At 49.6% G+C, this 275,714-nt stretch overlaps 14 protein-coding genes and 1 non-coding gene across 49 annotated transcripts in view; 7 read left to right on the plus strand and 8 right to left on the minus strand.

Annotated features, from left to right (window-relative positions):
- Window positions 1-30,504: 30,504 nt before the first annotated feature.
- On the minus strand, window positions 30,505-41,535 carry TFE3 (transcription factor binding to IGHM enhancer 3). Its single transcript, XM_032330684.1, has 10 exons — window positions 41,144-41,535; window positions 38,711-38,824; window positions 37,396-37,690; window positions 36,505-36,750; window positions 36,318-36,422; window positions 34,727-34,844; window positions 34,314-34,370; window positions 34,066-34,141; window positions 32,797-32,944; window positions 30,505-32,349 (listed from the first exon to the last, which is right to left on the minus strand). The coding sequence occupies exons 1-10, from the start codon at window positions 41,257-41,259 to the stop codon at window positions 31,906-31,908; spliced, it is 1,719 nt and encodes a 572-aa protein (XP_032186575.1). The 5' UTR covers window positions 41,260-41,535; the 3' UTR covers window positions 30,505-31,905.
- An 8,218-nt stretch (window positions 41,536-49,753) lies between these two features.
- Window positions 49,754-64,182, plus strand: CCDC120 (coiled-coil domain containing 120). 18 transcript variants are annotated; one of them, XM_032329969.1, is made up of 15 exons: window positions 49,755-50,108; window positions 52,208-52,265; window positions 53,851-53,933; window positions 54,068-54,231; window positions 54,655-54,961; window positions 57,426-57,525; window positions 57,702-57,792; window positions 57,939-58,072; window positions 58,768-58,908; window positions 59,258-59,558; window positions 59,896-59,958; window positions 60,229-60,403; window positions 60,533-60,631; window positions 61,633-62,550; window positions 63,047-64,182. In XM_032329969.1, the coding sequence occupies exons 7-15, from the start codon at window positions 57,744-57,746 to the stop codon at window positions 63,159-63,161; spliced, it is 1,995 nt and encodes a 664-aa protein (XP_032185860.1). In that variant the 5' UTR covers window positions 49,755-50,108; window positions 52,208-52,265; window positions 53,851-53,933; window positions 54,068-54,231; window positions 54,655-54,961; window positions 57,426-57,525; window positions 57,702-57,743; the 3' UTR covers window positions 63,162-64,182. The 18 variants fall into 18 exon arrangements, with proteins under 18 accessions (XP_032185869.1, XP_032185870.1, XP_032185871.1 ...); XM_032329978.1 differs by lacking the exon at window positions 52,208-52,265 and having other exon boundaries at window positions 49,754-50,108; window positions 57,702-57,756; XM_032329965.1 differs by lacking the exon at window positions 52,208-52,265.
- A 410-nt stretch (window positions 64,183-64,592) lies between these two features.
- Window positions 64,593-67,852, minus strand: PRAF2 (PRA1 domain family member 2). The gene is made up of 3 exons (XM_032329987.1): window positions 67,223-67,852; window positions 65,863-66,080; window positions 64,593-65,441 (listed from the first exon to the last, which is right to left on the minus strand). The coding sequence occupies exons 1-3, from the start codon at window positions 67,399-67,401 to the stop codon at window positions 65,302-65,304; spliced, it is 537 nt and encodes a 178-aa protein (XP_032185878.1). The 5' UTR covers window positions 67,402-67,852; the 3' UTR covers window positions 64,593-65,301.
- A 101-nt stretch (window positions 67,853-67,953) lies between these two features.
- Window positions 67,954-73,393, minus strand: WDR45 (WD repeat domain 45). Of its 4 annotated transcripts, none has more exons than XM_032329983.1 (11): window positions 73,202-73,388; window positions 71,521-71,592; window positions 71,314-71,388; window positions 71,120-71,224; window positions 70,118-70,226; window positions 69,902-69,996; window positions 69,377-69,456; window positions 69,052-69,260; window positions 68,862-68,963; window positions 68,632-68,777; window positions 67,954-68,363 (listed from the first exon to the last, which is right to left on the minus strand). In XM_032329983.1, the coding sequence occupies exons 1-11, from the start codon at window positions 73,338-73,340 to the stop codon at window positions 68,254-68,256; spliced, it is 1,242 nt and encodes a 413-aa protein (XP_032185874.1). In that variant the 5' UTR covers window positions 73,341-73,388; the 3' UTR covers window positions 67,954-68,253. The 4 variants fall into 4 exon arrangements, with proteins under 4 accessions (XP_032185874.1, XP_032185875.1, XP_032185876.1 ...); XM_032329984.1 differs by having other exon boundaries at window positions 70,118-70,223; window positions 73,202-73,387; XM_032329985.1 differs by lacking the exon at window positions 73,202-73,388 and adding an exon at window positions 73,018-73,148.
- A 27,057-nt stretch (window positions 73,394-100,450) lies between these two features.
- On the minus strand, window positions 100,451-118,111 carry GPKOW (G-patch domain and KOW motifs). Of its 3 annotated transcripts, none has more exons than XM_032330279.1 (12): window positions 117,606-118,111; window positions 108,550-108,750; window positions 107,431-107,585; window positions 107,207-107,331; window positions 105,256-105,365; window positions 104,246-104,459; window positions 103,451-103,583; window positions 102,748-102,877; window positions 102,423-102,546; window positions 102,264-102,333; window positions 101,640-101,725; window positions 100,451-101,543 (listed from the first exon to the last, which is right to left on the minus strand). In XM_032330279.1, the coding sequence occupies exons 2-12, from the start codon at window positions 108,714-108,716 to the stop codon at window positions 101,409-101,411; spliced, it is 1,449 nt and encodes a 482-aa protein (XP_032186170.1). In that variant the 5' UTR covers window positions 108,717-108,750; window positions 117,606-118,111; the 3' UTR covers window positions 100,451-101,408. The 3 variants fall into 3 exon arrangements, with proteins under 3 accessions (XP_032186170.1, XP_032186169.1, XP_032186171.1); XM_032330278.1 differs by lacking the exon at window positions 117,606-118,111 and adding an exon at window positions 116,515-117,187 and having other exon boundaries at window positions 108,550-109,033; XM_032330280.1 differs by lacking the exons at window positions 100,451-101,543; window positions 101,640-101,725; window positions 102,264-102,333 and having other exon boundaries at window positions 102,438-102,877; window positions 118,038-118,106.
- An 8,783-nt stretch (window positions 118,112-126,894) lies between these two features.
- Window positions 126,895-130,924, plus strand: MAGIX (MAGI family member, X-linked). The gene is made up of 6 exons (XM_032331211.1): window positions 126,895-127,103; window positions 127,887-128,033; window positions 128,780-128,862; window positions 128,943-129,179; window positions 129,290-129,461; window positions 130,262-130,924. Exons 1-6 carry the CDS (start codon window positions 127,055-127,057, stop codon window positions 130,558-130,560), a joined length of 987 nt encoding a protein of 328 aa, XP_032187102.1. The 5' UTR covers window positions 126,895-127,054; the 3' UTR covers window positions 130,561-130,924.
- Window positions 130,925-133,788: 2,864 nt separating this feature from the next.
- On the plus strand, window positions 133,789-136,718 carry PLP2 (proteolipid protein 2). The gene is made up of 5 exons (XM_032330417.1): window positions 133,789-134,038; window positions 135,147-135,299; window positions 135,397-135,492; window positions 136,032-136,122; window positions 136,313-136,718. The coding sequence occupies exons 1-5, from the start codon at window positions 133,943-133,945 to the stop codon at window positions 136,333-136,335; spliced, it is 459 nt and encodes a 152-aa protein (XP_032186308.1). The 5' UTR covers window positions 133,789-133,942; the 3' UTR covers window positions 136,336-136,718.
- PRICKLE3 (prickle planar cell polarity protein 3) lies at window positions 136,567-145,504 on the minus strand. 2 transcript variants are annotated; one of them, XM_032330414.1, is made up of 9 exons: window positions 145,348-145,504; window positions 144,081-144,166; window positions 143,074-143,257; window positions 141,047-141,160; window positions 140,583-140,720; window positions 139,491-139,694; window positions 139,192-139,378; window positions 138,117-138,413; window positions 136,567-137,552 (listed from the first exon to the last, which is right to left on the minus strand). In XM_032330414.1, the coding sequence occupies exons 1-9, from the start codon at window positions 145,387-145,389 to the stop codon at window positions 136,960-136,962; spliced, it is 1,845 nt and encodes a 614-aa protein (XP_032186305.1). In that variant the 5' UTR covers window positions 145,390-145,504; the 3' UTR covers window positions 136,567-136,959. The 2 variants fall into 2 exon arrangements, with proteins under 2 accessions (XP_032186305.1, XP_032186306.1); XM_032330415.1 differs by lacking the exon at window positions 136,567-137,552 and adding an exon at window positions 138,604-138,752 and having other exon boundaries at window positions 138,197-138,413; window positions 145,348-145,483.
- Window positions 145,505-147,412: 1,908 nt separating this feature from the next.
- On the minus strand, window positions 147,413-158,883 carry SYP (synaptophysin). Its single transcript, XM_032330416.1, has 7 exons — window positions 158,767-158,883; window positions 157,527-157,592; window positions 156,274-156,398; window positions 153,349-153,544; window positions 152,428-152,619; window positions 150,764-151,094; window positions 147,413-148,424 (listed from the first exon to the last, which is right to left on the minus strand). The coding sequence occupies exons 1-6, from the start codon at window positions 158,800-158,802 to the stop codon at window positions 150,768-150,770; spliced, it is 942 nt and encodes a 313-aa protein (XP_032186307.1). The 5' UTR covers window positions 158,803-158,883; the 3' UTR covers window positions 147,413-148,424; window positions 150,764-150,767.
- Window positions 158,884-161,943: 3,060 nt separating this feature from the next.
- On the minus strand, window positions 161,944-186,631 carry CACNA1F (calcium voltage-gated channel subunit alpha1 F). 3 transcript variants are annotated; one of them, XM_032330094.1, is made up of 48 exons: window positions 186,543-186,631; window positions 184,891-185,143; window positions 184,400-184,505; window positions 184,031-184,170; window positions 183,645-183,787; window positions 183,404-183,556; window positions 182,579-182,775; window positions 182,366-182,469; window positions 181,492-181,649; window positions 181,118-181,210; window positions 180,915-181,008; window positions 180,718-180,744; window positions 180,400-180,560; window positions 179,264-179,489; window positions 177,719-177,926; window positions 177,498-177,618; window positions 177,300-177,381; window positions 176,318-176,363; window positions 176,081-176,132; window positions 175,085-175,247; window positions 174,776-174,905; window positions 174,504-174,563; window positions 174,246-174,352; window positions 174,067-174,154; window positions 173,546-173,653; window positions 173,421-173,473; window positions 172,294-172,440; window positions 171,311-171,512; window positions 171,054-171,212; window positions 170,169-170,279; window positions 169,840-169,923; window positions 168,988-169,008; window positions 168,649-168,777; window positions 168,235-168,300; window positions 167,888-167,979; window positions 167,270-167,429; window positions 166,916-167,043; window positions 166,522-166,618; window positions 166,234-166,336; window positions 165,867-165,968; window positions 165,570-165,700; window positions 165,196-165,324; window positions 164,745-164,914; window positions 163,659-163,784; window positions 163,430-163,557; window positions 163,190-163,299; window positions 162,471-162,668; window positions 161,944-162,174 (listed from the first exon to the last, which is right to left on the minus strand). In XM_032330094.1, exons 1-48 carry the CDS (start codon window positions 186,565-186,567, stop codon window positions 161,944-161,946), a joined length of 5,922 nt encoding a protein of 1,973 aa, XP_032185985.1. In that variant the 5' UTR covers window positions 186,568-186,631. The 3 variants fall into 3 exon arrangements, with proteins under 3 accessions (XP_032185985.1, XP_032185984.1, XP_032185986.1); XM_032330093.1 differs by having other exon boundaries at window positions 181,459-181,649; XM_032330095.1 differs by having other exon boundaries at window positions 181,459-181,649; window positions 184,891-184,908; window positions 186,506-186,567.
- On the plus strand, window positions 181,983-182,055 carry TRNAK-CUU. Its single transcript has one exon. It is a non-coding gene; the product is annotated as a tRNA-Lys (tRNA).
- Window positions 186,632-187,860: 1,229 nt separating the features above from the next.
- CCDC22 (coiled-coil domain containing 22) lies at window positions 187,861-201,437 on the plus strand. The gene is made up of 17 exons (XM_032330985.1): window positions 187,861-188,084; window positions 189,163-189,340; window positions 194,763-194,895; window positions 195,716-195,822; window positions 195,962-196,028; window positions 196,134-196,312; window positions 197,676-197,870; window positions 198,360-198,422; window positions 198,508-198,627; window positions 199,181-199,300; window positions 199,387-199,503; window positions 199,610-199,711; window positions 199,795-199,902; window positions 200,069-200,164; window positions 200,408-200,467; window positions 200,547-200,621; window positions 201,060-201,437. Exons 1-17 carry the CDS (start codon window positions 188,035-188,037, stop codon window positions 201,171-201,173), a joined length of 1,884 nt encoding a protein of 627 aa, XP_032186876.1. The 5' UTR covers window positions 187,861-188,034; the 3' UTR covers window positions 201,174-201,437.
- FOXP3 (forkhead box P3) lies at window positions 201,353-215,467 on the minus strand. Of its 3 annotated transcripts, XM_032330988.1 has the most exons (12): window positions 215,295-215,466; window positions 208,385-208,615; window positions 207,753-207,857; window positions 207,518-207,656; window positions 207,021-207,108; window positions 206,847-206,951; window positions 205,924-206,011; window positions 205,645-205,725; window positions 204,806-204,956; window positions 204,004-204,080; window positions 202,669-202,770; window positions 201,353-202,455 (listed from the first exon to the last, which is right to left on the minus strand). In XM_032330988.1, the coding sequence occupies exons 2-12, from the start codon at window positions 208,595-208,597 to the stop codon at window positions 202,306-202,308; spliced, it is 1,299 nt and encodes a 432-aa protein (XP_032186879.1). In that variant the 5' UTR covers window positions 208,598-208,615; window positions 215,295-215,466; the 3' UTR covers window positions 201,353-202,305. The 3 variants fall into 3 exon arrangements, with proteins under 3 accessions (XP_032186879.1, XP_032186878.1, XP_032186877.1); XM_032330987.1 differs by having other exon boundaries at window positions 206,847-207,108; window positions 207,518-207,614; window positions 215,295-215,467; XM_032330986.1 differs by having other exon boundaries at window positions 206,847-207,108; window positions 215,295-215,467.
- A 4,720-nt stretch (window positions 215,468-220,187) lies between these two features.
- Window positions 220,188-235,462, plus strand: PPP1R3F (protein phosphatase 1 regulatory subunit 3F). 8 transcript variants are annotated; one of them, XM_032330872.1, is made up of 5 exons: window positions 227,700-227,859; window positions 228,052-228,107; window positions 230,756-230,811; window positions 231,107-231,189; window positions 233,690-235,462. In XM_032330872.1, exons 3-5 carry the CDS (start codon window positions 230,778-230,780, stop codon window positions 234,983-234,985), a joined length of 1,413 nt encoding a protein of 470 aa, XP_032186763.1. In that variant the 5' UTR covers window positions 227,700-227,859; window positions 228,052-228,107; window positions 230,756-230,777; the 3' UTR covers window positions 234,986-235,462. The 8 variants fall into 8 exon arrangements, with proteins under 8 accessions (XP_032186757.1, XP_032186756.1, XP_032186759.1 ...); XM_032330866.1 differs by lacking the exons at window positions 227,700-227,859; window positions 228,052-228,107 and adding an exon at window positions 220,188-221,279 and having other exon boundaries at window positions 231,110-231,189; XM_032330865.1 differs by lacking the exons at window positions 227,700-227,859; window positions 228,052-228,107 and adding an exon at window positions 220,189-221,279.
- Window positions 235,463-269,305: 33,843 nt separating this feature from the next.
- GAGE10 (G antigen 10) overlaps window positions 269,306-275,714 on the plus strand; it is an 8,991-nt gene continuing 2,582 nt past the window's right edge. The window contains exons 1-3 of the mRNA XM_032330873.1: window positions 269,306-269,425; window positions 271,947-272,038; window positions 272,694-272,802. Of these exons, the coding sequence (XP_032186764.1) occupies window positions 269,374-269,425; window positions 271,947-272,038; window positions 272,694-272,802 (253 nt within the window). The 5' untranslated portion in view covers window positions 269,306-269,373. The remainder of the gene's footprint in view (window positions 269,426-271,946; window positions 272,039-272,693; window positions 272,803-275,714) is intronic.

Genomic DNA, 275,714 nt, shown 5'->3' on the forward strand with positions numbered 1-275,714 from the left:
GGCTCAGGTCGTGATCCCAGTATACTGGGATCAAGTTGCATTGGGCTCCCCGCTCAGCAGGGAGCCTGCTTCTCCCTCTCCTCCCCGCTCTCGCTCTCTCTCTCTTGCTCTCCCACTCTCAAATAAATAAATAAAATCTGTAAAAAGAAAAAAGGTGTCAGGGGGACAATTGGCAAACTTTGAATAGTGTTTCCAAAATAATCACAGGAATCTATCAGAATTAATTTCCTGATTTTGATAATGATACTGTGGTTATATAGGGGACAGTTTTTTTCTTATATATCTTTGTACAGGAAAGAGTTGACACTGAGACTGGCTATCCTTACAAAGGCTTGTTTGCAAGGTTAGCCCTTGACTGGCATCTGGTAACTTGGGTGACAAAGAGTTTCCTACCCTGATACAGAAGTTTTTCCAAATGGTAAGAATGGTTCACTGTGCCCAACCATTTGTACAATGTGATTTAGGCTGAGCACCTGCATTCCTTTAGGGAGCCTGGAATTTTGGTAAATGGTAGGTGGAGGAGGTCTCATAACCATCCCCCAGTGAAAACCTTAGGCACTGAGTCTCTAACGAGCTTCCCTGGTACACAAAGTATTACACGTGTTGTCACAGCTCAGTGTTAGAGAAATTAAATGCATCCTGTGTGACCGCTCTGGGAGAGGACTCTTACAAGCTTGTTCCTGGTTTCCTCTGGACCTCAGCCCATGTCAATTTTCCCTTTGCTCAAGGCAGGTGGGGAATCTAAGGAAGTCCATGCAAGGATTTCTCCAGATTCCACCTGTGCCCGTTTATCTTGTTGATCTCGTCATGTATCTGTCCTTTCACAGCAATACACCTTAGCTAGGAGTACAACTATATGCTGAATCTTCTAAGTCATCCTGCTGAATCACCATACTGGGGGATGGTCTTGGGGACCCCTGACACAAAAATACACACATACGCAGAAAGAAGGAATGATAAAGGACAGTGGTAGAAAGTTAACAGAGGAGGATCCCAATAAAGGATATATAGGAATTGTTTTGTAGCTTTGCTGTAAATCTGAAATTATTTCTTTTTTTTTTAAAGATTTTATTTATTTATTTGACAGACAGAGATCACCGGTAGGCAGAGAGGCAAGCAGAGAGAGAGGAGGAAGCAGGCTCCCCGCCGAGCAGAGAGCCCGATGCGGGGCTCGATCCCACGACCCTGGGATCATGACCTGAGCCGAAGGCAGAGGCTTTAACCCACTGAGCCACCCAGGCGCCCCTCTTTTTTTTTATTTTTAAGATTTTATTTATTTGGGTCACTTGGGTGGCTCAGTGGGTTAAGCCTCTGCCTTCAGCTCAGGTCATGATCTCAGGGTCCTGGGATAGAGTCCCGCATCGGGCTCTCTGCTCAGAAGGGAGCCTGCTTCCTTCCCCTCTCTGTGCCTACTTGTGATCTCTGTCTGTCAAATAAATAAATAAAATCTTTTAAAAAATTTTTTTTGAAGATTTTATTTATTTGGGGCACCTGGATGGCTCAGTGGGTTAAAGCCTCTGCCTTCAGCTCAGGTCATGATCTCAGGGTCCTGGGATAGAGTCCGCATCGGGCTCTCTGCTCAGCAGGGAGCCTGCTTCCTTTCTCTCTGCCTATTTGTTGTGGTCTCTGTCTGTCAAATAAATAAATAAAATCTTTTTTTTTTAAGATTTATTTATTTATTTGTTTATTTGACAGACAGAGATCACAAGTAGGCAGAGAGGCAGGGAGAGAGAGAGGAGGAAGCAGGCTCCCTGCTGAGCAGAGAGCCCAATGCGGGGCTTGATCCCAGGACCCTGGGACCATGACCTGAGCCGAAGGCAGAGGCTTTAATCCACTGAGCCACCCAGACGCCCCCAATAAATAAAATCTTTAAAAAATTTTTTTTAATTTTTTTAAATTTAAAATACAAAATTTGGGAAATACACACACACATAGACACACACAGTTCTCTTTCTCCATCTTATCTAAAATCTGGAGATCATCTTGTTACCTTCAATTCTAATTCAATACTTCAGGGTACATTCTTCTCTTCCTCCATCCAGATTTATAAATTCCTTATATTTGTAACTCCGTTAGTAAGTACCTAGTTCCCATTATTTCTAATATATTTACATGTTTCCTGAAACCTAGATTATACAAAAGGGAATTTTGGAATTGTTAACTCATACTTCCACAAAAGCATACCTATTTATTAGAGATCAATATTTATTTATAGGCATTTTAATTTTTATTTATGTATTTTTAAGTGAAAAATATTCTTTGGATTTCTTTCTTTTTTTTTAATTTTATTTATTTATTTGACAGAGATCACAAGTAGGCAGAGAGGCAGACAGAGAGGCAGGCAGAGAGGCAGGCAGAGAAAGAGAGAGAGGAGGAAGCAGGCTCCCCGCTGAGCAGAGAGCCCGATGCGGGGCTTGATCCCAGGACCCTGAGATCATGGCCTGAGCCGAAGGCAGAGGTTTAAGCCACTGAGCCACCCAGGTGCCCCTCTTTCTTTCTTTCATTCTTTCTTTCTTAAGACTTCATTATTTGATAGAGAAGGAGACAGCAAGAGAAGCAACACAAGCAGGGAGAGTGTGAGAGGGAGAAGCAGGCTTCCTGCTGAGCAGGGTGCCCAATGTGGACCTCGATCCCAGGACTCTGGGATTGCGACCTGATTGACCGGAGCCGAGGACAGATGCTTAACAGCTGAGCCACCCAGGCAGCCCTGATTTTTATTTATTTATTTTTATTTATTTATTTTTAAAATATTTTATTCCTTTATTTGAGAGAATAAGAGAGCATGCGCACAAGGAAGGGGAGTGACAGGCAGAGGGAGAGGGAGAACTAGATTCCTCCCAAAGTGGGGAGCCTGATGTGGGGCTGGATCCCAGGATCCAGAGATCACGACCTGAGTTGAAGGCAGATGCTTAACCAAGTGAGCCACTCAGGTACCCTTATTATTTTTTTTAAAGAAAGAGAGAGGGACACCTGGGTGTCTCAGTTGGTTAAGTATCTGCCTTTGTCTTAGGTCATGATCCCAGGGTCCTGAAATCGAGCCCCACTTTGGGCTCTCTGCTCAGGGGGGAGTCTGTTTCTTCCTTTCCCTCTGCCCCTTCATCTCCCTTGTATTCCCCCACCCCAGCTCGTACTCTCTTTCCAATAAATCAATAAAATCTTTATATATATATATATATATATATATATATATATATATATAGAGAGAGAGAGAGAGAGAGAGAGAGAGAGAGAGAGAAAACCAATGGGCATGAAGGGGGAGAGGGAGAGAGAGAATCTTAAGCAGGCTCCATGCCCGGTGTGAAGCCCAATGCTGGGCTTGATCTCACGACCCCGAGATCATGACCTGAACCAAAGTCAAGAGTTTTGGGGTGGGGGGTGCCTGGGTGGCTCAGTGGGTTAAGCCTCTGGTCAGGTATTGATCTCAGGGTCCTGGGATTGAGCCCCACATTGGGCTCTCTGCTCAGCAGGGACCTTGCTTTTCCCTTCTCTCTGCCTGCCTCTCTGCCTACTTGTGATCTCTCTCTGTCAAATAAATAAATAAAATCTTTAATTAAAAAAAAGAGTCTTGGGGTGTACTTGGGGTGTCTGGGTGACTCAGTCAGTTAGGCATCTGCCTTCACCTCAGGTCATGATCCCAGAGTCCTGGGATCGAGCCCCATGTCTGGCTCTCTGCTCTGCAGAGAACCTGCTTCTCCCTCTGCCTCTGCCTGCCACTCTGCTTGCTTGTGCATGCTCTCTCCCTCTCTCTCTCTCTTTGTGTGAAATTAATTAATTAATATATTTTTTAAGTCCCACACTTAACTGACAGAGCCACCCAGGTGCCCCTACAGGCATTTTAAAGGTAAAATTTCCATACAGTAAGATTCACAAATCAAACTTTATAGCATCCTGACAAATGATGACTATATTCAAATAGACCATTCCCTTATCCAGATGTAGATTATTTCATCTCCCCCAGAATTTTCCCTCCTACCCTTTGCCAACCAATCTCTTCCCCAATGGAGCAATTATGCTTTGGAGTTGTTTTTGGAGGGAACTTGGATATTCAATTGTTCCCTCATTTGTTGAAAATATTACCCATTCAAGGGGCACCTGGGTGGCTCAGTTGGTTGAGCATTCAACTCTTGATTTCAGCTCTGGTCGTGATCTTGAGGTGATGGGGTCATGGGGTCACGGGATTGAGCAGCTCTGTGCTGGGTCTGGAGCTGCCTTGAGATTCCCTCTCTCCGTGTCCCTGCCCCCCTCTCCGGCTTGTGCTTTCTTTCTCTGTCTCTCTCTCTCAAAAAAAAAAAAAAAAGAAAGAAAGAAAGAAAAAAAGAAAGGAAGGAAGAGAAAGAGAAAGAAACAAAGAAAAAAAGAAAGAAAACGTTATCCATTCTGCACTGCCTTTGCACCTTTTTCAAGTCAATTGACTAGGGTGCCTGGATGGCTCAAATGATTGAGTGACAGGCTCTTGATTTCAACTCAGGTCATGATCTCGGGGGCCTGGGGTAGAGCCCAGTGCCCACGTTGGCGCCAGCATGGAGTCTGCTGGAGATTCTCTCTCTCCCTCTGCCTCTGTCCCTCCTCTCGCTTTCTCTTTCAAATAAATAAATAAATATTTTTTTAAAAAGTCAATTGTCCGTACATGTGTGGGTCTATTTCAGGAGTTTCTATTTTCTTTCATTGATATATGTTGTTGTCTGGACATGCATACCACAATGTCTTGATTGATAGAGCTTTACAATGAATCTTGAAGTCAGGAAGTCCACCAAATTTGTTCTTGCTTTTCTAAGTTGTTTCTTTTTTTAAGTTTTTTTTTTTTTAATTTTTTTTTTGTTTGTTTATTTGACAGACAGAGATTACAAGTAGACAGAGAGGCAGGCAGAGAGAGAGAGAGAGAGAGGGAAGCAGGCTCCCTGCTGAGCAGAGAACCCGATGCGGGACTCGATCCCAGGACTCTGGGATCATGACCTGAGCCGAAGGCAGCGGCTTAACCCACTGAGCCACCCAGGCGCCCCCAAGTTTGTTTTTTTTTTTTAAACTAACTTCTACACCCTTCATGGGGCTTGAATTTATGACCCCAAGATCAAGAGTTGCATGTTCTTAAAAAAAATAAAGAGGGGTGCCTGGGTGGTTCAATGGGTTAAGCCTCTGCCTTCGGCTCAGGTCATGATCTCAGGGTCCTGGGATCAAGCCCCACATCGGGCTCTCTGCTCAGCAGGGAGCCTGCTTCCCCCTCCCTCTGCCTGCCTCTCTGCCTCTTTGTGATCTCACTCTCTCTGTCGAATAAATAAATAAAATATTTTTTAAAAGAGTTGGATGCTCTTGCAACTGAGCCAGCCAGGCTCCCCTCTAAGTTGTTTCGGCTTTTTTCATTTCCCTATGAATTTTAGAGTCTGCTTGTCAATTCTTCAAAACAAAACATGCAAGGATTTTGACAGATTGCACTGAAACTATAGATGAATCTTGAGAGAATTTACATCTTACTATACTAAGTCTTCTGATCCATGAACTTGGTTTTCTCTCCACTTATTAAATCTTTAATTTCTCTCAGCCAATACTCAATGTACTGGTCTTGTACTTCCATATTTTTAAAAAATATTTTATTTATTTATTTGACAGACAGAGATCATAGATAGGCAGAGAGACAGGCATAGAGAGAAGGGGGAAGCAGGCTCCCTGCTGAGCAGAGAGCCTGACGTGGGGCTTGATCCCAGGACCCTGAGATCATGACCTGAGTGAAGGCAGAGGCTTTAACCCACTGAGCCACCCAGAGACCCTCTGTACTTCCATATTTTTGATGCTACAATGAATGTTATTTTAAAATTTCAGTTCCTGGGGCCCCTGGGTGGCTCAGTCGGTTAAAGTGTTTGCCCTCTCCTCAGGTCATGATCCTGACGTCCTGGGATCCGGTCCCACACTGGGCTCCCTGCTCAGCAGGGAGTCTGCTTCTCCCTCTCCCCCTGCTCCCCCTTCCCTGCTCCTGTTGTCTCCACTCACTCTTTCTATCTCAAAGAAATAAATAAAATCTTTAAAAATTTTTTCAATTCCCTATGGATCATTGCTGGTATATAGAAATATAGTTAAATGTAATGTATTGATCTTGTATCCTGCAATCTTGCTAAAGTCACTTATTTGTTCTAGTGGAGTTTTTTTTTTTTTTGTAGATTCCACATGATTTTCTTTCTTTATTTTTTTTTTAAGATTTTATTTATTTATTTGACAGAGAGAGATCACAAGTAGGCAGAGAGACGGGCAGAGAGAGAGAGAGGAGGAAGCAGGCTCCCCGCTGAGCAGAGAGCCCGATGCGGCACTCGATCCCAGGACCCTGAGATCATGACCCGAGCCGAAGGCAGCGGCTTAACCCACTGAGCTACCCAGGCGCCCCTCCACATGATTTTCTACATAGATAAATACATACATACATGTCACTTTCTAATAAAGACAGCTTTGTTTCTTCCTTTCCAATCCGTATATATCTTTTGTTTCTTTCTTGCCTTATTGCACTGACGAACCCTCCAAAACGATGTTGAATTGAAGTGATGAGAGTGGACGTCCTTGCTTTGTTCCTGATCTAGGGAAAAAGACATTCAGCTTTACGACATTAAGTTTGATGTTACTACCATTTGCAATGACATGGATGGAGCAAGAGAGTGTGATGCTGGGCAAAAGAAGTCAGTCAGAGAAAGATACATACCATATGATTTCACTCTTACGTGGAGTTTCTTTTTTAAGGATTTTATTTATTTATTTGACAGACAGAGATCACAAGTAGGCAGAGAGGCATGTAGAGAGGGGGGGTGGGGGGGTAGCCGGCTCCCTGCTGTATACACAAGTATCCTTCACAGAGAGGCAAAAGTTTTAATTTTATTTATTTATTTGTCAGAGAGTGAGATAAAGAGTCCAATGGTGGAGGAGAAGCAGGCTCCTCACTGAGTAAGGAGTCTGATGTGGGACTCAGTCCCAGGACCCTGAGATCATGACCTGAGCTGAAGGCAGAGGCTTTAACCCACTGAGCCACCCAGGCGCCCCTTAGGTGGAGTTTAAGAAACAAAACAAAAGGAGTGCCTGGGTGGCTCAGTGGGTTAAGTTCTGCCTTCAGCTCAAGTCATGATCCTGGGATTGAGCCCCGTGTGGGGCTCCCTGCTCCCCTGGGAGTCTGCTTCTCCCTCTCCCTCTGCCCCACCAGCAGAGGTGCCCTACCTCTGCTCCACCTGCTTGTGCTCTCTCTCTCACTCACTCCCTCTCTCTCTTAAATTAAAAAAAGTCTTAAAAAAAGAAACAAAACAAATGAGCAAAGGGGAGAAAGAGAGAGAGAGAGAGAAGCAAGCCAAGAAACAGACTCTCTCTCTCTCTTTTTTTTTTTTCAAACAGACTCTTAACTATAGAGAACAAACTGATGGCTACCAGAGGGAAGGCAGGTGGAGGGCATGGGTGAAATAGACAATGAAGATTAAGGAGTGCACTTGTAATGAGCACCAGGTGTTGTATGGAAATGTTGACTCACTCTGTTGTACACCTGAAACTGCTATTACACTGTATGCTGACTAACTGGAATCAAAATTAAAACATAAAAAGGTTTGATCTTACTATACGCTTTTGTAAATGCTCTTTGTCATGATGAGGAGATACTACCTCTTACTAGTTTTCTAAGAGCTTTTTTTTTTTTTTTAAATCAGGAATGGATGGTGGATTTTGTCAAATGCTTTTTCTGCATTTGTTGAGATGATCATATGGTTTTGCTTGCATTCCCGGAGTAGATTCAATTTTCTCTTGATGTATTCTCTTTTGTATATTTTGTTGGATTTGATTTACTAAAATGTTGCTAAAAAACTTTGTACCTCTGGGATGCTTGAGTGGCTCAGTGGGTTGAACATCTACCTTCAGCTCAGGTCATGATCTTAGGGTCCTGGGACTGAGTCCCACATCAGACTCCTTACTCAGTGAGGAGCCTGCTTCTCCTCCACCATTGGACTCTTTATCTCACTCTCTGACAAATAAATAAATAAAATTAAAACTTTCGCATCTCTGTGAAGGATACTTGTGTATACAGTTGACTCTTTTTAAAAAACTTCTCATTTATTTTTTAAAAAATATTTTATTTGACACAGAGAGAGAGAGATCAAATATTTATTTGACACAGAGAGAGAGAGATCACAAGTAGGCAGAGCAGCAGACAGAAAGGGGGAAGCAGGCTCTCTGCCGAGCAGAGAGCCCGATTCGTGGCTTGATCCCAGGACCCTGAGATCATGACCCAAGTGGAAGACAGAGGCTTAACCCACTGAGCAACCCAGGCGCCCCATTTATTTTTTTTAAGCAAGCTCTATGCCTAACATGGGACTTGAGCTCACAAACCCGGAGATCAAGTGTCACATTCTCCACTGACGGAGCCAGCAGGCTCCCCAACCATGGGTTCTTCTTGAACAATGCAGAGGTTAGGGCACTGATCCCCTGCACAGTTGAAAATCCACATAGAAATTTTGATTCCCCAAAATCTTAACTACTAACAGCCTACTGTTGCCTTACTGATAATGTGAACAGCTAATTAACACATATTATGTGTTGTATATCATATTCTTACAACAAAGTAAGCTACAGAAAACAAAATGTTATTAGTAAATTCAAAAGGGAGGTGCATGTGTGGCTCAGTTGGTTAAGCCTCTGCCTTCAGCTCAGGTCATGGTCCTGCGGTCCTGTGATGAGCCCCTGCTAAGGCTCCTTGCCCAGTGGGGAATCTGCTTCTCCCTCTCCATCTGCCTGCGCTCTCCCTGCTTGTACTCTCTCTCTCTCTGTCAAATAAATAAAAATAAAATCTTTTTTAAAAAACGAAATACAGGGGCGCCTGGGTGGATCAGTGGGTTAAAGCCTCTGCCTTCAGCTCAGGTCGTGCTCAGGGTCGTGGCATAGAGTCCCACATCGGGCTCTCTGCTCAGCAGGGAGCCAGCTTCCCTCTCTCTGCCTGCCTCTCTGCCTACTTGTGATTTCTCTCTCTGTCAAATAAATAAATAAAATCTTTAACAACAACAACAAGAAAGGAAATTCAGGGGCGTCTGGGTGGCTCAGTGGGTTAAAGCCTCTGCCTTCGGGTCAGGTCTTAATCCAGGTTCCTGGGATGGAGCCCCACATGGGGCTATCTGCTCAGCAGGGAGCCCGCTTCCCACCCCCACCCACCCCCCGCCTGCCTCTCTGCTTACTTGTGATCTCTGTCTGTCAAATAAATAAACAAAATCTTTTTTAAAAAAGAAAATTCATAAGGATGAAAAAATACATATACAGTACTGTACTGCATTTATTTAAAAAATCCTCATATAAGTGAAGCTGTGCAGTTCAAACACATGTTGTTCAAGGGTCAACTGTACTTTTCTTATTTTTTTGAAGGATGTATTTATTTATTGGAGAGAGACAGACAGCACAGTGGGGAGGGGCAGAGAGAAGGAGAGGGAGAGAGGATCTTCAGCAGACTCTGGGTTGAGCGCTGAGCACATTGTGGACCTCCATGTCACAACCCTGAATCATGACCCTGAGAGCACAACTCAGCCTGATACCAAGAGTCAGATGTTCAGAGGACTGTGCTACCCAGACGCCCCAACAGTACTTTTCTTATAATGATATTCTCTGGTTTAGATGAGAAATGCTAGTCTCATAGAACGAAGTAGGGAGTATTCCCTCCTCTTAAATCTTCTGGACGAGTTTGTGTAGAATTGATATTATTTCTTCCTTAACTTATTTGGTAGAATTTCCCAAAAAAGCCATCTGGGCCTGGAATTTCCTTTGTGGGCAGATGTCTTCTTACAAATTCAATTTCTTTAATAGATACAGTGTTATCCAAGTTATTTATTTCTTCCTGAGCGAGCCTTGGTATTTTGTGTCTTTCAAGGAATTTGTTGCCAGAATTATTGTCCTAAAGATGTTCATACTATTCTCCTATTTATTATTCTTTTTAAAATTGTGATAAAATATGCATAACACAAAACTTACCATTTTAACTATATTTAAGCATATAATTCAGTAGCACTAAATAAATTCAATGTTGTATAACCATCACTACTGTGTATTTGAAGAACATCATCCCAGACAGAAATTATGTACTCATTAAGCAATAACTCTCCATTCTCCCCCAACTGCCAACCCCTAACCCTCTACTCTACTTTCTGTCCCTGGGAATTTGCCTACCCTAGACATCTCATAAAAGTGGAATTACATAACCTACAATCCTTTTGTGTCTGGCTTATTTTACTTAGCATAGTGTCCTCAAGGCTCATCCATTTTATAGCATGTGTCATAATTTTATTTCTTTTTTTAAAAAGATTTTATTTATTTATTTGACAGACAGAGATCATAAGTAGGCAGAGAGGCAGGCAGGGGGTCGGAAGCAGGCTCTCTGCCAAGCAGAGACCCCGATGTGGGGCTCCATCCCAGGACCCTGAGATCATGACCCGAGCCGAAGGCAGAGGCTTTAACCCACTGAGCCACCCAGGTACCCCAATTTTATTCCTTCTTATGGCCAAATCCACTATATACATCTTCCACATTTTGTTTATCTATGCATCTGTTGATGGACACTTGGATTGTTTCCACCTTTTGGCTGTTATGAATAATGCTAGGAACATTGATGAAAGAGAACCTGGGTGGCTCAGCTGGTTAAGCATCTGCCTTTGGCTCAGGTCATGATCCCAGGGTCCTGGGGTCGAGCCCTGTATTGGGCTCCCTGCTCAGTGGGAGCCTGCTTCACTCTCTGCCTCTGCCTCTCTCCCCCGTTGATGCTCTCTCACTCGCTCTTGCTCTATCTTAAATAACTAAAGATTTAAAAAAAAAAAGAATGTTGGTTTACAAGTATCTCTTATTATCCATTTAATATCTGTAGAAACTGTGGTGATGTTCCTTTCTCATTCTTTTTTTTTTTTTAAAGATTATTTATTTATTTATTTGACAGAGAGAGATCACAAGTAGGCAGAGAGGCAGGCAGAGAGAGAGAGAGAGAGGAGAAAGCAGGCTCCCTGCCAAGCAGAGAGCCCGATGCGGGACTCGATCCCAGGACCCTGAGATCATGACCGGAGCCGAAGGCAGCGGCTTAACCCACTGAGCCACCCAGGCGCCCCTCCTTTCTCATTCTTGATATTGGTCATTTATATGTCTTCTCTTTTTCCTGACTTATCTGGCTATAAGTTTATCAGCTTTTCTGATTTTCTCAGTAATATTGGTTTCATTGATTTCTTTTATTGTTTTTCTATCTGCCATGTCACTGATTTCTACTCTGACCTTTATTATTTGTTTCTTTTGCTTACTTTTCTAGTTTTTTTTAAAGATTTTATTTGTTTATTTGAGAGAGAGAGAGCATACAAGCGTGGGTAGGGGTGGGGAAAAGGCAGAAGGAGAAGCAGGCTCCCTGCCAAGCAGGGAGCCCAATGTGGGGCTCAATCCCAGGACCCCGGGATCATGACCTGAGCCGAAGGCAGACGCTTAACCAACTGAGTCACCCAGGAGCCTTAAATCTTCCTTTAATATAGGCATTTTTGTACTATAAATTTCTAAGTATTGCTTAGAAATACTTGTACCCCATATATTCTGTGATATATTGTTTTCATTTATTCAGTTCATTTAAAAATTTCCCTTTATAGTTCACATTATGATTTGCCCTTTGATTTCCTCTTTGACCTATAGGTTATTTAAAGATGTATTATTTAGTTTCCAAGTATATGGGGACTTTTCAGATCTACTTCTGTTACTGGCTTCCAATTTAAATCAGTTTTGGTTAAAGAACGTGGTAAGACCTGAATCCTTTTAAATGTCTTCAAATGTGTTTTGTGGTTCAGAACATGGTCTATCTTCATAAATCTTTTATGTGCACCTGAGGAAATGTGTATTCTGCATTTGCTGGGTGAAATGTTCCATAACCGTCAGTCAGGTCGAGCTGGTTGGTAGTTCTAGTCTGTTCTCCTACATCCTTACTGATATTCTGTTTACTTGATTTTCCATCTGATTGTTCTATCAACTGTTGAGAGAGGAGCGCTGAAATCTCTCATTTTATTCATAGATCTGTCTTTCTCATTGCAATCCAATCAACGTTTGCTTCATTTATTTTGAAGCTCTGTTACTTTTATTTTTATTTTTTAATTTTTTAAAAGATTTTATTTATTTATTTGACAGACGGAGATCACAGAGAAGCAGGCAGAGAGAGAGGAGGAAGCAGGCTCCCTGCTGAGCAGAGAGCCTGATTCGGGGCTCGATCTCAGGACCCTGGGATCATGACCTGAGCCAAAGTCAGAGGCTTTAACCCACTGAGCCATCAAGGCGCCCCAAAGCTCTGTCACTTTTGACATAGTTGTGTTTAAATCTACTCTTTGTGGGGCACCTGGGTGGCTCAGTGGGTTGAGCCGCTGCCTTTGGCTCGGGTCATGATCTCGAGGTCCCGGGATCGAGTCCCACATCGGGCTCTCTGCTCAGCAGGGAGCCTGCTTCCTCCTCTCTCTCTCTGCCTCTCTGCCTACTTGTGATCTCTGTCTGTCAAATAAATAAATAAAACCTTTAAAAAAATCTACTCTTTGTTTTCTATTTGTCCTATTTGTTCTTTGTTCCCTCTCTCTCTCGCCTTTTGAATTTACTGGGTATTTTTTATGATAGTTTCTTATTTCCTTTGTTGATTTATTAGCTGTAACTCTGTCATATTAGTAGCTGTCTTAGCATTTATCTTTAACTTATTATTAATCTTTACCTTATTATAGTTTACCATCAAATGTTAGTGTACAATTTCATGTATAGTATGATAAACTTAACATATACTCTTTAAAAAAAAAAAAAAAGATTTTATTTATTTATTTGACTGAGAGAGAAAGCCAGAGAACCCAAGCAGGAGAAACAGCAGAGGGAGCCAGAGAAGCAGGCTTCCCAATGAGAAGGGAGCTCTCTGCAGGGCTCTATTCCAGGACCCTGGGATCATAACCTGAGCCAAAGGCAGATGTTTAAACGACTGAGCCACCCAGGCACTCCTATAGTATAAGAAGCTTAAAACAGTACATTTCCATTTCTCCCCTCCCAACGTTTGTGCTGTTGATGGCCATATATTTTTTGATGGCCATATATTTTATTTCTACATGTTTATTTCTACAAGTGTTTCTCACAATATGATGTTCTTCCTCTGCCTCTCTCTCTTGCTTTAAAGCTACGTTGCCTTTTAAAGATATATAAATAGTAAGAAAGAGTCTTTATGGGGTGCCTGGGTGGCTCAGTTGGTTAAGCATCTGCCTTCGACTCAGGTCAGGAATCTGGGGTCCTAGGTTCCATTCCCGCATCAGGCTCTGTGCTCAGCGGGAAGCCTGCTTCTCCCTCTCCCACTCCCTCTGCTTGTGCTCCCTCTCTCACTGTCTCTCTCTGTCAAATAAATAAATAAAATCTAAAAAAAAGTCTTTCTGTTTACCGATGTAATTATCAATTCTGGTGCACATCATTCCTTTGTGTAGATCTAGGCTTCCATATGGTATCATTTTCTTTCTGTCTGAAGGACTTCCTTTAACATTTCTTTTTTTGTTGTTGCAATTTTTAAGTAATGTCTTTATTGAAATGTAATTGAAATTTAACATTATATTAGTGACAGGTGTACAACATAATGATTCAATTGTTGTACACACCGTCAAATGATCACCACAATAACTTTAGTTAGTATCTGTCACCATACAGAGTTCTACCAAAAAAAGTTTTCTTGTGATGAAAGCTTTTTGAATAACAACTGTTTTATTTTTATTTTTTATTTTATTAACATATGATGAATTATTTGTTTCAGGGGTCCTTCGACATTTCTTATACTGCAGGTCTTCTGGTGATGAACTCCTTCAGGTTTTTTTTCTTCCATATTTGGGTAACTTTTTTTTTTAAAGATTTTATTTATTCATTTGACAGAGAGAGATCACAAGTAGATGGAGAGGCAGGCAGAGAGAGAGAGAGAGGGAAGCAGGCTCCCTGCTGAGCAGAGAGCCCGATGCGGGACTCGATGCCAGGACCTTGAGATCATGACCTGAGCCAAGGAAGTGGCTTAACCCACTGAGCCACCCAGGCGCCCCTATTTGGGTAACTTTTATTTTGAACTCTTTACCATCAGAATTATATGTTAACATATTTTCCTGTTTTGTTCTAATATATTTTTTTAAGATTTTATTTATTCATTTGAGGAAGAGAGAGAGAGAGAGACAGAGAGAGCACAAGCAGGGAGAGGGGCAGAGGGAGAGAGAGACTTGGACTTTACCGCTGAGCAGAGACTGACACGGGTCTCGATCCGAGAACCTGGAGATCATGACCAGATCGGAAGGCAGGCGTAGGTAGGGCCCTTCTGAGCCACCCAGGTGCCCTTCTTTTAATATTTTTCTGTTTGTTTGTTTATTTATTTATTTATTTATTTATTTATTTATTTTTAAGTAATCTCTGCACCCAACTGAGGCTCAAACTCGCAACTGAGAGATGAAGATTTGTATGCTCTTCCAACTGAAACTCCCAGGCACCCCTTTTTGTTTCTAATTTTTAAATGTTATTCCTTTTCTTTTCTGTCGACTTTCAAAAGTCAAGAAAAGTCTGATACCAGACTTTTCTTGCCAAAAAAAGTCTGATATCATGATTTTATATTATCATTCCTTGGGTACCTCTACAGATATATTTACCATTATCATAATATTCACTGATCCTATTTGCATATCAGGTTTCCATCTGGAATCATTTTTCACGTGCCCAAAGGAGACAATTTAAGATTTTTCCTTTACGGGGAGCCTGGGTCGCTCAGTGGGTTAAGCCTCTGCCTTCGGCTCATGATCTCAGGGTCCTGGGATGGAGCCCGCATCGAGCTCTCTGCTCAGAAGGAAGCTTGCATCCCCCTCTCTCTCTGCCTACTTAAAATCTTTGTCTGTCAAATAAATAAATAAAATCTAAAAAAAAAAAAAAGATTTTCCCTTTATTCCATTAACTCTGGTTTTGTTTTCTGAAACTATTTATTGTTGCTTGTATAGAGGAAACATAGTTTTGGGCTCCTAGGTGGCTCAGTCGGTGAAGCGGCTGCCTTTGACTCAGGTCATAACCCCAGGGTCCTGGGATTGAGTCCCAGATCAGGGTCCTTTCTCAGCAGGGAGCCTGCTTCTTCCTCACCCCCTCCCTCTGCCCCTCCTCCCTGCTCTGGCTCACTCTGTCTCTCTCTCTCAAATAAATAAAACCTTAAAAAAAGAAACATAGTTTTTGCTGTTTATGGAAATCTAGGTTGAAAAGTTTTTTTCCCTCAGCATGACAAGGTTATTATTCCTCTGTATTCTGGCCTCCATTATTGCCATTGAGACATTATCCATGAAGTTGTCATTCTTTTGTAAATAATCTAATAATCTACCTTTTCTTCCTTTTTGTGTGTGTGTTTCTTTTTTTATTTTAAATATTTTAAAATTTAAATTCAATTAATTAACATATAATGTATCATTGATTTCAGAGGTACAGGTCTGTGATTCATCAGTCTTACATAACACCCAGTGCTCATTACATCCCATGCCCTCCTTAATGTCCATCACCCAGTAACCCCCTCCCTAAATGGTATTCTTTTTTAATAGCTTTAGTGAGATGTAATTCACATCCCATACAATTCACTTATTTAAAGCGTATGATTTGGGATGCCTGGGTGGTTCAGTGGTTAAGCGTCTGCCTTTGGCTCAGGTCATGATCCCAGGATCCTGGGATTGAGCCTCATCTGGGGTTGGGGGGGGGGTCCCTGCTCAGCGGGAAGCCTGCTTCCAACTCCAACTCCCTCATGGCTTGTGTTCCCTCTCTCACTATCTCTCTCTGTCATAAATAAATTAAAAAATCTTAAAAAAATAAGTAAAGTGTATGAGTCAATGATTTTTTAGTATATTCACAGAGTTGTGCAATAATCAGCACAATTTTAGAACATTTTCATCATCTCAAAAAAATTCTTTACCCATTATCAGCCATTCCCCATTCCCCTCCAACTCTAGGCAATCACACATCTACCTTCTGTTTCTATAGATTTGCTCTTCTGGATACATCATATAAATAGAATCACACAATATGTGGTCTTTTGTGACTGGCTCCAATCACTAGGCAGAATGTTTCAAGGTTTATCTATGTTGTAGGTATTATCAGTATTTCGTACCTTCTTTTTTTAAAAGATTTTATTTATTTATTTGACGGAGAGAGAGATCACAAGTAGGCAGAGAGGCAGGCAGAGAGAGAGAGGGAAGCAGACTCCCCACTGAGCAGAGAGCCTGATGAGGGCTCGATCCCAGGACCCCAAGATCATGACCTGAGCCAAAGGCAGAGGCTTAAGCTACTGAGCCACCCAGGTGCCCCTACTTTGTACCTTCTTATTGCTGAATAATGTCCATTATATGGGTATACCATAATTTATTGATCCATTCATCAGTTGATGGACATTTGGGTTTTTACTTTTGGCTATTTTTTTTAAAAAGATTTTATTTATTTATTTGTCAGAGAGAGAGAGAGAGAGAGAGAGGATGTGCAAAAGCACAAACAGGGAGAGTGGCCGGGAGAGGGAGAAGCAAACTCCCCGCTGAGCAAGGAGCCCGATATGGGTGGGGCTCGATCCCAGGACCCTGGGATTGTGACCTGATTTCAAGGCAGATGCTCAACAGACTGAGTCACCCAGGCATCCCTTGGCTATTATCAACAATCATTTTTTAAGTCTCTTTTTCCCTTTGTGTATTTCATTTCAGATAATTTCTGTCATTCATGTTCACTAACCTCTTCTTTCAGAATGTCTAATCTGCCATTAATTCCATCTAGTGTACTTTTATATTTTAAGAGTTTATTTATTTATTCATGAGAGACAGAGAGAGAGAGAGAGAGAGAGGCAGACGCAGAGGGAGAAGCAGACTCCCCGTGGAGCAGGGAGGCTGATGTGTGACATGATCCCAGGACCCTGGCATCATGACCTGAGCCAAAGGCAGAGGCTTTAACCCACTGAGCCAACCAGATGCCCCATCTAGTGTACTTTTATTTTTTATTTTTTTAAGATTTTATTTATTTATTTGACAGACAGAGATCACAATTAAGCAGAGAGGCAGGCAGAGAGAGACGGTTGGGGGGGGGGGGAAGCAGGCTCCCTGCTGAGTAGAGAGCCTGATGCTGAGCTCAATCCCAGGACCCTGAGATTATGACCTGAGCTGAAGGCAGAGGCTTAACCCACAGAGCCACCCAGGCACCCCTCTAGTGTACTTTTCTTTTTAAGATTTTATTTATTTATTTGACAGAGAGATCACTAGTAGGCAGAGCAGCAGGCAGAGAGAGAGGGAGGAAGCATGTTCCCCGCTGAGCAGAGAGCCCAATGAGGGGCTCGATCCCAGGACCCTGAGATCATGACCAGAGCCGAAGGCAGAGATTTAACCCACTGGGCCACCCAGGCGCCCCTCTAGTGTACTTTTAAAACCAGATATTGTGGGGCACCTGGGTGGCTCACTCAATTAAGCATCTGCCTTTGGGTGAGGTCACGATCCCAGGGTCCTGGGGTCGAGCCCCACATCAAGCTCCCTGCTCTCAGGGAGCCTGCTTCTTCCTCTCCTCCCTGCTTGCATGCTCACTCTCTCTCAAATAAGTAAATAAAATCTTTAAAAAGTTCTAGAAGTTCAGGGCGCCTGGGTGGCTCAGTGGGTTAAGCCTCTGCCTTCGGCTCGGGTCATGATCTCAGGGTTCAGGGATCGAGTCCCACATCGGGCTCTCTGCTCAGCGGGGAGCCTGCTTCCTCCTCTCTCTCTCTCTGCCTGCCTCTCTGCCTACTTGTGATCTCTGTCTGTCAAATAAATAAAAAAAATTAAAAAAAATGTTCTAGAAGTTCAATTTGGGTCTTTTATATATTTTCCACATTTCTGCTTAACATGTTCCATCTTTCCTCTAACTTCTTGAACATATGCAATACAGTCACAATAACTCTTTTAATGTCCTTGCCTACTAATTCCCTCATCTGTGTCATTTCTGGATCTGTTTCTGTTGAATTTTTTCTTCATTATGGGTTGTATTTTCCTGTTTCTTTGCATACCTAATAATTTTGTATTGAATGCCAGACACTGTGACTCTTACCTTGTTGGGTACTGGCTATTTTTGTATTCCTCTAACCATTCTTGAGTTTTGTTTGGGGATGTGATAAAGTTACTTGGGAACATTTTGTTACTTTCAGGTTACAGCTTTTAAGCTTTGTTAGGTAGGATCACAGCAGTGTTGAGACTTGGGTTAAGTATCCCCACTACTAAGGCAAGACTCTTCTCAGTACTCTACCCAATAACCCATGAATTATGAAGTTTTCCTCTTAGGCTTTTGGGAAAAGGTATTATTTCCTGCTCAGCATGAATTCCAGTTATTGTTCTTTTTAATCTTTTCGTGTATTTTTCCCTGGCCTTCGGTAGTTTCCTCACAAGCCTGTGCTGATTAACACTCAACTGAATACCAGTGGAAATCCCCTGGAGATCTCTGGAATTGCCTCTCTGTGAATCCCTCTGTACTCTGATATCCTGCCCTGCTAACTTTAATTGCCCTGGCTTCCACCAGACTCATACGATTTGTCTCCTCAACACGGGCAGACTTCTAGATATTTTAAAGAAATGTTCTCTTATTAAGTAAACTCTACCCACATTGTGGGGTTCAAACTCACCACCCTGAGATCAAGAGTTGCGTAACTGAACCAGCCAGTGCCCCTAGGCTTACAGGTTTTTCCTGAGTTGGCCCTTTCTCAGGCTGTAAGCTGGGCGATCATAAGGCTCACCTTGTTTGTTCCCTATCTCTCAGGGATCACTTTGCTTCATTGCCTGATGTCCGATATCTTGAGATTTGCTGGGGCATATATTTTGTCTAGATTTTTATTTGTTTCAGGCAGGAAGGTAAATTTGGTCCCCGTTACTGTATCTTGGTTGGAAGTGGAAATCTCCTTATTGTTTTGCTATTCTTATCATTCTATCTACTTCTAAACCAGGAGTATTAACATCTCCAATCACAATTGTAGATTTATGTATTTCTCTCTTTATGTTTGTGTTGTGTCATATATTTTGAAATTCTATTATTAGGTGTCTTACGTACTTATGGTGTTATGTCTTTCTGATGCAGTCACCCTTTTATCATTATGAAAGGTCTCTATCTCTGGTAATACTCACAGTCTTAAAGTGTATTTTGTCTGTTATTAATACAGCCATTCCAGCTTTCTTAAGTTTAATGTTTGTGTAATATATGTTTTTCTATGCATTAAATTTCTTTTTTCTTTTTTTTAAATAAATCATTGGGTTTTTAAAGATTTTATTTATTTGAAAGACAGAGAGACTTGGGGCATCTGGGTGGCTCAGTGGGTTAAAGTCTCTGCCTTCAGCTCAGGTCATGAGCTCAGGGTCCTGGGATCGAGTCCCTCCTCAGACTCTCTGCTCAGCGGGGAGCCTGCTTCCCTCTCTCTCTCTGCCTGCCTCTCTGCCTGCTTGTGATCTCTGTCAAATAAATTAATAAAATCTTAAAAAAAAATAAATCCACGGTGCACCTCGGTGGCTCAGTGGGTTAAGCCTCTGCCTTTGGCTCAGGTCATGGTCTCAGGGTCCTGGGATGGAGGCCCACATTGGGCTCCTTGCTCAGCAGGGAGCTTGCTTCTCCCTCTCCCTCTGTCTGCTTACTTGTAGTCTCTATCTCTCTGTCAAATAAATAAATAAAATCTTTTTTAAAAAATAAATAAATCTAAATAAATGGTGGAGGCACCAGGGTGGGTCAGTTGGTTAGGCATCTGCCTTCAGCTCAGGTCATGATCCTGGGGTCCTGGGATTGAGTCTTGTGATGGGCTCCAGGCTAAGTGGGGCATCTGGTTCTCCCTCTCCCTCTGCCCCTGGCTCTGCTCCTTCTCTCTACCTCTCACTCACTGTCTCTCTCTCAAATAGATAAATAAAATCTTTTAAAAAATGGTGCTGGGAACACTGGACAGCTACATGGAAAAGAATGAAACTGGACCACTTTCTTATATCATACAGAAAAATAAACTCAAAATGGACAGGAGACCTAAACATGAGACCTAAAACCATGAAAATTCTAGAAGAAAACATAAGCAGTGATTTCTCTGACAATAGCCATAGATACATTTTTCTAGGTATGTGTCCTTTGGCAAAGAAAACAAAAGCAAAATTAAACTATTGGGACCATACCAAAATAAAAAGCTTTTGAACAGTGAAGGAAACCATCAACAAAACAAAAAGGCAACCTACTGAATAGGAGAAGATGTCTGCAAATTATATATACAATAAAGGGTTAATATTCAAAATATATAAAGAACTTATACAACTTAAATGCAAAAAACAAATAATCCAATCAAAAACGGGCAGAAGACCTGAACAGACATTTTTCCAAAGAAGATACACAGATGGCCAACAGACACATGAAAAGATGCTCAGCATCATTCATCAACACGGAAATGCAAATCAAAACCACAATGAGATATCACCTCACACCAAGACAGAATGGCTATTATTGAAAAGACAAGAAAGAACAAGTGTTGACAAGAATGTGGAGAAAAAGGAACTCTTGTACACTGTTGGTGGGAATGCAAAGTGGTGCAGCCACTGTGGAAATAGTATGGGAGTTTCTCAAAACGTTAAAAATAGAATTACCATATGATTCAGTAATTCCACTGGGGCGCCTGGGTGTCTCAGTCGGTTAAGTGTCTGCCTTAGGCTCAGGTCATGATCTGCTTTTCTCTCTCCCTCTGTTGCTCCCCCTGCTTGTACTCTCTTTCTCCGTCAGATAAATAAATAAAAATCTTTTTAAAAAATTCCACTACTGTGTATTTACTCAAAGAAAATGAAAACACTAATTCAAAAAGATATATGCACCCATATGCTTATTGTAGCATTACTTACAATAGCCAAGATACGGAAGCAACCCAAGTGTTCACTGATCAATGAATGGTTAAAGAAGTTGTATATGGGGCATCTGGCTGGCTTAGTTGGTGTAGCATATGACTCTTGATCTCAGGGTTGTGAGTTCAAGCCCCACTTTGGGCATAGAGATTACTTAATATTTTTAAAATAAAAATAGAAATTAAAAAAGAAGAGGTGCTATAATTGAATATGGAATATTACTCAGCCGTAAAAAAGAATGAGATCTTGCCATTTGCAACAACATGGTTAGAACCAGAAGGTATAGTGGTAAGTGAAATAAGCCAGTCACAGAAAGACCATTACCGGGGCGCCTGGGTGGCTCAGTGGGTTAAGCCTCTGCCTTCGGCTCAGGTCAAGATCCCAGGGTCCAGGGATCGAGCCCAGCTCTGCTCAGCAGAGAGCCTGCTTCCCCCCTCTCTCTCTGCTTGCCTCTCTGCCTACTTGTGATTTCTGTCTGTCAAATAAATAAATAAAATCTTTAAAAAAGACCATTACCATATGATTTCACTCCTATGTGGAATTTAAGAAACAAAACAAAGAGACAAACAACATGAACAATAACAACCCAAACCCAGATTCTTAAATATAAAGAATAAACTGGTGGTTGCCAGAGCGGAGGTGGGTGGGAGCACGGGTGAAATAGATAAAGGGGATTAAGAGTACAATTATCATCAGGAGTGCTGAATAATGTATAGAATTGCTATATCATTATACTGTACACCTGAAACTAATATGAGATACCTGGGTGGCTCAGTTGGTTAAGCATCTGCCTCTGGCTAAAGTTAGAATCCTAGGGTTCTGGGATCAAGCCCCACATTGGGCTCCCTGCTCAGCAGGGAGCCTGCTTCTCCCTCTGCCTGCTGCTTCCCTTGTGTTATCTCTCTGACAAATAAATAAATAAATAAGATCTTTTTAAAAAATAAAACTAATATAACACTATATGTTAATTATACTTCAACAACAACAACAAATAAAAGACCATTAGATGTATAAAAAAAAATTCTCAACCCATTTCTAAATTTGGATAAGATTGCACTAAGCAGGGGCACCTGAGTGGCTCAGTCAGTTAAGCATCTGCCTTCAGCTCAGGTCAAGATCCCTAGGTAATGGAATTGAACCTCAAGTCAGGCTCCTGCTGAGAGCATGGAGTTTGCTTGTCCCTCTCCCTCTACCCTTCCCTCCGCTCGCGCTCACTCTGTCTCTCAAATAAATAAAATTTTTTTTTAGATTTTATTTATTTATTTGACAGAGAGAGAAAGATCACAAGTAGAGGTAGAGAGGCAAGCGGGGGGCGGGGGGAAGCAGGCTCTCTGCTGAGCAGAGAGCCCGATGTGGGGCTCAATACCTGACCCGAGCTGAAGGCAGAGGTTTTAACCCACTGAGCCACCCAGGCACCCCTCAAATAAATAGAATCTTAAAAAAAATAAAAGATTGCACTAAACAAAATTCGTGAATCAGTTTTAGAAGATCTAAACATAAGGTTGAATTTATATTACAAATTATTGATTTTACATGCTGCTTCAAACTATTTTGGATAAATTTCTGCAGGACTTAGATCAAAATATTAAGAGCTAAGTCAATGGCTGCCTTTTGTAAATCAGATGTATTTGTAGAAAATAACTTACCTCTGGATAGAATCCAAAATCTGAAGCCACTAATTTTTCTTATTACCATTTGAAATGTGAAATTAGAGTATCTATGATTTCATTAATTTCTGTTTGATATGCACTTTCTCCATAATATGTGATATTCTCAGTGATTCATACATTTGCAACTTCTTTTTTTCTTTTTACATTTTCAAATTCTGTACTATCCTTTTTAGTTTATTTTAAAATTTGATAGTTATAGGATACCTGGTTGGCTTGGTTGATGGAATGTATGACTCTGGATCTTGGGGTTATAAGTTTGAGCCCCACATTGGGTATAGAGTTTACTTTCAAAAAATTAAAAGAAATTTGAGAAGTACATTCATATCTTGTGCTCCCATTGTACATTCAGTAAAATTTCTTTCGAAGTCACATTCTCTTATTTGTTCTAAGCAGAAGAATGGGCCATCTACTAAGCATGCAGCTTTTTATATAGTCATTTTTAAAAAGACTTTGTTTATTTATTTGAGTGAGGCAGAGAGGGAGAGCCTGAGCAGAGTGAGGGAGAAGCTGACTCCTTGCTGAGCATGGAGCCCAACATGGGGCTTGATCCCAGACCCTGGAATCATGACCGGAGCCAAAGGCAGATGCTTAATGGACTGAAATACCCAGGCATCAAGTCATGTTTTTTAATTTTGTTTTTTGTTTTTTTTTTATTACAGAACTTTACTAACTTTTCCCACTTGGCTCAAAATATCACTCCACACAGATTAGTCCCATACAAAATTGTAACTGATTTTCACCAAGATGCTTTTGTTTTCAGAATAATATATTTCATCATTTCATAGTATATATCTTAATATATGATAAACGTTTTTTATTTGTGAGCAAAATGCCTTGATTATATTTGATCTTGGTGCCCATTAAATACCTGTACCTGTTTTTGATGTTGTTTTTAGGCCAGACATAAGGATATCCCATCTACTATTTGGATTCACAAATCATTTCACAGTATATACATATAGGACATAATCATGTTGTATACCTTAAACACACACCCAACCATCCAGGCATCTCAATTTTGATTCATTTCTTAACACATTTTTCTCCTGAACATTGTACCACTTGATTTTTTTTTTTTAAAGAGATGAGGTTTTTTTTTTTTAAGATTTTTTAAATTTATCTGACAGAGATCACAAGTAGGCAGAGAGGCAGGCAAAGAGAGAGGGGGAAGCAGGCTCCCTGCTGAGCAGAGAGCCCGATGTGGGGCTTGATCCCAGGACCCTGGGATCATGACCTGAGCTGAAGGCAGAGGCTTTAACCCACTGAGCCACCCAGGCGCCCCTGTACCACTTGATTATTTTAGATGCCATATTTGTCTAGAATATTTTTAGTATAAATTTAAGATATTTTTATTTTTACTAACAATGTTTTGAGTAAATATATGTAATATATGCTTAATATATATTAAGATCCTACAAATTATAATATTTAATAAAACAGGTATGCATAAACACTTATAAATACTTATAAATACATAAACATAAATGCATAAACACATAAATACAACAATCAGCCATTACAAATAGCAGAAAACGATGTACCCTATTTCCAGACAATGCTGGTGAGAAACAAATATTGAAAAATAATTTTGTGGGGTGCCTGGGTGGCTCAGTTGGTTAAGCATCTGCCCTCGGCTCAGGTCATGATCCCAGGGCCCTGGGATAGAGCCATGCGTCAGGCTCCCTGCTCAGTGGAGAGTCTGCTTCTCCCTCTGTCCCTCCCCCGCTCGTGGTCTCTCTCTCAAATAAATAAAATCTTTTTAAAAGAAGAATAATAAATTTTTTATGAAAGAATTTAATAATAGCAAACTTTCACTATTTTAAGTGTATAAATGTTTCCTGGTCAATTATTTTTCCTGGTAAAAAATACTGTTTGTTCAGCAAATGTTTGATATTTGATCAGATTTAATTGGTGAAAAGTCAAATATATCAATAGATCAAATTTGTATTACTTTCCTAAGTGCTCTTAATATTTAAAAAATCACACAAGCATGTGTTTTTAATAAAACAGAACTTTCCCTTTTACCTTGAAATACTGTAGATGGCAGGTATAAACAATGAAAAAAACTTGTCAACTTTCCTCAGGATGAACACTGATCTTCAAAAGAAATTGCAAGCGACAGACTTTTTTTAAATCAAAGTATAGTTAACATACAGTGTTATATTTATTTTGTGTATAACAGTGAATTCAACAAGCCTATACATTATGCAAGGCTCACCATAAGGATAGTTAACCACCTGTCATTATATGTTACTGTAGTATTATTGTTTATATTTCCTATGTTATACTTTTCATCTCTGTGATTTCTTTCTTTTTTTTTTTAAAGATTTTATTTATCTATTTGACAGACAGAGATCACAAGCAGGCAGAGAGGCAGGCAGAGAGAGAGGTGGAAACAGGCTCCCTTCTGAGCAGAGAGCCCAATGCTGGGCTCGATCCCAGGACTCTGAGATCATGACCAGAGCCGAAGGCAGAGGCCCAACCCACTGAGCCACCCAGGCGCCCCTGTGATTTATTTCATAACTAGAAGTTTCTACTTCTTAAGAATCCCCTTCACCAGGGTGCCTGGCTGGCTCAGTGGGTTAAGCCTCTGCCTTTGGCTCAGGTTATGATCTCAGAATCCTGGGATTGAGCCCTGCATTGGACTCATTGCTCAGCAGGAACCTGCTCCCCAGCCTCTCTCTGCCTACTTGTAATCTCTCTCTGTCAAATAAATAAAATCTTTAAACAAAAAAAGAGAAAGAAAAGAATCCCCTTCACCTATTTTGTCCATTCTCCACAACCTGTCCACTCTGGCAACTGCCAGTTTGTGAGATTTTTTCCTTCTATGTCATTAAGCCTGCCCACCTCCCACAGGTTGCATGATTCCTTGGGGTAGTACAAGTTCATGGTGGAATTCTGTTTGATGCCAAGTTTTGATATTGTGTGCACCATGGATTGCTTTGCATTAATTTTCTTTTCAAAATTGCAGTGCAGGGACGCCTGGGTGGCTCAGTCTTTTAAGCGTCTGCCTTCGGCTCAGGTCATGATCCCAGGGTCCTGGGATGGAATCCCACATCAGGCTCTCTACTTGGCAGGGAGCTTGCTTCTCCTTCTGCCTGCTGCTCCCCCTGTTGGTTCTCTCTCTCCCTCTCTAACAAATTAAATGAATAAAATCTTTTTTAAAAAATTGCAGTGCAATGTTAGTTATCCCTATGTTAACTATACTGGAATTTAAAAAAAATGTTATTCATCTTGGTTACTGACATTTTTTAGTAGTTTCTTTTTTTTTTTTTTAAAGTAGGCTCCTTACCCAGCATCGAGCCCCACACAAGGCTTAAACTTATGACCCTGAGATCAAGGCTTGAGCTGAGATTGAGTCAGACACTTAATAGATTGAGCCACCAGGTGCCCCTACTGACTTTTTTGACATCCATTTAAATTTTGCACCCAGATCCAGTTGGGTCTTATTTATCATTTTTCTGGTCTTAAAATCCTTGCCTTTAAAGAGGGTTTCTAGTACACTTACACTTTTTGGAGTTACTGACATGGTCATATTAAGTTCTATTATATTGGTATATGTTTTCTACTTGTTCCTTCTGTGTTTTCATTCTCTGTTCCTCCTTTCCCACCTTCTGTTGAGTTAACCAAATGTATTTTATTTTATTTTTTTTTAAAAAGATTTTATTTATTTATTTGACAGAGAGAGATTACAAGTAGGCAGAGAGGCAGGCAGAGAGAGAGGAGGAAGCAGGCTCCCTGCTGAGCAGAGAGCCCGATGCAGGACTCGATCCCAAGACCCTGAGATCATGACCTGAGCCGAAGGCAGCGGCTTAACCCACTGAGCCACCCAGGCGCACCCAAATTTATTTTAAAATTCAATTGTTATTCTTCTATTGGCTTTTCACCTGTCCCTGTTTTCATTATTTTCTTTAGAGGTAGCCTTGATAATTACAAAGTACATCCTTAACTTATCACAGTGAACTGAAAGTTCATATTGTACCATTTCACATGAGATGCAAAATCCTTGCAATGGTATAGTTTCCCAAATTCTGTCCTTTGTGTCATTGTTATGTATATTACATCTACATACATTGTGAATACCACAATTCTGCTTGAGCGTTTTTTTTTAAGTAATCCAATACCCCTAATGAGAAACAAACACCCCAGAAAGACCATGCCTCAAGAGTAGGCCAGTTCAGCCCTAGCTAGAGTAAGGGTTACTGTAGATCCTCTCTAACATATCCTTAAAACATGTCTTGAGACAATAAAGCTGGGAAATGCCTAACTGGCTCAGTTAGTAGAGCATGAGACATACCTACAGCATTTGTCTACTCAGGCTGTCCAAGACTTCCGTCTCCCTGAACTGTGCGAGTATCCATTTAGTTCACAGAATCCCAGGACTGATCTCTGCTAAGCCTCCCAGTGTTTTGGTTTTTTTTGTTTTACTTTATTTTAAAAGATTTTTTTTTTATTTATTTGACAGAGAGACAGAGAGCACAAGTAGGCAGAGTGGCAGGCAGAGTGAGAAGGAGAAGCAGGTGCTGCATCAAGCAGGGAGCCTGATGCAGGACTTGATCCCAGGAGCCTGGGATGATGACCTGAGCCAAAGGGAGTCGCTTAACCTACTGGGCCACCCAGGCGCCCCATCTCCCAGTGTTTTATTGTGAGCCTGCATAGCCTAGCATTTGGCCAAATACCTACAGCAATGCCTATGGTGATTTCTACAAAGCTTCTTTTTCTCCAGTAGATTGAAATCCCAGCTGCCCTGCAATCTGATCAGTCCCTCCCAGATCAGCTCCATTGCTTTCCTCTGCTTAAGCTCTACTTCCCTACAGGGAGGTCCAGAAAATGACCCAGGTGGAAAGAAGGTACAGTCCAGGCTCACTGCGTGTTTCTCTTCTCTCAGCCATCATGTTCCAACCAGTGGAGCATAGGACAGCAGATAGCCTTGATAAACTTATTCGAAGAATGACGCCAGCTTCTGGGTCTCAGCACCTCGCCTCAAAAAAAAAAAAAAAAAAAAGCCAGAATTGACATATGGAGACAAACATGATTGAGTTTGCTTAAATATACAGCCAATCTTTCTTTGTCTTGTGTGATCTTGACACTTGAAGAATGCGGGTAAAATATTTTGTAGGATGTCCTTGTCCCAATTCATTTTTTTTCTGCTATTTTCTCATCATTACACAGGGGTTGTGGGGTTTTGAGGAAGAATACTATGCACGTGAAATGCTTTCTCATTGTATCACTTCCAGGGATACCTGACAGCAATGTGTCTTAGAACTGGTGATGTTAACTCATCTCTTGGTTAAGGTGGGGTCTGTCAGATTTTTCTACTGCAAAGTTACTGTTTTTCACTTTTTTTACTCTTGTCTTTTGATGCAAGTGACTGAGCCCAGCTTAGATTCAAGAGGAGGAGAATTAAGCTCCAACTCTTTTGGGTGTGTGTGTGGGGGGGGATCAAGTATTTAATAAAAATTAGGGGGACACCTTGATGGCTCAGTCAGTTAAGTGGCTGCCCTCAACTCAGGTCATGATCCCAGGGTCCTGGAATCAAGCCCCATATCAGGCTCCTGGCTTGGTGGGGAGCCTGCTTCTCCCTCTCCCTCTGCCTGCCTGCCTGCCACTACCCCTGCTTGTGCTCACTCACTCATTATCCCTCTCTCTGTCAAATAAATAAATAAAAATATTTTTAAAAAATTTTGGAGTGATACTTTATGGCCTTGCAACTATCCTGTTCACCTTAAAGTTTTGCCCACTAATATTTGTATTTAGTGGATCAGGTCCGCAGCAGTTATTACTGTGGTATTTTAACAGTAATTTTCTATTTCCCTCATTCCTTCTATAATTATTATTATTTGGAATTCTTATGCATGGAGTTGTCCAGTAGCCAGCATTTATTTATTCAATCATATCACTGATTTATATAAGTGTGGCATCACAGATATTTCATTTTGGGGACTATAGACCAATACTATCATTATTTTTTTGTTGCTCAAGCTGGGCCAGCTTTGGCCATTGGGAGCTTTCAGGATGGCTCTTCTATCCTTAAGACATGTTCCTTTTTTTTTCTTTCTGGTACTTCCTTACTCTGTGGGACTATAGGAGGCTCCAGTCCCATCCTGTACTTCCCTACCCTGGCCTTATGACCAGCCATTTCTCCAGGGATCCCTGGTTCCTTTTACTGGATAATGTCATGTAGAAACCAAGATCTGGGTACTAAAGATGCTCATTGTTTTTAGAAGAGCAGCTTCTAGCCCTTCTCTGTGGACAAAGCATGAAACTGTCAGAGGAAACCAAGATGTGGCGGCTAAGTGCAATGCGGTAGGGAGCTGCTAAGATGGTCCCTCAGTGGTCCCGACCTACTGATATTCATGGTCTTTTGTAATCCCCTCCCCTGGAGTAACTTGATTCTAACCAAGAAAATGCCTCGCGCTTGAGGAGGTGTCACTTCCTGTGATTACATTACAAGAGACTGCAACTTCCATTTTGCTAGTCGACTCTCTTGCAGGTTTGACAAAGCAAACCACCATGCGTGAGCGCCTCATGGAAGGAAAGGAACACATGTGAAGGACTGGGAGCTCCCCAGCTGACAGCCAGTGAGGAACGGGGCCCTCAGTTCAGCAGGCTACAGAGCTGAGACCTGCCCAAACTCATGGGAGCTCAGACCAGATCCTTCCTTAGTCCCGCTTTCCAGAGGAGTCCTGAATCCTGCCTAATACCTTCCTTGGTAGTATCCTCGGGAAAGCCACTGGAATAGAAGACCCAGCTAAGCCAGCCTAGATTCGTGACCCACAAAATCTGGGAGAATGTGAACGTGTGTTGTTTTTAGTCACTGAGATTGTGGTAATTTGCTACACAGGAAGAGATAACAGAGTTTCCTTACTTGGATCCTAGAACAGAAAAAAAAAATTCTTGGAAAAATAAGTCAAATCCAAATAAAGCCTGAAAGTTGAGTTCCTGGTACTGTGCCAATGTTATTTTCTTAGCATTGATAAATATGCCATGGTTCTGTAGGATATTCACATAAGAGGATGCTGGTTGATGGGTCCAGGAACGTCAATGCTTTCGCAGCTCTTCCGTAAGCTCAACTTCCTTCAGAATACAAACTTGGAGAAAAACATTTCTGGGCGTTATGTGTTATGTTCACAAAATGAAAAAGAGAACACAGCAGATTCGAGGAGGAGGAAGTCCAGAAAAGGTTATCAGGGACACATCAGTCTGGTGCCAGAGGCTCGGCAACCAGGCCTTAGTGGTCAGTGTGACAAGCCAGAAAGGAGTAGGAAGGGTGGCGGTCACAATCTGCTAGGGGAGATGCAAGGCCAGGCCTGATGCCCATCCTGGGAGTCAGAGTCTGGTGGAGGAGTTCCAAAAATAATATTTTTTCCCCAACTTTCAAGAAGAGTATTTGTGTTTGTTTACCTCCATTTAAATCCCCCCCAAATGTCAACATTTGTCCCTAAACGGAACTGCTTGCCTGTCCCTCCACCCTTATGGTTTTTGTTTGTGCCCTTTGGACCATCTGGCAGACCTCTACCGCCTGCCAGGAGTTATCCTCATACGCTTCCTTATCGGTTTCCAAAAGTGAGCCTGCAAGAAAATCTTTGCTGCCTCTGCCCTCAGTGATGACATGCTTCACAGCAGATCTCTCGCTCTCCTAACTTCACCATTTAGCTCTTCGTCCATCTACTAGCTGTGTATCTTCAGGGAGTTAGTTAAACTCTAGTTCTCAGCTTCTTCCAACATGGAATGGGACTAAGAAGTGGCACTTTCTTCATAATTCATAATTAGTCCTTGGATTAAACAATTAGGGGAAACATAACAGGAGGGTGCCTGGCAGGTAGTTAAGGACTGACTGCTTTTGCTCGCAGGTTATTTTCCTCCAGCCCCTCTAAGTTCTTTAGTCCATCCCACATAAATCTGTTTCTTCCAAGAAACTTCTTCCTCCTGGCCAGCCCCAACCGTGCTCACTGTACAGTCAAAAGCAAGGATAGGAGACCCTCTGCCAAAGTTAAAAGCGCATCAAACACGCCTAGCATTTATTATTTTAATCACAAACCTACAGACCCCTTAGTACACCCTCCTTGGGGCTTGACCCCAAGGATCTGAAGCTGACAACCTTGGGTGTATGTGGTAGGAAGGGTGGGCATGGGCAGGGAGTGTCTCACAGCTCTGAAATGGGGAGGAGTCCTCCCAAATGGAGAACGGGGTGGATGGAGGCCGGAGATTGGAGGTGACCTAGCTTCTGAGAAATGGGGGTGGGGGTCAGTAAAAAAAATCAGATAAACAAAAGAGGTGTACATATGCTTTTGCAACCCTCCCTCCAAGCCTCTGCTTTGGTGGGATAGGCTTCCACTTTTCCCCGGGCTTGGGAACTCCCCAGAAAGGCCCCTTCCTTCATCCTGCTCCTCTATAGACTGCAAGAGTGCTGCGGTGCTGGTTCTGGGAACCTGGACTCCGTACCCTCTAATTCCTATCACCTCCCTAAACTGCCCTTCTAAGTAGGAGGCGGGACTCCACCCAAGGGTGAGGGTCTAGTTCTCCTGATCGAGGTCTGGAATGTCGCCCCACAAGATTTCAAGATCGGCCCTCTTCTCCAAGGGCAAGGTTGGCTCAGAGCCCTCCTGGGTTAGGTCCCATTGGTCCCAGGTTAAGGCTGGGGAGCTAAAGTACCACTCTCCCCCTCCCTGCAGCGTGGAATGCTCTGATGGGATGTTGCTAAGGGACAAGGTCTGATCTCCACATGGCCTGATCTCACGGACTCCCCCATGTTTGAAATACCTGCGCTCCGCTGTGCCTATAGGGAAGGGGCGGGGCCTGGCTCCCGCATGGCAGGAAGGCCAGGACTGTGCTCCCAGGTGAAGGGCTCTCCTCACGTCTGTTCCTTGGCTGGACAGGGCAGGGCTGAGAGGAAAGGGCAGGGCTTAAACCCCCAGGGTGAGACCTCTATTATTTTGACTCCTCTTCCCTGCCCGGATTGACTAGACTAGTGGTTCCAAGAGAGGGGGTGGGCCAGTATCTTGCTATCTCCTTACCCCAGGAGACCTGGCTAGGAGAGTCCCTAAGCAAAGGTGGGCCTAGCTCATCCTGCCTCCTTCCCTCACCTGGGCAAGGGCGCATCCCACGGGGCGGGGCGAGGCTGCAATCTCCAAGGGAATGGCCCGAGGTTACCGCCTTCTCCAGGGCTGAAACGCCTCACCGGCTGGTCTGGTGGGGAAGGGGGCGGGGCCTCACCTGACTCCTCCTCCTTGCCTGGTTGCAGGGGTGGGACCTCATCCTGTCTGCTCTTCCCCCCAACACCTGGGCAGGGCAGTCTCACGGGAGGGTGGGGGGGAAAAGGTGGGGCCTCATCCTGAGGCGTCCTCCTTTCCTGGGTGGGGATGTCCCAGGGGAGGGGTGAGGCCTGATCAGGACTCCTCCTCCATGCTGAAGCTGCTGCGGCGACTGCTGGCCTTGGAGACCGCGGGGGAGACCGACGAGAGCAGGGGGTCAGAGGCTGCCCGCAGTGGGGACAGGGCGCCCGACAGTCCCCCCGCCACCCCTTCCTCCTCCTCCTCCATCAGAATGTCCTCCAGCCCCAGGTGGAAGGGGTCCCCCAGATCCCCCAGGTGGTCGCTGGGAAAGTGCAGGTCCAGAAGGGCATCCGAGGGTGGCGCTGGGGGCTGCTGATGGGGGGCACTCTGAGCAGATCCCCCCGCTGCGTGAAATGCTGCTGTGCCTGGCCTGCCCTCCTCCTCAATGTCCAGCTGCTCTGGCTTGAGGCTGTCAGAGGCTGAAGTTGTAGCCAGGGAGAGCAGCCCCGGGGTGGGAGGTACCGGCAGACCGTGGATCTGTGCCTGCAATTCTAGCTCCTGCGAAAAGTAGGGGGTGGGGGGGGCGGGATCAGATGGGGTTCATGGTTCCTCAGAGGCAGATAAGTCTGATGGTGCCAAGGGCAGGCTGCTGCTCACGGGTTGTGTGACTTGAGGCAAGTTTTGCTTAACGTCGCTGGGCTCAGAGTCCCACTCTGTAAAACGAGTGGAATAACGGTCCCTGCCTCACGGAAGCATACAGAGGGCTACCTTAGCAAATGGAGATAAGGCTCCTGTTGCCGTGCGCTGCACGAGACAAACACCATATACATTAGCCAGTATTCGTCGCTGTTCTAGATAGGGTTATGATTGCTACTTGTCACTGTCGCGTGAGTTGGGGAAGCCTGGGGATCCCCCAGGTAGGCCAGGAAATCCCAGCCTGCTCTTCCTCTGCCTCTGCCTGTAGGGAGCCCCCGTCCCCTCTGCCACGGCCTCCTTGTCCCAAACCTGAATTCGGAGCTGCAGACTGCGGTTGGTCTGTTCCAGTGAACGTTGCCGGCTCTCCAGGTCTTTCGAGCGTTGCTGCTCCTTCTGCAACTTGCGGATGTAATCCACAGAGGCTTTCAGGATGGTGCCTTTGTTCCAGCGCATCTCCCTGTAGGGCCCGACGGGGAGGAAAGGAGGCAGTGTTGCGTAGGGGGGCTCTCGGGAGCTGATGGGGCAACTGCACCAGCACAGGCCTAGACCAGGAGTTCAGGGGTGGGGCATACCTCAAGGGTATGGAATGCCCTTCCCAGTTGTTCTGGGGGAAGAACAGATTCATGCTCCTAGAACATGGAAAACCACTCCCACCTCAGGGCCTCCAGGCCATCAGTGCCCTCCGATGTGAACACTCTTCCTCAGACACCAAGATGGCTCCTGCCTCACCGCCCATGTTTGCTTGTCAGTCCAGGCCTGCCCTGTGCCCACCCCTCCTCACCCTAAGTTGTAACCCTTGCCAACATTCCCCGATCTTCTATTCTTTTTCTAAGTCACCTCTATGACCAACATGGGGCTTGAACTCACAAACCTGAGGTCAAGAGTCACACACTGGGGAGCCTGGGTGGCTCAGACGGCTAAGCGTTTGCCTTTGGCTCAGGTCACAATCTTTAGGTCCCTTGCATCGAGTCCCGCATCTGGCTCCCTGCTCAGCCGGGAGTCTGCTTCTCCCTCTCCCCCTGCTTGTGCTCTATCTCTCACTCTCTCTCAAATGAATAAATAAAATCTTTAAAAAAAAAAAAAAAAGAGTCACACACTCTACTGAGCCAGCCAGGCACGCCCCCATCTTCTCTTTATTTTTCTCCACAACACTCCTTGTAACCTCCCAGATTTTATTTATCTTGTTTATGGTCTGTCTGCCTCCACTAAAGTATCAGTTCCAGGAGCTCAGGGATTTTTGTCTATTTTGTCCCTCTGATATCCTCAAGGCCTAGCACAGTCCCTGACACAAAGCAGCTCGATGCGTCCCTTGAATGAATAATTAGGAAGTACTAAATGAACCCAAAATGAGTGCCTATGTCAGATGGGGACCAGATGAGGCACACTGACTGCAATGTCATGCACTTAAAATTGTAGGTTAGGGGCTACAAGGGGCTACGCCCCTATGCAGGGTCCTGAAAGCTAGATGGACCCGGAGCAGAAATGCCAGGCGCTTCCCACCCAGGAACAGCTTTAGGGGAACAGGGCCCTCATCCCACCTTCTGCCAGCCCAAGGCCCTCCCCCCATCCTAGACTCACGGGTCACTGGACTTTGGGATGAGGGTACCCAGCTCCTTGATCCTGTCGTTAATGTTGAATCGCCGGCGACGCTCGACTTTGGGGGTGGGGTGGGGAGAAGAGTGGGAAAGCTGTCAACAGGCTGAGGAGGGAGGAGGAGCTGGGGATGGGGAGGCTGTTGCAGGGACAGGCCCCCCTCAAGGAAGGCCAGGCCAGGGAGTGAGGCAGGGCTGGAGAGCATGCTGGCAAGGGCACGGGAGCCCACTCACTTAGGTTGTGATTGTCTTTCTTCTGTCGTTCCTTCAAAAGGGCCTTGGCCTCGGTCTCTGGAAGAGAGGTGGGGGTGGCGGGTAGTCAGGACCTCTGGGCGTGGGAAAGACAGAGGGCAGCATGTACGGCTGCGGGGGTAGGAGATGGTGGGTGGAGACAGGGAAGTGACCTTTTTTTTGAAGTGCCACTTTCATGACTTTTTTAAAAAGAGCCCTGGTGACTGGTCATTTGTTAAACCCAAGACATGAGGAAATGGGGTGAAAGCTAGCCCATAGGCCATGTGGAAGGAGAGGGCAAACAGCCCCTTTCTGTCTGCTTAAGTCCCTTCCCCCAGCATCAGGCCCACCTGGTTGACAAAGGGCTCACCCCGGGGTCCAGAATGGGCGCCTGGGGCCAAGTCCCTGGCCCTTACCAGAGATCTCCCGTTTGATGTTGGGCAGCTCAGCCGGGCAGGAGTTGCTGACAGTGATGGCTGGTGTGGCCACGCCCTGACTACTGTACACATCAAGCAGATTCCCTGACACAGGCAGCTGGGGGCAGGGAGGGCAGAGAGACGACGGCTCGGAGCAGCCCCAGGCTTGGCCCCCTTCTCAGAACCTGGCCCCCACCCTTCCACACGCTCCACAGATGCCCTAACACAAAGACTGGCTGGCTCAACACAGGGACCCTTCCCTCTCGTTCAAGGGAACTTTGCAGGACGACTCAGTGGGGAGGACAGGATCACGTGGACCCACCCAGCTTGGTCAGGGGACCGGAGTCTGCTGGACCCTTTCCTTGTGCCCCTGAGTGCCCCCAAATACCTCAACAACCTAGGAGGCCCCTCTCCCCAACTCTGGGGTTGGCCCTGAGAAGTGCTGGAAAACCACTCCTCCTCAGGTCTTTCTAGGCTACGATGCAACCTTCCAGCCTGTCAGCCCCTCCTAGCACAATGTTCCAAGTCGGCATTCTTGGAACACTCCAGCTCAATCTTCTCAGACCTTGGGAAATTGTCATGGTAACATTCTATCCAAAATATGGCCTTTCAGAGAGTTCCAGCCTGATCTCTAGCCTTCTGCCGTGGCTGTTGTGTTCCACCACCTTATCATGTACATGGTCATGCACCGAGCTCCTGACTTCTGGTATCTTCCTACGCATTCCAATCTCTCAGGATTTCTTGTCCAACTATTCAACAAGCACTGCTCTTTTATGCCAGCCTTGATTTTTTTTTGTTCTCTTTCCTTCACCCTCTCCTGGATATACTCCAAGGTAACACACTAAAGCCTGAATAATTAATCCCACCTCTTGATGAGTTATCATCTCTTGAAACCCCTGCTAGTCTGCTGGATCCACGTTAATATAAGGTCCCAGTCCCTAGCTGTGTCCAAATCAATAAAAAGTTCTGATAAGCTGGTGCCGTATTTATACACGCTTCTGTCCTTTTGGTGTGTTGGAAGGAAACAAAGCCACAGCCCCCTTGGTATGTCCCAAAGCAAGTTATAGGACTCCTGGAATGTTCCAGAACCAGAACTGTATAATTTATTGGCACATCCCTTGCTCCAGAGAGTTTTACCCACTCTCCACAAGGATCCAGCCTCTTGGCATGGTTCACTGAAAGAAATGTACTTTCCGATCACCTTGAGGTTCAACCATACCGGGTTTTTAAGACTTTTGATATGTTCCAATTGCTACATGGTCTGGCTATATCCCAATGACCTGAATCTCTTGCTACAAGAGTCCCATTCCTCGGTCCCTCCCACACTGCAGTTTTGCTGCCTGGGTATGCCTGATTACCTCCCCAGAGTCCCTGCCCTTGTATCTCTCAGAATCCACCAGGACAACCTCTCCACACAGCCTAACACAAGGTACCAGGGCCCTAGCGTGCTCTCTTCTCATCCCCATGGCCTGCTTCACTATCTTCGTACAATCCAAAGTAAGGGTCTTATATACACAGCCAGCCTGGGTGTCGTGTCAGGGACAGAGGGATGCGACTAAGCCTCAGCCAGCCTCCCATCTCAGGGCCTCACCGTGCTGGGGAGCTGCAGCCCTGCGGTGCCTCCGGGCAGATAGCTGAGCATCTCATCATTGTAACTGGATTCCAGGCTGATGATCTCATCAATGACATCGTCAATCTGAGGGAAGAAGGGAATATGGACAAGGGTTAGAGGAAGCTGGACGACGGGGACTGTGGTAAGGTTGTCTGCAGCTACTGACCTCCTTCTCTGAGCTGGACCCAATGGTGAGGAGCGCCATGGGGCTATTGGGGGCGCTGCCTGTGGGACCGGCAGCATGGGCAGCCTCGGGCGCTGGGAGCGGCTGGGCGCTAGCAGCTCCCGGTGGTGGCGTGAGGGCCTGGGAAGCCAGCTTGGGGCCGAGTGTGGTGGACAGGTACTGTTTCACCTGCTGCCGGCGTGCCTGCTGGAGGTGGTAGCGCGTCGGGTTCTCTAGGTGGGTCTGCACCTGTGGGAAGGGGGCAAGGAGGGGTGGAAGTGGACAAGGTAGGATGGGCTGACTATGTGCCCCAGGCTGACCCTCAGAGGTCACCTGTTTCTAGGCTCAGGCCGGCAAACCCGGCCCAGAATCAGAAACCCCTCCTACCTCCCCCAATACTGGGAAGTCTCCCCCAGGGGCCCAAAGTCTTTCTCAGAAATCCCTCAGTTTCTGGGGCACCCTGGCACAGGTACCAAGACTCCCTCTCCAGTCTCTGACATCACCTAGAAGACCTGAGATCTGACATCACCTAGGAGACGTAGAAGCCACATGTGGCTTCCCAAGTCACTCCAGTGGCCAAACTCCTAATGTATGACATACACAGGAAACTCTTCCTATGAATTTCTTCCTGGGGTTACTTCATAGGAGGCCCTAGGGCCCACTTGAGGCACTTAAAACCTTCCAGGGCCCACCCAGACATCCTGTGCCTCCTAAGAACCCCTCATGACTGCGCGAGAATGCCCTGGAACCCCTAAATATAACGGGACACTAACACAGCCTATTTGAACAGTAACTGGGACCTTCCTGAGAGCCCCTAGGACCTTGGCCGAAAAGCCACCACGACCACTCCTCAGTCACCAAGACCCCTCCCAGGTCCTCTGGATGTCTCCTTACCTTGAGCACCTCCCTGGGCACCTGAGCAGGGGGAGGACGGCCCAGTGTGTGGCCCCCTGCAGAGACGCCCACAACTGAGATGGCAGGAGAGGCAGGGGCAGGGCTGGGGAAGGAAGAGGCTGCGGCCTGTTCCCGTCGCTCACGCCTCTCCTGCTCCTGGGCCTGGGCCCGCATGAGCTGCTGCCGCAGCAAGACCCGCGATGAAGAAGAGGACGACATGGCAGGGGTCCTGGAGCCCCCTGCAGAAGACGATGCAGAGAGTGGAGCTGGGGTGGCTTGCAGTGATATTGGGAGGCTGTGGAATGGGAAATATGGGGCCATAGGTAAGCTAAAAGTCTTGTCCTGAGCCTAAGGAGTCACCGTGGGAGGAAGCGGATACTGGAATTAGGCCTGTTTTCTGCCTTCAGGGGCCACAACGTGGAGGGAGACACCCAGGAAGCACACCTGCTCAGGGCTCTCTGGGTTCACAGTCTGACGGGGGAGATACTGGGACCAGGCCGAGTCCCAGCCCTTAGAGGTCACAGTCTGGTGGGGGAAAGGTTTAGCCTTCGATCCTTATGTTGAAGGCTGGATCTGGGCCTGTTCAAACACTGAGGAGAGATGCCATTGCTAGGCTGTAGGAGAGGGGGTCCATCCCATTTAAAGGAGAGCAGAAGGATGCCAAATGGGGGCCATGGCAGTAGGTTAGGGTATAGAGGGCTCTTAAAGCTCCGTTTGGGGCTGAGGATGCTCAGCTCCTGGTCATGGGCATCTGGCTACAGGGGTAAGTGCAGGGCCTTCCTCAGCCCCAGCCTGGGCCTCTAGACCCAGGAGCTAGGCAGTCTTGAAAATCTCAGAGATTTCACAATCCTCTCTTCCTGCCCCTCTTCCAGGTCCCCTCCCCTCTCTCAGAGCCCAGGCCGATGACTCAGCACATTTAGACTTCCAAGCTGGGGGAAAGAAGAGACCAGCAGGGGTTCCTCAAGGGCTGGGGGGGTGAGTTTGTTGAGTGGGGAAAGGGGTGAGCAGGGATTGTGGGTACAGCTCCGCCCACCTGGCGGCTGGGCACCCGCAGGCCAACCGAGGCTTCCAGCAATATTTGTGTATGAATGGGTGTTCGGGTTGGGAGGAGGGAGGCAGGGGAGGTCTGGTTCAAGCTAATGGAATCCCAGCGTGGCCACCTGCTTTCCTGTGTGACGTACACTTTCAGGCCCTTAATTTTACCATCTGGAAAATGCACTCTGCCGAAAGGGTTGCCCTGGCACTGAGGGCCTCTGCCTGTCAAGAGGGGATGGAGGGGCCTGAGGAATTGGGAGGGGAGTCAGGGGAGACAGACCTTGAGCGTAGGGGTAGGGGCTGGCTTTTGAGCTCGTAGAAGCTGTCCGGATCGAGGACGCTTTCTAATTCGATGTCAGCAACAATCCCAGATTCCGGAAGCAAAGAGTTGAGGCTGAGGGTGGAAGGGAGGGAAGGGTGATTATCAGTGAGTATGTGGAGACCTCACTCCCCTCCAAGAGAGAAAGAAAGAGTGGGCAGTGGGAAGGACAGAGACACACATCAGGGGAGAGGAGAACAGAGCGCAGGCCGCAGAAGAGGCTACTCTTTGGTTACCACCATCGGGAATTTCCAGGTTTTCCTCTCTCCCCACACCCCTCTTCCCTCCCCACTTGCTTTTGCTGTTACCCATAGTCCCTTAGGATTCAAAATAGTAACAGTGCCTGGATCCCAACTCCTCACTCTAACACAATCACGTGTAATAACCTGGGTTGGAGGGAAAAGAGAAGCAAAGAATTTAGGAAGGACAATTCACTTTGCAGGAGTCCTGACCTCGCAGTCAGAGTTGTTCCAGCCCCCATACCCCCTCCTGGGGTCCTGGCAGCTGAATGTGAGCCCACATAGGTCTACACACTTCCAGCACTGTGGGGGCACCCTTCGGCACAACAGTCCATTGTAACACAAACTGAATGCATCACAAAGAACTGGGGTCGATGATTCACTGGACGGAAGGATCCACCATTTTTGCAAATAAGTAACCCCCGCCCCAGCCCGAGTTCAGGGGAAGCCAATACACACCCCAAATACAAAACGGAAATATCAAGGGCTCCCCTCATTCCGGTAATTTGGATTTAAAAGAGGGAGCGCTGGGGTGGGTGATCCGCTTCCGCAAGCATTCTTTTCTTGGCGGGAGGAGCCTGTCCAGCGCTCTCCTGGTTTTTTGTGACAGAACACACACACACACACACACACACACACACACACCCCTACCTCTAAAACCAATATCCACTGACACAAAATAAAAAGCTGTACACCCCTCCCTTTCAACTATTCCCACTACTGTGATGAGCCAGGTTGTTTCGAAGTCGTCAGAAAATGGGCAAGCACTGGGTGCAAAGGCTCTCTCTCACTCAGTCCTCCAGGCCAGGGGCAAGACCCTAGTGTGTAGGGAGCATTCACATGCACGTGAATGGATATGCATCCTGAATCGAATCAAAGACTTAGAATCCTGAAACACTGTGGGTGACTTCGCTTAACAAGAACTCTCTCCCGCGGCTCCGAGGATCTGTCTTCTTCCTTCCTTTCCTCACCCTCAGATGGGGACCTAAAACCACCCAGGAAGTCGAGAAGAGGAAGCTTGGGGAGCTGCTGAGCTCAGCACAATCCCAGGAAGAAAGCAGGCAAAGCCCCATCCCTGCTCACACACCCATTGCACTGAAGTTTGAAGAGATGGGCACTGGGGTGGGCAGGGTGAGGACAGAGTGGGCTGGCGCTTACAAGTCTGCTGATCGAAGTGAGGATGTGAAGAGGCCACAGAGGACCCACCCAGGCAGGGATGGTGAACCTGGCCCTCATTCCAGCTCTAGGGACAGATTCGAGATGATTGATTTCCAGGGTCTGACTGACTGGCAGGGGGAGAAAAAGAATCCAGGCACGCGCAGAGGGTGAGCCAGGCTGGCTGAGAGGCTGGGATGGTTGGCAGCAGGAACGAGACCCTCCTCTGGGTTCCCAAGTAAGGTCTGAGGCCTTCTCCGAGCTAAGAAGTAGGACCATCTCTGTTGCCTCTGTCTGTCTCACTGTCTCCCATTCAAGCCCCTGTGGGGGTGTGGGAAGAGGGCTTTTCCACTATCCCTGACCATGATCTGACCCAGCTGGGTGGGTGGGCAGGGGTAATAAAGTGATTATTCTGGTCAAGCCTTGATGAATGTTGCTTCTCTTGCTCACGCACACACACACACAAAGCTGATCCCATGTAGCATATCTGAGATACCCCCCAATCCCTCCAGATTCCTGTTATCCCCAAACATAGTCAAGCAACCGGCCACTGGGAATCATCCAGCTTCCAAGACAGCACTTCTGTCTTCCAGGACCCCTTCTCTGACACTGAGGGGAAAAGTCCCTTCACATCAGTGCCTTGCCTACAGAGTACCCCCTCAAATTCATTCCCCTCACGCCTAACTCAAGGACCCCAAATTCAGCCCCAGTCCCCCAAGTTCAGTTGCCCCAGACCAGGCTCGGGACACAACAGAATCTTACCCCTCTAAACCCAGTCAAGAGCCCCCCAAATTAGAACCAGGCCTCCCATAAGGCACTTCCATGACTTCTTTAAGCCTTAGTCCAAGCAGGCCACCAGCGGATTCCTTAGGTACCCTCCCAAGACCGGCGCCCCGACGTCCTCCAAGCCTAGGCCGAGGGCCTGCAATCCCAGGCCCGGGCTCCCGTTGTCCCCCCCAGAAACCCCAGTCGGCACTACCGGTCCCAGGCGGCCCCGCACCTGAGCAGCTGGGCCGAGTCGGCTGGCCTGCGCTCCTCCAACAGCACGAACACGGCTCGAGGGCCTTCCGCGCTGGCCTCTACGCCGTCCCGAGCTGGCTCGGCCGCATGAGACATGACGCCCGGCCCCGGGCGAGCCCTGCCAGGCCGGTCGGGCCCCGGCCCGGTCCCCCTAACAAAATAAGAGTCCCCCTCCCCCCGTTCGCCACCGCCTCCTCCGCTAAGCCATGGAGCGAGCTCTGCGCGGGCGGGCGGCGTCGGGACGATGGGATGGGCCGTGAGTCATCCCCCGCCCTGAACGGACCAACACCCCCCCCAGCCTAACCCTGGACGACCGCCCTCCTCCCCCTCGTCCTCTTCCCCCTCCTCCCTGGGCTGGGGAAACTCCACAGGAAGTGACCGCACGGAGGATGGACGGCTCGCTGGCCCACCCCCTCTGAATGAGGCGGCCAATCATCGAGGGGTGGCTCGAGGGCCCGCCCTAAACTACGCCTCCGACACAGAGGGAAAACTCGATTCGGCCGGCCCTCATTCCGAGAAGGACGCTCTAGGCCACGCCCCCAGGAACAGTGGCCAATCAGCGAGACATACTTTGATTAAGCCACGCCCCCGAAAGCGATCCCTCCGCAGGATTTTTTTAAGCCGCTTCTCGCGTCCTCTGCGCCTGCGCACCGATGGCCTGTCAGCGCGCAGAGGGTCTCCAGGCCACGCTTCTAGCTGCAGGACCGCGCCCCCTCTTGGCCGATATTTGTAACGACCGCTCCCTAGATCGCGAGGCAACCTCCATCCAGCCGTGCCTCCTCAGCAGAAGCCTTAACTGGGAGGCCTAGGCAGCTAAGTTCCCCCGAGGTGCGAACCAGAAACCCCGCCCTTTCGGTACCCACAAACTAACCGCCCAGCTGGTCTTCCCGGGAGCATTCCGCCTACTCTGTGTCACCTAGAGCTATTGCTGTACTAGGTCGTTGTACTACATAGTGAGTGCTTAATAAATCCCTGACAGACGAATGAATGAGTGAAAGGATGGAAATCTGGTCTCTTCAGTGAATGACTTCGAGAATAATAAAGATCCGGGTTTGGATTTGAGCAAGGGACTGCCCCTCTCCGATCCTCAGCTTTCCTGGCCTGTCAGATGGGGGTCATAATTACCTGTCTGGCAGGATTGTTATGAGGATTAGAGATAAGTTATGAAAAGTGCTAGCAGATTGTTTGGCATGCAATCGGCTCTCCAAAACTTGATTCACTCATTTGTGCACTGGCTGAACAAATATTTATTGAGCTAGTCTGTGTTCCAGATACAGACAAGCTGGCTCACACACAGCAGAGGATGCCCCAGCCATACACGGTCAGCTCAAAGAACACCTGGACCCTTCCCTTCCCTTCCCCCTTCCCAACATCCCAAGACCCTACCCAGTTGCTGGACCTCAAATAACTTCACTGAGTTCTCATCCGTCTTGCGCGTTACTGTATTGGCCCAGGACGTTGGCTTAGTAAATACGCACCTCCCCACATGCTTGCACAACCCCAATCCCATTATCCACATAATAAAGATGACAATTAGGTCCCAAATTAGTCTTTTTTTAAAAAAAGATTATTTCAGAGAGAGAAAAAGAGAGAGAGGGCACATGTGTGGGGCAGAGGGAGGCGGAGAGAGAGTCTCAGCTGGTCCTGGGGCTTGATCTCAGGAACCTGAGATAACGACCTGAGCCCAAACCAAGAGTCTGGTACTTAATTGACTGCGCCACCCAGGCCCACCCCCTCCATTAAACTTAAAAAAAAAAAATCAACACATTACCAATAAAAATTCCAAAATGGAACTGGTAGACCTGTTGTTAAAGTTCTTATGGTGCCTTAAATATGTAAGAATATCTAATTTGAGGGGCTCCTGGGTGGCTCAGATGCTTAAACTTCTGCCTTCCACTCCAGTCATGATCCCAGCATACTGGTATGGAGTCTCAGCGGGGAGTCTGCTTCTCCCTCTCCCCCTGCTCATGCTCTCTCTCTCCTTCTCTGTATCTCTCTGTCTCAGATAAATAAATAAAATCCTTTAAATAAAGAATATCTAATTTTATGAAAGAGGAAGAAAGGGGGAGGCATAATCTTAACAAATTCAGAGTATATCGCAAAGCACTAGTAATTAAAACACTGTGATACAGGAGTTGGAATAGAAAATTAGATCGATGGCACAGGAAAAATCCAAAAATCGACCTAGGTACTTGTGAGAATTAGTAAATGATATTTTAAGAATGATATTTCAAGTAACTGGGAGGGAGATGGACTAATTTATCTAAATGGTTTGGGGAGAAATGATTATCTTTTGGGAGAGGGATCAGACTCCTAATTTACACAATTCAGAAAAAAATAATTCCATGGGGCACCTGGCTGTCTCAGTTGGTGGAGCATGAGATTTTTGATCTCAGGGTTGTGAGTTCAAGCCTCAAGTTGGGTGTAGAAGTTACTTAAAACTAAAATCTTTTGGGGGCACCTGGGTGGCTAAATGGGTTAAAGCCTCTGCTTTCAGCTTGGGTCATGATCCCAGGGTCCTGGGATCGAGCCCTGCATCAGGCTCTCTGCTTAACAGTGAGCCTGTTCCCCGCCCCCCCCCCCCCCCCCGCCTGCCTCTCTGCCTACTTGTGATCTCTGTCTGTCAAATAAATAAATAAATAATCTTTAAAATAAAGCCTAAAATCTTCTTTAAAAAGCGGAAAGAAAAAGGAATTTCAGATTAGTTAAAGACCTAAACATTTAAAAAAAAAAAAAAAACCACTATAAAAAACATCAGAACGGGGCTCCTGTGTGGCTCAGTCAGTTAAGCATCTGCTTTCACCTCAGGTCATGGTCCCAGGATCCTGGGATCCAGCCCCACTTTGGGCTGCCTACTCAGGGGGAGTCTCCTTCTCTCTTTGCCTCTGCTCATCCCCTCGCTCGTGTTCTCTTTCTCTCTCTCAAGTAAATAACATCTTTTAAAAAAAAAACACATCAGAACAGAATATTTTTGGAGAATGTGTTTAAAACCTTGGCAAAAAAAAAAGCCTTCTTGGGGCGCCTGGGTGGCTCAGTGGGTTAAAGCCTCTGCCTTAGGCTCAAGTCATGATCCCAGAGTCCTGGGATCGAGCCCCGCTTCTGCTCTCTCCTCAGCAGGGAGCCTGCTTCCCCCTTTCTCTCCGCCTGCCTCTCTGCCTACTTGTGATCTCTGTCTGTTAAATAAATAAATAAAATCTTTGAAAAAACAAAAACAAAAACAGAACCTCACAACAGTAAGGTTCCATTTATTATCCCAACGTCTAGATCAGGAAACCAGGGTACAGCTAGGTTAAGTCATTTGCACTAGGTCACCCCAATTTATAAAACCTGGAATTAGAACCCAGGTGTTCTTTACCACCCCGCTGCACGGTCTCTCCAGTTTGATCCCGTGGAAATATAAAACTGTAGTCCATTGCGGGACGCCTGGGTGGCTCAGTTGGTTAAGCAGCTGCCTTCGGCTCAGGTCATGATCCCAGCGTCCTGGGATCGAGTCCCACATCGGGCTCCTTGCTCCGCAGGGAGCCTGCTTCTCCCTCTGCCTCTGCCTTCCACTCTGTCTGCCTGTGCTTGCTCTCACTCGCTCTCTCTCTCTCTGACAAATAAATAAATAAAATCTTAAAAAAAAAACTGTAGTCCATTGCAAGATGCTACAAAGTTAAAAAAAAAAAAAACTTACAGCTGACTGGGAGAAAAAAAATCTACAGCATTAGACCCCCACGTTAATTATCCTGTCACACACCCCAGTTCTACAAACACCAGCTTCATACGCATATCCCAGATATGTCCATGACAAATGCTTCCCCATCACCTGCACAATAAACCCATTCTCCATCTCCCTCAGTCTCTCTCTTAATCTCTTGCTCACATCTTTCCAACTTTTTCAACACCACGCTTTCTCTCTCTCTCTCTCTCTCTCTCTCTCTGGTGCGTCTGGGTTCTCATTGCAAGGCGACTGTGGAGTGGGATTAACAGAAAATATGGAGGGAAAAGAGAGGGCAATTGGAGGGTGACATTGGGGATGTTTAGAGACAGATGTGAGTGGAGATCAAAGGTGGCTTGGGGCGAGGTTGGGATCTATTACAGGACAGTTTGTAGGCAACTAAAGGATTACGTGAAGGGCTCCAGGAGGAATGGGGCTACTAGAAGCAAGTTTAAGACTGCAGGCGGGAGCCACTGAAGGGTGAACTGGGAATACCATTGGAGGATTGGAAGGGACTATGGGAAGTTGGTGAGTGATTAGAGACAAAGTCTGGTCTTCTGTAAAGTTATTATGTTCACTCTCATAGGATGGTGTGATCAGCTGACTAATGGCTCCCCAAAATACGTCCATGTCCTAATCCCTGGTACCTGTGAATGTTACCTTGTGTGGCAAACAATGCGTTGCAGATGTGATTTAATTATGAATTTTGAGATGGGGAGATTATCCTGGATTATTTTAATAGAATCTGTTGTAATCTCAAGTGTCCTTATAAGAGAAAGGCAGAGGCAGCTTTGATAGAAAAGGAGAAGGCAGGGCTGCCTGGGTGGTTCATTGGGTTAAACATCTGCCTTCGGGTCAGGTCATGATCCTGGGGTCCTGGGATCGAGCCCCACATTGGGCTCTCTTTCTCCCTCTCCCTCTGCTGCTCCCCCCGCCTGTCCCCCCGCAAATAAATAAATGAAATCCTAAATAGAAGAGAAAGAAAAGGAGAAGGCAGTGTGACCACTGAGGCAGAGATCTTAGCGATGTAGCCATGAGACACAGAATGAAAGCAGCCACCAGAAGCGGGAAGAGGCAACAAGAAGATTCTCCTCCAATGTCTGCAGAGAGAGTACAGCTCTCTGACACCTTGATTTTGACCCAGTGAAACTGATTTTGGGTTTTGGGCCCCCAGAACCGTGAAAGAATACAGTTCTTATATTTCAAGCTGTCAAGTGTGTTGTAATTAGTTATAGCAGCCACAGGAAATGAACACAGATTTTGGTGCATTCATGCACACGGATTGTGGCTTTGTCCTAGTCCGCTTGGGGTGTCCTAATAGAATACCACAGACTGGGCACATTAAACAACAGAACTGTATTTTCTCACCGTTCAGGAGGCCAGAAGTCTGAGACCAAGGTGTCATCTGGATTCATTTCTGATAAGGTCTGTCGGTCTCACAGGCAGATAGTTGCTTTTTGTTGTGTCCTCAAATGGTCTTTTCTTTGTGCACACACACTCCTGGTTTTTATTTATTTATTTTTCTTTAAAAAAAAGATGCTATTTATTCATTTGACACACACACACACACACACACAGAGAGCAAAAGAAGTGGGGAGAGGCAGAGAGAGAAGCAGACTCCCCACTGAGCAGAGAGCCTGATGCGGGGCTCGATCCCAGGACCCTGGGATCACGACCCAAGCCAATGGCAGATGCCCAACTGACTGAGTCACCCAGGGGCCCCCTTCCTCTTTTTTTTTAAATTTATTTGAGAGCGAGTGTGCATGCATCAGGAGGAGGGGCAGAGGGAGAAGGAGAGAGAAAATCTCACGCAGACTCCACGCTGAATGCAGAGCCTGACCCGGGGCTTGATCTAACGACCCTGAGATCATGACCTGAGCCAAAATCAAGAATCATATGTCCAACAGACTGAGCCACCCAGGCACCCCAATCCTTTTTATATATACACAAGCAGAAAACTTAGTTGAACTGTGTCCTTTAGTTGTGTGAAAAGCAGAGCTTCTCAGTGATGATCTTGGATATTCAGCTGAGGAGATTTCCAAGGAATGTGTCAGAGGTACTGCTTGATTCTTCATACTGCTTTTAGTAACATGTGAAAGGAAAGAGGTAAATTGAGGGAAGAACTGCTATGCAAAATGGATCCAGGATTTGGTGGTCTGGAAGCTTCTCTGGCTGTCCAGATTGCAGAAGATACAGAATTTAGGAGATTTACTTTCAGCTAAGTATGCTCTGGAGAGAGAACCAAAGGTGTGGCTGGACAGCCTTTTGCTAGTACTAAAGAGATTAGATGTGTGACTCATGGATCCTCTCAACCATTTCAGCAGAAGTCTGGAACGAGGATGGAACCTTCCATGAAGGTTTTGTGGAAGACTCTTTGGTCTACTGGTGTGAATCCTTGGGACTTCCATGAAAACCCACAAAATTTTTGAGGATGAATGTTATACTGACAGAAACACTGGCCCAGTTGGCTTGCGAGGAATGGGGATAGGATGAAATGAAGGAAGGATGTTGGACTCCCAAAATTCGACTGGAAGGACACAGGGCTAAAGCTACTTAGCAGCAAACATGTGCTACCCTTCAAAAGAAAGGATTAATGATTCTGAGGGCAGAGTGATGGGCCCAGAGGTGGAGCCCCACGTCACTGTGAATTAGTCCCAGGTCTTGAAACCTAATGGAACGTGCTCTGTTGGATTTCAAAATTACTTGGGACAGTGACACCTTGTTTCTGTCCATTTTTTCCCCCTTTTGGATTAAGAATGCCTATAACTCCTATCTTATGTCTGTCCCACAACTGTGTTTTGGGGACAGATAATTACTTTCTAGTAGCACAAGCTGGGTGATGGAGAGGAATTTTGCCTCAGGTTGGATCATACCCAGAGTCTCACTTATACCTGACTCAGATGATAAAATTTGGAACCTTTGGGCTGATAAAACTTAATTGAGATTTTGAGGGGCTCCTGGGTGGATAAGTTGTTAAGCATCTGCCTTCAGTTCAGGTCATGATCCCAGAGTCCTGGGATTGAGCCCTGCGTCGGGGCTCCCTGCTCTGCAGGAAGCCTGCTTCTCCCTCTCCCACAACCCTTGCTTGTTTCCCCTCTCTCGTAGTGTCTTTCTCCGTCATATAAATAAATAAAATCTTTTGTTAAAAAAGTGAGATTTTGAAGTTGAGTTGATGCTGTAATGGATGAAAGTTGGGGGCATTGGGATGGGGTACATGTATTTTGCATGTGGGGTAGATGTGTATCTTTGGGGACCAAAGGGTATAGTGTTGAATGATGCCCCCCGCCAAAGATATGCACATCCTAATTCCTAGAACGTGTGAGTGTACTTTAGATGGCAAAAAAAAAAAAAGGAAAGGAAAAGAAAAGAGAAAGGACTTTGTAGTTTGCAGATGTGATTACGATGAGGATTTTGAGATGGGGAGATTATCCTGGATTATCACTATCACGAGGGCCCTAACTGTAATAACAAGTGTCCTTATAAGGGGAAGCAGAGGCAGATTTCAGAGATGGAATGGATGGCAATCGCCACCATAGCAGAGATTGTACTGATGTGGCTACAAGCCAAGGAATGCTGACAGTCCCCATTGTAAGAAGTGGTGACAAACAGATTCTCCAGTAGAGCCTCTGGAGGGATTATGGCCCTGCTGGCACCTTGACTGTGGTCTTCTGGCCCCCAGAACTGTGAGAGAATACATTTCTTAGGTAGTAAGACACCAAGTTTGTGGAAATTCATTACAGCAGCCACAGGAAGCTAATGAAAATGGCTTGGGGTAGATTTGGTGATTGTTGGAGGGATGATGCTCAGAGATTATTAGAGACACTTTGAGGGACGCCTGGGTGGCTCAATAGGTTAAGCATCTGCCTTCAACTCAGGTCCTAATCTCGGGGTCCTGGGATCCAGCCCAGGTGTGGGGGGGAGTCCCTGCTCAGCGGGGAGCCTGCTTCTCCCTCTCCCTCTGCTCCTCCCCCTACTTGTGTTCTCTCTCTCAAATAAATAAATAAAATCTTGAAAAGAAAAAGACAGTTTAGGAGCTGTCATAATTAGGAGCCATTGGAAAGTGTCTGGGGATTGTTGGAGCCATCAAAGGGAAGACTGAAGGGGTTTGGTGGGTCACTGGAAGGTGGTTTGGAGGTGTAGTTGGAAGACTGGGAATGTAAATGAGGAATGTTTACAGATAATATTGGGGACTATTATAGGGAAGTTTAGGGTGTAGTTGGGAGTTTTGGGAGGGTGGTTTGGGTGGTATGGAAAAAACTGGGAGACTTTTTGTGGGTATGGTTGCATGTAATTTAAAACAAGTTTGGGTATAGTGATCATTGAAGAGTGGTTTGGAGGCATAGTTTGTGCTGCAGAGTATGGTTGGGAGGATACATGGGGAGCGATTTGGGGTCCATGGGGCTGTTTTCAGTGCATACTGGGGGTGGACGGGAGAGTGACTTGGAAGTGCTCTTTGGAGGTTAATGGTTTCATGGCTGATTGCAGATGGTTTAGGGGAACAGGTTGGGGGGTAGTGAAGGGTAGTTTATTCCTACAGTTCGGGAGTCCACGGAGGTTGGATTGGGGGTACTGCTTGGGATCAGTGGATCATAGTTTGGGGATGCAGTTGGGGGGATGATGGAGGGTGGTTTGGAGACACACAAGTTTAGAGGACAGTTTAGAGGTGTGGTGGTCGCTGATAAAAGGCAGTTTGGGGTACTGATTGGGGGTCCTTTGGGGGGTGACTTGGAGTGAGGGGCGCCAGTCCGATCGCGGAGGGGGCGTGGCCTCCATAGGAGAGCGCTCCACCACCCCTCGAGAAAGAGTGTGCGCACGCGCTCCCAGCTGGTTCGCTCCTAGCGCTCCGAGGGCAGGAAAATCGAAGACCCAAACTGGCGCCTGCGCACTAGGTCTCCGCCGCTGCTGTGGTCTCGTGCCCCGCCCCCCGTCCCCCCACCTCCCCCAGGCTCGAGCTCAGCGGCGGCTGTGTTGGTGCCGCCGGGAAGGGACGGACCCGAGGTGAGGGTCGGGGGGGCCGGGGTCCACCGGCCGCGGCCGAGCCGGCGCGCCTCTCCCCCCCTCCCCGCGCCCCCCGTCTGGCCCCCACGGCTAACAGTCGCGCGGCCGAAGGCGGCCCACGGGCAGGGCGCGGAAGGGGGAGTAAGCGCGAGGCCGGGACGAGCGGGGGGGCGGCGAGGGAGGGGCGCGCCCACCACCCCTCCTGGCCTGCAGCGACCCCGCCTACGTCGCGGGACGCGGACCTTCGGTGAGTAACGCCAGCTTGGAGAAGAAGGGAGGAGACAGGGCGGGGTGAGGGCTCGGAAACGCCAACAGGGGATGTACTTGCGCGCGCACCCGCGACCTCTGACCCTGTGGTCTCGCTCCAGACCCCTACCTGACCTGACTACATCTTTTTTTAACCTCGAGCTCTGGCCAGTCTTGGCCCCAGGACCTCCGATCTCACCCCCAACCTAACCATATTCTGGCCTGGCGTGATCCTCAATCCCTGTTTTGTTCCCTTAAACCCAGCCCTGACCCCAAACCCCACCCAGTTCTGTTCTCGGGATCCTTGGTCTGCCCCTGCTCCATCTCTGAAGCTCATCTTGCCTTGTCCTGATCATCCCAGTTTCTGGCCTGATGCTTGACCTGTCTGTTCCCTAAACTCTTGTCCAGCCCCTGATCCCCTTCCAGTCATGTCCTGTCCCCCTAAGCGCAGTCTGATCCAGGTCTGTCTGGATTCCTGATCTCTGATTTCTAAACTTTCTCCCCACCCTGTGCTATCCTCCTGGTCCCCTCCTGACTCCCCATCTCCCTCCTGGCCCACCCCCTTTAGACTGTCCCTCTGTTTCCTGCCCTGTCCCTGCCCCCACCCCTGTGCTGTTTTCCCCTGTCTTGTCCTATCACTGTCCTCATTCCTCTCCTTATTCTGTCCCAGTCTTTTCCTGTTCCTTACCTCCATCCTGAACCGGCCCTTTTCCCTCTCCCCTTCCTTGACCACCATCTTGGCCTGTCCCCCATCATGTCTTCTGACTACCATTCTATACTGACCCTCCCCTGCTCTTTTGTTCCTTGCTGCTCTCTACGTTTTCCTCTGACCCTTGTCCACAACCTCACTCCATCCCATCCCCTGGCCAGTGTCTTGGCTCCTTCTCTGTCCTGCCTCCTGTCCTCCATCCTATGATGACTCTGATTCTGTCTTGACCCCTACACTCCTTCCTGTTCTCTTCCTTCCTCCCCTCCCAACTCCAGGCCCTTGTTCTACCCCTCAACACACCCCTCCACCCTGTTTAGATCTCCCTCTTCCTAACACCCACTTTCCATCTCCTCTCAGCCCAGAAGAACTAGGGTCCTGTTATACCCTGCCCCTCAACTTAGAGGTTCTACTATTTCCATGATTGCAAGTTCATCCCATAATGCTTCTCTTAGTATGAACAAGAGCAAACAGCCTTGGCCCTGTGTGGCTAAGGGAGTTTTCATATGTGATGCCCTTCACCCTCACCCAGTGATCTCACACACGGCTTGCATTTGTCTCCCTGCCCCAGGAGGGCATGTAACTGTTCCTATGTCCCCCCACCCTACCCAAGTGTGAAAGAACATCCTAAATTATTCAGTGACTCTCTGGGAGTCTGTGAGGTCTGGATCATGTTTCCAGCCTGGCTAGGTTGGGGGCTGCCCCATGTCAAGGTGGGGGGTGTGGTGAGCAAACATGCAGGGGTGGGAGACTCAGGAGTGTGTGTGACTCTTCCGTGTCATGTTAACCCCCATGTGCTAGTCCTGATCCTGGGTGTGCATGATCTCTGCTTTCCTGGACTGAAAAAATCCGTTCCAGGCCAGAGGCTTCAGGGCTTGATGGGGGTGGGATGGGGGTCAGAGGGGTTCTATCCCCCCCTTTCTCTGCTGTAAGCAATACAAATTTCGATGCTAAGTCCATCCCGTGTGTGTGTGTGTGTGTGTGTGTGTGTGTGTTGGGGGCATGTGTGTCGCTGGGTGTTAGAATTAGTCCTATCCTGTAGTGACAATAACAGCTAGAGCAATACAAGTTTCTTTCACTGAATCTCCTTGATTCTGAGGACAGGCAGGGAGAATTTGGATAGCAAGAAGGTAACATGTTATTCAATTGTGTTTTGTTCTGCGTTTGTCACAGAGAGTAGTAACAGCTTGAATAATGAGATACTGGACCCCTCTCATTTATCTGAAACACTTATCCAAACCTATTTTTTTTGAGCCCAATGCGAGGCTTGAACTCATGACCCTGAGATCAAAACCTGAGCTGAGATCAAGAGTCAGATGCTTAACCAACTAAGCCACCCAGGCGCCCCTGTCCAAACCTACTAATAACAACACAAGCGTTCTTCATTGTTCCAGCATCTGTCTAGCACCTGACTTCTGAGAGGGAGCGCTCGGATAATTCAGACAGTGAAAGGTACCAAGTTATCTGAAGAGGTTTTTTGTTTGTTTGTTTTTGCATTTTACATAGTGGGGAGGGTTCAGATGATGAGGGATAATGGCTCCAACTAAAAGATATATTCAAATCGATTCATTTCCTTGAACTCTAGTGGCAGGAGTTGGAACAGTAAGAGGACTGTGTTGTGTGAATATATTTGGTTCCTGCATTTTGCCTGGTGAGTAAGGGAAGCTCAGAGAGTACGGGACGCCAATTCTATCTCAAAGGTGTATCCAGATCCATTCAGTTCCTGTATGTGGATAGTGAGCTTTTGGAGAATGTGTCTGAATAGGTTTGGTTCCTGCATTTTTTTTTTTTTTTTTTGGTTCCTGCATTTTTGATGTTGAGTAGCTAGAGGTCTGATAATGATGGAAAACAGCTCTTTTCAAATATGTCTGGTTTGATATTTAGGGAGGGTTCAATGTCTGGGTGATAAGTAGGGAGGCTGTGGAGGCTGAGGGATACCAGCTCTGTCTCAGCAGTGCATCTGCATACATTTAGTTTCTGATTTTGGATAGTGAAGAGTTTGGACACGCTTATTTGAGGGAAAACAGCTCTGTTTGAAATTTATCGGGTGGAGCTGGGAGTACCAGCTCTGTCTCAAACATACACACACACACACACACACACACACACACACACGATTCCCAAGTTTGGATTGGGAGGAATATTGTAATTATGACAGCTAATTCATGTCACGCTCACAACAGCCCTGTGAAGTGCATATTGTTGTCAGCACCCCTGTTTTCTAGATGAAGACATTGAGGCACAGAGAGGATAAGTTACTTGTCTGGGCAGCCACATAGCCATAAGTGGCAGAGCAGGGTTGAATCCCAGAGCCATGGTTTCCTACCCCTACAGGCCACATGGGGCTCAAGTCCCGGCTGTGGTGGGATCTGGAGGTTGGCCATCTTGCAGGACGACGATGTGTGTGGGTGATTCTACCCCACCTGTTGGCCTGGCCCAAGAGGCCCAATTAATTACCTGGTCTCCCCTCCTTACTCCTGCCCTAGCCCATCTCCACACGGGTTTATGATTGTTGTCATTAACAGACATTAATGACGTGGTGTGAGTTTCCTTGTACTTTGAAACGCCTTCCAAAGTGACTCTGGTCTCTGTTGGCCTTGGAAATGCTGTTTACCCATTTTACAGATGAGGATAGCTAAACCTTGGTCTGCATTGCCAGCCAGATACCCTTGGCCCTCACAGCTCTGGTTTTATAAGTGTCCCTCTACCCAGTGTTCTTGCTGTCCCCCAAGAGGCAGGAGAGAGGCTGTGGCTGAGGGGACACTCCCCATTGACACTCAGCCACCCACCTTATGGCTGCTGCCTCCACCAGCCCTAGGCAGTGGAGGCGGGGGAAGGGGGCGGATGAAAGGAGCCTTTGTGTCCCATGCCAGAAATCTCACTCCCAGGAAGAAAGGTGGGCAGGGTGGCAGGAGGCCTTGCATTGCGTGTCTACATATACGGGGCAGGGCATTGCTGGTACAGTGCTCCCCTCCAGGCTTGGCCCCCCTACCAAGTGGGGAGGGAGCTTTCCTCACTCTGCTCTTTCACATCACAGCATGGGCTGCTGCAGGGGCCCGGGTTGGGCTTGGGCCCTGAGGTCACAGAGCAGATGGTCCCAAATGGAGCACAGGATGTGTGGTATGTGCCGGGGCAGGCCAGAGCCCTCAATTTCCTTGACTCCCGGCCAGAAATGCTCAAGGGGGAGGGGTGGGGCAGAACCTGCCTGGATGTGAAGAAGCATGAGCCCCCTCCCCACTTTTCCTCCCTTGCAGGAGTAGCCCCTGTCCACCTCCAGCCCAGGACCCGGCCCCCCAAGTTCTGAGTCCACCCGCTCTTATGCATCTGTGATCAGAATCAGGCCTCCTCACCTCTCCGAGCCCCAGCTTCCACATCTACGAGCTGGCTATGAAGAGCTGGGTCTGCGTCATCCTCCCAGGTTTGTAGGGAGCGGTAGGGGTGAAAATGTGCATGATGTGGTCAGTTGGCTGGGATGATTTCTTCTGGAGATGCAGAAGGTGGTAGGGTCTTGACATCCCAGTCTTTCCTTGGAGAAAGACTGGCCTCCTCTGTCCTGAGTTTGGCAAACTGTTACCCCAGTGAGGGTGGCGGTTGCCCCAAGACCTTCTCCCACCTGTGCCTTGCCCTGGGAGGGAAAGGTAGGGGCCTCAGGCACGTGATGCTTGCTGCCTAGAGATACACACCCGATTTATACACGTGTGCTTAACAAGTCCCCAGAACTCCGTCCTCAGCTCCCAGGCAATGCCCTTGGGTGGGCAGGGTCTGATGTGGGCTCCTGGGTAGCACTAGAGGCAGCTCCACTCCCACGACCCTTGGCCCCTCTTCCTTTGTCCTCTACTAGGTGACTGGGGTGAGCAGGGACATCTGGGCTCTTTTCTTGGTCATGCTGAACGCCCTGAAGGGACCTGGCCCTGAGATTGTCCCTGAGGGTGTCCTGAGCCCTGGTGACAGGCAGGCAAGGGTTAAGAGGTATGGGCTGGCCCAGGCCCTGGCCAGGTAGGCTGGGCTATTGCCTAGTGGGAGGCGGCCTAGGCATCCGCCACCGTGCTCACCACTCACTGCCACTACCATCTGGAACAGGGCCTGATTGAGACAACTATTTTTTCTTGAGGTACCTGAGGCCACCCCACAGCACCTCTCCGGCGTTGGTGAGCACCTGGGAACAGGGGGCCCAGGGCGGGGTGGCGGGGAGAAGGGTGTAGGGTGTACTGAGCCTTCCCCTGGGAGAAAGCCAGGTCTGTGTGAGGAGTGCAGTGAAGAAGGAGGGCCTGAGTAGAGGAGTGAAGCCCCAAATGTTCGATTTCCTCTCGTGGCATGAAGCCGATTCCTTGCCGGAAATGAATGAGGAGAAAGGATGGGGGAGAAGAGAAGCCAGAGTCCTCCTTCTCCACTGTCCCCCCTACTTCCTCTCCCCCTTTCTCCCCTGGGGCGTAGCCTCTGCCTTCCTGCAACCCCGGGGCCCTGGGGGAAGCCCAGACAGGGCTATTGAGAAACTGCTTCCCGACACCTGCCTGCCCCCTCTGTTCACCCAGAGTGGAGGCTGGGAGGGGCTCTAGGGCAGTGTGGGGAGCAGTCCCAGACACTGGGAGTTTGTATTTGCCCCTCTAGTGGCAAGGTAGGGAAATGGGGGGTCCCCACTGAGGTGTTAGGGTGCCACCCAGGTGAGGTGTCTTGGTTGTAAACAGTCATTACGGCCAGGCCAGGAATTTCTTTCTCGGCTGTGGTGTCAGAAGGGCAGACCTGAAAAACCTGCTGGGCCCGCCTCTGGGTGTGTGTGGGGGGTACCCTCTCAGTTCCCCTGCTGCGGCCCAGCCTGGGACAGGAGTCAGGGGCTGGGGGGAGGGAAGTTAGGGAAGGGGACTGCTGGGATCCTCCTTCGATCCCTGTCTAGGTGGGGACAGGGCAATTCTGGACCCCAAGGCAAATGTGCAGAGGGCAGGCAGGCAGAGGCTGAGGTTTGGGAGCTGGCTGTGGGGGTGTGGGGCATTGACCCTGTGTCTAGCCTACCCAGTGACCCCGTGACTCAGGCCCTAGCTATGTCCCCGAGGTCAGGCTGGCAGGGTGGAGTCGGGGTTCCTGTCTAGACCCCATGTTGATTTCCAGGATGCCATAAGCTCCCAGGGAGGGAAAGCTCAAGGCAGCCAGCATGGGATGTGGGACCTATCCTGGTGAATGGGCCCACCGGGGAGGAGTTGAAGTTCCTGTTGGGGTGGAGCCCTGGGAGAGTGCCTCAGACTCAGCTGGGAGCCTGGGAGGAAGGAGCTCCGGGAGCTTAGGGGCCCAAGAGGTTGAGCCGGGACCTCAAGGAAGCTCTGCCATGCCGGGCAACGTCAGGCCGCTTCAGAGTACATGCTGCTGCCTGGTTGTGCAGAAAGGCTCTCAGGCCTGACCCCTGCCCCTGAAAGCGAGGACAAGGGGCCACCGTTTGCCAGGAGCCGGTAGCAGGCCTAGTGGCCCTATGGTAACAGTTTGGCCGCATTCCACAGCAGATAGACAGGGAGGGGGCTCGAACCCTCACCTCCTTGGCTGCCTTGGTCTCCACCACACCTGGCCCCTGCAGCACGACAAGCTGGGATGAGGAAGGGAGGACACCTCTGTGGCCTCATGAGGCCCTCCCTGTTTACTGCCGCCCGCCGGAGGTCAGGCCAGGTGGTGGAAGGTGATGTCACCTGGCTCCCCAGCTGGGGAATGAGCAGGATGTGGGAGGGAAGGAGCAAACTCCAGAGGAGGGGATGAGGGCAGGGCTGGCGGCCAGCCAAGGCAGGCTCTGTGGTCAGCCAGGGTGTTTGGGGGCAGAGAAGGAAGCAGGAGGCAGGAGGCTTGTTATCTACAGCTGTGGACTTTCCAGCAGGGTGACTCCCTTCTGCCGGTACAGGACTAGAACTGACTGGGGTGGGCACAGGGACTGGAGGGGTCGCGGGGCTAAGTGAACACTCTCCCTGTAGCACCGGGGCCACAGGATGGAGTTGGGATGAGTAGAGACCCACAGATCTGGGCTAGATCCATATCTCAGCTCCCTTGGCATTCTCTCACTTACACGACAGCCATTCATTGAGTGCTCACTGCTGGCTCAGGAGTGTTCTGAGTGCCAGAGATATGGTGAAAACAGGACAGGTATGTTTCTTGTCCTTGTGAACGTGCAGGGGAAGCACAATCTCTTATTGGACAGCAGTTGTGAGGGGACCTGGGCAGGGGCCCACCTCTGGAAGTGACATGCAAGTCCCCGTGTGTAAGCTTGCCCCCTGGGGCCGGAGGGGTGAGACATGGCAAGAGTGTTCCAGATAGCAGCCGCAGCCTGGGCAAAGGCCCTGAGGCCTGCCAGGCTGGGAGCTTATGAGGAATTGATGGGCTTGGGGCAACTCCAGCTAAGGAGGGTCAGGCCCAAGGGGTGGGCCTGGGCCGCATCCTTAGCCAGTGGGCAGGTTATTTACCCCTCTGTGCCTTAGAGTCCTCATCTCAGAAATGGGGGCAGTGATCACAGAACTTCTGTCAAAGGGTGGTTGGAAGATTGGGTGTGGCAGGGAAGGTGACTGTTCCAGGACCCAGGTACTTCATTAGTGCCCACCGTTGTTAGAGTTGGTTGAATCTGTACAGTTCATTCTCCCTCCCTAGGCAGGACTCCTGACTGCGGCCCATGGGCCTCTGAGGAGGCGTCGTAAGTCCGCCTAGCTCCCCACGTGCTGTGCATCCACTCAATGGGAAGGGGACCAAGGTACCAGGGCCCAGTGGGGCCAGACGCGGATACGGATTCTGAGAGGGCAGGTTGATCAGGCGGGCAGGGTCAGGGTTCCCCTTACTCCCAGCTGGGGTGCAGGGCGTTGGGCAGGGGCAGGGGTTGGGGGAAACGCGGGATGCACTTCCTTAACAGCTCCTGTGCATCACTGCCAGGCCTTGTCCAGCCATCAGCCACAGCCTCTCCACAGCACCAGGATGGAAGTCAAAGGTCAGCTGATCAGCTCGCCCACCTTCAATGCCTCAGGTGGGTGGTTGGTTCCCCTTCTCTGCCTCTGCCCCCACGTCTGAGTCACCACCTGCCTACTTTGAAAGGGTTGGTCCTTGGCCCCACAGCTGTGCCAGGATGCCCTGGCTGATCTTTGCCTGGAACTTTGCTCCCTCTGTGTCCAGCTGCCCTGTTCGGAGAGGCTGCCCCCCAGGTGAAGTCAGAGCGTTTGCGGGGGCTGCTTGACCGGCAGCGGGCCCTGCAGGAGGCCCTGAGCCTGAAACTTCAGGAGCTCCGCAAAGTGTGTCTGCAGGAGGCGGTGAGGGCCGGGCCCTGTGTCTGGTGGTGGGGCGTGGTAAGGACCCAGAGACCCTAGGCAGGCAGGTTGGAGTGGCGAGTGCCGAGCCACATGTCTGGGCGGTAGATTCCCTATCACCCTCTAGCTCCTCAAAGCTCAACTTCGATGTCTTAGAGTCAGTAAAATATGGCAGAGCAGGCCCTCAATTCCCTATCAGCAATTTGAAATCCCCAAACCCTTCTAAACAATAGTCATTTCCAAAATCTGGCAGTAAAACCTGGCCTGAACTAACAAGGGGTGAGTTACCGTTTTGATTTACCCCTCTTGGTGTGAACAGCTACACAGTTGGCCAGAACCCATAACTGGCCAGAACCCATAACGCAGTTCACAGCATGCAGCCCCCGCCCTGAGGGGAGCGTGATGTCATATGCAGCATATAGACCTGTGGCCTTTATGAAAGAGAAGAAGTTCCAGATTCCAGAGCAGGTCTCCTGACCTCCCATGCCCACTGCCCCAGGGATTTGGGCCACCGAGGGGCTGAGAGTCCATAGCACCCCTATTGGGTGGCAAACTGGGAGGGAGGAGGAGAAGTAACAGGCATGGGGTGCTGAGCATTACTGAGCTCCTAGTATGACTAATGTAGCTTCTGTAGTCATTCCTGCTTTGCCCCATTCCCTAGCTAACCCTCGGTAGTCTCTGACCCCTGCCCCTTCCAGGAGCTGACTGGCCAGCTGCCCCCCGAGTGCCCGTTGGAACCTGGGGAACGGCCCCAGCTGGTCCGCCGGCGGCCCCCTGCAGCCCGTGCATACCCTCCATCGCACCCCAACCCAGCACACCACTCCTTGTGCCCTGCTGAGGTGAACAGATGGGCCTGGGGGGCAGGATGGGGGTGGGATGGGTACAGATTGCTGCCTCAGGGTTGCAACCAGGGGAAGGAGAGGCTAAGGTGAGAAGGGAATGGCTTGAAGAAGGTGCGTTCTGGCTCTGAGGGAGGAGGCTGGGCCTCGTGGTCGTAAGCCTCTCATTCCCTGGAAGCAGAATCTGTCTAGTCCCTCCCCGAGACGGCTCTGCCTGCTGGAGAAATGAGCTCCACCCCAGAACAGGCCCTGCCCCTGCGCTGGCTGGCTCTGCCCACACTTGGGCCCGGGCCTTGGGCCCCTCCAGCACTGACACTGGGTCCTGTCCCACCCTCTCGCCCACCTGCAGGAGCTGGCTCTTGAGGCCCTGGAGCGGGAGGTGTCCGTGCAGCAGCAGATTGCAGCCGCAGCCCGCCGCCTGGCCTTGGCCCCCGAGCTGAGCATTGAGCAGCGCCGCCGCCGGCGCCAGGTGCAAGCAGATGCGCTGCGGAGGCTGCACGAGCTGGAAGAACAACTGGGGGACCTCCGGGCCCGCCTCGGTCTCCCGGGGCTCCCCCCTCCACAGCCCCTGGCCCTGGCCCCGGCCCCGGGGGCTCTCATCACCACCCAGGGAGTATGCCTGGGCACACGCCTCGCCCAGCTCAGCCAAGGTGAGCCGGCCCTGTCAATGCCCAAGTGTGGGCATGGGCCGAGCAACGTGGCAGGGAGGGGTAGATGGCCAGTGAAAAGTGGGAGCTGGGCGGAGCTGAAGGGACTCAGCCCGCAAGAGGAGTTGAGATAAATGGGCTCTACAGCGAGGGTGGGGATGCTGGGAACTTGACCAGATGGCACCAAGAAAACCAGGAGCCAAGCCTCAGGTAGTCTTGGATTCAGGTAAAGGTGGGTTCTCGGGAAGGAACGGGCCGGGGAGGAGACCATCCGGGGTTGTAAGGGGACTGCACCCAGGCCTTGCCTTGATGGGCCTGGGTCTGCCCTTCTCGCCTGTAGAGGACGGAATCCTGCACTCGGAGAGCAGCTCCCTCTCGGAGTCTGGGGCCAGCCATGATAATGGTGAGGACCTCTGGCTCCCAAACCCACCCTTGCTTTGATGCTTAGCCCCTCCACTCTCTCTTTAACCCCTCCTGAGCCATGCCCCATCCTCGCATGGGGCCCCCGTCTTTCTTGCTTCACGCTGCCCAGCTCCTCATCCCCAGTTCCAGCCTTGTGCTTTAGCTGCCGCCTGTCCTGCTGCTGCTACCTGCTTCACTCCCCCTGCCCCTGCCCACAGCCCATCAGGCCCCCTCTCTTTGACTTCTCCCCCACTTTCCACCTTCCTCCCAGAGGAGCCCCGTGGCTGCTTCCCCCTGGCCGAGCGCCCCTCACCACCCAAGGCCTGGGACCAGCTGCGGGCCGTATCTGGGGGCAGCCCTGAGCGGCGAACCCCATGGAAGCCACCCCCATCAGATCTTTATGGGGATCTGAAGAGCCGGCGGAACTCTGTGGCCAGCCCCACCAGGTGAGGGTGATCCCCTTTGCTTCCCCGGGAGCCGGGAGGGGGATCCTGAGCCTGGGCGGGCAGGAAGGCTTGCTGGTGGTTATGGTGTCTAACCTGGACCCCCACCTGGGCCTGTCTGTTTCTGCTCAGCCCCACACGCTCGCTGCCCAGGAGTGCCTCCAGTTTTGAGGGGCGAAGCGTGCCTGCTACCCCTGTCCTCACCCGGGGCGCTGGCCCCCAGCTCTGCAAGTAAGGGGACTCTGAGGGTGGGCTTGAGGACCGGAATAAGTAACTGTTCATTCTGACGAGGGGGGCATTAGTAAAGGGTGTGGGATGTGAGAGGTTGGGCTTTGAAAGGTATATTTGGAACAAGTCACTTCCTTTCTCTGAATCTTGGCTCCTCATCTGTGAGACGGGTATGATATCTGCATCTGGAGGACACTGTGGGCATAGTAAGTTCTGGTTCACATGCACTGAGAGCCTAACACCTGCTGGTCATCCGTGCTCTGCGAGGTGTGACTGCGGTCATTGCCATAAGGTCTTGGCTAGGTAGATGCTGTCATTATTCTCAATCTGTGGATGAGGACCCTGAGGCACAGAGAGGTTAAGTGACTTGGTAGTAAACAGAAGACCTGGTGTTCAAACCCAGGCTGGTTTGACTCTAGAGTCCATGCATTTAATCACTGCACCCTCCTACTTCTCAAACAAATTCTTGCTAAGCACCTGCTTTTCCAGGCTGTGAGTAGAAAGTCCCTATCCTTATGGCACTCGCCTCCTGTGAATCGTGGCTTTGGGGCTGATAGTTCAGGGTGGCTCAGACACGTGGCGGGGTGCGGGAGGGCAGAGAATTCAGGAAGTTGGATTCCAGGCCCAGGGCTTAGGACCCTACTTCGAGAAAGCTAGGAGACACACCCTCACAGGGCAGGGGGCCCCACGTGTTGGGAAGAGCCCTCTGCTGGCCTTCCTCGGTCAGTTTTCCCCCTCCAGCCCTGCGCACGCTTACATCTCCCTTGGCGCTAACACCCCCCCAATATGTCTTCTGTCCCTCTGCCCCCCAGCGTGGGACAGAACCTCCACTGCCTTTTACATGCCCCCACCTGACCCGTTTATACAAGAGGTCTCTGATCCTGGGCCTCCTTCAGAGATGCGCAAGTGGAAGCTCAGGAAGAGGTGGGGCACAGTGGGCCAGGCACTCGGCCTGAGATTTCCGATCAGTCATACTCCCATCACCCCCACCTCTGTGTCCCCAGACCGGAAGGCCTCCATTCTCGCCAGTGGTCTGGCAGCCAGGACTCCCAGATGGGCTTCCCCCGGGCAGACCCTGCCTCCGACCGTGCCTCCCTCTTCGCAGCCCGCACCCGTCGCAGCAACAGCTCTGAGGCCCTGCTTGTGGACCGGGCGGCCGGTGGGGGAGCTGGCTCCCCGCCTGCGCCCCTGGCTCCCCCTGCCGCTGGCCCCCCGGTCTGCAAGAGCAGCGAGGTGCTGTATGAGCGCCCACAACCAACCCCTGCCTTCTCCTCCCGCACAGCTGGCCCCCCAGACCCTCCCCGGGCTGCCCGGCCCAGCTCAGCTGCCCCTGCCTCCCGTGGGGCTCCCCGGCTCCCACCTGTGTGCGGGGACTTCCTCTTGGACTACTCCCTGGACCGGGGCCTGCCCCGCAGCGCTGGTGGTGGGGCGGGCTGGGGGGAACTGCTGCCTGCAGCTGAGGTCCAAGGACCCCTCTCCCGCCGGGATGGGCTCCTTGCCGTGCTCCCGGGCCCACCACCCGTGTACACAGCTGACGGCAGCAGCCCCCTCCTCCGCAGCAAGGACCCCCACTCCCGTGCCACCCGCACCAAGCCCTGTGGCCTATCCCTGGAGGCCGCCGAGGGGCCCGAGGTGCATCCAAGCCCTCTGCTGTGGATGCCCCCCCCGACCCGTGTCCCCCCGGCTGGTGAGCGCAGTGGCCATAAGAACCTCGCCCTGGAGGGGCTGCGGGACTGGTACATCCGCAACTCGGGACTGGCTGCTGGGCCCCCGCGCCGGCCTGTGCTGCCCCACGTGGGCCCGCAGCACCCGCCCTTCCTCCATGCCCGCTGCTATGAGGTGGGCCAGCCGCTGTATGGGGCCCCCAGCCAGGCGCCGCTCCCGCACTCGAGGAGTTTCACGGCACCCCCTGTCTCCGGCAGGTATGGGGGGAGCTTTTACTGACGGGTAGGGGTCTCTGGAGGCAGATGGCAAAGGCATCCAGGCTGGGGAGCAGCCAGTCACGGGAGTTAGTGACTCCGACTGCGAGAGAACTAGCCGCAGCCTCGCCTCAGGGTCCTGGGCCCTGCCTGACCTGCATGAATCCACGGGGTCTTGGAGGGGTGTCTTGGGCCCTGGCAGCAGCAGCAGCAGCTGTCTACCAAGCTGTAGAAGAATTCTGATATTTGAACAAAACAGTGCATGTCTGCTGAAAATGAGCCTTGAAAGCAGGGTGCTGGGAGGAAGGGCCTCCCAGGCCCCTCGCCTCTCTCTTCTTCCTTTTGCTGTGCCCCCATGCTTGTGAGCCTAAAGGTGCTGTCCTGTGCCTGCCTCCACCTCTTTAACGAGCCTCTTTTCCTCTCTCTCTGTGTCTTGTCCGTCTTTTCCTCTCTTCTCTGTCTTGGCACCCTGTCCGGATTCCTGCTACCCCTTCTAAAGATACTACGCGGACTTCCTGTACCCCTCGGAGCTGAGCTCTCGTTTAAGTGACCTGACGCTAGAGGGGGAGCAGTCTTCCAGCTCTGACCCCCAGACCCCGGGGACACTGGTCTGACCCCTTCTTGTTGTCCCAGGCACGACTTTGGTCTGGGGAACACACGGCTGACCTCGCTGAACCCCGGGGTGTGATTGCTCAGTCCTGGGGGGGTGCCGACCTGATCTTCCAAGGCCCCTGGCTCCTTGTGGACCCACGAAGGTGTCTGACTCCCTGCTTCCCCTCTTACGCTGTGCTGGGAACTGGGGCCCTCAGCCAGCTGAAAAAAGAGGGGATGGTGTAATGGGGGCTCCAGGCCCCTTCCTCCGTTTCTGTTTACACTTGTGATTTAGGTATTCACTGTCTTCCCCCAACACTAGACCTTTTATGAAAGGGAAACTGTGATCTCGTCCTGGTTGGGTTCATTCCTATCCCCATGCCCAGCCTGTTCCATTTAGGAACCCCCCCCCCAAAAAAAAACAAACCTGGACAATATAGGGTCTCAGGGCCCTGTTCGGGGCAGCCAGGAGACTGGTGTGAACAGAACTCCCTGCCATCCCCCCACCAGGGTAGTTCTTGGGGAGGTGGGCTCTCTGCCCACATTCGGAAGGACTGAAGTCTGGCTAGGGGGCTTGGGTTCATTTTCCTACTCCCAGGTGTGCCCAAGGGAGCCCCAGTCCTTGTCTGCCTGTCTGTGCCCGCTGCCTCTGCCCACAGGTTGAGAAGGCCCAGCCTCTGCCCTATCTATCCCGGTCAGGAAGCCAGCCCTGCAGGAGGGCTAAAGGGCAGAGCCGCCGGGTGTGTTGTGTCCTGGGATGCTGCGGTGGTGGAACCTGGCATCGGCTCGATGCCAGGAAAATCCTCAGGTGACGTCTGGCCACAGGCTGCGTCACGTCTTCCTTGGCTTTCTTTCCATCCACCACTTTTTAAACAAATCTACACAAGCTGTGTTTTCTATGATACCTATCTGTGACTTTCTGGAGCTAGGGGTCCCCTGACCTCCTTTACCTGGTGTTAAACTTTTCTTTTTCTACCAATGGATCTGGGCCCAAGACACTACCAACACTGGAAGGGGATTTCTATAATAAATGTGTAAACCGAACCCATGTGTCACTCCGCTGTCTGCCTTGCCTTGGGGGGCCACACCTGTAGTTAAGACCAGGTTAAGATATTTTTATGAACCAGATTATCAAACGAACACTGGGAACAGCCTAATGTCATCAACTTGGGCTTCACTTGCTGTGATGTGGGGCAACAGCTTCGCCGGTCTGTGCTCCGATTCCTTGCCAGCCCTGGGCAGGAGCCGTCAGTAATACAAATGATAGGAAACACTCTGCCTTTAACTGCTCTGTGCTCTGCCCCAGAGGGAGCCACTTGGATGAAGGAACGCAGAGCTTCCCTGCTCAGTCTGCATACTCGACAGAAAGAGACCTAGTCTAAGTCCAGCAGAACTAAAAGCAGAAGGCCACTTCTGGCCCCTGAAGCACATGGACTTGACCCCAGAAGCCCACGTTGGCTTGAGCGACGCACCAGCCTTTATTGTTGCAGTAACACTGATTATAGATGCCCCATTCCGGGTCTACCCCCACCCCTCCCCACCCTACCCCTTGGTCCTCATCACTGTGGAACTTTGGAGAAGGGGGCAGAACCCCTAAGCAGAGCTGGAAAGAGGCAAGTGGGACTGGTGAGTGTTTGGGTCACACGGAACCAAGGAACCAAGGGTTCAACAGCATCAGGATGCCTGAATTCTCTGTCCTGATGGGGGCTGGGAACACTGGGTCCCAGGTTCAAGATTTGGCAATGCCCTAACCTGGTTTCAAAGCCGGGGTAGGGTCTGAAAAAGCCTAATATTAGTCCCGGGTTCAAGAGAATGCCTTGGTCCCAGATCCCAGCTTTGGGGCTGAGCATGGGAGATGGGTGGGTCCCAGATTGGGGGTGGGGGGGGAGTATCTCTGGGTCCAGAGTTTGAGGTTGGCCACGGATGCTCTGGGCTCCACGCCCCAGGTTCAGGGCTGGGGAAGTGTGGTCCCCTAGGTAACAGGCGCTGGGTAGCAGGGATATCCCAATTTTGGACCTGGGGTGGGCAGGGTCGCTGATGTCCTTCTGCTTTTTGAACTGGACGGGGCCCTCTATTTCAAGGGCTGGGAAAGGGCTTTGGGTCCCTCTACAGGGCCAGGGTGGGGGTGGCGTTCTCCAGGTCTTGGGTACAGATCCCAGACCCCTAGGATCCAGCCTCCTGCTCTTGTCCCAGCGCCTCCAGTAGCAGGCCCATGGGCGTCCGCTTGAGACCAATACTCTCAATCTTGTTCTCGATCTTGTTCTTGAGGTTTCGCAAGCGCAGCGAGGCGTGCACCAGAATCACTGTGGGCAGTGCCGAGAGGAGCAGGGTCAGTGGGATGAGACCTCAGCTTTTAGCCAATGGGGGCCCACAGAGGAGAACCGGAGCACGGGCAGGCCAATAAAGTGGTCAGCGGCCAGGAAGCCTGCGATCTGAAAGCGTGGCCGAGTAACGAGCCTTGCAACAGGGGCGTGGCCAGGGAGGGCTCAGGGTAACCCGGACGTGGCCCGGGGAGGACGCTCAATACTCTGAGCGAGGCCCGAAAGAGCGGTAGTAAGAGGGGCGTTCCCAGAAGAGGGAAGGCAAAGCCAGGGAAGGCGCTTTGCGAAGGCGGTGTGGCCACGCCCGCCTGGTGTCCCCGCCCCCTCTTAGGGCGGGGCTGGCCTGCCACAGTGCGCAAGCGCCGGTCCTTTATTGGCCTATCTACGGGTAGCGGATACTTACGAAGCACGGGCCCGGCGATGCTCAGCAGGAAGGTGCAAGCGCCGCCTACGGCCCAGAGAACAAGGAGGCCGAAGGCAAGCACTGCGGCCAGGCAGGCGGCGGGGTGGCTGCGGCGGCAGCGGCGCACGGCTGCTTGAGTCTCAGCCGCCCACACCAGCGCGCCAAGGGCCACCGTCACTACCAGCGCGCTTAGGAGGGTGTGCAGCGGGCGCACGTACCTGCGAGGACAATGGAACTGAGCTAGCCCGGGCGACGGCAAGAGGGCTGCACAACCTCCAAGCCTCCCCATCCACCCCGTCCCGTACCCCAAGATCTTTGGTTCCCCCCTCTCAGGGACCTCCAGCCCGGCAGATAACTCCTGCCAGCCTGTCTCCCAAAGGTTCCACCCACCAGGGCTTCCGACTCCCAGGAGCCCTGGAGGTCCTAATTTCCTTTCCGTCAATCCTACAGTCCCATCTTCCTCAGCTCTCCCGTTTCAGGTCCTCTCAGTTCGCTAGGCCTTCAGGCTCTCAGACCTTAACAGCTCTTTTTCTTCCAGCCCTACCCTGGCAGGGCCCCTCTCCAACCCCTCAGATTCCACCCCAACCCGCCCCCAAATCCACCCTTTGGGCCCATCCCTGTAGATTCCTCTTCCAGGCCTTCTGTCTCCAGACATTTCCCTCTCCGCGGGCCCAGAGTCTTTACAAGACCCGTTCCAGACTTCCTCCCCTTCAAATTCCCCATTCAGGTTCCCACTCCTTGTACATCTCTCCCCCCATCATTGCTAGCACCCCTTCCATGTTTTCAGTACCACTCTTAACTTCCTACCCTGCCCAGGACCCTCCAGGTTCTCCATCCTTCTCTGGTCTCAAGCCTTCCACCACTGGGTCCTCCCTCTCCGTTCAATTTCCCCAAGAGGTACATGCTCCTGGAATGTTCCAGTCACAACCAGGCTCCCCTCCACGCCTAGTGCTTCCACAAGCCCACCCTCCCAACCCTACAACTTGACCACATCCCTGTCCCTGTCTCTGCCCGAAGTCCTCCAAGGCCGCTTTAATCTGGCCCCATCACTCACGTCCTCCCCCTCCACCCCCACTTTAACTTTCAGGCCCTCCTTATCTTCTGGTCCACCTCCTTACCCAGTTTCCTCTCCAGTCCCACATTCTCCACCCTCCCGACCCGCTAGTATCCCACCCCAGGCACTCCTTATAACCACGTTCGACTTCCTTCAAGCCTCCCCTCCCAGGCCCCGGAGATTTCCCATCTCTAATGAACTCGCCCTTTCCGCCTTCATCCCCCTCCCATTCCTCAAAACCCCACTGGTCCACCCTTCCTGCCCGCAGTAGTCCCCGGCCAACCGGACTCCCCCTCCCTCCCTCACCCAGCCAGAGCGAGACCGAAGACGAAGCACAGAAGGTAGTTGGTTTGGTAGTAGAGAAGGTTGTTGATGACGCGGTGGCACCATCGCTGCGGGTCGCACGGATCCGGAGCCGCTAGACGCGCGGACCCCAGAACGAAGTCGTCCAGGGCGCGTAGCGGTGGCAGCCGCACCTCCGACATCCTGCCGGTCGATGTAGCTGGACCAGCCAGAAGAGAGGCCGGACTACAACCCCCGTTATACCCTGCGCCGCCGCGAGGGACACCGGGAAATGGAGTCTGGGTCCAGCAGTTGCTCTTTCAGCCACCTAGGCGGACTACGTAGCAGCAATGCACGTGACCAGAAATGCCAGCAACACGCCGGAAGTGTAAGGCAGCAGGGGCTGCCGGGAAATCAAGTCTTCGCCGCCGGGCGAGGCGCCCCCACCAACCCCCAGGTGGGGGCGCCCAAGGGGCGGTTCCTAGCCGTGCTGACGGCTCAAGAACACAGTAATCCCGACCTTCCAGGACATGCAGTAACACATTCTGGGACAAACAGATAGGGACTGTCAGACTTGGGCAGGATTGCAGGATCCCACTGTTAGGGTCCAAGAGGGCCACACCTACTTAGAACTCCCGCAGGTCTTTTTCAGCTGCATCTCCTCCGGCCCCACCCCTGCACCCCAGGTCCAGCCATAAATACTATTGAGGGCCTTTTTAAAAATTCATATTCACCACATCAGAGATGTCTCTTTATGGGAAGGTTTTTTAATCCCCACAGGTGAATTAGGGCACTCCCTCTAGGTTGCTAGCAGTCTTCAGGCTGGGAGTCCCAGGGGGGTCTCCTCCCTCCATGGGTCCCTGGCCTGGTCCTGCAGGCAGGCACACAATCCCCAAGCTTTCTTGGGGGAGAGCTGTGTAGGCATTGCACTGCTGTTTGGAAGGTGGGCACCTGCCCCATTACTGCTTGCTGGCTGGCAGCTTCCACGGCACTCCTGACCCCCTGAAGGCTTTGCAATCTAGCACGGCAGGTCCCTCACACAACCCACAGTGTCCTCAAAAGTCATCGTCATCACAGATGTCAAGGTACACATCAAAAGCCTCTCTGTTGCAGTTTCCATCAGGAGTGAAGACATACTTGTGGAAGGTCCCATCTACACAGATGGCTGAAAGCAGGGAGGGTGGGGTGGGGGGGGGGGAGAACGGGTAAAAGGTTAAAGGCTGCCGAAGCCACCCACTCCAATCCTCGACGGTGTCCCATGGCCTACAGTCTACCTCCAAGCCTTTGTTCAGGCCATCCCTCTGGTGATGGAGTTGAGCCGCCCGCTCTAGCACTCTCAGGCTTCCCATGCCCTGAAATTCCTGCAGGTCCAAACTGCAGGACTTTGCCCATGCAGCACCCCTGGTTGAGAGGCAAGAGCTATTCCCACTCACCAATGACAGAGTTGACGTTCTTGGAAGTATTGCGACCGAAGGCGCAGATGCAGGCTGACTCGGCAGGCACGGTGAAGCTCGCCAGGCTCCACTGAGAGTCCACGTACTGCCCAATCATAGGCCCCACCTTGCCCACACGAGCCAGCCTGCAGGCAGCACTGGCTGAGCCCAGGTGTGGGACACAGGCAGGGGGATGGGGGACAGGGTAGGGCCGGGCAGGGAGTACTCACGCGGAGCGGCGGTTGAGGCGGGTGTCCTTTAGAGCAAAGATATGGACTGTGCCCTTATCACTGGAAGCGCAGAGGAACGAGGAGTCATGGCTGAAGTTGATACTAGAAGACACATCGGCAGTGATGCACACGGGTCAGGTGGCAGAGGGTCACAGGGTCACGCAGCCCGCCGCACATACCCTGTGCTCACCAGTAAAGGGTGGCAGGGTCAGTGCCTCGGCGCAGTTCTACCAGTTTCTCCTTGGACTGTGTGTCAAAAAGGCGAATCAGGGTGCCCTTCTGGGAGGCAGAGGCCACTACCGTGCCTGGCTGGTTCAGGGACACACAGGCCACATCGCTCTGATGGGCGTTGATGGTGAAGGGAGCAGAGGAAGTGCCAGGCTTCGTGCTCGCCAGGTCCTGTGGGAGGAGGAGCAGTCTGGGCTTGGGGTAGTATGGAAGGTGGAGGCCAAGCGTCCACAGAACGGGCCAGCCCAGCCGCCCACACACCTACACTTGTCCCCTGGATGGCTCACCACAAGTTGCAGGCTCCCACACTTGTGTCCAGGGAACACCAGCAGCTGCTTCTCCAGGCTGGGGCAGAGGTCACAAAGCCCTAGGGTGTGAGGACAAAGTGTTGGGGGAGGGGGTAGGCTGGTAAAGGGGAGGCAGGGCCCAGGCCATGGGCCCGGCAGGGTCTCGGAATAGAGAGAAGCTGGGTAAGGCCCAGACTTTGACCTTCCGCGATATATGGCCCCCAAAGAACTCTCAGGGGGGCTTGCCATCTGCCTGGCTTGCCACCAGTGAGGGCCCAAGGATCCCTGGCACAGCCACGCAATGTCCTTACTGGGTGCTCCTTCCCTGCTCTCTGGGGCTCCCAGGGGTGGGAAGACAGAACTGCCTAATGGATGGAAAGACAGACAGACTGGGAATATGAGCCTCTCTGCACAGGGACTCCCGCCCTGCCCCTTTCCTAGCTTCTCTGGGCGCCCCGGCGTTCTCTCACTTCCACCCTGTCCACTGCCTCCTGCCCTCACACCTGCACATCCGGGTCCTCTCACCCTTGGGGTTGTCTCGAGTGTCAAACTCGAACAGCTTTCGGGGATTGTCGGGGAAGGAGTACACGTAGATGCGGTTCCTCAGCACGATCACAATTCTGTGGGGATCACACAGTAGAGGAGGTCCATGAGGGGAGGGCAGGATGCCCATGGAGGACTAGCCCTATTGCTGCTGTGGGGACCTCCTACCTCCCCCACCCCAGTCCCCCTCAGGCTCACTTGTCATGGCGCATGCGCACAGCCAGCACTGGCTTGGTGAAGGTGAACTCCAGCACCAGCTTGTCCTTGGAGTCCTTGCCCTCCCGGGCATCGTCCCAGATCAGCACTGCCGGGTAGGTGGGTACGTTGTCGGGGCCAAGGTTTAGGGTGCGGGGCAGCCCTGGTGACACAAGACCCACCCCTACTCCCCATGGGACCTCAGCCCACTTGCTTAACCTTCTGCTGACACCAGTGTGAGCCTCAAGCAGCATGAGCACCTGTGGGTGTGATTCCCGAGGGCACAGGTTTCTCAGACTGTTATACTCATTTACAGATGAAGAAACCGATGCTCGAGGGGGCTGAGTTATCGGGCCAAGGACCTCACTGCCCATTACCAACCAAGCAGGGATTCACACCCAGGCCTGGAACTTCCCATCAGTAACTAGCTCTGCCGCCGGGCTCCCAGTCCATACCCCTAAGAGACTTCCGTGATGAATCCTAGGGCTCTGGGACTCGCCTAGAGCCTCTCCTGCCATGTCCCAAGGGGATTAGCAAAAAGCCTTAAAGCAAGATGGCTCCTGAGGCCCAAAGCAAGAGGGCACGGCTGAGATGTCTCCAAGATTTTAAGACCTATTGGTTGTGTGACTTTGGAAAAGTCCCTTGACCTCTCTGGATGTCGGTTTCTTCATTGTAAAAATGGGGATAACAATACTTCCTGCTCCATAGAGGTACCGTGAGGATTAAATGAGTTAGTATCTGTAAAGTGCTTAGAACAGTACCAGGCTCACAGCAAGTGCTCTGGAGGGAAGGACAAGGCATACATGAGGCATTCAGTTAGTGTTAAGCAAAAGCAAAACACCAAGCTTCTCAAGCAATGAGCTCCGTGACTTCCAAGCTGTAGGCCTCACTGTGTGACTCTGAGGTGCTCTAACATCTTCATCTGCCCACGCCTTGGGGGTGCCTGGAGGAAGCCAGGATTCCAGGGAGTCGGGGCCAAGGGCAGGAGGGGATGAAGGCACTTACCTGAGATCTCCGAGAACTTGGGGCTGCTACCACCACCCACTAGGGCCAGCAGGTTGGAGCGGTGCAGCATTTCCACCAGGCCCATGCTGCCCACCTGCTCGTGGTCTGGACAAGGACCAGGGTGTCAGTAGGGGTGGGAGCCAATGCCCGACCCACCCCTTCTGCCCACTGCCCCTCCCCCGCCAACAGCTCACCCAGATGCCCCTTCTCCATCAATGGCTCCACGTTGTAGATGCGCACACCGGTCTCCATAGCGCAGCAAAAGCAGCCTGGTGGAAGGGGGAAATTCTGGCTGCCTCGGCTGATGCCCAGGTGGAAGCTAGGGGCTTAACACCCACCTCTGACCATTCTTTCCCTTCCTCCCTCCCAACTACAAGGGTGAAAGCACGAGCCTCTCTCACTTTGGTCTTGGTTGAAACGTAGACTGGTCACTCCTCGAAGCGGCTGCTGAGTCATGGTCCAGGATTGCTTCCCTGAACACAAATGGGGATAGAGTTGGGAAGAGTCTGGTGTTTGCCCTCCAAGTCCTAGAACTCCTTTCCCCAAATTATTTCTTCTTCTTCCTCCTCTGCTACTTACTGCCTCCAGTGCAACTACAAAGACAACAAAACTGGGGGATAGTTCTGGGGTCTCCACTCTATGCTCCCAAGACCCCAAAGGGCATGGCAGGAACTCCTCCATCTTCTCACACTTGGTTGACCCCAGCTCCAGTCCACCTTGGCTGGACTCCCCACCTCCTTCTTACTCCATGGCCCTCACTGAGTGCCAGGAAGTAATGGGGTAGAGGGTGCCCTAGTGATATCTTCTCCCCACCGCCAGTCAATCCTGGCCCTAATGGCCTGCAACCACCCCCCATTCGTTTCTCATCTTCACACCTGGACCTACCATCCAACTCCACCTGTCAATAAACAGAGAAAGGGGCTAGGACCCCGCACCTCCCTGACCTGGCCCTGAGACTTGCCATGTTTGGTCTACCACCCACAGGCCTTCCCCTTCTCATGCCCTGCTGAAGCTCCCAACCTATTCCACCATCTCAGAGTCCTCTCACACCTTACTCCTCCCAGGCTTCTCCAAACCCCTTGGGGACCCCATGCCTCTCTCCAGATGACCCCTTCTCGTGCCATGCTAATTTCTGCCTGACCAGGGCCAGCCTGGATGTCCTCCCAGACCTCCTTATGCCCTAATGACCCTACATCAGATTCCCCTATCACGCCAAATCACACACCCCGGGACATCCCCTCCTGTGTGCTTTTCTGTCCCTGACTCCAACATCGACTGGCTTGAACTTACTCCCAGGAATCCCATTCCCCTTACATTCCTCCTCCAGATTCTCCACCCTCTTCCCCAAACACCCTGCCCCAGGGCAACCCTTCCCCATCAAGACTTGCCCAGGACACACCTCCCCAAACCCATACCTGGCACAGCTCAACCCCACCAAGACACCTGCTCCAGACCCCTCTAAGATTCCTGTCCTAGAGCACCCATACAGCCTTCAAACTCCCATCTCCCCAAGGTCTTTGCCTAAGCACACCCCCTCCCCATCCTACAAGAGCTCAAACCTACCTTCCCCCACTTTGTACCACCTCCACTGGACTGCCTCTGTCCCCAGAGACTCATTCTTTGGAGAGCCCCACCTTCCAAGACCCTTTTTTGGACGCCCATTCCAAAGATCTTTGACACTTAAGAACCCTGCCCCGGGATGCCTCACTTCCCTCCACTTCCTCAAGTCCAAGACCGACCTCATACTACTTCCAACCCAGGCACCCACTTAAGCTTCCTGTCTGAGCCGCGCCCCCATCTACCAAGATCTCTGTTCAAGGGCCCCTCCCGCCCCAACCCTCCCCCAGACTCCAACCAAATCTGGGATCATGCCCCAGTTCCCCACTGCCTGCACTGACCTGACCTCCGTGCGTTCCCGATCCCAACCCCTGCTGTCGGTGCCGCCCGCGGCCCGGTTTTCTGACCTCCCGGGCCCTGACGCCCGGCTCCGGTGTTTACATCAGGTCTCACTTCCGGGGGGAGGGAGTCTGTAACCGGAAGTGACTCATCCCGGCCGGAAAACGCGGCCGCAACCTTGCTCACCCGGTTTCCAGGCCTTTGGAGCGACGCGAGCCATAGCTGCATCCCCCGGCGAGGCTCTCCGAGGGCCTGGCTGTCTGAGGGAGCCGAGGCGGGTGGGCGACAGAGACTTGGCGTCGCTGAGCGGAGTAGGGCCGACCATTCCCCAGCTCGCTCCTGCTCTGAGAGCGAGAGGCGTTAACTTTCTGGGCTAACAAGACTTGGGCCTCCGAGGTGGGCTAGAGTGGCCTTTCTTGTTGGAAATATTAGTCCTCCCGGATTTCTAGAGAGGCGAGTGGGGGAGGCTGGAGGCGGGCGCGGACCTGGAGACCTTGAAAGCTGAAACTCCTTTTGCCCAAGGGAAGACAGCCCCTCCCCTCGCTTGATTTTGTTTACAGAATGAAAAATGAGGTTTTAATGGGGAGAGGTACACGTGCTTACTGCGGAAAAAAAGCCCAATGGTGTGCATACTGGAAATACTTTTTAATTCAGCTTTTAACTTTGGAGGTAACTGGATTCACACGTAGTTTTGAGAAATAATACAGAGAATTCAGATGTACTTTTAAGGGTTTCCCGCATTACATTACGTTTCCCGCATTTACATTAACATGTAAATGATGGTAAAACGTTACAATGAGGTTGTTGACATTGATACAGTCTACCCATGCTTTACTTTCTCTCAAGTATTGCTTTGATGCTTTTTAAAGTTTCTATTAATATATAATGGATATCTGTTTCAATTCCGACCTTTTTTTTTAATAGATTTATTTATTCATTTGTCAGATATAGAGAGAGCACAAACAGGCAGGGCGGTAGGTAAGGCAGAGAGAGAAACAGGCTCCCCGCTGAGCAAGGAGCCCAGTGCGGGACTCGATTCCAGGATTCTGGTTTCATAACCTGAGCCAAAGGCAGCAGATCCCCAAGATCTTTGCCTAACCAACTGAGACACCCAGGCATCCCATCTTTCTAACTGATTCATGGCATTCCATGGAATAAATGTAGCATGGTTCAACTCTTCTCTTACTGATGGCCATCTAGGCAGTTTCAAGTATGATGTCAACATACTGTGAATTTGGGCTCCATATCCTGTCCTAGGCGTGACTCCACTACTATGATCCTTGGCAAAGCCAATTTTCTGGCTTTCTTCAGTCTCTACTTCCTCGTGTCCCAGATCATATTTAACTTAATTCGGTTTGGGTCCTGCCACTCTCATGTCTCTGAGATTGCTCTTAACCAGATCACCCGTGAATAATAATCCTGTTAAACCAGCAGTCACTTCCCTAACGGCAGGCACCCTCTTCTGTGACTGGTGCATTCCAGTTTCTTACTCTCACTCTCTTGCTTTTTCTCCTACATTTCTTTTGTTGTTATTATTATTATGAACGTACGATCTATTATTTGTTTCAGGGGTACAGGTCTGTGAATTGTCAGGCTTACACAATTCACAGCACTCACCATAGCACATACCCTCTCCAATGTCCATCACTCTTCTATATTTCTTGCTACTCTTACACCTTTATCCGATTCCCAAATATTAGAGTATCCCTGGGTATGACTCTGGCCCCCTTGCTTTTTTAGGCAATATTTTTTCCCTAGGTGACTTCATTTTGTCTCATAGCCTTAATTATTGGGAGATCCACTAATTTAGGCCTCTAGCCTAGACCTTTTTGCTGAATGCCAGACTTACGTGTGTTGTGGCCTGTTTGACATATTCCTGTGGATGTCTCATAAAGTATGTCAGACTTAACACATCCCAACAGATCTCTCTGAGTGCCTGGGTGGCTCAGTTAGTTAAGCATCTGCCTTAGGTCAGGTCTTGATTGCAGGGTCCTGGAGTGGAGCCCCATGTTGGGCTCCCTGCTCACAACAGGGAGTCTGCCTCTCCCTCTGCCCCAACCTGCTCCCTGCTTGTGTTCTCTTTATCTCAGATAAATAAGTGAAATATTTAAAAAAAATACAGGCCCTAAAAAAGTAAAATTTATGATGTCTGTTTTCCAAACAGACATGACCAGGCATAAAAGGAAGCAGGAGGTACATATCGCAACATGAAAAAACCTTGAAAATAGTTTGCTAAGTGTTAGGCGAACGTGATAACCACTACACTACGGAAACCCTTAGTTTGCTAAGTGAAAGAAGTCAGTCAGCAAAGAACCTCATACTGTGTGATTCCATTTATGAAATGTCCCAAACAAGTAAATCCATAGAGACTAAAAATAGATTAGTGGTTGCCTAGGGCCTATGGAAGCAGCGAAGGGGGCATGGGGGCAGGGGTGGGGCATTGATTGGGATGAAAAGGGCACTGATTGCTAAGGGGTATGGGGTTTCTTTTGTGGGGAATGAAAATGTTCTAAAACTGATTTTGGTAGTGGTTGCACAACAGTATACTTAGAGAATTGTACACTTTTAAAGGTTTTTTTTTTATTTTTTTTTAAGATTTTATTTATTTATTTGACAGAGAGAGATCACAAGCAGGCAGAGAGGCAGGCAGAGAGAGAGGAAGGGAAGCAGGCTGAATTATGTGGTATGTGAATTACAGAAAAATACACTGAATAGGATTAATGACTAGACATAACAGAAGGAAAACATGGGTGACTTGAAGTCATAACAATAGAAACTAACAAAATGGAACAGGAAAATAAAGAATCTAGGGGCACCTGGATGGCTCAGTTGGTTACATGTCTGCCTTTGGCTCAGGTCATGATCCTGGGGTCCTGGGATCAAGCCCCACATTGGGCTCCCTGCTCAGCAGGGAGCCTGCTTCTCCCTCTCCCTCTGCCTGCCGCTCCTCTTGCTTGTGCTCTCTCTTTCTCTCTCTCAAATAAATAAAGTCTTAAAAAAAATAAAAAATAAATAATTCTAAATAAATAAGTAAAGAGGGCATAAATAAGCTATGGGACAATTTCAAATGGCCTTATATGCAGGGAAATAGAATCCCCAAAGGAGAGGAGGGGGGAGGTGGCTCCGTGGCGCAATGGATAGCGCATTGGACTTCTAGAGGCTGAGGACATTCAAAGGAGAGGAGGGGGGACAGAAAAAATATGTGAAGAAGTAATTTCCGAAGGGTGTGGTACATAAACAATGAATGTTGGAACACTGGAAAAAAACCTTCCCAAAAATAGTGAAAAATATAAACCTGCAGATCCAAGAAGTTCAAAGAACTCCACTATAGAAACATGGAAAATATTACACAAAGGCACATTGTGATGAAATTACTCCAAACCAATAATAACAGAGAAAATCCTAAAAGCAGCCAGAGAAATAAGATGTATTACATAAGGGAGAAAAAAGAGAAGAATGACATCAGATTTCTTATTAGCAACAATGAAAACAAGAAGACAGTAGGGAAATATGTTTAAAAGAGAATAGCACAGGGTACGTGGGTGGTTCAGTCGGGTAAGCGACTGCCTTTGGCTCAGGTCATGATCCTGGAGTCCCAGGATCGAGTCCCACATCTGTCTCCCAGCTCCACAGGGGGTCTGCTTCTCCCTCTGACCTTCTCCCCTCTCATGCTCTCTCTCTCTCAAAATAAATAAATAAAATCTTTAAAAATAAATAAATAAAAGAGGATAGCACTTTCTGAATGGTAGAGTAAGGAACCCCCAAATCCATTCCTCCTTACAAGTAGTGAAAACACTGGCCAACAACAATAGCAAAAGAAAATCCAAATTAACTTTCTGGGAGTTGTAGACAGTTAGCCAATGTAGGCATCAGCTTGAAACAATCTGAGGAGCATTTATTCAAGAAAAGTGTCTGAATCTTGGTGAGAATGAGCTTTGTGACATTTTAATGGCTTTATTCCTGTCCTCCTCACCCCACTCCATCATACCAACGAAAACCAGCAGCCTAACAGGATGAAGGGAGGAAAATGGGCTCGGAGCTCCCCTAAAAGCTACATTCTTAAAGAATTGCCATCTTTTTTAGTTTTTGGGTTTTGTTTCTTTTTTAAAGATTTTATTTATTTGACAGAGAGAGAGAGAGAGAAAGGAAGCCCAAGCAGGTGGAGCAGCAGGCAGAGGAAGAAGCAGGCTCCCCACTGAGCAGGGAGCCTCATGATGCTGGGCTCCATCTCAGGATCCCAGAATCACGACCTGAGCCAAAGGCAGAATCTTAACTGAATGAGTCACCCAGGTGCCCTGAACTGTCATCCTTTTTTAAAATCACATGTTGGGGTGCCTGGATGGCTCAGTCGTTAAGCGTCTGCCTTTGGCTTGGATCATGATCCTGGGGTCCTGGCATTGAGCCCTGCATTGGGCTCCCTGCTTGGGGGAAGCCTGCTTTCTCCCTCTCCCACTCCCCCTGCATGTGTTCCCTCTCTTGCTATGTGTCTCTTTGTCAAATAAATAAATAAAATCTTTAAAAAAATAAAAATCAAAATCACGTGTTAACATAAACAGCATTTTCCAAAACAGAACAAAAAATATTTAGTTAGAAGAATGGCATCATTTTACATGTCTACAAATTTCTTTAATGTCTGGTTTAATAGAAAAAAGCTAGATTCTCATATACGTTCCTGAGTTCAATCTCTTGTGATATCACATATTTGATGTCCTCCCGAAAACTCTACTATGCATTTGTGAGAGAATGAGTGTGAAAAAGGCAAATAATGTCTTAGTATCATGAAAACACTGCTGACCTCCAGACCCCTTGAAAGATTCTCAAGGACCTCCATAAGAGATCCCAGACCACACTTAGAACAGTTAATCAAAGCTGTTAAACTTTCTGGTTATAAAGGTATCAACCCATCCTCACCTCCACAATGAATGTTTAATCTCACCTTTACACTGAAACAAATAGGGCTTTACATCTTATTTGAATGAAGATGGGTTCCTAAGTGTTTAAATCCTCTTCAGTTTGCTTCTCAAACCAGTGGTCTGTTTATTTACTTAATGCTGTGTTTTAATCAGACAGTCACCAGAGAGTGAAGAATGATGCACATTCCTGTCATACAAAGTTGTTATGAGGAAGGGTTTCAGGATCAAAAGGACCAAGTTTCAATGACCAAGTAACCTGATGAAGAAATCCAAACTTGGATGAATGTTTAGGCATTCCAGATGTGTGGGACCAAGTTTTAAGTACTTACATCTCTGTCAACATCTTGTTCAAAGTGTGGATCTTGAAGCTAACATGACTGCTCAGATCCATTTGGGCCAACTTCAATATTAAGAGTCTCTCCTCAAACATTTCATCTTCTTTTGTGAGTGTGGCTCACTGAATTCATCTTTCTCTTTAATGCAGCCTGGAAAATGGATTATTTGTGGCTTGAAGAATTGTTTAAGTTTTACTCTGGTGTTTTGAAAAGTAGCATCTTGATTTCCACAGGCCTCCATTTCACAACAAATTGTTGAACATTCAGTCATTCATTTATTAAATCCCTACAACACATCAGGCACACTGTATGAAATGCTGGGAATAGAACTGGAAGCAGAACAATATCCTTGTCCTCTAAGGAGTAAGCTTAACTGCTAATGGAGGGGAAAAGGATTAGGAGATAGGAAGAGCTGGGGTAGAGCTAGGGGTTGCTACTTTATTTGGGGTGTCAGAGAAGCTTTTGTGATAGGGTGACATTTGAGCAGAGACCTGAAGAGAGGGAATGAGTCATATGGAAATTTGGGGGAAGAGCAGTGTGGGCAAAAGGAACAGCAAGGGTACAGCTTGAGAGAGGAGGTCACAGAGTTATGGGGTCAGGAGCAGATCATGCTAGGCTTCATAGGTCAAAATTAAAAAAAAAATAAATGAAGGCTTTGGCTCCTGTTCTGAGTGAGATTGGGAGCCACTGGAGAGTCTGGAGGTGAGGACAGAGACATGACCAGGCTTGCCTTTTCAAAGAGCGTTGCCTGCTTTGTGAAGACCGAAGGAGAGCAGGGAAAAGGTAAGCAAGGAGGGCAGTTAGGAGGCTATTACAGTAAATCAGACAATGGTTTCTGGTGGCTTGGATACTGGGCAGTGGAAGTGATAAGAGGCATTCTGGAATTATTTTGAAGGTAGAGTTGAAAGGACATGTTGGACTGGAGATAGGGTGTGAGAAAGATAGGAGTCAAAAATGATTCAAAAGGCTTTAATTCACCTAGGAATCAGCTGGAGAAGCAGATTTGAGAAGGGAAATTGGGAGTTTGGTTTTGTTTTTCCAGAGTCTGAAATATTTATGAGATAATCATGCAGAGATGTTGTGTAGGTGGTTGGAGATGACAGACGATCAGGAAGAGAGCTACAGGCTGGAGGGAGATACACATGTAGGAGCGGCCAGAATATCAATGTTATTTAAAGCATGAAACTAGAGAAGATACTCTAGGGAGTGAGTGCAGATGAGGTCAGAGTCCTAAGCCCTCAGGCATTCCCAAGGAGTCAGGGCAATGAGCAGGAGTCCACAAAAGACCCAGTAGGAACAGTCAGTGAGGCAGGACCAGAACCCAGAAGGGATTCCTGGAAGTCAAGTGAAAAAGCACTTCAAGAAGGTGATGACGTGTCAGCTGCCAAGTGTGCCTGAGAGGGAAAGACGAGGGGTACCCACTATATGCAGACACTGGGTATCCAAAGAATGCCAGGCACATGGGGTGCCTGGGTGGCCCAGTCGTTAAGCTTCTGCCTCGGGATCAGGTCATGATCCCAGAGTCCTGGATTACCTCGCATTAGGCTCCCTGCTCAGTGGGAAGCATGCTTCTCCCTCTCCCTCTCCCACTCCCCCTACTTGTGTTCCCTCTCTTGCTGTCTCTGTCTTTGTCAAATAAATAAATAAAATCTTAAAAAAGAGAATGCCAGGCACAGAGTAAATGTTCATGTACTTTTAATTGTAAAATACACACAATGTAAATTTACCATCTTAAGCCTTTTTAAGTGTACCGTTCAGTGGTGTTTAGTATTTTCTCAATGTTAGGAAACAGTTCTCCAAAATAACAAGTCCCCATTCCCCCCCTCCTCCCCACGGATCCTGGAAACCACCATTTGACTTTGTGTTTCTATGAGTTTGACTACTCTCATAAGAGTGGGAACATACAATATTTGTCTTTTCATGATTGACTTCTTTCACTCAGCATCATGTCTTCAAGGTTCATCCGTGCTGTAGCATATGCCAGTACTTCCCTTTTTTAAGGCTAAATAGTATTCCATTGTGTGTGTATATATCTATATGAACACACATATAGATATGTACCGTGGGGAGTCTGCATCTCCTCCTGACCCTCCCCCACCTTGTGCTCGCTCTCTCTCTCTCTCTCTCAATCTCTCAAATATATACATAAAATCTTTTTAAAAAACACATTACTTATTTATTTGACAGAGAGGGAACACAAGCAGGGGGAGAGGGGGAGGGAGAGGGAGAGGGAGAGGGAGAGGGAGAGGGAGAACAGGCTTCCTATGGAGCAGGGACCCCAGTGTGGGGCTTGATCCTAGGACTCTGGGATCATGACCTGAGCTGAAGGCAGACCCTTAATGACTAAGCCATCCAGGCGCCCCTAAATAAATAAAATCTTAAAAAAAAAAAGAATACAGACTTCACAGAATTGCTTCATAAAAGTCACTAAACGAACAGCAGAAACAAAACCAACAAATAGCAGCCAAAACAAAGCCCAGTGAGGAAATAATCTGAATTTCACATTTTAAAAATTGCAAAGAAACTAGAAAGTATGGATCATACATAGGCAAAAAATAAGCAATAAATAGAACGTGTCCCTGAGGAAGCCCAGATATTAGGCTGCACTAGACAAAGATTTTTTAAAAGGATTTTATTTATTTATTTGATGGACAGAGATCACAAGTAGGTAGAGAGGCAGGCAGAGAGAGAGGGGGAAACAGGCTCCCCGCTGAGCAGAGACCCCGATGTGGGGCTCGATCCCAGGACCCTGGGATCTTGACCTGAGCAGAAGGCAGAGGCTTTAACCCACTGAGCCACTCAGGCACCCCTAGACAAAGATTTTTAATCACTAGTATAAATATGCTCAAGGAACTAAAGGAAACCACGTATAAAGAACTAAAGGGAAGTTTAATAACAGTGTCTTACCAAATAGAGAATATTTAAAAGGAATGAGGGGCAGCTTGGTGGCTCAGTCAGTTAAGTGTCTGCCTTTGGCTCAGGTCACGATCCCAGGCTCCTGGGATTGAGTCCCACATCAGGCTCCCTGCTCACTGGGGAGTCTATTTCTCCCTCTCCCTCTGTTGCTCTCTCTCTGTGTCAAATAAAGAAAATATAGGGGCGATTATTACCTGGAGAGACAAGATGGCAGAGAAGTAGGAGGCGCTGTTTCACCCAGTCCCCTAATGTGAGCTGATTTCCTACCAAAGAACTCTGATCACCCATGAAATCAGCCTGAGATTAGAATTATATACTTCTGGATCTCTATGGGGGAAGAAGACACAAGTGGGCAGGTAAAGCAGAGTGGAAACATCAGACTGATGATGGAAGATAAACAAAAGGGGGAGGGTGCCACCAGAAGCGACCCATTGGAAAGTAATACCCCAATACAAGAGTGCCCTGTGATTGGGGATTGTTGAGGCCAAAAAAAACAAAGCTGTACCCACCCCAAGCCTTGACATAAGTACAGCCATCTTGGCCCCAGCAGCCATCTTAGGTCTCTGGGACCGGTAAATGACCCCCGGCTCCGGAAGACTGACCAGAGCAATTACAATGAATAGGACAGCTCCAGGAAGACTGACTGGAGCAAACACAAAGATCAATCAGAAATAGGATGGCTTATCATTGTAATAACTCATGTCAGGAATAATATGGCTTGATGTTATAATAGATCATGTCAGAAAGAAAAAGGAAAAAACAGGAACAACATGGTTTGACGTTGTAATAGATCATGTCAGAAAGAAAAAGAAAAAAACAGGAACATAGGGCTAGTAATCGTGGCCGAATCACCTACTGACACCCCTGCTCTGCCTTTAAAAACTCTGACTGTAATCTGGTTCGGGGTCCAAGTCCCTACTCCACTTCATCGGGTATACTTGGGCCCAAGCTTAAGCTTGTCAAATAAGCCCTTGTGTGATTGCATCGGTGCTTGGCTCCTTGGCGGTCTCTCAGACACAAAAACTCGGGCATAATAGGGACCAGCATTAACTTGGAGTCTGGTTGAAAGCACTCAAAAAGAGCAAAAGATCTTAAGGGGAAATTGGTGGAATTGGGTGGTTAGGGACAGGGACTTAAGCCTATGGACCCAGGATGGCCCTTGAGCCACAGGCGCGCCTGAGAATGTCTGGGTGGTGGCACCCATGAGGGAGTGGACACCAGCCAGCAGAACCACAGCCTTTTGCAGTCTGCACGCGCGCTGCAGGACCAGAGTCTGAGTCGTGCCCCACACCGTCCCCTGAGAGAGGTGCGTGCAGGTGCCAGCCCACGCTCTCTCAGACCCGGAAAGTCTGAGCACTCCCAGCCAGGGGCCAGCTGGAGGGAAAGTCTCAGTGCGCTATATGGCTGCTTGGGACCTCTCTGGCGGTCTGGACCTGCCCAGACAGCCGTGGCTAGGAATTCTCGTGGTTTTGGGCATAAGTGGGATTCCTGTGACCCCAGAGATCGTGACTGGGGACATGCTCTGCCAGCGGCGGAGGGGGAGTTTATGTGCTCCGGTGCACCCAGAGGGGAACAGACTAAGGCTTCTCTGAGAGGGAGCTCTGGGTGCAGTTTGCTTTCCTCTGAACCGCCAAAGAACCACCAAAAGCCACCAAGGGGGGAAAAAACAAACTAACAAACAAACAAACCAAAAAACCTCCAGAGAACAAAAGCCTGAAAAACCAGTTTCTTCAGAGCCCAGCCCCTTGATGGGGGCGGGAGGACTTAACTCTAGCAAGACTCCCTGAAAAACCACATGGCAGGCCCCTCCCCCAGAAAGTCAGCCAGAAAACAAACAAACAAACAAAGAGGACAACCACCACTACTTCATAGATACAACTTTTATTTTTAATTTGTTCCCACTATTCTTGTTCTTTTCATTTTATATCATTTTTTAACCTATTTACCATCACAAAGAGATGATCAGTACATCAAATTCCATAGTAACCTTTTAACCTGAACGTTTTTGAGACGTATACCTGTGTTTTTCTTTTGCTTTTCTATTTTTCTATTTATTTTATTTCATTTTTAATATTCATATAGAGATAAGCTTTGAGGTCCCCTTTCCCCAACCAATGTTTCCCCTATATATAAACCAGTTTTAATCCCCATTTATCTCAGGAAAGTTGAGTCCTTTAACAAAGCTATCAAGATACATCCAGGAAGAATCAAAATAACCGTCCTCGCCCACACTGAGAATTTATAACCACTCTCCCAGCTTTTTCTTCTGTCATGTTTCTGTGTATGTTTTTGTTCTGGTAGTATATAAATCTTATACTTGGGATTCATTTTCGCTGAGTTCTTTTATTTATTTATTTATTTTCTTGTCATCTACTTTTGTCGGTCTTTTTCTTTGTCTGTTTTTGTTTGTATACTTCATAAATCTTACCTTTGGGGCCATTCAGGCTGGGCCTTCTCCTTTATTTTTTCTTTCTTTCTTTTTCTCCTGTCTCTCTCTTTTTTTCTTTTTTCTTTCTTTTTGGTGGGGACTCTCGATTGCTCAGAAATGTTCCAGAGGGCACCTTGCCTGCACCATGGTTGATACATTCAGCTACACAGCCATTCAGCCATGTCTCACCAAAATGACTAGGAGGAGGAATGCCCAACAGAGGAAAAATTCAGCGACTGGGCCCTCTCCATCAGAGCTATTGGATATGGACATAAACAGTATGTCAGAAAGGGAATTCAGGCTAACAATTACCCAGGCAATAGCTAGGTTGGAGAAAGCCTTTGATGACAAAATGGAATTGATTGGGGCAGAAGTGAAAGCCACAAGGGATGATGCTCTCATTGAGTTCCAATCTAATCTAAATTCTCTATAAGCTAGAGTAATGGAGGCAGAAGATAGAATTAGTGATCTGGAGGACAAACTGACAGAGAAGAAGCATCAGGAGGAAGCCTGGAACAAACAGCTTAGAAGCCATGAAAACAGAATTAGGGAAATAAGTGATGCCATGAAATGTTCCAATGTTAGAATTATTGGGATACCTGAGGGGGAGGAGAAAGAAAGAAGACTAGAGGATATAGTTGAACAAATTCCCCATGAAAATTTTCCCAATCTGGCGAATGGAATCAGCTTTGTGTGCTCGAGGCAGAAAGGTCTCCCCCCAAGATCATAGAATCTAGAAAGACCTTAAGACACCTGATGAATCATAATTTTAGACAGGAGCTTTTGAAAGCAGCTAGGGGGAAGAGATTCCTTATGTACAGAGGAAAGCCCATCAGAATAACGTCAGACCTGTCCACAGAAACTTGGCAAGCCAGGAAGGGCTGGCAAGATGTATTTAGGGCACTAAATGAGAAGAACATGCAGCCAAGAATACTTTACCCAGCAAGACTGACATTCAAAATGGATGGAGAGATAAAGGGCTTCCAAGACTGGCAAGGTTTTTTTTTTTTTTTTTAAGATTTTATTTATTTACTTGAAAGACAGAGATCACAAGCAGGCAGAGAGACAGGCGGGGGGGGGGGGGAGGCAGGCTTCTTGCAGAGCAGGGAGCTCGATGTGGGGCTCGATCCCAGGACCCTGGGACCACGACCTGAGCTGAAGGCAGAGGCCCTAACCCACTGAGCCACCTAGGTGCCCCAAGACTGGCAAGGTTTAAAAGAGTATGTGAACACTCAAGCCAGCACTGCAAGAAATATTAAGGGGGGTTCTATAAAAGAGGAAAAAACCCAAGAATATCATTGAACAGACATATATGGAGACAATCTATAGAAACAAAGACTTAACAGGTAACAAGATGTCAATAAAAATGTATCTCTCAATAATCACTCTCAACATGAATGGCCTAAATGCACCCATAAAATGGCACAGGGTTGCAGATTGGATAAAATGACAGAACCCATCCAAATGATGTCTACAAGAGACTCATTTTGAACCTAAGGATACATCCAGACTGGAAGTAAAGGGATGGAGAAGCATCTTTCATGCCAATGGGCCTAAAAAGAAGCCTGGGGTAGCAATTCTCATGCTCTCAGGGTCCTGGGTTCAAGCCCTCAGGGTCCTGAGATTAAGCCCCACATCCAGCTTTCTGCTCAGCTGGAAGCCTGTTCCCCCCCCCTCTGCCTGCCTCTCTGCCTGCTTGTGATCTCTCTCTGTCTGTCAAACAAACAAATAAAATCTTTTAAAAGAGAGCTTGTGCTCTCTGTCTCTGTTTCTCCTTTAAATAAATGAATAGATAAATCTTAAAAAAAGAAATATATACTATAAGTTAAATCAGTATACTATAAGTTAAAGATGTATACTATAAGTTAAAGAGGTATACTATAAGTGCTAACTCAACCAATAAAATAACAAATCCAAGACATATAAATATCAAACTAACAGAGAGAAAAAGAAATCGACAAAAAAATTTGATTACTCCAAAAGAAGGCAGAAGAAGTAAGAAAAGGGAATAAAGAAGAGATGGAACAAAGAGAAAACAGCAGGATGACACACTCCCAAGTTTGTATCACATTATCCTGTTTTATCATATTAAGGTAAATGACCTAAATATCCCAGTTAAAAGACAAAGATTGTCAAACTGCATAAAAATCTACTAAATGCTAACACTAAAAAAAGATATGCTGAAATAAAGATTTTATTTATTTTGACAAGAGAGAGACATAGTGAGAGAGGGAGCACAAGCAGTGGGAGAGGAAGAAGCAGGCTTCCCTCCAAGCAGGGAGCCTGATGCAGGGCTCGAACGCAGGACCCTGGGATCATGACCTGAACTGAAAGCAGACACTTAACCACTGAGCCACCCAGGTACCCTAACACTAGCTTTTTTTAAAAAAAGGTGGGACTGCTATACTGATATCAGACAAAGGAGGTTTCAGACTAAAAGCTATTACTAGGGATAAACTTTTATCTGAAGCATTCATACACATAATAACAGAGCTTCAAAATACACGAAGCAATAATTGATAGAACTGCTAAGAGAAATTGACAAATCACAATTACAGTTGCAGACTTCCTTATTCCTATCTGCATTATTCGTAGAAAAAGTAGGCAGGAAATCAGGAGGAATATGGTAGATTTAAAACAACAGTAGCAACCAACTTGACCTGACCAATATTTATAATATATCTCATACAACACTAGCAGGAAACAGTCATCTCAAATGCACACAGAACATTTGCAAGGCTGAAATATTTGGTGAGTCAAGAAACAACAAACCTTTGCTAGATTCAGACAGTTTATTACTTACACGGATTTCATAAAAAGAGTAGCAAAGATGTCAGCTCCCCATATCTTTTGGCCCATAGGACAACATCAAAACAAAAGGGGCCAGATGATTTGCAAGAAAGTTTATTCTGGGCCCCAAAATTAGTCTCAGTAGATGCAAAAGGGTTCAGGTTATACAAAGTATTTACTCTGACTACAGCGGAACTGAATTAGAAATCCATAACAGGGGGAGCCTGGGTGCATCAGTGGGTTAAAGCCTCTACCTTCAGCTCAGGTCATGATCCCAGGGTCCTGAGATCGAGCCCAGCATTGGGCTCTGCTTAGCAGGGAGCCTGCCTCTCTCTCTCTCTCTCTCTCTCTCTCTTTTTCTCTCTTTGCCTGACTCTCTGCCTACTTGTGATCTCTGTTTGTCAATAAATTTTTAAAAGCCTTTTTTTTAAAAAAGGAAATCCATAGCAGGAAGATGTCTGGAAAATTGCTAAATATTTGGAAATTAAGTAACATGCTTCAAAATAACTCATGGATCAAAGAAGAAATCAAAATTGGTCTCAGAAAACATCTTGAACTGAAGGAGACTGAAAAGTGAACATATTAGTATTTGTGGGATACAGCTAAAGCAGTACTTGCAGGTGCATTTATAGCATTAAATGCCAATATTAGAAAAGAAGAAAGGACTAAATAAGAAAGGTCTAAAATCAATTACCTCAGCTTCCACCATAAGAAACTAGGAAAAGAAAAATAAAACTGGGAAAAGAAGAGCGAAATAAATGTAAAGTAAGCAGAAGAAAGGAAATAATAAAGATCAAAGTGGAAATTAATGAAAATAGAAAACAGGAAAACAATGGAGAAAATTAATGAAAGCAAAAGCTGGTTAGCTGAGATAAATAAAATTGATAAACATGAAGACTTACAAGAAAGAAAAGAATGAAGACACTACTTACCAATATCAAGAATGAGAAGTGACATCACTACAAGTTCTAGTGAAACTGAAAAGGATAAAAGAATATTTTTAGAGGCACCTGGATGACTCAGCTGGTTAAGCAGTCAGATTCTTGATCTCAGCTCAGGTCTTAATCTCAGGGTTGTCAGTTCAAGACCCATGCTCAGCTACCTACTGAAAAGAAATAGATTATTTAGAAAAAATCTTATGTCAGTAAATCCCACAACTTAATCAAAATGTACAAATTCCTTGAAAGATACAAATTATTGAAGCTCACTTGAGAAGACATAGATAGTTGTGGTGGGGAAGGAAAGAATGAGAACTAATTAATGGGCACAGAATTTCAATTTTGCAAGATGAAAAGAGTTCTGGAGATGAATGGCAAATGATGGCTGCTCAACAGCGTAAGTATACTTAATGCCACTGAATGGTACCCTTAAAAATGGTCAAATGGGAAACTTTATGCTATGCATATTTTGCCACAATTAAACAAAAGAAATAGGTAACCCGAATAACCCTATATCTATTAAAGAAATGGACTTTACAGTTAAAATCCTTCCTACAAAGAAAACTCCAGGCCTAGAAGTTGTCACTGGTGAATTCCATCAAGCATTTTAGGGAAGAAATAGTAACAACTCTACACGAACTCTTGCAAAAGTTTGAATACTTCCTAGCCATTTGATGGGACCAGCATTACTACAATACCAAAACCAGATAAAGACATCACAGAAAAAGAAAATAAAGACCAATATCCCTTATGAACACAGATGCAAAATTCTAAAAATTATTTTAGCAAATTTATTCCAACAATATATTAAAAAGATAATATATCACAACCAAGTGCAGTTTATTCCAGCAATGCAGGTTGCTTTAACTTTCAAGAATCAGTCAATGTAACTTCCCATACTAACAAACAACAACAACAACAAAAATATGATCATTTCAATAGGGGTAGAAAAAGAAGCTGATAAAAGTAAACATGATTTCCTGATAAAACACTAAGGAAAGTAGGAATAGAAAATAACTTCCTATATGTGCTATGGTGAGTGCTGTGAAGTGTGTAAACCTGGTGATTCACATACCTGTACCCCAGGGGATAAAAATATATTATATGTTTATAAAAAATAAAAAAATAAATGAAACTATATGCTTAAAGAAAAAAAATCTTCACAATAACCCAGCCTATTGGGTACTATCTCATCCCTACTATACAGAAATGGCAACTGAAGGTCCTGGAGTCTAAGTCACTTGCTGTGGGTAGGGAAGAACTGGGTGGCAGAAGTCAACGGACTCCCGGGTCTGTGCTTATAACCACTGTGCATCAACACCCTTGATTCATAGTACTAGTCAGCCTCAGTAGCAAGGAACAGGAGTCCACTGACACTAGCTTAAGAACACAGGGGTTTTGTTACAAGGAAGGATATCAGGGTGTCACAGAATCCACAGGCAAGTAATTAGCTGGACTGCAGGAATCACCAGCAACTAGACATTGGTTTGCCACAGGAACCAAAAGGATCATCTGTCGATTATGGATTCATTGTTTGTGTCCTCCCCAAAAATTATATGATGAAGCCCTAATCCCCAACATGACTGTATTTGGAGCTAGGACCAGTAAGAAGATGATGAAGGTTAAGGGAGATCGTAAAGGTCAGACCCTAATTTGATAGGGTTGATGTCCTTATAAGAAGAGAAGGCATCTGTCTGCTAGGCAAGAAGAAAGCTCTCATCAGGGGGAAAAAAAAAAAAAAAACACCCCTGCCAGGACCTTGATCTTGGACTTCCAGCCTCCAAAACAATGAGAAAATAAACTTCCATTGTTTAACAAAAAAAAAAAAAAAAAAAAAAAAAAGAAAGAAAGAAAGAAAGAAAATAACTTCCTTAACCTGAAGGAGAGGATTTATGCAACAGGTACATGAAAAAGTACTCATTGCCACTCATCATTAAGGAAGTGTGAATCAAAACCATAATGAGGTATCACCTCACACCTGTCAGAATGGCTAAAATAAAAAAAAAAAAAACACAAGAAACAACAAGTGCTGGTGAGGATGTTGAGAGAAAGGGGAACCCTCATGTACTCTTGGGGGGGAGTGTAAACTGGTGTGGTCATTGTGGAAGACAGTGTGAAGGGATCTTGAAAAATTAACAGTAGAACTACCGTATGGTCCAGCAACCCCATTTCTGGGTATTTATCCAAAGGAATTGAAATCAGGATCTTGAAGAGATATACGCAATCTTGTGTTCCTTGCAGCATTACTTACGGTAGCTAATATGTGGAAACAACTTGCATATGGGTTGACAGATGAATGGATAAAGAAAATGCAGCACATACATACAATAGAATACTATTTAGCCTTAAAAAAGAAGGAAATACTGCCATATAAGACCATGTGTATGGGCTTGAAGACATTTGTTAAGTGAAATAAGCCAGACACAGAAAGATACATGATTCCACTTATGTGAGGTGTGTAAAATAGTGAAATTCATAAAATCAGAGACTGGAATGTTGGTTATCAGAGGTTAGAGGGTGGGGGAGTTACTAATCCACAGGTATAGAGTTTCAGTTAGGTTAAGATGAGTAAGTTTGGGGCCCCTGGGTGGCTCAGTGGGTTAAAGCCTCTGACCCCGAACTGGGCTCTGTGCTCAGCAGGGAGCCTGCTTCCTCTCTCTTTCTCCCTTCCTCTCTGCCTACTTGTGATCTCTGTCAAATAAATAAATAAAATCTTAAAAAAAAGAAAAGAAAAGATGAGTAAGTTCTAGGGAAGCCTAAAAAACAGTCTAAAAAAAGATGAGTAAGTTCAAGATCTGTTTTGTAACATTGTGCCTATAGTCAACAATTATATAAAGAGGGTAGATCTCATGTTGTGTTCTTACCACAATAAAATTAAAAAAAATAAAAGCTCCTTGAAGGAAAAAAAAAAGATGTGGATTGGCTAAAGTTTTTTTTTTTTTTTAAGATTGTATTTATTTATTTTGTCAGGGGTAGTGGAAGAGGGTGAGAATCTCAAGTTGATACTCTGCTGAGTGGGTCGATCTCACAGCCCTGAGATCATGACCCCAACTGAAACCCTAAAGTTCTTTTTTTTTAGATTTTATTTATTTGTCAGAGAGAAAGAAAGAGCACAAGCAGGGGAGCAGCAGGCAGAGGGAGAAGCAGGCTCCCTGCTCAGCAGAGAGCTTGATGCAGGACTCGATCTCAGGACCCTGAGATCATGACTCAAGCCAAAGGCAGATGCTTAAGAGACTGAGCCACTCAGGCACCCCCCTACAGTTCTTTTTAAAAAGATTTTATTTATTTTAGAGAGCATGTGCGTGGGGAGGGGGTGTGGTTGTCACTATGGACTTTGTCCTTAGTCTTGTTGCCCATGACTTGACTCTGAAACAGACCTACCTCTGCTGTTTTTTGTTTGTTTGTTTTCGGAAGAGCATTTCTTAACTGGAGCTCATATTATAATTCTTCGAAGGCCTCATTATAATAGAATGCTGGTCTCTACCCCAGAATGTCAAATTCACATCCAGAAGGTTGCCCGAGAATTTGCATTTCTACACTGTTTCAAGATGATGCTGGTGCTGCTGGTTTGGGGTCCACATCAAGCATCTCTGGTTGTCTGATAGTACAAAGTAATAGAACTCTGCTCCTGGAGTATTGTTGTATCTGCCACAAAGGAATTCTGATTCAAGGTATGACCAGAGTCCCTAGAAGGACAGGAAGCTGGGACTTTGGTGAGTTTATAGCTTATGATTAAAATATGTTGAGCTTACTTGGTAACAAATGGTTGTTTAATAAATGACAGGTATGTTGGAGAGGGGGAAAAAAAACCCACCGTTAACATTATACTTAATGGCAAAAGACTGAATGCTTTTTCCCTAAAACCAGGAGCAGATATCTATTCTCACCATTCTTATTTTACTAAAGATTCTAGTCAGTGCACCAAGGCAAGGAAAAAAAAAAAACAAGGCAACCAGATTGATAAGGAAGAAATAAAAGTGTCTTTATTTGAAGACAGTATGATTATCTAGTAGAAAACCCAATGGAATCTAAAAAAATAGCTACTAAAATGAATGTTTTGCAAGGTTGCAAGATATGACCAATGTACAAAAAGCAACTGTATTTTTATATATTAACAATGAACAACTGTAAATTGAAATTTAAAATAATATATACAATAATATCAAGAAATATGAAATACTGGGACACCCGGCTGGGTCAGTCAGTACTGCATGTGACTCTTAATCTCAGGGTCATGAGTTCAAGACCCACATTGGGCAAGGAGACTACTTATTAAAAAAAAAGAAACATGAAATACTTAGGGATAAATGTGACAAAATATGTGCAAAACCTATATATTGAAGACTACAAAAACTGCTGAAATTGTAGGGTCATAGGGAAGCTCTATTTTTAATTTCTTGAGGAATCTCCACACTGTTCTCTAAACAGGTGCACCAACTTGCATTCCCACCAACAGTGGGAGAGGGTTCCCCTTTCTCCACATCCTCTCCAACACACGTTGTTTCCTGTCTTGCTAATTTTGGCCATTCTAACTGGTGTAAGGTGGTATCTCAATGTGGTTTTAATTTGAATCTCCCTGATGGCTAGTGATGATGAACATTTTTTCATGTGTAGGATAGCCATTTGTATGTCTTCATTGGAGAAGTGTCTGTTCATATCTTCTGCCCATTTTCTGATATGATTATCTGTTTTGTGTGTGTTGAGTTTGAGAAGTTCTTTATAGATCCTGGATATCAACCTTTTGTCTGTACTGTCATTGGCAAATATCTTCTCCCATTCCATGGGTTGCCTCTTTGTTTTGTTGACTGTTTCCTTTGCTGTGCAGAAGCTTTTGATCTTGATGAAGTCCCAAAAGTTCATTTTCGCTTTCGTTTCCTTTGCATTTGGAGACATATCTTGAAAGAAGTTGCTGTGGCTGATATGGAAGAGATTACTGCCTATGTTCTCCTCTAGGATTCTGATGGATTCCTGCCTCACGTTGAGGTCTTTTGTCCATTTCGAGTTTATCTTTGTGTATGGTGTAAGAGAATGGTCGAGTTTCATTCTTCTACATATAACTGTCCAATTTTCCCAGCACCATTTATTGAAGAGACTGTCTTTTATCCACTGTATATTTTTTCCTGCTTTGTTGAAGATTATTTGACCATAGAGCCCAGATATGGACCCTCTACTCTGTTCCACTGGTCTATGTGTCTGTTTTTATGTCAGTACTATGCTGTCTTGGTGATCCCAGGGTCCTGTGATCATGACCTGAGCCAAAGGCAGAGGCTTTAACCCACTGAGCCACCCAGGGGCCCAATAAATAAAATCTTTTAAAAAAAAGTATAGATTGCTCTAGGCAGTATAGACATTTTAAAAATGTTTATTCTTCTGATCCAAGAGCATGGAATGGTCTTCCATCTTTTTTTGTCTTCTTCAATTTCTTTCATGAGTGTTCTGTAGTTCCTCGAGTACAGATCCTTTACCTCTATGGTTAGGTTTATTCCCAGGTATCTTATGGTTCTTGGTGCTAGTGTAAATGGAATTGATTCTCTAATTTCCCTTTCTGTATTTTCATTGTTAGTGTATAAGAAAGCCACTACTGGGTATTTACCCCAAAGATACAGATGTAGTGAAATGAAGGGCCATCTGTACCCCAATGTTTATAGCAGCAATGGCCACGGCAATGGCCACACTTTTCACCAAACTGTGGAAAGAACCAAGATGCCCTTCAACGGATGAATGGATAAGGAAGATGTGGTCGATATACACTATGGAGTATTATGCCTCCATCAGAAAGGATGAATACCCAACTTTTGTAGCAACATGGACGGGACTGGAAGAGATTATGCTGAGTGAAATAAGTCAAGCAGAGTCAATCATCATATGGTTTCACTTATTTGTGGAGCATAACAAATAGCATGGAGGACATGGGGAGATGGAGAGGAGAAGGGAGTTGAGGAAAACTGGAAGGGGAGGTGAACCATGAGAGACTATGGACTCTGAACAACAACCTGAGGGTTTTGAAGTGGGGGGTGGGAGGTTGGGGGAGCCAGGTGGTGGGTATTAAGGAGGGCACGTATTTCATGGAGCACTGGGTGTGGTGCAAAAACAATGAATACTGTTACACTGAAAAGAAATTTTTAAAAACCTGCTGAAATTAAAGAACACATAAGTAAATGAACCTTATTCATGGGTCAGAAGGCTAAATATTATTAACATATCAATTCTTTCCAAATTGACCTGTAGATGTGATCCAAACCCAGTAGGGTCTTTTGTTGTAGAAATTGACAAACAGTTCTTAAAATTCATATGGAAATACAAAAGCTCTAGAATATACAAATCAACTTTGCAAAAGAATAATAAAATTGAAGGGCTAACACTACCTGATCTCAAGAATCATTATAAAGCTACAGTAATCAACACAGTATGATATTGACATACAGGTGGACAAATATATCAACAGAACATTATAGAGTCCAGAAACAAATCAATACATATATGGACAACTAATTTTTTCTTTTCATTCTGGTGGATAACTGATTTTTTTATAGTTTTTTTTTTTTGACAGAGAGAGAGAGATCACAAGTAGGCGGAGAGGCAGGCGGTAGGGGGGAGCAGGCTCCCTGCCGAGCAGAGAGCCCGATGTGGGGCTCCATCCCAGGGTCCTGGGATCATGACCTGAGCCAAAGGCAGAGGCTTTAACCCACTGAGCCACCCAGGCACCCTAGATAACTGATTTTTGACAAAGGTTTAAAGCAATGTAGTGGAGGAAGGATAGTTTTTTCAACAAATAGTACTAGAACAGCTTGATATTCATATGCAAAAGAATGAGCTTGGATCTGTACCTCCCACCATGCCCCCAAATTAATTCAAAATTAACTAAATGTACAATCTAAAAACATAAGACTTATAGAAATCCTTTGTGACTTTGGATTAGGCAAAGATCTTTTTGTTTTTGTTTTTGTTTTTTTTAAAGATTTTATTTATTTATTTGACAGAGAGAAATCACAAGTAGGCAGAGAGGCAGGCAGAGAGAGAGAGGTGGAAGCATGCTCCCTGCTGAGCAGAGAGCCCGATGCGGGACTCGATCCCAGGACCCTGAGATCATGACCTGAGCTGAAGGCAGCGGCTTAACCACTGAGCCACCCAGGCGCCCCGGCAAAGATCTTTTTGATATGACATCAAAAGGACAATCCAAAAAGAATAAATCAATATATTTGACTTCATCAAAATTTAACATTTCTGCTTTTTAAAAAAGATTTTATTTATTTATTTATTTATTTATTTGACACACAGAGAGAGATCACAAGTAGGCAGAGAGGCAGGCAGAGAGAGAGAGAGGAGGAAGCAGGTTCCCTGCTGAGCAGAGAGCCCCATGCAGGGCTTGATGTGGGGCTCCATCCCAGGACCCTGAGATCATGACCTAAGGTGAAGGCAGAGACATTAACCCACTGAGCCACCCAGGAGCCCCTGCTTTTCTTTTTTTTAAAAGACATTTTTAAAAAGACATTTATTTATTTGAGAGAGAGAGAGAGAGAGAAAGCATGGGGGGAGGGGTAGATGTAGAGAGGCAGGCTCCCCACTGAGCATGGAGCCTGATGAGGGGATCCACCCCAGGATCCTGGGATCATGACCTGAGCCAAAAGCAGGCACTTAACCGACTGAGCCACCCAGGCACCCCAGCATTTCTGCTGATTCTGTGAACATTCTTACACATATCTTTTTGTAGTTATATTATGTTTTTTAAAAGATTTTTAAAATTTACTTGTCAGAGGGAGAGCACAAGGAGGGAGAGTAGCAGGCAGAGGGAGAAGCAGGCTCCCTGCTGAGCAAGGAGCCTAATGGAGGACTTGATCCCAGGACTCTGGGATCATGACCTGAGCCAGAGGCAGGCACTTAACTGACCGAGCCACGCAGGCACCCCAACATTTCTGCTTTTCAAAAGACATTACTGAGTGACTGAAAAGACAAACCATGCACTGGGAGAAAATATTTGCATCTATATGATAAAGTATCTCTATCCAAAATATATAAAGACCTCTAAAAACTCAATAAGAAGACCAAGAGTCCATTTTTAAAAGAGAGGCAAAGGGGCGCCTGGGTGGCTCAGTGGGTTAAGCTGCTGCCTTCGGCTCAGGTCATGGTCTCGGGGTCCTGGGATCGAGTCCCTCGTCGGGCTCTCTGCTCAGCGGGGAGCCTGCTTCCTCCTCTCTCTCTCTCTCTCTGCCTGCCTCTCTGCCTACTTGTGATCTCTGTCTGCCAAATAAATAAATAAAATCTAAAAAAAATAAAACCTCAAAACCTTAAAAAAAAAAAGAGAGGCAAAGAGTTTTACCAGATACTTCATCAAAGAAGGTACACAGGTGGCAATTAAACACATGAAAAGATGCTCAGTATCATTGGTTGCTAGGCATATGAAAATTAAAACCACAAAGAATATCAGAAACAAATATTGGAATGGATAAAATCTGTTTGACTGACCATACCAAAAACTGGTGAGGAAATAGAAGTCATGTACACTACTGGTAGGAATGTAAAATTGTACAACCACTTTGGGAGACAGTTTGACAGGGTTAATGTTTTTGGATTTTATTTATCTATTCGACAGAGAGAGAGAGAGAGATCACAAGTAGGCAGAGAGGCAGGCAGAGAGAGAGGGGGAAGCAGGCTCCCCGCTGGGCAGAGAGCCCGACGTGGGGCTCGATCCCAGGACCCTGAGATCATGACCTGAGCTGAAGGCAGAGGCTTAACCCACTGAGCAACCCAGGCACCCCAACAGTGTTTTAAAATATTAAACATATACTTATTATATGATCCAGTTATTCTGTCCCTAGAAGTCTACCAGGATAAAGGAAACATATGTCCATTCATAGACTTGTATGCTAATGTCCAACAACAGATAAGTAAATAAACAAAAGGTGGTATATCAATACAATGAAATATTACACCGTAAAAAGGAACGAAGTTCGGATACCTGCTGTAGTGTGTCAACCTTGAAAACATTATGTTGAACGAAGGAAGCCACACACAAAAGGTCACATATTGTGTGGTTCATTTACATAAGATATCCAGACTAGGCAAATCTATAGAGACAGAAAATAGATTAGTAGTTTCCAGGGGCTGGGGGAAGGGGAAAATGGAGAGTGTGTACTAATTACTACGGCGTTTCTTTTTCTTTTTCTTTTTTTAACATATAACATAGCATTTGTTTCAGGGGCACAGTTCTGTGATTCATCAGTCTTATATAATACCCAGTGCTCATTACAACACATAACCCTCCCCAGTGTCCATCACCCAGTCACCCTCTCCCCAACCCCCTCTGGTACGGGGTGATGAAATGTTCTGGAATGAGATAGTGGTGATGGTTGCACAACCTTGTGAATACACTAAAACCACTGAACTGTATACTTGAAAGTGGTGGATTCTATGGTATGTGGATTTATCTTACAAAAAACCCCCTTTGGAATGGAATAGGGAATGACCTGTTGATGTATGGAACTACATGGATGAATCTCCAACAATTTTCTAAGTCTGGCAGACAGAGAAGAGTACATACTCAATGATTCATTTATAGAAAACTCTAGAAAATGCAAACTAGGGGCGCCCGGGTGGCTCAGTGGGTTAAAGCCTCTGCCTTCGGCTCAGGTCATGATCCCAGGGTCCTGGGATTGAGCCCCGCATCGGGCTCTCTGCTCAGCGGGAAGACTGCTTCTACCTCTCTCTCTGCCTGCCTCTCTGCCTACTTGTGATCTCTATCTGTCAAATGAATAAATGGAATCTTTAAAAAGAAGAAAAGAAAATGCAAACTAAACTATAGTGACAGAAAAGTGAATCAGTGGGTGCATGGGGTTGGGGCTGGGACGGGAAGTAGGGATTATAAAGGGGCAGAGGAAGCTTGGTGGTGACGATATGTTCACCATCATGATTGTGGTGATGTTTTCATTGGGTGTATACCTGTTATTTTAGAAATAATACAACCCCTCTTCTGCCTTCCTGGGCCACCAGCATCTCCTGTGCACGTCTCTTTGTGACGTTTCTGACAGAGGGCATAAAAAGTCATCTCTTAGGTCCCAAATATGACAAGTTATTTTATTCTTTTCTGTTGATATTCTGAATCTTTGTATTAGTGCTTTCTGAAAACAATCTATACATAGGATATGGTAAAGACACTATGAAGACATATTCTTCAAGCACTTTTCATTTTTTTTTATTTTTTAAAGATTTTATTTATTTATATGACAGAGATCACAAGTAGGCAGAGAGGCAGGCAGAGAGAGAGAGAGAGAGAGAGAGAGAGAGAGAGAGAAAGACAGGCTCCCTGCTAAGCAGAGAGCCCAAAGCAGAACTTGATCCCAGGACCTTGAGATCATGACCTGAGCCAAAGGCAGAGGCTTAACCCACTGAGCCACCCAGGCGCCCTTCAAGCACTTTTTTTTTTTTTAAGATTTTATTTACTTATTTGACAGTCAGAGATCACAAGTAGGCAGAAAGGCAGGCAGAGAGAGAGAGGAGAAAGCAGGCTCCCTGCTGAGCAGAGAGCCCGATGTGGGGCTTGATCCCAGGCCCCTGGGATCATGACCTGACCCGAAGGCAGAGGGTTTAACCCACTGAGCCACCCAGACGCCCCCTTGCAGCACTTTTTAAAAGGGACTAAGCTCGGGGGACCTGGGTGACTCAGTCAGTTAAGACTTGGCCTTCAGGGTGCCTGGGTGGCTCAGTGGATTAAGCCTCTGCCTTCAGCTCTGGTCATGATCTCAGGATCCTGGGATCGAGCCCCACATCGGGCTCTCTGCTCGGCGGGGAGCCTGCTTCTCCCTCTCTCTCTGCCTGCCTCTCTGTCTAGTTGTGATCTCTCTCTCTCTGTCAAATAAATAAAATGTTTAAAAAAAAATTCTCTGCCTTCAGCTCGGGTCGTGAACTCAGGGTCCTGGGATTGAGCCTGCTCAGTGGGGATCCTGCGTCTTCTCTCACTTTTACCCCTCCTGTTTGCATGCTCCCACTCAAATAAATAAAATCTTTTTTAAAAAAAATAGTGCCATCCACCCACTCCAAATCTGGTTGACCCTGCTGCTCTTCCTTTCTCCGCCATGGCTCTTCTCGACTTCTAGCTGACTAAATAAGTTACTTCTTATACTTACTGCTTGTCTCTCTGCCCCACTGGAATATCAGGCCCACAGGGGCAATTATCTTTGTGTTTCGTTAATGGCTTTATCCCCAGTACTTAGAATCATGTCTGGCATATGGTAGGGGCTCGTCTGTTGAATGATTTACACTCTACTGTATCCCCAGCATGCAGAATGGTACCTGGAACACAGCGAAAGCTTAAGAGACACCTGTTGAATGGATTGGGGAAATAGGGGCACTAGGTGAGGACTGATTGCCCCTCATGCAGCTTTCCAAGTTGTTGGATCCTTCACCCTCCCGCATGGTACTAAAACATGGAGCTTAAGAGGGCCCAACGTGGGGAGTGGCGGGGAGGAGCCCCTGGCTGAGGAAAGAATGTCAGAAGAGGATCTAACTGCCTGTTCTCTGCCACCAAGCTCAGCCCTGGGCAACAGTCCTAATTGCCCCAATAATTCGCTCCTCTCTGAAAGGCAAAGAGGCTGCTTCTTGCGTCTGCTGTCACTGGTCCCGTCTGCGCTGGTCCATCTCTGCCCTGCAGTGTGGCATAACCTGGCAGTTTCAGACAGTCCCTTCCTCTCCTCCATGTGCCATGACACTTAAAACAGATCTTTCATCAGATTTTAGTTTCGTGGAGTTGACTTTTCCCTCGAGCCTGCCTTCAAACGCGGGGCCTGAAGTTCTTAAATACACCCCCGTGTCCAGAACACACAGCCCTAGCAGAGCATCTGGCCCCCCAACAGACCATCGTGGTTTTGTGTGCTTCTTTTGAGTGGATCCCTCCTGATCCCTCAGTTCCAAGACAGGCTCCTCATATCTCAAGAACTGTGAACAGGATCAGGATGCTTTCCCGATCTGTCCCTTGTCCATTGGGCACAAGAAGAGACAATAAGGCTGCGCAGTTCTCTCTTTGCTCTCTGCCTGGTTCTATTCGGCTGCCAAGGTTGCCCCTTTGGCCACAACAACAGCTGCAACAACAGCTGTGAGTCTGTGAATTCTCCCCAGGCCATGCACAAGCCAGGGACCATGACCATAAAATTTGTTCAGACTGGCTTCCTCAACGTCATGGGGAATGAACAAGATGTAGGAGAGAAAGCATCTGCCTTTCCTGCAAAGTCTTTTGAAGACAGGCTCGGGAGAAAACAGAGTCTTGCTGTCTTCTCCTGAGCCTGTTCAGCTGAAAGAGTCTTTCAGCTCTTCTCAAGGATATTACCAAGATGAATTTATTTTGATTTGGAGGAGAGAGGCGGCCTTCATGACAGAGAATAGAACGTACAACAGGACTACTGGACATGTCAGACTGGGAAACTTGAGAAGGCATGACCCTTCCCCACAACATGAAAAATATAACCCAGCCAGGAATTCCGGGGGCAGTGTAGACAATCACCATTATGACTCAGGAACTGGAGCAGTTGGGGGTTAGGGGTTTCCTCTGCTCCCAATCTTGAAAACAGATGAGTTCTGGAATTAATTAGGGATGACAAATCAGTCAGTCCGTAAAGTTCGTCTTTGCAAGTGTACTTCACGCTGCAGGGGTATGAGACTAGAAGGTTTTCTGGTCCTCCATTTCCTTACTCGGCATATGGCCGCTGATTTGGCCAACTCACTGCTTTTTTGTACTTGCTCGATTCTGGCTCGAAGCTGCAGTCTGCCTCTGCTTGGCAGGGACAGCAGCTTAGCTTTTATTGTCATGCTCTGGGGGATGCTCCAAGAGGATGGCAGATGGGCAAAATATGTGAAGGGGGTTAAGAGGTACAAACTCCCAGTTACCAAAAATAAATAAATAAGTAAACGGATAAACAAATAAATAAATAAGTCAGGGAGATGAAAGGTATACCATAGAAAGAGTCGGTAATGTTATAATGTCTGGTGAGGATGCTCTGAGTGCTGGGCATGGCGTCATGTATAGAATTGTCAAACCACTACACTGTACACCTGAAATGGAGATCACACTGGACATCAATTATACTTCAACAATTAAAAAAAATTTTTTTTAAAGATTTAATCAGAAAAAAAGAGTTGTAAGAACTTTAATGTGATAATTCAATTATTTAAAAAAAAAATTCTCCAGTGCTGTGCCATGTTCTGACCTGTCGTGAGTTTATACCAGTAACGTAGATCTAACTCCAACGCCATTTATTACATCAACTTAGTGATCGGGGGTGATTTAGAAGCAACTGAACCTAAAGTTCTGGCTTCCCTTGCTGCTTTTCTATCTCAGCCTTTTAAACAGGAAAAAGTTGAAGGACTGTCTAATAATAACTTTTCTCAGAGTCCAGTTACCTGGAGGAATCAGAGAAGTTTTACCCAGAACACACAACATTTTTTACCATCAAGCCAAAGTTTGGGGACTAAAATGGGGGCCCCAAAGTTAACTGGCTGCTCTCAGAGGTAGAGCAAACACATCCTATTTGTGGGTAGAAGCCTCCCTTTCCTCTGGACTCTCTTGTCACTGGCTTAAGATAGCCTCTGGACATCTGATCTGGACCAAGAGTAAAAGCAGAGCCACCGCTGGGATTCTCACTTGGAAAGCTGTGCAAAGACGCGGCATTCCAGACTCCTTAGTATCTGCTCAAGGGACACACTTCATAGCTTCGGTGTTCTGAGAACGAGCTCGTAGGCAGGCAGATCCTTTGGCTTGTCTGTCAGCCCCACGGGGTGGTGGGGCTGAAGCCCTGCATGGCTCCCACCGCAGTCAGCCCAGCTCCCGCTTCTACTCAACTTAGCACACATTTACGATCTCATCATTCTGCTAAGTTTGGGAAATGATTTTTATTACATGCTAACTTCTGGAAAAGTCTCGGCCAGTTTCGAGCCTCCCTTCTGGTCCATCTGTCTCATGCCCTGTCCCTGTCCTTGTCCTGGAGCTGCAGTGCAAGCAGATGGCAGAATGACGACCTCCCCACCTCTGCGAAGACAGGCTTTGCACACTGTACAGTACTGGCAGCAGCCCGGCGGTGGGGCTGCAGGTCAGTCTTCGTCTGAGTCATTGGGGCCTGTGTACTGGCAGACAGCATCATAGTGAAGCTCCACCAGCTGATTCTCTCTCCGCAGCTGCACCAGGGCCTGGTTCCGTTCTCTGTCCCAGCCCAGCAGACGGCCCACCTGGAGCAGTGGTGGGTAGAGTCAGCAAGGCCAACCCAGACACCGAGATGGCCCCGGCATGCCCCCACCTCCCCCATACCCAGGTCTGGGACTCACCCTTCCAGCCTGTGGCCCCAGCACCACCATCACCCGGTTGCCCTCGACCTTGGGGACGAGGGTCTCCAGCATGCCTTCCTTCACGCCTGCAGATAAGGAAAGGGCCTCACTCACTCAGAGTGAGGCCCTCAGCCAGGGCCAGCCCAGCCAGGGTCCTGTCAGAAGGACCTGTATTCCCCAGAGACACCCTGCAACCTGTTGACAAGTGGAGTCCCACCACCTCATTTCACAGGTGAGGACACCTAAGGAGCAGGTCCTAGAAATAACTCAATAAAGGGAGCACTTATGCATGAAGATGATGGGTGATGACAACAGATCCCATTTACTGTGGGCATGTCAGCTGCCTGCCCTGCTCAGGGTGTTCCATACAATCCGCACAAGGCCCAGTCCCCAGAGGGAGAAAACAGCTCATTTCCATGCCAGTGTTTGCCCGTGGGGGGAGAGAGGCTCAGATAATCACCATCTCAGAAGCGCCTTGTGCTCTGTCAGAAGATTCTGGGCCTTGCAAATTACCTGAGTTCTGCCCAACCCCCAGCCTTTGCCCACGCCAGCCTCTGGGTTGAAGACAGGCTTCCCGTTTGGCCTCCAGGAGGATAACAACCCAGTGGTCACCCTCGCATTCACCTTCCAGGATCCGGCCTTCCTCTGTTCGACACACACAGGTATCTGGGCTGAGGACATCTTCAATCGTCATCTGGGGAGAGGGTCGTGGGTGTGAGAATGTCAGACTCATGAGGCTTAGTCCCTGGGGGTGGAGGGGGCACCAGGTTGCAGGGTTCCCACCTTGGTGTTGTAATACTGGCCACCCTTGTGCTGCTTGTCCACAAAGCGCACACGCAGGTCCCTGTGCAACCAGTGCTGGCTCCGGGAACCGACCTTCTCAGTCTTGGCTACAGGCTCCCCCTCTCTGTGCAAAAAGGGGCCAAAGCGAGGCTTAACTGATCATAGGCATGTTCTGGTCACCCCACCTTTGCGGCTGTGACACCCAGCCGTAGTGCCGTCCCTAGTTTCTTCTATGTGCCTGCCTGGCCCTGGAAGCCTTCTCTGGCTGCTAGGACCTTTCCATAGCCTTGCCTTCTCCCCCCATCCCAGATGCCCAGGGTCCCACCGGTTGGGAAAGTGTTTCCGCTTCCTCTCTGAGTCTTCCCGCCGGCCGGGGAGCTCCGGATCCTGGAGGGCCTTCCATGATGACGAGGCTGTTCCGTTCTGTTGTCCTGGGGAAATTTTGTTCATCTGGCCTGTACAAGGGTATGTGGAGGAGAACCAGAAAGGAACCTCAGTGCGTCATTCTCTTACCAGGGAGGCTACACCTTGGCCTCCGGCCACCTCCCAGCTGCCTCAGTGTCCCCTCCCACCATCACAACTTTGTCGGTGCCATTAGAAGGCTCTTCCCTTCCCCTCAACTGCTGGGCTTCCTTCAGGACACCTTCCTCAGCCACTCCAGCATGTGCTGCCATGCCTAGAATGCCTTCCTCCTTGGTCATGGCCTAGTCCCAGCTGTTCTCATGACCTAGAAGAGGGGCTCATCATCTTGAACAGAAAGACCTCCTGAGGACAGGCATAGGTTTCCAAACATGTTTTTTCTTTCTCAGAAAGAGGCTAAAGCGCCAGCATCAATTTTTCTTCAAATCACTTATCTTCATTCTCACCTCCTGACTTCTGACCAGAAATCACACCTGCCAGGCAGACCACTGCCCTTCCCCTCTGCGGATCTTAGACCTGCCCCCCCCCAAGCCTTGCCCCCCGAGACAGGCCCTACCACCCCTGGAATGCTTCTCCAACTCTCCCAGCAAGGTAAGAGGCTCACTCACTGAGATCCAAGGAGTTCTTCTCAAACTCCTGCTGGGAGACAGGCCGCAGGCAGTACTCACTAACTGTCACCATGCGGTTCCCCACGGCCAGGCGAACCATGGCCCGGACATTGTCAGGATCAAGGCCTTCTACCTGAAGTGTTGGGGGGAAGAAGTTAGGCAGGAGTTGAAAGGACTAAACCCACATTCCTTTTATCTTTTTAAAGATTATTTATTTATTTATTTGCTAGAGAGAGAGAGAAAGAGAGAGAGAGAGAGAGAGAGACCACAAGTAGGCAGAGAGGCAGGCAGAGAGGGGGAAGCAGGCTCCCCGCCAAGCAGAGAGCCCGATGCAGCACTAGATCCCAGGACCCTGAGACTATGACCTGAGCCGAAAGCAGAGGCTTAACCCTCTGAGCCACCCAGGTGCCCCTAAAACCACATTCTTAGGACCAAGCTGTCTAGTCTTACCTCCAATAGGCCTAACCCTGTGTCTCCCCCACCAGACTGGCCCAAGGTTTGGAACTGGGCCTGGTCTATGTGTCTCCCCCACCAGACTGTGTGCTTAGGATAAACTTTAAAGAATTTAAGCCTCAGGAACACGTGGCATATGTCTTTCCCTCTTTCAGTTGGAAACCGAGGCCGAGAAAGGCCCAGCAGGTGGTTCTGAGTTAACCAAACGAGGCAGCAAGCCAGGCAGGCCTCAGAGACAAGGACCCCACCCAGCCTTTCCATCCTAAACCCAATTCTCCCTCCCTCTGACCCTTCCCATCAATCTTCTCTGCTGCCTGTTTGGGGCTCTACCTGGTTCCTTACCTTCCCATAGAGGCCTCGGTGAGGGCCAGAGAGAACCACCACAGCCCCTCCAGGCACCAGTCCTTGAGGCTGGTCTTCCTTATCTTTCTCTTGCTTCTCATCTGGCTTTGGTAGGTGGTGGGTGCCAGTGAAGACCAGGGCCTGGACCTCATTCAGGCTGGCGCCCAACCCTAACCCCTTCGGCCTCAGTGAGTTGACACGGGGCTTCACCACTCTGCAGGGAACACAGTGTGTGAGCTTGTTGGCCTGGGGGCATGGGAGGTGAGGGAGAGACACAAGTCTTCCGTGTCCCCCTGCCCAACGCCACCCAAATCCCAACTGTCAACATGTTCAAGAATATCCTTCCTGATCTCACATTAGGGCTGTTTTTGATCTATAGAGATAGCAATTTCATTTGGTTCAACCTAATAACACTGGGTATACCATCTACTACATATTATCTATAGTGGGATCTGGGGCAGAGCCCTGAATTCAAATATCCTAATAATATTTCTACAGGGGAAGTCATACAAATATTCATACCAAGCAGGAGAAATCAACTATAATATGCTCTGTATCAATTCAGGTCATCTTTGGCTAAGTGGTTTATGAAAAAAATGTGTGATTTTCAGAATTCTTCAGAGTTGAGAACTGAGAAGAAGGGCTCCTAAATCTGTGTGATAACAGCAAACATCTCGTCTATGTTTATCTGGGGCCAGGCCCTGCTGTAAGTACTTTATGTGGATAATTTCACATAATTCTGCAACAGACCTGGGAAGTCAGTATTGTCACTATCCCCATGTTGCAGATGAGGAAGCTGATACTCAGGAAGGTAACCAATACATAAATGGGATCCTGTTATAGTTTCAAAGGGCAAACAGGAGACTGAAACAGTAGTGGAAAGGCTTACCGAATTACTTAGGGTGGTAATATGCCCTCTTCGTACCTGGATGGTTCTGGATGGGCAGTAACCCAAGGGGGTCTTGTTCACTGCCCTGTCTGCTGCCCCATGCCCCTACCCTAGAACTCACTGATTGAAGGTGCGGCCAATGCCCTCGCCAGGTTTCCAGCCCATGCCTCGTAACATGGCCAGCCCATAGGCCTCTACGGGGACTGCCTCGTAATCAGCTTCCTCCGGCACCTACAGGTTCAGCAGAGAAAGGATGGTCAGGCTGGGCCCATGGTGGGCCCTTGGAAGCATGCTTACTAACACCCAATGGGTGATCCTCAGTGCTTCTTTACCAGGAGTTTACCAGCTTCTTTACCAGGTACTTCTTTACCAGGGAGTCCAAGCAGAGAAAACAGTAAGACCAAAGGCCCTGAGGCAGGGCAAGCCTGGTATGTGGGAAGAGCATCATGAAAGTCAACCTGACTGAAAAAGAGATGTGGAGGCAGAGAGGGGCGGTGAGGGATTGATCAGGACGTCTGGGCTGGAGCTGCAGGAGGGGGGGCCGCCAAAAGGAGGTCCGTGAGGAAGTTACTACAACAGTCCAGATGAGAGATGCTGGCTCAGACCAGAGTGGCAGGTAGGTGCTGGTGAGAAGTGGTTAGATTCTGGATGTATTCTGCAAAGGGAGATGACAGGATTTTGCTCAAAGACTGCATATGGTGTATGAAACAAAGAAGAGAGTCAAGACTGACTCGAAGGTTTTTAGGCTGAGTGAGAGGAAGGGTGGATGGAACTGTGATCCACTGAGATGCTGCAGGCTGGGGAAGGAGAGGAAATGAGAGAAATGAGGCCAAAGTGGGAACAGGATGGAAAGTGAAGTGAAGGTCTTTTTTTAAGATGAAAAAAACCAGGGCGCCAGGGTGGCTCAGTGGGTTAAAGCCTCTGCCTTTGGCTCGGGTCATGATCCCGGGGTCCAAGGATCTAGCCCCACCACACTGGGCTCTCTGCTCGGCGGGGAGCCTGCTTCCTCCTCTCTCTCTCTCTGCCTGCCTCTCCGCCTACTTGTGATCTCTGTCAAATAAATAAATAAAATCTTTAAAACAAAAATTTAAAAAAAAAGAAGAAAGAAACCAGAAGACAGCTGAAGGCCAATGAGAACAGTTCAGTTGAAAGAGGTGATCTAGGGCTGTGGGAGAACTAGGCCCCAAAGAAGCATTGCTAAAAACTGTGAGTAAAGTGGTGAAAAGGAGGGTCCATGGGTATGACAGACAGACTTGGTTGCTTCTTTAGACACACCCCAGGGAAGTACCCTATTACCTACACATCCCATCCTCACTCCCTCGACTCCTTTTTATCCCCCAATTCTTTATACTCATTCTAGACACACTGCAGGTTGCTTCACTGATGGACCCACACCACACTGACCCACTGCCATGTGCCACTGCTCAGGTTGCTGTTGCCCTAAGTACTCACCCTGCACCTCCCTCACTCACTAAAGCTGACCTGTCCTTCCAGGCCTCACTCCTACCACTCTGGTCTGAGAGGCCATCCTTTCCAGCCTGTGCTGCTGGTCTCCTTGCTTCCGCCTTTGCTTACTACTCTATTCTGCTCATAGTAGCCAGAGAGATCCTGTCAAATCTTAAGTTCTGATCCCGCTCTGCTCAGAAGCCTCTCATGGCTCTCATTTCATTCAGGGTAAAAGCCAAAGTCCTCACCACGGTCCATAAGGCCCTGCTTAGTTTAGCCCCTGCCACGTCTGACTTCGTCTCCTCCTCCTCTTCATTCATTCCACTCTAGTTACACTGGTCTCCTTGGTGTTGTTAAACATGCCACGCTGAGTCTACCCTCAGGATCTTTGCATTTCCTGTTCCCTTAGCTCCCCATCTTGCTTAGATAATCCCAGAATGCAAGTGTCTTCCACATCTCAGCATCTGGATTCATTTGTTAATGCTTCCCAAAAAGGGCAGAAAAAGAAAGGGATAGGCAGCAGGCCTCTAGTACACACACAGACTTTCCCTGCTATGTGCAGAGAGGCAAGCCTGGCAGACGGGGCAAAGAGAGGCTGGGGTAGGAGGAGTTAGGGGCCAGCTCACTGTCTCAGCCCGGGGCTCGCTGTCTGCCCTTTCCCCGTTAGGGATGCATCCTTTCTGGATCATGGGGATAGCAAGCGTGGGGTCGACACCCGAATTCTCTCTCTCCTCCAGGGACTTCTTGGAGTCTAAGGAAGAATGGGAGGGTGCAATGAGGTCCCACCCTATCCTTCCATTTTCCTCCCCCTCTTCCTTCACTCGGGCAACGCGAAGAGCGGCTCACTCACCCTCAATGAGCTCCTTCACAGCCTGGGACAGCACCCCATCCACCAAGGTCTCAGTATTTGTGGATGGCCCAGGAGCATGGGCCGGTGGCTGCCTGCGACGGCCATTCTTGATCAAAGGGATGACGAGTTCCTTGGGGGTTTCTGAGGGCTTCACACTGATGTGGACACAGAGTCGTCAAGTTGGGAGAGTAGCATGGTCAGTGGGTTCTGAGCCACACTCCTCCCTCCAGAGAAAACAAAAGAGCCAAACTCACCCCCCACCCCAGATGGACCACACCCTCTGCTCTCCTGTAAGGCCTCTAATGGTGCTTTCCTGGGATTCTCTCCCTCACCCAGAACTCTTAAATGTCAGTGCCTTTGAGGAATCAGCCTTCAGTCCTGGACCCGCCTCTGCTCATCCCAAGACTCACTTCCATAACCTTCAAGATGCCTCACAAATCACCGTCTTCAGCCCAGCCTCTCCCCAGATCCAGGGTCCACATCAATCTCCTAGATGGCTGATTTTCTTCTGGAAGCCTCTCCCTCTGACTCTTTTCTTTTTTTTTTTTTAATTTTTAAAAAAGATTTTATTTATTTATTTGACAGACAGAGATCACAAGTAGGAAGAGAGGCAGGCTCCCCAGTGAGCAGAGAGCCAGACGCGGGGCTCAATCCCAGGATCCCGAGATCATGACCTGAGCTGAAGGCAGAGGCTTAACCCACTGAGCCACGCAGGCGCCCCTGACTCTCTTTTCTGAATTAAGCAGATGATGGCCTCTCCTAACCTGAATCTGCCCATTCCACCCCGTCCCCATACTAGAGAAGCTTCACCACTTCGGATGGGACACTAGGGGCCCTTTCGTTCTTCACTCTTTTCCTTCTCTCAGAACGCACACACTTCAGGGTCCTCAAACACCCCCTCTCAGGAATACATCCTCTTTTCTCAAACGCCACGGCTCTCAGGCCCAATTCCCCCACCTCTCCTGTTCCACACTGCCTGCTTCTCGCCTCCAGGAACTTTCCCCAAGCTGTGTTTCAGGAGTTCCAGACCACTGCCACCAACACAATCAACTTACATTCCACCCTCCCGCTTACACCCACCGAACCGAACTCCAAGGGATAAAAGACCCGACGCTTCACCTTTGCAGCTCCCTCCCTTCCACGGTCTTTAAGAAATCCTTCTCCTCTGGAGCCGCACCCGCGTCGTCTGCCAGCCGTCTCCGGGCAGATGTGCGACTGAAACTGAATGAAATTGGGGCAGCGGAGGATCCCGACGGCCGCAAAGCGTCCTCTTCGGCATCCGCCATCTTGCCCCCCTTTCCCAGGCTAGTGCGCTGCTTGCTGGAAAGTTTAGTTTGCGCTCAGTTTGACCACGGCCAGAGGACGAGCGCTAGAACTACCTTTCCCACAGAACACTGCGGTATCAGCCGCGAAGTTGAAAAAGGGGCCTTAGAAAGTAATTGTCGCTCTTTTTACTTCACAGGAGCGCGTCGCGCCAAGCGTAAAGGGAAATGTAGTTCTTGGGTGAGGTAGGTGGAGTTCAATGCATTCTTGCAGGTATTCCTTCCTCGGAGATCAACAAGTATTTATTAATTACCTACTGTGTGCATGTTACTGTGCCCTGCTGGTATGGGGAAATGTAGATAAAATACATCATTAAGAAAAAAATCTGTGAATGCCAGTTGTGTACAATAACAGACATTTAAATTGTGCCTACCAATGCCAGATTTAATACACAAGCTCTGGATTCAGATATTAGTAAAATAGACATCCTCCTTTCTAAATATTCCAGTGGGGAACAATAACACTTAAACAGATATTTTACACACACACACACACACACACACACAGTTGACCCTTGAACAATGCAGGGGTTGGGGGGGTCAATCCCCTGCCCCCAAAGGGAAAAATTTGAGTAACTTTTAACTCCCCAAAACTTAATTACTAACAACCTATTGTTAACTGGAAAGCTTAATGATAACATAAGCAGTAGATTAACACATATTTCTCATCTTATAGGTAATATTTTTTTGGGGGGTTGTTGATGATGATTTGTTTTTAAGTAGGCTCTATGCTCAGCATGGAGCCCAGCAGTAGGGCCCGAACTCACAACCCTGAGATCAAGACATGAGCTGAGGGCACCTGGGTAGCTCAGTTGGTTGAGCGTCTGCCGTCAGCTCAGGTCATGATCCCAGGGTCCTGGGATCGAGCTCTGCGTCGGGCTCTCTGCCTAGAAGGAAGCCTGCTTCTCCTTACCCAACTTGCCCTGCTTGTGTTCCCTCTCTCGCTGTCTCTGTCAAGTAAATAAATAAATTCTTAAAAAAAAATAAATGTGCTTTGGATAAGTAGTGCTGGTCAGGCATAGATTACAAGATGATCAGGGGCCTAACTTGACTTTTCTCATGTCAAAAAAAAGCTATGCCTTATCTTTCTTTTTCCAGGGATCCCTAACTACTTCTGCTTATATTACCAACATTAAATATGTTGTGAGAGCGAGGTTCTAAGGCTCTGAAAGATTAATGGAACAGATTCCTCTTCTGTCAGACCATAAAGAGATATGGAAAATGAAAGGGCCCCATGAAAGGCTGTTTTCTGAACTGCTGTTTTACCCCTTTTCCTGCTTCTATTGCTAGGATCAGCACACCTGCCTTACACATTCCTTGTAATACAAACAACCTATGTCCTCACTTTGTAAGGACTGAGGAGTTAATGATTTCTTTGGAGTCTTCCAGCACAACAGATAACTTCTTCTTTTAATATTATTTATTTTTTAAGATTTTATTTATATACTTGACAGAGAGAGAGTGAGAGAGAGAACACAAGCAGGGGGAGTGGGAGAGGGAGAAGCAGGCTTCCCGCTGAGCAGGAAGCCCAATGCAGGGCTCCATCCCAGGACTCTGGGATCATGACCTGAGCTGAAGGCAGCTACTCAACGACTGACACACCCAGGTGCCCCACAATAGATCACTTCTAAGAAATGACTAGGTGAGGCCATTATGTGTATATCCTAGACCACGGGAGCTAGAATCTTGATGCTGAGACTCCTTATTAGTGACTTATGGAGGACACCTGGACCCTTATAGTTCTGACCAGTTTCCATGTGTCTGAGGGGACACTTACATCAGACTACAATCCTCAGTAAAAGCCCCAGACCAAGCAAAAACAAGACACTCTCCTTCCCTTCTGAGTCTCCCAGACGCTCTGTATCTGCACTCTCTTTATATCTTCAATAAACTCTGCTTTTACATCCTCTTGGCTCACATTTGATTTCTATCCTGTGTGACACCAAGGACTCTCTTGGCTGATCCTGCAGGAACCCCTCTGGGTCCTCAGACCCAACCTGCATACGTCATTAAGAGCTTGTAAATTAGGGACGCCTGGGTGGCTCAGTCCTTAAGCATCTGCCTTCGGTTCAGGTCATGATCCCAGGGTCCTGGGATTGAGCCCTGCATCAGGTGCCTTGCTCAGCTGGAAGCCTGCTTCTCCCTCTCCTACTCTCCCTGTTTGTGTTCCTCTCTCACTGTCTCTCTCTCTCTGTCAAATAAATAAAAATAAAATCTTTTTTAAAAAAGAGCTTGTAGGGGCGCCTGGGTGCCTCAGTGGTTTAAGGCTCTGTCTTCGGCTCAGGTCATGATCTCAGGGTCTTGGGACTGAGCCCCACATTGGGCTCTCTGCTCAACAAAAGCCTGCTTCCTCCATTCTCTCTGCCTGCCTCTCTGCCCACTTCTGATTTCTCTCTGTCAAATAAATAAATAGTCTTTAAAAAAATACTTTAAAAAAGAGCTTGTAAATTAGAAGATTGATATTTAAATAGTTACCAGAAAGAATACGAGGTATCTGCCAAAAATTCATCCCAAGGAAATCATTAAAGATGTGTGAAAAGATTTTTCTAAGTTTATTTAACAACTCTCTATACTTGGGACACCTGGCTGGCTCAGTTGGAAGAGCATGGGACTCTCGATCTTGGAGTGCGGAGTTCAAGCCCCACGTTAGGGGTAGAGATTACTTTAAAAACTAAAATCTATATGGGTGCCTGAATGCTTCAGTTGGTTGAGCATTTGGCTCTTGATTTTGGCTTGGGTTGTGATCTCAGGGTTGTGAGAACGAGCTGCGGATGGGCTCTTCGCTCCAGTGCCCAGCTGGCTTGGGATTCTTTCTCTCCGCCTCCCGTCAGCCCCTCCCCCAGCTTGTGCACACACACTCTCTCTAACTAAATAAATAAAGTCTTTTAAAAATATGTAAAAAATAGGGGCGCCTGGGTGCCTCAGTGGGTTAAAGCCTCTGCCTTCGGCTCAGGTCATGATCTCAGGGTCCTGGGATAGAGCCCTGCATCGGGCTCTCTGCTCAGCAGGGAGCCTGCTTCCTCCTCTCTCTGCCTGCCTCTCTGCCTACTTGTGATCTCTCTCTGTCAAATAAATAAATAAAATCTTCAAAAAAATAAAAATATATAAAAAATAAAATCTTAAAAAAAAATCTCTACACCCAATGTGGGGCTTGAACTCATCACCCTGAGTTCAGGAGTTGCATGCTCCTCTAACTGAGCCAGACAGGTGCCCCATGAAAAGATTTTTTTTTAAAGATTTACTTATTTATTTTAGATAGGTGGGGGAGGGCAGAGGGCGAGGGAGAAAGAGAATCTCAATAAGACTCCTCACTAGTTGGGGAGCCTGACAAGGGGCTCAATCCCCTGACCCCCAGATCATGACCTGAACTGAAATCAAGAGTTGGCCCCTTTACCTACTGAGCCACCCAGGTGCCCCCCAAAATATTTTAAAAATAGAAGTTCTAGTATTTTATTTCCTTTTTTGGTAAGATTTTTATTTATTTGTCAGAGAGAGAGAGAGAGAGAGAGAGAGCGAGCACGAGAAGGGGGAAGGGCAGGCAGTGGGAGAAGCAGGCTCCCAGCTGAGCAAGAGGGGCTCCTAGGATCGTGACCTGAGCCAAAGGCAGTCACTTAACCGACTAAGCCGCCCAGGTGTCCCCCCAAAAAGATTTTTTTAAAGATTTTATTTATTTATTTGACACACAGAGAGAGATCACAATTAGGCAGAGATGCAAGTAGAGAGAGAGGGGGAAGCAGGCTCCCTGCTGAGCAGAGAGCCCGATGTGGGGCTCAATCCCAGGACCCTGAAATCACGACCTGAGCTGAAGGCAGAGGCTTAATCCACCGAGCCACCCAGGTGCCCCAAAAAGATCTTTATATGAGATTCATCATGGTATTATTTCTTGTAGCAAAACATTGAAAACCACTTAAAAGAACAACAGAAGGGGACAGGGTAAATAATTACAGCACATTCCTTAGATGGAACACATATACGAGAATCTTTAAATGTAAAGCTGTAAATATGCTTAAATTAAAATGGGACATAGTCACAGTGTTTGGAAAGTAGAATAATATGGCGGGTCACAGGACAGTCTTAAAAACAGGAAGTACAATAATTAATCTCGTGGCCATATTTCCAGGCTTAGAAGCCCTGGGCATCCTTGAAGATACCTAGCAGATAAAGACTACAAAGCAACTTTTATAAATGTCAGTCTAAATAAAAAGGCAAACTGAGGCAAGCTCAAAAAGATTAGTTAATTTGGGAATATCAGAGATTGACACTGGACACCCAAACTGTAGCAAGCTACAGATGAGTCCCAAATTCCAATTCCTCTGTTATTCCTAAATAAACTCATCATTGTGAGCTTGCCTCAGTTTACCTCTTTATTTAGGTTGACATTCCTTGGAGTCAGAAGTGGGAGCCAAAAGAGTTGACCCCCAAAGAATGATAATCCAGGGAATCAAGTGAGGTACCCACATGGAACCCCTTGCCCTAATCACTTATATGAGTTACAGTTTACTTCCAAATTGGTGAGTCTCCTTTAAGATTCTGAACTCCCTCCCTTTGGTTGAGTTTTCTGACTTTATTGAGGATCTGTTTAAAGACTTCTTTTTCAATTGTTTATGTTGGTTTTTTGTTATTCTTTTTTAAAAGATTTTTATTTATTTTTTTGACAGAGACACAGCTTGAGAGGGAACACAAGCAGGGGAGTGAGGGGGAGAAGCAGGCTTCCTGCCAGCGGGGAGTCCGATGTGGGGCTCTGATCCCAGGACTCCGGGATCATGACCCAGCCAAAAGAAGCAGCTCAATGACTAAGTCACCCAGGTGCCCCTAAAGACTTTGGGTTTTTTTGGTCAGTACTCATTTCTCTTAGTGAGTACTAGTTTGGTGAGTACTCCTTTGTTTTATTATTGGAAGCACATCAGAATTTTGGTGTAATTCCTTTGGAATCCCTGGGAGTGTTAAAAAGAAAGCCATAGGTCCAAGGTGGAGTCACTTGCCCTCAGGACAGCAAACTAAGAATTAATTGCAATTTCAACCTCTTCAGGAGTGGAATTTTAAACCAATCAATCTGGAATTTTCTGGTCTGCACCAAAGAGGTCACCTCTCACATGGGCCCTCTCATTCCCCAAAGCAAGATCAGCTAATATGGATGGTAAGAAACCCCTTGTCCTACCTCTCCCCATAAGGGGAAGAGACCTTGCCTGAAACAGTACTTTCTTTACTGTTGCTAACAATTTCTTGCCCCATCTTCCTTCATATGAAAACCTTCCATTTTGGGGGTGGCTGGATGGCTCATTCGCTTAAGCACTGGACTATGAGTTTGGCTCAGGTCATGATCTCAGGGTTCTGAGATGGAGCCCTGCATCTGACTCCATGCCTGATGGATCTGGGGCTTTCTTTCTCCCTCTGCCCCTCCCCCTGCTCACATGTTCTCTCTCTCTCTCTCTCTCTCTCTCTCTCTCTCCCTAAAATGTATCAATAAATCTTTTTTTTTGAAGATTTTTTTATTTATTTGACAGACAGATCACAAGTAGGCAGAGAGCAGGCAGAGAGAGAGGAGGAAGCAGGCTCCCCACTGAGCAGAGAGCCCGATGCGGGGCTCGATCCCAGGACCCTGAGATCATGACCTGAGCCGAAGGCAGAGGCTTTAACCCACTGAGCCACCCAGGCGCCCTTGGATCAATAAATCTTAAAAAAAAAAAAAAAAAAAAAAACTTCCATTTTGTATACCTCCTCTCAGACCTCCTCTCTCCTTGTTAGGTTAGATGCTCACCAATTTATGAGTTGCTTACTAAAACCAATTATGGGGCCCCTGGGTGGCTCAGTCCTTAAGCATCTGCCTTTGGTTCAGGTCATGATCCCAGGGTTCTGGACTGAGCCCCGCATCTGGTGCCCTGCCCAGCAGGAAGCCTGCTTCTCCCTCGCCGGCTCCCCGTTTGTGTTCCCTCTCTCACTGTGTCTCTCTCTCTCTGTCAAAGAAATAACTAAAAAGTCTTTAAAAAATTAAATCTTTGGGGCTCCTGGGTGGCTCGGTGGGTTAAAACCTCTGCCTTTGGCTCAGATCATGATCCCAGAGTCCTCAGATCGAGCCCCACATCGGGCTCTCTGCTCTGCGGGGAGCCTGCTTCCTCCTCTCTCTCTCTCTGCCTGCCTCTCTGCCTAGTTGTGATCTCTGTCTGTCAAATAAATAAATAAAATCTTTAAAAAAATTAAATCTTCACATTTAGTTGATTTTTTTTTGCTCCTTAGTGGATATTAGAACTAGTAAACAAGTTTGGCAAGGTTACAGAATCAATATACACAAAATTCCATTGTGTTTCTATAGATAAAATAAGAATGAAATTAAGAAAATAATTCCATTTACAGTAGTCTTAAAATAATAAGATACCCAGGAATAGGTTTTTATTTTTTTATTTTTTAAAAGATTTTATTTATTTATCTGACAGACAGATCACAATTAGGCAGAGAGGCAGGCAGAGAGAGGAAGGGAAGCAGGCTCCCCACTGAGCAGAGAGCCCAATGTGGGGAGAGCCTGATGTGGGGCTAGATCCTAGGACCCCGGGACCACAACCCGAGCTGAAGGCAGAGGCTTTAAGCCACTGAGCCACCCAGGCACCCCATATTTTTTTTAATTAAAAAAAAATTGTTTTTATTTATTTGACTGAGTGAGAGATCACAAGTAGGCAGAGCAGCAGGCAGAGAGAGAGGGGGAGGCAGGCTTTCTGCTGAGCAGAGAGCCCGGATGCGGGACTCGCTCCCAGGACCCTGAAATCATGACCTGAGCCGAAGGCAGAGTATTAACCCACTGAGCCACCCAGGCGCCCCCAGAATAGATTATTTAAAAAGAACTATGAAAACTGTACTGCAAAAACTATAAAACATTATTGAAAAAACATAACAAAGACTTAAGTAAAGGAAGAGACACGCAATACTAAGGGCCTGTGCTGGATTCTCCACCTGGTCCTTGGTTACCCTCCTGCAGCTTCCATCGTCATCTACCACCCTCTCCCTCAACCTGTGCTACCAAGATTCATTAAGGAAGTTTCCAGCACCAGGGACTGTTCAAGTACCCAAAAGTACCCACAGTTTTTTCCACATTTTTCTGTATTTGCCACACCAGGAATTCTGTATGAGAGACGACAGCATCCTGAGACAAGTGTCTCTTGTAACACGTAATCGTCCTGTTCATTTAGGAATCGCATGCTAAAGACTGCTGGAAGGAAGAGGCTAAGAAAGCTGTTGGTGACTTTACTAACCTAAGTGCAACCCTCTAAATTTACATTCTAGCCTCGGTTCTTCCGACTCACATCCAGCCTGGACCACAATTTAATTGCCTAGACTGTGCCCCAACAAGTAATTCTCCAAGTGTCATTCACATGAATAACTACCCAGATTCCCCCCCCCCCTTCCTAACTACTCCTGGTCCCGGCTATTTGAAAACACCTCCAGACCTTCTTCCTACATCCATCTAATAAGGCGAAGATCCTGCTCCTCATATTACACCCTTAGGTCCTTCCTGGAGCAGCGGGGTGCAATGCAAGATTGGGGTCCTGACCTATAAAGTTAACCCCATTCCGGACATTTCGAGTCCCGCCCCCTGGATTTATAGGCTCCACCCGCATAGAATGTACATTTTATCCAGGCCCGCCCCTCAGCCAACTGCCCGCCCCCAAACTCTCCAGGCCCCACCTCCTCAAAAATGCCAAACAAAGCCCCCAGTGACAGAGATTACCATCTGGCCCTGCACCAACAACTAGCCAATGCAACATTAACGTACCGCAATCACTTTTCCAGGATCACCTCTCGGAGGAATATTCTCGGATAATGCCAAGGCTCCGCCCCCTCGAAGCGCCCTCCGAGCCCCGCCCCGCCGCCCGTGGCACCCTTTGGCTCCACCCAGAGAAGTAACCAGCAGTCCCGGTTCTGCCAGTCCTGAATCCTGCCCCACACACATCCCGCCCAGCCCCCCCGAGAGACCCCACCCTACCCGCCCCACGCACTCTCTCGCCTTGGGGCGTACCAGCGCCGCCACGTCGGCCACAGCTCTGGCCGCCAGGCGGCGCGCGCCAGGAGCTCCAGAGCTCTGGGGCCAGACAGCAGGTGGAGGTCAGCACCCGCCCGAGCCTCGGCGAGCCCCCACGCTCCCCGACGTCCGAAGACCGAAAATGCCCCTCAAGACTTTCGGAACCCCCCGACCACTCCCTCGATAGTTCCGCAGGCCCCTCTCAACTCCCGCGACCCGCCGCCATCGCGGGTATGCCCGCGGACCCCCACCCGCGCTCACGATATCCCTGGAGAGAGCTAGCTGACCGAAATATTTCCGGACACGTCCCAGCACCCTGGGACTATCTCTGGAGGTCTCCAACTGCCCCTTCGTAACCCCAGATTCCAAACTCTTCCCGCACAGGAGCGAGAGGGACCCCGATTCCCCCAGATGTCCCTATAGAAGACGGTCTGCCCCCGCTGTGGCCCTGGCACCTCCGAGTCCCCTTCCAGATCTCCTAGGCAAACCTGATGGCCCGCGTAGCCCCAACTGCCGCTCCATTTATCCCCAGAGGCCCCCGCCTAACCCCCCGCAATTCACTACGGACCCTGAGTGGCCAGGCGTCCCCAGTGACCCCGGGCAGACCCCTCTGGCACATCTCCCCAGAGACTTCTGAGAGCCCCCGGGTCTGGTGCGCCGCCCCGCGGTGCGGTGCGGTGCGGGTCGGGGACCTGGAGTCTAACCCGGGTCACCGGGCACCCGCCCCCACTTGGGCGCCAGGGCTGCTTTGTTTACCACCTGTCGGAAGGAAAAGGTGAGGAGCCGACAGGCGGGGCATGGGGTGTCCGGGACGCGCCCAGTCCCTCCCCACCCAACCCCCGTACCTCCTCTGCTCCCCCTAGGGTCCGTGGCGCCCCTCGCGCGCGGCTCCATGACCCGAAGTCCGCCGGCTGGACGCAAGGCCGCCAGCGACGCGTTTGGAGCGCCTGGGCGCGCTCACCTGGCGGCCCGCCCGGGCCTGGATGCGGCTGGAGCCGGCCGGTCCCGTGCCTGGCGCCCGGACTCGCGCGCTGACCTACCTGGCCGCCGGCGAGGAGGCCTGGCAGCGGGAGCCAGCGCGAGCTCTGGGCCTCGCTCTGCCTCAGGCGCTGCCTCGGTGAGCCCCGGAGCCTGCGCTGGGCTCCTTCTCCCACCCAGGAGGGGTTGTTAGTCCACGAGCGACAAGAGGAGGGGAAGTCGAGGCCCAGAGAAGTTAAGGGCCCCGCCTGAGCTCTGACAACTAAAAACGGGGGTGCAGAAGTGGAGCCCGCGTTTACCAGGGAATTCCGCAGCCTCCCACGGAGCTCTGCTCACAGTAGGACGGGACCTCAGCAAATTTGCAGTGAAACTTTTCTACTCGGAAGTGGAAGAGTCTGTTGGGCTGGGCAGGGGCGGGGACGGGGGGGGGCGGCGTCGGGGAGGCGTCCTTTGGAGCCTTGGGGGCCATGGGAGGGCTTAGGGCCCTGACCATGATAGGGTTGGGGGACTCCAAAAGCCGGGAAGGGCGGGTGCCCTTGAGAGTGGAGAGGCGGTGGGGGCCTCAACTTGAGTAGGCTTTTGAGGCCCGTGAGTGGGAAGGGTCGCCAGCCAATGAGAAGGAAGAAATGAGGCCCCTCTTAGTTATTAAGAGTGAAGGGTGGCCTGGAGACAGAGGTCGGGATGGGGGAGCACTTGGGCACAGTGCTATTGGAGTGGAAGGAGGAATGGGGTGCGGTGAGAGATAGCCTGTGACCGCCACTCTGTGGAGGAAGAAACTGGGGCCACAGGGGCTCAGACACCTCTCAGTCCAGGGCCCCACAGCCAGCCAACCACAGTGCACGCCTCAGGTGGCTTCTCCCCAGCATTCACTAGGGCTGACTGTTTCACTCTGGGCCCTGGACGCACTGTGTCCTGATGTCCATTCTGGGTGGCCGGGCAGCCTCTGTTGTCCACCTTTCAGGGGCCTGGTGTTGTCGTAGGTGAGAGGGGTTGAATGGTCCCTGCTTCCCTTCCTCCTCCCACCTCGGACCTGACCTTGTCTTTGGAGAGGATACACTGGACCTCATTCATTGTCTTTCCCTGTTCTAGATGAGACTTTAAGCACTGAGGATGGATAGCATAGCTTCCAATCTGGGGCTCATGGCTCTGGGAACTGGTGGTTGAGATAGAGGGGTACTTACGTTCTGGGGAAAGGGAGCTTGAGGCTCCATAGATTGGTGGATGGTAGGTTTTGCAGGCTCCGTGCACTGTTGAAAGGTCAGGATAGGGGGATAGTAAGGGGAGGCTTCCAGACATTGGCAGCCTCAGTGCGTTGGAAATGGGTCATGGAACTTGCCAAGTGGATGAGGGTTCCAGGGTCTAGAAATGGGGAAGAGCTTCCAGACTGGGAGATGCTCAGTCTTGGTGGACATGAATGGGGTGTCCAAGGAAGCCTCAGGGATGAATTGTAGTAGCAGGGACCCTGGATGATGGGTAGGAGTTCACTGAGAGCTGAAGACAGTGGAGTCACAAATCTGGGGACAAGGGCAAGGATTGGGATGAAGCAACGGATCTTAGGTCACTGCGGCTGTTGTCAGGGTTGAGGGGTAGGAGTGTCCAGACAGAAGGCCAACCCTGGTTCCCTGAGATGGGACCATAGCCACCACTCCATCTAGAGCCTCAGTGTACTCCTCTGGGAAGTGCCGGTAATAAGGTGTGCATCATAAAATCATCAAGAATTTAGGAATAAAGCTTCCAAATCACCTACATTGGGGCCAATCAAGCTGTGTGGTAGCAGCCCAGCAGTGTTTATCTTTAATCTATATTGATTACTATCAGAAGGGACAGAACCAAACCCACTCTCAGTCCCGCTCAAGCGTGGGTTTAAACCAATGCCTTAGCTTTGTCCATTCATGAATATACACCTATTGCCCCTTTTTACCTCCCCTCATTCATGAATTTAAGTCAGTTCTTCCCATAGCCCTACCCAATTCTGAAAAATTGAATCAATCCTTTTATTTTTTTAATGGATTGAAGCTTGACAAAATCTGTTAAGTTTTTAACTGTGTTTGTATCTGTGAGACTATCATTACAATCAAGGTAGGAAACATAATTCTTACTGCCAAAAGTTACCTTCCCTACTGCGTAATTCCTCTTTCCCATGTCGTGCTCTCGCCAGCCACTGATTAATTCTATCGCTGCACATTAGTTTGCACTTTTGTAGATGTTTAAAATTGAAGTTGGTGGGGTGCCTGGGTGGGTCAGTGGGTTAAGCCTCTGCCTTCAGCTCAGGTCATGATCTCAGGGTCCTCGGATCCTGCACCGCATCCGCATCCGGTTCTCTGCTTAGTGGGAAGCCTGCTTCCCCCTCTCTCTCTGCCTGCCTCTCTGCTTACTTGTGATCTCTATCTGTCAAATAAATAAATAAAATCTTTAAAAAAATAAAATTGAAGTTGGGGGCGCCTGAGTGACTCAACGGATTAAGCATCTGCCTTCAGCTCAGGTCATGATCCCAGGGTCCTGGGATTGAGTGCCAAATCAGGCTCCCTGCTCCGCAGAGAGTCTACTTCTCCCTCTCCCTCTGCTTCTCCCCCTGCTTGTGCTCTCCCCTCCTCCCTTGTCAAATAAATAAATAAATAAATAAAATCGAATTTGACCCACAATGTTACATTAGTTTCAGGCACACAACATAGTGCTTCCTCACCACCGGTGTAGCTATCATCTGTCACCATACAACACTACTACAATACCACTGACTGTGTTCCCTATGCTGTACCTTATTTTGCCATGACTTTGTTCCTTTACTGGAAGCCTGTACCTCCTACTCCCCTTCACCCATTTTGCCCATTCACCCAGCCCTTCCCTTCAGGCAACCACCAGTTTATTCTTTATATTTATGGGTCTGTTTCTGCTTTTATGCTTATTCATTTGTTTTGTTTTGTTAGATCCCACATATAAGTGGTATCTAGATTTCTATATAAATGGAATCATATAGTACGTACTCTTTTTGGGGAGCAGTTCTGGCTTCTTTCACTAAGCATGGGTTTTTTGAGATCTGCTGAAAGTTCAGAAATAACAGAAGTAAAACCAATCAATCACCAAAGTAACCATTAGTAAAAGTTTATTGTGCACACACCAAGAAAATAGTTTGGAAACCAGGAGCACTCAAACCAAAACATGGGAAGAAGCTCAGGGGTATATTGCTATAAAGCAGTTTATACAGTGAGAAAGGAGTGACTATTTATTCTTCACAGTGACTGGTTATAATATTAGAATTTTCTTCAATGACAGGGAATTGGTCAGTGGTTACTTCATTTCTACCTTGGGAGACAGTTTAAGTTTTGTTTATGATTTCCAGAGGCCTAAACAAGAAATGACCCAGGTCAAGTTAGCCTTGCAAAATAAGCTAAACTTTGTTTATATATCCAAACTGGTTTTATGTCCTCAGGAAATCTTTTAGGTTGATCTTTGTTTGTTTTATATTTTAACAGATCCATCCAAATTTTTTCATTCTATTTTATTTTTTTTAATATTTTATGTATTTATTTGACAGAGAGAGATCACAAGTAGGCAGAGAGGCAGGCAAAGAGAGAGGAGGAAGCAGGCTCCCTGCTGAGCGGAGAGCCCAATGTGGGGCTTGATCCCAAGACCCTGAGATCATGACCTGAGCTGAAGGCAGAGGCTTAACCCACTGAGCCACCCAGGCACCCCTTTTCATCCTATTTTATTGCAGAGTAACATTCCACTGCATGAATATTACATAGTTTGTTGACCCAGTCACCTGTTGATGGATATTTGAGTTGCTTTCAGTTTTTGGCTATTAATGAATACTATGGGCTGAATTGTATTGCCTCAAAATTCATGTGTTGAAGCTTTAAGCCCCAGTGTAACTATTTGGAGATAGTCTTTAGGAGGTAATTAAGGTTAAATGATGTCATAACAGTGAGATTCTAAACACATATGATTGAGGCCTTATAAAAAGAGAGAGCCTCTCTCTCTCTCTCTCCCTCCCTCCACGTGAAGATACACATAGAAGGTGGACATTTGCAAGCCAGGAAGAGAGCTTTTACCAGGAACCAAATTGGCTAGCACCTTGATCTTGGACTTGACAGCCTTCAGAACTTTGAGAAATAAATGTCTGTTGTTTAAGCCATTAAACAACAGTCTACAGATGGCTTAAACAACAGTTTAACAGTTTATAGGTGGCTTATGGCAGCCTGAGATGACTAAGACAACAAATAAAGCTTCCATGAATATTCATATGCAAGTCTTTGTGTAGATACCTTCTTTCATTTCTTTTAGGTAAATACCCAGGAGTGGAATGGCTGGATCATATACCTTTTTAACTTAAGATACTGTGCAAAGTGTTTTCTTTTTTTTTCTTTTTCTTTAAAAATTTTTATTTATTTATTTGACACAGAGAGACAGATCACAAGTAGGCAGAGAGAGAGGGGAAAGTAGGCTCCCTTCTGAGCAGAGGGCCCAATGCAGGGCTCGATCCCAGGACCCTGAGATAATGACCTGAGCAGAAGGCAGAACCTTAACTCACTGAGCCACCCAGGCCCCCCTGCCAAACTGTTTTCTAAAGATGCTATATCATTTTATATTACTATCAGCAGTCTCTGAGAATTCCATTTCCTCCATATCTTCTCCAACAGTTGGTATTGTCAGACTTTTTTACTTTCAGTCATTCTGCTACGTGTACAGTGGTGCTTCATCATGATCTCCACTTGCTTACCCTAAAGGATAATAATAATTGAACATTGTCAACACAATTATTTGCCTTCTATATATGTTTTCTGATAAAGCATGTGTTCAAATATTTTGCCCATTTTTATGGGGTTGTATTATTAAATTTGGGCCATTATGTGTATATTATGGATGCAATTCTTAAGAAGAGTGATTTGCATTGTCTTTTGAAAAGCAGAAGCTTGGTATGCCTGGGTGGCTTAGGTGGTTAAGTGGCTGTCTTCCCGTCAGGTCATGATTCCAGGGTCCTGGGATCAAGTCCGAGTCCAGCATCAGGCTCCTTACTCGAGGTGAGCCTACTTCGCCCTCTGTCTGGCTCTCCACCTGCTTGTGCGCACTCTCTCTCCCTCTCTCACTCTCCCTCTGATAAATAAATAAAAATCTTAAAAAATAATTTTTAAAAAAGGCAGAAGTTTGGGGCACGTGGGTGGCACAGTCAGTTATGCATCAGGGGTCTGGGATCGAGCCCCATATTAGGCTCCTGTTCAGTGGAGAGCCTGCTTCTCCCTTTTCCTCTGCCTGCCACTCCTCCTGCTTGTGCGCTCTCTCTCTCTCTCTCTCTCTCTCGCAATCTCTCTGTCAAATACATAAATAAAATCTTTAAAAAAGAAAAGCAGAGGGGCACCTGGGTGGCTCAGTGGGTTAAAGCATCTGCCTTTGGCTCAGGTCATGATCCCAGGTCCTGGGATCGCTCTGCTCAGCGGGGAGCCTGCTTCCTACTCTCGCTCTCTCTCTGCCTGCTTCTCTGTCTACTTGTGATCTCCGTCTGTCAAATAAATAAATAAAATCTTTAAAAGAAAAAAAAAAGAAAAGCAGATGTTTTGAATTTTGGTGAAGTTCAATTAATCCATTGGTTCCTTTATGGATTTTGCTTTTGATATCCTGTCTACACAACCTTTGCCTAACCCAAGGTGACAAAGTTTTCCTCCTATTCTTACTTTAAGAAATTGTATAGTTTGAGGTTTTACATTTATGTCTATGATCTAATTTGAATGAAACCATTTTGTTCTTTTTTTAAAAGATTTTATTTATGTGAGAGAGAGAGAGCACGTGTGTGAGCACAGTTTAGGGGGAGGAGCAGAGGGAGAGGGGGAAGCAGGCTCCCCACTGAGCAGGGAGCCCAGACACAAGGCTCAACCCCAGGACCCTGAGACCATGACCTGAGCCCAAGGCAGACACTTAACCCACTGAGCCACCCAGGTGCCCCCGAATGAAACCATTTTTTAAAAAACATTCTATAGGGATGCCTGGGTGGCTCAAGTGGTTAGGTGTCCAACTCTTTTTTTTTAAGATTTTATTTATTTATTTGACAGAGATCACAAGTACGCAGAAAGGCAGGCAGAGAGAGAGAGAGAGAGGAGGAAGCAGGCTCCCCACTGAGCAGAGCGATCCCAGGACCTGGGATCATGAACTGAGCCGAAGGCAGATGCTTTAACCCACTGAGCCACACAGGCGCCCCTCCAACTCTTGATTTTGGCTCAGGTCATGGTATCAGGGTCATGGCATTGAGCCCTGAGTTGGGCTCCATGCTCTGAGCAGAGTTGGCTTGAGATTTTCTCTCCTTCTCACTCTGCTTCTCTCCCGCTCACAAGCGCTCTCTCAGATAAATAAATAAATCTTAAAAAAATAGTTCAGTCCTGCTTCATCCACGGATACAAAAACTCTCTACCCATTAACCAATAACACCCTATCCCCCCTCCCCAGCTACTGGTAATCTCTATTCTACTTTTGGTCTCTATCGATTGGCCTACTCTAAGTATATTGTGCAAGTGGAATCGAACACTATTTGCCTTTTTGTAATTGACTTATTTCACTCAACATAATGTCTGCAAGGTTCATTCATGTTGTAGCATGTGCCAGAATTTCATTCCTTTTTGAGGCTGAATAATATTCTACTGTATGTTTATACTACTTTTGCTTATCCATTCATCCCTTGACGTACATTTGGACTGTTTCCATCTTTTGGCTATTGGGAATGGTACTACTGTGAACATTTGCATACAAGTATCTGTTTGATTCTCTGCTTTCAGGTTTCTTGTGTATACATCTAGGCACGGAAATGCTGGACGATATGGTAAGACTACATTTAACTTTCTGAATTAACCCCAAACTGTTTTCGACTGTGGCTGCATCATTTTACATTGTCACTGTGAGGTAGAAGGGTTCTAACTTGTCCCCATCCAGAAGGCTCTTTACCAATTTCCTAATAGTAGCCACTCTTCTGGATGTGAGGCAGTATCCTACTGAGGTGAGAGTGAGTTGATTTTCCCACCATACACTACAGATTCCATCCTTTCCATCTGATTTGTAGTGCTATCTATACATTATGTTTCAAGTTCCTATATATACCTGTATCTAAAACCCCAATGTTTCATTGATTAGTTTGTCTATGCTCCGTGCCCAGCCTGACACTCTTTTATTATCGTGTCTTCGTAGCATGTCAAATTCTGAAATCCATGTGCTCCTCTTTGTTTCTGAGGTAGACAGTGCCCATCCCACAACATCTGTGAGTCCCAGTGTGAGAATACAAGTGGAGGCCCACATATTATAAAGCTAAATGTCTAAAAGTAATAAATCAGGGTAACTATTAAATAAAATCAAATGTACCCTCCAACTCTGAAAAATACAATTCCAATACAAAATCTTAAGAAAGGCAGTTCCCAACCCAGATATCACTGTGTTGTCAATGTCTGTGTAGGTGTCCCTTCTTCCAGAAAGAGGGCTTACTAATACCGGAGCCCAGGGCTGTTTCAGCCTCATGGACCCGGCTGCCTCTGCATAGGGCTGACCTCTGACCAGGTATTAGAGAATGTCCATAGAATACATAAAGGAATGAGAATTCTATGGAGAACTCTGCAATATAGGGTCTCAATCTTCCCCTACCCAACACCAGACTCCAGCTGGGACAGGTATGGGCAGCCAGCCAAAGACCCCAGTACAGACAGATACAGGCCCAGAAAGGCCAGTGACCACAGTGACCAGCACTGCCCTAGAGGACTGGGGAAGTCCCCAAGGGGAGTTAAAGGGGACTGGATCTTGGAGGAGACAGTAGGAAGGCTTCCCAGTGAAGGAGAGGATGGGGGATCCTTGGGATAAGCCTTGGTTTTTCTCCTCAAACCAGTTCTCCTGAGAAGACTCAGGAAAATAAAGCAGCCTAAACTCTCCGCCACAGAAAGAAACACGTTGGTTTACAATTCTACATAGCCAATCACCCATCTTCTGTATTCCTTTTCAGAACTGGATGGATGGAAGATTAAAGCCTTAAAACTGGGCCTTGATAATACAGTCCTCTTTCAGTGAACAAAAGACTGGGAAGAGTTCCCATGCAGAAGACACAGTGCCGGCAAAGGAGGGATGGTGTGAAAAACAGTTCACAAAATTTGGGGAGTTATGACAGCCCCAGGTGGTTGGCATAAAACAGGGCAGAGCAATGAATGAGGTCCAGTGTATCCTCTCCAAAGACAAGGTCAGGTCCGAGGTGGGAGGAGGAAGGGAAGCAGGGACCATTCAACCCCTCTCACCTACGACAACACCAGGCCCCTGAAAGGTGGACAACAGAGGCTGCCCGGCCACCCAGAATGGACATCAGGACACAGTGCGTCCAGGGCCCAGAGTGAAACAGTCAGCCCTAGTGAATGCTGGGGAGAAGCCACCTGAGGCGTGCACTGTGGTTGGCTGGCTGTGGGGCCCTGGACTGAGAGGTGTCTGAGCCCCTGTGGCCCCAGTTTCTTCCTCCACAGAGTGGCGGTCACAGGCTATCTCTCACCGCACCCCATTCCTCCTTCCACTCCAATAGCACTGTGCCCAAGTGCTCCCCCATCCCGACCTCTGTCTCCAGGCCACCCTTCACTCTTAATAACTAAGAGGGGCCTCATTTCTTCCTTCTCATTGGCTGGCGACCCTTCCCACTCACGGGCCTCAAAAGCCTACTCAAGTTGAGGCCCCCACCGCCTCTGCACTCTCAAGGGCACCCGCCCTTCCCGGCTTTTGGAGTCCCCCAACCCTATCATGGTCAGGGCCCTAAGCCCTCCCATGGCCCCCAAGGCTCCAAAGGACGCCTCCCCGACGCCGCCCCCCCCCCCCGTCCCCGCCCCTGCCCAGCCCAACAGACTCTTCCACTTCCGAGTAGAAAAGTTTCACTGCAAATTTGCTGAGGTCCCGTCCTACTGTGAGCAGAGCTCCGTGGGAGGCTGCGGAATTCCCTGGTAAACGCGGGCTCCACTTCTGCACCCCCGTTTTTAGTTGTCAGAGCTCAGGCGGGGCCCTTAACTTCTCTGGGCCTCGACTTCCCCTCCTCTTGTCGCTCGTGGACTAACAACCCCTCCTGGGTGGGAGAAGGAGCCCAGCGCAGGCTCCGGGGCTCACCGAGGCAGCGCCTGAGGCAGAGCGAGGCCCAGAGCTCGCGCTGGCTCCCGCTGCCAGGCCTCCTCGCCGGCGGCCAGGTAGGTCAGCGCGCGAGTCCGGGCGCCAGGCACGGGACCGGCCGGCTCCAGCCGCATCCAGGCCCGGGCGGGCCGCCAGGTGAGCGCGCCCAGGCGCTCCAAACGCGTCGCTGGCGGCCTTGCGTCCAGCCGGCGGACTTCGGGTCATGGAGCCGCGCGCGAGGGGCGCCACGGACCCTAGGGGGAGCAGAGGAGGTACGGGGGTTGGGTGGGGAGGGACTGGGCGCGTCCCGGACACCCCATGCCCCGCCTGTCGGCTCCTCACCTTTTCCTTCCGACAGGTGGTAAACAAAGCAGCCCTGGCGCCCAAGTGGGGGCGGGTGCCCGGTGACCCGGGTTAGACTCCAGGTCCCCGACCCGCACCGCACCGCACCGCGGGGCGGCGCACCAGACCCGGGGGCTCTCAGAAGTCTCTGGGGAGATGTGCCAGAGGGGTCTGCCCGGGGTCACTGGGGACGCCTGGCCACTCAGGGTCCGTAGTGAATTGCGGGGGGTTAGGCGGGGGCCTCTGGGGATAAATGGAGCGGCAGTTGGGGCTACGCGGGCCATCAGGTTTGCCTAGGAGATCTGGAAGGGGACTCGGGGGTGCCAGGGCCACAGCGGGGGCAGACCGTCTTCTGTCGAGACATCTGGGGGAATCGGGGTCCCTCTCGCTCCTGTGCGGGAAGAGTTTGGAATCTGGGGTTACGAAGGGGCAGTTGGAGACATCCAGAGATAGTCCCAGGGTGCTGGGACGTGTCCGGAAATATTTCGGTCAGCTAGCTCTCTCCAGGGATATCGTGAGCGCGGGCGGGGGTCCGCGGGCATACCCGCGATGGCGGCGGGTCGCGGGAGTTGAGAGGGGCCTGCGGAACTATCGAGGGAGTGGTCGGGGGGTTCCGAAGGTCTTGAGGGGCATTTTCGGTCTTCCGACGTCGAGGAGCAAGGTGGTTCGCCGAGGCTCGGGCAGGAGCTGACCTCCTCTTTCCACCCGCGCAGGCCGGGACCTTCCCCTGCAGTCTGGCCCCAGAGCCCGGCAGCTCCTGGCGCGTCTGGACGCGCGCCCCCTGGCGGCCAGAGCTGCGGCCGACGTAGCGGCGCTGGTACGCAGGACGGGCGCCACATTGCGTCTGCGCCCCAAGGCTGGTGCGTTGCGGGGGGCGGGGTGTGAGTGGGGCCGGATTCAGTTCTGGCGGACCCGGGATTGCTAGTTACTTCCCTGGGTGCGGCCAATGGTGGCGGGGCGGGGCTCGGAGGGCGCTTCAAGGGGCGGAGCCATGGCGTTATCCTAGAATATTCCTCCACGAGGTGACCTTGGAAAAGCTATTTTGATAGATTAATGTTGCATTGGCTAGTTGTGGGTGCAGGGCTGGATGGTTATCCCTGTCCGGGGGGTTTTGTATGGTATTTCTGAGGAGGTGGGGCCTGAAGAGTTTTGGGGGCGTGCAGTGGGCTGAGGGGCGGGTCTGGAAAAAAATCCACTCCAGAGGTGGAGCCTACAGATGCCAGGGGGAGGGATCGAAATGTCAGGAATGGATTGAAATTTATAGGCCACTTAGGGGGCGGAGCCTGAAAAGTTTAGGAGTCCACAGTCTTGGAGTTGCACCCCCCAGGGAGTGCCTAAGGGTGTAATATGAGGAACAGGATCTCTGAGTTATTGGAGGACTATAGGAAGGTCTAGAGGTGTATTCAAATAGCAGAGCCCAGTATTATTACTTAGAAGTCGACCTGAGGTCAGTTACTCATGTGGGTTGAGCCCAGTTAAATAGGTGGGCATGCCAGTCTGCATTCTAGAGGTAAGGAAATGAGGTGAAGCTAGAACGTTAAATCAGGGGGCACGTCCTAAGTGGTTTCCCTGGAGTCCCCCTCTTACTGCCTTTTTCATCTTCCAGCCGTTAATGTGCTGGATTCTGCAGACATAGAGGTTACAGACAGTCGGCTGCCTAATCCCACTTTCGTGGAACACCGGCCACAGGTATGTACCACCTCGCCCTTTTATTGAATGCCACCCGCTTTGAGACTGGCAATGTACGTAGGCTTGTGTTTTTACTCCAGTATCATCGGTCAGTGACCTTGGGTACAGGTACTGCACCGCCACAAGTGACCCAGTCTAAGGCATGTTCTGCTTCGAAGCCGCTCCAGACCTCTGGACGGTTCTGCGTGGAACTGGTTCGAGATTCCATGGGCTTTGGCCTCACATTAAGCGGAGGCCAAGATTCATCCGGGGATGCTCCTCTGGCGGTGCGCGGGCTGCTGAGAAACGGGCCAGCACAGCGCTGTGGTCGCTTGCAGGTGAGGTGTAAGACGCCCTCCACTCAACAGTGCTCGCCCAATCCTCGCCCTTTGTTGGGATGCTCCCTATCTGCTCATTCTACAATACCCCTCTCCTTGCACTCTTGTAGGCTGGGGACCTCGTGCTCCACATCAACGGAGAATCAACTCGGGGCCTCACCCACGCCCAAGTGGTGGAGCGCATTCGCACAGGCGGCCCCCGTCTCCGTCTTGTACTAAGCAGGCCCCTTGAAAGCCACCCTGGCGAGCCTGAAGGGGCAGGAGGGCCCCAGAAAGGAGATGGTGGGTTTCCCAAGGGAGAGGGTTCAGAGAGCTGTGAGGGGATGGAGAGACTCACAACATGGAGAGTCTGGGGTCCAGGGTGGGAGGTGTTGGTGGTATCTATGGGGAGGAAGTCAGAGTTTAGTGTCTGTGAGGTGTCATGATATTCTCAAAAGCATGATCCATGATGGGGAAGAGCAGGGTCCCAGAATAGGAATAAAAGTAGATTTTAGAGGGGAGGTTTCTGAGGTACTAGGAGAGGAGAAGGGGGGAAGGGTCTGGGGTAAAAGCAGGTGTTTAGAAGGAAGAGTTGTTCTCGCATGAAAAGGTGGAGTGGGTCTTAGGAAGGAGAGGATGGGATGGGGATCTGGAGGGTGGGGGGGGGGTCTAGTTCCAAGGCTGAGGGATCCATATGCAAACGGTTGGCGGGGGGGTCTAGTTCCAAGGCTGAGGGATCCATATGCAAACGGTTGGGAGTTGAGGGAGGTGGGTTAAGGAAGGGGATAGTCTGGGGTCCTAAATAGGAGGGGTTTAGCATATCGAAGTCAAGGTCAGGGTTTGATTTCCTTTGGGATTGTGGTGAAGTATTTGCGGGGGCATGTTCTGGATCCAGCTGGGGAGAGGTCTCGGGACAAGAGGCGTTGTAGGGCGGGGAGTCTTGAGGGGGTGGTAACGGTTCCTGAATGGTTTGTCCAGGCCTCAAAGGTAGATTTCTCTAAGGAGGGGTCCCTGTCTCCTGCAGGCCCTGGAGTCTGCCGGCCCCCCTCAGCCAGGGGGCTCGGTTTTCCATTCCCCATCCTATCCCCCAATCTAACCCGCAGGTCTGCCATCCCCTGATCGCAGCCCAGATCCTGGTGGACCAGAGGTGGTGAGGTCTCACACCGTCAGTGCTTCTCCACTTCCGCACCGTCGGGGCAGCCCTGAGCCTAGCCCAGAGCCGCTGGCCGACTATCCTGCGGTTCCTCCTCCTCAGCGCCGCACAGACGACCCTAACGACCGAACCCCGGGTTCCCCGGGACCCTGGCTGGTGCCGAGTGAGGAACGGCTTTCGCGGGCCCTAGGGATCCCCGGGGCGCCGCAGCTTGCTCTCGAGATGGCCGCTGGAAGGCGGAGGCACTGAGCACGTATGGGACGGCCCGATGCTCACTTCGTACTGCCGGACCTGGATCCAGTGTGCTCCGCTGACGGCACGCTAGCTAGCATCGCTGGGAGAGCGCACACTCGGTCTCGTCCCATCCCCGCTCCGGCTGCGCAGCGGACCAGCCCGCGCTTCCCTCGCAGTGTCAGTGGTACAGCCCTCCAGACGGGCCAGCCCTGCGCTTCTGGTTTCGAGCGGGGGAGGTAATAAAATGGTTCGACCCAGTCTTGATTTGCCGGGTGCTGTAGGCCGGGTGGGGCTCCTGCGTTCACCCCGCAGAGGAGAAGGTGGGTCGATCTGGTTTCAAGCAGGGCCTCTCCTTGTAACGATTAAAAAGCTTACTTCATGCTGTTTCACCCGTGTCTCTAGCGGGGTCTGCCTGTGCCGATCCTCAGCCTGGCGTGCTTTCTCCCCACTCGGTTTTTCTTCGCCAGCTCCTGCTTCTCTCCGCGTTCATTCATTTCACTTTTTGGGCGGTGTGCGGGGCTCACAGATAATCTTTGCTCCCTGCATGGGGAATGCAGAGGTGGGCTGTTGTAGCGGGAGTGCGCCTGAATACCCACAGCCCCGATCAGGAATCGTCCTGATGGCCTGATAGCAAGGCTAGAACCAGGGTGGCTTCCTTCACCGGGAGCCTGTGGTCTCTCACTTCCGGCCTGGTTGGCTGGCACTCGCTGGCACGTAGACTGCCACCCTTAGGGCATGGGCTGGGGCCCTGGAGCCCCCTTTGGGGCGGAGCCGGGAAGGTGTGAGTCAGCGGGTTGCGCTAAAAAAGGCTGTTAGAACCTCTCAGCCGCGCCCCCTCTTCCATACATGGTGACGAACAGCGCCAGGCTTGTGTGCACACGCCACATGCTGGGCGTTCCTGGTCCTGGAAGAGGCCAGAGTTTCCTCCATCCTGGGAGCAGAGCCCTGAAGGCAGGGCTTATGTGGCCAGCTGGACTCCTACCGGGATAGCCCCAAAGCCAGCGCTGGCCGAGGCAAGAACTGTCTAGTTACCTTCGCTTGTCACCACACCCCAAGCACTTGACCCCCCCCCCCCCCCATGAAGGAAGCTGTGGTCGGGTGGGAATGGTCAACTCCCACCGGAGAGGGGAGACAAATTAAAAGATGGGCATGTGAATTTCTAGGCTGACGCTGGAAAGAGAGGGGGACCTTAAAGCCAGGCTGGGAGCTGGTGAATGCTTCAACAGTCAGCACTGTGGACATTGTGGGGTAGTGCGCTGGGGCTTCCAGCTACCCTTGACTCAGAGCCTAGTGGAGGTGTGGCTCTAGGGAAGTGAAGGAGCTTCAGTCCTATCAACACAGTCACACCCCAGAGACTAATAATAGTAACCCCAGCCACCATTTACTTAGCCTTATTCCTACTACTGGCTCTACTTGCAGTATCTATTTTCATCTACTTAAACATCTGCTCAACAATCCTGATATGTCCATTTCATGGGGGAGGGAAGTGAGGCCCAGATAGTATAAATGGCTAGAGGGAGGAGGTTGAAGCGAGATTTAATCAAGGCCGGATTCCCGAGCTGGTCCTTTTAATCAAGTAATAACTGAGCCCCAGTTGTTTACTTTGCACTGTATAGGCACTGGGGAGATGCTGGTGAAACGAAACATAAAGATTTCTAACTTTGTGTAAACCTAGGTTGGAAAAGGCAAAGGAAAGAAAAAAGAAAAGAAAAAAGAAAAGAAAAGGAATAAATTAAAGATAACTTCAGAGAGAGGTCAGAGTTATAAAGACAGCTAAAGGAGGTTATGTTGGTGGAAATAATGATGGTGGGCTGCTGGTCTCTTTGAAGCCAACCTTTGAGCTAGGACCTGACTGACCAAAAGCCAAATAAATGTATGAAGAGCTTGGAGAAGGGCACTGGCAGCCATGGGAACAGCAAGTGCAAAGGCCCCGAAGTGGAGCAGAGTTTATTTTGTTCTAGAAACTCAGATATGTCCTCACAAAGTTGGAAAGCACACACTCAGTCTGGGGAAAAGTGTGCTTCATTCCTTCTATCACCCAACCACTCTCAGCAGCCCGGGCTGATAGTAGGGTGCCCCTTTCTTGGTTTTGAGGCACCCCAGGTTGGGGTGTGTGTGCAGGCAGGCCCTTGGGTCTAACTGTCCTGGCCTTCCAGCCACAACTCTTCCCTCAAATGGGATGAGAATAAAACCAACGTTCAGTCTAGAGAATGTGATCCTCAGCATATCTCCAGGAAGATCCTGATTCCTGTGACCAGATGCCTGTCTCAGATGCAGAAATCAAGGCTGAGTCAGGAGAAATAGCTCACTTAGGATAACACACTTCAAATGTCATCAGCTTTGTCACCCCAACTGGGACCCCAGGAACCTTCCTCTCATCTTGCCAAGCTTCCAGCACTAAAGAAACGGGGGCTCCTTCCCTGTTCTTCATCTAGGTCTGTGCTGGTGGCCCTCTTCTGAGAACCAGGAAACAGAGGCCCAGCACTTGGGGCCAGGGCCTCCCTAGGATTGCAGAACAGAGAGCCTCTGGGTTGTGACACCGTTAATAATGTCTGTCCCCAGGTACTGAGCAGTTTGATGCTCACCAAGCCCTATTCTCTCTTAGGCTGTGCGCTAGTGCAATCTCATTTCCATCACTGCTAAGGGGTTTATTCCACCAACCATGATCCTTTACCCGAAATTTGAAGTCCCCAAAGCTCTGGAAATAGCTTTCCCACGTACTGGGCACCATTTGGTTACAAAACCTAACCTGACTTAATGAGGGACAATTTTCAGTTCTGGCTTATCCCACTTATTGTGAACGATTTCCACCCCTTTACTTGAATAAATATTAAGGCTTATTATTATTATTATTTTAAAACGGGGCTGCCTCAGACCTCGCTGAGAGTGTTAAGAAATACACAGCTTTCTAAGATCGGAAATATTCAGAATTCTGGAAACATGCCTGGGTTTAACCATGGCCTCAGCCATTTTTACAGCTAAGGAAACTGAGTCATGTGCTTCCCCAAAACCAGATCCCCGAGGTTCTGAATTGAGGCAGCACCGAAAGCATTCCTATTCCGAAAGCGCAAAAGGTCCCGCCATTACCGCACATGGTACCCCGAACTGCCAAGCCTCAAAGGCTGGCGCCCCCGGAGGTGGGGCGCCCTGGGGGCTACGCACCCAGCGGGGAGTATCCTTGGCAGGCGGGGCAAAGGGGCTTCCGGGGCGGCAGCCACCTGGCCCGGCCCCCTCCGGCCCCGCCCGCTTCTGCTCTGCGAGGTGATTCACTCCCTCCTTCGCCCCGGGGGCCCCCTTCCCAGCCAGACGGCGGGCAAGACGGCAGGGTGTGCAGCGTCCCGAAATCCGCCAGAAAGCGAGTAGATACTCCGCGCCCCTAGGGACTCCGGCCCACCCCATGGCGGATTCCGAGCGCCTCTCGGCCCCCGGCTGCTGGGCCGCCTGCACCAACTTTTCGCGCACCCGAAAGGGAATTCTCCTGTTTGCTGAGATTGTGAGCGTCCCGGGACAGGAGGGTGGGCAAAGGCAGGGCGGAGTGGCTGGACCATGAGGAGCCCGGAGGCCCCGGGTGAGGCAGGCGCGGGTCTGGAGGCGCTTGGCAGTGGGGCGCGGGAGGGTGGGTTTGTGGTGGAGGCCCGAATCCAGGGGCTCGGGGCGAACCAGTGGGGATTGGAGAAGGTGGTCAGGAGCTGCTGGGCTACGGGGTGCCGCAAGGGGATCATAGCGCCTATGGGGGGGCCTTGTGGAGGGAGACCGTGTGGACACATTGGTGGGCTCCTCGGAGGGATCCCAGGGGGCAGGAGGCCGGGGGGGCCTCTCGTGGCAGGGCGTGGCGCGGCCTGGGCACTGGCGGGCGGGCTGGCTGCGCGCCCAGAGGCGGGGCCTGTTGGGGTGGGGCCCTGAGCCCTGGTCCTACGGTGTAGGGCGGTCCGCCCTTTACGAGTTCTTCCTTGCCCTTCTGTGGTCGGGAGGATGTTCTTAGCTCTTCGGGCCGCTCGGGGAGCCTGGGTTTCCCACCCTTGGCTTCCTGAAAGTGGGAGCCACTTTGATTCACTTGTAAAAGGGATGCGACGCCTTTAACAGAGTCCTGCCCCTCCGTTGTCACTCTCACCGCTTCCCAAAGGGGTTGCCGAGGGAACCGCAGGTCCCGCCCCTGTCAAGGCCCTGAAGCTGGCGCCAGCAGTGCTCACCAAACACCTGGCAGCACCACTCCCTGCAGCCCGCCCCTATGCTGTAAGGGAAAAGGCGGGGGACCGAGGCACCCAGCTCTATCCCTTCCTAGGTGCCCCCGCCCCCGGGGCAAGTCACTTAACCTCTTAGTGCCTCAGTTTCCTCATCTATAAAATAAGGTTACTAATAATAGTACCCAGCTTATGGGGTTGTCATGATGATTAAGTAAATTCCTACTTGTACAGCCTCTAGAACAACTTTTGGGACAGTGAGCACAAAGTAAACGTTTAGCTGTTAGTATTTGTCATCTTTCCAGCCCTGGTAGGCATCGTCGGAGTTTGAGACCTCCAATTTAAGCCAAATCCCCTCAGCCCTGGATGCTGATTGGAGTGTGGGGGGGGGTTGTCCCCTTTCCCCTGTCATCCTTCCAGATATTGTGCCTGGTGATTCTGATCTGCTTCAGTGCCTCCACGCCAGGATACTCCTCCCTGTCGGTGGTCGAGATGATCCTTGCTGCTATCTTCTTTGTCATCTACATGTGCGACCTGCATACGAAGATACAGATCATCAACTGGCCTTGGAGTGTGAGAAAGGGGCAGGACTAGGGAGGAGCCCCGGGGCAGTTGGGATGGTCCTGGGACCGAAGATGCTGACTTCCCCTCTTCTCCCCATGCCTCACAGGACTTCTTCCGAACCCTCATAGCGGCCATCCTCTACCTGATCACCTCCATTGTTGTCCTTGTTGAGGGAGGAAACCACTCCAAAATCATCGCAGGGGTAAAAGCCACAGAGGCAGCTCCAAGGCAAAGATAGGGGTTAGAGAATCCAGGGCCCAGTTCTGCTTCTGCTTTTGGGAGAAAGTATATGGCCCTTAACAGGTCACACATGTCCTCAGAGCCTGCAGGAAGGTATGGACCATGCTCTGGTTGTCCTCCCGAGATCATCATTTTCCACGAAAGGCCATGCCTTGTCCAACACAGGGACCTCTGTGGAAAGCACAAAGAAGTGGCCCCTTTGTCAACACACGAGACTACTATCCACTAGAACTTTGTCTTGAATGTACCCTGTGCATGGTGCCACTGACGTGTGGGGCCACTGTGTGGTTACCCTGTGTTGGGAGGTTCCAGGAGGAGGGAGGATGTGGTTGATTCCCATCTCCTGGCTTGTCCCTGGGGCTCTCTGGCTTCCTGATCTGGGGTTTTAGTCACCGTCCCTGCATGGGAGCAGTCATTGGAGGTGGTAGATACAAGGAAGCAAGAGGCTGAGTAGGCTGACGGACCTAATACAACCTCCCTTGTGCCCATCCCCACCCTCAGGTACTGGGCCTACTTGCCACAAGCCTCTTTGGCTATGATGCCTACATCACCTTCCCCTTGCGGCAGCAAAGACATACAGCAGCTCCTACTGGTAAGTGTGTGTGTTAGTGGGGGGAGTGTTGCTGGGGGTTTGAGTAGGAAAGGGGGTCTCCCACGGGCACAAATGCCCCCTTATTGATACTGATGGCTTTAGCCCATGAGTACGGTAAGCTTCAGTATTCCTTGTCTGGAAATGGGCATAGGATCCTGCCAATGCTTTCCTCTCTTTTCCTCACTTGCAGACCCTGCAGATGGCCCGGTGTAGGTGAACTCCCTTCATTTCTCTCTGAAGCCTGCAAATAACACTTCCTTCGAGTAACTCCTCCCTGCCCCGACAACACTCCCAGCCAACTCCCAGCCTCTTACTGAAGTACAAGTGCCTTTATTGGGAGAATCTGTCTTCCTACCTGCCAGTCCCTCCTGGGTGTGGCCACCTTTATGGGTGTGCCTCTGTCTCCCTTCCTTCTGCAGCACCCAGGAGGAGACACTTGTTCTGCCTGGACTATGCACCCACTGAAGCCACAAAATGAGGGCGGGGGGGGGCCCAGATTTCAGATTCTAGGCCCTAGGTTGTGACCCACACCAAATAAGCTCCTCTATGTGGGGGGTGGTTCTGTGGGGGATAAATAAACAGATTGTTACAACATATGATAATGAATAAATTAATCCTTTGGTCAAATGTGGATAAATCTCAAGCATCAGGAGGGGGAAAATTGGGGAGGGGACAGCTGGAGCGAGGAGGTAAAGAAGCCAGGCATGTTTTACAGCAAATATTAAATTACTTCATTAACACAAACAGATGAAGGAGGAAGGGGATTTATGGCTTGGGCTCGGAGACGGGATCATCTCCACTGATGGGAGAACAGAACCCTCCAGGACTACACTGCCTTCAAGCCACGATGCAGTTCTTGTCTCTGGCCTGGCGAGGCATCCCTGGGCGAGAGCTCCTGGGGAGCTGTGGAGATGGGGATTTGGGGGTTCCAGTTGCATTGTCCTTAGCAGGGCCGGGCCTGCAAAGATGTGGGGGCAGGGGGATGCGTTCCCCTAGGAAGAAGCCGTCCTCCTCTGAGGACTCAGAGCTGCGGCTAGAAGGTGAGCTGGAGCAAGATCCTGAGTCTGACCCTGATCCCAAATCACACTGGTGGTGGTGATGTCTGCCTGAGTGGCGGCGGTGATGATGATGATGGTGGTGGTGGCGACGGCGCCGATGGGTGGGGCCTCTGGGTGGGGGACTACGAGGCCTGCGACGTTGTGCTGGGGGTGCACTCAGGGTCCGCCGAGGACCTCCTTCAGACACCAGAGGATCACGGAAGCTGACGCGAGGGGTGCTCTGGCGACCAAAGGCACCATCTTCTGGGCTCGGATCAGGCTGGCTGGGGAGTCCTGGGGGCGGCTCTGGGGGGCTGCGGAGCCCCAGCTCTGGCATAGAGTGGCGGTGGGGGGCCCCTCGCAGAAAGTGGGTGGGCTCCTCAGGGCCTGCAACTAGAAAGAGAGAGGGAGCAACTCCCTGTTATGTGGCCCCTGAGGGGAGGCGGGTAGAAGGGACTTCTCTCCACCTTACCCCGTCAGGACTGGGAAAGTGGGAGCAGCAGTTGGAGGGCGGCAGGGAGGTGGGGGGAGTTTGGGAAATGTGAAGCTTGGAGCAGACTCTGGGTGGAGGGAATAGAAGCGTGGCTTCTGACGTAAGGGGGGGTGACATTGACTAAAGTCGACCAAGTTAGCCATAGAATGGGGGGGTGGGGCCTGGGCACGGAGGGAGGAAGGTGAGGGGTTTGGATGAAAGGAGGAAGAACTTGGGTTCAAGAGGGAACAAGTTGAGGCTAGGGGACCGGCCTTGTAACAGAGAGGGGCGGAGCCAGGGTTCACAAGGGGTAGTGTGGGCTGGAGACTAGTCCTAGCATGGTTTGGGGATGCAGCCTGGACAGAGGTGGGGGCGAGGCCAGGGGTGCTGCCTGAGAAGGGTCTGGGCCAGCCAAGGGGAGGTGTCCGGCTTGAGGTGGGGGCGGGGACTCGGAGAGGCTAGGCGTGCCTCCAGGGTTAGCTCACCGGGCTCTGGCTCGGTGCTGGTCCCTTTGGTGGCAGTCTCGGATGCCTCCGCAGTGGAGAAAGAGGCTGTGGATGCTGCAAGAGGTGTGGAGACAGTGCCCGCGCTCCAGCTCCGGCGGCCCGTCCCTGAAGGTGTGGGCTCAGACCCCAGGCTGCAGGCTCTCGAGCAGAAGATCAGGCCACGGCGTGGCAGGAAGGGGCGGCCCAGGAGAGCTCGCCCGCAGCGACTACAGCAGAAGCAGCGGTCTGAGGCATGCCAGTGCTGGCCCTCATAAGCCATCTGACCCTGGTCCAGGCCTGCGGGGATGGAAGAGGGGGAAAACTGAGGCAGAGCCAGCAGGCATAGCCCTTGCCTGTCCTGAATGGGGCCCATCTTGGGAAGAGGCAGGGAATCTGAGGCAGGGCACCCCAAGACGCCCTCCCTCCCAACTCTCCAGAATGGGGCTCTTTTCTGGAGGAAGAAGGGAAACTGAGGTTTGGGCTTCACTCTAAGTTTCTTCATCCTTTCTCTCTGTGAAACCAGCTGATGTCTCCTCTTCTCCTTCTCTTTCTTTCCCAGGGTGCCCCCTCCCAGACTGGGGGTGGGCATTGGACTCTTGAGATGTGGGTCAGGTGGATGGAGTGTAAAAGGTGGACCTGAAGGAAAGTTGGGGGGCAGGGCTTAGAAGGTAGGGCGGGGCCTTGGTGGGAAAGGAGTGGGTCTTAGAGGGCAGGGTGCAGCTCAGGAGGTAGGACTGTACCTAGCTGATGGAGGAGTTTTAGAGACTATGGAGAGTCTGGGAGAGTTGGGCCTCCGCTGAGGGAGTAAGAGGGTGACCACAGGGCGCTAGGGGAGCTGGGAATTAGGGGGAACCCTGGAAGTGGGCATAGATAGGCAGTGGTGCCTAGGGTCACGCAGGTAGGGTTTCATAAGTCCAGCATGATGGGGGATACTGGTGAGGGACTTGCAGTAAAGGGTGGAGGGCTATATGCGGGCACTAGACCGCAAGTATGGACTATAACGGAGGATCCTGGTGGGGTTGTGCTACGGCCAGGCTTTCCATGTGTTGCCCCGTCCCTTTTCCTATTCACCCACCAATGTGCTCCCCACAGCCATCACAGTACTCAGCGTGGCGGGCCTCGTAGCAGGCGCAGCAGTGGGGTCGGCTCTGACGCATGACGTAGCGCTGCCCTCCCAGCGATGCTTCGCACTCGAAGCAGCAGAAGTGCCCCATGTGCCAGTGCCGGCCCTCGGCCTCGGTGCACTCAGGGGAGAAGATGATCTGAGGGGGGAAGGAAGGGGGGAGAGGGACACGGGCCACCTTGGCCATCAGAAGGGCCTTCCCCTGGCCCCGCTCACCCTCCACTCCCACCCCGGGGTGGACAGGCATGAACCTCGTCACAGGCTTGGCAACGCGGGCGCAGGCGCTCTGCGTGGTGGCGGCCGCAGTAGACTTTGCCGGCATGGTAGAAGTAGATGAGGTCCACCAGCAGCTCGCGGCACGTGGAGCACACGAAACACTGCGGGTGCCAGCAGGCACCCAGGCCTGCTCGGCTGGCAAACACAGCGATGTCGCCACCTCCGATCTGCTTCCCGCACTGCCAGATGACAGAGAGACGCTGCCACTGACAGTCAAACCAGATGGGGGTCTGCCGAGGCCTGTCACACTTGGGCCTGCCCCTGGCCAACTTCTGTGATCCTAACCCACAGAGACTGGCCCTTCTAATTGTGGGTGGCCTTAAAGGCAAGTCTTGTCCTTAGGGAGCTGGGGAAATCAAAGAGACAGGCCAGGGGGCGCCTAGGTGGCTCAATTGGTTAAGCATCTGGCTTCAGCTCAGGTCATGATCTCAGGCGGGCCTGGGATGGAGTTCCATACTGGGCTCCCTACCCAGCGGGGAACCCGATTATCTCTCTCTCTAGTTGTCACTCTCTCAAATAAATAAAATCTTAAAAAGAGAGAGAGAGAGAGAGAGTTAGGCCAGGCCCAGTGGGGGAACCTTAGCAACAAACCTCACCTTAGAACCTCACAGGAGGATCTAGGGTCAGGCTCCATCTGCCGGGAGGGGCCTTGAAGACAAATTCTACCTGCCACTGGGCCCTATAGACAGGCCAGACCACTGTGGGTCAGTTCTTAAGGACATGTCTTAAACACAAGAGGACCAGAGAGACAGCCCACTCCTCACATCCACTGTGAAGAGGGAACTAATAGAGAAGGTCCACTAGGGCCGCCTCAGAGACAGACCACAGTCAACCTTGAGCTGAGAGGGAACAAGCCCTGTCCACCAGGGGGCCCTGCAGACAGATCTTGGGGCCAGGGAGGCCTTAAGGCATGGTCCCTGCCTAATGGTGGGATGTGAGGAAAGGACCCCATCCACCAGAGGGGACATGAGAGACAGACCTCTAGGACTGAAGCGGCAGGCTTCATCTCTTCCCAGGGCCTGAAGCAAAGGCACAGCTCTCACCCATTGGGGCCCACCCTGGCTCACCTCCTCACAGATGGCCCCAGTGATGGTCACGGGGAAGATGCGCACAGTGCCACGGCCCAGGTTCTCCCGCTTCCGCTGCTGGCTGAAGGCTCTGAGCTCTTTCTTCTCCTCCTCCTCCAGTGCAGTGCAGTACTGTGCCTGGGGTGGGAGGGTCTTCCAGGCTCCTCCCACCATGCTTCCCCCCACTTCCAGAATTTATCCACACTCAGTTTACCTCTAGGCTTTGGTCCAGCTGGGTGCTTCCTGCCCGACATTTCCACCCTTTACCTCCTCTCCTAGGGCTCAGCTGTGGTTTGGCCAAGGAATGGCCCACCTGTCCCTGCCTGTGTACACCTTTCACATTGGATGGGCTTCCCTTTCCTCCCCTGACCCTGTGTGTTTCTTTCCAGCTGCTTAGCATTTGCCCTGGTTGCGCCCTGCCCCCTCACTACCTGGCATGGCCTTCCTGTCTTCTCGCTCCTCACCTCACTGTCGTGTGGGGGCAGCTGGTGCAGCAGCTGCTTGATCCTGTATTTTTCCCCAGGACTGTTGACGTAGGGAACCTTATCCTCTGGGAGGCAGCTGAAAAATTGGTATACCTGGGAGGGTGTGGGGGACGGGAGAGAACAATTGAGACTAGGGGTGAGCTGGGATGCAGCGGGATGGTGGGCCCCTACTTCTCGGAGAATGTTAAAGTCATCGGAAGGGACTGTCTACTGACACTCTCCACCTTTCCTTCCTACAGATCATTTCCATCACCTCCCAAACATGCCATGAGTTCCTTCAGGCCTTGACCCCACGTTTCTCTCCAGCTGCTATCCCCCATTTTTTCTTTTACAGCAGAGTTCCTCAAAAGAGCTGTGGGCACTCACCCCCTCCACTTCCTCTCCCATTGTCTCCAGACCCAACTCCAGTCAGGCTTCCCCGCCCCTTCCGTCCCTGCTGCTCCTCAAAGCTGTTCCTGTCCCAGTCATCGACGATGTCCACACCTTCAGAATCCTTTTTCGGGTCTCAGTCCTCATCCAGCCAGACCTATAAGTAGCACTGAACACAGCTTATCACTCCCTTTTCCTGGAAATGCTTTGTTCCCTTGGCTTCCAGAACACTGTCCTCAGTTTCCTCCTACCTTATTGGCTGTTCCTTCTCTGTCCCCTTTTTGGTTCTTCTTCAAGTAACGGACCCCCAAATGTGGGAGGAGCCTCAGGCTCATCCATGGTTCCCTTGCCTCTCTCTACATTCGCTCCCTGGGGAATCACATCCAAACTCATGGTTATAAATACCACTTCATGGCTCATGCTTTACAAATCCATACCTCCAGCCCTGTGATACCTCCCTTGAGTGCCAGGCCACATGGCCACTCACATCTATGATGGGCATCTCAGAACTCCAGATGGCCAAAACCGAACTTATGCTCTGCCTTGGCCTGTCCCCTGTCAGTTAATCCATCCCTCCTTGAGGTCATCTTTGACTCCTCTCTCTCACACACCCACAAGCAAATCCTCTTAGTTCTGCTTTCAAAAGGTATCCAGAATCTGACCACCACTCACTACTTCCACTGCCAACATGGTTATTAGTCATGGTCCCCCTGCCTCAACCCTCATACCTATAGCCTATTTTCCTCACAGTAGCCACAGGGGGAGCCTGTTTAATCTGAAAGCAAACCACATCCCTTCTCCAGTCACAACCCTCTTGTGGCTTCTCCTTCATTCAGAATAGAGGTCAAAGTCTTCCCCATGTCTCCCTCCCCACCTCTGTCCTCACTTCCACTCCCTCTCCCAGTCACTCACTCTGCTCTAGCCACAATGGTAATGGTCTCCTCACCGTTCCCCACACAGCTGAGCACACTCCTGCCTCAGGGCCTTTGCTTGGCTATTCCTCTTGCCTGGATAGCTCTAACCATGGATATATGCATGGCACTTCTTTACCTCCTTCAGGAAGCCCAAACATCATATTTTCATAGAGGCTGACCCGGGCACCCTATTTACAATTCTAAGATTTCTCTCCTTCACTTCTTCCCTGCCTTTTTTTTTTTAATTCCATAGCCCTTAAACTATCTGACATATTTTTCCAGGTGTGTTTACTGGCTGGTGCTCACTTTAAGACTCTAAGCTCCATGTGGGCGGACATATTTTGTGTATGTCTTATCCACTGCTGTGGTCCCAGTGCCCAGAACAAAGTGTGACATACAGTAGGTGCTCAATAACTATTTGTTGAGCGAATCCATTAACGGAAATCTGAAGAACAAAGCGCTGGCATGAGACCTGAGTCAAGGGGTAGAATAGGAGTGAGGTGAACAGGCCCCGACCATCCTGCTCAGTGATCATTCAGTATTCGCCAAGAATTGCGGGGGAATGATCACCGTGAGATTGCAGGGGGGTCAGAAGGATTCACATGGTCTCATGTTGTCCCAGAAATAGGATTCTACCTGAGTGTGTGTATGTGTGTGCTGTGTGTGTGTGTGTGCGTGTAAGCATCTACTGGAGAAGAAGAGTGGGTGGCAGCCTCTGGTCACCTGCTCTGGCTTGAGACCAGGGGGCACCCAGGCATACTCCTCCGAGGCACAGCCTGAGTCATCATCGGAGATGGAGTGGCGCTGGAAGTCTGAGATTAGCCGACACATGATGCGCTCCAGGTCCACAGGCACCGTGTGCACCGCGTGCTCCTCCCTCGGGCATTTGCAGTGCTGACAGATCTTTCTGAGGGGACCGGGATGGAGGTCAGTGATTAAGGGGTGGCTCCCTTGGACCCCTGAGCAGCCCATGAAGGTCCAACTAAGGGGCAGGGACAGGCAGATCAGCACCACCCAAGGACTTCTGGGCCTGGGGGAGGGGCTGCCGTGGGTGAGACCCGAGAGGAGGGCAAGGCTGGGAGCTGGGGGCAGGGCTGTAGGGTCTGCAGGCCCGCCTATGACTTTTATCTCTGGGACTCAGGTCAGACTTTCCTGGCAGTGGGCCTGAATAGGGGCGGGGCTCTGAGTCTGAGATTGGAGCTTTAAATTCAGGGGGGGTTTCTCCTCGGGACTGGCTTTGGAGGTTGTGGGGGAACTTTCCCTAGAGGCGGGCTCTGGCCTGTGCTGAGGCTCTGAACTTGTGGGTGGGTGGGGGCTCCGAGCCTGTAGATGTGCCAGCTGTGGACTCTGGGGTATTTTGAGATGTTTGGGGTACAGGGCTCCAGGGGGAGGACAGGACACTGGGTCCACGAGAGGAATTTTGAGCCTGAGAGGCACTGGATGTCAGTGGACGATGCTCAGCGCCTTGGGACTGAGGATTTCCCTAGGGCTGGGACTCTGGCGTGCGATAACCGTCTGAGGGCGGGGCTATGGAGCGGGTGGAGCTTTCCTGGGAACAGGACAATTGGGAACGAGTCAGGGGGCGGGGCCCTGAAGCTGAGCGTGAGGCTCCACCCCAGCTGAGTTGCTCTGGTGGACCCGGCTCAATCCTAGGGGTGTGGCCGAAGCTTCTAGGGGTTTCCCCTGACGGCGGGGCCCTGACAAAGGCGAGGCGCTTGATGGTCACCTACCTCCATCCATGCAGTAGGAAGCCGGGGCACTGCTCCCTGCAGGAGTTGCAGGGCTGGCCGCGGTCTGGGTCCTCCGCCTCTGGAGGCTGAAGTGAATGGGGACAGACGCGGGACCCGGCGAGGCGCGGGGGCGGGGAGAGAGAAGTCAACGCCCGCCTCTCCACTCCCGCGACCGCACGCTGGGGCCTGTCCCACCAGGGCAGCGCTGGGCAGGCTGGGACAGCGCCCGCAGCGCGGGGGAGGAGGGCACGACTGAGGTAAAGGCGGAGCAGCTGAGACCACCTCCCCGTAAACCCCCTTTTCAGGGAATTCCCTTCCCCCTCACCCAGCCTTGGATACCTCCCACCTGCCTCTGACTTCTTCAGACCTCACATACCTCTCCCGAACTCGGAATACTCTCCCCACCTGAGCACAGAGTCCCTAATCTGGGTGTCTCCTCTCAGGCCTCACCTTGGCCCCTTCTCTGCCCAGGAGGCCAGCAGGACTCCGGTTCCACAGGGTAGGAGTCTGCGGCCCCATCCTTACTCGGGATCCCTACAATAAACCTTCCCCTCTTTTCTGAATCTCAACAGCCCTCCCCTAAATCCTGGCTTCCCCCTTTCATACCCAAGGAACTGGAGACCCTCCTTCAGGATCTCAGGAGGCCTCTGATCCATTGAATAACCCCCACCCCAAGAAGCCTTGGTCTTCACCCTTCACATCCTAGGGCTATTCACTCCTCTGGACCACCAAACCCAGACCCCACCTAAAGACCCCCTCCAAAAGAAAAGCAACACCGCTATCTAGGAAGTCAGAAAGCTCCTGGCTCAAGTAGAAGCCTGGAAGCCCTCTTCCCCCACATCCTAATCCCTGGACCCTTAATATTCAGACACCCCAGGAGTGTGACCTCACCCCTAAGATCGCCTTCTGTCAAAGTACAGGGGAAGTCCCTTTCCTCAGAAATTCAGGAGGTCCTCATTCAGTCCAGGACCCCAGGATCCAGTCTGTTGGCCCTCAGAATCCCTTCCCAGAATTCACACGAGAAGGGAGCCCACCAGGTCCCTGGGGTGCTGATAGAAGTATGCAGAGAGGTGAGTAGGGAACAGGTGCCATCAGACCTCCGCCTTCCTCAATCCGCACACTTCCAGCAGCCCCAGCCCATCCGTTCTGGGAATCTGGGGTTGGGGATTCCCAGACCCTCGATGGAGCGCCTCCTCGTTATCCCAATTCCCTGCTCCCGGGCCTCAGTTTATCCCTGACTCCCACCGCTGCCCCAAGTCTCGCTCACCGCGCGCCCGGAGCGGCGCCTCCGGGACCCACGCGCGAACATGGCGCGCCCGGGCAGGGTCAAGCCGGGCAGGGTCAGGCCGATGGAATCCTCACGGCCGTCAGGCCACCGCGCGTCCGGCCTGGGAGCTCTGTTCCGTAAATCTGACACCGGCGTGGGAGGAGCGCGCCCCGCACGGTCCGCCCCTGGCCCTGTGCTCACTCCTGGGCCAGGGCGCCCCCTGCCTAGAGGTGAGGGGCAGGCAGCCCAGGAGCGCCATATGGGAGAGCTCCCCAGCCTTCTTGGCCTGGACCCAAGCCAGGCCTCAGAAGGCATGGCCCACAGGGCCTCCCACGGAATAGTCTAGGGCTTGAGGGCTCTGCAGCGGAGGAGGGGGGACTTGGAAGTGGTGAGCTAGGGTATTTGTGTTGGCATTTCGTGTCCGTTTATCTTGGAAGTTCATTTGGAGGAGGGGAGGGGTTAAAGCAACCTTTTGTCGCTCCTCCCCACTGGTGATATTCTGAGGGTCTCTTTCCCCCGGATGGATGCTGCAACAATGATCCCCAAGCCCATCGCAGTCTCAGCTGGTGCTCCCTTGCCACCATCAGAGAGCTGGCTCTCATATACCCCCACAGCCTCCACTCCCAGGCCTTATCAGAGCCAGGACTATTTGAGATTTATGGGGGAAAGATGTGAAAGTCACTGGACAGATTCCGAGGCCTCACCTCCTGCTCCCTTCCCTTCCTTACAGGTCCAGCTGTCTTGTCGCCCTAAGTCCTGAGAAATAGATCTTAAAGCTTTGCCTCCCTTGACTTCCATTTTTCTCTCTCCAGTTAGATACCTTTTTCCTGGAGCTCAGTCCCATAGCTGGGAGTCTCTCCTTCGCCTGTCAGGCTTCACCGTGCCTCAGGGCTGGGAGGAGGGGGTCCCCAGCCTGCCATCAGAACTCGGGCGCTAGGCGGGGGTTTCTAATTAGGCAAGGTGGGGGCAGCAGCCGTCGGGTCTTTCAGCGTGGGCCTAGGGTACCTCCTCCATACGCAACTCCATTATGCACATCCCAGTCACTTCCCACCCCTCCCTGCCCCGGGGGAGGAGCCAGGGAGAGGTGAAAGGGAATGAATGAATGAGGTAAGGAGTCACCCCAGTGCTCCGCCCACTGGCCTTGCAGCCCAGAGGGTCTCCGAGTTCTCCAGCTCTGGCGGGGAAAGGAAATGGCGAGAAAGCTGGGTCTGAAGAATAAGAGGCGGGTGAGTAGGGGGAAGTCTCCCTGTGAAGTATAGGAGCCCTAGCCGGACCCCTTGGGGTTTGAGGACAGGGCTCCACAGGGCCTGGGAAGGGGTGTGCGGCTAGTGGGCCAGAATTAGAACCGAACCCTAGAAAGACAGGGCATTCGGCAGCCAGTGGGCAGGGCTACTCAGAGCGTGACTGGGAATGATTAGATCGGCAACACGGCTGGAGGGACCTGACATGAGGGGGTGACTTGAACGGCAAGTCCAGCAGGTCAGGGGCGGAACTTCCTCTCGCCGCCTCTCCCCCACCTCTCTGTCTTCCTCCCCCCTCTCCAGAGAAAAAAGACACACTGAGAAATCAGAGCCGGGAGGACTAGGTGGTTGAGGAGTTTATTTAGGGGAGGAGAATTAATCCTATTTGTTCTTCCTTGGGGAGGTCTTCAAACAATACCGAAGGGCTAGGAAAGGGGTGGGGGGGCGTCTGGAGGAGAGAGGGAGGGACCACAGCCAGACAAAATGGCAACACACGATCACAGGCACTACCGACGTCACAGACACAGCGGAGGGTGCAGGATAGGGACTCCAGACCGGGCCGGGGTGTGAAGGGAGGGAAGAGGCACGGAAAGGGAGGAGAGGGGGTGGGCCGGCCCCACAGACCCGTTGGCTCTGTCCTCTGACTACCTAGCTGTCCTGTCACACGGGAGTGGGCAAGGGTGTGAGGGGTGCTTCTCTCTGGATCCCATCCCTTACCCTCCAAGCCTTATCTCTCCGCTCCTCCCAGGCCACCTCAATCCTCAGTTTTGGCCAGAGATATTCCCGCCCCCCACTCCACCGCCAAACCCGCCCACTTTAAAACATTTTTTGCACTGCTCCATTGGGGTGGGCTGCCCCTTCTGAAACAGCCACGAACACCCACTCTGCGCCCCGCCCTGTCCAGAACTCAGACCTCACGTCAAGCTTGGCCCATTCCTGAATCCCACTTCTTGCCTTGCACAAGATCTGCCCCCTTTAGAATCAAACTCGGTCTCCTGAATATTCCTAGCTATACCGCTTCAGTACACTCTGGTCCCAATCAAAGACCCGCCCACTCTGGAGCCTAAACCCATTCCTGGTTCAGGCCCCACCTCTCTAAAACCCAGTCCTCAGGTCACACCCCTTCTTGTCCTATTTCAAATCCTGCCCACTTTTGGGGCCTGACCCTTGCCTCACTCAAAGCTCCACCCATTCTAGAACCCGGCTCTCAGCCTCATTCCAACAACCCCTACTCCAGAATGCTCTAGGGCACCCCTCTTCCTTAGACTCTAGATCCAGTATGTCTGGAATCCACACCCCTTGCTTACCGGTCCTCTTCACCCAAGAGCTCCCCTCAAGTCCTCCTCAGGTCAAGTCCCCCAATCTGCTTTTCTCCCCCCTCGGGGTTGAATTTCCCCTCATGGCCCCTGTTCAGACATTGCTGGAGTAGTCAAGGCCAGTTGGGAGGAGGGAAGGGAGAGAGGGGAGAGAGTCTGAAGTCACACCGACCCTCCCCACTTAGCTGAGACCTGTCTTTTCCCTGTTCCCCTTTTCAGAGTCCCCCAACCTCAGGGCACAGGGCCAGGGAACAGACAGGGGCCAAGGGATGCAAAGGAAGGGGTGGGGTTAGGAGAGGGACCCACTCAAGGTCAGGCCCCTAATGCATGAGGGGTATGGAGTGGGGGCAGGGCTCGGACAGATAAATAGATATTTATATATAATATATATATATATAAACAGCAAAGAGAGTTAGAGTCTCCTGGCTTGAGGGGCGGAGACCTGGGGCATAGGGGTGGAAAGGGCGGCAGGGCTTCTGAGCTCTTGCCCACCCATGGGGTCCTCCCGGGCTGCACTGACCTGTGGAGACAAAAGACAGAAAGGAGAGGGGGTCCAGACATAGCTTGTGTCCTTAGGGTGGGGGGCTGGGCTGCTATGCCTCCACCTTGGCTTTACCCTCTGCCTGCTGTGCCTTTTCTTCCTTCCTCCTTCACTCATAGTCCTTGGGTCAGCTTCATCCCAGATGCCCCTACTGGGAAGGTAGCGCTTGTGCCCACTAGATTAAGTACCAAAGACATTGTGGTCCCCCTTCCACCAACCCCAAAATATCCATTAACATGTTACTGTTCTAGCCATTGGTGATAGACCGTATTGGGCAAAACAAAGCTGCCTATCTTTGTGGTGCTTGTGTTGTGATGGAGAAGACAGACTTCAAACAACAAAAATGTGTTAAGTGAGTTATCGAGTATGACATCAGGTGATAGTAAGTGCAATGTAAAAGCAAAAGGTAGGCTAGGGTGAGGGGGATTAGGAGTGCCAGTAGGGGAAGAAATGTTGCTGTGGTAAGTGGGGGTAGTCAGAGAAGAACTCATTTAAGAAATGATATTGGAATAAAGAGTTAAGGACATGAGGGAGTGAGCCATGCAGATAACTGGGATGAAGAAAAATCCAGGCAGGGGGAATAGCCAGTACAAGGGCCCTGGGGTAGAGCCACGTCTAGTGTGTTTGAGGAACAGCAAGAAGGTCAGCGCGGTTTGAGTGCAGTAAGCAAGGGGCAGTGGTAGGAGGTGATGTCAGAGAGGCTGGTAATGGGGTCATATAGGGCCTTGTGGACTAGGCTGAGGACGTCAGCTTTGGCTCTGGATGAGGTGTAAGTCACTGGAAGAATTTGAGCAGAGAAGCATGAAATGAGAATACATGTCTCATGTTGTTTCTATTATTTCCTCAATAAATGTTTCTTAACATTAGTAGGGCTCTGAGTGATGTGTGTACATCATGAATAAGGCACGGTCATGTCCTATAGTTTAGTGGAAGAGACAGTCAATAAATACATAAATTAATAATTACAGACTGTGATAAGAAAAGCACAGGGTACTATAAGAGAGATAAGAAAGGGGACTTTTGAGAAGCTGGCCAGGTAAGGTTATCAAAAGTAAGTGTGGGTGCAAAACTCCAGGGGGAAAACGAGTAACAAAGCCCTGAATTTGGCTTGTGCCTGGAACATGGTTGGGGTGGGGAGCGGGAGGAGGTGGGAGATCGGAGAAGGGAAGGGTGAGGCTTGGTGTCATGCCTGGTGTGGGCTTTAGCTTTTAAGGAGAGTGAGATGGGAGCCCAGGCAGAGCTCTGAGCACAGGAGGGCAGTGTCAGGATTTAGGATTTAACAGGATCCCTCCAATGCTGTGAGTAGAACAGAATGGGGATGTGGGGGGCGCCTGGGTGGCTTAGGCCTTCAGCTCAGGTCATGATCCCGGAGTCCTGGGATCGAGTCCCACATTGGGCTCCCTGCTCGGCGGAGAGTCTCCTTCTCCCTCTGACCTCTCCCCTCTCCTGCTCTCTTTCATTCTCTCTCTTTCTCAAATAAATAAATAATTAAAAAAAGAAAAAGAATGGGGATGTGGGTAGAAAGCTGTGATGTCCAGGGGAGAGGACAGTGAGACGTGGAAGATTATGGATATATTTTAATGGTAGAGTCGACAGGAATTTTTGATGAATTAGAAATGAGGTACCTAATAAACTCCTCCCTGTCCTTTCCACCCTGGCCAAGTGCCAGAAGCTACCTCCATCCACGTGTCGTCATCTCCTCCTCTTCCCATTTCCCTCCCTCACAGGTGAGGAAATCAGACTTCTCAGACCCAGCAAAAAGGCCCAGAAGCCTCCCATTGCCTCCGCCTGCCCCCTACCTTCCGTGAAATTCCACACTACCTCCCTCACCACAGGGGTTGGTAAGAGATGTTAAATCTATCACCAACTCCGGGACTGGTGTCCTCGACTGACCTTCATGACCCAAGGCCCTTTACCCTCACCATCTATTGGCCTTATTAGAACAAACTGGCTTATCAATCACTTCTAAGGCTCACGTCGTCTTTCCTCGGCGGATTCCTGCACTACACAAGTCCTCCTGCCATTCCCTTCTTTCGTTGGTTGCTCTGTCCGCTTTTCTCTCCCCTCCCTTCCGTCAGAGAGGCCCTTCTACTTCTCTCCCATTGGCTTTTCCTTCCGCCCGTCTTCAAGCACTTTTCTCTTGCTCTCCATCTATTGGCTAGTTTTTCGTTCTTCCTATTAGCTCCGCCTCTCTATTGGCGCCTCCAAGCCCCCACCCTGTGCCTACGAACCAATTACTCTTGACTCTTATTGGCTTACTGACCCGCCCGTCCCCCTTCCCGTACCATTCTCGGCCGCGCCGCCCGCCCGTCACTCACCAGACTACATCTGATTGGAGAAGGAGGTGGGCGCGCCCTGAGGGCCATAGCCTTGCTGCCCGTAGTCTCCCTGAGGCCCGTAGCCGCCGCCGCCGCCGCCGGCCGGCTGCCCGTAGTCGGGCTGGTAGCCGCCCTGGGGCCCGTAGGAGTCCTGGGGCCCGTACCCGCCTGGGCCCTGCCCGTAGCCTGCCTCGCCATAGGCGTCCCCGGGCGCTGGTTGCTTCTCGGGGGCGCCGGGAGGTGCACGCATGAATGGGGCAGCCCAGCCTGTCTCCTTGAACACGAACCACAGGTTGCCGACCCAGAGCACCAAGTTCAGGAAGCCAAACACCTGCGGGAAGACAAAGCCAGGCCGTCGTCCTGTGCCTGTTGATTTGGCCCCGGGGGACGTCGAGGCCGCGCGCGCGGAACATAGAGACCTGGCCTCCCAAAGGGGGGGTGGTTTCTAAAACCCGGACCCTCCAGAGTGCTGGCGCATGAACACCAATGTGCAGAAAAGTCACCTGGGGCAGGGGGCATGGGGCGTGTTAGAATTCACACTTTCAGGGATGTTGACATCTATCACTATTACATACATACATTTATACATGTATAAAATATAATATAAATTTGTAATAAAGTAAAATGTTAAGCATAAATTTTTATTATGTATGTAGATATACTAACAGATGCATATACACATACATATATACGCATATACAAAGTATATAAATATATGCTTTTATATTAAAACAAATACATGGAGCTTAAATATATACAATATAATTCAATTTTGGGACAGGCAGTAATAGCTCCTCTTTACAGTTGAGGAAGCTGAGGCCTGGAGAGGCTAAGATGCTCCAAGTCTCACATCCAGCAAGTGATAGAAAAAAAGTTGGGGGGCCCCTGGGTGGCTCAGTGGGTTAAAGCCTCTGCTTTCGGCTCAGGTCAGGATCCCAGGGTCCTGGAATCGAGTCCCATATCGGGCTCTCGGCTCAGCGCGGAGCCTGCTTTCCCCACCTCTCTCTGCCTGCCTCTCTGCCTACTTGTGATCTCTGTCAAGTAAATAAATAAAATCTTTTTTTAAAAAAGTTGGTATCTTAGCATCTGTAGCACGTGTATACAACTTACCACATGCCAAGTCCTTTTCTAAGCACTTTGTATATTGCTAGTTCACTGAATATTCAACTTGGAGCAGGACCTCTTAGTAGTTTTCAGTTTACATGCACAGCCTGAGGCTGAGAGGCTGAGTAACTAGTTAGCAGGTGGCAGAGCTGGGATTGAAGCTCAGACTGCCTGACTCTGGCCAGTAGGGGGAGTCCAAGTGAGAAACATTTCAAGTTATTCTTTCATTTTGCATACTGTAGGCAAAATGGTCCCAAGATGGTACCGAGTGGTCAGAGGTTCCCCACGACTAGGCTGGGCCTGGGATCCGGATCTCCCAAACGTAATCGGACAGAGAGTCTCATATTCCCTTCCTGAGGACTATTTGTGGTATTGCAGTGGTTATAACTGCTCTCTCATCCTTCAAGCCACTGTTGTTGGCATGCCTCCTCTGGGGATCCCTCTTGGATCTCCTTTGAATTCTCCCCTCAGTCTCTCCACCGCTCCCCAAACCAGACTGTGAGTTTCCCAGCCTCCCTCCGCAACTGGCCCAGCAGCCCAGCCACCTTCCCAGGGCTTACCACTGAAGTGTTGAGGCCAGAGGTCACAGGGTCCCTAAGCTCCTTGCATGTGTTCCCCGTCTGGTGGCAGACAGACATCCCTTTGATAATGTTCTCTGGGTCAGTGGCCATTTTCACGTCTGACAGTCCCTTGGCCCATGCTGATGAGCTAACCAGCCACATGAAGGCGAACACAGCTGTGGCCAGGAAGTCCTAGGGCAGGCAAGGAGAGGCAGATGGCACTGTGACTAGGCTGCTTCATGACATGCTGTGGGGCCTCCTCAGATCACAGGCTTTCTTGGGAGGGGGAGGCCCCACAGTAAAACCCTGTCTCTCTCCTGCCTTTTCAGCTCTGAAGCCCCCAGTACTCACTTAAAGGTGAGCATTCCTAGCTTGGGCGTTTATGTGTGTGCGTGCGCGCACGTGTGTGTCTGTGACACAGAGGATGTGGGAGTGTAATTGTGATGTGTGGGTATGTGTGGGGGGATTTTGTGGGATGGTTTCCGAATCTGTGGAAAGTAGCGTGTCTTTCTACTTTCATTTGAATGTGGGAATTTATGTCATTTTGTGTCGGGATGAGGGTGTATGAGTACAGCTGTGTAGGAATCAATGTGTCTGGGTGGCATGATGACAAGCATGACTATCACAGTGAACCTCTGTGCACCTTTCTTTGATCTAGACTGTGTGGTTGTGTGCAAGGTGGCAGGTTTCCAGGGGGTAGGTCTGTCTGGGATTCTGTGTGGGCTCTGAGTGGGTCCCTGTCTTTCTATGATTCGGTTTCTTTGATGCTCCCAGCAGCGACAGCAGTAACATCTGTAGCTGTTATGGGGACTGCTGGCATGTGGGACTGTCTATGGTTTGGTAGGTGCTTATGAACATGACCGTGTCCCTGAGGCTCTATGTCCCCCGGGCCCTGTACTTGAGCGGCTGTGGGGGGCTTACCATCATGGGTCCTTTGTTGTTCTCTCGGTACTTATTCTGCAGGAAGATGTAGGTGGCCAGAGCCCCCATGGAGTACAGAAAGGCAAACACAGCCACGGTGACAAAGAATTCAGCCGACGAGGAGTAGTCCCCCACCAGGAAGATTTTCTCCTTGTCCCCTCGGCAGGTGGGTGCGTCAAAGTACACTTGGTGCAGCCTGTGGAGAGACATGGCAGGTGTGGTCCAGACCCTAGGAACATGCCCCCCCAAATCATGGGTTCCCCAGATTCTGACAAGGTTCCTGGAAGAAAGAGGAGGAAATAACCCTTCACAGAGCACCTACTGTATACCAGCCACATTTTATGGATTGTTCACAGCATCCTGGGGAAATAGGTCTTAATCAATCCTTCCTCTAACCCAGGAACTTTGACCTCTTGGTTATTTGTAGAACATCTGAGGCACCCTCCCACCCCAGGATCTTTGCACTGGAATGCCCTTCTCCTAGATATTACTCCCTTCATGTCCTTCAAGTTTTGCTCAATTGTCACTTCAGGGAGGCCTTCCCAGATCTCCGTATTAAAATCAAATGGAACCATTCCTTACCAGTGCTCCTTAGCCCCCTTTCTAGCTCCATTTTTCTCTATGGCAATGATACCCCATGCATCTGACATATCATGTGTTTTATGTTTTTCCTGGATTTTCCCCATACTTCAAAGAGGGCTGGGTTTTTTCCTTTGTTGTGTTCACTGCTGTATTCCTAAGACCTGGAACAGTGCTGCCACACAGTAGGTGCTCAGTGCATGTTCATCCAGTGAAATGTACAGAGGCTCAGAGAAGTGCATTAACTTGCCTAAAGTCACACAGCTGGGGAGAGAACGGCACAGGTGGGCTCTGAACACTGTGTTTCCCCCTACATCACGTTGACTTTTCTCACTACCTCACTTCAGGTCCCAAAGAGAAAAGAAACGTATGCTTAGCAGAGGAGAGCACAGAGACTACAAAACAGAAGACAGACAGATGGACAGACAGACAGGAGGGTAGAAGGGATCCTGGAGCACACAGAACACATGTACGATTGTGAGGTGGAGAGGTGCAGATTGGGAAGGTGTCCTGGGACTAAGGCCTTTCCTGCGGTGTAACTGAGGTCATAGGGAGAAAATGCGTGTAGGGAGAAGGTCTTAGGTGGAGTCCCAGAGGTCTGGCCTCAGACTTGGGGGGCAGGATCCTGAGACAGAGCAAATGTTGCTAGTCCCCTTGTGTGGCAAAGGTCCTGAGGGAGGGAGCTTACACTTATTGATTGATCACCTACAAGGCACTTTAGATAACTGCCTCACTTAATGACCCTCTCCCTAAATCCTCTAAATCAGGGATTAGTACACCCATTCGACAGATGAACAGAGGCTCAGCAAGGTTGTGTTAAGTTGCCCAAGGTTGTAGAGCTGCTAAAGGACAGAGCTAAGACTTGAATCTGGGTAAGTTTCTGGATTTCTAGTGGGCCAGGTTGGGAGAGATGGTGTCTTGTGGGAAATGGGGGGCCCTTGGGAGGTTATCAGGGCAGTGGGGGATTCAGTCAGGGGGACCATGGCAAAGACTTTTTTTTCCCTCGAAACTTGTGGGTAAAAGGTAGGTCTTCAGGACTGGAGGTCCTAGGTGAGGGAGCTACTAGAGAGTGGAGGTTTCTGTGGCCTTCTGGATTCCCAAAGGAATCCCAGCAGTATCCCAGGCTGCTGGTTCCTCCCCCTCCCCCAAACTCTGTTTCCTGTCTTCTGTGAACCAGTGGATCCCTGCTTCCCACTGCCCCTCAGGCCATGCCTCCCCTGGTGCTTCTTTTTCTTTCAACCATTGCTTAGGGTCTGTCCTGGATTTTCCTCTTTACACTCTTCCCTCTAACCCTGGGTGATCCCCTGAGCCTGCATTTATCCTTAGTGCTCAAAAATGCCCAATTTCCAACTCAAGCCCTGACCTCTTTCCTGAGTCCCTTAAACTTTTTTATTTTCTTTATTTTAACAAGCCCTCGTGGCACACTTATTGTGTGCCCAGCACTGTGCTAAGCACTTTGCAAGTATTAACTCAGTCACTATTCATCATAATCTTGGACCCTTCTGCAGACGAGTAAATGGAGACCTGGAGCACTTATGTGATTTGTCCAAGTAGTGGAGGAGCCTCAGAAGCCTCTACTGAAATTTTGTCTGTGGGTCTCTGTCTCCCCACTCTCCAGGAGGTAAGCATCATTGCGAGGGCAATGACCTTGCCTGCTTGTGCTCGTCCTCATGTTCCTAGCACCTGGCACACAGTATGAGCTCAGTGAATATCAGAATTGCTTAACTGGGTTTAATCATTCCCTATAGCTAATCAGACCCCCTCATTATTCTCTGTGATAAAACGCTGCAAGAGGATCTCCTCTTTGAATTTCTCCCAGTCTGTAATCATCCTTTTTATCAATTTATTTGTTAACAAATATTGGCTCCCCGAGGGAGCTTGGTCTGTTTTTTTTTTTTTTCTTTCCCTGTTAAGTCCCCAGCATGTTGAGCAGAAACTGGCATACAGTAGGTTCTCCAAAAAATTGTGTATGGAATGAATGAATGAATGGGAATTAAATTATATTGGCTGACATTAATTGAGCAACTAGTGCTTTAAGGCTATTTATCCGTATACACTTCTACTTTTGAATCTTGTTTATTGCCGTTCTTCTGCTCCTCCCCATTCACTAGAACACAGCCAGAGGGCAACAGCCAATGCCTGTCTTGCTCACCAGATGTCCTAGATGTCCAGAGCAGGGCCAGGCGTAAGGTAGGGGCTCGGTGCATGTGCGGTGACCTGACCCACCATGGTCTCCTGAGGTGGGGGCTGAACAGGAGCCACTGCGGAGGCAGTATTGGCCAGTCCTACCCCACCCCCACCATCTCCCCTGGGATCCCTGGGGTGGGCTAGGGTTGGGGGGCGCACCTGAAGGGGTACTCGAATTCAACCTCGATGCTGAGGTCACTCTCTGACTTGTTGGCACACTCCACGCTCAGCCGGAGCTCCCCGGTGTAACTGCCGCATGTGGCAAAGGCGAAGATAGCAAAGACCTTGGGCAGCAGGGATGGGGATGGTCATGGTGAGCCTGTGTACACGTGGGATGGGATGCCCTCCTCTGGACAGATCAGGGCCCAGCACAAGCAGCAGCAGATGGACCAGTCCCCACCCCCACCCCCTAATCAGGGCTCATCGGCTCCAAGGACAAGCTGATTACAGGGGTGTGGCTGTCTCTATCAGTCTTTCTCTCAATGTCTCTCTCAGTCTCTATCTCTGGATGCTATGATCCTCCTCCTTCTCTCTTCTCTCAGTCTCTTTATTCCTCTATGTATTTCTGCCTGTCTCTGTTGTTCTCTGTGTCTCTGTTTCTCTTGGTATCTGTTTCTCTGTCTTTCTCAGATGTTTCTCTGTCTCTGTATCTCTGTTTCTCTCTCTGCCTCTACCTGTCTTGTATCTATGTAGGTCTCTTTCTGTCTCTTTTTCTCTGGCTCCATCCATGTAAATGTATGTCTCTCCCTGTGTGTATTTCCATCCTTGGTCTGCTTGTCTCCATCTCCCTGCTCTGTCTCTGACTCAGTCCCTGTATCATGATCTCTCTGTCTCTCTTGTGCATCTCTTTTTCTGTGTATCAGTTTCTCCTTTCCTTGCTCCCCTGAGTATCTCTCTTTTTCTGTTTCTGTCTCTCCCCCATCCCATTTTTCTGCTACTCTTCCTGTATCTATTCCTCTTCTCATCTCTGTTCTCTGTGCATCTCTGTCTCCCTTTTTCTTTGTCTCTTTCTCCTTGTCTCCAGTCTCTCTCTCTCTGTCATCTCTCTCTGTTTTCTTCTTGGTATTTCCATTTCTGTTTCCATCCTTCCCTGTCTCTCATTCTGTCTCTGAATTTCTCTGGCTTTCCATCTTTTCTGCAGCAACCAGTTTCACACTCCACCTCCCCTGCCCCTCTCTCATCTCAAGGGAGGAGGTAAGACGTCACATTCTTCCACTTCACAATGGGGGTACCCTTGATCTTACATGACGTCACATCACAGCCCCTCTATTCACTGACCCCAGCCCCCAGGACCTCACCAATTCTTCCATCCCCTTCCACCCGCACCCATCCATCCATTCCTTGCTCCCCACCCCTACTCTTCCAGAGCCCACCACCTCCTTCTCTCTCCCAATGGCCCAGACCACACTCACCCATTGCAGCACCTTCACGAAGCCAAGGGGCTCCTTGACCACCCGGAACTGACCCCCGGCCACCAGCTGAGGAGAGAAACGGTGGGGAGGGGGTAGGATTGTTGGGAATGGAAAGGGAGGTGAGAGGCAAGTCCACCAGGCAATGACCCCTGGGACTAGGGCATGTGACCTCCAGGAGTGAGTGATATTGGGAGAGAAGGGGTGAGAAGGAGAAAGTGACACTTCAGGGAAAGTGTGAGCACAGGGTCTCCGAGAGAAGATCCTTGGGGTTCAGGACTGGAGGGGAGGTCTGGGGAGATGGTGAGGTTGATGGCAGAGGGCTGTTGGGGTGAGGAAGATGGGGATGGGGTTGGGACTAATTAAGGAAGGGGAGAAGGTCTGAAACAGTAAAGGTGAGTCAGATGGTGAAGGGGATCAGGTGGAGAGAGTGAGGAAGGAGTTGGGGTTCATTAGGGTGGGGGAGGGGGTCTTGGGTGGTGAAGGTGAGTCATAACAGGGAAGGAGTCAGGTTGGCTAGGGTGGGGGAGGGGTCTGCAGCGGTAAAGGTGAGTCAGATGGTGGTGGGGGGGGTCTGAAATGATGAGGGTGGGAGGGGTTGGTACTGGTTAGAGATGGGTGAGGTTCTGAGGTGGTGAAGAAGTGTGAGATGGCAGGGAGGGTCTGGGCTGAGTAAGGTGGGGGAGGGCTGGGACATGGCTTCACTGGATATGTACTGGGGGAGGGGAGACTAGGGGTTTTGGAGAGGCAACGTCGCATCGTCCCCCTTGATCTGCTCTGCGGGAAAGGGTGGTCATCTACTGGGGTACCTTCCCTGGGAGGGGCAGGTGTCAGCCCTCCCCCCCACCCCCTGCCCCCACGCCTTCTGTCGCTCTATTTCCTAGCTCATCTATGAGCAACCCCCATCTCCCTTCCACTGTTCCTCCTCTCCCCGTCCCCGTTACCCCTACTCTAGCCCCAAGACCCCTCTTCCTCTCCTCACGGTTGCCGGTAAGGAACCGGGCTTCTGGCGGACCCCGCTGCTGCAGTGAGGACGGCCCTCGCTGCGGCAAAGGGCGCGCTCCTTCTTTTCTCCACCTCCCTCTTCCTCCCTCGCCTGCCGTAGACCCCAGCCCCTGTGCTGGGGACCGACTGTCCGCTGCCAGGACCCTGGCCACCACCACTCGGAGTCGCCTGATTCGTGGCGATCCGGGCGGGGAGGCCGGGCAGCGGCGGGCTCTGTCCTCGGTGCTGGAACACGTACCTGATTCACCACGTCCATGTCTGCCAGCAGCAGCATCAGCAATGCGGGGGGCGGGAGGCGCCTGCTAACAAGGGCGGGCGCGGGGCGCGGCGGGGGCGGCGCGCAATCGTCGGAACAGCCCAGGCGGCCACGGCTCCGCCCCTCGCGCCCCCGCCCCACTCTCGGCGCGCGCCTGCACACAGCGGGCCGAACCTAAATCTCGCCAGCCGCCATTCCAGCCCTAGAGCTGGAGTCGCGAGAGCGCTCTGGGAGGATCGGTGTCTCGAAAAACACAGCTAGAGGTCTGGGGAGTGGAGGACCATTCGGTCCTACAGTAAAACGTTTTTGTCAGGCCCTTTACGGAGTTTGTTGAGTGTCTTCTTACAATAGCCCTATGTGGTAGGGACCATTAGCCCTGTTTTTTTACAGATGAGGAAGATGAGTCCCCGGAGAGGTGTAGCTGCTTGCACAACGTCGCCCCACTAGTAACTGGCAGTGCCCAAAGTCTCAGCGATTTCAACGTAGTTCAAGGTCTTAAAAACCCTCTCTCCTCCTCCAACCATCTCCCCTATTTCTCTATCCTTTTAGTCAAAATTTTGCTTGCTCCAACTCTACCCTTTACATCCTGTTTATTCCTCAGCTCTCTTTTAATCAGACTATCCCTCCTTCATGTTACTAAAACCAGGCCCACAAGGTCAGTGGCGATTGCCATGTTGCAAAATCCAGTGGATAAATACAATGAGAGTTTAAGATGTTCAACCTCGTTTATGCTAAAAGAAATGCCTATAAAAGCTACTAAGATCCTGTTTTTCATCTTTGAGGGTGGTGAATATAAAAAAGTTTGCTTAAGCTCAATATTGGCAGGTTGGCCAGAAACAGGCATTCCCATAAATTACCAGTGGAAGTTAGATTGGAATAGCCTATGTAGAGGGCAATTTGGCAGAATTCGGCAAACTAACAAATCCATATACTGATCAGCTCAGCATTTATACTTCTAGGAACTTATCTGACAGATTCATACATGTGCTAAAAGTTGTATGTATAAGATGATTCACTGCAGTGCTGTTTATAATATGACTTCCTAAGCACTCCTTAATAGTGACCCATTTAAGCAAAATCTTATACATCCACAAAATGGAGTACTATGCAACTGTCATTAGTACTAATATGGAGCCTTGTAGGGGCACCTGGGTGGCTCAGTCAATTAAGCAGCTGCCTTTGGCTCAGGTCATGATCCCAGGGTCCTTGGGCCGAGCCCTGCATCAGGCTGCCTCCTGGTCAGGGAGTCTGCTTCTTACTTAACTATCTTGGTGATCATTCCAAGGCTCCATATCAGTATTTTTAAAAAAGATTTTATTTATTTATTTGACACACACACACATAGAGAGACAGAGGGAACACAAGCGGAGGGAGCAGCAGGTAGAGGGAGAAGCAGGCTCCCCACAGAGCAAGGAGCCCAACATGGGACTCAATCCCGGGACTCTGGGATCATGACCCAAGCCAAAGGCAGATGCCCAACCGACTGAGCCACCCAGGCGTCCCCCTTTAGAATTTTTAAAAAGTATATGTGTTTATTTAATCTCTACCCTCCACTGGGGCTCAAACTCACAACCCCGAGTTCAAGAGTCACATGCTCATCTGACTAAGCCAGCCAGGTGCCCCATGTACCTTTTGAATTTTGAACCATCTGGATGTATACCTACTTTTTAAAAGCATCCCCATGTACACACACTCGAATTCACACAAATATGTAATGGATACCTCGCTGTTGGTGCCTTTTTGGCAAAAGAGCTTGGGTTTCAGCAATTACTTGCATTTGAATCCCACTTTAATATTTATTCCTGTGTGACTTCGGACATGTAAAATAGTTTTTAACATGGTACCTACAGGGTTGCTGCACTGATTAAACAAGATAATCACTGTTATGCGCTCAGCCCGGGGCCAAATAAATGGTTCATTCTACTTCCTACACAGCTCTGGAATCCACTAATTTCTCACCATCTCCTCTGCCACCTCCCCTGGCTACGGCAACCATGGTTCCTGCCAATTTTAGCATCTCCAGTCTCTTCCCCCTCCCTTCTGTTTTCAGCACAGCCGTCAGAGCATCCATTTAAAATGCCGTTAACTATGTCACCACCCTGCTCAAATCTCTCCCATGGCTCCCCACTGCTTTTAGGAAAACTCTTGCTCTGAGAACTGGGATGAAACCCTGGGTCGGAACCTCCCTGGCAGTGGCCCCATCCAGGACCTTTCCCAGCACTGCCTCTGATTCCTTCAGAGTGGGGCTGAATGCCACCTTGGACAAGTCCCGCGGCTTATCTAAGCCAGCTCAGTTTGGCCTGAGGGAAACCCAGAACAGTGCCTGGCACAAAGTAAATGCCTGATAAAACTTCGCTTGGTTAATGAGACCCCCAAAGGCTGGGTGATGACTACAGGCAGGGCAAGAAGCAGAAAGAGGAGTGCTGGGATCTGTGCGGGACAGTGGGGTACTCTTAGGTGGTCTCAGGAAAACCAGGTGGGCCCTGAGTGGGTTCCCTCAGGCTGAAGGCTTCGCCCTTTGCTGTCACCCATGTCTTCTCTCAACGGACTTAGATTTTCTCTTTCTTAGGCAGAAGGTAGAAAGCAGGAGACAGGGTAATCCCAATTTAGCTTCCCAGAAATTCCTGATGCTGTCAGAGGACCCCTCTGCCTGACTGACGTATTACATACCAGGCTAAATCCAACCTCCAGGCCTTTCTACTGGCAGGACTCTACTCTGAGTATTCTTATCCATTTCATCCCATCTGTTCTTCCTCAGGCTGACCTGACTGACCCCTTGTGGAATCTTTGACTTTCGCCCACTCCTCATCCAAGCCTCTACACATCCTCTCTCCTCCTCCTTCCTCCATCTCTGTCCGGTCCCCTTCCCCTCCCCCACCACCTCCACTCTGTCTCCAGCTTTTTTTGGCTGCTGTTTCTTCCTCCTCCTCCTCCCTCCTTCCCTAACGCTGAATAATCAGGCCTGGCTGTCCTGGTTTCTGGAAATATTCGTGTGTGGGCAGTGGCTCAGGGCTGAAGCAGGGGATGGATGCCTGGGGGGCGCTGGGCAGCCCCAGACCCCCAGTGCAAAGATACCGAAATCCAGGGCTGTGGTCCATGCCTGTCTCCCTCTGGGGAAGGGAGAGCAGGTTTATGGAGCAGGGGAGGAGGGGTGGGAATTCAGAGGGCATGGACACAGGCCATTTCGTCTCCGAGGTCCTCCTCATCGAAGCGAGAGAGGATAGATTCCTCATCACTATACAGTGAGCTGGTCCCCTGTGCCAGCAGGTCACTGGCAGCACTGTCCATCTCGTCCAGTGTCAGGCGACAGGCATCTGCAATCTCCTGCTTGGCCAGGGCCACAAAGCGTGGGTCTCGGGCGAAGAGGCCCAGGCCCTCGGAGATGAGCACCTGGGGGCACAGATGGAATCAGAGTCAGCAGAGGGCCCAACATGGAATCAAAGCAATGTGCACAGCAGGTCAGTGTAGGTAGATGATGCATCATCCGTGAAAGTGTGCAGGGAAGTCACTGGGGACAGTCGTGCATACATCATGCTAAGCAGAAGTTGCAGAGCAAAGGGATAGATAATCACACACACAGTGCAGAGACCGGGGGTTGGAGGGGGATGCCCTCTTCCCTCCTTCCCAAGCTCCCACTTCCTCCCCTTCTCCCCCATCCTCCTTGCCCAGGTCCCTTCTCAACTCACAGCCTCCACCAGGCTGTCAGCACTGCCTCTCTTGCCATGGCTGGAGTCCGAGTGGGTTCCAGGCACGGGCAGACAGGTGAAGGTGCGCAGCGGACCACTGGATTTGTGGAGGTATCCCTCCCCTGCTGCGCCCTCCTCCACCAACAAGAGTGGGGCATAGAGGAGCCGACTCCGTTGCGGAGGGGTTGCCCAGGAACCCTGCACCAGAATAAACATCAGGGAGCTCAGGACTGATGGGTGGGATATGAGGGTCTAGGACTCACCCTTGTACCTACCTCTTATCACTGCCCACCACCCCCCAGGCACAACTGGAAGCAAACTGAATGCGAATAAACCAGACTTGAGTTTATTCAGGAGCATAAAAGACCTGGGTATAAATCTGAGCTCTGCCACTTACTGGCTGTGTGATCTTGGGTAAGCCTCTCTGGGCCTCAGTTTCCTCATCTGTAAACTAGGACTAACAACTGTACCTATCTCACAGGTACAGTGAGGCTTTTGTGAATTCTTTTTTTTTTTTTTTTGGGAGGGTGGGTGGGCAGCAAAGCTTATTGAGCTCCCGAAGAGTGAGGGCTCCTGAGAGGGTTGCTTCCCCCAACCCTTTTTTTGCTTTTGTGAATTCATATGTGCCTCATTCTTCAGAAGACATGTGGTGTGTTTGATAAATTCAGCCTAGGCTAGCTCTACCCCTCCAGACCTCAGCACCCCATTCCCCACCTCACCTGTGCCCTGCTGGTGAGGGGTAGCCCACGATGATAGGTGCCTGGGATGGGTAAATCTTCACAACCACCCTGGCGCCTCAGACACTGGATAGTGAAGGAAGGCTTCCGAGCTGGGGGTGGGGGGAGGCACAGCGCGGGGAGGGGCGGGGGGGGGGCAAAGAAGAATGTCAGTGCCACCCACCCTAGCCCTCTGCCCTGATGGCTCTTGGTAGGGGGGCTAGGATCCATGCCTGCTCTCACCTGCAGGTGTGGGGGGCAGCAGACGGCGGCGTGGTACATTGTGCCCGTCCAGGTATCTCTGGGGTCTGTGGGGTGGCAAAATGATGGGGCGTGGAGGAGTCCCTGCCTGCTCGTTTAGGTAGGAGAGCCTGAGCGGGAGAGAGGGCTGAGGATGAGCTCAGGCCTGCGCATGGGCAATGAGGTCCCATTAGTCCTGCCCTCCTGCATGCGGCTCATGGGGTCATCCTACATGTCATGGCCAGAGTCCTTGGTGGGGACTTCCTCTTCCTTGTCCCAATTCTCCCGCTCTTCATTTCCTTTGAGCTGAGAACTTCCTTCTTCTGGAATGGTGAAAATAAAGCCTCCAGAGCTTCTCCTGGGGAAAATGAAGCAAGTTAGACAAACCAGATCCCCTCCAACCACAATCCTCCTAGTATTGTGGCCCTGGGCTCCTGGTTCCTTCTTGTTCCATGCCCCATCCCCTACAGAAACACTGGGCTTTTAGGTTTGTTTTTTTTTTCCAATTGGGGAAACTCACATAACATAAAATTAACCTGTCATCATTTTATTTTTTATATTTTATTTATTTATTTATTTATTTATTTATTTATTTATATGAGAGCGCACGCGCGAGAGAGAGAGACTGGAAGAGGAGCAGTGGGAGAGGGAGAGAGAGAATCCCAAGCAGATTCCATGCTGAGTGCAGAGCCCCAGTTGGGGCTGTATCTTGTGACCCCAAGATCATGATCTGAACGCAGATCAAGAGTTGGATGCTTAACTGACTGAGCCACCCAGGCGTCCCAACCTGCCATCACCTTAAAATAAATGTGGGCTTTCTTTTAATAGATGTTTCTCATGGGAAGGACCCAACATTTAAAAAAAAAAATCAAAGTTGGCCTGTTGAAGAGACACCTTCAACACAGGAACTGGGAGTGTGTTTGGGGGAGGTGAGGAGGAGGCTATAAAAGCTAGGTGTGACTTCATTATGTTCTTTCATTATTTCTGGGAGGTAAGTGCTGTTATCATCCACCTTTTACAGGTGACAAGATTGAGGACCATGGAAACTAAGTGACTAGCCCAAGATCACTTAGCAAATGGCAGAACCAGGATTTGAACTTAAACTCACTTAGTTCCATGTTACGTGCTTTTTGCATCAAACTTTTGCATTGCCTTTCTCTTATGAATCTCTTATTACCCTCTGTTCCCATCTGAGCCCTTAAATCCCTTCCATTTGTCCTGAATTTCCATTCAAAGGTCCCCTTGCTCCTGAATTACCCCCATGTAGTGGCTAGTCCCTGCCTTCCCTTACAACATCCCACCAGACCCTTGACCGTACCTGTGGCCATGGGATCCAGTCTGGGGTCCACTGGGCTGTCTGGAATTGGGAGCCCCCCCATCGTCATCACTGGGCCCAAGGGAGAGTGAATCTGGAGGTCTGTCCCCAACAGGTAGAGACACAGAAATCATGGAGCTCCGGCGAGATGGGGGCTGGGAGCCCATCGGGGCCTGTGGAAGTCACAGGATTGAATGTTGCCATTCGCGTTACATCTAAGTCACTTGGTCAGTGACACAAGTCACTTGAAGTTTATTCCCAGTGACCTCCCTAAGGGTTAAATCTGGGTTTCACCTTCCAACAGTGGATGGTAGGTATCAAATAAACGTTTGCCTGTTGTAGGGAGTCTTCTCAGGGGGCCTCGTCCCCAAAGGCAGTGTGCAAGTTACATAAGGAATTAAGGGAGTGTTTTTTTACAATCAAATTCCCTAGGGGAGTGAAAACTTGCCCTCACTTTATAAATTTCCGGGTTCTTCTCATCTTCTTCCTCCTCTCTCTCCTGTCCCTCTTCCTCCTCATCTGTGTCACAGGTAAGGGCCTGCCTGATCTCAGGACCCAAGTCCTGTAGGCTCCTCAGACCAGCCTGTGAGGGTAGAAACATAGGGAAGCAAGGTAGCTCAGGGTCCAAACTCCCCCATTCATGAGCCTGCTTCCCATGCAGGAGTGTGGGGTGGGGTAAGGGGTCCCTCAGCCACCCCTGACCCTCTGTAAGTCCTGGGACCTCTGTTTCCTTGTCTGTGACATTGGTTCCACAAGACCAAGAGGGCAGGCAGCCTCAGACATGGTGCTCCCACATACCCCACCCCACCCAGGCCCCTCTCTGAAGACCTGAAGGGCAGAGGAGGTACTTGAGGGGGCCTCACTCCCTAGTAGCCCCTTTTCTTTCCTCCGCCTGAATTTGCGGAAATAGTCCTGGATCAGAAATGTGGCGTAGAATTTGCCCACGGTGACCTCTTCCTCTGGGGGCAAGGGAGAAGAGGCAAGGTCACACAGGGGTCCTCTGTTCCCCCTACCCACAGCATAGACTCCCTTTGGCCCCCACCCCCATCCAATGCTAGTTTCCTGATGGTGAGTAATCGTTTGACATTTGGGTGGGCTCATGGAATTGGGGTGGAGCTAGCTCACCGTCAGGAGGGGGGATGACCTCATCTAGCAGCTTCTGCTTTATCCGCTTCCAGATCTTTTTGATGACAATCCGCAGCTCCTGATTGGCTTGTTCCAGGTTCCCTGCATCAGGAGAGAATATGGGGCATGAGCCAATAGGAGGAGCCCTTCGCAGCCACTCCTTCCTTGTTGGAAGGGGCTTCACAAGCTTCTACCGCAGTCACACACCACCCCCATTGAACAGGTGGTAAAACAGGGCAGGAGGAGCCATAGTCACTTATTTTGAGGTTCTGAGCCAGGAGCCAGGCCCATCACTCAATGAGATTGATCCCTGCACCTCCCCCAGAGGCCCTCCCGCTGCTGCCTCTTCCCCATTCCTCCCATGCACCTTCTGTCTTGATCTTCAAGGATGTCCGAACCAGGGCAAAGAGTGTGGCATTGAATGTCACTGTCCCGTCTGAGTTGAGGGGCATGTTCATCGCCACAAGTCTCTACACACCAGGGACATGGAACCCACTTTGATCAAATGCCAGGGATGAAGGCATTGGATACCCAGGGGCAGAAACCTTTGAAGATAAAACCAAACACACCCTCCCCACCCAAGACGGGGTCCCTCCCCACCCCTGCGGTGGGTGGACAGCCCTTTCAGAGGTGGGGGGTGGGCAGGTGCACAGACCTTGCAGGCCACTCGGTGTGGGCACAGCTTCCCAAATCCCAGGGGGGGCTGGATGCGTCTCAGCAGAGCAACCACATCTAGGTGCTTGATGCGGCCCCTGGGACAAGTTGGGGTGGGTGGGTGGCACCGCTGGATTGGAGATACCTCTATTCCTTTCTGAAGATTCCACCAGCTCATCTCGACCAACTTCCCCTACCCCCAACAACCCAGAGCCTGCCAGGGAAGAATCTGAGGGCAGTTGGGGAAGGCAGAGGACAGAGGCAGTGGGAACCTTGGGGCATCTGTTGACTAGGTAATTGGTAATGGATAACAGGTCAGAAGTTCTGGGACTGGGGGACTAGGTGGGACAGGGCACTGTCCCCTGCAATCCCAGTTATGTGGTTATAGACCATACTTGGCTCCAGGGTCATATTCAGACCAGATCCTCTTGAATTCATCAAGGTGATGGGGTCCCAAGATGGACCAGTCTCTGGTTAGATAATCAAAGTTATCCATGATGACAGCCACAAAGAGATTTATGATCTGTGGGCCAGTGAACAGTGAGGGTTAGGTGAAGGGCTAAGCTGGGTGTGGGGCGTTGGTGGGACGCTGAGGTAAACTTATGGTTACTGGGTCACTAGTCCCTTGTTGATCTTATCAGACCAGCCCTTTCACCCCCTCTGAAGATCTGGGCTCCCCACCTTGTCCCCAGACCTTTCAGGGCCAGCCCCCATGGCAGTGGTGGTGGTTGTGGGGAAACAGTCCTCACCAGGAAGGCGCAGAGCATGAAGAAGCTAATAAAATAGGCGATGGCAAAATTGCTACCACAGGTAAACTCCTCGCCAGGGCTGACATCAGACTCAGGGTCACACCGACTCCCGGGAAGGCTGGCAAGCATTATCTCCTGCCATGCCTCACCAGTGGCACACCTGGGGGTCATACAGTGGGGCCATTTTGGAGGGGAGGCTATGAAATCATCACAAGTGGCACTGTAGGGGACTGTAGGGTAAGAAGATGACCCACTTCATGCCAGGGTTTATATCTGGCACAGATAAATTCCATAAAGCATTTCAATATTTTAAAAGCTGGTGTGGCCATGATGATGACAGTCATGTTCATCAGGTATCCCCATGTTGATCCCGATGCTACTGATGGGGCACTGAGGCCTAAGAAGTGGATACACCTTACAGCCAGAAAAAGAATGGTCGAGGCTAGATTATTACACAAGACTCTTCAGATCACAGCCATAAAAGGTCTCAGGCAAAATGAAACCCCATGCTGCCCTGTTATTTCCACAGCTCAGACAGTCTGGGGCCCAGACGGGGTGTGTGGGCACCCAAGGACATGCTGGGGACCAAGATGGCAGTGGAGGAGGCATGGATGTCACCTGAACAAAAGCAGCACGGCCTGTGGAAAGGTCTGGAAATTGTTGTTTCGGTTGATCTGTGTGCCATCCTGAAGAGCCACCTTGCCAAACATCTGTGGGTGCACAGGGCATGTGTCAGAGTGGTAAACCCATGCCCCTACAGGTTGTCACCCATTTCATACCTTCCAGTACTCAAAAGAGTACTAAGATCAAAAGATTCTCACAGATGTGTAGGCACTGCTGATCCCATTTCACAGATGTGTGGACTGATTCAGTGTCATCCAGCTTGTCTTTCAGCCCACCACCCCCACTGTGGGTGAATTCCTACCCATAGTGCCTAAGGGATGCTCCCTGGGTTCCCCACTTGCCTGCATCCCAATGACTGCATAAATGAAGAATATCATTGCGATGAGAAGAGCCACATAGGGCAAGGCCTATGGGATTGGAGAGGAGGATAGATATTCAGGTCCAGGCAGAGAACTATAAGCCCCAAAATGCACTGCTCCCTCAAGCCTGGGCCTACCGAGAGATGTGACCCATCCCCAAAGTGCCCATGACTATCAATGTCTCCCAAATGTGGACACAGTATTAAATACAATAGAATAAGGTCAGTGAGACCAAGGCATGTTGGGAATTGGGAGGCTAGAAAAACAGAGAAAACCAGAAATGGTAAATTGCAGATGGGTATGGCACACTGGGAAATGTAGTTCTTGGGGTGGTAAAAGGACAGGCTGAGAAGTGTGAGATGAGGGTGAGGGGTGGTCAAAGGGATGGGGAGTTACCTGGAAGGACTTGATGAATGTCCAGAGCAATGTGCGGATTCCTTCACCTTTACTGAGAAGTTTGACTAGCCGCATGACTCGGAAGAGGCGGAAGAAAGTGATAGAAATGCGGGAACTGTCCTCAGAGCTCTGAGGTTGGGGGTGTAGGTAGGTATGATGAGTCTACATTTGCCCCAGCTACCTCCCTGTCTCATGCTTTGGCCCTCCCAGCCCCCAAGTCCCTCAGAACTCAGGCCCCAGGATATAGTCAGGGAGCATTTCTAAGGACTCTTAGGAAGAAAGGAAGGGAGGGTAGGTGTGGAAAGAAGCATAGAGTCCCTGCTGTGAGGTGGGGGCTACCTCGCCAAGGTGGCCACCATTCTGAAGGGAGAAATGGCCAAGACAGAGGTGACAGAGGAGAGGATGAGATAGCAGGCCCAAATGAACAAAGGGAGAAACAATGTAGCAGATATAGGGGATAATGGATGGTAAAGTCATTATTCAAGGGATGATGGAGAAGGTTATATGGTAGTGGATCAAGATGGTTGTGGGAAGAGTTGGCAAAGAGGGTGGAAGGGAAATGAGAGGGTATGGGAAATGATGGCAGAGAGCCAGTGGAGCCAATGGAGGAAATGATGAAGCCAGTGGTTTCATGGAGATGATGGAGATTAGAGAACCGATGGAGGACCCAATGGAGGAGACAGTGATGGAGACATGGAACCAGCAGCATTGTCAATTGAGGTGATAGAGCCAAGTAGTACCCAATGGAGGAGATGATGGAGCCCACGGTACAGTCAGTGGTGATGACAGAGCCGTGAAATACCCAGTGTTGGAGACAGTGGAGTTGTTGGAGGAAATTCAGCCAATGAAGTAGTCAGAAGAAACGATGGAGCCAAAGCAGGAATTGGTGGAGTTGATGGAGTTAATGGAGGTGGATGTAGAGGCAATGAAGGAAATAATAGAAATAACAGGAGAGTCGTTTTAGGAGATAGCAGATGGAATTGAAGGGAATGGAATAAGGGATATAAAGTAAGGAAATAAATGGAATAAGGGAGCTGGTAGGGGGGGGCTTTGGCTAAACCTGACAGGGATTCAAGAGACATGGAGCTGGAATGAGGAGCACTGAGTCTTCAAGATTAGGGTGGAGGTAAGTTGAGAGGCCCTGGGGTTGAGGTGGGGGAAGGCTGGGTTTGTGGAAAGGCCAGTCCTTACGTTGACTTCAGTGACGGCAATGTCCACTATGCTGCCCACCACAATAAGAGCATCAAATGTGTTCCAGGCATCGGTAAAGTAATGCTGTAGGCAGGAAAAAAGTAGAGTCTTGTCTTCTCAGAGCTAGCAAGTTAGTATAGGGGTCCAGTGGTAGGTGATATTATGGAGGCAGGGCCCAGCTTGGACTACACGATAGGCCTTCATCTGGATCCCTCTCACTCCTTGATCTATGAGCCCTTGGTTGCTGCCCCCCCCCCCGAGAGCTCTGCAATGAGTGCCACCCCAAGGAATTCACCCACTGCAGGTGAGTCTAGGGCTTGGGGGGGCACCTTGGGTTTGAAGGCGATGATTTTGAGCACCATCTCAACAGTGAAGAGGCCAGTGAAGACCATGTTGAGGATGTCCATGGCATAGTTGAAAGGAGCAGTCTGTTCATAGTGCTGGGAGAGAAAGCCAAGTGTGAGGACGGAGCCTGAGGCAGAGACCTCTCCACCCACAACCAAATATTTTCTGGCTTGGACTGAGGTGAGTCTGGAGATGTGATAGATGCTTTGGCCGAACTCCTCAAACTGTCGATATCCCAATATAGATATTGGAAAGCCCAGTCTTGATTTCCTTGCAGCTACTTCTGACTAATGAGACAGAAACAGAAGTCTTATGCTGGCTGGGCAGTTTCTGTGAAAACTATTTTTGCTTTCCAATAAAAGGATCAAATGAGAAGAGCCCTTGGGTGCAGTCTTCCGTCCTTTTTCCTGCCTTGAATGTGGTTTTGATGCCTGGAGCCATGGCAGTCATCTTGTGACCATGAAGCAACAATCATGAGAATGAAAGCCAACTTGTTAAGAATGGAGGAAGAGAAAGACACTGGATACCTGATGAACAATTATCAAACAGCCTACCATATTTTGTTGACTCCAATATGCACATCTTTTCACATTTAGAATCTTTGAAAATGGGGTGCATTTCACAATCAATAGCAACTTACAGTGGCCATATGCATTTCCCCCACATTCTTATATCTCTTAAGTCAGGATGCAACTTCCAATTATTGGCCTTAGATTTGAAGAAATGTGGCAAATATTTTTATAACTTAAGTCTCTGTCAGTTGGGGATTTGGTTGCTTGCAGCCTAAAGCATTCCTAATGGTTCCCAAGGGATTGAGTGGACAGAGTAGGGTCAGGTGTCTGGCAGGGGTCAGGGTGGGGAGCTCAGACCTGCATGGCTAGAGCAACCGTGTTGAGCAGGATGAGCAGGAACATGAGGTACTCGAAGGCAGCAGAGTTCACAGTGGCCCACACACGATACTGATGTGGGTTCTTGGGGATGTAGCGGCGGAGTGGCTGGGCCTTGAGGGCGTACTCCACACACTGGCGCTGCATACGGGTGCAGGGCACGAGTGAGCAGTGGGATCCCAAGGCAAGAGAGTGGTGGGGAGGGGTTGGAGGCCATAAGGTGAGGGGTTAGAGGTCACCTGGTTCTTGTCCAGCTCACAGTTTTGGTATTCCTGCTCGCCCTGGGCACGGAAGGTGATGATGACAAAGCCCACAAAGATGTTCATCATGAAGAATGCAATGATGATGATGTAGACAATGAAGAACACTGAGATCTCCACATGGTAATTATAGATAGGACCCTTGTCCTCTGCATTTGCATCGATGGCCTTGTACAGTAGACTGGGGAGGGAACCAGTGGGAATGGGTGAGGAGATATCCCAGTCCCCTGAGACCTGTCCCCAGACACCTTATAACGGACACTCTAGAATCTCCTGGTTGGCAACCCAAAGACCCCAAATCCCCTGACTTAGCCATCTGGGACCTCCATGCATACCCCAAGCAACACCAGCTGGCTTCAAAGACCCCTAAATCCCTTGTCTCAGCCCTCTGGAGACCCAGTGGTCCCCATACAACCCTCTAGAGAAAGTCTCCACCCCAGTCCTTCAAGACCCCCAAATCCCTTAAGTTCCCATGGACCACTAAATTCACTTCTTCATTCACCTCAGATCCCCATTCACTTCCCCAGAACTCCCCCACAAGCCCCTGAAGATCTCTAAATCCTGTCCCATCAGCTTGAATTCCTTGCACCATCTTCCCAAAGATCTTCAACTAGAACCCCAAAGACTTATACAGCTCTCTGAGAACCACTGAGCTCCATCTCTCTGAGACCTCCCCCCCAGTGCCTTCCTCCAGACCCCTACCTGGTCCCCCTTAAATCCTACCCAGTCCTTTCTAGACGTCCTCAGAGACCTCTAGCCTTTCTGGAGACACCCCCATACCCAGTCCCCAAAGCACCCCCAGCAAACTTCTGGAGGACCCCCACTCAGTCCTCTGATATGCTCACCAGTCCTCAGAAAACCCTATCCAGTCTCAAGATACCTTTCCACCCATCCCCAAGGAGATCCCATTCTATAGACTCCTTCCCTCCTTCCCTGCCCATCCCTGGAGCCCTGCTCCTTACGCAGGCCAGCCTTCGAAGGTAGAGACAGTAAATAAGGCCATCATGGCTGAGAGGACATTGTCAAAGTTGAAATCACTGTTGACCCAGAGCCGCTCCCGGACCAGTGGTCGTGATACATCTCCATCAGGGTAGACCAGGAAGGAGCCTCTGTGGATGTTGCAGACAGGGTGGGTGGGTGAGCAGGGGTGGAGAGCTGGGGAAAGGGGCCTGGTGTCTTCAGCATGGAGTGGTGAGGCTAGATAGCTTGGGTTCAAATCCTACCCCCCTGCATTTACTGGCTGGGTGATCTTAGGCGTTTAACTTCCCTGTGCTTCAGTTTTCCTCATCTGTAAAATAAGAATACTAACAGAACATATTTCCTGGCCTGATACAAGGATTAATCAAGTCATTCAATGAGAATAGTATCTCGCATATAGTTGGTACCATATATGTTAACTGTCATCTCCATTATCATCATTGTCATCTCCCAGGAAAAAAAATAATACTAATAATCAACATTTCTCAGCGTGAAGGATATGTCAGGCCCTGTACTCGGCTTTACATGTAGAAACTTTACGTTGTAATACACTCTCCTTGTAGTAACTCATTTACTCCTTACAGAAACCTGTGAGATCTGCATTGTTTTCATCCCCATTTTTCAGTTAAGGAAAATGGGACTCAGCAAGGTTAAGAAATGTAGCCCCAAGTCTCATGAGATGAATTTGAACAAGGAATGCTTGACTTCAAAGCACATGCTTTTAATCACCACCCTCTACAGGAATCTCAAGATGGAAACCTGGGACTTTGTGACAGTGGCCATGGGTGAGGGGAGTGTTTGGGGATTTCTGGGGGGTCCATAGTAGAATGTAGGTAACTCTGGACAATGAGAAGAGGGGTTTGGGGGAGGTATTGAGGGTCTTTTAGGACTTGGCAAGACCTGAGGGCCATTGCAGCTCTTGGGAAAGTTCTGGGGGCGTATTGTGGGGAATAGGGGGAGCTTGGGGGGGGCTTGATAAAAACTGAGGGAGTTTCTGCAGTTCTTGGGAGGAAGCTCCAAGGGTTCCAGGGGCCTGGGTGAGATCTAGGGGCCTCTTTAGCCTTTGGGAGGGGCCCCAAGCTCCACCAAGGGCAGGGTTTAGGGCACTCACTTGCACTCTTGGGGGGTGTGTTTGGCTTCATCAGTGCAACTGTAGAATTTCCCCTGTAGGGAGGATACTTGTCAGGCAGGTTTACCCCTTGCTCCCCACCTTGACCTTCCAGTGTTTCCTCTCACCTTGAAGAGCTGCACGCCAATGCAGGCGAACATGAATTGCAGGAGCGTAGTCACAATCATGATGTTCCCAATGGTTCGGATAGCCACGAACACACACTGCACCACGTGCTGCAAGCACCCACACAGATGGTTCACGAGACTACAGGCCACAGCAGCCAGGGGGGAGGGATTCTGGGAGTAGATGGGGCTCAGGGACTCGGGCTGGGGACACCTGGTCATGGACCAGGGATATGTGCTCAGGGCCATGTGGGCACTGACTAGGAATAAGTATTTACCAGGAAGGGATATGGGGCCACATTTCAGGAACTTGGGTCAGAGAAATGTGGCCATGGGTAGGAATTGTTAGTTACTTGTAAGGAATATTGGTCAGGCCACATGATCAGTGGTCTGGGGTGTGGTTTACATGTTGGGTCCAGGCTGTGTGGTCAGGCGTCTGTGTAAATAGTCAGTCTGATTGGAGATTGGGGCCCTAGGAGTGGGGCAGGACATGGGTCCTTTGGGTTTGGGTGGGGCTGGGTTACCTTGAGTCCCTTGGCCCTGTTGATGGCTCGGAGAGGCCTCAGTACTCGGAGTACCCTCAGGATCTTCACCACTGAGATGGCGCTGGAGCTGGAGAAGGGTCAGTCCTCAGGCCCTGGCCCAGGTTTGGCCTCTGCTCTGGGAGGAATGGAGTGGGCAGGGGATGCAGAGGGCCACTCACTGGATGCCAAAGGAGATGAGGGACACGCTGACCACCAGCAGATCCAACAGATTGAACCAGCTACGGCAGAAGGAACCTCGGTGCAGGAAGGCCCCAAACACTGTCATCTGCGGGTGGGGGGGAGGAGGACATCAGGGTAGACTCCGGGTGTGGGTATAGAGAGGGGAGGAGGGCATGGAAATGGGAGAGGTGGGCTGTGGGGGTGGGTACAGGATGGTTTGGGGCAACTGGGGGTACGACTGGGGGCCTATTCATTACCTTTAATAGAATCTCCACGGTGAAAATGGAGGTGAAAGCATAATCAAAGTACCCCAGAATCTGGGAGTAGAGAAATAGGGGAAGCCACTGAGTCATGGCTTAGCGAAATCCTAGGGGTATGTGTATATGTGTGTGTGTGTGCACGGGCTTCCTGTAAGCTTTGCTGTCCCTCCCTCCTCCTTCCCTTCCCTCCCTCTCTTTTTCTGTCCTTCTTCTTACGCCCAGTATGACACCACTGGGAGTGTTCCCCCAGCCCTCAGCCAATGGCTCACATGGTTGCGGAAGGAGTGGGCTCGGATGGGGTCCTCAGCGGCCAGGGACACACTGCTGAGGATGATGAACACCAGGATAAGGTTGGTGAAGATATGATGGTGAATGAGGGTGTGGCAGGCCTTCCTCAGCCTGGGGAGTGGGGAATAGTGAGAACCCAGAACCACAGAGTTGATTGGGAGAGCCCAAGGGAGACAGCTCAGCATCTTTTGCATCGGGCTGCGCACCCTGCCAGAGCCTTGGTTGGTACCTGGCCCTCCACCTGCCCCAGCCCCTGCTGCCTCAGCCCCTCATCCATTCCCAGCACTCACGGGTTAGTTTGACTGAGACAGAAGAAGGCACTGCCCTCAGGGATGGGTATCACCTTCTCCTTGGGTACAACTTCCTGCAGAAGTTCCACATGCCCTGCACCTCCTTCCTCCTCTTCTTCCTCTTCCTCCTCATCTTCCTCATCCTCCTCTTCTTCCTCCATGCCTGGTACCAGAAGAAGACCAAAAGACAGACAATTCATTGGAAAACGTACGTAAAGCCCCTAGAATAGTGGTTGTCACACGGCAAATTCTTCCCATGTGTCAGCTCCTCAGAGAAGGTCTTTTAGTTTGTTTTGTTCACAGTTGGGTCTCCAGAACTTAGAACAGTGCCTGGAACACAGTAGAAGCTCAGGAAATGTCTGTTGTATGAACATCACCATCCTTGCCATCCAATACACGCTATCTTACAATAAAGGCTCTGAGAAGTTCTGCAATAAAACAAAAGTCTTTGTCTTCATTAATCTCAGCATCTCAAATGCTGCTGGCCACACACCAAGCCCACTACTTTTATCAGTTTATTAGTTTTTGATGTAGTGCTCAATGATGCATTCGTTGCATGTAACACCCAGTGCTCATCCCATCATGTGCCCTCTTAACGCCCATCACCCAGTTACCCCATCCCCCCACCCACCTCCTCTTCCACAACCCACAATTTGTTTCACAGAGTCAATGATCTGTTATGGTTTGTCTCCCTCTCTGATTTCTTCCCACTTAGTTTTCCTTCACTTCCCTTATGATCTTCTGTGCTACTTCTTATGTTCCACCATATGATAATTGTCTTTCTCTGAGTGATTTATTTCACTTAGAATAATACCCTCCAGTTCCATCCATGTTGATGTAAATAGTAGGTAGTCATCCTTTCCGATCAAGCCCATCACTTTCAAGATGATTTCAGAAAAGTCTTCTCCTCAGACAGGAGGATCTAGGTGGTCAAGAGGTCTGCCCGGTGCTGTCTCTAAGGTCCCACACCTCCTCCATCTGGCCCTGCCCACTTGCCTGTTTCTTCATTCTTTATGCCCTCCTCTTCCTCATTCTCCCCACCAGGCACCTGGGGACAGAAAGATGGGGGTCACCCATGGTGGGGGAGACACTATAGAATAAACCTAGGGGAGGCATGGAAGGAACACAGTAGTGGAGAGATGCACAGGCAGAAAATGGGGGTTAAAACACACACACATAGACAGGTATTGGTGGTAATGGGAGGCATAGACAGTGCCCAGGATTCTAACTCACCAACACTCCATTTTCCTGTGGGAGAGCCCCCTCAGTGCTCTTCTCCCTGTGAGAGAAAAGGGGAGCAATTGCTAAGGATTGCAGCAGATAGACGAGGCTGAAGGGGTCTGTGCAATCAGAACAGACCTTTCTGAGGTCCCATAGAACCTCCCTGCTTCTGCCCTCATCCCCACAGTCTGTTCTTTTCACAGCAGCCAAAAGGATCCTATTAAATCTTAAGTCTGGCACATTCTTCCTCTGCTCACACCTCTCTTATGGCTCCCACTCACTCAGAACAAAAATCAAAGTCCTCGCTATGGCCCAGAATGCCCCCAATGAGGTCCCCCTATTCCCCCATTTGAGCTCACCTCCTACCACTCTTTTCCTTGCCCACCTCACTCCAGACTCCCTGGTTTCCTTGGTGTTTTCTTAAATGTGCTGAATGTGCACCTCAGGACCTTTGCACTTACTGTCCCCTTGTCTGAAGCACTCTTCCCCCAGATATTTTCATGGCTCATTCTCTCCCTTCATTTGGGTGTCTGTTCAACTGTCACCTCTGTGTAAAGGCCTTCCTTGACCAAAATAGGGTCTAACCCTATAGCAAAATAGCAACTTTCATTTCTCTCTATTCTTTTTTTTCCAAACTCTTTTTTTCATTATATATCATTAACATATATTTAATTAAATTATGTTATATATTCATTTCTTTGTATTTTGCTTGCCTCCCCCAACTAGAGTGTCATCTTTGTGAAAGCGAGGACTCTGTCTACCTTGACCCCTGTCATCTCCTCGGTGTCTAGAACATGACCTGACACAAAGTGGGAGATCAAAGAATTCACATTGAATGAATGAGGACTGACAGGTTGGATCTGGGGATATGGGTGACCCCAGGGTGACCAGGGTGACCGAGGCATCTATGGTAGTGTGGGATGTATGTATGTGTGGAGACATACAGTCAGGGATCCCAGGGAGAGACTGTCTTGGGGGCAGAGCCAGACATCACCTGCCCTTGTCATTGACAGTCCCTGTATCTCCGCTGGCCAGGTTATCCACAGCAATGGCAAGAAACACGTTCAGAAGGATGTCTGGCGTGAGCTCAGGCTAACAAAGGATGGAGAAGAAGCCTGCCTGTGGACTGCCCATATCCCCTTAGCTACCCCACATTTTACCAGCACCCAGCCCCCCAAGGCTCCAAGGATACAGTTGCCGCAGATGAAGAGGATAATAAAATAGACACACACCAGCATTCCTGGGAAGAAGGGGCCGCCATAGGCCATGATACCGTCATACATGACCGCATTCCAGTCCTCACCTGTCAGGATCTGAGGGTGAGAGTTCACTGTGAAGCTCTTTGGACCCTCCCATCCTATGCTTTCCCTACTCCCCACCCAACCCACCCATCCCATGGTCTCCAGACCTCACCTGAAAGACAGTGAGGAGGGCCTGGGGGAAGGTATCGAAGGTGCTTCGCTTGGTGTGGGTCTGGTCAAAGTTGAATTTGCCCCCAAAGAGCTGCATGCCAAGCAGGGAGAAGATGATGATGAAGAGGAAGAGGAGAAGCAGCAACGATGCAATGGATTTCATTGAATTGAGCAGGGATGCCACTAAATTGCTCAGAGATGCCCAGTGCCTGCAGCAGAGATGGGGGAGGCAGGGTTGACATGTCCAGTGGTGAGTCAGGACCCAGGGCAGGACTCCAGCTTGCAATGTGTTAAGGGCGGGTCAGGTCAAAATGAGCTTTGGAAGGGCGTTTGGGTGGCTCAGTTGGTTGGGCATCTGCCTTTCGCTCAGGTCATGGTCCTGGAGTCCTGGATCAAGCCCCACATCAGGCTCTCTGCTCAGCAGGGTGTCTGCTTCTCTCTCTTCCCCTCACCCCACTTGTGCTCTCTCTCTCGCTCTCTCTCTCTCTCTCAGTTTCTCTCTCAGATAAAAAAAAATAAAATATTTAACAAAATAAAATGAGCTTTGGAGTTGGGTTGATGTGAAAATAAGATGTGAGGAGAAGGTTGAATTTGGGGTCAGTGTTGGCGTTGAGGGTGTAATGAGAGATGAAGTTTGGATGGAGGTTATATGGAAGGTGAAGCTAGAATTGGGTTTCAGGTTGGGACTGGGACTGGGATTGGGGTTAGGGACTGTAGCTGGGGATGGGGTTGGGGTTAGGGGTTAAGAGAGTATTTGGAGTTTTAGATGACTGAGTTGGGGATAAGGTTGTGGTTGAGGGTTGGGATAGAAGAGGGGATAGGAGTGAGATTGGGTCTGGGTCTGAGATTGCAGCTGGAGGCAGGCTACTGGTTAGGAGTTAGGGACATGGGGGTTGTGGTTAGTGATGGGGATAGGCTGTGATTTAGGGAGGAGATTAGAGATGGAGCTGGCCTTGGGACTGGGTGTTGGGGCTGTGGATGAGCTTGCATATGATGAGCGGGTAGGGGTTAGGGTTAGAGATGGTGTAATGTTTGCAGATGAGTATGGAGGGGAGTTCAGAGATGGGGCTCGGAATAATGTTTGAGCTGGAGTTGAGGTTGAGGAAGGGAATGGAAATAAAGTAGACACCCGCCCCAATGGACTTTAATCTCCATGAGGCCAGAGGAACCTGGGTGGCTCAGTCGGTGAAGCATCTGATTCTTGATTTCTACTCAGGTCATGATCTCAGGTTTGTGAGATCAAGCCCCTGGTCAGGCTCTGAGCTGGGTGTGGAGGCTGCTTAAAATTTTCTTTTTCCCTCTCCCTCTGCCCCTCTTCCCCAACTTGTGCTCTTTCTCTCTCTCAAAATAATCTCTGCAAGGCGGGAACTTGTGTCTGCTTTGATGCCTAGTGTTTCACTAGGCTTAGTGTTTCTCTGAGTGCCTGGCACCAAGTAGGTGCTCAGTGGTATTTGTTAAATGAATGGTAAGGCTGATAGTCACTGGAGCTGGGGAGGGAGCTGTTCAGGCTGTGCTTGGGGCCCCAATCCTCCCCTGCCCCACGCACCTAGTGACTTTAAAGATCCTGAGGAGGCGCACACATCGGAGCACTGAGATGCCCAGGGGTTGCATGGTGCCCACCTCCACCAGGGTGGTCTCCAGGATGCCTCCACAGACCACGAAGCAATCAAAGCGGTTGAAGAAGGAAGAAACATAGGCAGAGGGGCCCAGGCCATACAACTTGAGAAGCATCTCCACCGTAAATAGACAGAGCAACACCTTGTTGGCATACTCTATGGGGAGAGGGGCAGAGGTGACTGGATTGGCCAATTTCCTCAGTAATGTGTAGGGGGGTGGGGGCCATGGGGCGATCTGGGGTAGCTGTTATCGGGCCAGACACAGGCTGGGGGCAGGTAGGACAAGGGTTAGGGATTGGGGTGAGTCTGTAGGTCAGAGTAGGTGAGGTTTTCAAAGGCTTGGAGAGGTGAGGAGAAGAATCAGGGTGGGGGGGCCTCCATCAGCCTCTATGAGTCCAAGAAAACTCCATTTTGAAGCTAGTGTTAGAATCTGGGGTTTAGCTGGGATTGAGGCTGGTTTGAGGCTTGGGGTCAGAAGTGCGTTCAGTATTCAGGTTGGCATTGAGATAAAATGAATAACGGTAAAAGCTAGCACTTCTAAAATGTTAGCTTTATGTGGACTAAGCCATGTTCGAAGCACTTTTCACTTTAACTCACTTAATCCTTCCAACCACCTGCATGACCCCATTTTTGTAGATGGGGAAACAGACACAAAGGGGTTAACCCATCCAGACAGTGTGGAGTTAAGATTCTGGAGTCCCAAGCCACCTGCCTGGGTTTGCCACTCACTAGCTGAGTCCTGGGATTAATCATTTAATTCTTCAGTACCTTGGCAATCAGTACTGTGTGCCATAGTAGTTGCTTCACATAAGGCTTTAGTGAAGAAAAATTGAGTTAGTCCGTGCAAAGTGCTGAGAACAGAGCTTGATGCCCAGAGCAAGTGCTCTGGGAGTGCTAGCTACAAGGTGCGATGGGACAGGCTAAGGTTTCTGCATTTATTAGGGCAAGAAGGCAATGTCTGGGGGTCTGAGGAACCCCAGAGGCCCTGGATTTGGGTTTCTAGAGTGGAGAGAATTGGGGGTTGGGGAAGAGGGCTGGTAGTCCGGCGGTTGGGGAGAGGGCGCACCCTGGATCTGGGTGAGCCAAACGGGCTGCCCGTGGTGCTCTGAGGCGATGGTGAGCGTATTGAGGAAGACGAGCACCAGCACGGCCCAGTAACAGGCGGTGGACTTCACAGCCCGCCGGCAGCGTGCCCGAAGGCCCCGGTTAGCTCGGCGGAGGTGGCGGCTGGGGAGGAGGGGAAAGGTGAGTCCTCTGGTTGAAATTACCTACCTAAGCAGGGCCTGGGGGGCTTGGGTGGGCTAGCCCGGTGGTCACGGGGGACTTGGAGGTGGGGCTCACACAAAGTCATGGGGCCCCAAATCCCATAATTTTCCCAACTCACCAAACCCTAGTTTTCATGATCTTGTTTCTGGAAAAGAGGAAGATGGAATGTGAGCGTCATGAGGGACTAAGGGGCAGTCGGTGGCTGGGGTTGGAGCTCAGGGGCTGGGGTCAAGGTTAGAGGGTCCAATAAGGATGGGGGTCAGGGTCTGGACTGGGTTCTGGACTGGCCAGGGGTCAAGGGCTGGAGGCCCTTACATGCAGCGTGTGCAACTGGCCAAAGCCCCCTCCTCTTCTTCCTCATCGCCTGGGGTCTCTGTCATCGAACCAGTGTCACTGGCTGGGAGGCTGGCTGTGGGAAGGGTGAGAATAGAGGTCTGTACTTGAAGACCCCAGGTTCCAAACTTGGCTTGCTTCTCTGTCTGCCCATCCCACCCTCCCCCATCTGGCTGGACCCTCACCATGGCTGCTGGTGGAGTGGGTAGAGCGGGTAGAGTGACTAAACCAGCGCAGACGTCCACGTCTCCTGGTGGTCAGCTCTGCCAGCTGTGGCCCTGCCAGATGAGAAGGACAGTTGGGGAGCGTGGCCTGAGGTTGGGTTAGGGCCGTGGTGGTGTGGGGGGGTGTTATTTGGAGTCTTTGTTCTGGGTACAGGGTATTCAAGTGTGGGTCTGGTTCTGTGTCCTAGGCTGGAACCAGGAGCTGGGCCTAGAGTTGTTGCCAGTCGGGGCGGGATTTGAGGAGGGTAGCCCACATCTGAGGCATGCGTGGAGCAGGGAATGGGCCCCACGGGGTTGCCTACGGTGGCCGGCCCGGCCCTCTTCAGCCATAGAACCAAAATTGCCATCTGCTGAGGGGTCTTCGATGTCCAGGTCCTCTGCCTGCGTGATCCAGTCCAGGTAGCCTCGCAGGTCCTCCTCCAACTGTTGCTTCTCCCGCAGCTTCTGGAAGTCCCCTCGTGCTTTGGCCTTCTCCCTCTCCTTGGAGAACTCCCTGAGGGAGGAAGATGGAGAGCTAGGTGAGAGAACCACTCTGGCTCCCTTGCCTTCACCATTCCAGCCCCACTGGCCTCCTTGCTGTTCTCGGAATATGTCAAACACATTCTAGCTTCGCATCAGCGGTTCCCTTTCCTTGGGTCACCTTTTCCTCAGATATCCATGTGGCCCATTCCCTCATCTCTTTCACATTTCTACTCAGATGTCACCTTCTCAAGGAGTTCTGTCCTGATTGCCCCTATTTATAATTGCACAATTTGTTCATTTCTATCCTTATCCTTCCTTTCTTTCCATAGCACATATTCCATATAAAACACTACATATGTGAGGCGCCTGGCTAGCTCAGTTGGTAAAGCATGTGACTCTTAATCTCAGGGTTGTGAGTTCAAGCCCCACACTGGGCATGGGGCCTATTGGAAATAAGAAAAAATTTCAACAACCCACCACATACATGTGTGTGGGTGTGTATATACACAATCTGTTGTGTGTATTGGTATTATCTGTCTCTCCCCACCAGAATGTAATATCCAGGAAGACAGGGATTTTTGTCTTTTATTCTATTCCTAGTGCACCCAGTAGTTGCTCAATGTTGACTGATCGAATGAAGTGGTATTTCTGATGGGTTCTGAAAGGATGCCTAGGAGTTTTCTAGGAACAGAACAAATGGGACTGGGGCTGAGGGGCAGTATGGGGGCAGGTGTCTAGGCTCCTCACCCGCTCAGGACACCAAGTACAAGGTTGAGGACGAAGAAGGACCCAAAGATGACGAGACTCACGAAATATACCCAGGGAAGCTCATACCCCATGGCATCCTGCATCTGGGGAGAGAGAGGACATGCATCTCTCAGTATATGAAGACGCTCTTGCCTGAGCCTGGGGAGGAAAGGCAGGTGCAGTCTCGCACTGTGTGCCTGTCGTCCACCTCACCCAGTAGAGCACGTCTGTCCAGCCTTCCATGGTGACGCACTGGAAGACGGTCAGCATGGCGAAGAAGAAGTTGTCGAAGTTGGTGATGCCTCCGTTGGGCCCTGCCCAGCGCCCGCGGCACTCGGTCTGGTTCAGGGTGCACGCACGCCCGGATCCCGAAGATGCGCAGGGCGACGGGTCCTCCTCCGCTTCCACGTCTGTGGGAAGACGGGAGCTTTGGGTTCTGAAGCCTGCCCACCCACAGTCCCTGCTATCCTGGAGCTCCGTCCACCTGAGAAGTTCAACTCAGGGTTCGAGATTTTTCTAAATCAAGGGCAACTGTAAGCTCACAACTCTGCTAGATCAGGATTCAGAACCACAGGGAAGTTGTGAGTCTCAACCACAGGTATGGGGGGGGGGGTAGAACTGTAAAACTTCTGGTAGAATCTTGTAAATAGCAGTGAGCCCTGAGCCTGGGGGAGGAGTCTTGTGAACTGGGAAGGGCCTCTTGGAAAAAGGGCGGGGGCAAGGCTTGGGCGGGAGTCTGGATAAAGGGCATGAGTATTTGGGGCCAGTCCTGGAGGATGGAGTCAAGCGCCTGGAAAGGTCTAGGCCTGTAGGTGGAGTCTTGTGATGGGGCGGAGCTATTAGTCAAGGGGCGGCAGTAGTCCGGGATTGAGGGCGGAGCTTGAATAAAGGGGTAGGGCTTGTTTTCCCGGAGGCGGAGCCTGAGTCTAGGGGTGGAGTCCTGTGGATTTGAGCACAGGGTGTGGCCCAGAAACCCGCGGAGGGAAGGGCGGGGCGGTGGTGGTGGTGTCCTGTCCCCAGAGGGGTGGAAAGGCTGACCAGATCCCAGGAAGTAGCATGTCTTGTGCATGCGTCCAAGGAACAGCTCGAGTCCAATGATGGCATAGATGATGATGACAAAGAGCACGAGCAGGGCGATGTGCAGCAGGGGCACCAGCGCCTTCATGATGGAATTAAGCACTATGTGCAGGCCTGTGGGAACAGAGGGGCGAGGTTGGCCTAACTCCCAACTCCGGCGCCCCTCCCCCACCTCCAACCTCCTGGGGGGCGTGCCACTCACTTGGCACCCCAGATACCAGCCTCAGTGGCCTCAGCACCCGAAACGCCCTTAACGCCTTCACATCGAAGCCTCCCGGCTTTCCCCCTGTGTGCGGGGTGTCTCCCGGCCGACCAGGGCCCTGCTCCAGTAGCACGCTGAACAGCCTGAAGGGGTAGCACGGGATTAGGAGGCCTGCGGCGGGCCCCGGGACCTCCCTCCACCCCTCCCTTCTCGGAAAAACACAGGTCCTTGTGACTGGAAATGTGAAGAAGTTTAAAATATGTTGATATTCCTGATTCTGGCTGCCAAATGGGGGCAGTCGGAAACAGACATTTCCCCTGGGCCCCGAATTCAGCGGGCCTGGGGTAGGAAGTTGAGCTAAGGTGGTGTCCCCTGCAGACGCGCACCCGACCACAACGATGATGAAGTCGAGTAGGTTCCAGCCATTGCGGATGTAGGCACTGGGATGGAGCACCAGCCCGTAGGCCACGATCTTGAGCACAGTCTCCACAGTGAAAATCACCAAGAATACGTACTCCACTTGCTCCTGAGGTTGGAGCCAGGGGCGGGGCGGGAGAGTGGGGGTTATTTGAGGGTGGGGCTTGAGGGGGGCCGCCGAAAAGGAAGCATAATCAGAGACCTAAGGTTCGACTGGATAGGAGAGGGTCATCTGGGTCAGCGAGGAGCGGAGATGGGGGCTTGAAGGGTTGTGGTGTGGTTCTGCTGGGGCTGGATCTGGCTTGGGGTGGGGGCGGGGGCAGGGGGGCAAGCCTCACCAGGTTGTGGTTGGCCGTGTTGGAGTCATCTTCTGGAAAGGGGATGTAGACCCCCAGGGCTACACAGTTGGCAAAGATGGTCAGCAGGATGAGGATGTCAAAGGGCCTCAGGTGGACAGTCAAGGACCCAGGCATATAGGTCTCAGATTCCCCACATTCCCTTGGAGCCCTCCCCATCCAATGCTGATGCTTAACTCAAGGTATCCAGCCCTGACATCCCAGCCCTTGTCCTGACCAAGGCTTTGACTTTGAGCCCACTAGAAACCTTAGCCATCCCCAACTCTTGCTTTGATTTAGCCCTTGACTCTTGACACTCCTCCCCCACCCCCTGCAGTGACCTTCACATTTCTCAGCTCACCCTCTAATCCAGTTCTTGACTCTTGATCCCTAGTGACCTCGGCCTTCCTCCAACCCAGCCCTGACCCAAACCTTGACTCTTGGTACCCTGGTGAAACCTCACTCCTGAGCCCTGCCCCCGCCTTCCAGGATGCTTCCACTCCACAATGCTGATGCAGAACCGCCGCAGGGGGTTGGCCAGGGTGAGGCAGAAGAGCGCCCGGGGTGACCGCTGAGCACTGGCCACTGCCACCGTCTTGTGCTTACTGTGCTGAGTCCTTCGCTTAGGGGTCTCCAGGCCCGATGCCCCACTGATTTCTTCACCCCCCGATGCTGGAGGCCCAGGGCACAGCCCCCATTCAGGACCAGGTCCCGTCCCATTGGCTGGGCTGGGCTCTGGGGTGGTGTCTGTGTGGAGAAACCGAGTCAGGGAGGGAGAGGGTATTGGGGCAATCATGGTTGCCTCCTGCCCGGTCCCATCCCTGTGTCTGGGGGCAGGAGAGAAGAGCATGTAAAATTAGGGAGAGTTGGGGTGGTGCCCGAGTTAAGAATTGCAGGGAAGAGTTGGTGTTGTAATTGATTGGGGGTAAAGAGAGTTTTTAGAGAAGGGAAGGTGAAATTACATTTCCAAGTAAAGTAGTCTTTGCTGTTAGACTTGATACGGAGTTTAAATTGGCATGGGGTAGGATTAAGTTTATAGCTAGAGGCAAATTTAGGGTTAAATTCTAGTGGTGGATTTTGGATTGGGTTTAAATACAGGAAGGAGTAGAGTGTCTGAGTTGGGATTAGAATTAGGATCAAGGTTAGGGTTAAAGTTAAGTTTGGATGGGATCTGAATTTGGCATTGGGGTTTTCAGCTAAAGTCATTCCCAATTCTTGTGGCCTTGTTCTAGCCTCTGAGGGGCAGTAGGTTGGCTTGGTTAGGATCCCCAGTGTTGGAGGAAACAAGCTGTCTGAACTTGGTACCTGTGTGCAGCCTTGGGAAAATGGTGCAACCTCCCTGAGCTTCAATTTTCTTATCTGCGTAATGGAGTGATAAGAGTACCTATGTTATAGAGTCGTTGTGAAGATTAAGTGAGTTCAGCATTCAGAATAATGTCTGGCACAGAGTATTATTCCCATTTTGCAGGTAAGGAAATTGATGCAAAAAGGGAAGTGATTTGACCAAGTGGCCGAATTGGGATTCCAACATATGCAATCTCTGACTCCAAGGTAGTAAGACTTAATGACTTACTACCACCATCAAATGTGTTCATTCTCTCTCTCTCTCTCTCTCGTCTTTAAAATTGATCTGTGCTCTTTTTGGAGACTTTTTGGAGACTCAGAAACCTACTCACTAACAATATTGATATCTCGATGTTGGGGTTGAGGTTAGGTGAATTTATAGCTCATACTAAGGGGCTGAATCTACATTGGGGTTTAGACCTTGACAGGGGTTTGCCCTCTGGTTGGTAAGGTTTGCGTTAGGATTAAGCTTGGGGCTGGTTTTGGAATTGGACTTGGGATGGACACTAGGATGGAGGTTGGGGCCAGGATTAGGGCTGGGATTCAGTTGTGAACTAAAGCTGGGGATGGGGCTGGGAGGCCATAGGGGCAGGGTCTGAGTCAGACTGAGCGTCAGGGTTCAGGTGATACTAAGGCTATGGTTGGTGCTGTCGGGGAGGGAAACAAGGTGATGTGGTTCTGTTCCCCTGGTGACTCTTCAGGGGTGGGGTCCTGTTGGGCAGTAGATGGGGCAGAGGGGCAGAGGGTAGAGCAAAGCCTCGGCTTGCTCCAAGGGTCTGCAGGGGTGGAAGGCTGCTCTCACCTTTCCCGCCTTCAGACGCCGACATCCTCCTTTCAAGGTTGAAGAGCCATCTGCACACAGCCCCCCTCTCTTCTCCCAGCTTTAGAGAGATTAAGGTCACAGGGCGGGGCTGTAGCCGGGTTGGATGGGAGGGTGAATGGGGCAAAGATGGGACATTTTTGGGCTACAGCCTGACAACAGAAAAGGCACCGATTTTTTAAAAATATTTTTATAAAATATATACCAGTCAGAAATTAAAATAAGAAAAATGATATCATTTCCCAACAGTATTTGAACTTTGAAATGTGTAAAAATAGACCTAACATAATATACTTATGTGTAAGATCTCCATGTGAAAAAATTTTCAAATACTGTCAAATGATTAAAGGGGACCTAAGGAAATGGAGAGATATATTAAATTTACTAATAGAAATAGTCAATGTTGTGAAAATGTCAAATTCTTCCCAAAGTGATTTAGAGATTCAATGGCTGTCCCAAATGAAATCCCGAAAGATTTTTCCCTGTAATTTGACAAACTGATTCTAAAATTTATATCGATATACAAAGGATCTACAAAAGCCAAAATCCTTTGAGAAGGAACAAAGTGGGAGGACATTCCAGATCAGATATTACGGGATGTTATAAAGCTACAGTAATTAGGAACAGAATAGAGTTCAGAAACTGAGCCCCATATATATGCAAACATGATTTATTTTTGACAAACACAGCACTAATGAATGGTGGTTACATGAATGTTTACTCTGTAATTATTCCTTGGCCTGTACACATATGTATAACATGAAGAGAAAGCATTTATGGAATACATGAATATTAGTGGTTACAATTTACATAGCACTTTCCTACTGTATTATGTGTCAGGTACAGAGTTAGCAATGCTTTACATAAATTAACTGTTTTAATCCTTACAGATGAGGAAACTAAGACACAGGCAAATTATATAACCTGCCCACGGTTGCACCTTTAGCTAGTTGAGCTAAACATGTGAGCTAAAAAAGTTGAGACGCAATCGTAGCCGCTTTATGCTAAAGCCCTTGCCCTTAACTTATACACTTTTACGATATGGAAGATGAATGCCGCCTTAAATGAAGGAGTCAGGAAGCCTCTCTACCATTTCTACCATTGCGCCCGCGCTCACGCGCATAGACAGGCGCACACACACACGGAGGTGTGCGCGCGCTCGTTCGCTCGCTCCCTCGCTCACGCGCTCAAAATACACTTAATTGCCCCCTTGGAGGAACCTACCGGACTGCAAGCGGAAGAACTACAACTCCCAGCAGCCATTGCACGCCCAAGCCTGCAGTCGCACCTTCGCACCAGGACGCCGCCAGGCATCCGGCGTGCGCCGCACTCGTCCTCCGAACTACACATCCCGGCTCTCCCCGCGCAGCCTGTGACACTCCTTGGACCGCGAGTGCGGAACGGGGTTTCAACTGCGCCTCTCTTGCTCGGACCCGGCCCTGGACCCGACTTCAGACTCGAACACCGCTTCACCATGGAGGAGGCGGACCGAATCCTCATCCATTCCCTGCGCCAGGCCGGCACGTAAGGACACAGCCCCCGCCCACCCCGGAATGCCCACATCCGGGACTCCAAAACTCTGGACCCAGTCACCCGGGAACCTTAAAACCCCAGACCCTGACATCTAGGGCTCCAACTTCCAGGACCCTAAGACACCCCCTCCTTACACGGACACACACACACACACACACACACGCATGCACGCACTCTGACAGCAGGGAGCTCCCAAACAAACCCTTTGCCCCCAGCACTTGGTAAACCCCAAATTCCAGGACCCAGGCATCTCCAGAGCTTAAAACCTTGGATCCTCAACACCCAGGATCCTGAAGTATGTAGTTCTTGACATCAATACTCCGGGATCCTGGTATTAAGAAAATCGAAGCCATCTTGAGAACCAGGGAATTTAAACACCCAGGACGCTGGCACTCAGAAACCCTGGGACTGGATACTTGGGAACCTTCAAACCCTGTTTCCCAACACCTGGGCTTTTAAAATCCCCAGACCTTAAAATCTGGCGGCCTCAACACTTAGTCACCCTGACACACAAGGACTTCTGCATTCAAGGACCCTAAGAACCGAGGACGCCAACATCTAGGGATCCTGATTTCTGGGTTGCTTGAAACTAGAAGGTCTTGATATCCGGGGATCTTGACATCTAGGGACCCTGACATTTGGAACTCCTGCAAACCTGAGCCCTGAGATATCTAGTCTTAAAACCCTAGCAGCTCAATATCTAGGGGCCTCTGACGTGCAGGGAGCATGATACCTGGGGATCCAGAAACACAGAGAGCATGCCACCTGGGTCCCTTGCCCTTCCCAGACCCCAGAACTTTGAGATTTTTAAGGATATGGCAATTTGAGGTTTTTTTTTTTTTTTTAAAAATTCAGCTCCCTTACGTCTACCATTAGGACCTAAGGACTTCCCCAGTTCTTAGTTTTCCAAATGGAAGTTGAAGTCACCAACACCCAGGACCTGTCTGAACTGTGACCATCCCTCTCCCACCCCACTCCCACCCCAATACTAAAGCTTCCATAAGGCAGCAGGGCCCAGCCTGATCCCTTTTGCCTGGCCTGCTTCCGGCCTGCCCTCTTTTTTTTTCAGGGCAGTCCCTCCAGATGTGCAGACTCTACGAGCCTTCACCACGGAATTGGTTGTAGAAGCTGTGGTCCGCTGCCTGCGCGTCATCAACCCTGCTGTGGGCTCCGGTCTCAGCCCCCTGCTCCCTCTGGCCATGTCTGCCCGGTTCCGCCTGGCTATGAGCCTGGCTCAGGCCTGCATGGTGAGTGCCCTTCTCCCAGTACACACGGCCTCTTCCTTCCTCCTTCACAAAGTCCCCGAGCTCCTTTGAAATGCTCGGCTTTCCTCTCTGCCACCTCCTCTTGTGGCTGAGCATTCATTAGTGGTTAAGGACGCTGACTCTGTGGTCAAACTGCCTGAGTAGCTCAGACCTTCACTACTAACTGTGTGACCCTGACCCTTCTGGGCCTTGGTTTCCTTATTTCTGAAACTGAGGTGATAAAAGTAGAGTTATTAGGAGCATTATATGAGTTGATCTAGTTTGAGCCTGGGCTGGCCCTGGCTCCCACATTTTAAGCTTAGCGCCACTAAAGCAGTGCTAAAATTTTACCCCACTATGTTATCCACTTAGGAGATCCAGGAAAAGGCTTGACTTGGGTCACAGGCTCTCTCCTAAATTAATCACTATGTGCACTGATCGGCCTCACATGGATCACATGGTCATCCCCGTAGGACACTGTGACTGGCTGCTCCTGCAGGATCGCTTGGGAGTTGGGGGTCAGAGGGTTACCTGAAGGAAAGTATGCTGGTTAAGTAGAACTGTGTCTCTACTGCATTCCCCCTCGTGGCCCTGCCTCTCCTGAGAAAAATTCCCAACCTGTCTCTCTCCCAGGTTAAGTGCCCTGTGGTGAAACTCTCATACCTCCCCGGTACAGATCTATGCCCAGTTACTATGCCTAGGCCCTCTGAGTAATGTCATTTCTCTTGGCTTGCTCGCTCTGTGATGTAGGGTCAGTCCCTTAACCTCTTTGGGTCCATTTCCTCACATGTCAAACCTGTGTGAGAGTCGCACCTCCCATCTAGGGTTGCTAGGAGGAGTAAAACTCAGTGAACATAGAAAAAGTGGGCTAGAGCTCTGTTTAAGTGGTGTTATGGCTCTGAGAGAGGCCTGATCTGGTGGCTTGCATTCTAGCCACCTCTGGCTACATGACGAACGTGAACTTGGCCAACAGACCTAGGATATGGTGGCAGAGGGATAGTAGAGTAAATACAGTGAAAATTTCCTTTAGCTCCCCCTTCCCCGGCCCTGGGGACAGGGTGGTCAGGTTTCTTGAATTTGGACCTTGCTTATGCAGTTTCTCTCTCTTCCCAGGAGGCCAAGGTGCTCTGCCCATCCCTTAGCTCTCAAGTTCGCCTGGCTCTCAGGGGTTCTCAGGTTCTTCTGCTGTCCACCTCTTCACATGCCCCACACCCAGCACTTTCTGCCACTCAGCCACCTCCATATTTTGGTGTCTGTCACTTCACACACCTGACTCCTGGAATGAGTTTCTGTATCAGTCACAACTCTTTGATTGCAGGTGTCAGAAAAAACCCAAAGTAAAGTTGTTCGAAAACCGGTGGTTTTCATACTCTTGTGACGGTGACCCTCTGACATAAATCCTCCTGTTGTGACCTAATCCACACACATAGGCAGATAATAAGGATGTTTTCTGAGTGTCTACCCTGGGCTGGACACTGTGCTAACATGGTATGATATTCCTTTGTTCTCCTGACAACTTTCTCAAGTAGATACTGTCAGTATCCCCCCCTTCTTTTTTTTTTTTTTTTTTCCAAGAGGAGGAAAGTAGAGCACAGAGAACTTAAGTGATTTGCCCGAGGTCACACAGTGGGTCAGAGGCAAATCTTTAATTTGAGTCTGGGAAGTCTACTTTCAGAGTCTGTGGAGCTCCAGACCAATGGCAATTCTTACAGAGAATCAAGCTTTCCTTCTGGGCCTGTTTCTCAGGCCCCATGCAGAACCCTGATGGGGACTATGAGCTCTTAAAGCAGGCACATAGGGAACCCATTTTACAGCTAGGAAACTGAGCTTCCAGGTAGTTCAGTAATCGGTCAAAGACCTTAGCCAGTTAGTGGCCTGGGCTGGATTTCATTCCCAGTCTTTTCACACCAAAGCCACTAAGTCCCTTTTTATTTTTTTAAAGGTCTTATTTATTTATTTGACAGAGAGACACAGCGAGAGAGGGAACACAAGCAGGGAGTGGGGGAGAGGGAGAAGCAGGCTTCCCGCAGAGCAGGGAGCCCAATGGGGGGCTCAATCCCAGGACCCTGGAATCAGGACCTGAGCCGAAGGCAGAGGTTTTAATCCACTGAGCCACCCAGGACCCCTCTAAGTCACTTTTGTTTCGAGTAGGTCATTTTATTAGTCAGGGTCCAGTCTGGGGACCAAAACCCCAAGTGTAATTTGAGCAGGGACATTTTAATACAAAGAACTGTTAATTAGGTAAAAGGTGGTTAACCACTGAAAGGGTAAGAGAGATCTCCAGGGTGTGATGGAAGGAACATGGTATCTTGCAGTCTCACACTCCAAACCGTTCACTTTAACTGGTCTCTGTGTGTCTTTATAGTTTTTTGTTTTTTGTTTTTTAAATGCAGATATAAGCAAATGTGAATATACTTATTCCCCCCCCCTTTTCTCCTTTCTATCTTTTTTCTTGCTATAGTAGATTTTGATTGCCCGGTTTCTGGTTGTAAGCAGTGATTCATGACACATAACAAAAGTCCCATCCACCTAACTTAGTAACCATCTAGGGTATGTACGAGCCACGAAGCAAGGCAAGAACCTATTTCTCTGAAATAGTCTAAAAACCCTTGTATCACACAGATAGATCCCCTTGGAGCATTGTGTTGACTACGATTGGACATTGGATCCTTCCTCTTCATGGTCTTCCATATTCTGCTCCGTTTCCTGCTTGTTCTGCTCCAGGGAGCACATCTGCATACTCTGCAGTCTGGAAGGCAAAAAGCAAAACCAGAAATCTGCTTCCTGGTTTGGAGCCAGGGAGAAAGGCCCTCTTCTCAGTATCAGAAGGGTCTGCCTGAGGTCATTTGGGAACTCCCAAGGTTTCTTTGCAGAGCCCTTCCCTTTTCAGGGCTTTGCCCATTTGTATTTCTCCTTCTCCTTCTCCTTCTCCTTCTTCTTCTTCTTCTTGTTCTTCTTCTTCTCTTTTTAAAGATTTTACTTATTTACTTGACAGACAAAGATCACAAGTAGGCCGAGAGGCAGGCAGAGAGAAAGAAGGAAGCAGGCTCCCTGCGGAGCAGAGAGTCCGATGCGGGGGCTCGATCCCAGGACCCTGGGACCATGACCTGAGCTGAAGGCAGAGGCTTTAACCCACTGAGCCACCCAGGTGCCCCTTGTATTTCTTCTTTAGCAAAATTCTTTTTTCGTTACCTTGGCTGTTCTGTTGAGAAAAGGCTCCCTAAGGGACCCACACTCTGTCGTAAATTAATAAAGTCTGTCACGCGGAGGAAGAGGAGGTGAGGGCAGTGAACCCGCAGCCTTTTGAGGGTAATTCGGAAATCACAGCACTGTGATAGAGTTGGTCATTTTAATTTATGGGAAATCTGTAAAACAAGGGAAAATAAAGACTAGCTACCTATTCCCACATTTGGTTTAAGGAATCGAAGCATGGAAAATAGAGAGGGCTTGACACAGTATCCACCATTATCATCGTCACTGGTATTCATTTTTTACGGGTGCTGGAGGAGGAGATGCTATATCTCAGAAGTGGTAGAAGAAAGCAGCGGCTGATAGCACTGTAAGAATCAAAAGGGAGGGAGCACTTGGGTGGCTCAGGCGGTTGAGTGTCTGCCTTCGGCTCAGGTCTTGATCCCTGGGTCCTGGGATCGAGCCCTGTGTCAGGCTCCCTGCTCAGCAGAGAGCCTGCTTCTCCCTCTCCCTCTGCCTGCCATTCTGCCTGCCGGTGCTCTCTCTCTCTCTCTCCCTCTCTCTCTGTCAAATACATAAATACAATCTTTTTTTTTAAATAAATAAAATCTTAACAAAAAGAATTAGAAGGTAGATAATCAGAGTCGTCTTCATACAGAGGAGGAAGACTCTTTTCTCCTTCTTACCTTTTTTTTTTCTTAATCCCCCCGCAAAGCAGCATTTAATGTATTAAATGCTTAGACATTTAGGGCGTTTCCAGTATTTTGCAAATAATGCCGTAAAGAGGAACCTTGTGCATCTGTCCTCTTGAATTGTTCAGGGCATGGCTTCATGGTCAGCTCCTCAGAGCAGGCTTAGCAAAGTGGAAGAGTAAAAGCAGATGTTATTTTTGGCCAGTTTTGCCCAGTTGCCCTCACCTGGCTTTGTTTCATTTCTGCCTTCCCACCAGCCGCGCTGGGGAGAGCACCTGCTTCTCCATAGCCTGGCCCACTGATTTGTGCCCCTTCAGTAGGTGAGGAATGATATCTCGGTATCATTTTTCTCCCCAGCTTTGTACTTGGACAAACGTTTGTTAGCTTTGTGCTCCATTCTTTTCTCTGTACACACACACACACACACTTCTTTGCCGAACCATTTGAAAGTGGCCGACAGCAGGATACCCCACACCTACAATTTTCATCACACCTCTCCTAAGTAGGACATTTGCCGAATCCCTGAAATTTAATATTGATAGTATATATTTAACAATTGATAGTAATATATTAGAACAACAGTATCTCCTATCCAGTGCCTGGTGGAATTTCCCTAGCTGTCCCCAAAATGTCCTTTGTTGCTATTTGTTTGTTTGTTTTGTTTTTAACTGGGGAATGTATCTAATCAAGGACCCTACATTTTGTTTCACTGTTACTTCTCTAATCTTGCATAGTCAACAGTCCTCCTTGGTTTTTGTTTCTATGTTTCTTTTGTAATGACAAATGTTTTTGAAGAGCCCAGGCTGGCTGTTGCCTGGACTGGCTTACCCCTTGAGTTGGAGTGTTTTCTAATGAGCGGATTCAGGTTTTGGGCAGGAACGCTGCCCTAGCGATGGTATCTCCCTCCCAGCATGCACCCGGAGGACGGATCGTCGCAGTGTCCTGGATCAGTGATGTGTGTGTGTGTGTGAGATCTCTCTGTGTGCTTTCAGTCTGCAGCAAGGTTGGGCATATTTGCCTAGGTTGAAGGACCATTTTCATTTCTTTTTCTGTGAACTGCCTCTTCCTATCTTTCGCCGACTTTTCTCTTGCATTGCTGGTCTTTTCTGCTTGTTTGATTTTAGACACTCTTTATAGACTAGGTAGATTTACTCTTTGCTTGTGATGTGAACTCCATATACATTTTTTTTTTTTTAGCTTGTCATCACTTTTGTGACTTTGGTAATTATATTCTTTAAAATTTTTGTTTCTTTTCAGGGATTCAGAAATACTTGTCTTCTCTTCTGTGACATGTGGATTTGGGGTCCTAGTTAGAAAGGCCAGAGCCTTTCTTACTTCTTGCTCTCTGTAGCATTGACTATAATCACTCTGTGATTCCCACCCCTGTCCCCTGCAGAGGCCTGAAGGCCTTTGGGGAGCCAAGGTGAAGTTGAGAGGGTGATGGTTGGTGAGAGAGTGGGAGCCTTTGTGGTCCAGGCCCAGGGCTTCCGGGACAGGGGAATTCTGCCTGTCTGACTGATAGAGGCTACCTCCCCAACCTCTAGGACCTGGGCTATCCCTTGGAGCTTGGCTATCAGAACTTCCTCTACCCCAGTGAGCCTGATCTCCGGGACCTGCTTCTCTTCTTGGCTGAGCGTCTGCCCTCTGATGCCTCCGAGGATGCAGATCAGCCTGCAGGTATGGTCTGCCCAGGGCATGGTGGGGGTGAAGGACAGCATGGTGTTACTGGGTGTCGTAGGGGCCCGAGAGAGGTGGAGGTGGTAAAAAGGTTGACTGGGGGTGGGGTGGGGGATGTATCTTTGGGAGAGCTGGGGGAGGCAGGGGAGGATTGGGGCTGGGGGAGGGGATTCAGGGCAGGGGGAGAGGGTCCTGGGCTTGGGCTGCCCCAGGTGGGAAGTTGGTGCTGGGAGGGACCTCGGCCTCTCCTCCTCCTCCTCCTCCTCCTCGCTCCCCCCCTCCACCACTCCAGCCACACCAGCCTCCTTGGTGCTTCTCTGACCCTCCAGGTGTGCTCCTGCCTCGGGGCCTTTGTATTTACCAGATTATTCTTCCCCTAGATATCTTCCTGGTTCACCCTCTTACCTTTTAGAGCATCTTTTCTCATGTCACCTCAGGGAGGCCTTCCTTGGACTGCCTTGTTTAAAATTGCGTGCCCCTCTCAGTGATCTTGACCCTCCTCTCAGATCATCACCTGACAGCTTTCTGTCTTGTACTTTTGACCTGAATCATGTTCTCCTCTACCAGCATGCCAGCTCTGTGAGGGCAGGGGTACTTCTCAGTTTGTTCACTGAAGTATCCCAAGAGTCTAGAACAGTGACTGGTACACAGTAGGTGCTCTGTAACTGCTTGTTGAGTGGCCGAGGGTGAGAAGGCTAGCTAGCTAGATACGCATCTATGGGGAGGGGGGTCCAGGAGCCGTGACTGCTTTCCCAGGGTTTGTATTTTTGCCGTTATGGCCTTGTCATCTGATGGATGCTCCTTCCCCACTCTCCCACAGGGGACTCAGCTATCCTTCTCCGGGCCATAGGGAGCCAGATCCGGGACCAGCTGGCCCTGCCCTGGGTCCCACCCCTCCTCCGCACTCCCAAGCTCCAGCACCTCCAGGTGGGACCCATCAACTCCCATCGATGTTGCCTGTCCCCACCTTGGCCCCATCTGGGCGCTCAGGTGTTTGGCCTCCCTCCCACCAGTGGCCCCCACCACAGTTCCTCATGGAGGCTCTGATTCTGCTCTCCCCACCCAGGGCTCTGCCTCCCAGAAACCTTTCCACACCACCAGGCTGGTCCTGCCTGAGTTGAGTTCCAGAGGAGGTAAGCCTGAGGTTGTGGGGACGGGGCTCAGGAGAAGGATGGCCGTGGTAGGCCTGGTGCCCTGGGCCCAGCGGGAGGGCTAGCGGACTCTGTTCCTGCCCCCAGAGCCCCGGGAGTTCCAGGCGAGTCCTCTGCTGCTACCAGCCCCCACCCAGGTGCCCCAGCCTGCCGGGAGGGTGGCCTCACTCCTCGAAAGCCATGCCATCCAGCTCTGCCGGCACACGGGCCGGGACCGCCCTGGAGACGAGGACTGGGTCCACCGAGCACCCCGCCACCCCACCCAGGTACAGCCTGAAGCTCGGCTCCCTGCTTCCGAGGCCCCTGCTCATGGCTGCTTCCTACTGCTCCCATCTCAGCATACCCTGGTCCTCTGTGCCCTCCTTTCCCGACTTGGTCCCTCATCACCTCCCCTCTGCATGCGCCTAACTGGCTCTCCCCCTGAGAGAACACTGAGGTCCGAAGGACTGGGAACCTCAGACCAGTCACTCTCCTCTCCCCTCCCCAGAGCCTCGGTTTCCAGTTCTGAGACTTGGGCGGGGGTGATAGTGCCTTCCCCTCAGGCTAACGCTCCACCGAACAACCGGCATGTTCTTAGCAACCAGAGAGGTCAGGGTTTGCCCCCTTCCCTCCTGTTTCTATTACCTTCTTCCTGCCCCCGAGTCTCTCGTCGTTTCTCTGTCTCTGCCACTGTCCTCCGTGCTCATTTTTTCCATCCCTAGGTCTCTGTGCTGGCTCTTCTGGTCACTGTCGTTCTCGTTCTGTGGTGTTACTGCCCCTCTGTCTGTCTCCTCCTTTCCAGACTGTCTCTCCCCTTCCCTTCTGTTCACCTCTGGCACTCACTTTCCACCTGCCCCTGTGTCCCCCGCTGCCATTTCTTCCATCTTGACTTCTGTCTTTTTAATTAATTAATTATTTTTTTGGACGTTTATCGTTTTTAAACTCGTAGACATTTTCAGACACAGAATATTCTAATGAATCCTAGGTGCCCCTCATCCGCTTTCAATTACGAGCCTTTCACCAATCTTTCTTCATCTTTTCTCCCCGAGTTGTTCTTTTTTCAGTATTATTTTAAGGCAAATCCCAGTATACATGCCATTTTGACTGTACATACTGAAGTATACATCTCTTAACTCATAAGGGTGTCCACTTTTTAAGGTAACCCCTGGGTCGTTTTCACACCTGATAACATTAACACCTTAATACCATCCGTCACTGCATTCTTAATCAGATTTCCCCAGTTGTCTCGAAACTGCTTCTGTTCATTCTCTCTCTCTTTCTCTCTCTCTCCTACTCTGCTTCCACTGCTTCTTTGCCCAGCACCTCTGACTCTGTCTCTGCTCTGTCCCCACGTAGCCTTGCCCCATCAACCTCTGATTTGGAGGCTGCTGATTTGCTGCCTTTCGCCCTTCCCTCAGCTGCCTTCTATGTGGGGAGTGAATGGGTGGAGAGAAGCATGGCTGGGGGGGGACACACTGTCCTTGGGGACCTCCCAGACCTGGTGCGTCCCGAGAGGGGAGGACTGGGCCCCCTCGGTGGGAGAGGCGACTGGGTGGAAGCCCTTTGTCAGGCGGCTCCCTGGAGGAGGCAGGACCTCGGGTGCTCAGCTGGCCTCGACAGCCTCCCATCTGCGCTGCCTTCTGCGTCCAGGAGGATACACGGGCCCAGCGACAGCGGCTGCAGAAGCACCTGGCTGAGCATCTCCGCCAGACCTGGGGCCGACCAGGGGCTCCCGCGCAAGCCCGAGACCTGGGAGAGCTGCTGCAGGCCTGGGGTGCGGGGGCCAGGACTGGTGCTCCCAAGGGCTCCCGTTTCACCCACTCAGAGAAGTTCACCTTCCATCCGGTGAGTGGGTCTGAGTGGCCCCGGGCGGGCTGGCAGGGCCGAGGCAGGCTTGCAGGTTCACTGTCTGTGCAGATGACACACTTTATCAACATAGGTTCCTGTGTCCCCACTGGGTGTGCCCTCTGTGTGCTAGGGGGTCCCCTGGCTTCTCAAGAGCTTCCGTGGAGAAAGGGGGGAGGGGTGGAAACCATGGCAGGGTGTAGGGGTGCTTTGTGCAAACCCCAGCTTCCCCGGATGGTTTCCTTGGACATGTCTTCGCTCCTTGACCTAGAGGGGCCATCATCCTTCTTGTATCGGGGTCTGGAAGGTTTCTTCATGAGCAAGAACTCCAGCCTGTGGTCTCAGAGCGTCTGGGTCCCCTAAACCTGCTCTGACAGCCGTCAGCCATTGAGTGGACAGGAGTATGGCGCTCGGAGGGGCTGCTGAGGCTGGGCTGGGAGGGGCAGGGCCTTCTCTGACAGCCAGGATACCCTCATCTCACTCCCCCAGGAGCCTGAGGTCCAGGCAGCCCAGGTGTGCGATGTGCCGGCCCCCTCCCAGCGGCCTGAACAGGTAAGTGGAGCAGCGGAGAGGGTTCTGGGCTCCTGCCCTGCCTAGCAGGCCTGACACCCCACCCCCACTGGCCTGTCCCTCTTAGGACACGAGGGCAGCCCAAGAGCAGGAGCTGGAGTCTCTCCGGGAACAGCTGGAGGGAGTGAACCGCAACATCGAAGAGGTTGAAGCCAACATGAAGACCCTGGGAATCAACCTCGTGCAGGTGGGGGATAGGGGTGGGGGAAGGGCTGCCCACCTGGGGTTGGATCCTGGCAGGGCCTAAAGGGCCTAGAGGGACTTAAAGGGGCTGAGAGGGCTTGGTGGCGGTCTGCTGATGTCAGAAGGGTTCAGAGGCAACGTCGGGGACCTGTGATCTCTTGAGGCTTCAGGAGAATCAGTGGGGGTGAGAGGGGGACGTAGGGTCAGGGGCGTTGGAACTGTGGGGGTTAGGGGCACCTGTGGGTTTCAGTCAGGATGTGTTGGTGTCTGTGAGAATCAGGAGGGGTGTGAGCATCTGTGAGGGTGCGATGGGTCTGTCTGGGCAGCGGCTTGTGGGCCTTGTCAGGGCTTCCGGGGAAGGGGGAGGGGGTCATTGTGGAGGCAGAGGGATCAGAGGGGCCTGTGGGTGTCTGTCACCATCAGGAGGGGTCAGGGGGCTGCTAGAGGGTGGAGGGGTGTGTTGTCATCTGGGGGCGCTTAGGCTCGGTGGGGGCTAAAGGGCTGTGACGTGTGGCTGGGCTCCTCCACCAACAGCAGCGGGGGTCTTGGGGTGCCAGGTAGAGGCAGAGCGTCGTCAGAGTGAGCTCAGCGTGGCGGAGCGTGAGCAGGTCCTGCGCTTGAAGAGCCGGGCGGCGGAGCTGCTGCCTGATGGGGCTGCCAACCTCGCCAAGCTGCAGGTGGGGCTGGCAGCGGGGCTGGGCGGGAGGGCCGGAGGCGGAGGGGTCCAGCCTGTGTGACCCGGATCCTCTCCCATCACCCGAAGCTCGTGGTAGAGAGTAGCGCCCAGCGGGTCATCCACTTGGCGGGTCAGTGGGAAAAGCACCGGGTCCCTCTCCTGGCTGAGTACCGCCACCTCCGAAAGCTCCAGGATTGCAGAGAGGTAGGTTGTCAAGTCCCTGGGCTGTGGGTGGGGTGGGTTTGGTTCCTCCCTAGGGGGCCGTCCTTGTGCTGTGCTCACTGTCCCTCTGCCCCTGGGGTCCTGGCAGCTGGAATCTTCTCGACGGCTGGCAGAGATCCAGGAGCTGCACCAGAGTGTTCGAGCGGCTGCCGAAGAGGCCCGCAGGAAGGAGGAGGTCTATAAGCAGCTGGTAAGGCCCGTGCGGGGGCCTTGAGTGGCTTGGAATGGATGGGGACTGGGTCCCAGGAGAGCGTCTGCTGTGTTCCTATCTAGGTGTCTGAGCTGGAGACCCTGCCTAGAGACGTGTCCCGACTGGCCTATACCCAGCGCATCCTGGAGATTGTGGGCAACATCCGGAAGCAGAAGGAAGAGATTACTAAGGTGCATCACTGTGGCTGTGGAGGGTTGGGGCCAACAGGCAGACATATGCAAGGAGCAGAAGCATGTAGCATGGCCACACAGGGACCTCACGCCCTCTGAAAGGCAGAGCTCTCTAGCCACTGTCTGGGTGTGAGTGTGGGCTCATGGCTGCCCTGTTCTCTGCCAGATCTTGTCGGACACAAAGGAGCTTCAGAAGGAAATCAACTCCCTGTCTGGGAAGCTGGACCGGACATTTGCCGTGACCGATGAGCTTGTGTTCAAGGTGCGGGCCTGGCTGGGCTGGGTCGGGGGGTACAGTGGGTGCTAGGCTCCCGCCTGCCTGTCTGCTCACAGGCTAGCTTGGGCCTCTGCCTGGTGTGAGCCGTGTAGGTACACTGCGGCTTGGGCCCTGCTGTAAGCCACGGAGGGGGAAGTCAGGGGAGTGGGAGAGGGTGGACTTGGGGTCCTGGAGGTGGTATGTGTGGGGGGTGAGGGGGAAGCCCACTGGTCCCTTCTGTCTGGTCAGGATGCCAAGAAGGATGACGCTGTTCGGAAGGCATACAAATATCTAGCTGCCTTGCATGAGGTGAGTGGAGAAGGATGCTGGGGGCCGGCCGGGGTGGCGTGTGGTGGGGGTGCAAGCCTTCTGCTCTTGCCGTCCCCAGAACTGCAGCCAGCTCATCCAGACCATCGAGGATACGGGCACAATCATGCGGGAAGTTCGAGACCTTGAGGAGCAGGTGAGGCCCGGGGGTAGGAGGGGAAACCAAGGCAAGCCAGTGGACAGCACCTCGGCTTATGCCCAGAGAGGCTGTGGGAGCAGACATAGCCCATGGCTGGACTCTTAGCCTTGCCCCTTAGTAGCTGTGTGTGTGACCTGGCACCAGCCAGTGGCCAGAGGGCCCCAGCTTCCACCCGGAAGGGCCTTGTACCTGCTTCCCTTGGCCATTGGCAGAGGCTTCAGCCAGAGTATGTAGTGGCTCATGCTGCCACGTTAGCACATGACACTTTAGGCAAACAGATGGCACGTGCAAAGACCCTGCGTTAGCATGCTGTTGCAGGAGGAGGGTGGGAGGAGCAAGGAGGGGGCCTCAAGTGGCCTTAATTGAGACAGGTGGCAAGCAGGAACTGGGACAGGGGCCCCACACACTGAAGGCGTGCGATTTGCCTTGCCTTAGATCGAGACAGAGATGGGGAAAAAGACCCTCAGCAACCTGGAGAAGATCCGCGAGGACTACCGAGCCCTCCGCCAGGAGAACGCGAGCCTCCTGGGGCGGGTCCGGGAGACCTGAGGAGCTGCAGCGCCGGTCTGCTCCTGGCATGGGGCAGGGAGCTGGGATGTTGGGGGTGCTGGCCAAGCACTTGCCCTAGCCATTCCCTCTGTTGGCTGCGCTCCTCCTGCTGTGGCCTTGGGCCCAGATCCCCGCCCTCCTGACCCCAACCCTGATCTGGAGTGATCATCCAGAGCATGGGAACTTGGCTGCCCTTTATTGGAGAGGGTGCTGGGGTTAGGACCTTGGATCCCAAATAAAGAAGGGGCTCTGTCTGCAGTCTAAGCTGAGGCCTGGATGGGGACATAGCGTTCAAGGCCGGGGTGGTGGGGCTGGCGGCAGGTGAGACATGGGATCTATTTGGCGATTCCGTGGGTGTGGCTGTGAAAGCCCACTTGGGACCCCGGAGACCCACTGGGGTACCAAGTGCATGTGTATGCACTTGTGACGTCCCTGTGTGTTCTCTTGGCCTGTGTGAGCGAGCTGATGTCTTGGGAGCTGCATGAGAATGTGCATGACTGGGGTGTGTTTGTGTGGCTCTTTGGGACCTGAGATCCTAAAGGTACCAAGGCTGCTTCTGTGCAGGGCGGGGGTGGGGTGTGCTGGGTGCACCCCATGTGACACCACATGCACGTGTGTGCCAGGCAGGGGGATGGCCGTGGGTGTGTGCTTCAGGGGTTGTGGGTTGACAGGACCATGCTCAGGTGCGATGGTCTGTGAGGCTGTAGAGGTTGCGGTTATCCGAGAGTACTGAGGCAGGTTCTTGGTCCTGTGTCCAAGGGACAGGATAGCCCGTGTGTGTGTGTGTGTGTGTGTGTGTGTGTGTGTGTCTTCCAGCCCAAAGGTCACCTGTCTGAGCGACCGAGGCAGGCTGTGTGTGTGGTTGGTGTGAAGGATCAGTTTGGCTAAAGAGCTTGTTGTGGGAAGCTGGGCCAGGGGGCAGGGGCCAGGGCCCCTCTGAGCAGCCTTGGTGCAGGGCGGATGCTCCAGAAGGGTGGTCTGCTGAGGCTCAGGGTCCCTGGCAGGCAAGACCGTGCACACCTCACTTCTTGGCCCCAGTGGGCATGTCCAGGGCCCATCACCCCTACCCCCGGCCACTTCCACCCCCTATTTCAGCCCCTGTCCATCCTTCCTCTTTTCCTTGGTTTTGAGGTTAGGGGCCGGGTGTGGGGTTAGCACTCCTGCTGGGCCTCTGGCTCCTCTTCTTGCGGAACTCGAATTCATCCACGGTCCACACGGCCCCTTTCTCACTCTCCACCCGCACGAAGCACTTGTGCAGGCTTAGGTTGTGGCGGATGGCGTTCTGTGGGAAGAAAGCCCACCGGGCCGGGGGTAGGGGGAACGGCTAGGCAGTCAGCCTCTGAGGTCAGCAGGACCCAGCCCAGACCAGCCTCCCAGCCCTTCCCAACATGTCTACAAGCCCCCCCCCCCAAAACCACGCCACTCCTGAGCTCGGCCCAGCACTCCGGTGACATTGGAGGCCCTCCCAGCCACTGCCATTGCCAGAAGAGCTCACCTTCCAGGTGGCAGGGTGGTTTCTGAAGAAGGCAAACATGCGCGTGAACCAGTGGTAGATCTCGTTGAGTGTCCGCTGCTTCTCGGGAGCCTCCAGGATGGCCTGGCGGTTAGAGGGTCAGGTGGTCAGGGAGCCCTTCCCCTGAAGTTGGGCTGAGAGTGGCAGTGGCCCACCCTGGGTGTCTGACAGGGGTGGAGCTGGGGTGGGCAGGGGAAGGGAGGGAGGGAGGCTGTGTGCGGTGATAGGTCAGAGACAGAGTTAGAAGTGGGGTGAGGTGGCGGATCAAGGCTGAGGTCGCAGTAAGTCTGGTTCGGGGTAGGCCTGCGATTGGGTTAAAGGTCTGGGATGGAGTTGGAGCTGGCCGCCTCCACGGGAGCAAGACGTCAGGGTTTGGGAAGGTCAAAACCCAGGAGTAGGGCCAAGTTAAGGATGTGGGAGGGGTAAAGGACCAGGCAGAGTTAAAGGTCAGCAGGGAAGGGGCTGGTTAAGGGTCTGGCTGGGGATGGACTGGGGCAAGTTGAGGGCTGAGGGATGGGATGGCTTTAAGGTCAGGAGTCCGAGGCGAGCCTAGTGATGGAGTTATTTTCTGTGTCAGGCATGTGCTTAGAGTCAAGGTCAAGAAAGAATTTGGTTGTATGTGGTCATTCAGGGTCGGGGCTTGTGTTAGGTGTGGAGTGAGGCTAATGGTCAGGGGATGGGGTCTGTTTGGATCTAGGAGTGGGGTAAAGGAAAGGGTGGAGATTACCACCACAGTGAGGTTCTGGGTCAGGGTGGGGCCAGGCAGGGGAATGTGTGGTGTTGGGGATGGGTTAGGTGTGGGCCTAGGATGAAAGTTCTGGGCAAGCATTAGGGAGATTCAAATGAAGGGGCTGGGATTGGGTGAGGCCAAGGGTCAGATAGGTGTCACAAGGAAGGGGTGAGAGGCAGGATCCTGCCGGCTTCTTGGGGTATGTGGGGGCTGGGGAAGGAGGATAGTATCTGTGGTGGGGTTAGGGCAAGGGGCAAAGATCAGGGTCATTTGGGGGCCATTTTACAGGTCTGGGAGGGGGTTAAGTATGGGGTCGAGGTGGGCCCCAGGAAAGGGGGGGAGGTGAGGGCCAGAATTTGGCTCACACAGGTCTGGATAGTGGTTTCATTTTGGGTTGAGGGGGCAGGTCTGGGGTGAAGCTGGCATGGGGGCAGGTGGGGAATCCTGTGGGAGGCCTGGGTTTGTTCATGAGGGAGCCTGACCTGGGGGCTCTTGGAAGGAGGCTGGGAATGTGGGAGCCTGGTGCTCCCCTTCCTCCCCCCACCCCCATTTCTTTTGCTTCTCCTTGCCCCACACTGCCTGCTTACCCAGCGGATGAGGGTGGCATAGGTGAAGGGGGGCCGCATGTTGTGGAACTTGAAGTAGTCCATGTTGTGGAAGAATTCTGTAGGGGGTTGGGGAGGATCAGGTCCCGTCCTGGAGCTCCTCGCTCCCTCTTCCATCCCCCATGCTACAAGGAGAGGCTGCCCAGCTGAGATCCCTCACTGCCAGTTGTCATCCTCACGGTGACCATGCTGAGCATTGGGCGCTGATGTGACATTTACTGCTTGTGCTACTTGCACCAAAATGGGCCTCATTGTCACCGAAGTTGAAAGGAAGTGAAATAACTTGCACACCAGAGGGATTCAGGTGGCCAAGTAGCAGAGGCAGGATGGCACTCAAGGACCCTGATCCCTCTTAAGCCCACAGCCCAGGCCCTGCGGGCAGCCCCTGGATCCATGAGCTTGGGAGAATCCCCCCCCCCCCCGCTTTTCCTTGGAGGGGGCAGGGAGAGTCCCTGGGGAGTGAGGGGAGCTAGTTCCCTCCCTGCCCTCCCTTCTGACAACCGAATGGAGTAGCCAAAGCCCAGATTGAGTGAGCCCCAGGCCCTAGGGGAGATGGGGCTGGACAGGAGAAACCGCAATGGGGGGGGGGTGGGAGCAGGGGGCTTACAGGCTTTGGAAACGCTTAAAAGCAGCTTTGGCAAGGGGTTGTGTTTTCCCAAAGGCTGAGTGGCAGTGCTGGGGAGGTTTGGTGCTGGCTGTCTCCCACCCCGGGCCAGTGGGGCATGAGGGGCTGGGGGTAGGGTGCATGGAGGCTGGACCATGTAGGGATGTGGACCATCCTTACCTGGGAACGTGCTGTTTCCATGGCTGCCCCAGAGGTGCCTCCTCACAGCGAACAGGCCATCGGGGGCCTCCTGGGGGCTGGGCCACGCTGGGCCAGTGGTGACGGGAGTGCCACTGGCCACGATGCAGCATGAGCCCTTGTCTGATGACACCTGAGGGAGGAGAGAAGAGAACGGCTGGTGATTCAGAGGCTTAAACTTTTCACTTCAATTTTAAATAAGTATTTTTTTTTTCCAAAGCGAGGGCACTCTCTTCCCAATTCCAGTCTGATACAGAATCCCACAAAGCAGCATTGAGCTGTATGATGCCGGGGCCACGAGCTGGGGCTGAGTTGGGCTCCCTACCCAACTGTGACCTTAATCTTAGGGATGATAGTAATAACTATCGTGAGTGGCTTCACGAGGATTTGATAAATTAACCCCAGCAACATGCTCAGGAAAGGGGCCTGGTCCCCGGAGCCAGGTCCACGGGTGTGTGGCCTGTGTGATCACAGGGGTCCCTGCCCTTGTGTACTGCTCTGTGGGGGTCATCTTGAAACCTGGGCCCCATATGTCTATTTTGCACCAACCCCTGCCCCCTGGGTGTTACACGGCCAACCCTGCCCACGGCACTGGCTCTGTTGTCCAGTAAATGCTTGGTGATTTGCTGTTGCTTTGAAAACCCAAGATCATGATGTTTTGGGACCTTGGGGGGATTTGTAACCGAGGGGAGAGGTCTCCAGGTCTGGGCATGTTTGGAGCTGGGGATGGGGGGCACAGAGTCCCAGGGTGTGGGTGCAAGGGCAGGTTCCCTCCACCCCCTCCAGCCGCCTGTACCGCTTGTGGGCCCAGGGTGGCTCACCGTGGATGGGGCTTTGGTCAGGGCCATCTTCCCAGCCAGGTGGGCCTGCATTGCTCCCAGCTTCTCCTTCTCCAGCACCAGCTGTGAGGACAGGCGCAAAGTGAGGCCTCAACTTGGCCTTTCTCTGCCGCATCCTGGCTCAGGCTGTGATCCTCCCTGGGAGTGCCCTACCTCCTCCCTTCCTTTATGCCAGCCCCCGTCCTGGGTGAACTTGGCTCCTGGCACAGGGTAGACGGAAGGCTCGCCCATCATCCCCCAACCACCCCTCTCCTCTGTCACCTGCTGCTCCAGAGACTGCACCACCTCCCTCTGGAGGAGACACTGTGCCTTGCCCTTCTCATCTAGGAGATGGTCCGCCTGGCAGTGCCTGGGTAGGGGGAAGAGTCCACGTGGGTGACTACGGTGGGCCTGGCCTCCTGGCTCACCACTCCAAGTGAGGAGGGCCAGACCTTTTGGGAGGTGTCTCCTTGGTGCCTCAGCCTCCTCCCCTCTCTACCTCAGTCTCCCTCTTACACCTGCTGTTCCTTCAACACACGCTAATTGGCATCTCTGGTACCAGGCCTGAGCTGGCCACTGGAGCCTGGCCAGGGTGCTGGAGACTCTGTTGGAAGGCTGGTGAGCCGAGAGGTAGGCGAGGGCAGGAGAGGCACTCCGGGTGGGGAGGGGTGGACAGCCTTGCAAAGTCATGGTCGTGAAGAGGACAGGGTGTAGAATTGCCACTGATAGTTGGGTATGGTGGGAGAAGGGGGGGTGTGTGTATGTGTGTGTGTTGGGGGAGGCAGCAAGAGTCACTGTGAGAATCTGGAACTATGGGGATCGATGAAATCAGGAGGGGTAGGGGAGCAGAAGCCTGGCTGCCTGGATTCAAATTCCAGCTCTGTGACTTAGGAACTGGGTGATCTCGATTAAGACACTTAACTTTTTTATGACCTCAGTTTCTGTATCAGTAAAATGGAGGTAGGTAATAGTATACACCTCTGTTATGATGCCCCATTACACAGATGAGGAAACCAGGGGCCAGAGAAGCTAAGTAGCTTGCCCAAGGCCACGCAGCCAGTGAGTGGGATTTGAATCTATGGTCTTAGCCTTTGCCTTTTGTCTCATCACTGTACTGAGATGAGGCCTGAGCTGAGACCTGTACCACAGGCCTTTTCCCACTCACTGGGGACCCTCCTGGACTAGTATGAGCCTGGATCACTCACTTGAAGAAATCCTCTGGCTCCTCGAAGACCTTCTCACATCCGGGCCACTTGCAGACACCATTTGCCAGCAGCGAGTAGGAGCCCTGGGGCACGGTCGAGAGGGCACTAGGAGGACAGAAGGTGTAAGGGGAGGCAACGGCAGAGCAAGGGTCCTTCCCAGCCTGGTCCACTGACCTGTCTTTCCTGGGTGTGCTGGGGCTTGGGAAGGTGCAGAGCAGTGCGGGCTCCCTGGACACCCACTCCAGGCTGGCCACGTTGATCCCTGTGGGTGGGGATGGCGTACCTTTGGGACCCTTAGGCTGGTCCCTCAGGCTTAGCCCACAGACTCTCATTTTGAACTTCCCACCCTCCTGAGCCTCTCAGGCCCTGATTTCCAGGGACTCTGTTGGCCCTAACACCCAAGGCTTCTTGGGGAGCAGCTCAAAGGCTGCCATTTGTGAGCGCTGACATTTCAGCTGCAGAGACCTGCGGTTCTGTGATTCGTGCCTTTCTGCATCTTTAAGGTTCTGAGCCTGACATTTTTTGGAGGCCGGAGTTTCCCAGATGATAAGACCCGATGCCTCCGACCTCCTGAGGGCCGCCATTCAGCAGCCTACACGGCTCACATTCACGCCCTGGGGGGTGGGGGTGGGGCTTGGGGTTCTGTAGAGAAGCAGGGTGGGGGGTGTTACCAGGTGGCAGGCCAGGCCGGGCCTTGAGGGAGAAGACACTGGTGGCAGCAGTGGGTGGCGGCAGGCTGATCATAGCTGGGCTGTCCAGTGGGCGAACCTGCAGCACGGGGGTCCGAGGGTGGGTATCCACCGTTGAGAGCTGGGGGCACACAGGGGCTGTGGTTCAGCCTCCACCCCACCGTGGCACCCAGTTGTCCCACCTGCTCCCGCCGCCCTGCCCATTCCCGGTCAGTACCTGGTGCATGAAGTGTGGCCTGTCCTGGAGGAGGGCTTGCAAGTGGGGCGAGGGGCCCAGCCGTGCCCCAGAGGGTGCCACCATGACTAGGGGCACTGTGGGCAGCTGAGTGGGGAGAAGGCAGGCATGTGAGATGCCATCCTTATCCTCACTTTTCTACATGTCTAGTTCATACACTCCTCACCACAGCCCCACATGGTAGGTATTCTGACCATCCCCATTTTACATATGTGGAAACTGAGGCTCAGGGAGAGCGAATGACTTTTTCAAGATCAAACAGCTAATAAGTGGCTGAGTTGGCCTCAACTCCGTCACCTCATATCTCTGGGCACCAGCCCTCTCCCTTGTCATGTGGGGATGCGGACACAGGGCCATGCCTGTGGGACCATGATAGGATCTCCTCTCCCGAGACCGGGATTAGGAGGTCGGGGAGAGCCTTGAATCTCTGAGACTTGCTAACTGGGGACTTTCTTGGCCCCGTGACATCTGCATAAGTCACAGACTTGCCTGGGACCCAGAAAACCACTTCCTGTGCCCCAGCTGGGCCCCCCGCCCAGTGCCACAGTAAAGGTCGGCACCTGTAGGCCCAGGTACCTCACCCTGCCTGCCCCATCCTGGGCCCTGGGCCTCACCTGCAGCTGCGATGGTGGCATGGGGTTCAAAGAGGAGGAGGAGGAGGCATGGGCCCCGCCTCGGAGGTCCCGGCCCTGGAAAGTTGCCCCTGGGCCCTTGGCCCCAAGCAGATCTGAAGTCTTGGGTGTAGCCCTCCAGTTGGGTGAGGCTCCCGGGGATGGGCCAAGCACCAAGGAAGGGGCCGAGGGCTTGGCTGGCCTGGGGTTGGGCATTGAGTCCTTGTCCGAGGGCAGGCTGTGGGGACATAGGGGGAAGGAGTTACACGTGTCCCCAGCGGTGGTGTGAACTGCTTGACCACTTGAACCATGTAGACCACCCCTTGCCCCGTGCCCCGGTCAGAGCAGGCATCAGTTGGGGCCTGTCCTCAAGGGCTCCACGGCTGGACCCCAGCTCCGATCATGCGTACATGTGGCACACACCCATGCATACCTTGGTGTTGGGAACGCAGATGTGCATGTGTCTCTGCACACGTCTCAGGTGCAAACGTGCCCGGCTCTGGCACTCAGCCTGCCCGTGCGTGCTGGCAGAGTGCTGGTGGTGATGTGTCCTCCACAAGGGAGGTGGGGGATTGGGGTTGTTTCTGGGGCCTCAGCCACAGGCAGGTGTCAGCTTTTCTTCTCCCAACTGCTTGGGGCTCGTCTCCAAGCCTTAGTCCCTGGTCTTCCCTGCACTATACACAGGGCATAAAACATTTGCTGATCCTGCTGGGACTGGCTTCTGATTCTCTGGGTGGCATTATTTTATCCCAGTGACCTGGCATTTACAAGAGTGGAGGGGGGCATGGACTCAAGGTCCTTCTGGCTGCGGGGAGAGGGACAGACTCTCGGAAGGTGAAAGCTGGGGTACTGGTGAGGAGGCTCCTGTGACAGTCCAGGCAAGTGACAGTGGTGGCACAGACCAGGATGGTGTCGGTGGAGATGGTAAGTTGGTGGATTCTGAGTGTGCTTTGAAGGTGGAGTCAGGAGAATTTGCTGGAAGCTTGGATGTGGTGGGGGCTGGTGAGAGGGGGAGGGTCAAGGAGACCTCTGGCCTGGTATTTGCCTGAGCAGGCTGGAAGGACCAAGTGGACATCTTCTGAGCTGGGGGGAGCAAGGTTGGGGGTGACGATCCAGGGGTGGATAGACACGAAGAGTCTGGCATTAGACACACTTGTGGAAATACTGAATGGGCAGTGGAGGATGGGAGTCTGGAACTCAGGCAGTGGGGGGGTCTGAGCATCTCTGGGCTCCTGCCTTGCACGAAGCTGACATGGCAGGGGCCAGAGAGGAGGGAGATCTCAGGTCCCCTGAGCCAGGGCTGGTGGGAGCCTCTTGACTCAAGCCCCACCAGCGTTTACCCCAACTCTGCTCTCCAAGCCTGAGCTCCTACTAGATGCTGTGCCTGGAATGTCTGCTCTTTCTCCGTATCCCCTATCTGAATCCCATCCAGAAAGTCCTCCATAATGGCATTGGGCTCCTTTGCTGAGCCCCAGAACTGAACACTCTGTGACAGGCAGGGCTTCTGCTTCTCAGAATCCCAGTCTAAGAGGAAGCTGGAGCTGGAAGGGACCGCCTAGTCCAACCACCACTTTACAGAAGGGAACACCCGGGTGCGTTCCACTGTCCCACGGCAACTTGAGAGCTCCCTGTCTTTGTCTAGAAAGTGTGTGTGCGTGCATGTGACTCCCCACCACACAGCACTGGGTTGGGCACACAGCTGCCGATAGTAGCCCAAGCTGGCACAAGGGGGGTTTAGGGGAGCAGCTGCACCTTCCTTTCTTTGCTGTCAGCTCACGGGATTGTCAGGAGCTCTGGCATGGAGGGAGGTGGGGGTGAGAATCCAGGTAGTAAACTCTTAGTCTCTTGGTGCGGGGGGTGGGGGTGGGGGCATTACATTACTGTGTGAGAAGCAAGAGCCTGGATCTGTGGAGGCTCAGGACTCAGGGACTATGAGGAGGCGAGCAAATGAATGAAGGTGGAGATCAGGGAGAGGCTTCTAGAAGCCAACGCATGCCAAAGACTGCCAGCAGTCCTCCAAGAGCTAGAAGGGAGGCATGGACAGATCATCCCTTGTAGCCTCAGAAGGAACCAGCCCCACTGGCACCTTGATCTCGGACTTCTGGCCTCCAGAAGTGGGAGACCATAAATTTCTGTTGTTTAAGCACCCCCCTCCAGCTTGTGGTAAATGGTTATAGAAGCCTGAGTAAACGAATACCAACTTTGGTCCATGAGTGGATGGTCTCCACCACTCTGGCCTGGCCCAGACAGCTGGCCCATGGTCACTTCTGACGGTGCTGGGACACTTGGCTGGGGCTTATAAGAAATCTCTTCCTCAAACATATCTGGAACGTCCAGCCTCAGGGAAGCACAGGGACATTCTCAGAAAGGGGACATAGATGCGGTCTGTCTGGTGGTGGGGAACCTGGAGGGCCGGGCTGGGCAGCCAGCTTCCTGCATTGTCTCTTGGGGCGTCCCTTTCTGACTGTTTCTCAGAAGCTGCATGGAGGTTGTTTCTGGGACACAGAGAGCGTTTTCATATCGGGGTCTGCATCTGGGCCCTGTTGTCACATCCCCAGATTTTCCGCCATTGACGTCATGGCGGCCGGATGCGCAGGGCTTCATCGGCACCAAGGAGGAAGAGAAGGGGGCAGATCCCCCCCCACGGGTTTCGTTCCGAGAATTGGCTGGCCCATCCTGCAGCTGCCTTGGCCCAGGTGGGGGTGATGTGGGTGCTTGCGGATGTGGTGAGTGACGTCCATCTGGCCACCATGACAAGTCCTGGGCCCTGTAGACTTAGGCCATGGAGAGACCAAAGGTTTGATGCTTGGGGACTACCATGCAGACCCTACAGCTGTTGGGACACTGAGGGTCTTCAAATGGTACTATGCCAGAACCTCCGAATCATAGAACGTCATTTCTTATGTTCAAAGGATCCCAGAGTCTCAAACCCCCTCTGTGAGGGTCTTTGGGTCCAACTTCACAGATGGTGAAGGCCAATGTCAATGGTGTCCAAACTCACCGAAACTCCCTGAAGGACAGGCAGCTCACTACCTCACAGGGTCTCTGGCCTTACCAGGCTTGGCATTGTAGGAAGCCTCTGCCTCTTCTGCCTCTTCTGACAGTTTCCCTCCCAAGTTCTGTGACAGAAGACTCCCCTGATCCTGGGGTTGGGCTCGGCCATTAACTAGCTATAACTCTCCTTGGTCTTGCATGTAAGCTGGGACAGTAATTGTACCCCTCGTCCCAAGTTAATGCACATGAAATGCTTAACAAAATGTCAGTGATGGTAAATGAACACGTGCAGGGCCTCAGTCTCCCTGTTCATTCTGGGACCATGTTCCTGTACTCATAGCTGTTCCACAGGAGATGGGGAGGAAAGGAGGGGGAGCTAGAGGCCAGCATGCCTTTGGCTAGGGCCTCATGGTGGGGGACACGAAGAGCCTTGGCCAGTAGGGAGCCCACTGCCAGGCTCTCTGGAGGGGTCCCAGGGTGGAAGTTCCCGGGGACCCGTGCCCACTCTGGGGATATGGTTGAGCTCTATCCACAGACAGACCCATAGAAAGACTGGCTGACTTACATCCTTCCAGTATCACTACCCTGTGGCCACAAGGCCTTCTGAGTCATGGGACCCTGGGACCCCACCCAGACTAGCTCTTAGGAGGTTGGGCTCCATACTGGCCCATATGGCCACAGAGCCTCCTGCCTGAGTAAGGGTCCAAGTTGTGAGAAGGCAGAAGGGGGAATGGCAGCAGCCAGGGGGCAGCTCAGCTCCCCCTCCACCCCTCATGGGTGCTGAGAAGTAAACCGAGGCCCACAGTGCAGGGGAGAGACAGAAGCAGGGTCCTGCCAAGAGTCCTACGGTCTGAGTTTGGGTCTTAACTCTGCCATTCCATCCCTGTGAGGCCTTGGGAGAGGCCCTCTTGCCCATCTCCAGGCCTCAGTTTGCTCCTGCGTACACTGGGCAGAGAGAGGCATGGAGGAGATAAGGGCCAGGGCCCTTCCACTTTGTGTCTGGGGGACCTGCTACATGTCTGCAGGGCATCAAATCAACAACAGCCCCTCCAGCCAGGGGACTAGCTGAGAGACAGGGATACACAAAGAGACAGAGACAGAGAGAGACAGACAGACATAGGGGGAACACAAAGACCCAGAGAACAAGAGATACAGAGAGATGGAAGAAACATGAGGTGGGAAAGAGATACACAGAGAGTGAGAGATGCTGAGGGAGGGAGAGAGAGAAAGGGAAAGAGAGAGAGAGAGAGAAAGGAGGGAAGAGGAACTCAAAGGAACAGAAGTCCTAGAAGTATACACAAGGAAGGAGAGAATGAAAGAAACAAAAAGAGTAAGAGAACAGCACAGGGGGATGGGAAGAGGATGAGGTAGGAAGAGGGAGAGGGCGAGAGAGAGGGAGACATGTCCCAAATAGAGAGAGAGACAGAGACAGAGAAAGAGGGAAACAGAGCGGGGGTGGGGGGAGAGAGAGAGAGAGAGAGAGAGAGAGAGAGAGAGAGAGATGGATGCCCCAAATAAGAATAGTTGTTGGTCTCTGGCTACAGGAACTGAGGCTGCATCAGATAACAAGGAAAAAAGAAGGGCAAGATGCTGGCGGGGCTGGGTGGTGGGGGGCGGCCTGTGCTCGGGGGATATATTGTACTGTGAAGCAGCAGTCAGCAAAGTGCCATGGCTCAGACACTGGGGAACAGAACAAAACAGAAATCTCAATCACAGACGACTGTCTAGAGGGAAGCAACTTCGTGATAAATGTGGCGTTTCAACCTGGGAGACAGCAGAGGCTACACTATTTGACAAATGCTTCTGGGAATATTAAGGGAAAGATAAAAGTTAGTTAATGAATAATCAGTCCATTTTCCCCACCAATTCCTCTCTGGCCAGTTTGAAATGTCGCCAGTCAACATATACCCTGAAACACATTCCAGATTTATTAAAGAGATAAGTAAGAATATTTTCTTAGGTTTCTTGTATGCCAGCCCTATGCTAAGCACTTACATGGTAAATACATTTAATCCTCACAACAACTCTTTGAGGTAGGTGCTACTATAATCATCATAGTACATACAAGGAAATGAAGGTACAGACAAGTTAAATGCCTGGCTAAAAATCATACAGATGGCTTGGGGTGAGGTTGGGCTTGTCCCAGACAGTCTGGCTCCAGTAACCACACTCTTAACCTCCACAGCAAATGGAAAAAATGAAGCCATAAAAGAGACTAGAAGCCAACACAGGTGAACATTTATCTCATTTTCAAGTGGGAAAGGACTTTCTAAGCACAAAACCAGAGACAGTAACCACAGAAGGAAAGAGTAACCCATATGTCTATATAAAAACATCACAGCATCACAAAACTCCATAAACAAATAGAAAAAGTGAGAGATGAATTGGGGGAAAATATCTGCTATACCTGTATGCCTATTGGAAGGTTAATATCCTTTCTAAATAAAAGGTTGTGACAAATCAATAAGAAAAAAAAATGATGAGCACTCCATTGGGACTAAGGATATGACCAGACAACTTAAGAAAAAGTACAAATGCTCAATAAATAGTGTAAATAATCAAAGAAAGCAAATGTCAACAATGTGATAATATTTTTCCTTACCTGGTATGCTGAAAAAGGATTTAAAAAAATGATAATACCCACACAGGGCTGAGTACAAGAAGCATATAACAGGACAACCTTTTGGAAGAACGATTTGCAGAGAGGGTCAGACAACCTTAAAAATGCACGTGCCCCTTGTCTCAGCAACTCCATTTTCAGGAATCCAAGGAACTAATCAGGGATGATTATGGGGGAAAGAACTAGAAACAACCTGAATGTCCAGGAATTGGCACTTGGTCGAACCAATCGTGGTTCATACCAGTGTGAGGACAGTCTTGACAGCCACGAAAGATCATATGTTGAAACAATTTTTAGTGATCTACAAAAATGCTCCTACTAATTGAATAAAGCAGGAGCAAAACCAATAGAGAGTGAGATGAGCTTTTCCCACCCTGAACAGCCTGCTTAGTTCCTGGACATGGACTCTGGACACACACACACACACACACACACTCACACACACAAGGTCCCAGGGTAGGACCACACAGCTAAACCACGACCAACAGTGGCACAAAGTACCCCCCAGGAGGTCCCTTCGTGCGGTGCAAGCCCAAGTTCAATTAAGTGCTCAGCCTGACCCAACAGCTCACTATTCTCCGTCGATCGGGACAAACAGAACTGATGCTCACTCTGGTAAAATGGAAATGTCCTCATCAATGTTACTCAATCCACTATTATTAGGCACCAACGGTACAAAGCTCTGTGCTGGATCATGGAGCGGGGAAGGCTACACAAGAGAGCAGGAGAGACAGTGGGAGAAAGAGGAAAGGAGATAGTGGGAGTGTGGTGAAGATGGAGGAGACAGAGGCAGGGAAGCTGGGCAGAGCCAGAGAAAGGGTGATGGAGAGTCTGAGTGCCAGGGAAACAGACTGGGAGACAGAGCAACACAGAAAGAGGGAGACAGGGTGAGTAGACAGAGAGGGATGGGAGCTATCAGGAGACAAGAGACGAAGAGGAGGGAGGGGTGTAGTTGAAATTTCCAGTTACACCTGGACAGTTTCAAATTGTTCAAAGCTCTGAAATTCACAAAGACTGGCAGTTGGCCTATTTAAAAAAAAAATCCTGCCCATCTACATAGCAATCAATTTATTTATCATTGCCTCTGCTCATGCATTGATCAAGCACTTTCCTAATCAGTCTGCCGGCATTTATTATTACTATTATAATTGTAAAAAAAAAAAAAAATCTCTTACCTGACTGGAACCAAAGGAGCTGTCTTGCCGGTACCAGAGGTCCCCTGACCCCCGCCCGGTGCCTGCCTCACTACCATCTCCTCCACTGGACCCGCATCTGATGGGGGAGAGCGGGGACACTCACCTTGGTGAAGTGGACTGACAGAAAAGGATCAGTCTGGCTTGTGGGAAACTGTCACATATCAAAAACAACTTTGCTTTTATACCGAGAAGAAAAACCACGGTGTGGAAGCCACAGACCTCTCTCTCTCTCTTCTAATAATCCAATTTTTTTTTTTTTCGATGAGTGTGTGTGTGCTGATCATCACGGGGTGGAGGGGTTCTCATAGTTTTTTCTCTTGCTCTCTCTCTCTCTCGCTCGCTCGCTCTGTTTCTCTTCTTCTTGATTATGAGACTTAAACGGAAATTTTGAAATTTTGGGTTTTTTCTTTGCCCTTTACGAGTCATCTGAAAATATGATTTCTTCCCCTCACCACAGAGGTGAGAGGTATCAATGAGATAACAGGACTCATGAGAAACCACAGTTTTTTACACAAAAGTGTGCAGAGTTAGAAAAAAAAGGGGGGGGACTCAAATAAATCACAGAGGTGTCCCAAGCAGGTAGAGACACCACTCTGTGAATGTGATGGGACAAGAAACACCAGGGAAAGAAACTGAATAGGGCTGGGTTTCCAGAGACTCTGCCCTGCTCCATGCCTCAGTATCTCCTTAAGCAGAATTGATATGGTCATCACTGTTCTTACTGCCCAGGGAGGGGGAGATCTGTAATGCGTCTCCTTACAGAAGGGGACATGGAAGTTATTTCACAGAGGAAAAGGCAGGGAGTCCCTCTCTATCTGCCACAATTTACAGAATCTAACAGTCTGAGAATCACTAGCTCCCAGAATCCACTTAGCATCACTGAGCAAGGAGAGGGAGAAAAGTCTCGCCTTATCACGCCGTAAGGCCTGAGAGCTCTAACCTGGAGGGTACCCTACAGGGAAGGTCCCTGTGTTAATGCATCTGTCCTCATGAAGCCCAGAGGCACCTTAGGACCCCGACCCTCTCCTATTCAGGGACACCACGATCTCAGTCTTTGCAATTCTCTACTTTGAAAAATCCCAGTTTCCAGGGTTTTTGGATGCCAAGTATCCACCATCCTCTCTGTAGCTGACATTTATTGGCAGTTTTCCCCAGGCCAGACACCATGTTGGACAAGTCTCCCGAATGATCACGTTCAATCCTCACCACAGCCCTTTTCGGTCCATCTTGTCATCATGGCTGTTACGCAGATGGGCCAAACAGAGGCACGGAGTAGTCGACGGACTTGCCCAAGATGACAAAGCAAGTGGGGACTCTGCCTTCTTTGGTGCCGGACGGGCTTAAAAACACCCAGGTTTCCTTGGGCCCAACAGTCTTGGGTCTTAAATTCGAGGCTGCAGTGACAGGGAAGTTCTGAGATTTGGAGATTCCTCAGGGGAGGTGGGGCTTGAAGCTTGTGAGGTTTTACGGTTGTCCAAGAGTTGGCAGCTGCATTTCCTTACTTGAGCAGTAACCCCCTTGAGCAGAAGCGCCAGGCCCCAGGGGCTTCTCCTGATAAGTCACGGCTGTGGCTCCCAGTCCCCAGCTCCTCAGCACCCTGCGTGGCCCGGGGTTCTGCCATCCAACATCCACTCCAAGCCCTCTGCAAGACTGACTTCAGGCCTGGGGAAGAGAAATTGGAAACCGCTCTTTATTCACATGATACAAACCTAGTGGTTAAGACCCACCCCTTTGCCCCTTCACCTTCCCCCCCCACCCCCGCCGCCCCATTTCCCAAGCCCTAAAAAAAATCCTTAACTATCCTTAACTCTGACTCACCTTTCTGGAAAAGCCCAGAGGGGGCCTGATGGTCTGGCTTTGTGAAGATAAGAAAAAAAAAGTGAATATATATATATATATATATATATATATATATATATATATATATATAAAACAACCAGCCAACAACAACTTAAAAAAAAAAAAAAACCAACCCTCCCTACCATTAGTTCAAAACAAAACTTTCACTGGTTGAGGTTTCTGGGTTGGTGGGACACGTCTGAGACCCAGAGATGGCCCATGTGTGCTGGGCAGCCAGAGGAGGCACCAAAGTGGGATGAGGTCCTCAAGCTGGAGGCTTGCACAGGCTCAACAGGTGTGGCATGTGGTTGGGAGCAAGAGGGTGTGCGGCGCTTGTTGGTCAGGAAGGCATTTTGGGGAGCTGCCTTTAGGGATGTTTCCAGGCCCAATGACCCCTTGCTCTGCCTGGACTTGGGTCTGAACGTTACTTATACTTCCTGTATAACCATAAACTAGGACAATTATCGAGGTGGAGGCCTCATTTCTTGCTCCAGGACCTGTCCCCTCTTGAGAGAGGGGACTGGTTTTCTTTTATAAGGTCAGAGGTATACTCTCCCTAGACCATCTCTCCCTTACCGTCATCGGCTCCAGAAGAGGAGTGGCCAGAGAAGTAGAGGGATGACTGAGTTAGGCTGGTGCCCCAGAGGCCCAGGGACCAGGAGGCCACTTGAGTGGGGCTCGGGGGTGAGGTGATGCTGTTGCTGCTGCTAAGAGCTGGGACCCTTGCAGAGTAAGAGCTGGGGGGTCAGGTGGACAGAGAGGGGCAGAGGTCACCACCTCCTCTCCGTACTGGACTATATCGTCTTGTGTGGAAGGCTTCTGGGGGAGAGTACACAGGAGTACACAGACAGGTCCATGAAATTCCCCAGAGAATGGGGGCAGGAGGCTTGGACAGACTCGGGGGATGGAGCCACGGAGATACCTGAGTGGTTCCAGAGGGAACAGCCAGCTCAAAGGCCCTGAGTGGGTGTGTGTGATTTGCTCGAGGTCTACGAAGGTGGTCGGTGTGGTTACAGTGGCGTGAGCAAAAGGAAGAGGGGGAGAAGGTGAGGTCAGAAAGGAGTTATGGGTGTTAGACCCTGCAGGACCTTGTAGCCCATTGTAAGGACTTTGGTTTTTGCTCTGAGTGAGGAGGAGGCCACAGGAGGGTTGTGAGTGAGGAGGCCACATGAACTGCCTTAGGATTTAACAGGATCCCTCTGACTGCTGAGTATAGAACAGACTGTAGGAGTGAAGATGGAAGCAGGGGCATCAGACACAAGGAAGCTACTGCAGTAATCCAGTGACTGATGAAAGCATTGGCAGTGGAGTGGGGAGGAGAGGCTGGATTCATGAAACATTTAGAATGGAGAGCACACAGAATTTGCTGAAGGATGAGAGTCTAGGGGCCAGGCCAGGACACAGATAACGCCCTAACTAGAAGTAAGAAGAAGAAAAAAAAACAACCCTCCAAGTCTATCTTGTTTAAGCCCCTACTCTTTCGTGTTTTTTTTTCCTCTGTTGCTTGCAAGTGAACATATTCCTTCCTGATCCGTGACCCCACCCTGGACACTGAGACCTGAGAAGGGGGAGGTTACGGGGTGGGAGGGGGGACCTCCTCTCTCCTCAGGATGTTGCATGTCAGCACCTTGCATACAGCTGGTGTTCAGAATTTATGAAGGGTCATGCTCAGTGGACCAAAGCTACATGTCAGTTCCCACAGGAGGCAGGACCTCAAAGGAGAATGAATGAGAAAGCCACAGCTGCGCTTGTGGCAGAGAAAACAGCAGGAGCAGAGAAGGGAGACAGAAAGAGGGAAGTGAGGCCACTTTGGGATATGGAGTGCCAGTGGGGCAAGAAAGGTAGGACTCTGGTTTGTGATTACATTAGACATCTGCCAATGTGTTCAGCCAACTCCTGGCGGCATACAGTCAGGCTCAGTGTTTTGCTGAGCTGAAGTCAGAAAAAGCTCATTTTCCAGAAGAGGTCAATTTTTCATTTGGCCATTCTTCAACAATGGTGACAAGTCCCGGAGAATGCTGAGGGTCACAACCAAGAATATTCTTGGCTAGTGGCATTGCTCAAGCAAAGGATCCGAGGTGAGCAGGGAAGACCCAGTAACTGTGATAGGAGAGACCGTTTTGCTTTCTTAGACCTCACACTAGGGTGCAGTCTAGGTCTTCAGGGACTCTAGGCATTCACAGCTCTGGGGCAATGAGAAGTCACGAAGGGATAAGGAGATGGTGAGTCCAACCACAACAGGCATACTCTCCCCAATAGCTTCGTGCATTCTATGGATCTCCGGCCCAACCACCGCACAGCCCAGACCCCCTCCTCTGGCCTCTTTATTGGCTGTTCATCCCCTCCTTCACACAACCTCCAACACCCCGGTTGGCTCTGCTCTCGGCCGATCCTCCTCCGTGTCCTTCCAGTCTGCTAGACTTTGCAGCCTTTGCATATTGGTTCATTTCGTGCCAGCACTGCCCTTTGAGGTCTCAACTGCCTTCATTCTGGGTCCCTCATTGGCTATCAACCATCTCTCCTCCTGGCTCCAGCCTTCACCGTCCACTCCCATTGGCCCTGCCCCCCCAGTCCCGCCTCCGAGGCTGTTCTTACACCGCCCCTTGGGTCTCTTTCTAGTCTTCGTATTCGTTAGTTCAGCCCTAGCACCGCCTCTTGAAGGCAGAGTGCAAGCTCACACGACTCCCCCACTGGCCCGCTGTAGCCATTATCTTTTCGTCATCTCCTCTACGCCACCGGCGCATGGCTCTCCATTGGCTATTCGCGGCCTCTGTCTTCCCGTCCCAGCGCCTACGCAACCAAGGGATCTCCTGCTTTTCTGGCCGCTCCGTTCGCTCCCCGCTGCCCCCATCGCCTGTAGTCATTCCATTTTCCCCGCTGCACACATGCCGGTCCCGCTGACACTCCCCCACTAGCAGTCCTACTTCTGCTCCTTCCATCCCGGACTCCACACCACCCCCATTTAGGCATCCCCATTGATTCCCAGATCATCCCGCCTCCTGCACCGCCCACTCTCGGGCATCCCCATTGGCTGCGTGCTTTTCCTGCACTCGCTTCCCCGCTACGTCATCCAGGCGCGGCTCCCTATTGGCTTTCTGTTCTACCTGTCTTCGTCTCACCGCCTACACCGCCCGTGAGCCGTACCCCCCCCGCGCTGGCCTTCCCATTGGCTGCCCGCCCCTTCAGGCCCTGCCCCCGCCGGTCCCGCCACCGGTGCCGTCGGTGCCGCCGCCGCCGCCGATATGGCGCGCCCAGCCCCTGTGGAGCCCCCGCTGCGGCATCCCGCGCCCCCCTCGCCGGCCGCGGGCGAGCCCCGCACTTCTGTTGAGGCGGCGGTGGCCCCGCGGAGAGTGCTGTTCGCCGACGAGGCCTTGGGGCTGCCGCTGGCGCAGCTGCGCCGCTACCGGCCGTGGGGCGGGCCCGGGGCGGGCAAGATGGCGGCCGCGGCCGGGCAAGATGGCGACGGCGGCGGGGCTGACGAGGACGACGATGGCGAGGATGGGGATGAAGGGGAGGAGGAAGAGGAGGCTTGCCCTGCGCCCTCGCCGCTGTGCCCCGTCCCCGCTGGCGGGGGGTTTTACCTGGTGCCCACATTTTCGCTGCCGCCCGCGCCGGGCCGTCTGGAGCGCTTGGGGCGCGTCATGGTGGAGCTGGAGGCGCTGCTGCCGCCTCCCGGAGCGGTCCCCGGGGGTGCCGGGGTGTGGGTGCCTGGGGGGCGCCCGCCGGTGCTGCGCGGGTTGGTACGCGTGCTGAACCGCTCCTTCGAGAAAGCGGTGCACGTGCGGGCCTCACACGACGGCTGGGCTTCCTTCTGCGACCACCCAGCGCGCTACGTCCCGCGCAGCCCGCCGGGGGCAGGAGCGGGAGGACCAGGAGCAGGAGATCCCATCCTGGATCCCGGCCTGGGCCTGGGCTTGGGCCTTGGCCAGGCGTCCGCCTCCTCGCCCGACGACGGCGGCCGCACTGACCGCTTTGCCTTCCAGCTGCCCTTTGCTGAGGGCGCGGGCGATGGGGCGCGCCTGGACTTCGTGGTGCGCTATGAGACCCCCGAGGGCACTTTCTGGGCCAACAACCAAGGCCGCAACTACACAGTCCTGCTCCGGATCGCACCCGCTCCCACACCCACTGATGCTGAAGGGCTGCCCCAGCAGCAGCAGCTGCAGCAGCTGGAGCCACAGCCCGAGTGCCAGGGTCCCGTGGAGGCTGAGGCCAGGCAGCTGAAGAGCTGCATGAAGCCGGTGAGGCGCAGGTAATGTCTGCCAGCGCCACCTCCGCCAACGCAGGGCTGTGTCTAGGATGGAGGACAAGCATCCCGACCCTGGAACCCCCTCAGGCCTGCTCTCCAGGACAGGGAGGAGGGCGCATTCAGTCAGTTAGTCTGAGTAACGGAGGCCAAACATGTGCTAGGCTCTGTTTTAATTACTGGGGTTTCATTCATTTATTGAATTCCCCGGTAAAACCCTGAAGGAGACAGACATCTTCCCTACCCTCAAGGATGATGTAGGCTTCTCTGGGAGATGGTTTGAAAGAAAAAAAAAAAAAAGCAAGCAGATAAGATACGGAGGGATAAGATTAGTTGCTGAGAGGAAAGTGAAATAGGGTAAGGCGATAGTTTGGAGGGAATAGATGCTTTAGAATGTTCAGGGAAGACCTTTAAGGAGGTGAGTCCTGGATGATCGTAAGAGTCATGTGCAGGTATGGGGGTGGGGTGGGGAGAGTTTGTAGAAAAGGGAACAAGGAGGACTTTTCTGAGGGGGTGCAATTTAAACTGAATCCTGAATGATAGAGGAAGAGTGGTTATGCACAGGTGTGGGAGCAGAGAGAGATGAGGACAGAGGTCCTAAGGTGAGAATGAGCTTGGTGTGAATGATGAGCTGTGTGCTGCAGTGGACAGAACTTAAGTGATCTAGTAGGGTAGACCAAGGGCTTTACCAGTGGGGGACAGGGGATCTGATCCCCATTTGACAGAGCAGCAAACGGATTCCAGAGGGAGAAACTGGTTGAGGAAGTGATGGCGCCTGGCTTTTCCAATTCCACCATGGCTGACCTTGAAGCCTGTGCATCTCTTTACTGTTACATTCTAGTCCAGTGCGAGGTCTCCTGCAGGATTGAGGGGCTGAGTCTCTGCTCTCACAGGGAAGCAGTGGCTCTGGCAGAGGCAGAACCAGATGGGCCTGGACTTGAAGCTCTTGTCCTTTGTTTTTGCCTGTGACCATTCAGAGCCTGGGAGAAGGAGCCACTTAACCCCAGGAGGCATCATAGGAGACTAGATTTTCTCAGTCAAGCTAGGACTTCTTTGAAGGTAGCAGCTAGGCCTGATTCTTTTGGGGGACGGGGTCACGTAAGTCTAGTCTGGGAGAAGTAGAGTCTCCGTGCGTGTGTGGGAAATGCACACATTTCCCTGCCTCTGGGAAGGACTGGAAATGGGAATGGGAAAATGCGTTCTGGACCTTGTATATGCTTGATAAGAAGCCTCAGGCTGCAGCAAGATGATTGTGGTCCTGGCAAGGCCTTAGTCTGTGAGTGAGTGATTCAGAAAGGTCTAGCTTGGGGCTGGTGGGCAGTCAAGTACCCACTTACAGACCTGTGAGCCCCACAGTAACCTGAGACTTAAGTGTAAGGGGGCCAGGCAGCATGCCTTCCCTTATTTGTTAAGAGAATGGATTCTGACATCAGAGTGCCTTGGTTCAAATTGCAGCCTTGCCGTCTGTTGGCTTTGTGACCTTGGCTAACTCATTTAACCGCACCATGCCTCAGTACCCTCACCTGTAAAACAGATAATTACAACACCTACTTCAGAGGAGACGAGTAAAAGCACTCAGAACCAAATCTGGCTCATAGCAGTGCCAGAAAGTGTTAGCTAATGTTTATGTTTAGGGAATCACACATACAGTTCCTTGGATACGCCTCCCAAACTCGGCTCTGCCCATCACCTACTGTGTGGCCTTGCCTCAGTTTCTTCATCTGTAAGCCTCAGTCTTCTCATCTGCTAAAGGGGAATGACAGTCACTTTGGATTGAACACAGCAAACATGGGCAAGGCACTGAAGGATGGTGGTAGCCGTGGAAGAGAATAGTGGTCAGCATTTACTGAGCTGTGTGCTGAGAGCTTCAAGGCTGTTCTCTCCTGAGTCCTGCTGTGTGTGCTCTGTGGTACAGGCGCTCTGGTTATGTGCATTTGATAAAGGGGGGTACTGAGGTAGCTCAGGGAGTGACAATGCCAGGGAGGACATGCTGGGGACTTTTTTTTTTTTTTTAAACTACTCCTCTGGAAGTTCTGACAGGGTTCGGGAAGAGTTCTGCATCTCATTTCTGGTGTTCCCAGCAGGGTATGCTTTCCTTTTCTCTCTCTCTTTCTCTTTTTCTCACTCTTTTCTGTCTGTCTCTCTGTTTGCTTTTTGGAGGTATCCCTTTATGAAGTGTAGTGTCTTAAGTATAGGGCTCAGTGGATTTTTACATACATATGCTCGTGTAGCCATCACCCAGATCAAGGTTTGGAGTGGACCTGGTTCCCAGAAGCGCCTTCATTTCTGTCATTTTTCCCAAGTTGTCTTCCCAGGTGGCTGCATGGGAGCTCTGTCTGTAAGATGCGACAGTTTGGGTAACCAGAGTTTGGTCATTTTAGAGTGTTAAAGGAAGAGAACCAGAGAAATCAAAAGCTCGCAGGGCCAAGGTGGGTGGAGAGGGTGTTTTTCTTTTAAAATACATGGGCGGTTTTAAGGAGAAATTGAAGCAGCTCGTTCAGACAATTGTTTTGGTATCTGGCCCCAGGTCTGTGGTTCCTAACAGGACTTGTGATATTATTTTAAGTGGGCAGATGGCTTTTTGATAGCTTCTTTATCTTTTGATCTCAGCTCTTGCAAAGGGGAGGTTGGTGCTCATTGCAAGATCAGCGGTAAGATTTTCTTTGTAGGTCGGTGGCTTTCTTGGCGAGTACATTTCAACTTATTTTTGTTTTAAAAGCTGTGTGCTGCCTGGGACTTGGAGCACTATTGAAGAACAGCTGCCCCTGCGAGCCAGCCCTCTTGGGAACCAGTAGCTGGTCGCAGGGGATAGGCTGAATGTGTGGGAGCCCTGTGGTAGAGGGCCTTGTTCAGAAGTGCCGGCCGCAGCCCCCGCCCCTGCCTCCCGCCCTGAACTGGGCATGGCCACGTCAGGTGGGGGCACAGGGAAAGTTTATGTTATGGGACCAGGCTTTTGATAACACTTAGGCTTCGAGATGATCCATCAACAAGCATTTGTTGAGGGCCTACTATGTGCTGGGCACGGTGCTAGGTTCAAACAGGGAAAAAGACGCAGACTGGCACTACGCTGTCGAGGGTATTGTGGTGGAATTGGGTGGGAGAGGCAGGGATGGAGGGCTTGGTGTGTGACGCTTGGCAGAGACCCTACTCTGTGCTGGGCGTTTTGCTGAGGGTTCGCATGCAAAGGCCTCATCTAATCCTTTGAGCATTCCCCTTGAGAGAGACTGTTTTTATCCCTCTTTCCTGGATGAGCAAACTGAGGCTCCCAGAGTCCAGGGTCCTAGGGCTGGTGTCGGGAGGAACCCTCCTGGTCTGCCTTGGCTTAACACCCTTACGAGGTGTCCTGTTCCTCTTAGAAAAAAAAGACCAAGAAAGCCTCAGCATGGCCTTCCAGCATCCTCCTGCCCTGTCCCCCAGTCTGTCCTCCACAGCTGCTAGTCTCACATCACACCATCCATCCTCTGCCTTCAGAGCTCCTGTCACTGTGGTCTTAACAAGGTGCCTTGCCCCTTAACTGCCTCAGGGCCTTTGCCCATGCTGTTTTCCATCACCAGGAATGTTGATCCTGTACTCCTTGTGGTCTCCTCGTTTTGATCCATCAGTTCTAAGAGTGCTTCCCCTGGAAAGCTTGTCCATCCCAACATCCTGATGTTTTCTTAGCATGGCCCTGATGTTTTCATAGTGTAGATCAGCTAAGCCCTGCCTGAAAATGTCATGTAGCAGAACAGGTGTGTGTTGCCACAATTTTAAGATCATTTCCCACCCTGCCTGGCAGTCCTATTCTATTTTTCTGATCCACTCTTGTCTCCACCTTGCTGTGACTCTTTTCAAATGTTCTTTACCTTCAGACTTTACTTCCTGCTTCAAAAAACAAAAAGAAGCTGAAAGGATGGAACTCCCCATAGCTCACAGCCCCCCAGCATGCAAACTAAGTTCCCTCCCTTGTGTTACAGGGGAGGAGGGGCCCCTTTTACTGTCTCAGGCCAGTCTCCCCATTTGTGCTCTGCAAGTTCCATTTTCTGCCACCTGCTCCAGAACTTGACCCTTTCTCTCCTGGCAGCTTTTTTTAGCCCTCCTTGCTGATCCTCTCTCTTGGCCTTCATACATGCTAGCATCTCTCCTGTCTGAAAAACCTGTCCTTTGACCTCCCCTCTGTCCCTGCTGCTCCCAACCAGCACCTAACCACCCCTTCCTCTTCAGTGCTGACCCCTCTCTGAAGAGTTGCTGACACTCTCCTTCTCCGTTTGCTTCAGCCCCCCACATCTACCAGATTCCGGAGGTGGTTTTGGTTTTCTTCTTGAAGTTGCTGAGCATTCCTACTTAACACACGGTCTCTCCCTTGCCTTGGGACCACGCTCTGCTGCTTTTCCTCTTAACCCTCTGGCCTTTCTCCTTGCTCTTGCCTTCAGCTCACATAGCCAGGCTGGGTGTCTCTCACTTGGCTGGTGTCCCAAAGATGGGTCCCGTGTTCGAGATCGAATCCATCACCTCCCCAGCAGTGTTTCTGAGCGGCCTCTCCCTGACCCCTCCCTTGCTTATCTTCCTTCTAAGCATCCTAAGCCCATCCTGACCCTGGAGTCTGGGCCAGGGCCCTTTGTTCCAGAGCATTCTTCCTTTCCTGAAGGCACAGACCTCAGTTTGTAGTTAGACCTTCATTAGGGGATTATTGGATGACCCTCTCTGCCCTCTTAGACTGTAAGCTCCGTGAGGGGTAGGGACATGGTCTGCTTTTTGTTCACCTCTGTATTCCTGCAGGGCCTGCCACGGTGCCTGGCACTTAACAGGTGCTCAATAAATGTTTGTTGAAAGAATGAGTGTGAGTTATTTTTTTAAATGTCTTCCTCCACACGAAATTGTCAGCTTGCTAGTTGGGTGTGCTCCTCCTTGTGTCTCCAGGGTCTGTCACTGGGCTGATGCACGGTAAGGCCTCAGTGATTTTTAGGTCACCTGTTGCTGAATGGTTGGGGACACAACTTGCTCTCTGAGTTGGCAGCCTTAGGGGAAACCAGAACAAACAAAGTTGAAACAGGACAGGTCAAGGGCCGTCTTAGTTGTCCAGAAAGTCAGGATTGAGTGAGAAAGCAATCCTTTTGTACTCCACCGACAATTGGTAGGGCATGATGGTTAAGGATGTGGACTGAGGCCACACACTGGAAGTGGCGGAGCTGGGCTCTGGGCCAGGGTGGTCCTCCTCTAGTTCCACAGTTCCTAAAGGCTATACAAGGCTGGGTGGTGCATCTGACCAGCGGGGCATTGCTAGGCAAGTTGCTGTCCTTTTCAGAGCCTCAATTTCCCTCAGTGGGAATTTGGAGGAGATCGCTGTTTGTTAGCACTTTATAGGCGATGTTCCACTATTTTCTCAGTCTACCCCACAGCCCTCTGGGGTGGCCATTACCATTGTACCTTCCTTACGGAGGAGGAAAGTGAGGCATCGAGAGGTTAAGTGACTTGTTCCAGGTCACACAGCTGGTAGGTGGCAGAGCTGAGATTATTCAAAGTTAGCCTGTTCTGACACTTCATTGAACTGTGAAATCAGTTTCCTGGATCCCAACCAATATTAAAGAAAAAGAAGTAGCATAGGAAATAGTGTGCATCACAACACGTAGTAAAGGTAAGTGCTGTTTCACTCAAAGAACAACTGTTTTTCAGTTTTCTATAACTGTATATTTACACATGTATGGGGGGTGCCGGCGTATGATGTCAAATGTATTTCTTACTGTGGGTCACTGCCAAATGAATGAAGTCCCTGCCATGAAAGAGGCTCGTGGCCACGATAAACTGCTGTCCTCCCTCCCAGCCCGCCTGAGGGGCTGTGAGTCCCAGAGTCGACACTGACACAGACCGTAGCTGGGGAAGGCAGAGCAGTGCACCCCCCCCCCCCAGAATTTGGTGACTTTCACAGCTGCTTCAAACCCTGTTCTTGTCAGAAAGCAGATGGCTGGGGGAGTAACCAGAATCCTGGGATTCCAAGTATCGTGGGGCAGGTTTCTGAAGCCACCTGACCTCCTGGGGAGTCAGCATGATCTTCGAGTTGACTGCATGGGAGCTGGGGTCTGCTGAGTTTCCCTTTGGGTTTCAGCACATGACCCACTTTGGGCTTGCCAAGTTCTTTGAAAACAGCGTCGGGGGTACTCCCAGAGGACTCGGGGTGGCTGCAGTGATGTGACTGCTCTGAGAGTCTGCTTTGTTCTTGCCCATTGGGGGTTGTCAGCCCTCCCCCGCTTGCACTCTGGTGATTAACTTTTTTGTTCTGTCTCGGCTGGCCCAGGCTGGGGCTGACGGCACCTCTTTCTGAAATCTCACCTTCCGGTCTCTCCGCATGTCATCTGAGGTCAGCGGTCGTTGAATTTCCTGATGGCAGGAGGAATTTCACACTTAGGAGACTGGTGTGGCCCCTTCTAGGCTGCACTGTCTTGACTAGTTTTTGAGAACACCCCAAGGATGCATCCTGGGTGTGGGTCCAGGATCCCGGGCCTGCCCCCGGCCCACTACTGCGTTTTGCCCTGGAGAAGATAGCACGTGGCATTCGTGGGGCTGGTGCCAAAAGAGCAGGTTTCCTTCTCGAAAATTATCAAGCACCCTGGAGGTACAGTTTTGTTCTTAATCTCCTCCCTCCCAGTTTTTCTAAGAACCCCTCTTCTCTGTTACTGATCAGTGAGTCAGTATACACTTGTACTCCATTTCTCTTACTATCCTCCTTTTGATTAAAGTCATAGCTGCCCCTGAATGTTTACTGTGAAAGACAGTTCAAGGATATCTAGGTTTTTTTTTTTTTCAGCCCACAGTTTCGAACAGTCTTCAAAATGGAGCCGTCTTTGGATTGTTATCAGTGTGGTATGTAGTTAGTGGGTGTAGAGACACGGTTCCTTGAGCCTCAGTTTCCGCATTTGTAAAAAGGGAAGGGTGTTGCTTTGAAGGATAGATGTGAAGGTTTTCAAATGACTTGGTGTATCAATGAAAAGGGCCCACGTTGGAGGAGATGAACGATAAATGCTTGTGCCTCCTGCTTTCATCTCTCTGACTTCAGAGGTATGGAGAGAGCCCTGTGTACTTCTGCTGACTTTGTGGATCTTGGGATCGGCTGAATTGCTTGACCTGATTTCTGGAAGCTCCCCGTCTTCTCACGCTCCTCTGCTGCAGAAGAGATGCTCTGGGGGCTGAGGGATTTGTATTGTATTTGTTTTTCCTCTCCTTCCCTCAGCTGAACTGTGGAATGCTTTTCCTTCTGGTTGGCTGCATCCTGTGTCCCTCCCCGCCCCACCTTTTCTCTCTCCAATACATCTAGGACTCTGGAGTGGTATTTCAGAGCCTGGTTGTACATGTCAGCACTGGGCCAGATGGCACGGGACGGCTTGCCTAGTCCTGCCCCTGGGAGGGAGGACTACTCTTCTGTTTGTGGGTCTTCTTGAAGAAACTCGCTTTAGATGATCTTAGAAAGGTAACTTTTTCCTCTAATGAAGGACTGTGCTAGCAAAAGAAGTCTTTAGAAATTGTGTTGGGCCACAGGTCCAAAGACCTAGATTTTAAACTTCTGGGGGAACTGGCGCAAGATCAGGCTGGTTTATTCCAAATCCTCCTTTCTTCTCTGTGATGCTTGGGAGTTGGTGGCCAGGATTCTGGAGTCACTCACTCCCGGGCCTGGTAATACTCAGATTCAAATACCTTCGGTGGGACGCACGAGCTCTAGCCCATAGAGAAAGATAGTTCCTTCTGGAGCTTCCAAACTCTAGATCCATGTACCTGATTCAAATTTCCTCCCTGAGGGACCTTGCTGTGACTTCTGTGTCTGGTGGTCACCTAGCCACATGTCCCACGAAGGCAGGGAAACTGGGAAAGAATATATGAGCAAAAGACAGGTCCAAAGAAAAGCCTGAATGAATGAAGAGGGAGAGATCTTGTCTGTTATTGCTGCCCCCCTCTACCTACTTCTGGAAAGGATCAGAGATGGCATTGGGGTAAGACCCCAGTTTCCCCCCACCCCCTGTCCAGGAAGCAGCAGTTTGTTGATCAAGAGCCTGGATTTAGACATGGGAGCCAGAAGGCTTAGGTTTTGGTCCTTGCTGCCTGACCTCGAGCCGTTTCCTCAGCTTCCACGTCATTATCTGTGAGATGCAGATAATACTACCACCCACTTCACAGGATTAAAAGTACCTTCCTCACAGGATTATTGTGAGGCTGCGTTAATAGATGTGAAAGCACCCAGAACAGTGCCAAACATCACAGAAGGTATTCTATTCAGGTCAGCTAGTGATCCCCGGTTTCTGAGAGGCAATTAATTATGTTTTTCAAAAAGTTGCAACCATCTGCAGAAATGTCAATGTCATCATATTACCTTTTAGGAATGAGAAGTTCTGAGCAATTGCCTCAGCTCCTCTCCGCCTCTGCTCATGTTTTTGTTAACACTTCCCTCTCATTTGCCTTAATCTGTAAACATTTGGTACTCATTTCTGAGAATGAGAACAGCGATTTCTCCATGATCCCTGTGACCCCACCTCTGGGAGAGACCAGGCGAAATACACTTGCCTTATGCCACTTAGACGGAGGGGCCTGACTTCCGTTGTGGAGGAGGACCAACCTTAATGAATACCCACGGTCGATTCAGCCCCCTGCTCTGTGCCAGACCCTGGTGTGTGGCTCGATGGCCTTGACTGCCCTGTGCTTGGTGTGTATATCCTGACTGTCCTGTGCTCCGTTTTAAGGTGAGGAGGGCGAGGCTCCGAAAGGTTAGGGGGTTGGCCAGGCTGATTGGGTGACGGGGGGCATGTTGGTGGAGGGACCCAGGTCTTTGTGACCCTGGGCTACTTCCTTTTTCTGCTGGCTTCCTTCCTGTCCTCCAGTTGCTTCCTTCCTCCTCTTTGCTGCTTTTCTGAGTCCCACAGTCCTCACCTGGCCTTTCTTGGAGAAAGCGGGTTCCTCTACGGCTAGGATTATACCCTAAGGAAATGATCCAAAATGCTCATATAAGCCATGCCCAGTAGTGTCTGCTGGAGTCTGCTTCATGAGAGCAGAAAGAAGGCAACAAACGAGCCGCTCAGGAGGATGGGAGTGGGTTACAGATGTCATGGTGAGCCACTGTGAGGGTAAACGGCCACCTCAGGTGTTGACAAGAGCATATAGTGATGCTTCATATGGTTGCACGGACATTGCACGGACAAAGCCAGCTGCGAAATATTGTCTGTGGAAGCTAAGTTGATTTTGTAGAATATCTGGAATGAACTTGTCCTTCGTGGTCCTAGTGGTTGCCTCTAGCTGATGTGTGACTTTCCCCCCTTCTCTATGCTTTTCTGTGTTTCACAGCATTTCCCCAATGTGTCTGTAGGACTTTTCCAGTCAGGGTTGGGTAAAAAGAGGTGGCAGAAGGGAAGACGGCCACTGTCCCTTGGGAGTGGGCTGCCACGGAGGCTCGGAAGGGGCTGGTGGGTGGCACAACTGGCCTCTCAGGGACATCAGATCCATGCATTCTCCCCTTTGCCCCCCGACAGGCCCACTGAGGAAGAGCTGAGAATGAGGAGCGCGGAGGACAGCACCCCTGCTGTGGGTAAGCAATTGACAGGCTGTGGGGGTTTCAGCTTCTGCACACTGTTCCTTTCTTTCTCCCTGTTTTCTCTATATGAATTAGGATGTCCCCTCTGCCTTCAACTGTCCCAGAGAGCCTCAGAGACAAAGCTGCCAAGTAGCCCAAAGCGTAGCCTTTCTTTTTTTTTTTTTTTTTTATTTCCAGCATAACAGTATTCATTATTTTTGCACCACACCAAAGCGTAGCCTTTCTTAACTAAACCTGGCTTGCCTGGACACCTGCCTCACCCCGACGCTACCCCTTCTCTTCTCTCCAGCAGAGCGCCCTAATGTCCAGGAGTCAGTGGGTCCCCTTGTGGCCCCCACCCCTCTCCGCCCATGGCCTCAGATGACGCTTCAGGTAAGCAGGCCCAGCAGCCTCTGGATGGACAGCCCAATGGGAGACTGGGTGGTGGTGGCCAACTTGCTCCAGGTCTACCCTAGGTCGGATGGAGGCCCCCAAAAGCAGAACCTGAGGGCGGAGGGTGGAAAGCCGGGATTCACCCGAGCTTTGTTATGTTAGCAAACATTTATCAAGTGCTTGCCCTGTGCCAAGCAATCCTGGGCACTGGGAAGCTGGGAGTGACCAAAAAAGAGGTCTCCGTGGGACTTATTTGCACTTTGGTGGAGTGAGACATGACAAAACAAAAGAATAGTTAAAATATATGCTGTTTTAGGTGATGATGAGCGCTAAGGAAAAAAATAAAGGGATGGGGAGTGTGTGTGTGTCATACATGTGTGTGTGCACATGCGCATGCATATGGGGGTGGGGGGAAGGTTTGTGAGTTTAGAGCAGTCGAGGCCTTCATGGAAAGTGAGATTTGAGCAAAGATTGGAGAAGGTGAGAGTGAGCCACATGAGTAACTAGGGGAAGAACATCCCAGGCAGCTGCAAAGCCCCACAGGCAGGGCCATGACTAATGTGTGAGGAACAGCAAAGAGCAGTGAGTGGGGGGGGGGCGCGGGGAGCAGCAGGAGGTGAGGTCAGACAGATCACGTAGCATCTCGTGGGCCTTGGAGAGAACCCGGGCTTTTACTCTGAATGACAGGGGAGCCACGGAAAGGTTGTGAGCGGAGGAAGGCCATGATCTGACTTAGGATTTAACAGGCTCCCTTTGGCTGCTGTGAGAACAATAGGCTGTAGGAATGAGGGCAGAAGCAGGGGGACTGTGACGGGGAGGCAACTGCAGTGGTCTGGGCAATTGATGCCGGAGATGGCAGGGGAGATAGAGATTCTGGAGATGTATGTTAGAGAGAAAGAGAGAGAGAGCGAGCATGTGTGTTTGTGTGTGTTTTAGTACAAAGGTTTTCAAACATATATAGGAGGAAAGAGACTAGTGTAATGAACTCACATATTCCTGTCACCTAGCTTCAACAAATTTCAGCGCATGTCCATTCCTACTTTTCCCATACCCTCTCTGCCCCACCCCTCAATTGCCTATGGAATTATTTTGGGAAGAAATCCAGACATTATCTCATCCACAAATATTTCAGTTTGTATCTCAGAAAATTAAGCACTCTTTAAAAAAAAAAAAAAAACCACACACAATGCAGCATCATGCCTCTGGAAATCAACAGTTAGTCCTCAGTATCATCAAATATTTGATCAGTGTTCAAATTTCCTTATCTCATAGGTGTTATAGGATCCAAACCAGGTCAACACATTACATTTGGTGGATGGGTCTTTTTTAGATTTTAAAATCTCCCTCACTTTTCTGGCAGTTTGTTTGTTTGTTGAAGAAACCTTGTTTGTGCTGTAGAGTTTCCCATAGACTGGTTTTGGCTGATTGTATGGAAACATATTTCTCACTCTTTTTTTTAATCAGTATGTTAATTCCACTTAATTAATGTGATCTATTAAATCCAATTAATCCACTTTAAATTGATTTATTAAATACCATCTATTATTATGAAACTAATTTAACTAGAATTGATTCTATTTAATTCTCTTATTCCCATTTCATTTAGTAACTGGAATTCTTTTCCAAGGAAAAACGTTCTCATATCAACCATTTGGCTGCCTTGAGGGTATATAATTTGTATTGAAAAAGCTGTATAAATACTTAAATTTTTCCCTTTTATTTACCAGTTTTCAGAAGAAGTGAACTTCTCCAAAGGTGACCAACGAAAGGATTTTTGGTTTTGGTGTATTATTATTAACTCGTGAATTTTAAACATATTTGATAAGTTTCCACCCATTGCATTTATTTACTCATTTTGATGCTTAAATTGAACTCTCTCCAGTCAGTAGGAGCTTGCTTACAATGGTTCCAGAGTCCTTTTGAACACAGTCCCATCATTCTTGGACCACTTCTTCAGATTCTTGAATGACAGTGTGTCCTAGACTCATTTTGTACTTACCCTACCCGCAGCCATTTAGTTAGAAAGCTCTGGTTCCTTTTAGGGGAGAATGGTATTTAAAAACTAGAATCTGGGTGCTCCGTGTGCTTTCCTCTTGCTAGATAGGCCATTGTTTCTAGGCCTTGTCAAAATAAGTGTTTTTGAAAGAGAAAATACCTGAATTCACGTGGATATTCTGGATCTGTTTTAGAGGTCAGCCAACAGTACTTATGGAGAGCCATTCACCAAATGTTGAGGCCCACCGCCTTCCTTAGCTTAATGGTCTGCAGGAAGTTCCCTTTTACTCCATCTGATTTGGTTATGTTAATAAAGATGACATAGGCTTTGGCATTTGGAGCATTAGAGAGGGCTCTTTAAGGAGGGTGTACCTGGAAACACGGGTGGGGCTGGGTGTGGGCTGTCACCAGTCTCACTGTCTCTGCCTGTCCCATCCCCTCCTCTACTTCATTCCTCTTCCTTTCTCTCCCTTCCTGCCCTACCCCCCCCCCCCAATGGCTCTAGGTTTCTGAAGTTACAGTGACTGGCAAACCCCCAGAGGAAGGTGACGTCCCCAGAAGCAATCCGCCTGTGGCTTTCACAGAGGTCCCCCAGGCACGGGCCATCAGGATTCTCCCCTCTTCCTCTCTCTGTGGCCTGGGTGGCTCCCCCAGGGACCAGGCCTCGGGGCCCGATGCAAGTGAGGGGACAGTCGGGCCTCTTCTGGAACCCAGCCAGCAACAGGTGGAGGCCACGTGGGAAGTATCGCAAGAGAATGGAGGGGGCCGAAAGGACTCCATGGTGGGGGCCTTAATGGATGAACCCGCTGGGGGTCTGGAGGTTGTAGGTGGGTTGGAGGAGCTGCTTGGCGAGGACACCATTGACCAGGAGCTGGAGCAGCTCTACCTGTCCCACCTGAGCCGCCTGCGGGCCGCTGTGGCTGCAGGTGGGGTGGGAGGTGGCGGGGAGGGCCCCACAGATGGGGGGGTATCCCCCAGCCATCCCCTGGGCATACTCACGGACCGCGACCTGATCTTGAAGTGGCCTGGCCCCGAGCGGGCCCTGAACAGCGCCCTGGCTGAGGAGATCACCCTGCACTATGCCCGGCTGGGGCGTGGTGTGGAGCTTATCAAGGACACTGAGGATCCTGATGAGGAGGGGGAGGGCGAAGAGGGACTCTCCATTGTACCCTCCAGCCCAGAAGGGGACACCCCCAAGGAATCACCTCCAGAAATCCTCTCAGGGGTCCATCCTGTGGTAGCCACTATGGGAGATGTGTGGCTCCCGTGGGCAGAGGGCTCGGGCTGTGACAGCCCCGTGGTTCTGGGTGCAGAGGGTCAGTTCACTGGGGCTCCAGAAAAAGGGATGGGCAAGGACACTGACTCTCTGCGCATAAGTAGGGTGATGGCTGGGGTGACCGGGCCCCCAGGGGAGAAAGAAGGCCGGATGGAGTTTACCACTGAGTGGGCAGACAGCTTGGTTCCTAGATCCGGTAAGGAGCCAGCTGCTCCAGTCCTACGGGGGCAAAGTTTGACCCTCCTCAGTCCCTTGGGGCCTGAAGTCTGTCCTTCTAGCCTGGCCAGGCCCCATATGAGCCCCCAGGATGAAGAGGGTGCAGGCCCAAGCCTGGAGCCCCCAAAGAAGTCCCCCACCTTAGCAGCCCCTGCAGAAAGTGTGTGTGTATTGCCTCCCCAGCTGTGGGGGCCCTTGACCCAGACTCTGGGGGTCCTGGCTGGGTTGGTGGTGGTCCCTGTGGCTCTGAACAGTGGTATGTCCCTCCTGGTGCTTGCGCTGTGCCTCTCTCTGGCCTGGTTCTCGTAGAGGCTGCTTGTGTGGGGTGCAGCAGTAACAGACTTCCCCCCTCTCTGGGGTGTGGAGAGAGGCCGTCCCTGCACTGCACCCAGGGGGTTCAGATAGGATGTGTGGCCTGTATAGTGAGGGGTCTTTTGCTTCTGAGAATGCCCAACTGGAGAGAGACCTTCCCGTCCCTGAGGACTTGTCGGCACAGGGCTCCCTGTGGTGATGCCAGTGGAGGGGAACAGGGCACGGTGGACGGTGTGAGATAACTTTCAGAGAGGAACTGGGCATGCCCTCCCTTCCTCCCTCCCCAAGCCTGTATTTATTTTTGTATAATTCTCTGGACGAGGGCGAGTGGTCGTGAGCTGGTCTTGGGGCACAATTACCCAGAGATATATTTATTAACAGCCAACCTGTGCAACCTGCTGGAGCTTTATTTTTAATTTAATTTATATAGAGTACCTATTATTATATGCCACAATAGAGCTCTATGAGAAATGATGTGTCTTGCTGTACAGTGTTCTCCTGTGTGGGCCTGAGTGTGTGGGGTGGTCCTGTTCTATGGGAGGGGCGGGTGGGGAGTTGGCCGTGGGACACGGCCATGTCTGCTGCCACAGCTTCAGTCCGTGCCACCTCACCTTATGGTCCTGCCCTGTGTGGTCTGGTGGTCTTTGGAGGGGCGGGTCCTTTGGTCTTTTCTATATTCTGCTAGGGAGGGAGGAAGAATGATTGCCATGTGAGGGTTTGGTGTCGAACACATGGCTGCGGCGGTGGATGTGGTCAGCTGTAGATGTGGGAATACTGGCTGCAAATAAGCCACAAGGTTTTGAGGTTCCTGGGGAAAAAAAGAAACCTTTGACACCAGGAAGGAGACCCTTCTGTCTCCAAGATTGGGAAGGTCTCAGAAGGGACACAGGAGTTAATGTGCTGTGAAGAATTCATACCAGAGTTGCTGTCCACAGACTTTGCCTTTATAACTCAAAACAGGAAACCCAGAAGCTTTGAAAGAAAGGATAGATATATTTACTGCATGCAAATAAAAATCTCTGCATTAGCACAACAAAACACCATATATTTATTTACTTGCCTTTGCAACAAAACTTTACACCAACTTTCTTTCATTCTTCTCCAGGGCTCCCCTGCTTTTCTGAAACAGCCCCAATCAGATTGTTTGCCCAGCCACGTCAGCAAAAAATCCCTGATGGTATTTGATTGGTCCATCAACAGCCACATCCCAGATTTCATCTTCCTTGACCTATTGGCAACATTTGACACAGCTGGTCATCTCCTCCTTGAACTCTCTCTTTACTTGGTTTCTGGGACACCATACTTGCCTTGTTTTCCTCTTTCCTTGTTGGCCACTCTTCTAGAACAGGGCCTGGCACCTAGTAAGTCCTCAGCAAATGCCTACTGATTGAAATAAATGAGGGAACAAATAAACGGATGTGGGAAAATAGAGACATGGTTAGAGAGCTTAGCTGGGCATTCAGTGGTGACAAGCTCAGGTCAGTTCCACAAATGTGGACTGACCACCTCTTCTCTGTTCTGAGGACACAGAGGAAGGATCTCACAATCTAGTGGGAGAGACAGACACAGAGAAAGGATTTTAGTACAGTGTGGTTAGCTCATTAGCAGTGATGGGGGCCTCAGGACATATGCTCAGCCCAGTGTGGGGACTCTGGAAACCTTTTGGGAGGGCACAGTGCCTGAACTGAGTTAAAAAATGAGAAGGAATCCAGCAGATAGTAGAGGGGAAGAGAGAGCAGTCCAGTCAGAAGGAATAGCATTGCAGAGGTTTGGAAGTGGAAAACAGGTACAGAAAACAAATTCAGCACCCACTCATTTCATCTGTCTTTCAATGAGGATATTCTCACTTGGTCAAATATCAAAAGTGCAAACAAGTGTCCATGGTCTTCCACTGATGTGATTATTTGCTCAATGTCTAAAAAGGCAACTTTCTGCCAACTGGATTGAAAAGTTAGATACAATGGACAAAGTACTCAAATTACTACAGACACATAACTTGCCAAAACTGTCTCAAAAAAAAAAAAAAAAGAGGAAAAGTTGAGCAGTCCTATGACCATTAAAGTAACAGAACCTATAACCGGAAGTCTTCCCATACGGAAAATCTGGGCCCAGATGGTTTCACTGGTGAAACACTCAAGGAACAAATAATTCTGATTTTACAAAAGCAATTCCAGAGTGCCATAAAAGGGAGCATCTTATTCGTTTTATGGGGCTGATAGAACCTTGATCCTAAAACTTGATGAGTGAAAAAAGAATATTATAGATCTCAAGAAAATATACAAATACCTTAAACTAAACAGCTGCCTGTCTTGGTCTGCTTAGGCAGCCATAACAAAATGGTATAGACTATGTGGCTTGAAAACAACAAACATTTATTTCTCACAGCACTGGAGGCTGGGAAGTTGAAGATCAGAGCACCTGAAGATTTGGAGTCTGGTGGGGACCAACGTCCTGGTTCATAGATGGCTGTCTTCTTGTGGTGTATTCACATAGTGAAGGGGCAATGTTACTCTTTGGGGTTTCTCTTTTTTTCTTTTTAAAGATTTTATTTATTTGAGAGAGAAAGAGCATGAGAGGGGAGAAGTTCAGAGGAAGAAGCAGACTCCCCGCAGAGCTGGGAGCCCAATGCGGGACTCAATCCCAGGACTCCAGGATCATGACCTGAGCTGAAGGCAGTGACTTAACCAAGTCACCTGAGACACCAGGTGCCCACTCTTTGGGGTTTCTTATAAAGATACTCATCCCATTCATGAAGGCTCCACCCTCATGATCTAATCGCCCCCTTTAGGGCCTTTAGCTCCCACCTCCTAATACCATCACATTGGGGGTTACATTTCAACATACAGCTTGTGAGGGGACACAATCATTCAGTCTCTAGCACTGCCGACATTCAATACATTTCAAAGGTGTAATATGACCAAGTTGGATTCATTCTAAAACTGCAACATTTTTATTTAACATTTAACGTTTGAGCTCAGTCAACAAAAGTTGCTTCATTAACATATCAAAGGAGAAACCACAATAATCTCAATAGCTGTAGAGAAAGCATTGGATTAAATTTAACATCTATTCATGATTTTATTTTTTGAAAGATTTTATTTATTTGGGGGGGTGGGGGAGCAGAGGGAGAAGGAGTGCTGCGTGCAGAGCCCAATCTCACAACCCTGAGATCATGACCTGAGCCAAAATCAAGAGGTGGAAGCTTAACTCACTGAGCCACCCAGGTGCTCCTCTGTTCTTGACTCCAAAAACCTTAGCAAGGGACAGCTGGGTGGTTCAGTCGGTTGAGCATCTGATTCTTTTTTTTTTTTTTAAAGATTTTATTTATTTATTTGACAGAGAGAAATCACAAGTAGACAGAGAGGCAGGCAGAGAGAGAGAGGGAAGCAGGCTCCCTGCTGAGCAGAAAGCCCGACTCGGGACTCGATCCCAGGACCCTGAGATCATGACCTGAGCTGAAGGCAGCGGCTTAACCCACTGAGCCACCCGGGCGCCCGAGCATCTGATTCTTAATCTCAGTTCAGTTCTGATCTCATTGTAAGTGCAAGCCCCACATTGGGCTCCACACTGGGTATGGAGCCTACCTAAAACAGAAACAAAGACAAGCAATGAAAACCTTAGGAAATCAGTTCAATACATTTTAACATAAAAGATATCTATCTACAAGGATTTACAGTAAACTACATACTTCAAATGAAATTTTAAGAGCTCTGACATTTGAAACGTGTCAAGGATGCCTGCTATCACCATTTCTACTCAGCATTGCACTGGAGGTCCTAGCAAGAACAGTAAGGCAAGGAAAGGCAAGGAAAATAAATTAAAAATATTCAAAGATTGGAAATGAAGAACAGAATTGTCATTACTTATAGATGATACCATTGTGTATATGGAAAATACAAAATAGTCCATGGACAAATTATTAGAATTATTAAGAACTTAAAAAGATTTTGGATACAAAAATCCATATTCAAAAATCAATTGCTTTTATTTATTTCGTTTTAAAGATTTTATTTATTTATTAGAGAGAGATCACAAGTAGGCAGAGCAGCAGGCAGAGAGAAGAGGAAGCAGGCTCCAAGCTGAGCAGAGAGCCTGATGCAGGGCTCAATCCCAGGACCCTGAGACCATGACCTGAGCAGAAGGCAGGGACTTAACTCAATGAGCCACCCAGGCACCCTCAATTGCTTTTATATCCTGACAACAGACAGAAAATTTTAATAAAGATACCATTTATGAACTACTTAGAAATTAACAAAAGAGGGCAAGATCTTTCTTTTTTAATTATTTTTTTATTTTTAAAGATTTTATTTATTTATTTGACAGACAGAGATCACAAGTAGGTAGAGAGGCAGGCAGAGAGAGAGGAGGAAGCAGGCTCCCTGCTGAGCAGAGAGCCCCATGCGGGGCTTGATCCCAGGACCCTGAGATCATGACCTGAGCCAAAGGCAGAGGCTTAACCCACTGAGCCACCCAGGCGCCCCTGAAAGATATTTAAAAAGACTAATTAAAGAGATATACATGTTATTGAATGAAAGTCAATGTCATAAAGCTGTCAGATCCCTCTGAACTGTTTTGTAGGTTCAGTGTAAATCCAGTCACAATTTTAATAGATTTGCGTGTCTGCATATCATAATAAGTTAGTTCTTAAATTTATGTGTAAGTGCCAACTAGCCTGAACACCCATACTTAATTTAAGGTATAGCGATTAAGATGGTGTGATATTGCTGCAAAGGTAGACAAATACCTTTCATTGGAAAGACCAGTGGTCTCAGAAAAAGACCCACTTACATGTAGACTCAGAATAGGTAGCCAATGAGGTGTTGTGATACCGGTGGGAAATGGTTGGACTTCCAATAAATGGAACAATCCATTATCCATATTGAAAAAAATGAAATTGGATCCTTACAACACAAAAATAACTCTAGACATATTCAAAACCTAAATGTGAGAAGCAAAACCAAAGAGCTTTAAGAATTTAATATAGAAAAATACCTTTATATACTCATGGTAGAAACGTTTTTCTTAAACAAGATGCAAAATGCTAACCACAAATGACAATTATAAAACATTCAATTACATTAAAGTTAAGAATTATTGATCAAGAAACACCATGGAGGTGCCTCGGTGGCTCAGTGGGGTAAAGCCGCTGCCTTCGGCTCAGGTCATGATCCCACGTCCTGGGATCCAGTCCACGTCGGGTTCGGCAGGGAGCCTGCTTCCCCTCTCTCTCTCTGCCTGCCTCTCTGCCTACTTGTGATCTCTGTCTCTCAAATAAATAAATAAAATCTTAAAAAAAAGAAACACCATAGAGTGAAAACAACAATTGGGATGCAAATTGAGAGAAAATAATTCAAACACAATTAACTGATGAAAAGCTCAAACCTAGAATATATTAGAAATTACAAATAGAAAAACCAGCTGTGCCAAGAAATGTGTAAATAAATTATATAGTCACAGAATGGAATATTGTAGAATGATAATGAAAGATCTACAACTATATGGAATAGCCTGGATGAACTGCACAGACATGATGTTGAGCAAAAGAAGCCAAACAGAGATACAGGCAAAATGAATCCATTACCAGTGGTAAAATTATAAAGGAAAGTGAGAGAATGATTATCACCAAGTCCATGATAATGTTTACTTCTGGAAGAGGGGAGGACAGATGTAATTGGGCAGGGACCCCAGGAGACTTCTGGAATGGCAATACTAGTCTACAGCTTGACCTGGGTGGTTGTTCATGGATGTGCAATTCATTAATATTCACTGAAATGTACATTTCTCAGGCAAAAGAAAAAAAAAGAGATCACAACTAAAACAAAATGCAGTGAGTTGTGGGAGTGATGTGACTCTTTGGGACTCCTCTACACCAGCTCTGAGCAACCCCAGTTTCCTTGTCTAGATAATGAAGTGTAGGTGAACTACTTCCTTCAGAAACTCCCTTGGAGTCAAGGTCTTCTCTTCAGCTCTGGAGGTTACCGAGGTTCCCTCAGCCCTATCTGTGAAAGTCTTGTTTTGGGGACTTGTTTATTCTGTGTCTTCTGACACCAGCCATTGAGCAGAGACACTCACCTCTTGGGGGATGGAGAGAATCTGTCCATTTTGTCCTCAGTTGTCAGAGTTCATCTCGCCTTTGACCTCATTCGTACATGGTTTTTGTCTTATTTATTTATTTATTTAGAGAGGGAGCAAGAGAATATTTGTTTGTTTGTTTAGAGATGGAGAGAGAGAGAGAGAATCCCAAGAAGTCCCCATACCCAGCACGGAGCCTGATGCTGTGCTTGACCTCACAATCTTGAGATCGTGACCTGAGCTGAAATCACGAGTTGGACGCTTAACCAACTGAGCCACCCAGGTGCCCCATCTATGGATTTAGAGCCCAGAAGAGTTAATTTAAAAGCTAGGACCCCGAGTCCTAGTTGTGTAACCTTTGGGTAAGTCATCTGTCCCCTCCCAGCCTTGGTTTCCCATTCTTAAAAAGGGGTTAATGCCAACTGAGCTTTGGAGAAAACGTGTAATGGCATCACTCATGAACATATATATTTTTTAATTTTTTAAATTTTATTTATTTCTTTGACAGAGACAGATCACAAGTAGGCAGAGAAGCAGGCAGGCTCTCTGTAGGCAGAGAGAGGAGGAAGCAGGCTCCCTGCCAAGCAGAGAGCCCGATGCGGGACCCGATCCCAGGACCCCAAGACCATGACCTGAGCTGAAGGCAGAGGCTTTAACCCACTGAGCCACCCAGGCGCCCACTCATGAACATATTTGATTAATCTAACAATTGAGGCAGTATAGCAGGGCAGGCGAAAGGAAAGGTTCTGGAGTGGTACAGTCTAGGACTAAATTGCCACTAGGTCACACCATAGGCAAGTTATTCAAGCGCTCTGTGCCTCCCTTTGCTTGTCTGTCATCAGGGGTAATAACTTTCCCTCTGCATGGGGTAACAATAAAGGTTAAATGAGATAACACATCAATTACCTAGGGCAGTGCCTAGCACAGAACAAGTAATGTCAGCTGTTATGAGCCCCCACCCCATGAACTCTTGCAATCACTGTCACTCATGACCCGTCCTTCCCACCCTCAAGTGTGTGTATTGGTACAGTGGTGGATGGATACTGCGAAGGGCAGAGGCCTCCTTGTGCCCCTGACCCCGTCCCTGCCTGCCCCCTTAAGAGGCACTGGATCCCCACACACTCTCCCCAGGGGACCCACACTCTCCTCAGTCTCTCCCTGTTTTTCAGGTTAACCTAGGGGATGGGGCCACCACCTCCTCGGTGGGGCACCATCTTGTAGGGACCACAGGACGGGGTATTTCTGGCAGAAATGTGGACCCAAGAGAGAGGAAGGAAGGAAGTGGGGAGCACTTGTGTTTCCCCACCTAGTAGTGTCCTATTAATGATGTAACAAATCTGCAACAAACTTGGTGGCTAAACACAACACAAATATACTATCTTATAGTTGTCGAGGTCAGGGGTCTCGCAGGGTGTCCGTGGGGGCTGTGTTCCTTCTGGAGGCTCTAGAGGAGAATCCATTCCCTTGCCTTTTCCAGCTTATAGAGGCTGACTGTAGTTCTTAGCTCATGGCCCCTTCTTCCATCTTCAAAGCCAGCAAAGGCCAGTTGAGTCTTTCTCCCGTCAAAGCACCCTGACTCTTTCTCTCCTACCTCCTTTCACTCCCAGTCAGATAATCCAGGATAATCCTCCCCATATCAAAATGCTTAACTTAATCACATCAGCGAAGTTCTTTTGCCAAGTTAGGTGACAGATTCCAAGTCCTACTGCTTAGGGTGTGGCTATCTTTGGGGGGCCGTATTCTGCCTAGCACTCCCTCCCTCCCTCCCTCCAGAGGCCTCCGTGGTCACTGCCAGTGTCCCCACCCTGAAGCAATGGATGTGGACAGATGGGGCTTCCCCTTGAAGGGAGCAAGTTGCCCATCCTGTAGGGAGAAGGGCCTGTCCCCAGATAATTAAGATTGAATGATTCTTGTAATAAGAACAATAACAACACTATCAGCATTTATTCCCCAGTTACTCTGTGCCAGACCCTGGGCTGATTACTTTACATGAATCATGCTTTTCTCACACAGACACCATGATGTAAATTCTATTTTTATCATGAGTTTACAGATGAGCAAACTGAGGCCCTAAGTGCCTTCTGTGTTCTTGTCAGCCCTGAGCACAGTCCTTTGTTGGGGCCTCCGTGATCTTCCTCTGTCTCCTCCGCCCTTTTACTTGGCCCAGTATCTTGATCTCACAGGGGCCCCTGCTATCTGTCCTCGGGTCTCAGCCCTAGGCCCAGCTGTCACCTGACCACAGACTACAAACCCTCCATTTCCCATTCCGGATGTCTAGGTTCCAGGGAAGTCCAGGTTTAAACCTGAGCTTCCTGCTAAGACAAAGTGGCCTTTTCCTTTCATTCCCAGCAGCATGGTTGAAGCTGTGGTCCCAGGGTGAGGGTGTTAGTGTTCACACGCCTCACCCCTCAGCCTTGGACCGTCCATATTCTAATCTTTACCAGCAGGGGGCGACTCATCTCCAAGACCAGGAAGGCCTCAGGGAAGAAGACCAGGAGGAACTGAGACTTAAAACACTCACACCTGAGAGGGTCACAGGCCTCTGGGTACATGAGCCCCAGACCTGGGTGTTCCTCGGAGGTCTCTCTCCGTGTGGACAGCTGGGGGCAGCCTAGGGCCAGCTCTGCCTCTTCTTCCTGGAGGACCCTGATCCTAGTCACTGCACATGGCTTTCCTCTTCCTCCTGCTCTTCTTCCTCTTACCAGAAGCTCCTTTCTGTGGTTAAAGGGAAGTTCTCACATTTGTAATCTTTTTCTCATTGAAACGTTTCATTTTAGTTTTTTCCCCACATGATGGACTGGTTCTGTTGCCTCACCCACAGGGCAGGTTGGGCTATAGCTTGGCTTGGCCTGTCCTGACGGCCATAGCCCAGGATCCTGAAGGCTCTGGAGCATCCCCAACAAAGCCTGGGTTTAGGAAAAGGCCTCTGGTTCCCCATTCAGATCCTGACCAGCTGCCAACTCTGCCTCCACCCAGTCCCTTCCCACAGCCTGAATGCTGGGTCTACAGTTCCTAGCTGGGGCAAGTGGCTGCACCTGGGCTGCTGGGCTGGGAGAGACACTGGCCTCCCGATGCAGGGGATGCTCATGAATGCAGGGGGCTCTGAAATGAGAAAGCAGATTTGGCCCAAGAGGAGGAGGAGCAGGTCAAAGTTGCTGGGGGTGACCTGACTTGGGTCTCCCCAGGCACAGGCAGGGGCTGTCTCCCTCGAATTGTTCAGGGCCCTCAGGCAGGTGGGAAGCTCCGCAATCAGAGCCATGAGCCAAGGTCCAGTTGAGGTCCTCTCTGACCACTTATGTCCTTCCTGTTTATCCTCTCCTCTGCCCACGGGGATACCAAAATGAGCTCAGGGAGCTCCCTACCTGCTTGGTTCCTATGACCCATCTGCACTCTAATTAGAGTCATGTGTCATCTTCACAACAGATACCCATTAACACTAGTGTAACTTGAGCAAACAGTGGCTCACGTGGTCTGACATGGTTCTGATGATGTGTCATTGTTTACTACAGCCAGACTTTATTCAATCACTCTTCCTCTGAATGGATAGGTAGTATATGATTTAGGTTCTTTCCCTCTCATACTAGCCAGATTCTGGGACATGCAATAATGGTTGTGTAGTAGCTAACTGCTGGAAACAACCCAATTATACACTATTAGGAAACCCTGGGGGGTGCCTGGGTGGCTCAGTCAGTTAAGTGTCTGCCTTTGGCTCAGGTCATGATCCCAGGGTCCTGGGATCAAGTCCTGCATGGGGCTCCCTGCTGGGCAAAAAGCCTGCTTCTCCCTCTCCCACTCTCCCTGCTTGTGTTCCCTCTCTCACTATGTTTCTTTCTGTCAAATAAATAAATAAGATCTTTAAAAAATAATAAATAAAATAAAATACATACCAAAATATCAAAAATGTAAAAATTGGCTTTGGGAGTTCTGTGGTTTTTTTTTTTCAAAGATTTTATTTATTTAATTGACATAGAGAGACACAGCAAGACAGGGAACACAAGCAGGGAGAGTGGGAGAGGGACCCAGGATCCCGGGATCATGACCTGAGCCGAAGGCAGATGCTTAATGACTGAGCCACCCAGGCACCGCTAGGGGTTCTGTGAGTTTTAACACATGAATACATTCCTGTAACCACCGCCACATTCAGGATATATGGCTGTTACATCCCTTTATAGAGCTCCCTTGTGCTGCCCCTTCATAGTCACACCTTCACACGCAAATATGGCCAACTGATACTTCATGAAGGTGTCTCTCCCCATGCGTACCACACTGTCTTGATTATTGTAGCTTTATAGTAAGTCAAAATCCAGGTAAGCCCTCCAATTTCGTTCTTCCTTTTCAAAATTACGTTGACAACTTTAGTTCCTTCGTTTTTCCACATATATTTTACTTATTTATTATTTATTTTTATTTAAGATTATTTATTTATTTGACAGAGATCACAAGGAGGCAGAGAGGCAGGTGGAGGTGGGGGGGGCAGGCTCCCTGCTGAGCAGAGAGCCCGATGTGGGGCTTGATCCCAGGACTTCACCCCATGCACTTTTCCCCTTTGCTGAATTTGCTTAGTATCCTTAAGTCATAATAAATATTAGCCTTGGGTACCACTATATGCTGAATTCTGTGTATCCACTTTGCAAAGAATTGAACCTGGGATGGTCTTGGCGACCCCAACACAAGTGTGTACACATTATAGATTATTACGTATTCTTGGTGAACTTTTATCAGTTTGTAATATCTCTCTTTACCCTGGTAATGTTCTTAGTTCTGTAGTTTATTTTGTCATCTATTAATAAAGTCACTTGAGCTTTTTTTTTTTTTAAGATTTTATTTGTTTATTTGACAGAGAGAGACAGTGAGAAAGGGATCATGACCTGAGCCAAAGGCAGATGCTTAACCCACTGAGCCAACCAGGCGCCCCTCCACATACATTTTAAAACTGAGTAGTCTGTCTCCAAAAAAAAATTTCTGCTGGAATCTTGATTGGAATTCCATTAAATGTACAAGTCAATTTGGGGGAACAGTTGACATCTTAACTACACTGAATCTGTCAACCTGCATACACAGTATGCCTCTCATTATTTAGGTCTTTAATTTCTTTCATCAGCTTCTTGTAGTTTACAACATCCACAGGTCCTGTACGTTTTTGTTAGATGTTTTGGGGAGCTACTGTAAAATAGTATTGTGTGTATGTGTTTTTTAAGATTTCAGTTTTCAGGGTACCTGGATGGCTCTTTTGGTTGATCATCTGCCTTGGGCTCAGGTCATGATCCTGGGGCCCTGGGATTGAGCCCTGCATCAGGCTCCCTGTTCAGTGGGAAGTCTGCTTCTCCCTCACCCTGTTTGTGTGTGCGCTCTCGATCTCCCTCTCTCTCCCTCTAAATAAATACAACCTTAAAAAAAGTTTTTCAGTTTTTACTGTTCATTGCTAGTATACAAGTACAGAAATACTCTTGATTTTTGTGTGTGGGATTTGTATTTGGCAATGTTGCCAAACTCATATATTAGCTCCACTACTTTTAAAAACAATTTTATTTTAAAGATGTTATTTATTTATTTGAGAGTGAGTGAGCAAGGATAGAGGCAAAGGAGAAGAGAAAGAGAGAATCTCAAGTAGAATCCACACTGAGCACAAAGCCTGATGTGGGGCTCAATCTCACAACCCAGAGATCATGACCTTAGTCCAAAATGAAGAGTCAGAGGCTGAACTGACTGAGCCACCCATGCACCCCAGCTCTGGAAATTTTAATGTAAATTCCATGGGATTTTCTATGCAGATAATCATGTCATCTGAGAATGGGAGTCGTTTTATTTCTTCCTTCCCAATCTGTAAACTTTTTCCTTGCATTTCTGAACTGGCTAGGATTTCCAAAATAATGTGAAATAACCAGGGTAAGAGCGGACATTCTTCCTCCTTTCTGATCTTAAGGGAAAAACAGTGAGTATCATGAGCTGCCCTGGTAGACAATGGTAGATAAAACTGCCTATGTGTTATCTCAATTCGTTGCTGGAGGGATGAATGGCATGACTCCACTGGGAAAGGACTCTTCGAAGCTTGTGTGGCTTTCCTCTGGACTTCACCCCATGCACTTTTCCCCTTTGCTGAATTTGCTTAGTATCCTTAAGTCATAATAAATATTAGCCTTGGGTACCACTATATGCTGAATTCTGTGTATCCACTTTGCAAAGAATTGAACCTGGGATGGTCTTGGCGACCCCAACACAAGTGTGTACACATTATAGATTATTACGTATTCTTGGTGAACTTTTATCAGTTTGTAATATCTCTCTTTACCCTGGTAATGTTCTTAGTTCTGTAGTTTATTTTGTCATCTATTAATAAAGTCACTTGAGCTTTTTTTTTTTAAGATTTTATTTGTTTATTTGACAGAGAGAGACAGTGAGAAAGGGAGCACAAGCAGGGGGAGTGGGAGAGGGAGAAGCAGGCTTCCCACCAAGCAGGGAGCCTGGTGCAGGGCTTGATCCCAGGACCCTGGGATCATGACCTGAGCCGAAGGCAGACACTTAACAACTGAGCCACCCAGGCACCACTCGAGCCTTTTCTTTTTGAATTAGTGTTTATCTGGCATATCTTTTTCCATCCTTTATTTTAACCTAGCTACATCATTATATTTGAAGTGAGTTGACTACACACAGCCTATAGTTGGGTCACGTTGCCTTTTTTATAAGAAAAAAAAAATCCATTTTGAGGCACCTGGGTGGTTCAGTTGTTTAAACCTCTGCCTTCGGCTCAGGTCATGATCCCAGGGTCCTGGGACTGAGCCCCATGTCCAGCTCCCTACTTAGTGGGGAGCCTGCTTCTGTTCCTCCCCTGCTTGTGCTCTTGTTCTTTCTGTCTCTTCCAATAAATAAATAAAATCTTTTTTTTAAAGATTTTATCTATTTATTTTGACACAGAGAGAGAGAGAGATCACAAGTAGGCAGAGAGGCAGGCATAGAGAGAGGAAGGGAAGCAGGCTCCCTGCTGAGCAGATAGCCCAATGTGGGGCTTGATCCCAGGACCCTGGGATCATGACCTTAGCTGAAGGCAGAGGCTTTAACCCACTGAGCCACCCAGGTGCCCCTAAAATCTTTTTTTTTAAAGAAAAAAAAATCCAGCCTTAAAATCTTTGACTTTGGCCATTTACATTTATTTTATTTTTTAAAAGATTTATTTTATATAATAAGAGAGAGTGTGTGTGCACACGCAAATGCAAGGGGGTGGAGCATAAGGAGAGGGATAGAGGGTTCTAAGCAGACTTCACTGAGTGCAGAGCCTCCCTTTGGGCTCGATCTCACCACCCCGAGATTTCAACTTGAGCCAAAACCAAAAGTTGGATGTCCAACCGACTGAGCCACCCAGGAACCCCGATCATTTACACTTAATGTTATTACTAGTATATTTGTATTTATGCCATTGTGTACCATAAGAATTTATACCATTGTGCACAAAGTGTACATTTTATCATTTGTTTTCTCTTTCTTCCCTGTTTTTGTCTCTCTGCTTTCTGCTTTCCTTTGGGTTATTTGTGTGCTTTTTTTAAAAAATATTTTATTTATTCATTTGACAGATAAAGAGACAACAAGAGAGGGAATACAAACAGGGGGAGTGGGAGAAGGAGAAGCAGGCTCCTGGCTGAGGAGAGAGCCCAATGCAGGGCTTGATCCCAGGACTCTGGGATCATGACCTGAGCCGAAGGCAGATGCTTAATGACTGAACCACCCAGGCACCCCTCCTTTGGGTTATTTGAATATTGTTTAGCATTCCGCTTAGATTTAACTACTATGTTTTTGACTGTATCTCTTTGTATACTTTTATTTATTTATTTATTTTTAAGAATTTTTTTTAAAAAGATTTTATTTGAGAGAGAGAGAGATCACAAGTAGGCAGAGAGAGGCAGGCAGAGAGAGGTGGGGGTGGGGAGCAGGCTCCTTGCAGAGCAGAGAGCCCGACGCGGGGCTCTATCCCAGGACTCTGGGATCATGACCTGAGCAAAGGCAGATGCTTAATGACTGAACCACCCAGGCACCCCTCCTTTGGGTTATTTGAATATTGTTTAGCATTCCGCTTAGATTTATCTATTGTGTTTTTGACTGTATCTCTTTGTATACTTTTAAAAGTGATTTGTCTGAGAATTAAAATATACATACTTAACTCTTCCTAGACTACTAAAAATAAGTATTTTTACCATTTCACATGGAATGTGGAAACCTTATCACCATACAGGTCCTGTTAGTTCCCTCCTTTGTGTTCTTTTTAAATTTTTTTTTTAATTTTAAAGATTTTTATTTATTTATTTGACAGAGATCACAAGTAGGCAGAGAGACAGGCAGTGGGGGGAGGGTAGCAGGCTCCCCACTGAGCAGAGAGCCTGATGCGGGGCTCGATCCCAGGACCCTGGGATCATGACCTGAGCTGAAGGCAGCGGCTTAACCCACTGAGCCACCCAGGAGTCCCCCCTTTATGTTCTTGTTATCTTAAATATTACATAATTTTTCTTTAAGTTTATTTATTTATTTAAGTCATCTCTACACCCAAAATAGGGTTCAAACTCATGACCCTGAAATGAAGAGTCACATGATCTACTGACTAAGCCAGTCAGGCATGCCTGGCCTCCATGATTTCTGAAGAGAATTCTGCAATCATTTGCATCATTGTTCCCTTACAAATAATACATCCTTTTCCTCCGGTTCCTTTCAAGAATTTTTTTTTCTTTGTGGATTTCTGAGTTTGATTACCATGCATCCAGGCATGTGTTGTTTGGGTCTATCTTGTTTGGTGTTTGCCGAACTTCTTGGATTGTAGGTTTATGTCTTTTGCCAAATTTGCAAAGTCTCCAACAATTATTACTTTAAAAATATTTTTAGGGGTGCCTGGGTGGCTCAGTCAGTTAAGTGTCCAACTCTTGATTTAGGCTCAGGTCATGATCTCAGGGTCATGAGATCAAGACCCATGTTGGGCTCTGTGCTCAGTGGGGAGTCTGCTTGAGACTCCCTCTCCCTCTGCTCCTCCCTCTGCTCTCTATCTAAAATAAATAAATTGTGGGACGGCTGGGTGTTTCAGTTGGTTAAGCCACTGCCTTCGGCTCAGGTCATGATCCCAGGGTTCTGGGATCGAGTCCTACATCGGGCTCCTTGCTCAGCGGGGAGCCTGCTTCTCTCTCTGCTTCTGCCTGCCACAATGCCTGCTTGTGCGCTCTCTTAATATCTCTCTCTCTCTCTCTCTCTGACAAATAAACAAATAAATAAAATCTTTAAAAAAATTTTTAAGAAAAAGTAATATGGCAATTCCAAATTGTATAATGGTTCTAGAACCCAAGGTGTGAAAGTATTCAATTGGAAGTATTTATTTGCACTTACTCTGATTTAGGGGAGGAAAGTTCTCCCTATGGGTGCAAACCTAGAGTCATGTATGCCTCCCAGAGGCCCCTGCTTAAAGGGGTCATGAAAGCAAAGTAGTAAGTACTGAGAGAGCCCACTGAATTAGCTAAGGGCATTTGGGAAGATATGGTGCAGGTATAAACATGAAGCAATAGCTAATGAACTTTTTTCAAAACAGCAAAACCTCAGAGACATTTTAAAACAGTATGGTTGGGGTGCCTGGGTGGCCAGAGTCCTGGGATCCAGCTCCATGTCGGGCTCCCTATTCAGTGGAGTCTGCTTCTCCCTCTCCCTCTGCCTGCGGCTCTCCCTGCTTGTGCACGTATTCTCTCTCTCTTTCCTTCTCTCTCTTTCTCACTCACAAATACATAAATGAAATCTCCAAAAAATGGAGCTGCCATTATTTTAAAAAGGACACTATGAAAAGATTGCTCCAAATGATTATTTAATTTTATATATGTATATATGTATTTCAAAGCATGGTTACTTTATTTTATTTTTCAAGGTTTGATTTATTTATTTAACAGAGATCACCAGCAGGGGGAGCGGCAGAGGGAGAATCAGACTCCCTACTTAGCAGGGAGCCCGACATGGGGCTCCATCCCAGGACCCCGGAATCATGATCTGAGGCGATAGGCAGACATTTAACCCACTGAGCCACCCAGGCACCCAGCATGGTTATTTTAAATAGAAGCAATTAGGCCTTGACAATATTGAAGTGGGTTCAAGGAGGCAAGGGCCAAGTGCATTGGACATCCTGTGACTATCTCAAAGGGTGAAAGTCTCTGAGTTCCAGAGGGATGGATCTGAGATTTACAAGGACCGGTGGCAATGCTTTCAGCCAAGGTATTTGGAGGTGTAAAGACCTATTTAGCCAGAGCGACTCCATCTTGGTTAAAAGCCATTTTGTTGTTTGTGCAGTAAAACTTAAACTGATCCTCCCCCGTTCCCCCAGAGAAACTTACTTAGAAGCAAGTCTGGGAAACCAGTAAAATATGGTCAGCTAGTTCCTAATAACAGAGCCCAGAATACAAGGCCAGGTTGGCCAGTTCTTGATAACAGAGCCCAGAATACAAGGAGAGTCAGGCCAGGTGGAGACATCCAATCAGTAAAAGTACACATACTGTCACCCTAACCACCAAAGAATGTAAACTCCGCCTTTTGGGCACCAACCTTGAGCGCCAATTCTGACCAGAGTAATAGTTTAGTTCAAACAGCTACTATAGGGTAAATTGTAATTCAATTGGTCACCTGCGTGTGACCTAACATGACTATACAATGTTACAGTCTCATTGGCCACCTATGTGTGGCCAAACTTTTGCTCTATAAAAGTTAGTCTGTGAGGCTGGGAGGGGTCGCTCTCTTTGGAGGCAGCCCTGACCAGTCAGTCAATCAATTCTTGAGCCTCTAAGCTGGGGGTGGTCGCTCTCTTTGGAGATGGCCCTGGCCGGTCAGTCTGACTTATAATGCTTAGCATAGAATAGAGCTTTGCATAACTTGAACTTTGTTTCAGTCTCATTCCCCTGGCCAATCAGTCTGATTTCTAATAGTTGGCATAAAATAAAGCTTTAAATAATTTTCATTTTGTCTCAGTCTCATTTCATTTAATAATGGACCTAAAAGGAGGGTGTCTACAAATTTTGCCAACTGAGTCTTAAGAGTGCCTTTAGTGCATTCAGCTAACCCTGAGGATTGAGGAGGTTATGCACCATGAAAGTGTAAAACCAGCCAAGCAGCACAGACTCACTGAAACACTTGACTGGTAAAATGGGTTCTCCCATCACTATGAAATTCAAGAGGGGTTCCCCAGGTTGGGCTAATCTTTTCTAACAGAATTTTAACCACAGCAGCAGCAGGGACCTGTCTATAAGGGAAAGCTTTGGGGGGCGCCTGTGTGGCTCCGTCATTAACCATCTGCCTTTGGCTCAGGTCATGATCCCAGGGTCCTGGGTGAGAGCCCTGCATCAGGCTCACTGCTCAGCAGGGAGCCTACTTCTCCCTTTCTCACTCCCCCTGCTTGTGTTCCCTCTTGCTGTCTCTCTCTCCCTATCAAATAAATAAAAAAAAAATAAAATCTTTTAAAAAGTGGCACGTATGTAAATAATAATTTGGGGCACCTGGGTGGCTCAGTGGGTTATGATCCCAAGGTCCTGGGATTAAGCCCTGCATGGGGCTTCCTGCTTTGCAGGAAGCCTGCTTCTCCCTCTCCCACTCCCCCTGCTTGTGTTCCCTCTCTTGCTGTGTCTCTCTCTGTCAAATAAACAAGTAAAATCTTAAAAAAAAAAAAAGAAAGATTTGGCCCAGTGAGAAAACCATGACTTAAAAAGATTGATATCCACAGGACAGGGGAAACAGCACAAAATCAATTTGTGTGAATGGGTTTCTCTGGATTGTACTTTGGACAGGTGGGACAAGCGAGGTAGGCACTTTTTAAAAACTTTTTATCTTTTTATTTTAATTATTAATTTAATTTTTGGGACGGAGAGAGGGTGGGTAGGGGCAGAGGGAGAGAAGAGAGAGAGAATCTTAAGCAGGTTCCATGCCCCTTGCAGAGCCCTCATGTGGGGTTTAATCTCGGGAACCTGACGTCACAGTCAGCCAAAATCAACAGTCGGACGCTTAAGCAACTGAGTTACCCAGCTGCCCCACTTTTTGAAAACTTCTTAATTCCAGTATAGTTAACATACAGTGTTATATTAGTTTCAGGCATGTAATATAATGATTCGATACTTCTATACCACACTTGGTACTCATCATGAGCAAGGAGGAGCAAGTGTCCTCTTAATCCCCATCACCTATTTCACCCACCCCCTACCTCCCCTCTGGCAGAAATAGGCATTTTTTGTGGCCTTATTAATATTTCCTCACCAATATTGGTTCACGAACACTATCATTTTGTCAGTAGACTAATGGTTTAATTAGTCTAAACCATTAATGGTTTAATGCCTCTATAGTGGTAAAGCAAAGGGAACTGTAGAATATCTGGTAGGGCCAGATTATTATTTTGTCCAAACCAGAGTTCTCTTTTTATTTGGAACCCACAATTATTAGATTTCCAGTATTGTTTTTCCCTCTTTGGGGCCAGTTGTTGGGTATCTCTTGTCAACTTTTCCAAATTATCATTTGGGAGAACATCCCTTTGAAACAGGACAGAGATTTGGCTATTGGTTTCCTGGAGGGCAGCATTTTTGGTGGAAGTATCAGCGAGCTAGTTTTCTTTGGTCTCCAAGGAGCTGAGTCTGGCACGCCCAGGAACATTAATAGTAAATAGAGCAGCGGGCAAAACTATGGCATCTGATACATTTTGGACATAAGAACCATTTAAAATTGTACCCCCACCGGAAGTAAGGAAAACTCATTTCCACATAACATTTCACAGTCATGGGCTACCCCAAAGGCATACTGACTATTAGGTATAAATGTCTGTGGTTTTACCCTTGGCTAAGGAACAAGCTTGAGTGGGGCATCTAACTCAGCCTGCTGGGCTGAAGTAGCCAAAGGTAAAGGTGTTGTCTTGATGACTTCAAAATGAGTTGCAATAGCATACCCAGCACAGTATCTACCATTTTTCATCCTTTAAGTAAGGACCATCAGTAAGCCATGAAAAGTCTGCATTGGTTAGAGGAGTTTCCGGTAAATTGTCATGGGGAGTCAAAAAGTGATCTGTCAGTGGTAAGTAGCTGTGAAAGGGTTTCTTCAGGATCTAAACGTGGTCCTTGTTCCAAGATCAGATGCCCTAACTATAGAACCTGGGTTTGAGCCAACTGCAAGTTTTCTTTGGAGATTCTCTCTCTTTAAGGCCAAAACTTTTTTTTTTAATTAATTTTTTTATTTTTTATAAACATATATATTTATCCCCAGGGGTACAGGTCTGTGAATCACCAGGTTTACACACTTCACAGCACTCACCAAAGCACATACCCTCCCCAATGTCCATAATCCCACCCCCTTCTCCCAAACCCCCTCCCCCCAGCAACCCTCAGTTTGTTTTGTGAGATTAAAAGTCACTTATGGTTTGTCTCCCTCCCAATCCCATCTTGTTTCATTTATTCTCCTCCTACCCACTTAAGCCCCCATGTTGCACCTCCACTTCCTCATATCAGGGAGATCATATGATAGATAGTTGTCTTTCTCTGCTTGACTTATTTCGCTAAGCATGATACGCTCTAGTTCCATCCATGTTCTCGCAAATGGCAAGATTCCATTTCTTTTGATGGCTCCAGAGTATTCCATTGTGTATATATACCACATCTTCTTGATCCATTCATCTGTTGATGGACATCTAGGTTCTTTCCATAGTTTGGCTATTGTGGACATTGCTGCTATAAACATTCGGGTGCATGTGCCCCTTTGGATCACTACATTTGTATCCTTAGGGTAAATACCCAATAGTGCAATTGCTGGGTCATAGGGCAGTTCTATTTTCAACATTTTGAGGAACCTCCATGCTGTTTTCCAGAGTGGCTGCACCAGCTTGCATTCCCACCAACAGTGTAGGAGGGTTCCCCTTTCTCCGCATCCTCGCCAGCCTCTGTCATTTCCTGACTTGTTGATTTTAGCCATTCTGACTGGTGTGAGGTGATATCTCATTGTGGTTTTGATTTGTATTTCCCTGATGCCGAGTGATATGGAGCACTTTTTCATGTGTCTGTTGGCCATCTGGATGTCTTCTTTGCAGAAATGTCTGTTCATGTCCTCTGCCCATTTCTTGATTGGATTATTTGTTCTTTGGGTGTTGAGTTCTCTAAGTTCTTTATAGATTCTGGACACTAGTCCTTTATCTGATATGTCGTTTGCAAATATCTTCTCCCATTCTGTCAGTTGTCTTTTGATTTTGTTAACTGTTTCCTTTGCTGTGCAAAAGCTTTTGATCTTGATGAAATCCCAATAGTTCATTTTTGCCCTTGCTTCCCTTGCCTTTGGCGTTGTTCCTAGGAAGATGTTGCTGCGGCAGAGGTCAAAGAGGTTGCTGCCTGTGTTCTCCTCAAGGATTTTGATGGATTCCTTTCGCACATTGAGGTCCTTCATCCATTTGGAGTCTATTTTTGTGTGTGGTGTAAGGAAATGGTCCAATTTCATTTTTCTGCATGTGGCTGTCCAATTTTCCCAGCACCATTTATTGAAGAGGCTGTCTTTTTTCCATTGGACATTCTTTCCTGCTTTGTCGAAGATTAGTTGACCATAGAGTTGAGGGTCTATTTCTGGGCTCTCTATTCTGTTCCATTGATCTATGTGTCTGTTTTTGTGCCAGTACCATGCTGTCTTGATGACGACAGCTTTGTAATAGAGCTTGAAGTCCGGAATTGTGATGCCACCAACGTTGGCTTTCTTTTTCAATATCCCTTTGGCTATTCGAGGTCTTTTCTGGTTCCATATAAATTTTAGCATTATTTGTTCCATTTCTTTGAAAAAGATGGATGGTACTTTGATAGGAATTGCATTAAGTGTGTAGATTGCTTTAGGTAGCATAGACATTTTCACAATATTTATTCTTCCAATCCAGGAGCATGGAACATTTTTCCATTTCTTTGTGTCTTCCTCCATTTCTTTCATGAGTACTTTATAGTTTTCTGAGTATAGATTCTGTGTCTCTTTGGTTAGGTTTATTCCTAGGTATCTTATGGTTTTGGGTGCAATTGTAAATGGGATTGACTCCTTAATTTCTCTTTCTTCTGTCTTGCTGTTGGTGTAGAGAAATGCAACTGATTTCTGTGCATTGATTTTATATCCTGACACTTTACTGAATTCCTGTATAAGTTCTAGCAGTTTTGGAGTGGAGTCTTTTGGGTTTTCCACATATAGTATCATATCATCTGCGAAGAGTGATAATTTGACTTCTTCTTTGCCGATTTGGATGCCTTTAATTTCCTTTTGTTGTCTGATTGCTGAGGCTAGGACCTCTAGTACTATGTTGAATAGCAGTGGTGATAATGGACATCCCTGCCGTGTTCCTGACCTTAGCGGAAAAGCTTTCAGTTTTTCTCCATTGAGAATGATATTTGCGGTGGGTTTTTCATAGATGGCTTTGATGATATTGAGGTATGTGCCCTCTATCCCTACACTTTGAAGAGTTTTGATCAGGAAGGGATGCTGTACTTTGTCAAATGCTTTTTCAGCATCTATTGAGAGTATCATATGGTTCTTGTTCTTTCTTTTATTGATGTGTTGTATCACATTGACTGATTTGCGGATGTTGAACCAACCTTGCAGCCCTGGAATAAATCCCACTTGGTCGTGGTGAATAATCTTTTTAATGTACTGTTGAATCCTATTGGCTAGTATTTTGTTGAGTATTTTCGCATCTGTGTTCATCAAGGATATCGGTCTATAGCTCTCTTTTTTGGTGGGATCCTTGTCTGGTTTTAGGATCAAGGTGATGCTGGCCTCATAAAATGCGTTTGGAAGTTTTCCTTCCATTTCTATTTTTTGGAACATTTTCAGGAGAATAGGAATTAGTTCTTCTTTAAATGTTTGGTAGAATTCCCCCGGGAAGCCGTCTGGCCCTGGGCTTTTGTTTGTTTGGAGATTTTTAATGACTGTTTCAATCTCCTTACTGGTTATGGGTCTGTTCAGGCTTTCTATTTCTTCCTGGTTCAGTTGTGGTAGTTTATATGTTTCTAGGAATGCATCCATTTCTTCCAGATTGTCAAATTTATTGGCGTAGAGTTGCTCATAGTATGTTCTTATAATAGTTTGTATTTCTTTGGTGTTAGTTGTGATCTCTCCTCTTTCATCCATGATTTTATTTATTTGGGTCCTTTCTCTTTTCTTTTTGATAAGTCGGGCCAGGGGTTTATCAATTTTATTAATTCTTTCAAAGAACCAGCTCCTAGTTTCGTTGATTTGTTCTATTGTTTTTTTGGTTTCTATTTCATTGATTTCTGCTCTGATCTTTATGATTTCTCTTCTCCTGCCAGCAGGAGGCTTAGGGTTTCTTTCTTGTTCTTTCTCCAGCTCCTTTAGGTGTAGGGTTAGGTTGTGTACCTGAGACCTTTCTTGTTTCTTGAGAAAGGCTTGTACCGCTATATATTTTCCTCTCAGGACTGCCTTTGTTGTGTCCCACAGATTTTGAACCGTTGTATTTTCATTATCATTTGTTTCCATGATTTTTTTCAATTCTTCTTTAATTTCCCGGTTGACCCATTCATTCTTTAGAAGGATGCTGTTTAGTCTCCATGTATTTGGGTTCTTTCCAAACTTCCTTTTGTGGTTGAGTTCTAGCTTTAGAGCATTGTGGTCTGAAAATATGCAGGGAATGATCCCAATCTTTTGATACCGGTTGAGTCCTGATTTAGGACCGAGGATGTGATCTATTCTGGAGAATGTTCCATGTGCACTAGAGAAGAATGTGTATTCTGTTGCTTTGGGATGAAATATTCTGAATATATCTGTGATGTCCATCTGGTCCAGTGTGTCGTTTAAGGCCTTTATTTCCTTGCTGATCTTTTGCTTGGATGATCTGTCCATTTCACTGAGGGGAGTGTTAAAGTCCCCTACTATTATTGTATTATTGTTGATGTGTTTCTTTGATTTTGTTATTAATTGGTTTATATAATTGGCTGCTCCCACGTTGGGGGCATAGATATTTAAAATTGTTAAATCTTCTTGTTGGACAGACCCTTTGAGTATGATATAGTGTCCTTCCTCATCTCTTATTATAGTCTTTGGCTTAAAATCTAATTGATCTGATATAAGGATTGCCACTCCTGCTTTCTTCTGATGTCCATTAGCATGGTAAATTCTTTTCCACCCCTCACTTTAAATCTGGAGGTGTCTTCGGGCTTAAAATGAGTTTCTTGGAGGCAACATATAGATGGGTTTTGTTTTTTTATCCATTCTGATACCCTGTGTCTTTTGACAGGGGCATTTAGCCCATTAACATTCAGGGTAACTATTGAGAGATATGAATTTAGTGCCATTGTATTGCCTGTAAGGTGACTGTTACTGTATATGGTCTCTGTTCCTTTCTGATCTACCACTTGTAGGCTCTCTCTTTGCTTAGAGGACCCCTTTCAATATTTCCTGTAGAGCTGGTTTCGTATTTGCAAATTCTTTCAGTTGTTGTTTGTCCTGGAAGCTTTTAATCTCTCCTTCTATTTTCAATGATAGCCTAGCTGGATATAGTATTCTTGGCTGCATGTTTTTCTCGTTTAGTGCTCTGAAAATATCATGCCAGCTCTTTCTGGCCTGCCAGGTCTCTGTGGATAAGTCAGCTGCCAATCTAATATTTTTACCATTGTATGTTACAGACTTCTTTTCCCGGGCTGCTTTCAGGATTTTCTCTTTGTCACTGAGACTTGTAAATTTTACTATTAGGTGATGGGGTGTGGGCCTATTCTTATTGATTTTGAGGGGCATTCTCTGAACCTCCTGAATTTTGATGCTCGTTCCCTTTGCCATATTAGGGAAATTCTCCCCAATAATTCTCTCCAGTATACCTTCTGCTCCCCTCTCTCTTTCTTCTTCTTCTGGAATCCCAATTATTCTAATGTTGTTTCGTCTTATGGTGTCACTTATCTCTCGAATTCTCCTCTCGTGGTCCAGTAGCTGTTTGTCCCTCTTTTGCTCAGCTTCTTTATTCTCTGTCATTTGGTCTTCTATATCACTAATTCTTTCTTCTGCCTCATTTATCCTAGCAGTGAGAGCCTCCATTTTTGATTGCACTTCATTAATAGCTTTTTTGATTTCAACTTGGTTAGATTTTAGTTCTTTTATTTCTCCAGAAAGGGCTTTTATATCTCTCGAGAGGGTTTCTCTAATATCTTCCATGCCTTTTTCGAGCCCGGCTAGAACCTTGAGAATTGTCATTCTGAACTCTAGATCTGACATATTACCAATGTCTGTATTGATTAGGTCCCTAGCCTTCGGTACTGCCTCTTGTTCTTTTTTTTGTGTTGAATTTTTCCGTCTTGTCATTTTGTCCAGATAAGAGTATATGAAGGGGCAAGTAAAATACTAAAAGGGTGGCAACAACCCCAGGAAAAAATTCTTTAACCAAATTAGAAGAGATCCAAAATCGTGAGGGGGGAGAAAGGGGATAAAAAGAGGTTCAAAAAGGAAGAAGGAAAAAAAAAGAAAAAAGAAAAAAAAAAAAGAAAAGAATTAAAAAAAAAAGGAAAACACCTAAGAAAAATGTAAAAAAGAAAAAATATATATATTAGATAAACTAGTAAAAAATCGTTATAAAAGAAAAAGGTAACAGTTAAAAAAAAAAAAAGAAAAAACTTTTTCCGAAGGCGAGAAAAAAAAAAAAAACAAAAAATGATAAAGAAAAAAATTAAATTAACTGCAAGACTAAAAAAAAATCACAGGGAAAAAGCCATGAGTTCCGTGCTTGGCTTTCTCCTCCTCTGGAATTCTGCTGCTCTCCTTGGTATTGAAACCGCACTCCTTGGTAGGTGAACTTGGTCTCGGCTGGATTTCTTGTTGATCTTCTGGGGGAGGGGCCTGTTGTAGTGATTCTCAAGTGTCTTTGCCCCAGGCGGAATTACACCGCCCTTACCCGGGGCCGGGGTGAGTAATCCGCTCGGGTTTGCTTTCAGGAGCTTTTGTTCCCTGAGCGCTTTCCGTAGAGTTCCGGAGGACGGGAATACAAATGGCGGCCTCCTGGTCTCCGGCCCGGAGGAGCCGAGAGCCCAGGGCCGCACTCCTCAGTGCGCCCTCAGAGAACAGCGCCCAGTTACTCCCGTCTGCCTGACCTCCGGCCGCGCTCTGAGCTCTCCGAGCCTGCGACCAGTTCAAGGTAACAGCGAGCTGTGAGCTTACTGTCGGCTCTGTCTCTGTAGCCGGCTTTCCCGTTCCAATACCCGCAAGGTCTGCGACACTCAGACACCCCTGATCCTTCTGTGACCCTGCGGGACCTGAGGCCACGCTGAACCCGCGTGGGCTTCGCCCCGGTTTAGCCTCTGGAGCGATGTCCCTCAGCGGAACAGACTTTTAAAAGTCCTGATTTTGTGCACCGTTGCTCTGCCGCTTGCCGGGAGCCGGCCCCTCCCCCCGGGGTCTATCTTCCCGTCGCTTTGGATTCACTTCTCCGCCGGTCCTACCTTTCAGAAAGTGGTTGTTTTTCTGTTTCCAGAATTGCTGTTCTTCTTCTCTTCGATCTGCCGATGGATTTTCAGGTGTTTGCAATCTTTAGATAAGCTATCTAGCTGATCTCCGGCTAGCTGAAGCAGTCTCAGCCTGCTACTTCTCCGCCATCTTGACTCCTCAAGGCCAAAACTTTTTAACAGGTGGATGTTTTCCTCCCGGGGAAGAGGCTTGAGAAGGGAAAGAGAGAAGCAAATAATCTATGTATTGTAGCAAAGTGGAGACTGCAGAAAATTTTATATCATCTGAATCAGCTTCTAAGGTTTGTGAAATACAAGAACTCCCGTGAAATCCTGGGACATTACTGTCGTGGTGTATTGCCTTTTTTCCCAAGTGAAAGCAAAAGGATGCTGGCTATCCTTATCAACTGGAATACTAAAAATGCAGTGCATGGATCAATTTGAAAAATTTGCTTTCAACAGGAATGGATGTCAGCAGCACATGGGAGTTAGGAACAACAGGGTGTCAATCAATAACAATGTTACTCATTGCTCCCAGGTCCTGGAAAAACTTCCATCCTTGGCCATTGGATTTTCTCACAGGTAAAATAAGGGTATTAGAGGAACCAGTGCAGGCGATAATGAGGTTCTGAGCGTTGTAATCTAGTATGGAGCCTTGAAAGGTTTCCTTATTTATAAGGCATTGATTAATTCTAGGGAGAAATTTTGAGGGATCTATTTGAATCTTGATGGGTGGTACACTGTGAATTCTGCCAATATCAGTTGAAGATTTTGCCCATAAAGAGGATAGTAGCTAATCTAATAGGAACAAACGATCAGTGTGCCTGGACTCTGGTATAGTGTCATCAGAAATAGGGCAAACAAAAGATGTCAAAGGGTCATTTAATTCCTGGTTGGCTATTTTAATTACCACTGTCAAATTCTGGAATTATTTCCCTCTTTTGGGAGAAAGAAATTCTGGCGTGGTACTTTTCTAAGAAATCTCAGCCCAATAAATGAATAGGGATTGAGGAGCGAAGGAGGAAAGGGTGTGCATCAGTCAACCGGTGAAGACAGAAGGAAACAGGTTCACAGACGTGAACCTGTTGAAGCTTATTAGAGGACGCCCCCCCCCCAACTTGAACTTCAAGGACTCCAAGGCAGGGGCTGTTTGGAACAGTGAAACTGAACACTAAGACTGTAGCTCTGGTGTCTATAAAGACAGAGATTCATTCCCAATCTTGTCAGTGGTTTCTCTGAGCTGATTAAGAGGGAAGAGCCCAAGTGGTCCCTTGGAGCCCTGTCACTGGAAATTAGGAGGACATTGGAAACGCTGGCTAGAGGGCTGAAGGCTCTAGGAATGCTTACGTTTTTAACAGTCTTTTTTTTTTTTTCCCAATGCCCTGGTTCTTTGTAATACTAGCAGAACCTAAAAGGGGTTTGGTTTTGTTTAGGGGTCTTTATTTGCTGGAGTTGAAAGTTGAGAATTTTAGTGGGCTTTCTTTTGAGTGACTCATCTAGAATGTGAGCAAACTGGTTTGGCAAATTAACCAAGCCTGGAAAGAACATAATTTCCCATTCTATCCTCATCCTTTTAACTAAAAGAGAAAGATCCTGGTTCAGTCCATTAATAAATGCAGAATTAAATGTTACCCATGTGGATTCAATATCTAACAAAAACCCAGAGTTTTCTTTGAAAACAATCTGAAGCTGATTGTAATAGTCACAAACAGTGTCATCGGGCTTTTGTGTATAAACCTGAATTTCGTTCCAAACAACTGTCTTAGGAAAAGCTACTGCAATTGCTTGACGGAGACATTTGGTGAGTGTTCTAGCATCTTGGCAGAAGTTGGAGGGGGGTTATCTTTCTAAATACCTTTCTAGATGTTCCCATCAGGCTAGTTTCATCCAATGTTTGGCCTGGTCTTCACCAACAAGCATGTAAACTGATTGATACAAATCTGAGAAACCGGGTTGGTAAAAGTTTGAGTGACTATGTCACATTCTGCAGGAAATCAATGGGGGTCCTCAGTCACTTTAGGAAATGCGTTAAGGGTACCTGGGTGACTCAGTCGTTGAGCGTCTGCCTTCAGCTCTGGTCATGGTCCCAGCGTCCTGTGATAGAGCCCCGCATTGGGCTCCCTGCTCTGCGGGAATCTTGCTTCTCCCTCTCCCACTCCCACTTCCCGTGCTTGCGGTTCCCTCTCTTGCTGTCTCTCTCTCTCTCTCTCTCTGTCAAATAAATAAATAATCTTAAAAAAAAAAAGAAACTCTTTAACTGTAGCTCCCAATTCAGCCTTAGTCCAGGAAACATAAGAAATTTGGAGCTTATTCGGATCCCCAAAGTGTTTAACTTTAAAGGAGGCAGGTTTTAATAGGTTCAGGAGAGAAGGAAATGGGAAGAGTTTTGGAAGGAGAAGGAAGTTTGGAGAAAGAATGAGGGATTGAGGTATAGAGGAGGTGAAGTCAGTGCAGAGGGTATAGAGGTAAATGGCACTGGAGATGGGGCCTGAGCAAAAGGTGTCTGCCATATGTCAGGAGACAAAGAAAACAGTGGAGGGGGGAAAAGAGGTCTCAGAAGCCCTTTTTACTTTTTTCAATTGTTTATTTGCCTCAGTTAATTTAGAAATAGTATTTTGTGGGGTGCCTGGGTGGCTCAGTCAGTGGAGCATCCAACTCTTGGTTTCAGCTCAGGTCATGAACTCAAGGTTGTGAGATGGAACCCAGCATCAGGCTCCACACTTGGTGCAGAACCTGCTTGAGATTCTCTGTCTCTGCCCCTCCCCCTGCATGCACGCATGCGTGCGCGCTCTCTCTCTCAATTAAATTAAATGTAATCTGGAAATAGTATTTTGCAATGAGGCAAACTTGGAATCTTGAAAATGTCTGGAAGCCTCAAGGTACCAATTAAAATCAGGGTCTTATTCAGTTTTGTTGTTGTTTTGTTATTTTGAACTGTGGCTTTCTAATTTAATTTTGAGAAAAAGTAGTTTTGGGAGATCAAAAGTCTTCTATAATGGCCACTGGTGTACTTTTGGCTAAGTTGGTTTATGTAGTTAGAGGGAACCACAGTTTTTTAAACAAATTATTATTATTATTTTTAAAAGATTTTATTTATTTATTAGAGAGATAGCGAGAGAGGGAACACAAGCAGGGGGAGTGGAAGAGGGGGAAGCAGACTCCCCACTAAGCAGAGAGCCCAATTCGGGGCTTGATCCCAGGACCCTGGGATCATGACCTGAACTGAAGGCAGATGCTTAATGACTGAGCAACCCAGGTACCCCAGGAACCACGGTTTTTAAACATGAAACCAGCCAGGGTCTCAGAAAGAAGGGGGTGCCTTTAAAGTATTTTGATGACTGGGGTCCCACTTCTTAGAAGGTTTTTCAGGAATAGCTTGGTTCTAGAAGGAATCAGGCCAAAGGCCAGCACAGTTCCAGTAGGCACAATTCTAAAAGAACCAGTCTGGTTCCAAACGGAGTCCAATCAAAAGCCAAAGAATACTCTCAGAAAGGACAAAGCTTTAAAACAAATCCCAAAGAATACCTGGAGAACTTTAAACACAAAGCAAGGAGAACTTGAATCCAGCAGAAAACTTACCCTTAAACTCTATGGTTGGCAAGAAAGTGGGGAGCATAACTGGTTCTGTGGCTACCAGCTCAGATTTTGCTCACTAGTCTTGGAGTTGTTGGGGGTCTTCTCTGGATTCTACTCCTGATCACCAAATAATGTTAACCTTAAAAAGAAAACTGTCGGTTATTATAGCTGCCAAAACGGGGTTATTTAGGAATAACAGAGAATATAACTGGGGACATGCAAGCTCTGGCAAAACCATAGGCAAGGTGGGAGAACAAAGGAAAAGGATGCTCTTTTCTAGAGGAAAAGGGGGAGCTGGGAGACACAAAGTCCACTGAAATAAACTAGGATTTCCACCTGTATTTGTTTTTCATTGGGTGAGTTGAGACAGTCTCTCATTGGCTGGGCAGTTGCTGGGAGAAGGAGAAAACCTTTCTCCCTCCTGCTGGTGTAGTAAAGTAGTAGGGACTTCAAAGTTATCTTCCTGTTGGGATCTGCAAATGAGGGGAAGCAATAGGGCGAGAGATCCCCCTCTGGCCTCCTACCTGCATTTTAGTGAGGTTTCCTTTTCTTACTGTTCACACAGTTCACACACTGATGTCCATTGATTGTCTTTCTCATGTGAGTCAAGAATTTTCCTTGGTTCTTCATATGCTGAGTAATTTGAATTATATTCTGGACATTTTGAATATTAGAATATGAGACTCTTGGTCTTGTGTAAACCCTATGGAAGAGGTTTCAATTTCTGTTTCATCAGGCATTGTCTCTTCACAGGCAGGCACAATAGCCCTTGTCCTTGTTCTAGGGCCAGGACAAGGGAAGCAAGTTGGCCTTGGAGGGGAGGGGAGTGGATGAAGATGAGGCAAGTCCTGGGGGAATCATTTGAGGTCTCTGTGTCCTGGAGATGCCAGAAAATGCCAGCAAGAGGCAGATTTGGGAATCCTAAGTAGGCCAGGATAAGGGGGTAGGAAGGCCCCTACTCACACACAAATGGACACAGTGGGCATGCTCAGTGCTGCATGCCTTCCCATTGACCATTTGTGTGGAGGCGTGTTCATAGCATACCTCATGCTGAGTGATGCTCCTCACACCATTCCCTGTGGATTCCTTCCTTCTGTCAGACTCAATCTGTAAGTCCCCTGATAAATCCTCCCTGGAGTATAAGTGTGAGTGGGTATGAGGAAGGAGTCAGTGAGTTTCAGACAGGTAGGGTCTGTGTGGTTCCTCGCCTCTGAGCAGAAATATCCTTAAGGTCATCATTCTTCTCTTCAAGGGCAGCAGCCACCATGGCCTTTGATATCGTTGCAGGCCGGGACAAGGGAGGACAACGGACTTTGGCGGGATAGACAAAATTGGGGCAAATACTGGGGGAAAGATTTAAGGTATCTCTGTCCTAGAGGGCCGAGGAACTGCTAAGAGAGGGCCAACTCAAGGATCCCTGGTGGGGCCTGGATAGAGAAGTGTGAAGCCCCCAACCACCCAGGACACGAGATACACTGCACCTGCCCAGTGCCACCAACTTTCCCATTGTGCTTTGGCAGGGGGTGTGTGCAATGCATTCTGGATGCACAGCTGTGAAGACCCCACCCCCATGACGCACACGGGGTTGTAATGCACCTGCGCAGTGTCATGTTCTTTTTAATCTGGCGTTGGCGTGGGCTTCCTGCAGTGCCATCTGGTTGCAGAACTGTGCAGGTCACATCTTACTGTCTGGATTTCTTCTTGGTGACTGAGACTCAATTGGTAGGTCCCCGGATCAGTCCTCTCAGGAATTTAAGTGTGAAGAGGGAGGCAGCAGGTTTTGGGAGGGTAGGAATGGTGTGGTATCTGGCCTCCAAGGAGGAAGGTCCTCAAGGTTGTCCTCCTTTTCTTCCGGGAGTCTCCGCAGGCATGATCATTGTCTATCTTGGTCTTGGTGGGTGTGGAATGGAGGAGGTCGGGGGAGGATGGTGAATGTGGGGGTGGGCTTGAGGTGAAGATCGGGCATTGTGAGCCGTGATTTAACGTATCTGGATCCTAGAGGTGCCAGCAATTGCCGACAGAGGGCAGATTACAAATCTTTAGTGGGGCGTGGGTGAGGGAGTGGGGAAGCCCGCACCCCACCCACACACGCAGGACGCACTGCGCCTGCCCAGTAGCATACTCTTTTATATCCGCAGTTGGCGTGGGGGTCTGCGCAGTGCTTTCTTGGTGCAGAGCTGAGGGGATTGCATCTTATCATCTGGATTCCTTCCTGGTGACTGAGATTCAATTGGTAGGTCTTGGGATCAGTCCTCTCAGGAATTTAAGTGTGGAGAAGGAATCAGAGGGCTGTGGGTGGGTGGTGTGCTTTCTGGCCTCTAAGGAGGACGACCTTTTCCTCCAGGTGTCTCCCAGCCCTGGCCATTGTCTGTCTTGGTGGGTGTGGGACAGAGGAGGATGTTGGATGTAGGAGTGGGGTTGAGGTGAAGGCTGGGCATCCTAGGCCATGATTTGAGGTATCTGGATCTTAGAGGTACCAGCAATTGCTGACAGAGGGCAGATTAGAAATCCTCAGTGGGACCTGGATAAAGGAGTGGGGAAGCCCCCATCCCATCCAACACGTGGAATCCACTGCGCTTGCCCAGTAGCATATTCTTATATCCGCCATTGGCGTGCAGTTCATTTAGTGTGGTCTGGGTGCAGAGCTGTGCAGGCCGAGTCTTACTGTCTGAATTCCTTCTTGGTGTCTCAGACTCAACTGGTAGGTCTCGGGATTAGTAGTCACAGGATTTGTGTGAAGTAGAAGAGCCAGCAGGCTTTGGGTGGGTAAGGGTGGTGTGCTTTCTGGTCTCCAGCAAGGAAGGTCCTTGAGGTTGTTCTCCTTTTCCTCTCGGTGTCTCTGCGGCCATGGACATTGTTTTCTTGGTGAGTGTTGGACAAAGGAGGATGGTGGGAGTGAGATGAAGATCTGGCATCCTGGGGGCCTGATTTGAGGTATCTGGGTCCCGGAGGTGCCAGGAATAGTTGACAGAGGGCAGATTAGGAATCTTCAATTGGCCTGGATGAATCAGTGGGGAAGCCCCCACCTGACTCTGCACACACGGTTTGCCGTGCACCTGCCCAGTACTATGCGCTTTTAAATCGGCCATGTTCATGCATCGAAGAGCTTGTCTTAGTGTCTGGATTTTTTCCTGGTTTCTGAGACTCAATTGGTAAGTCTTCGGATCAGTCCTCTCAGGACTTTAAGCATGAAGAAAGAGTCAGAAGGCTTTGGGTAGGGGTGGTGTATTTTGTACCTCCAAGGAGGAAGTTTCTCGAGGTTGTCTCTTTTTTGTCTGGGTGTGTCCAGAGCCCTGATCATTGTTTTTCTAGTTGGGTTGTAGGGGTGGGGGTGATGAAGAAAGATCAGGAGGGGGCCCAAGCTTGATTTGATGTATCAGGGTCCTGGAGGCATTAAGAATTGCCATCAGAGGGCAGATTGGGAAAACTCAGTGAGGCCCGGATGGAGTGGGGAAGCCCCCACCCCATCCTGCACATGGGAGTTGCAGTGCGCCTGTGTGGTGGCATGTTCTTTTAAATCTGCTGTTGGCGTGGGGTTCATGTGGCGTGGTCTTAGTGTGGAGCTGTGCAGGTCATGATTTACCATCTGAATTCCCTCTTGGTGTCTGAGACTCAGTTGTTGAGTTCTTGGATTACTTCTTTCAGGAATTTAAGTGAGAAGAAAGAGCCTGTATAGGCGTGGGGTACTTTTCTGACCTCTACGGAGGAAGGTCCTCGAGGTTGTTCCCCTTTTTCCTCTTGATGTGTCTGCATCCAGGGCTATTGTCTTTCTTTGTGGGTGTGGTACAAGGGAGGATGGTGGGGGTGGGGTGAGATGAAAATTCCGGTGTCTTGGGGATCTGACTGGAAGTATCTGGGTCTCGGAGGTGCTAGGAATTGCCAACAGAGGGCAGATTAGCAATCCTTGGGCCCAGATGAGGGAGTGGGGAAGCTAGCCTTCACCCGCCTAACACATAGGATGGAGTGCACCTGCCCAGTACCATGCGCTTTTTATTCAGCCATTTTCATGGGGTGTAGAGCTGTGCAGGTCGCGTCTTGCCATCTGGATTCTTTCTTGGTGTCTGAAATTGAGTTGGTAGGTCTCCGGGATCAGTCTTCTCAAGAATTTAAGTGTGAAGGAGCCAGCAGATTTTGGGTGGGTAGGGGTGGTGTATTTTGTGGCTTCCAAGGAGGAAGGTTCATGAGGTTGTCCTCCATTTCTCCGGCCGTATCTACAGCCCTGGTCATTATTTTTCATGCTGGGTTGTAGGGGTGGAGGTGAGATGAAAGAAGATCCGGCACCTCAGGGGCTTGACTTGAGGTTACCTGTGTCCTGGAGGCTGCAAGGATTGCCAATGGAAGGCAGATTAGGAATGTTTCGTGGGGCCCGGATGAGGGAGCGGGGAAGCCCCCACCCCCACCCTGTGCACATGGGTCGCAGTGCGCATGCGCCATAGCATGTTTTTTTTTAAATCGGCCATTAGCTTGGGGTTTGTGTGGCGTGGTCTGAGTGCGGAGCTGTGCAGCTGGCGTCTTACCATCCGGATTCTTTCTTGGTGTCTGAAATTCAGTTGGTAGGTCTCCGGGATCAGTCCTCTTAATTTAAGTGTGAAGGAGCCAGCAGGCTTTGGGTGGGTAGGGGTGTGGTGTATTTTGTGGTCTCAAAGGAGGAAGGTTCATGAAATTGTCCTCCATTTCTCTGGCCGTCTCCACAGCCCTGGTCATCATCTTTCATGCTGGGTTATAGGGGTGGGGGTGAGATGAAGGAAGATCGGGCACCTTGGGTGCTTGATTTGAGGTATCTGTCCTGGAGGCCCTAAGAATTGCTAGCAGAGGGCGGATTCGGAATGCTCAGTGGGGCCCGGATGAGGGAGTGGGAAAGCCCCCACCCCCACCCTGCACATACGGGTTGCAGTGCGCTTGTGCAGTGGCATGTTCTTTTAGATAATCCGCCATCAGTGTGGGGATCGTGTGGCATGGTCTGAGTGCGGAGCTGTGCAGGTCGCGTCTTACCATCTGGATTCTTTCTTGGTTTCTGAGATTCCATTGGTAGGTGCTCGGATCGCTCTTACCAGGAATTTAAGTGTGAAGTAGAAGAGCCAGCAGGTTTTGGGTGGGTAAGGGTGGTGTGCTTTCTGGCTTCCAACAACGAAGGTCCGTGAAGTAGTTCTTTTCCTCTCAGTTTCTCTGTAGGCAGGGACATTGTATTTCTGGGTGGGGGTGGGGTTGAGATGAAGATCCGGCATCTTGGGGGCCTGATTTGAGGTATCTAGGTATCGGAGGTGCTAGGAATTTCCGACAGAGGGCGGATTAGGAATCCTCAACAAGGCCGGGATGAAGGAGTGGGGAAGCCAGCCTTCCGACCCCACCTCCAAACAGCACACAGGTCACAGTGCGCCTGCGCAATACCATGTGCTTTTTATTCGGCCATTTTCGTGGGTTGCAGAGCTGGGCAGTTTGCGTCTTACCGTCCAGATTCTTTCTTGGTGTCTGAGATTTAGTTGGTCTCCAGATCTGTCCTCTCAGGAATTTAAGTGTGAAGAAGGAGCCAGCAGGCTTTGGGTGGGTAGGGGTGTGGCGTATTTTGTGGCCTCCAAAGAGGAAAGTTCTTGACGTCCTCGTTTCTCCGGCCGTGTCCATAGCCCTGGTCATTTTCTCTCCTGCTGGGTTGTAGGGGTGGGGTAAGATGAAGGGAGATCGGGCACCTTGGGTGCTTGATTTGAGGTAGTTGTGTCCTGGAGACCACAGAATTGCCATCGGAGGGCAGAATAGGAATGTTCGGTGGGGCCCGGATGAGGGAGTGGGGAAGCCCCCCACCCCCACCCTGCGCATGCGGGTTGCAGTGGGCCTGCGCAGTGGCATGTTCTTTAAAATCCGCCATTAGGGTGGGGTTTGTGTGGCATGGTCTGAGTGCAGACCAGTGCCGGTGGTGTTTTATCGTCTGGATTCCCTCTTGGTGTCTGAGACTCAGTTGGTCAGTTCTCAGATTACTCCTTTCAGGAATTTAAATGTGATGAAGGCGCCTGTAGGCTTTGGGTGGGTTGGTGCCGTGTGCTTTCTGGGCTCTACAGAGGAAGGTCCTCGAGGTGGTTCTCCTTTTTCCTCTTAGTGTCTCTGCAACCAGGGCCATTGTCTTTCTTGGTGGGTGTGGGAGAGGGAGGGTGGTGGGTGTGGGGGTGAAATGAAGATCTGGTGTCCGGGAGAATGATTTGAGGTATTTGAGTTGTGAAGGTGCCAGGAACTGCCAGCAGATGGGAGATTTGGTAATGTGGCACGGTGCCTGAATGAAGGAGTGGGAAACCCCACCCACTTGCGTTGCTGGATTGAGTGCGCATGCCCACTGTTGGGCTGTTTCTCAGTGGCCATTTTCATGGGTCAAGTACAGTGTGTTCTGGTTGCGAAGGTGTGTGGCTTGCATCCTATTACCTGTATTCTTTCTTACTGAGACTTTATTGATAGGTCCTCAGATTAGTTTTCCTAGGGTCAGCCAGTTGGCTTTGGACTAGTAGCGATGGTGTGGTTCCTGGCCTCTGAGGAAAAAGTTCAAGATCATCATCCTTTTCACAAGGATTGGGGCTGTCAGGGAGGCACGAGGAACTACTGACCGAAGGAAAATTTAGGAATCTCCAGAGGCGGCCTAGCTCTGGGGGTGGGGGAGCAGTGTGCATGCCTAGCCCTGCTGCATCTTTACCCACAGGTGTGGGGTATGTGCAGTGAATTGTGAGTGTTGAGCTGTGTGGTTCTTACTGTCTGGATTCTTCTCTCGCTGAGACTCAGTTGGAAGGTCAGCAGATCAGTTTTTCCAAGAGCTTAAGTGTGAGGATGGAGCCAGTAGGGTTTTTTTGGGGGGAGGGGTATTAGGGTAGTGTGGTTCCTGGCCCCTGAGGAGGAAAGTCGTTGAAGTTGTCTTCTCACAGGTGTCACAGCCACCATGGCCCTTGATGTGGTGACAGGACAAGGGAGGAGTTGGAGTGGGAACAGATGGGGGTCCGATGAAGATGGAGCTAGTCTTGGGGGCATTATTTGAGGTATTGGGGTCATGGAAGCACAAGGAACTGCCAACAGGGCACAGATTCGGGAGTCCCCTGAGTCTGAGGGGCCCTGGGTAAGTAGCAAGTCCAGTGGTAAAGAAAGGTCCCAGAAACGGGGAACCTTGTGAGGTTGCATCCCTGAGACTTGTTGTGTACCAAACAGGACCAAGAGAGGAGAGTGCCCCATATAGTCTTTTTATTATAGGCACTTAGCTCTGCAATTCTAGTGCAAAAATAATTGTAGACAGGTGTGCCTGTGTGGCTCAGTGGGTTAAAGCCTCTGCCTTCAGCTCAGGTCATGATCCCAGGATCCTGGGATCGGGCCCCACATCAGGCTCGCTGGTACCCCCTCTCTCTCTGCCTGCCTCTCTGCCTACTTGTGATTTCTGTCAAATAAATAATATCTTTTAAGAAAATAATTGTAGACAATACATCAACAATGAATGTGGTTAAGTATTCCAATAAAACTTTATTGGAGGTGTGGAAAGAAAGGGCTTGGCAAATAAATGTGTGAGAGCAGTAGTTACTCAAGTCTTAATTATCTGGTAGTATTCTCTTATATACCTCCAGGATGGTGAATGAAGTGGTGAAGCCACATCACTTTCAAAATACATTGTGTTTCTTATGTGCCTTATGTAATTTCTGTTCAGGCCATGACCTGAACAGTCACTTTTGCGAACCATTAGATTCCATGTGATCGGAGAGCATGCACAATTAAATTACCATTAGACTGACTTTAAAAATATTCTCCATGTTTGGCGGGTGTGTGTGTGTGGGGGGGGAGCAGAAAGCACATTTCGCTGTGTGGCCACAGAAGTGGTCAAATATGACTATCCTCTCAAGTGCATTTTCCAATTCCCAGTTTTCTGTTTTCAGTGGGAGCTATGAATTGGCAAGTGAGGTCAACATTCAGACCTAGAGCAAGACGAGATGATGAAAAATCTTTGCAACTGGTTGGGCCTATGGTTGTAAGTACTTGAACAATTGTTTTTTTTTTTATTAGTACAAATTTATTTTTGTGGACATGTTGAACTGCTATAGATATGCTGATAAGGATTTTCCATGCTGATAAGGAGCATTTATCCAAGAGTGTTACATTCTGAGATTTTCTGGATGGATGCTGTTCCGTTCCTGGGAAATGCACCTGATGACTTGTTTTTCATGCATACTAACAACAGACTGCACACATCCATCCCAACATACGTGAAAATAGTTTCCAAAGCCTTTCAGAGTAGCCTTTGTGGGAAGAGTAATTTTATTAAGAATGTGTATATTGAATAGTATTGGAGAAATGTCTTTAGATTTTTGTTGTTGGTGGGGCCATTAAACCGTTTTATAAATGCCTTGTGGATGTGACCTCTTTACTAGCTGTGGAGAGTCTGTTCTGCCAGTCTTCAGGTCTTCTTTCTGGTTACCCAGTTAGGTGGGTATTATCTATATACACGTGTATATATGGGATGAAATGGGCTTAGAATCCTCCTGCCCTGCCATCTTCTGCAGAAGTGAAACGTCTTTAGATTTACTTAGGATCAAATGTATCTATGTTTTCATGTATTGACATTATTGATGTGTGTTAACAACACAACTTTTTATCTATTTACATATACACACGCATACCCCTAGGCCCAGCAGCCTGACGCTGAGCCATGTTATGGCAAGGAGCCACCAACTGAGCGTCAGGATATTATACCTGATCAAGAGAAAAAAGATGAAGGAGCATCTGGGATTCAAGGTGAAGGGAAAGGGAAGAAGAAAACCCTCTTGGGGGCGGGATGTGTGTGAGTGTGTGTGCATGCTTTGTGTGTCGTGATATACTCATAACAGAAGGGAAGACAACAATAGGAATCTCAAACATTTCCTGGAAATTGGCTGGAAAAGTGAAGAGAATGGAGTTTGGAACCGAGGGCAGGCAGTTCCTCACTATAGTACGTTTCCCCTATTTTATAAATGAGAAAATTGGGGCTCAAGGATTATGGTTATCAAAGAGCCATTTGGCTATTGAAAACAAAATTTATTGTTTTAAAGTGACTCTTAAGGGACGCCTGGGTGGCTCAGTGAGTTAAAGCCTCTGCCTTCTGCTCAGGTCATGATCCAAGGGTCCCGGGATTGAGCCCCACATCAGGATCTCTGCTCCGCAGGGAGCGTGCTTCCTCCTCTCTCTGCCTGCCTCTCTGCCTACTTGTGATCTCTGTCTGTCAAATAAATAAATAAAATTTTAAAATAAAGTGGCTCTTAAAAGGAGTTTACATTCTTCTGTGGTTAGGAAAACCAGAAGAGGGACCCCTGGGTGGCTCAGTTGGTTAAGCGTTTGCCACTTGCTTAGGTCATGATCTCAGGGTCCTGGTATGGAGCCCCGCATTGGGCTCTCTGCTCACCAGGGAGTCTGCTTCCCCCTCTCCCCTTGCTCCTGCTCTCTCTCTCTCTCTCACTTGTTCATGTATTCAAATAAATAAATAAAAATCTAAATTAAAAAAAGAACCAAAAGGTTAATTATCCTGAGATTAATATGGGACAAATAATTTCTCCCAGATGTATAGTATTCCTAGTATATGGATTTTGAAGCAAGGTCTTTACATCATTCAGGCCACTGTTAAAGGTGTCTGGAAAGTGACTGACCACAATGTCCATTCATTTCTTCCTACTCTCCCGCCTTTGTTCAAACTATAAAATAGTATGCTTACTGTTACTCACAAATAACTTTGCTCTTCCTTTTGGTTCTTTGTTGTGCATGGGATTCACTTACGGAACATTGCATACAGGACAGGGCCTTTGGACCTAAGTATAACTTTGTTAAAATAAAGTTAAGTTTTCTTTTACCCTTAATGGGGGTGGGTGTCACTACTCTAAGATTTGTCACAGGTCTGCAAATAAACACTTGGCTAATTCTTCAGAAAATTACACTTTAATTATAATTTAAATCCTATTCATGGTGTAGACTTCAGACTTTGTAGAGTGGCTGCTCACTGCTCTTAGTACACTATGGCAAAACACTAGAATTATACATGAATTATGGTTTATCCTTAGGCTGTCATTTAAAATAAAGGTTTCATAATACAGGAAAAACAGGTAAAGTCCATTCCTAGTTGCTACTAATATTGCAAAAAAGCCCCTACACTGAACTGCATGTACACTTAAAAATGGTTAAGATGGGGATGCCTGGGTGGCTCAGTGGGTTGAAGCCTTTGCCTTTGGCTCAGGTCCTGATCCCAGGGTGCTGGAATTGAGCCCCACATTTTATTTGCCTCTCAAGTAAAATCTTTTTTTAAAAAATGGTTAAGATGGGGTATTTTATGCTATGCATTTTTAATTTTTAAAAAGATTTTATTTATTTGACAGATCACAAGTAGGCAGAGAGGCAGGCAGAGGGGGAGGGGGAAGCAGGCTTCCCTCTGAGCAGAGAGCCCGATGCAGGGCCTCGATCCCAGGACCCTGAGTCAAAGACAGAGGCTTAACTTGGCTGAGCCACCCAGGCGCCCCTATGCTATGCATTTTTAAACCACAATTTAAAATGAAATAAAAATGAAGTACTGTCTTCTGAAGTACAGTGTCATATATTTTTATTCTTTGTAGTTCAAAACCACAAATTTACAGGAAAGTAACAAGAATAGTACAATCATATATATACTTATGGTTTTTTTTTAAGATTTTATTTATTTGACAGAGAGAGATTACAAGTAGGCAGAGAGGCAGGCAGAGAGAGAGAGGAGGAAGCAGGCTCCCTGCTGAGCAGAGAGCCCGATGCGGGACTCGATCCCAGGACCCTGGGATCATGACCTGAGCTGAAGGCAGCGGCTTAACCCACTGAGCCACCCAGGCGCCCCTATACTTATGTTTATATAAAATCTTCACCTGGGTTCACCAGTGATTAATAGTTTTTACCGCTTTGGTTTCATGTCCTCTTCCCCCCCTTTATATATACACACAGTTACTGATCTGTTTACTATTACTACTGTTGAGTCATTTACATAAAGTCCAACTATTATGATCCTTTGCCCTAAGTACTTTAGTGTACGTATAGCCTCAGAACAAAGAAAAAGTCATTCTCTGGGCTGACAACTGTACAGAAGTTTGACAGCAGGGGAATATTACCATTTAATATACAGTGTAAATAAAATTTCTCCAGTTGTCCTGATAATTTCCTTCATATAATTTTTTTTTATCCAGAGTCCAGTTCAGGATCATGCATTTATTTGCATTTGGTTTTTTTCTAAAGATTTATTTAAGAGGGAGCAAGTGAGAGTGGGGGAGGTGCAAAGGGAAAGAATCTCAGGCAGACTCCCCATTGAGCCTGATGCATTCGTGTGTGTGTGTGTGTGTGTGTGTGTGTGTGTGTGTGTTGGGGGGGGGGTTGCGGCTCAATCTCCCAACACTGAGATCATGACCTCAGCAGAAATCGAGAGTTAGATGCTTAACTGAGCCCCTTGGGTGCCCCAGATTTAGTTTTTTCTTTTTTTAATCTGGAATGGTTCTGCACTTTTTTTTTTTTTTTTTTTTGCTTCTGCACATTTTTGATGAGGACAGAGCAGTTGGTTTGCAGAATGTTTATCACTTTTGGGCTTTAAGACTTTTCTTTTCCTTCAACATTTATTGGCATCTGCGCTTGCCATGTAACATGCCAAGTACTGAGAAATGTGCTTTCAGCCT

This window comes from Mustela erminea, chromosome X (assembly GCF_009829155.1).
Source record: "Mustela erminea isolate mMusErm1 chromosome X, mMusErm1.Pri, whole genome shotgun sequence".
Classification (NCBI taxonomy): Eukaryota; Metazoa; Chordata; class Mammalia; order Carnivora; family Mustelidae; genus Mustela; species Mustela erminea.

Excerpts from the sequence above, each read along its gene's own strand:
- TFE3 (XM_032330684.1), bottom strand. The coding sequence starts at position 41,259 with ATGTCTCATGCGGCCGAGCCAGCTCGGGACGGCGTAGAGGCCAGCGCG. Across the intron at positions 36,423-36,504 it reads GGTCCAGCTCAGAGAAGGAG|ATTGACGATGTCATTGATGA; the intron begins GTCAGTAGCTGC and ends TTCTTCCCTCAG. Across the intron at positions 32,945-34,065 it reads ATCCCAAAGTCCAGTGACCC|GGAGATGCGCTGGAACAAAG; the intron begins GTGAGTCTAGGA and ends CGGGCCCTACAG.
- CCDC120 (XM_032329969.1), top strand. The coding sequence starts at position 57,744 with ATGGAAGTCAAAGGTCAGCTGATCAGCTCGCCCACCTTCAATGCCTCA. Across the intron at positions 59,559-59,895 it reads CCTCGCCCAGCTCAGCCAAG|AGGACGGAATCCTGCACTCG; the intron begins GTGAGCCGGCCC and ends TCTCGCCTGTAG. Across the intron at positions 62,551-63,046 it reads GCACCCCCTGTCTCCGGCAG|ATACTACGCGGACTTCCTGT; the intron begins GTATGGGGGGAG and ends CCCCTTCTAAAG.
- PRAF2 (XM_032329987.1), bottom strand. The coding sequence starts at position 67,401 with ATGTCGGAGGTGCGGCTGCCACCGCTACGCGCCCTGGACGACTTCGTT. Across the intron at positions 66,081-67,222 it reads TTCGGTCTCGCTCTGGCTGG|GTACGTGCGCCCGCTGCACA; the intron begins GTGAGGGAGGGA and ends TTGTCCTCGCAG. Across the intron at positions 65,442-65,862 it reads CATCGCCGGGCCCGTGCTTC|TGATTCTGGTGCACGCCTCG; the intron begins GTAAGTATCCGC and ends CACTGCCCACAG.
- WDR45 (XM_032329983.1), bottom strand. The coding sequence starts at position 73,340 with ATGGTCGGCCCTACTCCGCTCAGCGACGCCAAGTCTCTGTCGCCCACC. Across the intron at positions 71,389-71,520 it reads ACGTTTCAACCAAGACCAAA|GCTGCTTTTGCTGCGCTATG; the intron begins GTGAGAGAGGCT and ends CCCTTCCACCAG. Across the intron at positions 68,964-69,051 it reads GACCCTGCCACCCTTTACTG|TATCAACTTCAGCCATGACT; the intron begins GTGAGCACAGGG and ends TGTGTCTTCTAG.
- GPKOW (XM_032330279.1), bottom strand. The coding sequence starts at position 108,716 with ATGGCGGATGCCGAAGAGGACGCTTTGCGGCCGTCGGGATCCTCCGCT. Across the intron at positions 104,460-105,255 it reads ATTGGCCGCACCTTCAATCA|AGTGGTGAAGCCCCGTGTCA; the intron begins GTGAGTTCTAGG and ends TGTTCCCTGCAG. Across the intron at positions 102,547-102,747 it reads CGGAAACACTTTCCCAACCG|AGAGGGGGAGCCTGTAGCCA; the intron begins GTGGGACCCTGG and ends CTTTTTGCACAG.
- MAGIX (XM_032331211.1), top strand. The coding sequence starts at position 127,055 with ATGGAGCCGCGCGCGAGGGGCGCCACGGACCCTAGGGGGAGCAGAGGA. Across the intron at positions 127,104-127,886 it reads CCCTAGGGGGAGCAGAGGAG|GCCGGGACCTTCCCCTGCAG; the intron begins GTACGGGGGTTG and ends CCACCCGCGCAG. Across the intron at positions 128,863-128,942 it reads TCGTGGAACACCGGCCACAG|TATCATCGGTCAGTGACCTT; the intron begins GTATGTACCACC and ends TTTTTACTCCAG.
- PLP2 (XM_032330417.1), top strand. The coding sequence starts at position 133,943 with ATGGCGGATTCCGAGCGCCTCTCGGCCCCCGGCTGCTGGGCCGCCTGC. Across the intron at positions 134,039-135,146 it reads TTCTCCTGTTTGCTGAGATT|ATATTGTGCCTGGTGATTCT; the intron begins GTGAGCGTCCCG and ends TCATCCTTCCAG. Across the intron at positions 135,493-136,031 it reads ACTCCAAAATCATCGCAGGG|GTACTGGGCCTACTTGCCAC; the intron begins GTAAAAGCCACA and ends CCCCACCCTCAG.
- PRICKLE3 (XM_032330414.1), bottom strand. The coding sequence starts at position 145,389 with ATGTTCGCGCGTGGGTCCCGGAGGCGCCGCTCCGGGCGCGCG. Across the intron at positions 144,167-145,347 it reads GGCGCCGCTCCGGGCGCGCG|CCTCCAGAGGCGGAGGACCC; the intron begins GTGAGCGAGACT and ends CATTCACTTCAG. Across the intron at positions 137,553-138,116 it reads CAGCACCGAGCCAGAGCCCG|TTGCAGGCCCTGAGGAGCCC; the intron begins GTGAGCTAACCC and ends CTCTCTTTCTAG.
- SYP (XM_032330416.1), bottom strand. The coding sequence starts at position 158,802 with ATGCTGCTGCTGGCAGACATGGACGTGGTGAATCAG. Across the intron at positions 157,593-158,766 it reads ACATGGACGTGGTGAATCAG|CTGGTGGCCGGGGGTCAGTT; the intron begins GTACGTGTTCCA and ends TTCTCTCCTCAG. Across the intron at positions 153,545-156,273 it reads GAATTCGAGTACCCCTTCAG|GCTGCACCAAGTGTACTTTG; the intron begins GTGCGCCCCCCA and ends GTCTCTCCACAG.
- CACNA1F (XM_032330093.1), bottom strand. The coding sequence starts at position 186,567 with ATGTCGGCGTCTGAAGGCGGGAAAG. Across the intron at positions 184,506-184,890 it reads ATCAGCATTGTGGAGTGGAA|GCCCTTTGACATCCTCATCC; the intron begins GCATCCTGGAAG and ends TGTCCACCTGAG. Across the intron at positions 180,745-180,914 it reads GCCAGTTGCACACGCTGCAT|AAACAAGATCATGAAAACTA; the intron begins GTAAGGGCCTCC and ends CCTCTTTTCCAG.
- CCDC22 (XM_032330985.1), top strand. The coding sequence starts at position 188,035 with ATGGAGGAGGCGGACCGAATCCTCATCCATTCCCTGCGCCAGGCCGGC. Across the intron at positions 198,628-199,180 it reads TGGGAATCAACCTCGTGCAG|GTAGAGGCAGAGCGTCGTCA; the intron begins GTGGGGGATAGG and ends TTGGGGTGCCAG. Across the intron at positions 199,504-199,609 it reads AGCTCCAGGATTGCAGAGAG|CTGGAATCTTCTCGACGGCT; the intron begins GTAGGTTGTCAA and ends GGGTCCTGGCAG.
- FOXP3 (XM_032330986.1), bottom strand. The coding sequence starts at position 208,597 with ATGCCCAACCCCAGGCCAGCCAAGCCCTCGGCCCCTTCCTTGGTGCTT. Across the intron at positions 205,726-205,923 it reads TGCAGTCTCTGGAGCAGCAG|CTGGTGCTGGAGAAGGAGAA; the intron begins GTGACAGAGGAG and ends CTGTCCTCACAG. Across the intron at positions 202,771-204,003 it reads ATGCCACCCTCATCCGCTGG|GCCATCCTGGAGGCTCCCGA; the intron begins GTAAGCAGGCAG and ends TCTAACCGCCAG.
- PPP1R3F (XM_032330865.1), top strand. The coding sequence starts at position 220,273 with ATGGCGCGCCCAGCCCCTGTGGAGCCCCCGCTGCGGCATCCCGCGCCC. Across the intron at positions 221,280-230,755 it reads ATGAAGCCGGTGAGGCGCAG|GCCCACTGAGGAAGAGCTGA; the intron begins GTAATGTCTGCC and ends GCCCCCCGACAG. Across the intron at positions 231,190-233,689 it reads GGCCTCAGATGACGCTTCAG|GTTTCTGAAGTTACAGTGAC; the intron begins GTAAGCAGGCCC and ends CAATGGCTCTAG.